The sequence below is a fragment of the Labrus mixtus genome, chromosome 10 (genome assembly GCF_963584025.1).
Source record: "Labrus mixtus chromosome 10, fLabMix1.1, whole genome shotgun sequence".
In the NCBI taxonomy this organism is placed as follows: Eukaryota; Metazoa; Chordata; class Actinopteri; order Labriformes; family Labridae; genus Labrus; species Labrus mixtus.
This window is the reverse complement of record NC_083621.1, coordinates 20,564,627-20,830,539: the sequence shown is the minus strand read 5'-3', so window position 1 is coordinate 20,830,539 and position 265,913 is coordinate 20,564,627. Positions and strand designations below refer to the sequence as shown.

The 265,913-nt window shown below is 40.8% G+C and overlaps 8 protein-coding genes across 29 annotated transcripts; 4 read left to right on the top strand and 4 right to left on the bottom strand.

Annotated features, from left to right (window-relative positions):
* Positions 1-24,668: 24,668 nt before the first annotated feature.
* Positions 24,669-28,122, bottom strand: hbegfa (heparin-binding EGF-like growth factor a). Of its 2 annotated transcripts, XM_061048694.1 has the most exons (6): positions 27,831-28,121; positions 26,862-27,110; positions 26,561-26,759; positions 26,305-26,460; positions 26,084-26,170; positions 24,669-25,967 (listed from the first exon to the last, which is right to left on the bottom strand). In XM_061048694.1, the coding sequence occupies exons 1-5, from the start codon at positions 27,871-27,873 to the stop codon at positions 26,098-26,100; spliced, it is 720 nt and encodes a 239-aa protein (XP_060904677.1). In that variant the 5' UTR covers positions 27,874-28,121; the 3' UTR covers positions 24,669-25,967; positions 26,084-26,097. The 2 variants fall into 2 exon arrangements, with proteins under 2 accessions (XP_060904677.1, XP_060904678.1); XM_061048695.1 differs by lacking the exon at positions 26,084-26,170 and having other exon boundaries at positions 27,831-28,122.
* A 4,265-nt stretch (positions 28,123-32,387) lies between these two features.
* On the top strand, positions 32,388-39,128 carry rufy1 (RUN and FYVE domain containing 1). Its single transcript, XM_061048691.1, has 17 exons — positions 32,388-32,742; positions 33,007-33,186; positions 33,280-33,397; positions 33,489-33,590; positions 33,714-33,837; positions 33,948-34,009; positions 34,137-34,272; positions 34,418-34,519; positions 34,609-34,725; positions 34,849-35,016; positions 35,098-35,195; positions 35,273-35,392; positions 36,272-36,401; positions 37,825-37,919; positions 38,006-38,054; positions 38,148-38,225; positions 38,312-39,128. Exons 1-17 carry the CDS (start codon positions 32,412-32,414, stop codon positions 38,453-38,455), a joined length of 2,154 nt encoding a protein of 717 aa, XP_060904674.1. The 5' UTR covers positions 32,388-32,411; the 3' UTR covers positions 38,456-39,128.
* A 5-nt stretch (positions 39,129-39,133) lies between these two features.
* On the bottom strand, positions 39,134-43,388 carry hnrnph1 (heterogeneous nuclear ribonucleoprotein H1). 2 transcript variants are annotated; one of them, XM_061048692.1, is made up of 10 exons: positions 43,270-43,388; positions 43,016-43,171; positions 42,780-42,923; positions 41,812-41,950; positions 40,885-41,063; positions 40,663-40,775; positions 40,423-40,558; positions 40,257-40,340; positions 39,995-40,087; positions 39,134-39,886 (listed from the first exon to the last, which is right to left on the bottom strand). In XM_061048692.1, the coding sequence occupies exons 1-10, from the start codon at positions 43,349-43,351 to the stop codon at positions 39,789-39,791; spliced, it is 1,224 nt and encodes a 407-aa protein (XP_060904675.1). In that variant the 5' UTR covers positions 43,352-43,388; the 3' UTR covers positions 39,134-39,788. The 2 variants fall into 2 exon arrangements, with proteins under 2 accessions (XP_060904675.1, XP_060904676.1); XM_061048693.1 differs by having other exon boundaries at positions 39,991-40,087; positions 43,270-43,366.
* A 3,244-nt stretch (positions 43,389-46,632) lies between these two features.
* On the top strand, positions 46,633-71,996 carry ankhd1 (ankyrin repeat and KH domain containing 1). Of its 13 annotated transcripts, none has more exons than XM_061048687.1 (39): positions 46,633-47,084; positions 50,082-50,235; positions 56,163-56,286; positions 56,443-56,590; positions 56,743-56,890; positions 56,974-57,207; positions 57,335-57,429; positions 57,846-58,001; positions 58,687-58,768; positions 58,937-59,128; positions 59,226-59,335; positions 59,576-59,663; positions 60,059-60,186; positions 60,299-60,442; positions 60,558-60,660; positions 60,750-61,012; positions 61,162-61,456; positions 61,559-61,966; positions 62,071-62,210; positions 62,310-62,421; positions 62,599-62,744; positions 63,365-63,507; positions 63,946-64,159; positions 64,268-64,443; positions 64,772-64,934; positions 65,019-65,114; positions 65,218-65,334; positions 65,418-65,586; positions 65,728-65,924; positions 66,023-66,369; positions 66,545-66,697; positions 66,915-67,064; positions 67,481-69,077; positions 69,242-69,434; positions 69,706-69,831; positions 70,257-70,508; positions 70,650-70,849; positions 71,045-71,212; positions 71,353-71,996. In XM_061048687.1, the coding sequence occupies exons 1-39, from the start codon at positions 46,806-46,808 to the stop codon at positions 71,410-71,412; spliced, it is 8,070 nt and encodes a 2,689-aa protein (XP_060904670.1). In that variant the 5' UTR covers positions 46,633-46,805; the 3' UTR covers positions 71,413-71,996. The 13 variants fall into 13 exon arrangements, with proteins under 13 accessions (XP_060904670.1, XP_060904669.1, XP_060904668.1 ...); XM_061048686.1 differs by having other exon boundaries at positions 57,840-58,001; XM_061048685.1 differs by having other exon boundaries at positions 56,428-56,590; positions 57,840-58,001.
* A 2,316-nt stretch (positions 71,997-74,312) lies between these two features.
* On the top strand, positions 74,313-75,981 carry higd2a (HIG1 hypoxia inducible domain family, member 2A). The gene is made up of 2 exons (XM_061048676.1): positions 74,313-74,500; positions 75,519-75,981. Exons 1-2 carry the CDS (start codon positions 74,314-74,316, stop codon positions 75,680-75,682), a joined length of 351 nt encoding a protein of 116 aa, XP_060904659.1. The 5' UTR covers position 74,313; the 3' UTR covers positions 75,683-75,981.
* Positions 75,982-76,144: 163 nt separating this feature from the next.
* Positions 76,145-81,115, bottom strand: cltb (clathrin, light chain B). 3 transcript variants are annotated; one of them, XM_061048673.1, is made up of 6 exons: positions 80,679-81,115; positions 80,093-80,139; positions 79,484-79,601; positions 79,168-79,279; positions 78,642-78,662; positions 76,145-77,774 (listed from the first exon to the last, which is right to left on the bottom strand). In XM_061048673.1, exons 1-6 carry the CDS (start codon positions 80,842-80,844, stop codon positions 77,603-77,605), a joined length of 636 nt encoding a protein of 211 aa, XP_060904656.1. In that variant the 5' UTR covers positions 80,845-81,115; the 3' UTR covers positions 76,145-77,602. The 3 variants fall into 3 exon arrangements, with proteins under 3 accessions (XP_060904656.1, XP_060904655.1, XP_060904658.1); XM_061048672.1 differs by lacking the exon at positions 78,642-78,662 and adding an exon at positions 78,147-78,200; XM_061048675.1 differs by lacking the exon at positions 78,642-78,662 and having other exon boundaries at positions 80,679-81,112.
* Positions 81,116-83,303: 2,188 nt separating this feature from the next.
* pdlim7 (PDZ and LIM domain 7) lies at positions 83,304-115,061 on the top strand. 3 transcript variants are annotated; one of them, XM_061048669.1, is made up of 11 exons: positions 83,304-83,526; positions 85,998-86,096; positions 93,411-93,562; positions 99,134-99,161; positions 100,068-100,261; positions 109,841-109,893; positions 110,161-110,404; positions 110,858-111,038; positions 111,248-111,368; positions 113,551-113,666; positions 114,006-115,061. In XM_061048669.1, exons 1-11 carry the CDS (start codon positions 83,500-83,502, stop codon positions 114,090-114,092), a joined length of 1,302 nt encoding a protein of 433 aa, XP_060904652.1. In that variant the 5' UTR covers positions 83,304-83,499; the 3' UTR covers positions 114,093-115,061. The 3 variants fall into 3 exon arrangements, with proteins under 3 accessions (XP_060904652.1, XP_060904653.1, XP_060904654.1); XM_061048670.1 differs by having other exon boundaries at positions 83,310-83,526; positions 100,230-100,261; XM_061048671.1 differs by lacking the exon at positions 83,304-83,526 and adding an exon at positions 84,955-85,066 and having other exon boundaries at positions 100,230-100,261.
* A 1,296-nt stretch (positions 115,062-116,357) lies between these two features.
* unc5a (unc-5 netrin receptor A) lies at positions 116,358-244,620 on the bottom strand. Of its 4 annotated transcripts, none has more exons than XM_061048665.1 (16): positions 243,994-244,620; positions 178,016-178,231; positions 157,752-157,895; positions 156,056-156,159; positions 154,692-154,872; positions 151,499-151,666; positions 144,258-144,422; positions 138,545-138,775; positions 137,512-137,811; positions 134,656-134,743; positions 134,014-134,182; positions 131,683-131,916; positions 124,214-124,363; positions 122,382-122,546; positions 122,098-122,276; positions 116,358-120,066 (listed from the first exon to the last, which is right to left on the bottom strand). In XM_061048665.1, the coding sequence occupies exons 1-16, from the start codon at positions 244,061-244,063 to the stop codon at positions 119,901-119,903; spliced, it is 2,730 nt and encodes a 909-aa protein (XP_060904648.1). In that variant the 5' UTR covers positions 244,064-244,620; the 3' UTR covers positions 116,358-119,900. The 4 variants fall into 4 exon arrangements, with proteins under 4 accessions (XP_060904648.1, XP_060904649.1, XP_060904650.1 ...); XM_061048666.1 differs by having other exon boundaries at positions 138,587-138,775; XM_061048667.1 differs by lacking the exon at positions 151,499-151,666 and having other exon boundaries at positions 243,994-244,619.
* Between the last annotated feature and the right edge of the window lie 21,293 nt (positions 244,621-265,913).

Genomic DNA, 265,913 nt, shown 5'->3' with positions numbered 1-265,913 from the left:
TTTACTCCATAACAAGTTTCTTATTGTTGTGTGTGTAGAATATCTTAAGAACTGTAAGATCCAAATGAATTCATATATTGTTTTACTAATATTCATGATCACGTTTTGCTAATATTATTATATATTTATACATATTTAAGTTATTTTAGTAAGAAAAAATGTGTAGACACATTCTGACATGATTTTATCAATGTAAACTTGAAATTTATGTTAATTTTTGAAAGCAATGTATCATTTTTCATTTGGGTGTTGGGGCGGTCAGCTTTTCTTAGATTCAAGTGGGGGGGGGGGGGGGGGGGGGCTTAAGGAAAAAAAGGTTGGGAACCACTGCTCTACACTGTCACTCTAGAGAGTCTTGCTAGCAAATTTCCATTGCTATGCTAAATTAAATACTTAGCATTAAAAGCCTTCTGGAAACTGCTTAGATGAGATTTAAGAAGTAAGTAAAGTAAGATTGTTAAAATTGTCAATACCTGCTCATTCATTGTGAATTGCAACTTTCCGATTTGCGGCTCAAGCATGCTGGGATGGTAGCTATAGGAAGTGTGCTGCATGTGCCACTTTTTAACATCTTCTCTATCCCTCATTATGTCAAAATAATCCTCACAAAGAAAACAGTGATATACTGTCTTAGAAATACAAAGTTTGTGGAGTGCTGGTTTGTCTAAAATTCAAGACAACAAGTGACCAGCATAGGTGGGAGACTCTTTGCAAATTGGTGGTCCTAATTGGCCACTCCAAATGTTTTGGCTTCAGTTTAGGTTAGCTGCTGTGTCGTCCATCTTTTTGTACAGTCCATATGATGAACAGGTTAGCATGCTGACATTAACATTTAACTTGGTGTACAGATGGAGAGCTGCCCAATAGAGTCACCAGCATGGCTGTTAAGATCTGGTCAAAACTGGTCTTGTTGTAAAGCTGCTCATCTAAAGGGTCACTACAGGGGGCCAATAACATCAAAAATGTTAAACTCGTAAAATGTCCTGTGTGTCAAATATAAACACTGATATTATCTGAATGCGGTAGCCATACTTGCTTCATCCCTGTGGTTGGCTCCTGTGTGTCAGCTATTCATCAGAATGTCTGCTGGGATTGTTGTTGTTTTTTCCAGTATCGTTCACCTCAAACAGACTATGACTGTCTTCCACACATCCTCCACATTTTTCACATAATTCATTCAGGTGCAGCTTAGACCTCCGGCATATTCCCTCCCTGCAGGACGAGAGTGTGGTCTATGATAGAAAATAAACGTTGCTTTTCATCATGGGAGGCACCACTCAGTCAAGGAACCACAGGCAGACAGACTTGTCTTGGTATAAAAAAATAAAAAATGTTTCCCCTTCTATTTCTACACAATTGTGCTCCATACATTTATTTTATTGTGTCTTGTAAAATAAAATAAAGGAAACCACACTGTCCAAAAAAGTCTGCAAAGTCTAGAGTATGCTTATGTTGGCAAAATGCACCATTAAATTGCTGGGCTTGTGAAAAACACTTTTTGTCTCAGGGATTCCCCCTCTCACACTACACACACACTTACACTCTATGCATTTTATCCAGCTCTCCTCCTGTGCCTGTGTAACTGGAGCTGACTGTCCAGCCTTTCACAAAGAACAGAGAATGTCACAACGATAGATCAGACTCTCCTGACCTTCACACAATGCTTCTTTTCAAAGTCAAAAATGTCTCTGCATGTGAGTGTGTGTGTGTGTGTGCGCGTGTGTGTGTGTGTGCGTGTGCGTGCGTGCGTGCGTGCGTGCATTTGTGTGTGTGTGTGTGTGTGTGTGTGTGTGTGTGTGTGTGTGTGTGTGTGAACTAAGAACAGAGAGCATTTGAGAGACGGTGACTACTTAGGTTCTGATCTTATTATGACTTTTTTCCTCTCACACAGATCTGAGATAAGTGAGTAAGACAGAGAGGTATCGGTGATGTCTTTCTTTAATGGACCACACAGACTCCATAAAAATTGACTTCTTGATACAGCCTCTTTTAAATATCAACTATAGTGGGATAGGTTTTTGTGTCACAGGAATGTAACGTGACTTTCCAATACAGAAACTGTGGTATGAGCTAATCCTGCTGATGTCATCAGTGAATTTATACAACACAACACCCCAATGGTGCAAGGTCCAGTATGTGCCCAAGAAGGCTGCCACGAAACAGTGTTACATAGGTCAGGTTTCAGATATGTTTGTGGTTACTGGGCTTATTTGATAACAAGTGGATTTAAAGAACAAAAAAGAAAAGTCTTAAAACAAATCAAAGTTCCATGGCTAAAAAAGCTAAGAATAAGGAAGTGGTTGTAACCTTTTGAAAAGGTTTCTTTTTCAAGAAATGAAACCACATGTTGGGCAGAGTTTTAAAATAAGATACAAGGCAATACCAAAGTAACCATAACCAGCAACCTTTCACTTTTATTTCCTCAGCATCTTCCTGTTTTGCTTAGCCCCGGATACACTGTAGAAATTGGATGGATGGGTGGAGGGCAACTTTTCACTTTTATTTCCTCAGCATCTTCCTGTTTTGCTTAGCCCCGGATATACTGTAGAAATTGGATGGATGGGTGGAGGACAGTATCTTCCTCTTTTTTGATCCACTACTCCTTTCCACCCATCCATCAAGTTTATCATTACAGTGTTTGATTTTTTCAAATTCCCACCTTTACATTTCAACGTTGGCAGCAGGTTGACTGTAAATATTTTCCAAGGAAGGCCTCATCAATTACAGTATATGGCCTTCACACTTGCAGAAAACATCTGAAAAACTCATGATATTTGCCGGAGGAACTGTATGTGTGCACGCAAACAGTGTGCACCTTTTCTGGTCGTCAGTATGTTGCTCTCCGCTCTTTTGTTGATAGTGTGATTCTGTTGAACTACACATAGCGTTGATATCAAGTTTGTCGACAAAACAGACGTAGAAGAAACTAACCTACTACTTGTTTTTATTTATTTATTTATTTTGTTACATTCAATTAATTAAAAGAATGTATTATCCATAAAGAGCATTTTTTCAACAGACTTAAAGGTCACTACCAAGGGAAGCACAAGTGCCCAGAGAGACAGCTTCCGTAACCTAGCAACAGTAAATGCACGGGAGAAGCGCTCAGTAATTGAGGTTATGGGCACTGCCAGGGTAATAGACACTGTAAATGGACACAGGGCCAAATACATTTCTGGGCTGTTCTATAGATAGTTCTATTTAGAAAGCTGAGATTGCTGTTTGTGGCACAGGTATGCCCAGTAATGTTTCCTGTAGGCGTGCCTGAATCCACTAAAACTACCTGAATCACTGGGTCGTCCTGTTTCTCCTAACCCATCCCTCAACTGTAAACTGACAGGTTGGTTTTTCTCTACAGCTAACAACAGTTAGAGCCCAGACCTGTTGTGTAGCATCTGTATGAATATTCACTATCCACAGGCCTTTAAGGGTGTGACATATAGCTGCACCTGGAGCAGACTTTACTGTGGGTTTGCTTTCATTTGGCCTCCACTCACTGATACAAAATGCTATATGAATTTACATTGAGCTGGGTTTCTTAGCTTAAGTATGGCTTTTTTTCCCAGCTAAAATATGTGAGGTGACTGGGTAGTTGGAAGATTTCCAAAACTTTGATGGGCATGAAAACTCCCCTGGTTGAATCATGAGTACAATGGATGAGGTAATGCACTACAAAATGTTTTTGTGTTTATAAAAAGTTTGCGGAGAAAAAAAAGACATCCAGTAAACAACATTTTTACAAAAAAAAAGATGGAAGCTACTGATTAGGATGGGTGGATTTAGATTTTTTTTGCTTATTTTTTGATAAATGCTACAAGTACACCGGGACTTTGGCCTTCTCACTTTGCTTCTAACTTAACTGCATTCTTCTCCAAATAAATAAATTGCTTACTTTGATGACAAATGTCACCTTTTTATGTAGAACTAACAAACACTGTATCTAAGAAATAAAGTTGAAATATGTAGGACTTATGTTTATAGTTGAAAAGAAAGTGTCCTTTACTGTTTATCTCTTTACACTTTACCACACCTACAAGCCGTAAAGCAGTCTTTGATTTTATTCTAAACGTGCAACTAAGAAATGGATGAAAAACAGATGGAAATGAAATAGTGTTTTCCCCACTTCTCATTTTTCTGTTTCTCTGTCTCTGTATCTCACCAATGCTATTTATTTATTGGATTGTGACATGTCACTTTCTCAATTGTCCCCACATTGCATCATAATTTTGTTTCTGTTGTGATGCAATGACAGTGATTCACTCGCTGTTTGCCAGCATCATCAGGAAGTCTGGTTCAAGCTTATCAGGTCACAGTTTCAGTGATGAGGGTTTTCAAATGTTAACCATACCTGACATGCATTTACAAGGCCTGAGAAAACACATGTTATGGAAACAATTCAGATAATCCAGGGATTGTTCTGCTGAGTATTTAGAGGAATGCTGTAAGCTTCACAAATATTTCATCCTCATAAAAGACATTCATGAGTGCTCTGCTCTTTGTCATAGAAAATGCTTATGAACATCTTGTTTAGGCCATAAAGTTTATCCTTTACATTTGCCAGATGCTTCAGTGAGAGCTCAAACTTCAATGAAGCCCAACATGACCACAACAGGGCATTCACCTGCCACCCAGGAGAGTCTGAACAAACAGATATGTGTTAACAGCGATCAAAGGATTCACCGCTGGTTCTCTTTCATGTCAGATAAAAAGAATTAAAACACGGCCTGAAAGCTGCTAAAAGCATTTCTGTGGCCAGTGGAACAATCCGAGAGGGAAACACGATATGTTTGTTGGAAAAGGAGCTTTGAAGGTACCTGAGTGCTGCTGCCTCGTCATACGTGTACTCAGGTTACTCTATCTGCTCTGCACACACAGAGCCAAACAGAGAGAGAGAGAGAGAGAGAGAGAGAGAGAGAGGGGGGGGGGGGGGGGGCAGGCCAACAGCTGTGTAAAACAAAACGTCTCTGTGAGTCAGCCCTTGTGTAAATTATGATCAATTAAGGTGATACCTGTACACAGGTAAAAGAAGGTGGCCTCAGGCTACACTTAGCACACTTCCCCTTTATCCCTCCTTTCTTTGCCTCCACGCCTCATTTGTCACATTCCTGTGTGTTCCTGTCACAACCTGTATTTGAACGGAAATGTCCCAGTGCATTACTGTGTTGAATGTATGTCATGGAGGTGAGCTATCCTTCCTCTCAAAGCAAATATCCTGCATACTATAAATCCTGCCAGTTCTGTTTGAAATCAGAAAAACATGTTCCATTTAAAGCACTATATGCCAAAAGTCTATTGTTGAGGTCTCAGAACATGGCCACATTGATTTAAAGAACAAAATAATGAATTACTCTGATGGCTAAGAAATGTAAAACAATTTGAACAAACCTCCTGATATTCAAACTCATGAAAAAGAGAAAAATCAGGGCTATAAATATATCATTTTGTCGGTGTAATCACATTTGGCTGCTCAATATGACACTTCAACTTTTTGTTCCTTACTGTTCTGCTTTCTTATTTATTGCCACACCAAACTCCTGACTGAAAGTTCCTCGCAGGAGCTTTAATTGTAGCAAGATAACTTGATGTTGAACTTAAAAGTAAATAAAAATATAATTTGCTCTGCAAAATACATCAATGTTGACACACATGTCTCCTACAATAGATGTTAAACTATGAGCTGTCAAGAAAACTCATCAACTACAGTCTTGAATCAAAAAGGACTATCAGTTTGATATTGACAATGCCTATTCTGCCCTACAAAGGCAAAAGGCAGTAACTTCAATTTTTTCGAAAATTAGTTTTTGTCATTTTTGGAACATTACAGATGTGCTTTATCATGTGGACAAATATCTTGAGTCAATTGTGTTGTTCTTTTGAGAAAATAGTAGGTCGTATTTGCTTTAACTTCCAAAAGCCCTGGAGAAACCAAGACAGAGTCCAGTAACTTCACTCATCAGGGTCTTTGTCTTTGTATTACAGCATTCAGGAATGTTCAAACTGAGTTAAGGTCTTCTGTCTTTGTTTGACTGTGGATCAAAGTGAAGTTACTGTTTCACTGCAGTGGAGTTAAGGTGATATGCCTTTGTTTTAATATCTGTCATCAAGCACTTAATTGTGCCATGATCACTAGATTTCATGTATATGTTATCATTATTATCATATACTGATTTAATACAGTGATCAGCAACCAAGGGAGCTAACAAATGGAAGTTAATGCCTTTTGCCTTGGCATGACCCTTTATTATTGTACAGGCAATGCAACGGCAGAGTACCTTAACTTCCAAATAAGGGTCAAAGGTCATGTTTAAGCTCAAGATTTTTATGTACATTAATAACCTCATTAAAAAGACAAAGAATTGCCACATTTCCAACATTCTGCCTGCAACTCATTTGGCTGGACAACAAAAAGACTTTAAAGTCATTGTTCTCAGTTCTACACTCTGGCGAGTTAAGGTCTTTTGCCTTTGTAGGGCAGTATTAGCGTCCATTGCATTTTTTCCATTAGTATGTCTTTAAATGAGTTTATCTTAGAGTGTAATTGCACAGTAAATGTATCATTAATGCATCCAGGTCTGAAAGCCTTGGTGCCTGGTCGTCTCTGAACATAACAATGTTACATAGTAATGCCTCTTAGTAATGCTCGGCATGCCAGCAGTGCATTGGCTGAGCGAGGAGCATATTTTACAATATAGTAAGGCCCTCACAGGATTTTACACACATACCATAGAAACAAAGCAAAAGCTCGTAAAGCACTCTCTCTGTGACGGGAAGAAAAGCTCTTCAACATTTAGAAATGACACGCCTTTTTCTTCCAGACTAAGAAAACCAAAAAACAACCAGGAAGTGTGTTTCTGACTCCCACAGTATGTGTAAAAATACTGATGTATAACTGAAATAGCAGCTTCCCACTGGTTGTGCCCATACCCAGGGGGATTATGGGAAAGTGTTACTACCATGCCAGTGGCTCCCTGTTCATTGTGGCATTGTGTGTATGTTTATGAGCGTGCCAGGCAGTGCTTCCATTTATTCCGTCAAGGTCCAGAGTTCTGCTGTAAAACTCACAAAGATTTCTTGGAGGAGGCCTAAAGCCAGAAAGCAGGTTGAAAGCTCCCTTCCTCTTCCCTTTTATCCTCTCAACAATCAGACTTCCTCACTTCAAACACTTTGTTATTTCAGCTTTTTGTGTTTGGTTCAACTTAAGAACTTGTGTCTTATGGGGAGCTACTGAGGCCACTTGCTCTTAACTTTTACTCTAGCACGAACAGTCTGTACAAATCCTAAGTCGTTAAAGGTTTAAATGTTTTCAGCTCAAAATGGCCAAGCAGCGCCTGTGTGAAGGCCACCAGCATTTCCATGGCATCACAGCAGGAGTGACCTCACTGGGCCACCCTCTTGTTGACGTCTCTCCATTTGTCATTGTTGCTACTTTTGGCCTTTGCTCTGTTGTCCGCTCTTTTCTTCTCCCTCGTTGGTACAGTTTTGAAGTGGCACAGGAACTGGTCAAAGAGGAATGTGGTGTCACAGCAGTATGACACAGACAGAGCACCCACTCGGACACAGAGGAATTAACAGAAGAGGAGGTGGAAAGACTGAGGGAAAAGGTCTTGGGGAGGAAGATACGTGTCAATGAGCTGCTGGGAGACTTTGGCTAAGGCCACATTTGTGCACACATGCTTTCACGGTATGCATATCTTATCTATAGGTGTGTGTTTGTATCGCCGTTTTCTATCTTCACACTGATTCTTCACACTGATCCTGCTTTTGGTTTGAGGGCTGATCAAGGGTCAAACTGAGAAGTCCTTTTTTTTTCTTTGTGAGTTTTTTTTTTTTTAGATATTTTTTCCTGCGCAAATTGAAAGTGCTTTGATATTGCTCCTGCTTTTCTTGTTTGGTTGTCATAGGGAATATATCTCATGTATGTGTGATAAAGTAACCACTGTGTCATGTGGTGAGAGTGTATGACCACCACGAGTCTCTCACATTGTCATCTTATCACACCAGGATGCATAATATCTGCAGTTTGTGTATATTTACAGACTGGATTTAAGTCACATTGTGATCTTATGACTCTGAGGGGGAAACACAAAGTAGTAAGTGTGGAGGACACTGGACCTTTGGCACTTTCAGGGAACCATGTCGCCAGGAACACACTTCAAAAACACAATGGCTTTGGGTCTATAAGTAGTAATTGATTAACGAGGAAGCAGCAATTAAGAATTTTCCTAGCAAGGTGTGACAACAACAACAAAACACAATGGTAACAACAGGAACAACAGAACAAGTAACAGAGTTCTTCAACCCCTTTTGACATGAGGCCTTTTGCTGGTTCTTCCGTGTTTCTTGCATGATATGCATCCTTTCTTAAAGATGCAGAATCTGCACTTCAAACTCTTGAGATACTCCCTTGAAACATGTCATCTCCTCTAAAACCTTATATGAAAAGAAAAAGAAAGATGTAAACTTCATGTAAGAAGTTGTGCTCTAATGTTTGTGGCTGTTGCCCCTGACAATAAAGGCTCTGTGGACAGACGGAAAGTTGGAAAGGCCCTGTAGAAAAAAAGAGGCCATGTGTTGAAACTTTAATAGTAGGGCCCACTCACCTTAAAATAAATACAGGGTTCATCTGCAGTAGTTGCTGGAAGGTTTTGGTTGGGTAGAGGTTGATCATTGCAAAATTGAGCAAGGCATAAAAAACAGGTGATTATGCACATTTTTGATGGCCGAAGACTCACATTTTTTTACTCTGTGAGAAGAACGCACCAGTGCTGATGTTTACATGTGGGCATGCCTGATTTGGAAGTCTGGAAGTATGCAGTGTGTTCGATGTGATTCTTAGAGATCACAATGTTTGAACTTAAGAAATACATGAATGTTTTTAACTCTATAGTTGTTTGAAAAGCAAATCAAATATCACAGTGATTTGGAGATCTACCCTGTAAGCTAAATTCTTAATTTTTTGTCACAGTCACTTATGTTATAGTACGCTAATTCTACACAAGACCTTTTCAAAACCATCCTTATGATGCAGAAGGGAGTGGTATGCTGAACCATGATGAAGAAACACACTTGTTTTCACTGCATATGATCCATCATAGAGACAGTTGATCCTGAGACTGAAAAACGAAAGCTTAAGAGCAATATGGGAAATATAGGGACGGCTGTGGCTCAATTGGTAGTGTCGTCGCCTCTCAACCCAAAGGTCAAGGGTTCAATCCCCAGCTGAGCAACATGTCAATGTGTCCTTGGGCAAGACAATTAACCCCGCATTGCTCCTGCTGCTTCAGTGGCGGTGTATGAATGGCTTACTCTCTGATGTACATCACTTTGGATAAAAGTGTCTGCTAAGATGGTGCTCCCCTGTGGGCGACATAGCGTAGCTCTCCGAGTCAAGGTTTTCGTGTTATTGTTTTCTTTTCTTTCGTTTAATGTGCGGTACGTTAGGGCCAGTGTCAAGTATGATCGGGCGACACTGATACAGCTTGGTGAGATGAGTCACAAAGGACATTTTAACGCCAAACTGCTCGACTCCTTCCCGGAGCTACACCTTCATGCCGGAACAACGCAGGGCCAGGCCGCAGCCGGGGGTTCGCTTGGCACCCCGAGGCCGACACGGAGGCGAGGCAGGCGGGGAGGCGCTGAGCGAAGACTCCGACACCTGGTTAGCAAGGGTAGGCTAACCCTCCCGGTTATACTTCTCGCCAACGTCCAGTCGCTTGGAAATAAATTGGACGACCTTCTCAGTAGGATGGCTACGCAGAGGTACATTCAGGACTGCTCTGTGCTGTGTTTCTGTGAAACGTGGCTTGGAGACAGGACTCCCGATGAAGCCAATAACACCGGCAGGCTACACGCTCTTCAGAGCCGACCGCAAGGCTGCGGACTGCGGCAAGACCCGCGGGGAAGGGACAGCGATTCTTGTCAAAAAGTCCTGGAGCACCAACAACACGGTAATATCGCAGTTGTGTACTGAAGACGTGGAGTTTATTAGCGTAAAGTGCAGACCATTTTACCTACCTCGGTACGAGCTACAAAAGTCCATCAGAGCTGCCAAAAGAACATACTCCCAAAAACTTGAAAGCTGCTACATGGACAACAACACGAGGAGTATGTGGCAGGGAATACAGTCCATCTCCAACTACAGAAGTATCACAAACAGAGTCAGAGTTTGTGACTCCACCCTACCAGACACACTGAACAGTTTCTATGGCAGATTCGACAGACAGCACAGCGACACACCTACAAAGTCCCCCCATAACCCAGAGGAGTATGGACTACAGGTAACACAGACACAGGTCCTTCGGGCTCTGAAGAAGGTGAACCCCCACAAGGCTGCAGGCCCTGATGGGGTGGCACCAAGAGTCCTAAAAGCCTGTGCTGAACAATTGGCAGAGGTGTACACAGACATCTTCAACACCTCTCTCATGCAGGAAACCGTCCCACGCACCTTTAAATCATCTGTCATAGTTCCAGTCCCTAAGAAACCACACACAACCACAATGAATGACTTCAGGCCAGTGGCACTCGCGCCGGTGGCCATGAAGTGTCTGGAGAAGCTGGTCCTTCACTCCATCAACTCTGTGATTCCAGACACTGTAGACCCCCTACAGTTTGCTTACCGCACCAACAGATCGGTGGACGACACGGTGGCCCTGGCACTCCGCTCCACACTGGAACATCTGGACACTAACAACACGTACGCACGCCTCCTCTTTTTGGATTACAGCTCCGCCTTTAACACCATTTCGGCCAATGAAGCTGACTGGGAAGCTGGCAGACCTTGGAGTACCGACACCCTCCTGCAACTGGATCCTGGACTTCCTTACAGACAGACCACAGGTGGTGAGGATGGGAACAAAGGTCTCTGCTGAGCTCACAGTCAGCACAGGAACCCCCCATGGGCTGCTGCCTCAGCCCAAAACTTTTCTCACTGTACACATATGACTGCGTCTCCCCCCAGGACAATAACAGCATCATCATTAAATATGCAGACGACACGACCATCCTTGGCCTCATCAGAGGGAGGGATGAGTCCTCTTACAGGGAGCTGGTCCACAAAGTCACTGTCTATGGAGAGGACAACGACTTAGTTTTGAACATAGACAAGAAAAAGGAGTTAATTCTGGACTTCAGGAGGAAAGCCCCCCCTCTGCAGCCTCTCACCATCAAGGGGACTGTGGTGGAGCGGGCTGACAGCTACAAGTACCTTGGTCTTCACATCGTGGAAAACCTGAGCTGGGCCCAAAACACTGCTAAAACAATGAAGAAAGCACAGCAGCGGCTCTACTTCATCAGGCTGCTGAAGAAGACTGGACTTAAACGTCAGCCCCTCACCCAGGCCTACAGAGGACTTGTTGAAAGCATCCTCACCAGTGGAATCACTGTGTGGTTCGGAAACACCTCACTGTCTGAGAGGAAATCGCTTCAACGGGTCATAAAGACTGCAGAGAGAATCACTGGCTCCAACCTCCCCTCTAAGGACACACTGTACACACAGCGCTGCAGAGGAAAAGCACAGAGCATCCTCAAGGACAAACAGCACCCAGCTCATGCTCTGTTCAGGTGGAAGAACTCGGGCTATAACCTGCGACATCACAGGCCAGAGAGCATCTCCACCCACAAGGCCCGCTACCACAACAGCTTTTTCCCTGCTGCCGTGAGACTTGTAGCACAGGACATTAAGATGGGAAGGAAGTACTTCACCCCACACCTCACAGACTAAATGGACAGCTGACCACCTCACAGTGCAATACAAGTGTGCAATATTAACCTTAAAAACAAAAAACAGTGCAATTATATAGTGTGAAAAATATGTGTGCAATAACCTCAGGTGCAATAAGAGATAATAAGTGCAATAAGAAAACATATTTATATTTTCATTTCATTGTACAGTGTTCCCCTTGTTATTTTTATTTTTTGTATTATAGTGTATAACTTCTGTACAGTTTATTTTAATTTACTTAGCTGTTAATACAACTTATTTATTTTTACTTTTTTGTACTCTTTCTTTTTTTCTTACAATGCTAGACTATTTTATATATAATTTTAACTTTTTTGTAGAAGCTGACTCAGGGAGAAACGCACAAGAATTCCAATGTGCCTGTACTGTCCTGTACCTGTGCAAATGGCAATAAACATCTATATCATATTAGTAATTTGTCCAATGACTTCTTCAACACTGACTGCTTAGAAAAATGACAATGTTTTATGAATCACAAGTTACTTCTAAATGGTCTTCCTTTTTTTTGTTCTCTTGAAAATACCCAGCAAGCAAGCCCTCCTAAGAACTATGAAACAACTCCTTTCTAATTAAGTTGTATTGCATGAATACACTGTGTGTCTGTGTTTGTGTGTTTCTGTCCTTATTTAGACAGATGACAGCTGTGACTCTGAACATAACACACAATAATGTTCAGACATTTTGTATCCTCCACATCCTCTTCTTCCCCCTGTTCCCTTTTTTGTTTGTTTATTTTTAGTTCATTTAGAATTTAGTATTTATAGTTTGTTTGCGGTTTCTTTGGGCCTGTAGCACCCACAGTCACAGAAAGCCTCTTGAAATAGCACTACACTGACAGACACATGGAATAAAACCCTGGTGAGGTGCAGGGTACTGGAAAAAAAGGAAAACAAAGAACCATTTTTTGGTTTGTAATCAGCAGTGTGTTGTCAGTGTATGTGTTTGTGTGTGTTATGTGCGCCTGTCTGTGTTTCCGTTTGTGGCACTTATGACTGTGCAGTAATCAGCCAGGAGGAAGAGCCTGTCCATGTGCAGACAGCGTATCTCCCCTTAGCCTAAGGGTCCGCCCTTTTTGTCACACAATAAACACACACATGCATGCAAGGCCTCACTTGCCCGCCTAAAGAAAACAATGTGTGGGATTAGATTACAAAAGAGTCAAAACTACCAGGAAGAAGCAAATGAAAAATTTCACCAAACTGAACAGACAAGAGAGACAACAGTGCTGCACTGTGTTTACTACAGTATGAATAGACACAATTGGTCTTGACAGAAGGGTTATTTTTACCAACTCTGATACAAACCTGATATGGAGATAAGAGAATGGAAAACTGTGTCGGAGAGGACAAAATGGAGAAACGTGTAGGGTGGATGCCTGGGAGGGGTGAGATAAATGTCACTAAAACAAAAATAAATTCCATGCACAGTTTGTACCAGGGGTTGTGTTGACAGTCTTTCCAAGGGTGTTAACTTTAAAGGCTCAATCACATTCTTTGACTGCATGTGAAGTAGGCCAGCATTTCTAATTAAAAATCATACATGTAGAATCTAAATTTGTAATTTTTCAAGTGTCAGTGTTTTAAATTTAAAAAAAAAGACTGATTTTCATAATAATTGAAAAGCATTGGAAACCTTCTTTAGTTTAGTTTAACAGTTTGTGTGCTTATTGCTGTGTTCAAGCTGTGTTCAATCAATTGTCGAGATTAACTTTTGTTTCAGTTTGCATTGTGACACCTAAGATCCCAGGAGAAATGATTAACATGCTAACAAACATCTGCCTATTTAGACAATCAGCAGACAATGAGAAATATTGGCATATATTAAGGATTGTTTTTATTTTATTTTTGGACACCTCAAAAGTCCTGTTTTACCCTCACTGCTGGTGAAAAAGATTTGGTTATAAACCAAATCAACATTTGTTGTTTATTTTGTTGTTGCACAGATGTTGTTTTTTTGGTCAAAAACAAACAAGGTTGATTAAAGCATTGGGAAAGAAAGTTGCAGGCTGTACAAGAAGATGCAAACAAAAGAAATTGCTGTATATTTGATCCCTTGTTAATATAAAGGTGTTGATTGGGTATGTTGTAAATTGACCAAATCCCCCAAAAATGTAATATATGTCAAGTAAAGACTAAAAAAAAAAGATTTAGAAATGAATAGTTTTCTAAGTCTGCTGTGTATCATATCTTTTAGAAATGTTGTCGTAGGACATAAACTCCTACATTGACGCACATCTATACTGTTATGCAACTGGAAAATGACGAATGCAAAGAAATAAAAGCAGAACAAAGAGAATATTATCTCTTGCTTTCACAATTACTAAATGATAACAGACAGACACTATTGGAAATATGGGTGTGGGAGCTCGTGAAGCTGACTGACTAACCTTGACCAGGAACAGTGTAACCTCATCCTAAGTGTCTACTGTAAGTCTGCTGTGACACACAAAATGCTTCTTTCAGTCTCACAAGGAAACATCTGCAATCAATTACTCCCACCCACCCTGCTATAGAATCCAATAATGACTGTAAAGCGAAGAAGCAATTTACTTTTATGATGTTGTTTTCCCTGCTTGGCACTGCTGTCAGTAACGAAAGAGATGGACGAGAAAGACTCTGGAGGATGGTTTGATACATTGGTCACATTAGGATGAAATAGAGTTCCCACCATTACAAAAATCACTGAATGCACTAGCAGTGGCATACTTTCTCCGTATTCTCTATATAAGGTGGTATAAAGAGGACTACACACAGAGGAGTGACAAGAATGTCAGCCCTGGACAGTAGCCAGTGCCGACTCACTCTGCATCAACCACACCTCACGTTGAAACCCAGCAGGGAAAGAAGTAAGTCCACGATGAACCAGGCCCCTCAAACAAAGGCTTGCGGTGTGGTGATGTCACATCCTGGCAGGCCATTACTCTGTTTGATGTGGGGTCTCTGCTGGTGGACGAGGGGGCGAGGTGATACCCCACTGGGATGGACGTAGGTCGGAAGGAGGGCTTCTAATAAGCACAGAAGCAGGAGGATGTTGTGGTTGGTTGTAGTGTGGCCACTCGGTTTACCAGACTCATTTCCTTCTCAGGATTCTGCAGCGCTGAGACATGAATGCTCAGCAGCTCCTGACCTGAATGTTGGGTCAAAACCTAATAACAAAACATAGATACAGAGGGAGTGTTTGACGCGGGAGGGGATCCAGTGACAATAAATATGTCAGAGAGGAGTCTGTAATTAGTGGGCAGGAACTCCCGGAGTTGCATACACACCTGCACTCTGAAACAATCACATCACTGTCTTAGGCTAGAGCACTGAGGCCGTATAGGGAGGCAGCCTGTGTGTGTGTCTGTCAGTGTTTGTGTGTCTGTGTGAGAGATAGAGGGAAAATCAAAACAGGTGGGGTGGACTCAGAGAGTTCCAGAGTTCACTGTTCAAAACCACTGTGTGTAGTTGAAAAGGCGAACTAAAAGTCCCGATCTGTTTTCATGATACCAGGTAATCCTGTTGATGCAGCTCAACATATGTCCTCGTGCTCAAGGTGGGGAGCTCAAATGCAGCCATAATGTTGTACTGCTTCTCTTTTAGATGTTCCTTGTGTGTGCCGTGCAAGCACCAATAAGAGACATTTCTTTTTTAAGCACCTTTACTCTGGCATTACTGCCTATGGATGTCAGATTGGGAAACTCTAAAAAGCTAAAAAATCTTTTTAATCTAGCTTTTCACTTGGATTGATTTTTTAGCCATGGTCAATGTTTTTATGGATGTTTCTATGATAGTTACATCCCTGGTGTTTATTTTGTCTTAATTGACTTTTTACTGATTCAAATTAATTTTATGTATTTCCGATATTTTATTGTTTTAACGTTCCTTTTTTTAAATATTTATTTGTTCTTTTCTTGAATTTTATTTTGTTACATTTTCTTTTTTGTTTTCTTTTTTTTAATTTTAACTATAGTTTTTGATGTATGTTCTAATTCTTGTCTGTTGTTCTTTCGTGATGCACTTTTGGCTGCATGCTTTTTCGCATCATTGAAACCTCCGGTAAATGCTGATAAAAATGGTTAATACTGTGTCGATATCAACAGATTAGCCATTAAAAGTTGTTGTGTTGGAGGTTTCTATAGTGCGTACATATGATGAGTTTGTATGATGCGCACGTCGGCCATCGGTTATATTGACTTGCTACGATGGCTAGGCTAACCTTGTTGGGTTAGCTTTGGTACAAGCTTACTGGTGTCATTAGCAACAATGTATGATGGTACCTGACCATTAAGAGCTGTATAAGTCAGAAGAAGCCCTTTCAATTCTATTCACGATTTTATAGAGAGCCAGGGAAGAGAAGCCAGAGAAGCAGGAGTAATGTGATCTCTTGTCCAAGTTGTAGTCATTCGACGAGCTGCAGCCATTTGGACCAGCTGAAGGTTGCCAGCCAGGTTGATGCCATCAAGGACAGTAATATCCTCAGAAAAAGTCTCTCTGAGGTGTATGGGGCAATTCACTGATAGTTGATTATTGTCTGCATATACTGTTCTGTAATACGTAACAGCCGTTGCCTCCCGCTTGGTATGTAATGCCCATCACACATGTTAATGTTAAATCACACATTAATATTACGCCACAGCAGATTTAATGCAAAAGTACAAAGGAAAAAGTATAAAGACTGGGATCTTCGTTATGATGCTGTTGTGAAATGTTAAAAGGGCAATATTTGACTTCAACACAAAAAGAAAACTAAATCTTCCTCTAGAGATCAGCTGGTGTTGGCAGTTTGTCATATTCACTTGGCAAAACAGCAGATAGTTACAAGCAAGAAAATGGTGCCAGTCACAGTGCAAAACCTTGCCCAACATCCTCTCACAGTCCACTGTTAGCTTGATGTGCAGGGACTCTTACATTTTTGACACAAGTGTGAAGTAGTGCTCAGTGTTGCAGCAGTCAAACTTCTCACAGTCTCTCACACTGAGACTTTGACAGTTTGGGTTGGGTTGTGAGAGTGACTCCAACTAATCCAGCTCACAGGCCTAGGATCAGAGGAGGTATAAAAGCAACAGCTCCCACAGGGATGTGTCACATTCAGATGGGGGCCCTATTGTCCCCCGACAAAGCTTTGGTGCTATGTCACATTCCCGAAATCCACGCTGGGGAGCGGGGGGCTTGGGGAAGGAGTGATATTTTTCACACTGAGACACAAAGCCACAGAGCGTCGGCCTGCGTGACTCACACATGGGGAGGAAAAGGGGCTGAGTAATCACAATAATAAGCAGCGTCATCCTGCCGTCTCGACAGTTGCTTCTAACCGGGACTCCTTACCCAATCAGTACAGTAATACAGAATCAGATCACTCGTCAAGATGAGACAATAATGTTGAATCAGCTGTGTTGCCGCGTGTGTGTGCGCTGAGTACGCTAATTGTAGTGTGTTGCTAATCACCTCCATCTCTCAGCTAGTAATGGGACAGATTTTAGCAGGGCTTATCACATGGCTAAGTACGCTAAAGTGGCCCGCTGAGGTTTGACTTGTGCAAAACTGGCTGTGTAGCTAAAGACAGAACAAATGAATCTGGATATTAGTTGTGGTGTAATAGGCAGAGATGAAAACTAGATGTCATCTGTCTGCAGACCGAGTGCTTCCATGGACTCAGCCCTTTCTCCCTCTAGTAGTGTGTGTGCATGTGTCTGTGTGTGTGTGTGTGTGTGTGTGTGTGTGTGTGTGTGTTTGCATGTGTGTGTGTGTGTGCGCGTGTGTGTGTGTGTGTGTGTGTGTGTGTGTGTGTGTGTGTGTGCGCATGTGTGTGTGTGTGTGTGTGTGTGTGCGCATGTGTGTGTGTGTGTGTGTGTGTGTGTGTGTGTGTGCGCGCGTGTGTGTGTGCGCGTGTGTGTGTGTGTGCGCGTGTGTGTGTGTGTGCGCGTGTGTGTGTGTGCGTGTGTGTGTGTGTGTGTGCGTGTGTGTGTATGTTGGCAGAGGGAGGTCAGGGGCGCGTCTGCCACGAGCTCAGCCTTTGCTCTGAGAGAAGCCATCATCCATGACCTCATCCAAGGAAAAATCCCCCTCTCCTGCCTGTCTCTCCTCCCTCTTCTCTCCTTCAGCGGCTGAGCTTCTGAGCGCTCCCTCTGCATTCCTGCTCTCTGAACAGCTCCCACACTGTCTCGAGGCTGTTGCGGGAGAGAAGGAACACACAGTGGGGACAGTGGGAAGACGGACAGACGGAGAGAAGCAGAAGGGAAAGTCTTGCTGAGGTCACAGACCCCACTAATAGCTTGTGGGCTGCTCAGGAGGCCTCATGTGGGGGAATGTAAATCTGTATGGGAGTCAGAGTGATGAAGGCAGATGAATGAGAATTCAAAAGATGGAAAATCATCCATTTGTTTTTAATTTTTGGGTTTTTTGGTCATGGTTGTCCCATCTTACATTGGGAGGCAGGGAAACTCCCTTGACAGCTTGTCAGTTTATTAAAGGCTTGTACAAAAAATCAACACTTAAAAACTTGCAGCAAGGCCTGGTCGGTCCACCACTTTGGTCAACTCTGAAATATCTAACTAATCTAACATAACTATTGAATGGATTCATACATTTTGGTACATAGAGCCATGGCTCTCAGAGGATGTATCCTGACTTTTCCTCTAATAACTAACAGACTAACATGTTCAGTTTTGAGTGAGGGTTTAGATAATTGGTACATACTGTATACTTTTATGTTCCATCAAGATTAATTATTGGTTATCCTAGAGCTCTTAGCCTTTCACTGCAGATGGACCCAAATTATTTTCACCCAAAAATCACTTAATATCAAGGACATCTTTCAGCCAAAAAGTAAAAAATAAAACAACAAACCAATAGAAGGTGACAAACATGTACACACCACTTAGAGAGGACGAGGATCAGAAATCAGACACAAGCAGCCATGATGCTGTCGAAACCTCTGTCACCATCACAGAGTCTTTGCACTGCATAGCAGCATTCCTACATTTACCAGACTGATTGTTTAGGGTTGTATTATTGGACAGTAAGATTAGTGCTCCGTGATTACATCTGACCCCTGGCAGGAGAAATAGAAAGGCCCATTCTTGTTTCTGTGATTCTTTGGAGGGGCGAGATTCCTCTTCTGCCTGTGTTTCAAATACAAATATCTCAGGCACACAGAGGCATTTCTCCTTAAGGGAAATCCATCAAGTCTTTCCTAACAACCCTTTCAAGATCAAACTTGGAAAACTGAAGATTGCTTAAAGTGTTTGCCTAGGGGATGAGGGATGGTGGGGGTGAGGTGTTTTTTTTCAATTTCAACAGCAGGCGACCACAAAGGAAACACAGAGAAGAAGAATGCCTGGAGCCCACTCCTTGCGGTAACCAGAGCCTGCTGCCGTCTGCGCTGACATCCGTCCGCCTCTACTTTGTCATAAGCTGTGGTGTCAGACAGCTCAACTGGGCAGCACGCGTTCGGCTGATCCTCTAAAACCACCATTATGTGCCTGCTTCTGCACACACATACACACACCGGGATATGGGAGGAGGGTTTTTTTTTTTAGTTCAGAGAACTGTATGGGGCAGAGAAAACAGATGAGTCAAGCGTGCAGTCATTCAGTCTTCCTGTCTGTTTGCCGACATGCCATTGTTTGTTTGACTTTTTTATGTGTGTGTGGCTTTGTGTGTGTGTGTGTGGTAGTGATAATGGTGATAGGGGAATGGTCAATTACATCTAGTTTCTTCCTGTCCTATCCCAAGCCTCCTTCCTTGATCCCCTCTTAAGCCAACCCCAGTCCCTCTCTCTCTCCCTGTCTCTAACTCGCTCTTCTCCTCTTACCCTGCAGGTAATGTGATGCTGCCATCAGCCTCCTCGGAGCCTAAATAGACCCCTGTGAGAATTTAATAGTGTGACCATGGTACATAACAAGTGTGTGTCCAGCAGGGTGACATAAGCAGAGGGGAATCTGCTGGTATCCCTGCCCAACTCCTGCTGGCAGCAGGACACATCTGAGCTGAGCTGCATTTTTAAAACCACCAACATAGAAAGCAGCAGTGTGGAGCAGGGGCAGACTTTATCATTTGGGGGTCCTAAGCATATAAACCTGGCAATTTGAAACCAAATCTGATCTCTAACTGAAAGATTGCAATGATATAAAAAAAAACATTTAATGTATGGCTAGCAATTCTCAGCCACAGCAATTAAGTTTATTTACATTCTGTAAAGCCAATGCATTACAGCTATTTGTGTAGCCAAGTGTGCCCATACCACAGGGGATTGAAATAGCATGCATATAAAAGATATGATGCATTGGACAACATTAAATCTGACTCACTGGTTTCTTTTATTTTTATTTTTATATGTCATATTGAAAACAATTGTAACATGTATCTAATGTATTAACCCCCATTTTCAACTTCATATCTCAAAAAACGTTATATTTTTCTAACACAAGATTCGTTATTAATTATACAGTTTATAAATGACTGTACTGAGCTAAGGGTTAAAACATATGGTGTTAGTTTAAAACCCTTGAAAACCCTTCAGAAAAGAGCAATCAGGTTCATACATAAGATGAGTCTGAGAGAACACACACTGACAAATGATTTCTGAAATCACAATAGGTTAAACATGAAGATCTGATCAATCAAAAAAATCATGTTATTTATGTTTGAAGCAAACTGTGCTCATTACCTCTTCATTTACAGAAATGATTTACCATACGAGATAGTTCAGTAGAACACAGGAGAACATATCTATCAAGTTCAATTCTTTTAGAACAACATTAAAACAACAATGTGTTTTCATTTACGGAGTAAAATAATGGGATCATCAAGACAGAGCCTTACACTGCTGTGTAGACATTCAACCACTCAAATTGTGCTTCAGATTTTTCTTAAAGACTTTGATGTAGTGCTTAAAATAAAACATGTTTGAGGTTAAGAGGAGTAGCTGAGCTGTATGAAGTAGTGGAAGGAGTAGGCATGACTCAAGAATGACTACTCTTTTTAGCAAACAAATGAAGGGTGTTGGTCCGAAAGTAAATATCTTCTAAATTATTTTATTTTTTATTCTAAATGTTTTTAACATCGCTGCCTTTGCATGCTGTAGGGACCAATTTGGTTTCTTCTGCACTAATAGACTGTCTCAGAGCACGTGTCTGTTCTAAAAAGGAAGAATAAAAAGGAGACAGGAAAAGGAAGAGGAAAAGGAGGAGAGGACGGGGATCTAAAGAGGACAGGAAGAAAGAATAAAACCAGTGGTTCACAGGAACTGTAGGGTAAATCAGACTAAAGGACAAGAGGAGGAAGAGTGAGCACTATGACAGGTAGTAACAGTCATGCTGCTCTTCTAGCACCTTAAATCTTTTTTATCCACATGCAGGCGAAGACAAGTCAGCACCTTCCTAAGTAGAAGTTTTCACCTTGACCCATTCTCCATCCCTCTCACTTCATCCCTCGCTCCCCCTCTCATGTTGCAGTGTTGACCTTATCTCTTCATTCCCCTCCTCCTCCTCTTTGGCTGTCCTCTGTGTGTAAGACTGTCTACAACAGTTACTGATCCATCACAGTCTCTTTTGGTCATGCGTCAATGACAGTGTCGCTGTAATCACCTCATTAATCAGGGGTGAGTGGCACACTGTCTGTGTTGGTGCTAAAGGAGCAGTTGGGGACTTCACTTTGAGCTAGCATCCTAGAAACACACATGCTAACACATTTGTTTTAACTGAAATAGCAAATGAAGTGTCTCAATGAATGTCTAAAAAAGATTATGACACACACAAACCCTCATTCTTAAGATATTAATTTGTTCCTGTTGATAATGTCCGGTTGGAGAATGATTATATTTCCAACTGTTGGCGTGCGCACTTCCATATGAGAGTGGAAATTACCCATTGTTGCTCCTCAGCATGCCAGGAAGCACCTTTCACAACAAACTCAGCCTCCTCAATCCAATGCAACCACTATAGCATCTGATTACTTAATTCTGTTTGGCAATGTATCAACCACATCAGAGTGGTTTTGCTAATGGATGTAGATCTTTTCATAAAAGCTTTAGAGAAAAGTAGAGGGCCATGATGACTCAGCAACATTTTTAGTTTAGCAAAAAGCAAAAAAAAAAAGCGTAAACAATAGCGTTGTTCGTTCGCCGACAATTCACACAGAAGTGTGGCACACAAAGAAATTTGCCATTTGCTTGCCAACCGGCAAGGAAAGGCCTCCTGAGCTGTGGAAATACCCTGTTTGAGTCTCTCTAGGAACGTTCAAAAGTATTCTGAAGGTGAGAACAAACGACATGCAGAGATTTAGAGGAGCTGTAACTGTGACCCTAAAAGGGAAATTCAGCAGTGTTGCAGCGTTGATGCCTGGTGATGTGCTACCATAGCGGACATTATTTCCTGGCTGTGGTCCATCAGACCTCTGAGAAACAGAACACAGTGAACTCTCTTCTCTTTAAGCATTCTGGCTCTTTGGTGGCCATCACCCCTTGAATAGCAGCTATGTGAGCATGACTGCACAGCACTATTTCTGTGTGCTCTGCTACTTGACATTGAGAGGCCAGGATTAGGTGGCTCCACTACTGTATATGACCAGCCCCTGCCACACACACAAACACACATACACATGTGTGTAAATACTCATAGTCACGTTCATACTGTACTGTAAAGTCCTGTGACAAATACACTATGGAAGAATAGCTTCATATATCTGGAACAAAGCAATCATAGTCATCAGCATATTGTTGTATTCCCCACAAATGATACATTTCATGTTATCAAGAAGTAGTCTGTTTTCAGCAGGGCTAGGGTTAGGGTTTGTCTGTTAAAATGCATTGATTGAGTTGGCTCCTGCTGAGGATAAAGACCACATGTTTGACAAAACAAAACATTTGGGGGTGTGGAGTTCATATAGAATCCTAACAAAAGTACAGAATGTTTATCAGTTAATTTATTGTGATCAGAGAAAGTGTAGTATTCATCATATTGTGTCTGGCTCTTAAAACCTTAGCTCTCTAAAGCATTAAAATAAATATGAGCAAAATCTTTTCAGCAAAATCCTGATATCAACAATTACAATGACTAGAAATATTGGGTTGTGGAGTGTTTTTTGGACTGTGGCCAAAAGTTAACCCCTGAAACATCCAACACTGTCATTTAATATTAAGCCTGTGATCGTGTGTCATATTCACATCATTATTTTATTGTTTTTAGGCATCTGTATAAATTGTTGGGGTTTTGTTGTTTGTATGAGGAAAAACTACGTATACAGAGTTTAATTAAACATATTTTACATGCAGTTAGTTTGTCAACTAAAAAAACAAACTAAGCAGATACAAATATGAGTAAGGGTTGCTGAGAAAGTTAAATGCTGAACTGAATGTTTGTCAGTTGCTCAACAAATGGTTATGAGAGGTTCTGAATCAGGTGCCACACCCTGATGTTTCAGCTGAACATCTGTCTTGAAAAGCCTTCCCCCTGTGTGAAAACCCAACTGTATCTTGTTTATTAAGTATATATAGTATATAAGTATGGGAATCCAACCCACAAACATCCCATAGCAAACATGTAAACGCTTGTGTTTTGCTGTGGATATATGCTTGTTATGGTTCGGTTAACCCCTTTAACCAGCAGACCCAGCTTGAAGGCATAACTGTACCACATTCCCACACAAACACACACACACTCTGTGTCGGTGTACAACATCCGTGTAGGAGGTAACTTCAAGGGGTGACTAACATTCGGCTGGATCTCTGCCTGCCTTTGAGTCCAGCTGGGTCTTTGACTTTTCTTACCCCCATTAAACCTGTGTGCGGCATACATGACAGTGTTGTTGCATCCTGCTAGTATTTGTCGTATGTGGTCTCTCTGAACTTTGCAGCATTCAGGGCTGGTTCAGGTCTCAGATGTTAAACGTGGTGGTGTGTCTTTGAACGAGACATCTGTTGGCTGTGTGAGTAATGGTGTGTGGTGCTATGGCATGATGTACTCTGGCTGAACATCAGGTGTTCTCTCAGTCTACACACTGCACATCTGTTGCCCCGTGGCTAAGTACGCGCACACACACACACACACACACACACACACACACACCGCACATACAGTGGTAAGTGAGTTCTGACCGCACTCTTAGTGATTGATCTGTCAGTGAGTCTGATGATGCTGTTGTCAACACATGACACTGATAATGTCATAGTTTCAAATGTGGTTGAAAGAGACAGGCCTCTAAGACAAAAAAAAAACTCATTTTCAAACTGCACATAACAGTAGTTATATAACGGTATTGTGGTGTTAAAACATAATATACCAAGTGGGCGATGTACCTTCCAAGTACTAAAAATATTTGCCTTTGGAGTACTGAACATAATAGCTCTGATGGCCAGGATACAGGTGCCTTGGTTAAAAGCTGTTGCACACACGTGACGTCAGACACAGGAATAATACAAATATTATCTTTACTATAATTACAGTTCCTGAATGGGCCAAAAGAACACATTGGTGATATCATTATCTTGACCGGCTGTTTGAAAATACCACATTAATGTGAGGCTCGACTCAGGAAGTGCACCAAAGGGCAAGAATAAACTTGACCTTACTTAACTGATCTGAGATTCTATTAATGCTAAATGCTGAAAGCACACATTGCTTTGATTTGTACTGTTTGATATCCTAATACAGAAACCCCATGAAGACATGTATTCATACAACTTATTTTACTCCATTTTCCTCTGAAAACAAATATGTTTCAGTTGATCTCCACTTACTTATCTCATTATGTCTGGATAACTATTTTGAGATCTTGATAAATGAATGTGTTATCACGGGAAATCCAGCGTTGTAATGCCGTGATAACTATGAATATGTCAAGAAAACAAACGGATATGATTTATCATTGGAGAACAGAGTCATATAAACTGTATGGAGTCAGGTCTGCCTTGGGCTTTTGTAAGAAGAAAACAAGTGAAAACTACAAGAACAAAAATTCAGATAATTCTTTTTTTATTTTGGATCTGAAAAAGTTACATAAATAACAGTCACTTCAAAACTGCAGGACAGGATTTGAAAGGGTGGAACACTTGAATTCACATTTCTTTTGCTTGACAGCTGAACATGGAAGTGAGGGAGTTTCTCTTATAATGATGATAAGACGACATATTCATACAGTTCAATGGTTATTTGACTCCCTTCTTACAGTCTTTTAACATTACAGATGAAGAGTGCAGCTTTTATGTTGCTTCTTATTCAAACACAGCCAGTGCAATGTAACTTAATGATATTGATCTTTCACTATGACAGTTAGGCCGAACTCCAAGCCTCATGTGGCCTAAGGATCCCCAAAAGCTGGCGAGTTTTGGGAGTGGATAGTGCCTCATTTTCACTGATGATGTGCCTTTAAGCAAGGCCCTAAACCATTCAACTTTTACATTGGAGCTGCTCAGTTTCTCACAGCTCCAACTGGTTGCTTTAAAGTTTATAAGTGTGTAACTGTGTGAGCATGATCAGGGTGTTTCTCTATGTGAAATCCCCCTAAATAAAAGAAAATCATGTCAATTTAATGATCAATCTATTAATCACAGTGCTATTGATCATCTTCTGAGTGCCAAAATGAACGAAATCAGATATTTACGCATCATTTCTCAAGGAGCTTCTGCATTTCTTACTTTTCTTTTTCATAAATAAATATCAAGTCTTCCGATAGGAAATATAAAAACAACTGTAACATCTTTATTTCTAAAACGTGTGGTAGGTGGTTAAATCTCTATAAATACAGTTAGCTTAAATAAATAAATTAAAATTATAAATATACCGTTTACTGTACACAAAGAAAATAAAAGATGGACTTTTGCAGGAAAATACAAAACGTTGTCTGTGGAGAAAAAAAATCCAGGTTGAACTCTGGTTTTCAAAAACCTTTTTTTTCTGTTTCAGTTCAGTCTGAAAGGACCTCTTTTCACACAGTCAAGAAGCAGCACAGAGTCTAGACACGTTCCTTCTTCTTCTTCTTCTTCTTCTTCTTGTGCTTTTCACCTCTCGTTTGCCACATCTCCGGTCCATCCTCTGAGCCGTAAGTATTCCAGTTATCGGGCGGGCCATCTTCTTTTCCGAGGCCTTCAGGAAAATGTTCAGGTGTCCTTTTTTTCATCTGAACATCTGGCAGAGGGTCAGGCACACAGCAACCTCTGTTCCCTTCTTCATGTACAATCCTTTTACCCTCTAGGACCTCCCTTCAGGGTCACTTCTCATATTTATTTTGAGGTAGAATCTCCGCTTCTTTGCCTACAAATAGACAAAATAGGAAACAAGTTAAACCACTTTTCATTAAAGAAACAAAGAATTAAAAGTAAGGATATTTGTACGTGTTTGTGTTTGTAGCCCTGGTTCTTATAACTCACCTCTCTTTGTCTCCTCAGTGGTTGGACGCTAACCCTAGTTTGACCTTCTCTTCACTCTCTACATCATACGCTCCCCGCTTGTGAAACCTGTAATAAACACAAGAAAAGGAGCTTGTTTAGGCTACAATCTGTGTCTGAATCTTAAATCTCTAGCAAAGCCCTTTATCTGTGTGTGATTGGTAATGTGTGTTTGTGGTTGAAACTATGAGTGTTTTACTGACCTGAGCAATAATAAAAGGCCAATTATGGTGAGGCAAACAGACGACAGCACCACTGCCACCACGGCGAGGGCTGTGGTCCGGTTGTAGCCCTCTTGAGGCTTCTCTAAGGGCAGCGTGAAGAACTGACACCTCTCACCGGAGTAACTCGGATGGCAGCTGCACACAGGACAGAGAAGAAGACGTTTAAGTAAATTATTCAGTGGATACAGAAGGGATGCTAAGACGGTGTACAGAAAGATGCAGAGGTGATACTTACACACAGGAGGGGGCGCGGATGTCCCTCAGGTATTGGCAGGTGCCGTGGATGCAGAAATCTTTGTACTTCTTCAGGCAAGGATTCCTCTTCTTCCCCTTGCCTTTCCCTCTCTTTCTTCCCTTTCCCCTTCTTCTCTTTTCGTCAGTTCTCTCCGACTCCAGGATGGCAGACGGGTCTTTGGGTTTGCTCGACATGGCAACTAAACCAACAACAGAAAACAAAGAAGAAAAGTTAGATTTTATAGTTTTTTGTTTGAGCAGACAAAATAGATTACAGAAGATCCCTAAATTGACTCTCTTACCTTGTGGATGTTCCACATCGTAGTCTCCGGACATGCCATCTTCATACTCCTCTACATAGTCATATTCATCATCATAATCCTCGTCCTCCTCTTCCTCACTTTTCCCCATTGTTGTTGCTGCTGCGCTTCTGCTCTCCTCCTCTATCCTTCTGTCTTTGGTTGTGTCCAAAAAGTTGATAACAGTTATGTCCCGATGCCTGTCGCTCTCATACCTGTCAACTGCAGCACCGCTGGCCAGTCTGGACACCACTGGAGGAGAGAATGGACAGAATCGTTAAAAATGACATCACAGTTTGGTTTGATACAATCTTATACCTAAAGAAGAACTTAAAAACACTTCCTCTAGGGGGCTATGTGTGCTTTGGGTTAGTGTACCGAGGTGGGCAGGACTTCTGGGGGCAAGTTGAAACATGTTGTGCCCAAGGAAGCTCCAGACTGGATTTTTTGGCTTTAAGGGGAATCAGACTGATCCATGTTAGGAAATGCACACGCTCAGATACAAAGCATCTGGTCTGTAGAGGGTTGGTGGGTTGTCTGGTTGAGTGGAAACTGGCCAAAAATGAGGCAGGGAGGAGAAGGCACATTCAACTCTCCCAGGGACACTTTAGATTTGAAATGAAATACAGCGGGGTTGGTGTTTACAACTCTCTCTGTTTCATACACACTCACAAAATGCATGGACAGACAGTTAGCTAATGTCAGGCAAGAATATGAGTTAAAAATAAGTGTATCCAGTTACATAAAGCATGCTCTAAAATAGAGAGATGACCCCATTAGCTCATGAATAGCCTGGCATCATGAAAACTTTACCTTAAAGGTTATGAAGTTTACAACACACGTTATTAGCTCGGCCATGCTTGGCAGGTTCAGCACTTAAAAGCCAAGAAAAGACGCACAGAAGGCAAAACGTCTTGGCACATGGTAACAATATCTCAGCTGAAGGAGAAACATCTAATGCTTGAAACTTACCCAAGGCGTGAACCAGAAGGAGCACAACAGCCAAAATCCTCATGATGTCTGAACTTCCAGTGATTTTTTTTGAGAAGAAAGGTTTCAAAAATAAGACGACCAACAAGTTGTATTCCTTCCTGTTGTTCGGCGTCTAAATATTCCTTCGTTTCTTTTCTTTCTCAGGATATTTTTGTATGGTTTAATCCCGCTTGTTTTTGACCTCTTCGACTTAGGCTACTTCGGAAGGCTGGTGTGTCTCGGATGTTAGTGCCTGAGAGGAGCGCAGTGAGAGAGCGTCCGCACAGAGGCTCCGCGGTATTTATTGCGCCTCCTCCTCCTCCTCCTCCTGATGTAGCCTACTTCACCACGCCTACACAATAGCCGAATGCACTACTACTAGATTGCAGCTCTCTCTCTCTCTCTCTCTCTCTCTCTCTCTCTCTCCATCTGTGTGTGTGTGTGTGTGTGTGTGTGTGTGTGTGTGTGTGTGTGTGTGTGTGTGTGTGTGTGTGTGTGTGGTCCAGGACAAGATACAGACGAATACAGATCAAAATGTGTGCTGATGTAAGGACGGACTATTAGTAGCTCCATTACAAGCATTAATTGGGCTACTGGATTCATTTTTTCTGTTATCACTTAAGCTACTTTGGTCTGGAGGAACAGTAGAGCCAGCTCTAATGGTCACAGTAGGAAGCATTATTAAGGTGTTATTAAGTAATTATGTTGCCTACTATTATTGTCTGCGCTTCATCCAGATTAGATTTATGAGGGTGGCTATGGTTGTAACCTGAGACAAACCGTGATTTGTGAAAAACATATAGGCCTATTATACAACTTGATTTTAGGCTTTTATGATATAATAAACAGCTGTAATTCCCAACCATAGACTGTAAATATTAAATTAAATTAAATAATAATAAACAATTATTAAAGCGTTGTCCCAATATTAGTGTGTTTATCTTTCCATAAGCAACAGGTCCTTTTTCAGGTCAGGTTTGAGTTTGACATTTTAATATTACAACTCTTCTTGTAATTTGACATAGGCCTACACGTTCAGGTTTTTTATTCCAGTTTAGTTTAGTGGCTTACACTCACATGTAAGGGTGCTTTAGCACTATAAGTTATATTGACATGTTGGGCTATAACTACTAGTCTTAATAAAAGATTACAAATAATAAAAGCTCGGTCTAGAAAGGGCTGATGAATTGTTTCTCAAAACGCCTAAAGATGCGCTAAATAGGCCTGATCCGCTGTATGTCAGCGCCACCACGCGGGAGGAAAGGGAACTACGTCATAGGTTAGCCTGTTCTACTGAGTGCACGTGTAAAGGACAACAGGTGGACTCACATGGATTAAAGGCTTGGTTTCAGTTATTGATCTTTTGTCTGTCATGCATAGAAGTAGGGCCTATCTAATAGGCCTATGAGTTCTAAGGACATTCGTTGTCCTTGTTTTTGTGAAAGAACGGGGCAGTCACAAAAAATGTAATTTGTGTTGTTCAATAATAAGCATATACTTGATTGCTAAACTGGATGTCAAATATATAGATGACAGGACACAACATAATACAGAAACCATACAGTTGTGCAAAGTCATATCAACAACTCATTATGGAAATGCCATTTAGGCTACACATGACCAGATTGTTCAATTATTTAACTTACAGTTAACCTGTATAAACATGGCCTATGTAACAGTAAATGACAGTCAATAAAAATGTATGATTTGTATCCATCAATAAATTATCCAAATACTTTTTGAACAAATACAGAAGTGTCTTTTTAGACTCATTGCAAAGAATAAGTTAACGAAAATCATAAAAAAGCTACAGTTAGAGGATCAAGAAGATACTTATTTCATCGTTTATAAAAGGGTCATGTGGGATACGTACCAAAGCCAGCACACGGGCAGGTTGGTGCCTGTGAGAGCACGACTGGGCCTCCCCTGCTTGTAACTTTTCTCCTTAGGCACGATATATATTACCCTGTTTAAATAGAGTTAGGTTATATGTTACTGTATATGCAGCCAGACAGCAGCCACGAACAGTGTGTCTTGAATGGACCACTAGAGGGCAGTAGGGAGGTTCTGTGATGCTGAGTTAAATCTGGGAGATGGAGTGGTCTACCTGGTCTCTTTCAGTGAACTCTTCCAGCTGCAGTCCAACATGCACAGAGTTAAATGGTAAATGGACTTGAGCTTATATACACCACATGTCACAGCCACCCACCCATTCATACTAGTGGTCGCTATGTAGTATCATCCATCAGAAGTAACTAATGCCATTCATACACCGCCACTGAAGCAGCGGGAGCAATTTGGGGTTAAGTGTCTTGCCCAGGACACATCGGACATGTTGCCCAGCTGGGGATTGAACCCTTGACCTTCCGGTTGAGAGGCAACGACTCTACCAACTGAGCCACAGCCACCGAGGGTTGAGTTCTGCCTGAATAAACCTGGAGATGCATGCTTCTGAATTTTGTCTCCACTGGTTAGCTGCAGCTGAACCCTGAAAACCTTGACAAGGTGCAGCATGCAGCAGACTGCCTATCTGTGTGAAACACTTGCACATTGTCAGCAGTTCAAGGAGACATCTGTGGATTCTGTTCCTTTAAAGCGAAAAAGAGGAAGACCTAGAGTGAGCAACAAACAGAACGCAGCCTTGTTCACTTAAAGAAGAGAACAAATATTAAGCCAGCTTTGATGCTGCTGCAGTAGCCATCTTGAGCACTGACACATCCACTACCACATGCTCTAGTTTGATAGTGAAGGGTCCAAGGCAACTGATAAGAAACTGTGACTTTTGACCACAGAAAAATCCAGTAAGAATGCTCTACCTATTCCCATTAAGAGAGAAAAAGTGATGTCAGTTGGGAAAACCAAAACCCAGATCAGAAAGGTGGTGAAACTGAAGCAGATACATGAGAGATAGACATTTCATTTAAAAAAACTGTAACTGCAAGATTAAAATGGTTGGGACTACATTGTCTTGTGTTTTTTGCAGGCAACAGAGTTGTAAATTGACATAAATGAAAAAGGTGTCAGCCAGGTAAATGGAGAAGTTTAAGTAGAAGATGATAATTCGGGGATTTTGAGGAGATGAATGACAACACAAAAGCAGAATGTACGAGCCCTGTTCTTTCGTGTTGTCAACATCACCAGCACAGAAACAAAGAGCCGTGAGTACAACAGAAGAACTGTCTGTGCCAAGTTCTGTAAGAGCAAATAAGAAGTCTTCTTCAGGTATTTCTTTAGTATTTTCCTTCAGATCCTTGTTGAAAGAGTATCACTAATGTACGTTTTTCATTTCATGTTCTCAACAGTTTGTGTAAAAGCAAATTGTACTGTACAGGTTTTCTGTTGAAAAATTGCTGATCAAGCTACACCAGAAGAGTCGCAAAAAACTAACAAACAATTGCTGTGAAGTTCACAAACGACAAACACTTTGAAGATGGAGGTTAGAAGGATGATGGTATGTCCCCACATCCTAATTTTCGTTTTTTAAGGACATTCCAAATTCCTTTATAAACATATATTAAGGGATATAAATGATATATTGGGGCGGCAGTAGCTCAGTCTGTAGGGACTTGGGTTGGGAACCGGAGGGTCGCCGGTCCCGGTGCAGACCAAATACAGAAGTTGGTCTGGTAGCTGGAGAGGTGCCAGATCACCTCCTGAGCACTGCCGAGGTGCCCTTGAGCAAGGCACCAAACCCCCTCCCCACCATCAGCTCAGGAGAGCCCGCTGCGGGCAGCTCCGTCACTCTGACATCTCTCTCCATTAGTGCATGTCCATAGGATCCTGTTTCTGCATGTGTGTGTTCATGACTTACAGAGTGTAAAAACTGAAATGTCCCCTTGCGAGGATCAATAAAAGTAAATCGTAATCTTATATACATTTTAAAAACTTTGAATGTGCATCAGAAATACATTTGTGAAACTCATTTATTTGCTACATTTCTTAATATGTGGATTTTTTTTTAATTTGTAAGAAGGACAGATATGTTAGATGGATAGACAGACAGACAGACAGACAGACACATAGATAGATAGATAGATAGATAGATAGATAGATAGATACTTTATTGATCCCGAGGGAAATTCAAAGCATCCAGTAGCAGGTTACAAAGACGTACATGACATGAAACATTTGTTAAAAATTAAACCACAAAACCGACGCCCCCCCCCCCCCCCCCCATACATATATATTAACCTGAAAAAAATATTTAAAGAATACCTCTAGACGAATCAAAACTTAAACTGTGCAATTAAAAATAGACTTATACAAGAAAAGTACATAATGTTCGTGTGAATTTAAAAATATATGTAATTTTGAAGAGAGTCCTTTTTATTTAAAAAATAAAAAATATATATTGAGCCCTTTTGTGTACATTTTAATAATTAATAAACATGATCACTGTTTTTGTATGTTCACCGCACAACACGCAACAGTCCAGAGGGTGGCGGTAATACACCTTTATGTTCATAGTATATCCGCTTACAACCCCACGAAGAAGAATAAAGTTCTTACAGCGCGCGTGATTGCTCTGATGTTGTCACGTGAGTGTTGGTGGGGAGGAGAGGAGAGGGGAGGGGGACAAACATGGCCGACGAGTCGGGGGAAGTAAACACAGCTGTTGAGGATGAAGAAGCAAAACAACAGCAAGATGAAACCAAAGTTTCGGACGTGGCTACGGACGAAGAGTCTGTCGGCAGTAACGACGAGGACACGCCGGAGAGGTCGGCTCAGGCGGCCGCAGAGAACAGCTGGTCGGCTCCCATCCTGTCGCTCGCTCGGAGGGCCACGGAGACGATTAGCAGCGGCGTGAGCTACGCTGCTGCCCACAGAAATGCCTCACAGGGCTCCGCTGCGAGCTCTCCCACTGAAAGAGAGCCCGAACATGATGTCAACAACACTTCAGAGAAGCTTCCAGGTATTATGTGACAATAACTAACTTTGGAGACTTTACCTTACACTCTTAAGAGCTACGTAATAAAATAATAGAGGAGTCCTGTTTACTACTTCCCCTTGAACTAATGTCAGCTGTCAGTAAACACATGACTTCCACAGGAAAACTTTCATGTCATGATTGATGACCGTGCACAAAGTCACGCTGCAACAACATGCAGGGATTATTCTGAACTACATAGAGTTTCTCCACGCCTGTATTTATCTAACTCCATGCTTTTACTTCCAGTTCTGCCTGCTAACGACCCCATGGCAATAGAGAGATCCAACCTGCTCAGCATGTTGAAGTTGAGCATCAAAGTATTAATTCAGTCCTCCTTGAATCTGGGAAGGACGCTGGACTCCGATTACCCTCCTCTGCAGCAGTTCTTTATTGTCCTAGAGCATTGCCTAAAACATGGTCTGAAAGGTAAAAAGTGCTTTTTTAATCAGGTGTAGTTTCATTTAAATTGATGAAGCCACATGTCATGTATAGATAACTTCAACATTTTGTTATATTCAGCCAAGAAATCCTTCATCGGTCAGAACAAGTCTGTATGGGGACCTCTGGAGCTGGTGGAGAAGTTGTGTCCAGACTCTGCTAACATTGCCACAAGTGCCAGAGACCTGCCGGGCATTAAGTACGCTACACTAAGCCTTTTGTCCAAGTAAAGCTACAAAGAAAAGTAGGCTTAAAACGGATCATTTAATATTTCTTCATTTTGCTTTCAGGACTGGTTTGGGGAGAGCAAGGGCTTGGCTGCACTTAGCACTAATGCAAAAGACAGTCGCAGACTATATGAAAGCTTTGCTGGACCGCAAAGATCTCCTGAGGTTAGTAAACATGATCATATATCTCACTGTAATAGATCAGCTTTCAGTTAATCATCAACACTTTCACTATACCTTATCGCTCTCGTCACCTCCCCTTCAATCCCCCCTACGTCTGTCCCCTAGTGAGTTTTATGACTCTGGAGCATTGATGGTGGAGGAGGAAGGGGCGGTGATGGGGGGACTCCTGGTGGGTCTTAACGTAATTGACGCTAACCTCTGCATTAAAGGGGAGGATCTTGATTCTCAGGTAAGTGTTTGGGAAGTTTTGTTGAGCCATCAAATTCAACGGCTACTCATTTACTTATGAGAACCGATACAATCAGTCCACACAGTAAACATTTTCTATTTCCAATTTAGGTGGGAGTCATCGACTTTTCTCTCTATCTAAAAGATCCAGCCAACAGTGAGACTCCAAAAGAGTGAGTGCCATCTGCAGACAGAATAAATGTCTTGCTTGCTCTGTTTTTGTTTCAAGTATATTATCTGGCACGATTGACTTCCAAACAGACATTATGTGTATTCAATGCCTCAAATCCTTGTCTTTAGTGATGGTAAGATGACAGCCATATTAGACCAGAAGCACTACATTGAGGAGTTAAATCGACACCTAAGCGGCACCGTCACTGACCTTCAGGCTAAGATGGACTCTCTGGAGAAGACCAACAGCAAACTTGTTGAGGAGGTGTGTCAAAAAGCTCTGATGGTGCCTGTACTTTGGGGGTTTCTGTACATTTTGGGAATACTCCAAACAATTATCTACAAAGAACACATTCTTTATGTCATTAAGGTGCTTCACCTGACCAACCAGTGTGTTTACTTTTCCTCAGCTGACAGCTGCAACAGACCGGATCAACTCACTGCGGGAGGAACAGGAAGACCTAAGACAGAAGAATGAGACGATCCTGCAGTCCAGCCAGAAAAAGGAAGAGGTCAGAAGAAGTGTCAGCAAATAACTAGTTAACCACCTTCTCATGTTATAATAATAACAAAGACTGTACAATGTGTTTGTTTGTTCCAGGCCGCCCTTCAGGACAGCCAGGTGGAGCTAGAGACATACAAACAGACTCGACAGGGCCTGGATGAGATGTATAACGTTGTCTGGAAGCAGTATAAAGAGGAAAAGCGCATCCGCCAGGTTAGTAATCAGATGGCTACATAGATCTAGAATATACAATAGAAGAGGGGTCTGAGCTGATCTGTGTTTCTGAGACAATGAGGGAGAGGTTGAAGATCTCTTTGGGCACTTTTTGCACTGCAGGAGCTAGAACGTGAGTTGGAGCTCCAGGTGGTTCTGAAGAAGGAGATGGAGATGGCCATGAAGCTGCTGGAGAAGGACTCCCATGAGAAACAGGACACGCTGGCAGCCCTGCGCCTCCAACTTGACCAAGTCAAGACTCTTAATGTGCAAATGTTCCACAAAGCTCAGGTAGACACACAAGTTTATATTTGCCTCCTCTTAAGTGTCTACTTAAAAAAACACTAAAATGCAGGCTATTTGGCTCTTAAGGACTCGCAACGGGAGGCAGAAAAGAAGCAGGCGGAGGCCGTGCAGCTGGAGCAGAAGATGGATGAGATGGAGAAAGCCATGAAGGAACTAGAGCTGAGGTATGTATTTGGCATGATGTGTGTTATTATGACCTTCCCATATATTTATATTCTTCTTGGTCATTTGGATGTCCTAGACTACAGAACTCAGAGCGACAGCGTAAAGAAAGTGATCAATCAGACAAAGACATGAAGGTGGAGCTGGAAGAGAAAGTGGATGGTCTGCAGAAACAGCTGACTGACCTGGATACACAGAGGTAAGGACACACGGGTAGAGAAATACATTTAGGAAACATATATAGAAAACTTATAACAATCTATAAAAAGGGTTATAAAAGAATATACTGCATACAAACATGTAAATATTGCGCTATATTTGGTTATGCATTGATGCTTGAATGAGGAGCCTTCATGTAGTGATCTGCTACCTCTCATCAGGACATGTTTTCCTGCTTTGCTTTTCAAAAATGCTTAGCAAAGCTGTATTTTTGGCGGCTAAGAGTGAATGACTTATCTGTTGTTGCTTTCTTTTCACTTCTGGAAGCTGGTAGATTAATGAGATAAGAATGTAGGAAAGGCTTTTATAAACAGTTTGCTTCTGCCCATTCCTGTTTAGTCACTACTTAATACAGGACTGTTGACTTAGTTTGAACTGTCTATATTGTTTCAAATGATTGATAATGTATGATGACTGACTTACATACTCAGATTTTGTGATTTCGGTTGAGGAAAATAATTTACTCTGGAGCCTCATTAGACATGTACAGCATTTAACTTGTTGAATTCCATTAATGAATACAAAACAAAATAGTACACTTGAACTTTAAAAGTCAGTAACTCTCTCTACAGATGTAAATTAAAAAACGGACTTTGACTTAATTGAAAACTTGCATCAATCCTACACATTTAAAACCTGACTGTTTCAAAAAGATTAGTTGAACTGTTTCTAAAACTAATGTTGTTACATTTGAAGTCGGGTCTGCATAATTCTCTTTAGAGTCTTAAAACTACCAAATGTCTAACCCCAGATCTATGTTCTTTAGTGAACTGTTTAATCAATTAACATTTTCAACATGTGGTCCTGCATACATACTGGCCAATGTACCGTGCAACAATCAGTGTCACATCTATTTTAGGCTGGGTTTGGAGAATGAACTGCGCTCAGAGAGGGAACAGAGACAAAGCCTGCAGAAAGCTCTGCAGCGGGAGCAGGACAACAGCATCGAGCTCCGCACACAGCTGCAACAACTCCAGGGCCTTCACACGGTCAGTGCTGCACATAAACACACATGCACACAGTGTCACACATACACATGCGGGTTGGGGTCAGTCACCTCTATGTTTGAAATGATGTGAAATCAGTAGTAACTTAAGGGTTCATAATCAGTTTCTCAATTACATTATCAGAAGTCCTCAAGTCTTGTGTATTTAAGAAATATAATGAAACAGATGGATAACTTCCAGACTACAAATGAACACTTTTTAAAGTGTGTTTTTAGCGTCACTGTCCAGTTCAGTTTTGAGTTCAGTGTTAAAGCCTTTCTGTGGCTCCTGTTTGTTTATTAACAAGCGTAAAGTAGCTCTTAAGGATTTGATTGCAGCTTGTTGTGTATCTTATTGAGTTCTTCATGTGTAGGTAGAAAATCCTCTGTAATCCTGTTCAGTAAATGTTTCTAAATAAAAGAGCCACTTTGACATTAATAATAAAATAAATAATCATTGGGCACTGTTAAATAGCTAAAATTGGGAAATGAACTTGGATTATAAAAATGGATAGCTTTTGATGAGAAATGTAACCCACTAAAGTTTGACTCCGCTTTAAAAACAGGAGTGAAAAAAGGATTGAACAGCCGAATGTCGTTATCAAGAAAGGTTGAATGAGAAGTTTCCAAGAACCCCAAAACAAATTAACTTGACTATCAGGATTTTGCAACAAACAACTTTAATCTTCTCAATTTATCCACGCAGACAAAAACACGAGTAATCCTTGTGTTTTGAAAAGTTCTACTCGATATTCTGTTATTTATACAAGTTGAATACAGAAACAGCAGCAGTACACAAACATTATTAAAGCAAAGCCATGAGAAGCTTCAATTTTGATATGAGCAAGGCACCTCAATCGTGAGGGATGTACGGACAGTGGACCCTCTCTCTCTCTCTCCGAAGCGATGTGATTCTGCTCCCTTGGTTTTGCTGTCTTATCCCTCGAGAGGGAATTTTTTTTTTTTCAATGGGAGTTTTGTTATGTTGCACGGAACCGTGAGGTTCGCATACAGTTGGGCGTCCTGCCCTGGTATCATCTGTGTGGGAAAAACTGGTACAATGTTAAAAGTAAAACTAAAACAATAATTTTAGTGGCAAGCCTGATTTGGAAAGTGTTTTAGGGTCAGCTGGAGTGCAGTTAGGAGAAACCAGCATTGTCCCTGTTTTTATTGTTTTTAATTAGATAAAATTGTATTTAATTCTAATTTCATAAGTTATACATTATTGCATTTTCCTGTATAAGACTATTTGAAACTTGTTGGTTTAACGATAAGGACTTGAGCTACCTGAAGTGCAGGCTCTAGACATTTAGGTACAAACCCTTGAGGCTTGAGTAGCACCAGTGTTTCACTAAGCACACTTTAGGACCACTGCTGTACTATACTTTGACATTCTTGTGTTTGTATCCTGTGAACTGGCGGTGCAGGAGCTGCAGGATTTGAAGCAGGAAAAGCAGCAGCTGCAGCAGATATGTGAGCAGCAGGAGCAGGCTCTGCAAGAGATGGGGCTTCACCTCAGCCAGTCAGTATTGAAGCTTTAATCATCCTTTCTTTTGTTCATTAGTGGGTGTCCTGATCTTTTTTACATTATGTTCATCTTTGTCAAAGGTCCAAACTCAAGATGGAGGACTTTAAAGAGGTCAACAAAGCTCTGAAGGTAAATTTAAAGATATGTGTAACTATATCAATGTTGATCTATTGAAGAAAAAGAAAAAAATACGATATCTTGTATAATGATTCCTCCTATCAGGGCCATGCCTGGCTGAAAGATGATGAGGCCACTCAATGCAAGCAATGCCAGAAAGAATTTTCCATTGCACGCAGAAAGGTAGGCTCATTTTCATGACTTTTAAACTTCTCTCCAATACTCATCGTCACATACGTGGGAATTAGTGGTGCATGTTTGTCTTGCAGCATCACTGCAGGAACTGTGGAGACATCTACTGCAACCACTGTTCCGGTAATGAGATGGCCTTACCCTCCTACCCTCGGCCAGTGCGGGTGTGCGATATGTGCCACACCCTCCTGATGCAGAGAATCCCCCCCACAAGTTCCTGACACAACACCTACAAGAGCTTTTTTTAAACATGGCACATAACCATCCACCATGACTTCTAACTACCATGTTAAATATAGGAATGACATCAAATCTTCTCTAGAGAAACGTGATTTGGTGTTCCATTTTTTTTTTTTTGTGTTCCCTGAAATTCAGGAACATGTATTGTTATTTAACAGGGGCCACCTTTAACTCTGATGGGATGTGCTAACATACTTAATGCAGACTGTTAAGTGTAGGATCTCTACTCGAGCATTGTTCCTTTGAGCTGGAATTTCATCAGTTTGACACTTACCGGTACTAATTTTCATAATTCAAACAACATGTGTAGCTTATGTCAAGGTCACACCAAGGTCAATGTTGGTGTTCAGCTTTTTGTTGTGGATCATTTGTGTAGCTGGTTAGATGTAACACATGTACTTCACTTGATTGATCAACTTGTCAAGCATCTGCTCTGTAATTTTAGCAGCTGTGGCCCCACTGCTGGATACATGCAAACCTATGTAAATGACTGTAGAATGTTAACAAATCAAACTATTTTAGAATGTATTATTATTAACACTGTTTTGTGGGTTGTGGTATTTGCAACAAAGCCATTTTCTGAATTTGGGAATGGTGACCAAAAGTTTTATATCTAGATATTTGATAAATGAATAAAAGCGCCTGTTTCTCAAACCCTCTCAATGTTTTCAATTAGATAATCCAGACTAGTTTATTCACTTTGTGCACAGGAAATACAAATAGCATTGAAGCAGTAGAAACCTTCATGTCAAGAGAATTGAAATAACACTTCTCCAGAGAAACCGCCAAACAGTCAGTGTACAAAAACAAAACAAAACATGCTTGGATCTTAAGTCTCAAATTCAGATTTTTACCGAGAAAAGAAAAAAGAGAAAAAAAAACACTAAGATGAAACAAGGTCTGAACGTAAGATGGACATTTTCTGATTTCTTTTGTTCATGCACTCAGATATTAAAACAAATGGTAAAAGACACAAGCACAGGATTTGTAACTTTGAGGAACAGCCAGGTGCTTGGAGAACCATAAAGCAAAAACACTCTTTGTACTGAAAATTTTAAGCACGGTTTCTATGGTGTGTCAGATCTATGAGGAATGGTCGAGACAGACAGTGCTTCTCTCCGACACCATACGATTTCACTTCTCTCTGGAGATCTTCCACTTAAAAAAAATACAAACCCCTCCCCGAATTATTTTCAAAACAACCTCACCTGACCCTACGCTACGTTTACGAGGCGAGACTATGTTCCAGTCCTTCCAGCCAAATGCTGAGTTTAAAAAAAACATCAAATTAAGGGGGAAAAAAATGATACAAATTTACATTCCCCATCCCCCGCCCAGTCCATTCATAGAGCCTCTGCTTCCTCCTCCACCGCCGCCGCCATAGTAACTGCTTCCCATGCCGCCCTGGTTACCTAACAAGAGAGAGAGAATAAACACCATAGGACCGAGGAGTTCATCAAAGAGCCGTACACAGAAACACGTAGCATTTAAAAGAATTGTATAACACAGGTGACACTCACTGTAGTCACTGTAGCCCCCCATGTTGCCCTGGCTGCTGTATCCACTCGAGTACCCCGAGCTCAGCTGACCACCGCTATAAGACGATTGACTCCCTGTGCAGAGAAAACAACCAGTTAAAGAGGGCATCAAAGCATGTTGTGCACTGCTGTGCTTTGTGTGAAACCCTGACCTTCTTGAAAAAACATACTGAGTCTATGTGAATTTATTTTCATCTAAATCTCAGAGGCCAGTACTCTCACAAGCTCTGTTAATGATACTCACCCATGCCACCCATCATTTGGCTGCCGTAGGCTCCATTACTCCCACCTGCGGTTGAATTCAAGAACAGCTCCACATAGCGGTGCTCTGTGAAGGGGTGAGAAACGCCATTAATACAAATATCTATTTGCATAAAAAGAGGTGGCAAAATCCTAACCAAATAACTCACGCATGTTGGCTTTGTCTTTTGACATGGCTGCCACAGCATCCTCGTGTGTGGCAAACTCCACATCTGCCTCCCCGGTTACTCTGCCATCAGGTCCAATCTCAATATGAACCCGCACTGGATTCAATGGCGAGAAGAACTAAGAAAAGCAAACAGTGAAATTTAAGAACCTTAACATCTACATAGTCAAAGAAAGAGTTGGATTTCCAGTTATGATGGTTTGCAAATATTCCCCCGACATACATTGTAGATGTCCGTTTCTGTGGCTCTGTACGGCAGGCCCCTCATGTGGACACAGTGGCCTGTTGTGCTCTGGAAGGAGGAGCCGCTATCGCCATACCGCCCATCTGATACACCTATGTACATATAATCAAAGTTAACACAATTTCTTTTCATGACTTAGCACATGTTCTATTGTCTAGTGTCAACATAAATAGATACTGTTTAATATCCATGGACACCCACCTCCTCCGTAGCCTCCACGGCGCATTCTGTCATAGGATCCCCCTCGGCCCATCATGTTGTAGCCGCGACCGCCAGAGGGCCTGTCGTAAGGGCCAGGTCTCTGCATGCCCATTGGCTTTCTCTGGGGTTCATAATGGGTCCGCACCTCAGCGCGGCTACTCTTGAAGATCTCAATGTACCTGAGAGCATAGAGATACCACAGTGAGGGCATGGTAAAATGGACCGGGCAAGGCTGCACTTGCTCTAAACTGATTAAACTGGGCTTAGCAGATGCTGTCATGGTGTAGTCCATAGGTAGTGATATTTTGGTACTTACTGCTAGTCGTTAAGGTAGATAAGACTGTTTTAAAGAAATAGTTTAAAAACGAGTTGAAAAAAATGAAGCTGTCCAAATTGACATGGGCTTATTTTACTTTCACACTGTTCTTATGGTTACCTGGAGTGAGTTATGATATCTGATCAATAGAGCGTCCTGCGTCCTTGCCATTGTCCTGGTTTTAGAGGGACAGAGAGGGCCCCCAGCGCGTCTGCAACCCACTCTAAGCGTTACCTGTGACAGTGGGCTCCAGTTCCATGTGTTCAGTGGCCCTATGATTTTACCACCAGGGAAACTTCTTACCATTTATTAACCTGAACTGATGTTTAGTGCTCAGACACCATTTGTTCTTATGGTTAAACATGGTATCTATTTCGGTTTTTTTCCCTGACACTTGAGAATGGTGCCCAAGCACTAATGTTCCCATTTGATATATGCATGTGACTTTATCGTTTATCTTACATGACATTTTCCTTGTGTGTAGTGAGTAATATAAATGTGCTTAAATAATCCAAGATAAAATGTAGTGTCCATTTGCATTTGGATCACATGTTGAGGGTGCACACCATTAGAAAAGCAACTTATCCAGCCAACCAACCAACCATCCCCACCTGTGCCCTATTCTTTCCTTGTGTTTCTTTAGAGCCTTTTCAGCTATATCCTGTGAAGCAAACTGCACGAAGGCCTCCCCCGTACTCCTCCCCTGGATGTCCACCGGCAATGTTATCCCATTTGGCACGATTTCCAACCCTTCAACCCAAGGACAGATAACCCCAGCAGGGGACATATTAAATCACATGCCCAATCACAGAGAGAACTTTCTCTAAAGAGAGAGAGATAGAAAACTTATGGAAAACTCTATACATCATCACACATACCAGTTCAATTTTTAACCAGTGACTGGCCATAAATACGGCTTACATTTACAGTATTTCGGGGTACAATAGAAATGAGAGGATAGAAGAAGAATATGGAAAAGGGAACTGTTTGGGACATCAGGCTAGTATCGGTGTGTTGATGAAGAGAGAACAAGATCCTGGTGGGTGACATGAGTTATGTTACTGTTTGCCCATTAATCTGTGTACAGTGTGAATAGGAAAAAATGTTTTTAGAAAGATAAGTGCGTAAGGAGATGAGAAAAAGACAAAATGATACTGGTAATACTGGTCCAATCAGTGATGAGTGAGACCAATTCCATTATTAGTAAAGCCATTTTAAGGAAAAAAGGGAGGAAATGGGCTTAAGATGAAAACACTGCAAAGATGGTAACAATTGTTTGAGTAACCGATTCCTGCTCTTCGACTAAACATTAAGTTCTAAATAAACCTTGCTCCCTTTTCTGGTGCCATTTTCTCACTTATCATGCAAAAACGTAGTTAAGGTTACTACTCGATCATGTATTTATACACAGCAGGTAATGGTCACATTTCTCTGCGTATTGGCCTCTTTGAAAAAAAACCAGATGGAAGTTATTAAAAGTCTAAAAAAGAAAGAAAAGGAAGATGAGGGAAAATGGCTATCCTCAACATTTAACTTGAGACGCTTTACAAATTTACCAGCGAGCTTGGCTTGTTCTTACCTGAGAAAAATTGTACTATCTCCTCTTTGCTGCAACCAAAAGGAAGCCCCCGAAGCCGGACCAGCCCGTCTCCTGCTGTTTCTGGACAATTTGGACCAGTGTGCTTCATAACCCAGTCCATCTCGACATTGTTGGATTTAAAAACTATAAATCACAAGGACACAGAGCTGTTAGCTGTCACAGCATCAAGAAGAGGCAGATGAACTTAGTCATTAGTATACAGCAGTGGTACGCACCCTCGACATATCTGTGACCCATCGTTTCTCTGTCCTTCTTCACTGCAATCTTCAAGTCTTCCTCCGTCTCCAACTCAACAAACGCCTCTCCACTTGGACGGCCCTCTCTTGTGTAGGTGAAGTGGATGCCCCCTCCATTAGTGATGACTTTGCAATCTACATTTAAAATGATTTGTCAGTTGATATTATTAACTGCATATGAATTTGCCTAAATATTGAATCATGTAAAAAAATATATATATATTGATACATACCTGAAAAAAATCTCTGTACTTCATCAACTGAGCAGGACCAAGGTAGACCCCTGATGCGTACCACATATCCCTCATCAGCCATGACTGTTCTTGATCACTGTAGAAAAACAAACATACAACTGAGTACATTTTGTATTCAAATTTTGGCAGTAATGATACGACCTTCTGAAAGATCAAATACAAGTCTGATAAGAATATTATCAGCATCGCATGTTTCACATCAATTTAAACATAAATTCCAGCAAACATGCAAGTGTAAAAAATAACCGGCTCAGACTTAATGTTGACCGTATTAACCTGCCACAAAGCGTAATTGTAAAAGGGTTACACATCCCCCCCCCCCCCCCCCCCCATGGCTTTAAATGCAGCAGTAACCTTACATGTACCCTGGTTCATGTGAATTACTTCCTAGCACCATCTAGAGGCTGTAACACAAAATTAAATACCGCGAAACAATCTCCACAGTGATGCATTTTCTAGTTTTGAATAATAATCATATTATTCTCCATGAGATAATCTGAAGTAGTAGATAGAGGTGATTTTTCTCTTCATCGCTCATTTAGCTAAAAGGACAATAAACAGCGTGCGCCACGACTCGTTCGCTGGTAGCTAATGTTAGCTGTGCAATGAATTGTAGCTAGTTCCGTGACACTAATTTGCAGTATTTTGATGTTTAAGAGTAGCGGTAGGTGTTTACGGGTTCCTGTGTGCCAAATATGACAGAGGAAATTAGTAAATCCTTTACTTTGGACAAGGCTTGTGGCCTTGGCATAGCAGAATACCGCACCCAGACACAAGAACAAAGCAGGCCTCTCACCCGGCGCCATGTTAACGATCAGCTAACGCTACCACTCGATATCTAACGGTATTTAAAAACGGAATGTTGTATTTATTCCGGTATCTGTAATGCGCTGATAAAGTTACTAAATTAGCGTTTCGCGATCCGGAGCTGCATTTCTCAATTTACCTGATTCAAGCAAAAGATGCAACACGCTGGAGAATGTATGGCCAAACTTGCGTGCGTGATGAAGCTGAAATCTTGCACTAGGTTGCCAGACCTAGTCTACGACGTCCCCCTTAAGGAGGAGCAAGAAAACACACTTATCAAACGCATCTGTTCAAACTGCGGAACATTCAATTCAAACAACCATTCCAGATGGATAGATTTTACATAAATTAGAGTGAAGCTCAGAATCTTACCGAAAAACCAAGACTCTCAAGTGTGGCAAGTGTAGTGTAGTATCTAATTATTCAAAGAAAGTGTAGGTTTTGAATCAGCCTGGCAACCCTGGCTGAATAACCAATCGCCTCCGACTTGTCTGCGTCCACGCCCTAAAATGATGACGTTGCTGCCGAAGGCCCAGGCTGGCCCGGGCGGCATCTTCCGGCCTACATCTCCATGTAACCCTGTTTACAGTGGTCGTAACGTAATTGTAGTGTTTTTCTGCTTTTGTCAATGTGTGATAAATGTATCACAAGACACGTTAGAATACGAAGTTCAATATTTGTTATGCCAATCCAAGCATTAGGGGAAACAATAATTTTAACAATTGTATATGCTCATAATAAGTCAACTTAGGCAACAACAGAAATATAACTTTCAATTGAGTGTGTAACCATAAACCAGAAAGCATGGTCCTACTTGGGTGTTCTCTAAACCAGCAGCTGGATTGGTGACATGGGGAAGAGATCATTTTCAGATTTTGATAGGAGAAGTGATCAAGCATTGCTCACATGTTTAACGACAGGCTTTATCCATATGCTTGCAAGGGGACCGAAAAGCAATAACAGAAAGACATTTATAGCTTACATTAGGTCACCTGTTGTACATGCTGAACTCACTGTAGAGATTTGGTGAAAATAAATATTCCTTTTGTGAAAAAAAAAAAAACCTTCTGAAGAGTCGTCCCTGTACAGCTGTAGGAGTGACATCTGACAGAGATAGAAAGTTACACAGTACAATAACATAAGTAATGTACTTATTTTAAATTACTCTCAATTTAATCTTATTCATCATGTGCACTTTTTATATAGCCCACTGTGCATATACATCATAGTGGTGGAAAACATTGCATTTTTGCTGTACAACATTTTCTGAAGGCGTACAAACAACATGGAACTAACTCTAAAAATCAACAGAAGTATATTTAAAGCTTGACAATGCCAGGGTCAGTCACAACAATAAAATAATATTAAGTCATTATCAGTTAATACTAAATTTCACTTTTCACAATAATCAAACTTTCGATTCTGAGGTACATGATAATCTAACACATTTTCACCTCCACACAAGCAAATATCCAACATTTAAAATGTGTAATTTTGTATTTAAGATATTGCTTCTTAGTAGTCAATACCCTATACTGGTTGGCCTGAAGTACACAATGATAAAAAATTAGCATTAATGATTATGTAGGTAATCAAACTTGTGTCTCTATGCTTTTTAACCCTCTGCAAAAAAAAGCAGCAGCCAATCTTTTTTGCGTGTGTTTTTAAACTAATACTTGTGACTGTCAAATACATTCTTTCGCAGAAAACAGTGATAAAATATCATTATTCTTTATTTATAAACCATGAATAAGGAATACAGTAGTCTAGATAGTTGGTTAAATGAGGCAGGTTTTTTAAACCTTAAAGCTGTGACAAGCCTTAAAGTTCAAATAAAACATTGTTTGAGGTCCAGGTAGAAATTGTTAAATTAGTTAGCATTAAAACACACTTAAACCCCAGTGGTTTGAAATTATGTTTTGTATTACTATGAATGAACTGTGTAAAGCCAATTATTTGCTCCTATGCCATTTAAGTAAAGCCTACACATAAGACTGAATTATCCTCTATAATGGGATTTAGTTTTATATTTGTGTGCATGCAGAAGAACTTTATTTTTTATGTTCTTACCTTTTAAGTTTAAATTGTCTTTTATCATTGACCCTTAACATTTCCTTCTTCAAATTCAGTTTTTAATGCCAGTTACACAAAAATCAATAAATTACAGTGCATACATTTGTTCCAGGTTGAGTTATAGTCTGGTATTCATTTTTGTACAAGATCACATCAAATGACTTATTATCATTTACAACACGTGCCAGTATACTCTCTTCAGTGTCTTCCTATTCATGTGGTTTTCCAATAAGAGTTTACATAAACTAGTAAAGCTAGCTACCAGTTAAGTTGGCCTACCATGTCATGTCTTGACGTTCGTTCTACAGCCTCGTGATATTGGTAAACCAAACATGACGTTGCGTTCTCATGTTTGACTAGCAGTATTTTTGACCAATGGAAAACAGAGCTCTTTCCCGCACAGCCAATGGGATTATCCTGATATTCTACAGGGGCGGTCGTTCTGAGAAACAGTGCGTATCGGGTTAGGTTGTTAGAAAGTTAATGGCTGGGGGAAAGAGATCCTCCTCAACCCTCGCTTCGGGAGAGTTTCTGGATTCCCTGAAGTAAAATAACGCGAATATCCCGAAAGAAAGAGCCTGGACGGACATTAAGTCAACAACTAGCTCGTGAACACACGCATCGTGAACATAAGTATGCAGGATGCAGTAGCCGGGACGGCAATGCTGACGGACGGCTTCGAGGACGAGATTGACTCGGTGACTCCTCGCTCCCCAGTGGCAGGGATGGGGGTAGGAGCGACACCAGGAGGAGTCGGACTGGGGGGCATTGGGATTGGTGTAGGTGGAAAGAAAGTACGTTTGTACGGCGAACCAGGCGGGCCTGCTGCAGAAAGACTGGATTTCAAACTAGCGGCTGCGGCCGTCCTCTCATCGGGTCCAGGATCCGGCAGCGACGAGGACGAGGTTTCAGAGGTAGCTACGCTAAGCTAAGCTAGTTAGCTAAGCCTAACCAGAGAGCTAGGCAACATTCCTCTTGTAGCGCGACCTGTTAGCTGAAGAATTAGCTCGCAGTTGGCAGCCACCCCCTCCCAGGCCGCCCAAATTACGTAAAAAAAGCCAGCACTTTAAACCAATAACACACCGTGCGTGTTCAGGTGGTGACGGGGTGTCGCGGTGTCGATAAGGTTTGGTGAGACACGAGCAAGTTGTTCACGCTAAAGCGGGTGTAAATGTTTTATTTATGCAGCGCAGGCTTTGACTCAGGCCTAGCTCGGGTGGAAGCGAAGACGGCCTCAGTCGGTGCTGTCGTCTCGCAAACACCCATCACAAGTTTGCAGCTCTCCCAGCGGCTCTCCACGCAGCAAATGGAAGATGCCCGCTGACCCACGGACGCACACGGACAGATTACTATCTGCCATTTCGCAGTTGTGGTGCAATTACGTCACTTTTCACAAATCATGTAAATTAACTCGGATTGACCCGATGCTAACTTTTGAAACAGTCAGATTAGTCTTTTCCTCGCGGGATTACTTGAATTTTCGACAGTCAGTGTTGACACATCCACCACTTGGGGTTATTTTCATCCTTCTGAGGGTCGTTTTAGATAGACACCACGACTGTGTCAACTTGATTTGCCTTGTCACTACTGAGAGCAGCTATAGTTCATGTTGAGATGTCCAACTTTCCATGTGTTGGCATTCGTATACATGGACTGGTGTGATACCATTTACTCCTCACCTAAAGCATACATTTGACATGTATTATATTGGATGGATGCATAGAGTAAACACGATAGTGTGGGGGTACACATTACCTCTTAAGATGTGACAAATCCACCTCAATCGAGATTTTGACTAAACACCAGACCAAACCTTTTTTGTGCCATGTTTGGTGTGAAACTTATTTGCACAAACATATCAAAGGTCTGAGCTTAATGTAGCTTGCATGTCCATGGTACTGTTATCTCTTACAGTTTTATTTAAAATGATGTTGCAGTATTTTCTGTAAGGCAACTCTCTGAGCAAGGATACATGGGTGTGGAGAAAATTGGCACTACTGAGTAATACCTGTTGATCTATCTCTATGTAACTAAACTAATAACTGACCAAAGGGCTAATGGTCTCAATCACACTACAGCAGTGAGAGCGAGAAAAGTATGGATGTGTCAGCTGATTCAAATATCAACATAGTTTGTCCATTTGCGTCTGAGCATCAGCTGGGTAGCAGCAGAGGAGGAAAATCTCATGTTTGACAACTACATCTCTGGCAGTTTATTGAATCATATTGCCAATGTGTCGTGTTTTTTTTCACTGACTGAGCCTACCATGCAAGGCTGAAATGGAGAGTTTGTTGTGGTGTTTTACTCCGATGCACAACTCGCTGCTCTGGGCAGTAGCTAAAATCTGAGCCCCAGGATTAAGCAGATGCCATTCTAGGCCTTTACAGCTCTCTGGATACCAACACCCTGGGAACTGTAGTTCATTAATAGTGAAGACTGATGTCCATTGTTGATAATAAAGGCCACCGTAGAACTACATTCCCCATAGGTTGTTTTGCTCTGTTCCTATCGTATAGCTGAATACCTCCACATTGCTGACTCTCCCAGCATTTGCTCTCCTGACCAGGCCCTGACAGCCTGCTGCAGGTTATGGATGGACATAGACAGAAATAATTATTTTCTCTGTTTTTGTTTTAGGTTGTTGCAAACCACTGAACGACATTAATGTAACTGGAATCTAAAACTATTCAAAATCTAAACCTTTTCATTGACTGATAGTTCAAATTAGTTGATTTTTCTTAGGACAATGTGAGGTTTATTACATTTTAAAAACATCCCTTTACTGAGTGAATCACTTATCAGTGCATTACATGTAATGATGTTGTTTTTGCATCAAAATGTGTATATAGGGTCAATCTACCTAGGTGTCTATAGGATGCCCCTCTGTATGAAAATCAACACCCTTTTTTTCAAAACAATGTTTAACCTGATGTCAGTGGTCTGGTTAGTGTCATTAAGCTTTAGTACAGTTAAAATTAGCTTCTCTTCAGACCACTACACAACCTGAGCTTTGATGTTTATTTCACCACTGTACCAAAGTATGTCAGCTGCTACCTGTGCTATTTTACAACTAGGAAGTTAATGTAAAAATATACCATCTACAACTTAAATCCAGCACACCATTAAAATGCTTAACATTATAATTAATCCTGTTGTTTCTCTGAAATGAATTTAATGCAACCAAGCCTAGTGAGTTAGTTGATGTTAATCAAAGTTTTTGGTTTGTGTATTCATTGCTTACACCGCTAGTTTTAATATATAGAGGAGAAAACCAGTCCTTTAATGATTACATGGAAAACAAGTACATTGTCTCTTCTGTAACATATTCACATGGAATACTTTCATGGTGAAAGTATTGATTTGCTCAAGTAACTTTTTCCGATAATTGACAGTTACACTGACTTGGAAGTTTGAAGTAAATAATACTTAGTTTGTTCTCATTAAAGCCTCTGTTTTTTTTAACTCACTTGGGTTTTTCTTGGAATGATAACATGTTTGTAAATCAGAATGAAATGCAGGATAGCCAACAGGGCCAGAGCTCAGGTATGAAAGTGTGGTGCTGTACTTGGGCAGCTGACTCTCAGCTGAATCCCTCCATGTGTGCATGGTTTTAATTCCCTGCCATAGCACTTCCAGTACTTTGACTCTCTTATCCCTGCACTCCTTTTTGCTCTCGCTCTGGAAAGAAAATGAAAATAAACAAGGGCAGCATGCCTGATCTTTTAATAGGGGGTGCAATATTGTGCTCAGGGTCACTTTGTTGCATAATAATGCAAGGACTGATTAAATAAAAAGCAACATCTATCAATTATTTTTACACTTAGTCTCGTAAGTTACATATTTGTATTGTATGACTGTCAAGATACCTATAACAATTCCTTTACCCTCATTTTTACCCTTATCTCTTCCAGGTGGAGTCATTCATATTGGACCAGGAGGACCTGGATAACCCCATCATGAAGACAGCGTCAGAGTTGCTTTTATCCAGTGCCACAGATGGAGTAGATTTGAGGACTGTTGATCCAGAGACACAGGCCCGACTCGAAGCTCTACTGGAAGCTGCAGGTACGACTACTTCATCTGTGTACTTAATTTAGCTTAAAACTTGACACAGTTCACTTGTCTTTGACCAGTACTTCATTGGGCCACACCTACCATCATGCAAGCAGATATAGTCTGTGTTTCAACGTACATTAACTCTGAAAAAGTAAAACCATTTATCTGCCTGAGCTTTCCCCCGCCTCCTTTTAAATCCTAACAGAAGTTGAGCTCTTTAACACTAAGGCTGGAAAAAAAGAGGACCTGCTGGTTCTGAAAGTGTTGTATCAGCACATTTTTTGAAAGTGATTGCAGTAAATTAGTTTGATTACAACTGGTAATCTCAGAGGTGTAAGAAGGTCTGTGTAGATTAATTCATTAGGGCGGTGTGTCCTGGCCTCGTTTGGGCTTATGAACATTACCAGGCAGATTAACGGTGCAACCTGCTTGAGCCTCCACAGCATGCACAGAGCCTGTGTTGAACGGCTAATGGCTAATCTCATTCTATTCCCCTTTCTCCCTGGCTTAATCTAAACAGAAAAGATGGCAACTTAAATTATCTGTTTGCAAAATATCTATTGCAGCTTGCATATGGAGGAGTAGGAGGCAAGACATAAAGGCAACAGAGTCAGATGCTGTCATAACAGTTCTCAACTTTATATACATTCTATTTGAGTTTGACAAATTCTCAAAACGGACAAAAAAAGATGATAGGATATACTGCTGCACTGAAAACATAGCTCATCTCGGACCCAACTTCACGCAGAAAATTATACTACAGATGGCTTGAAGGTAAAACTCCTGTCAAAGTCAGAGTGAATCATTTGGCAGTTTGCGTTCAAACATGCAGCTCATCTCGAACACTTTAGGAAGGATTCAGAAGCTCTGTGCAAGTGTGAAAGCACCATATGATGAATTCTCCTTGATGTTATGTTGATTATATAGTCCACTAAAAAGACTCAATGTTTTTGCCAACCTTCTGGCAATAAAAATAATTAACAAAAAAAGAAACCTAAACCCTTACTTTGTCTTCCTGTTTACTTAGGACTTCAGTTTAGTCTTTTTCCTCTAGGAGATGAAGCGAGTCTATCCAACTCTTCATGCTGTCCATGTTGAAATGTTTTTATTACAGAATATTAGAGAAAAACATTTAAGGACAGGTTCAATGTTTGCTATATTTACTTAATCATTTCTAGATATAGTCTTTGAATTGGAATTTGAAGAGTTGATCTATCCCCAGTGTTGATGTATTTCTGTGTTAGGTGGGTAAGTGTCACAAAATAGAGAGTAAACATCAGATCAGATTTGGAGGTACTACATATAAAAGACTGGCAGTGGTTGTGATCTGGTTAAAACTATGACAGTGACATTCCTTATTCTGTAAATGATGCCACTAAAAATGTTCACCTCTGTTTGGTTAGAATTTGTCTTTTGTATTAACCGCTAGCATTAAAGCTTAACTGTAAATGCCAAACAAACCGTAACACAACAAATTCATTGTGGCTTGCCCCACTTTTGGGTCTGTCACATATATTTCAGAAATTTTAGATCTGGATGATAAATTAACTTTAAAAAAAAAAAAAAAAGCTTGTAATAGTTTTGTCAAATGTGTAAAATCATTAATGTGTTTATTCCTGAGGTCATCATTCAATGAGGTGTTGAACTGGACAACTTATTATTGAGAGAACAGGTGAAATGTGCGAGAAAATGCACTTTTCCTAACAAGTAGTGAACAGGGCCGTTGTTCTATCACATAGTGTTTTCACTCCTCAAAAATTCACGATACTTTAAGGAGGAGTTGCTTGTGTGAACGCAAACGGGGGAATTTTTCTTAACGTCAGGATTTTTTTTAGGAGTGCATATGTGTAAACTGCTACAGCGTGAGGCCCCCCCCCCCTTCACACACACACACACACACACACACACACACACACACACACACACACACACACACACACACACACACACACACATATTTCCCTCTGCATTGCAAGTGTCAGTAGGCTGTGCATTTTCAGAAAATGAATAGAAGTTTGGCAGCATCAGCATCAAGGTTTGGCCCACATCCAGGGGAGTTTTATGCTGATTGACAATCTCTTCTTAGTCCAATGACCCCTTAACACAAAACAAAAACAACCATTATTATTGTAACTGACTTTCTGTGTCATTTAAACACCTAAATGGTACAAAGAAAGCCTTGGAGAGTATCATTGGATATAAACAAAACTCTTTTTAAAGTAATTATCCCAAAGGGTACTTTCAGCGTTAGACCCCTGACTTTTATTTTTTTGCATTCCCTGTTGTTCTGTTGTGAAAAGAGATTCATGTTGGCTTGCTGTCATGATGCATGTTACTTTTAGAAAGGTAAATCTTTTTCAATCACTATATATAATGAGATTAAGTGAAGTTTTAATCCCTGCATTTAGTCAGTTGTTGTCAAAAGTTGCTCCTCTATCAAACTAGTTTTTCACCCTAATTTAACTTGCATGAATCTCAGGCTGATATTATGCCCAGCCTTACCATATTATTATGCAGGTCACCTGAATTTTCACTGCTGGTTAGAGTTAGATAGGGTTAGAAGATATTTGGCTCTAAAATCTAAAAACTGTACATCTTACAGATAATGCTTGTCATCTTGTGGTCAACATTGTGCCATTGACCTGTTTTCTTAGTAAAATGACTTGAGCGTCACTGTTTGTTTTTAAGGAGATGTGTTTTCTGCACACTATCAAAACAGAAGGTAAACAGGCTTTTCAACCATTTCCTGTAAACCATTTGTATCAGTGTTTAACGTTCCTTAAAATATAGTGTATAAGACGCACTTCTAATCCTTTTTTTTCTCGTTAAGTTGGCTGTGTCTTATACACCGGTGCGACCAATATACCAGTATAAAATGCTGACACACGGGCCGTCATTACACACTTCACACGACCCGACTCAAATTGAAAATTCATCCCCATATATTGTGTATTGAAAGCTGATTGCAAGCTGTGATGGGAAACAAAGCGACACCAACCAGTCTAGTGGCTTTTTAACATCTTTACACCCTCACAAGGTCATAATATTGTATTTTGTTAAACAGTGGTATATTGTTCCGTGAATACAACTTGTTGAGTCTTTTTTTGATTGAAATAGTCCAATATTAAAGTTAAAGAGTGATCACTGGCGTAGGGCAGGGAGCTCACAAACTTTCACTGCAGGCTGAGAGCTCAACTACCATACTGTTGCTAGTAGGAGTGCAAACTGCCCAAACAAAACAAAAAACAGAACTAAAAGAGCGACACAGCTGCACAGAAAAGGCACGTTGTAGACTTCGCTGAACACGATGGAAATCGTCACGCAGGAAGACAGTTTAAACTTTTTTTCTCTTTGAGACCTTCAAAAACAGACTGCGTCTTATATACTGGTGCGACTTATATTCCAGATTTTATGGTAACTACACTGATTATGTTAAAGAAACTCTAACTACAGCCTGGCCACATTGCTACATCTTATCTAAAATGCAACAAGTTCTCTCTAAAAGAGTAGAGTGGTTGTAAACATATAAGAAAAACACCAGCATGGCTAGCTGTGGTGCTGGTCGTCACATAGCTTAAATATACTTTTCTTCAAAGTAAATCATTCATAAGGGGGAAAAAACATTTATGTCAAGGATCATCCATGTGAGGAATGCTCAGAATACTGAGGCTGAAAATTAAGGTAGATAATCTAATAACAGAAGTGATTAATTCATAGATAACTTTGTTTTGCAAAATAGTCACATTTCATTTTTCTATTTATTTTTCCTCATTTGTCAGAAGAGCCACTGAGTGAACAGGCTGCAAAGTGATGCTAGTATGAACAATATTAAACTGCCATAGAAAAAAAGTTTTAAAAAAGCATCTAATTCCTTTCCTCTTGCAGCTTTCTTAATATGAACCTAAATATTAGCTGAAATGTCAATAAAGATGTCAAATGAATGTGACCCCCTGCAAAGACAACTACTGCCTACATCTAGTTGTACACATTAACAATAGTACACTTTATAAACATTGAGTGTTATAAATGGGAATATATTTATACTTACCTCACACTTTATTTGACCACAACAATTGAGAAGCTCTTGTTGTCTGTGTAAACATGTCAGAGTTTTGGGGGGAGCAGTGTAGGAGAGTGTGCTTATGGGTAAACACTCTATGCATCCCTATACTACTGGACCTCTGGGCAGTGCTGTAATAAGGCAAGATGTGTTCACTCAGGGGATAAGAAGATTTGTGAGGGCAGAAAGGCCACCATTAAAATCTGTTGTTAGTATGCCATTCAGGGCCATATTAAACATGTGCATTTTTACTTTATTGCTACATCAGAAAGTCAGTTTATAGATTTACAACTTAAATAAATGAACATTTCTCAATGGAAAATAACAGACAACAGCTGCCTTTGTTCTGAAATTCTAAGAGGTTTAATGTTGACTCCCTTGCAGTTTTGCGTTGGCTGTGCTCAAAAAGACACTGACTGAAATTTAAATTGGCATCTTGGATAAAAATGTTTATGCAGATTGAATCATGTGCCGGTGGTACTGTGGGTGTGGGCGGCTGAATGGCTAGCCAGTAACTTGTTTTAGTTGAAAGACAACAAAAATATCTTGTAGTTCTTCACGTCAAAGCTTTGACCTCAGTGAGAGCTCAATGTCCAAGAGAGTTAACCTAAATGGGCGAGTTAATTTCTTCACAGTGTGATTCAGAGCTGTGGTCACGGTTCATTTTTTGGTCAGTTTGGCTAAGGCCCTGTAGAAGTAGGTTAGAAAAAAACATCACCCTCAGGTGGTAATTTTGTTTTCATCTGAAGTATTTACAGTTTTTAGACATCCAAAGTATGTTCAGCCTGTTTTGTTTCTGTAGGCTCTTTATTCTCTGAGAGAAACATTATACAGTAAAACATTAATGATCTACTTCCTCGACCTCTTGCTTCCCTCCACCTTGGGAACCATTGCGAAATCCTTGTCTGAGATTCTTGCTAAGTTTAGCTCAAGTCACAGGCCTAGTGGTAAAAAACCCTGGAGGACCACAAACACTGAAGCTCACTTCTGTCTGGCTAATGGCTGCAGTGAGGCTGAGGCCAAAGAGTTCAAATAAAAGACTGGCTGTCTCTGGCTCTTTCACAAATATCCCTATGCTACCACACTCGACACTTTCATGGTTTCATTAGTCAAGAAATGCTCCTTTCTCTGTCTTCTGAAGAGGTCTTTCAGTGTAGGTCAATAGCAAAAGCTGCTTTTTTCCTCCTGCTTGCTCTTCTTTTGTTTCCCCTTTTTGGCATCTCCTCTTTCATGAAAATAAAAAAATATATACACAAACTTTTTTTTCTCTAATGGCATTTTGTTTTTCACCTATCTGTGCTTCTCTCTCTTGCTGACCACTGTTTCAAGTTTGTGTTTCTCTCACATTCACTGCCTCTTACCCATCTATAATTCCCACAGGATAAGACCCTTTCCTCTTTTACCATTAACAACCTGAGCTGATCTACTAGCTACTAGGTCTACTAGCATAAGAACTAATATACACCCATCACGGCATCTCCTGTGAGGCTGGTCACAGATCTGTTCTTACATGGCCATATTATCGTTATATGTGGCCCAATCATCAGCAAACCAAGGATGAACTGAGAATCATAGACGGTGTATTGAAAGTAGTGGAAACTATATTAAGCCATATTAACCAATGCTTGTGTGTGTTTTCTGTGTGTGTGTGTTGTGTGTTGTGTGTTGTGTGTGTGTGTGTGTGTGTGTGTGTGTGTTTCCCTCCCCCCTCTTTGTGTATGCTGCTACTAACCCTGGATTGGATTGGCTGGACTGGACTTGCTTCTTCAACTGGTCTGGTGTGGTTGTGCTCCTCTGTGGTTTGCCTTGCACTATGCACCTCTGCCCTTTTGGTGTTCGGCAGGCATCGGTAAACTGTCCACTGCCGATGGTAAAGCTTTTGCAGACCCCGAGGTGCTACGAAGACTGACGTCATCTGTGAGTTGTGCCCTGGACGAAGCCGCTGCAGCCCTGACCCGCATGAGAGCTGAAAACACACTCAACGCTGGCCAAGCGGACAAGTATGTATCTCGTCCATTATGACAGTCATATATCAACTTAGCCTCTTGATACAATCAATCTTAGTTATACATACAGTATGTTAGCAAATTATTGTAAGGCGCATTTGTGTTGACCTGTCACAGTCGCAGTAATTGTAGCAGTCTGGTTATTTTCAGCCGTAGTTTAGCAGAGGCGTGCTCAGATGGAGATGTCAACGCGGTGCGCAAACTGCTGGATGAGGGACGGAGCGTAAACGAACACACGGAGGAAGGGGAGAGCCTGCTTTGCCTCGCCTGCTCGGCTGGCTACTATGAACTTGCACAGGTGTGAAAGGAAATATGGATTATAATTTTTAAAAATATTGATGAGAAGTGTTTAATATCTATACACTGATGCAAATATTCTGAGTGTTGTGAGAGGTTTTTATCATTTATGCAAAGACTCAATGTTTGTTTTGAATTATTGAAAATGTTCAGGTTTTGTTGGCTATGCATGCCAATGTGGAGGACCGGGGAATCAAGGGAGACATAACACCACTCATGGCTGCTGCCAGCGGAGGTTATGTGGACATTGTCAAACTGCTTCTGGTCCATGGAGCAGATGTTAACGCACAATCCTCCACAGGTAAAGCCCCTCATGGTTTATCCATAGTTATCACTTCACGCTGTGTGTTTTGCAGTCAGATAAATCTTTCTTGTGTCTTCTAGGAAACACAGCTCTGACGTACGCATGTGCCGGTGGCTTTGTGGATGTGGTTAAAGTGCTACTAAAAGAGGGTGCTAACATTGAGGACCACAATGAGAACGGACACACACCTCTAATGGAAGCAGCCAGTGCAGGCCATGTGGAGGTGGCTAGGGTACTTTTGGAGTATGGCGCAGGAATCAACACACACTCCAATGAGTTTAAGGAGAGCGCTCTCACTCTCGCCTGCTACAAAGGTCAGAATTCAAAAAAAGTCCTTGCCTTGTTGATTACCTTATGTAGATTCTCTTTTATAGACATACTCCTCTCTTTGTTTACATTGATTAAAGGCCCAGGGAATTGATCTTTCTTTGACTCCTGCAGGTCACCTGGATATGGTGCGATTTCTGTTGGAAGCTGGAGCAGACCAGGAACATAAAACAGATGAGATGCACACAGCGCTGATGGAGGCCTGCATGGTGAGCATCTGACCCAAACCTAAACATTTTCTTGTCAGGATCAGTTCTCAGTGCCATTTTCATTAGCTTGATTTTTTTAATACAATAGTTTGAAAAAAACAAGTTTAAGAAAACATCTTGTAATCTTTCCACAGTCATGTGTTCATTTACCTGAGAGAGAATAAAGCGGGCTTTTGTTTTTTTTGTTTAGTTTAGTGTCTTTATTGCTTTTTTTATTTGGTACCCTCTATTCACTATTATCAGTTAAAAGAAAACATAGATTTAACTACATAAATAATATGTTGAGTTATTAAAAGCTATGAGGAATTTTATAGTAATGAAGTTATTAGCACCCTGTTTGGAAAGTTATTTGTGAAGAACCAACATATTCATTCAGGTGCTTATCTCTACATTCTCTGTGTGTCTCGCTGTCCCAGGACGGCCATGTGGAGGTGGCACGGCTGCTGTTGGACAGCGGCGCGCAGGTCAACATGCCAGCTGATTCCTTCGAGTCACCCCTTACCCTCGCGGCCTGTGGAGGACACGTGGAGCTGGCGGCCTTGCTCATAGAGAGAGGAGCCAACTTGGAGGAGGTGTGTAAAAAAAAAAAAAAGACAGCTAAATACAGACATGAGACAGAACATAAAATTCAGGAGAGGATGCAGATCCCTGTTTTCTTCCTAGTGTTGAGCCTATAAATATGAATTATGTGGCTGTAAATTAATTTTTAGTTTAGTACTGCAGTACATGATAGCCTGCATCTCCTTAACAGTCATAGAGCTGCTGTTCACATACTTTGAATTAAATACTATAGCCTACAAATAAACATATTTGTAGGCTATAGAAGAGGAGATAGAAGTATTAACTTGGATAAAAACATGCTTTCATAATGACTTTTTATTGGATGTGTATTTGACGTTTATGAAACAAACTTGTCAAGCTCTTCATTTTTGAAATTGCAACATAAAGCAAGCAAGAACAATAAAAATGATTTGGTCAAATTTCATGGCTTTTATTTAAGCCTTAAAAAAGAAAAACCTACTCAGCTTTCAGTAAGGAAGCAGACTTGATAATAGGTTATCAGGCAAAATGGTGTTTTTGTGGTTTAGCTCTAATACAGCACATTTCATCTTAAGATATTGACAATGGTGTCTACCAGTCGATGTTTCATTTTCCATCCACAGTGAGAGTACAGAGACACATAAGACAAGCCAAACTTTACACAGTGAGTCAAAGCCCTTATGTTTTCTTTTCGCTAATGTTTCTGTTTGTGTCCAGGTCAATGATGAGGGCTACACCCCTCTGATGGAAGCAGCTAGAGAAGGCCATGAGGAGATGGTAGCACTACTCCTTGCTCAAGGTAAGAAAGCTTGGCTCCTTCATCTGGGGAACTGAAACTTGATTTGAAATGACATTTCAGTGACTAGCGCTGCTTTGTTTGGCCAAGATCATTCCTCTGTCTTTTTTTTGTTTTGCAGAAATAACATAGCAGTCACTGATCACAAACCTTTCTTGTTCTGTTCTCAAGGTGCTAACATCAATGCCCAGACAGAGGAGACACAGGAGACGGCTCTGACTCTAGCATGCTGCGGGGGCTTCCTGGAAGTGGCAGACTTTCTCATCAAGGCAGGCGCTGATATCGAGCTGGGATGCTCTACACCTCTAATGGAGGCTGCACAGGAGGGCCATCTGGAGTTGGTCAAATACCTACTGGCTGCAGGTGAGCCAGAGGGAAAGACACTCAGGAGCTGCAGGTCTAAGAGGTCTTAATTTTACCTTTGTGCTTACAAGCCGAATCGCTTTGCTTTGTTATTCAGGGGCAAATGTTCATGCCACCACGGCAACGGGAGACACTGCATTGACGTATGCATGTGAAAATGGACACACTGATGTTGCGGATGTGCTGCTGCAGGCTGGAGCCAACTTGGTACTTGAAATCCTCTTTGCCATTTATGATTGGTTGTTTTATAAAGATAAAGATAAAACCAAACCTATAACAGTTGTATAAGAAAAAGTCAAATGTTCATCATTTTTATGAACACATAATTGCCACACAATTTCTGGCAGTAGCTTGGAGAAACAAAGCAGCAATTTTTTGTTGAGTCAGTTTTTTTTATTTTTTTATTGCACTAGTATGAACTAAGACATGTTTACCTTTGTGTTCCAGGAACACGAGTCTGAAGGAGGGCGGACGCCCTTAATGAAAGCAGCAAGGGCGGGACATCTCTGTACTGTACAGTTTCTAATCAGCAAAGGTTGGTTGTTTACTTGTTCATGTTATCAAGTAAGAGAGAAATGCTATTTCCTTTGCCTAAAACCACTGAAAAATTGTTTGAAATTTTACTGATACATAAGCATCACTTATATATTACAGGTAAATAGATACTAATAATTATATAGGAATCAAAAGCTGAAAAAATTATAATTTGAAAATGAGGTTTTATGGATTTCAACTATTTGACTAGAAGATGCTTCATCCTTTAGGGGTATCCACTCTTACTAATCAATAAAATACTTTCCTTTACTTACTTTCTCGATGGATTATTTACAGTTTATCCCATATCATTTTTTGTTGGTGGCCTGAGAAGTCTGTCTGTTCAAATTTTATATTTGAACGAGTCCTCATTTTTACATTTCTTCTTTTGTCTAGGTGCTAATGTGAACAGAGCTACTGCCAACAATGATCACACAGTGGTGTCTTTGGCCTGTGCCGGGGGACATCTTGCTGTGGTGGAGCTGCTGCTGGCACACGGGGCTGATCCCACACACAGACTCAAAGTAAAACACACACTCACTAACACTTACACTCTGTTTAGACAAGACCACTTGAATGTCTATCTGTGTGAATTAATACAACTTGATTGAAACCATGTTTGTTTTGTCTTTGTAGGATGGGTCCACCATGTTGATAGAAGCTGCTAAGGGGGGCCACACCAATGTGGTTTCCTACCTGTTGGACTATCCCAACAACATCCTGTCTGTCCCAGCCCCTGACCTCTCCCAGCTCACACCCCCCTCGCAAGATGCCTCTCAGGTCACTACATATATAAACTTAATGTTTTCTTAATGTTCTCCCGAGAACATATCTGTTTTTGAGTCTAATAAATGTATTTGATTACTTAAAGCTAACATGTTCCCTGCCGACACAGGTTCCTCGTGTCCCATTCCAAGCCCTCGCCATGGTAGTGCCCCCTCAGGAGCCCGACCGAGCCCCATCAAACATCGCCACACCCCCACCCATCTCCAGCAAAGGTATCCAGTGCTTCAAGTTCTATCAACTAGTGAGATGAATCCCCAAATTAAGTTGCAGACTTAACTCAACTTTCTCTTTCGTTAACCAGGCGTGTCCAAACAAAGACAGGCAGCCCTTCAGCCCGGTGTCCCAAACTCAGTCGGTCGGGGGCCGGAAGCAGAGCCTCTGCCGCCCTTCCACTTGTGCCAGCCTCTAGAGTGCATTGTGGAGGAGACGGAGGGAAAGCTGAATGAGCTGGGACAAAGAATTAGCGCTATCGAGAAGGCTCAGCTTCAGTCGTTAGAGCTCATTCAGGGGGAGCCGCTCACCAAAGACAAGATTGAGGAGCTAAAGAAGAGCCGAGAGGAGCAGGTACAATCCATAATCCACTTACATCGTGTTTATATTTTTTGTATGTTTTTATTTTAAATGAAATAAGCTCAACAAGCAAATTCATTCTACGGCTTTTGCTGCACTGTATCAGTAGTAAGTCAACAAGGATGTGGCTGTTGTCCACCTAGGTGCAGAAGAAAAAGAAAATCTTGAAGGAGCTGCAGAAAGTGGAGCGCCAGCTGCAGCTGAAAACACAGCAACAGTTCACCAAAGAGTACATGGAGGCGAAGGGTTTAAAGGAGGAGCAGGAGGCCGGACAAAGCCAGGGTCCTGGTCCGGGTCCTGGAAGTACAGCATGTGCTCCAGGACCCCTTCCTGCTGCACCAGGTGCCCTGGTACACACCGGCTCTGACACGGATGAGGAGGCAAATAAAGATGGCGAGCTGGACGAGCAGCAGGGGGAGGACGGGGATGAGGTCAGTAGTTTTTCGGTTCTGTATTTCAGTGTTATTGTTCTGATTTCTCTGACTATACTTACTAACTTAGAACCCTTTTATTATTTTATTTTTTACAATCTTTAGGAAGAGGACGATGATGATGAAGAGGAAGGTTCTGAGGAAGAGGTGGATGAAGAGGAAGACGGTTACCCCAAGCTTCCTCAGGTTGGCACAATCCTCTACAGAGATCAGCCGCCACAGCAGCCTCCTCTGCCTCCTTCACCACAGGCACAACCCCAGCCTCCTCCCCCACCTCTTCAGGCTGCCTTCGTCCCCATCCAGCCCCTTCCAGACTACAACCCCGCAGACTACCCAGGAAGCACCAGCCCGGAGCTGCAGAGGGTACTGGTAGGGCAGCAGATGCTGGGCCAACAGCAGCAGGGTCAACAGCTAGCTGGTTTAGGCCCAGGAATGATACCTCAGCAGGCTCCAGATGGGCTCATGGTAGCTACACCCGCACAGACGCTCACAGACACGCTGGACGACATCATGGCAGGCGAGTGTTATATTTGAGATTGTTGTAGACTCTCTAGATTTAATTATCTCCTAACTCCTTAATCAGCGTGGTAATTTAACTTTTTTTTATTTTGTCTGGTGCAGCTGTGAGCAGCCGTGTACCCATGCTGAACACTACAACCTCACCCACACCCCTCTCCCAGCCACCCACACAGATGCCTGCAAACATCGCCTCACCCCCTTCGGTTCTGCCCCTTTACCCCTCGGTCGACATAGACGCACATGTAAGACACAATTCAAAATTGACATACAAGGGATTTTAACATTCTGTGATTTATGCAGAATGTCCTCGCCCCTGTTTAATGAAGTTGTTTTCCCCACAGACGGAGAGTAACCATGACACAGCGCTAACGCTGGCATGTGCAGGAGGACACGAGGAGCTGGTGTCTGTCCTTATTGCACGGGGAGCTAACATTGAGCACCGGGACAAAAAAGGTAAAAAAAAAAATGAATCATTGTATATATCATCTAATAAGCAGAATTCACTGGATTTGGCTTGCTTAGAAAAGTAAGGAATGGGTATATACAATATTGGTTTAATTTTATCTTATTAGAAAATGTAATATATATTGAAAAACTTCAAAACCACTCGTACTCCTTCTTCCTTTGCAGGTTTTACACCTCTGATCCTGGCTGCCACCGCTGGTCATGTCGGAGTGGTAGAAGTTCTCTTGGACAAAGGGGGAGACATTGAGGCTCAGTCAGAGAGAACCAAAGACACGCCCCTGTCCCTGGCCTGCTCTGGGGGACGCCAGGAGGTAAACACATTGGCTATTTCCTGTTTGACCTAACTGTCTGCATCCTTCAGAGTGTGCATTTAAATGCAGTTAACAAATACGTCCTCTTTTCCCTGTCCAATGAAAGATCCATCCTTTGCATTCTTTGTGGCCCAACATCCCAAGATTCATTGAGGGTGCATTTTTTGCTTTTTAAAAAATAAATAGAGAGAAAAAAGTCAGAAGTCTAATCCACAATCAAGATATGCATAACTTAGTTAATTACAAAGTTTAGTTTTAGCACATTTGAAGGATTTCTTGAAGTCTGTTATTATATTCATGATGATTAAGAACAGTGGTCTGGTCTTCATTTATCCACAGTTGTGGGTTTAGGAGTTTGGCCTTATAATCAGGGTGCTTATTAACCAATAGATGTTAGAGCTGGTGATGCCAATGGAGAATCCTCTGTAGACCAGACAGTGTCATTTCAGTTTGGCCTGAGCAGTCTATGCAGACTTTGAGAAGGCTGGATCCTTCAGTGGATGCGTCCCCTGAAATGAGACAGCGAAGGGCTTTGACTCTACCTTAACTAAAGTTACATTCCTCTTTCACCTTTTTCAGAGCTTTAACTTTGTTGTATAACTGTCACTTGCATTTTTCAGGTGGTTGAGTTGCTGCTGCTTCGGGGAGCCAACAAGGAACATCGTAATGTTTCCGACTACACGCCTCTTAGCCTGGCTGCTTCTGGGGGTTACGTCAATATCATCAAGATACTCCTCAATGCTGGAGCTGAAATTAATTCCAGGTGGGGGAATAGAACTAAAATATTCAGTTTTGACTTTTGAAATGTATTAAACATGTCCTTTTAAGGTTCGTTATCGGGATATAATCTTCTCCATGTTCTGTTCATGACATTATTTTGTTCATGAAAATGCTTGTGAACTGTTCCTTTTGGTTTTAGAAGTAATTAAAAGTAACTGCCGAGCAATAACCTTTTTTTAAATATGTATGGGGGAAACGATTAGGCAATAACTTTTAAACCAATAATTCAATTATTTGCCACCTCGATAAATTCTACATTTCAAATGTGACTGTAATGTTTTAGTTGCAAATTTGAAATCAAAATAATACATATTCTGAATTCATGAAAAATAATCTGTTAATTGTCTGTGCTAAAACAAAAGATTTATTTTGTTCTCTAAACCTTTTAGTTATCAATTTACTTGTTTGTTTGTGTCACCAGGACTGGCAGCAAGCTAGGAATCTCTCCTCTGATGCTAGCAGCTATGAATGGTCACGTACCTGCAGTGAAGCTATTGCTTGATATGGGCTCCGACATCAACGCTCAGATTGAGACCAACAGAAACACAGCTCTGACCCTAGCCTGCTTCCAGGGGCGGGCTGAGGTTGTAAGTCTGCTGCTGGATCGCAAGGCCAACGTTGAGCATCGGGCTAAGGTGAGGAGTCAGGAACCTATTTAATCACTCAGTCAAAAACAATGTTACACTGGTGGAGTCCAGAGTGCCTCTGATGAACTTACTTAGTAACCTTTTCACCTTTTGCAGACTGGACTCACTCCTCTGATGGAGGCAGCTTCAGGAGGTTATGCAGAAGTGGGCCGAGTGCTGCTGGACAAAGGCGCAGACGTCAACGCTCCCCCTGTTCCCTCATCCCGAGACACTGCCCTCACCATTGCTGCAGACAAGGGCCACTACAAGTTCTGTGAGCTGCTTATCAACAGGTGAGGAAACGAGTGTTTCTGTATAGAACTGTGGTCTCCTAAAATAATGAGATAATCCTCAGTGACTTCATATCTTTAGTAAATTAGCTGTAATTGTTGAACGGTCGGTCATCACTGCTGCTTAGTAGTTTGATGCTTTGTTGGACATTCAGCTTGCACAGACCATCACTATCACAGAGTAAGGATCCTTATTATTTTTCAAGGGCTGACTTTGCTTTTCTGACATCACGGTTTACACCTTCAGCCTGTGGTCAATAAACACTCCCATCTTTTAGCTGTGATGCCCTTGTCTGTCTCCTAAATGTTGAACTTCTTCCTGTCTTTGCAGGGGTGCCCATATCGATGTACGAAACAAGAAAGGGAACACTCCTCTCTGGCTTGCGGCTAATGGTGGCCATTTCGACGTGGTCCAGCTCTTGGTGCACGCTAGTGCTGATGTGGACGCAGCCGATAATCGCAAGATCACCCCACTCATGGCTGCTTTTCGCAAGGTGCGGAGTTTTCCAAAATTGTAAGTGTGTCATGCTACACTGTGGCAAGCCTCTGGTTACTAACAGTTTTGTGTACCATTCTAGGGTCATGTGAAGGTGGTGCAGTATCTTGTTAAGGAAGTCAACCAATTCCCATCAGACATTGAGTGCATGAGATATATTGCTACCATCGCTGACAAGGTAGGTGTTGATATTCTTTTACTTACTCCGCTAGATCTTTTTTTCTGTGCTGATAGTTTTTAGCAGAGCTCTTACTCCAGTTATTGTTTTGCTGTTGTTGCAGGAGCTATTGAAGAAGTGCCACCAGTGCATGGAGACCATCGTCAAAGCCAAAGACCAGCAGGCAGCCGAGGCTAACAAGAACGCTAGCATACTTCTGAAGGAGCTAGACTTGGAGAAGGTAACATCAGACCCAATCGCTGTGTGTTAAATACACTTGTTGAACATGGAAGTATTTTGACATTTCTGTCTTGTGTTTAACAGTCTCGAGAGGAGAGCAAGAAGCAGGCTCTGGCTGCTAAACGTGAGAAGCGTAAGGAGAAACGCAAGAAGAAGAAGGAGGAGCAGAAGAGAAAGCAGGAAGAAGAGGAGGGACAAAAAACCAAGGAGGACCCCTCTGACATGCTTGAGCAGAAGGAGGATTCAGCAGATGGTTCTTATTTTTTTAATAACTTCTGCTTTAATTTATGAGACCACTGAGTGCTAGTTTTCTTATAATTACAGATCCATAGTATTAGAATTGAGAGTTTGTTGAACACTCTTTTATAAAAAATTTTCAATGTGTTCCCCTCAGAATCAGAGGTTCCTATTGAGCCACCCAGTGCAACCACAACCACCACCATCGGTATATCTGCCACCTCCACCACTTTCACTACAGCTTTTGGTAAAAAGCGAGCAGGCGTGGCCACTACCCCGAGCACCAATCGCAAGAACAAAAAGAATAAGACCAAGGACTCGCCCAATGAACCCATCATATTACAGGATCCGCAGGTGAGTGCTACTGATTTTGTCTTTGTTTTGTCACAATGGGCTATGTCATTTATATTAGCCGTTATAAAATTACCTGTGTGTGTGTGTCTCCCCTCTAGGTTGCACTAGCGCAGCACAAGGCTGACAAGAACAAGATCCACGGTGAGCCACGGGGTGGAGGTGGGGGAGTGACAGGTGGCAACAGCGATTCTGACCCCTTGGATAGCACCGACTGTGCCAGTGAGAGCAGCAGCAGCGGGGGCAAGAGTCAGGAGCTCAACTACCTCCCTGACCTCACCTCTTCCGCCTCCTCCTCTTCTTCATCCTCCTCCTCCTGCTCAGCCCCCTCCTCAGGAGCAGCCCAGTCCCTTTTACGCGGCCCAGAGAAGAGACACTGTCCTCAGCCGCAAACTGACGGCAAAGTAGACAACAAGGTCACCGTCTCCATCTCCAAACCAATGCAAAAGTGAGTCCCTGCTGGAGCAGAGCACATTTCACATCAAAATGACATACTGTTTCTGTGGGTAGCTGCTCAGCTGGGGGGGTTGTTCTCACTAATTTTTGATTGTCCACCAACATGACCTATGATAGTATATATTTATTACTGTGATCTAAGTTGAACTTCCCTGGTTTTGTCGCAGAGCTTCGGACACAAGCGACTCCACCTCAAACTCCTTGCCCTCTCCATTTAAGACCATGGCTCTGCCCGTCACCTCACCCAACAGTAAACTCAGTCTCACAAGCCCCAAGAGAGGCCAGAAGAGAGAAGAAGGTTGGAAGGAGGTGGTCAGAAGGTCAGTGGTTGATTTAATTGTTTCAAATTTGTCCACTTTGGATTGACATGACAAGTTTTATCTAATTTTCCTGCACTTTTAATGGAGAGATTGTTCTTCAAACTCGAATATCAAAAAGCTAAATTTCTTGTTCAGTTGGCATCAGTGGACATAAAGTACAATCAGTTGTCTTACCATTCGACATATTTGTAAAATACTTTGACTGCTTCTTTTGAAGATCAAAGAAGCTGTCGGTGCCGGCCTCTGTCGTGTCTCGGATCATGGGCAGAGGAGGCTGCAACATCACAGCCATCCAGGATGTGACAGGAGCTCACATTGACGTTGACAAACAGAAGGACAAGAATGGGGAGAGGATGATCACCATCAGGTAAAAATAAAGGCCCTCTAGTGGACTGTTAACCCCATTGCACTGGGGTAGAACAGCTGGTTGGATGCATTAAGCATGTAAGCCCCTTATGGATGATGTCAGTCATTCCAGTGTCACAGGGTTTGGTGCAAGTTAAATTCAGGGGAGTTTATCCTCTTCACTTATTTTGACATGTATAAATATCATACACTAGGACTGCATTCAGGAAGATCTGAAGCTTTGAAATGTTCCTTGGAGGTCTTATGAAACAAACAGTCACTAGTGCAGCCAATCAAAATAAAAACCTTAAGCCCTGAATACCAGAAAATGTGACATACTTTTGCTACATCGTTATAACATTACTAATTTTATTTTTCCACTTATTATTCATTGTCACAAAAGATTTAGTCTTAACAAAGTGTGCTCTATTGTTTCAGAGGAGGCACAGAGTCTACAAGGTATGCAGTCCAGTTGATAAATGCTCTCATCCAGGACCCGGCCAAAGAGCTTGAAGATCTGATCCCAAGGAATCACATCAGAGCCCCAGGCTCCAAAACGACCTCAGCCTCCTTCCCCAGTACCACTGGGGTCACCAGTGGTTCAGCAACTGGGCCAAAGGCGTTGAGTTCGTTGGTCGCCTCCACAGGGGTCTCATTCCAGCCGTCTTCATCCTCATCTTCATCTATCTCTCAGGCCGGGGGAAAGATTGGGAAGGGGCTGTCATCAAACGTCAGACAGCCTTTCCCTGTGTCACTGCCCCTTGCTTATGCACACCCTCAGCTGGCTCTTCTTGCTGCTCAGACCATGCATCAGATCAGACACCCTCGTCTGCCCATGGCACAGTTTGGAGGCACGTTCTCGCCTGCTGCCAGCACCTGGGGACCCTTCCCTGTGCGCCCTGTGAGTCCTGGCAGTGCCAATAGCTCCCCCAAACACAACGGAGGCACCAACAGCACGCTTGGCCAGGCCAGACCCAACTCCAACCACAGTGAGCACAGCAACACAGCCAGCTCAGGAGCACAGGTCACCACCACCAACACCACCACCACTAGTGCTCCTAACACATCTACAGCTGCATCCTCGCCTCATACTCCCAACCCCACCCCATACAACCCTCAGCCCAGCATCCCCACCCCTTCCTCCGTCAGGAAACAGCTCTTTGCACCTGACCCCAAGCCTGGTGGTGCTACCCCTGTGTCAGCTATTGCTACTTCTACCAGCGGCAGCAATGCAGTACGAGGCACAGGTTCTCCTGCACATCACAGCTCCACTACAACCACGGCAAACGCCCCTCAGCAGTCGGTTGGACCTATCTCCCAGACCCTGATCCAGTCTTCTAAAACGGAGTCCAGTAACGTCGCCCTCCCTGGAAAAGACAAGTCCTCTCTGCCTGTAGAGGCCCAGCCTATATCTGCCAGCGAGAGCATCAACTCTGTTGGCTTCACTGCTCCCGCCATGGCTTTACCCACCAAGCCAGAGCCTCGCCAGCAGTTACCGCCCCCTCCCTCCTCTGTTCCATCGTCAGAGGCCCCACCAGCCCTCGTCAACCCCCAGCACAGCTCCCACCTCACCTCAGCCCCTCCTCCTCAGTCCCTTTCACACAATGTTGCACATCCCAACAACACTGTTCCTCACTTCTCAGCCCCCGCGCCCAGAGTCTCCCATCGTATGCAGCCACCAGGGCCTTATTATTCCCATCCTGAGCAGCAGCAGCAGCAACAACAGCAGCAGCAGCATCAACAGGCACAACAGCAGCAACAACAACAATCTGTGTTTGTGCCCTTCAACGCTCAGCAAGAACCCCCAAAACAGACCCAAAACCAGACCTCCCAGCCCACAAGTTTGCCTCCACAAGCCCAGAACCAATCTCAAGGCCAGGCCCAAGGCCCCCTCCAGGTCTCTGGTAACATGGGGATGATGAACGGCTCCCAGATGCAGCATGTGGCAAATGCAGGCAAGCCTCAGCAAATACCACCAAACTTTGGACATGCAGGCCTTTTCAACTTCAGCAGCATCTTTGATAACAACAGCCAGGTGAGTTTAATTCAACTTCAGCCAGTGTCTTTTTTCATTTTCTTGACTTTAAAGGACAGTCGAGAAAAATTGCAGATAATCAAATTTAATGCTTATATATTTGCTCTTACATCAAATCAGTCATGAATCCAATAATTTACATTTAATTCATTTTGGCTGTTTAGCAGGTTGGAAACAACCAGGTCTGGGGTGCCTGCCATCTGCCTGCTCGATCACCTCCTGAGCAGCCATACTCAGCCCCTCAAGCCTACATGAGCATGGGCCAGATGGAGAATATGATGCCGCCACCTCCTCCAGACAGCTCCAAAGCCCCTGGCTACCGCCCAGCCTCACAGAGGATGGTCAACAGTCCTATCGGTATGACTGTGTTTGATTCACTTCACACATAATCATTTTGTTTGTTTGTATTACCTGGTTCATCCTTTTTGAGAACTTGTTTTATGAGGAACGTAACTAATGTAACAACATTGAAATAGGGTTAGTGACAGTATAAAAAGTTAAACATTATACAAGTAAAAAAGAATCATCACAGTTGAACAAGTTTCTTCTAACATTAGGTCTGTATTTGAGGTGCAGTTTTCTTATGTGCACAAAAGTAATATCTATCTTGAACCGTCTGCACCCACAGCTTTGACCAGCTATGCCACCAGCATCTCTGGCAGCCCTGTGTATCTGCATGGTCATACAGCAGTTGGCGCACCATCATTCAGCAGACAGCACTTTTCCCCTCACCCATGGAGTGCATCCACATCAGGTATGAGACTCATGCTGATATAAGAAAAAGCGGTTTTAAACTGTTTAAGAAACGGACTGAAATTCATACTGATGCACACTGCAGAAATAGCATCTTGGTGGCTGATATATTCTCAGTTAAATAAAAGCAGGATGAGATTTGTCTTGGAAAAACGATTTATGCACGCTCTGGACAAGATCAGCATAGAGACGAGAAGCAGCACTCTGTCCACAGGGGGCCCGCAAAACAACACAAACCGAAAGTTTCCCACGGGAGCTTCCGCTGAGTGTTCTTTTTTGCTGCACTGTTTTCTTTAATAAAGTACTTTTTGTTAATGTTTCAGGAACATAAGGAAATTGCCAATTTTATTTTGTTCATTTTTTTTTACTACCAGATATATCATCTGTCGTTAACTCTTTCCTCCTGTACCGTCCCTTCATCTCCAGGTGAATCTCCTGTCCCTCCTCCCTCTACGGTGTCAACCTCTGCCCTCTCCACCTCAGCTGTGGCTCCTCCTCCCCAGCAGAAGCCTGGAAACTCCTCGCAACAGGACCGTAAAGTCCCTCCACCCATCGGCACGGAGCGGCTGGCCAGGATCAGGCAGACTGGTTCTGTTAACCCACCTCTGCTAACCACCAGCTACACAGCATCTGTTGGACAAGGAGGCATCTGGTCCTTTGGGGTCGGCAGTGCTTCAGGTAAGAGCAACTGATGTTTAGCTGTCCTGCTTCAGTTTATTAGAATTAAAACCACAGGGGAATTAAAATCATCTCAATGTTTCAATGTCAGTTCCAATGCACTAATACCTGATATCCATTAATACTAATGCTAACCCCCAGCGTGTCTTGGTACAGAGGCTATGTCCGGTTGGTCCCAGCCTCTGATAAGCAGCCACATGATGCACCCTCAGCTGCAGGCAGAGCAGTCTGCTTTCTCTCAGCACCAGCCCATGGAGCAGGACGACACAGGCATCTCAAACCCAGCTAACAACTACCACCAGCCGCAGCATCTGCCCAACAGTTACATGGACTTCCCAAAGGTAACACAAAGCCTTAGCTCTGTGGAAAACAAAAACACTGTCCCTCTCATGTACACGTGTGCAACAGTTTTGTAGATAATATAACAATGAGTAAGGTCTTTTTCCTGCTTCTTTGTAAAGTGTCTTCAGATTACTTTTATGAATTAGCGCTATACAAATAAAAATGTATTAAGTTACCTATTTATATCCTTAAAGGGAATGCCCATGTCGATGTATGGAGGAACCATGCTGCCCCCTCATCCTCCCATGGCAGAGGGGCCGGGGGGACCGATGTACAATGGTTTGCACGCTGGTGACCCCGCATGGAGCCCCATCATCAAAGTGGTCCCAAACAATGCAGATAATTCTGACCCACAACAGCAGGTAAGGCCAGAGTCAAATCCAGTCATATGCTTAATGTTAAAAATGTCAGTCTTTCATTTCTGAAACTTAATTAATGTCATATTTGACTACATTGGTTCAGACATACAACTCTTATTTTGTCCTCTGTTTTTTTTTTTTAGGTGTGGCCTGGTACCTGGGCGCCTCATGTGGGCAATGTGCACCTGAACCACGTCAACTAGAAAGCGTCCACAGCAATCAAACCCACACAGCATGACCCACAGCGCAAACATGAAATACCAACTGACGAACATGACCGAATAAGACAAACAAAAAAAAGAAAAGAAAAATGTACAACATGTTAACCTAAGTAGTGACCTGAGAGTGCAGAGCAGAAGTTGAAGAATTGGGAGTTGTCTTGACGCCATTCTTTGATGTGCCTATGTCAAACAAGGAAAGAGGAATTTGGGGGAGAGCTGTTATCAGTGTCCCGATGATGCAAACAAACATGCGCGATCACCTGTTTAACAGGATCCATTCTCTGCGTAGTTTAGCGATTTTGACTTAAACCCACATACACCGTTCTTGGGCTGCAGGGGGCTCAACATGAAGTAGCTATTTAAACTTGGCCCAGAACTAGATGATGATTACCTAAAAAGAAAGAGAAATCAGAACCTTTTAGAGTGGTAAATACATGTATAATTGTTTACATACTAAAAAGGGTTAAAATGAGAGTAAATTTCATGTCGTATAGTGGCTCTACTTTATGTAGCCTGTATTAATGTGAAATATTTACCTTAATATTCAATAAAAAGATTGAAAAGTATGTGTCTGTCGTTTTATGAATCATTCCTTATTTTCATTTTTTGAGTTCAACATTAAAAATATGATTAAATCTATAGAAGCTTTTGTTTCCACCTTGTTCTTTGGCCTCACGTTCTGTCGCTGACTGTCCTTCACTGCTGCAGTTTGTGTGCAGTCAAAAACTTTTCTTCATGGTTGCAAATTTCCATGTAGAAAAATATGTTTTCTTTAACTATAAATTATATAGTTGATTTGTTTTACTGTATATCTATATGAAACAAACAAAAAAAAAACTTGCTGGGCCATTTCTTATTCGGCAGTGAAACCATGCTCTTTAATTGTCCAAACAACATCACAGCTAACCACAGTAACCACTCAGTTTTTAATTTTGGCATCACGTAATACATTTAAGTGGCAAGCATTGATTTTCACCAGTAATACTACTGTAATACTATCTTTAAACTCTTTTTGATCTGCAAACGTGATGTTCAAAGAACATTTAGTCCATAAACAGATTGCTTTGCTTTATTGGTAAATGTCAGGAAGTACTTTTCCATATTTCAATACAATGACCCTGAATGGCCTGGTTTATTGTCCAAAATGAACTATTCTAACAGAAATAGCATTTCCCCACACGAGTTATTACCATAGCCTGTAAATATTTAGCGGCAACATCCGGCCTTAAAAATTTAAGCCAATGCGGAAGTGCAAATTCCTGCAGTTCGTCGAGTGTCCGCTTGAGGCTGGCTCCAGTAACACCGGAAGTAAAATACACTTTTTTTTTTGGTTTTAAGAAGTTAATTTATTTTTTTGAGGCAGAAAAATAACTTTCTCATTCAAACGAGTTTTGTTCAGGCAGTGTACTCTAATGTGAGGCGCTTCAATCGTCAATGTTTTTTTTTTGTACTTTACATTTCTTGAAAATGTAAAAAATATAAACATATAAAATATGGCAGCATTAACATCTTAAATTCTATACTGAAATGACAATTACTTAAAGTGCAATTAATGAGGTCTGAACTGAATATAATCGAGCCATGCATTTTACTTTGCTTTACATTCTTTTAGTTTGTTTTCTGCATTCAACGATTGATATAGTTTTTGGTCTTTTCTAAGGTGAATTCCCAGGTATTTGATTTCTGACCTGATAGGAATATTACTAATATCTTGATGTGGTGTGTCATGTTGCAAATATTTCACATTTTCTCAAATTTAAAGTTAACCCAGAAGCAATTGAGAATTTTTTTGTTCAATAGTTAGTGGAATTTGGTTTCTATATTTTAGAAAAATTTTAGTATCATCCTCTTATCATTAGCAGACTGGAATAAAATGTCCAATATGTGTTTGAATGATTTCCTCTGTTTCCTGGTCTGTTATAAAGAGAGATGATACTGTGATCAGTCAGAGGAGCAGCTGAGATATCAGAACTGATTTCATAACATAGTAAGTGGCTTGAAATCAGCCAATGGTCAATTCTAGATTTTGGTTTATAATTTGGGCTAAACCACGAGTATTTAATCGTTCCTGGGTTAAAGTGACTCCATTCATCAATTCGAGTATGTTCATTGCAAAAGTTAGTAAATATGGTGTTAGGGATATCTTGTTGAGTGTCTAGGAGGAAATTTATCAAATAATTAATCCTGATCTCCTCCTAATATAACATAATCAGTTGAGTGGGATTATTCTCTGCCTTTGCATTAACAGAAACGAGAGAGATGTTGTTGTTTTTAGCTGAAGCATAGAAAAAGAATCAAATAAAAACATTAAATAGAATAATCTGAATTGTAAAGAACACAAGTAGATGTAGCATCTAACAGATATCGAGGTTTTATAGAAGCAGAACTTGAACATATTAACCTCGTTAAAAAACTCACTTGTTAGGATATAGGTTACTGTAATATCCCAGGTTTATGGAATGAATCTCTGACCATTAATGAAGGCATGTGGGCCTCGGAACCCAGCCTGAATATGTGTATGAAATATAGGAGTGTATCCATCCTTCCTGGATGAGCCTCCGGAGCTCCTGCAGTAACAGATGGCTCCGGCCATTAATAATTATAATGTTATTATTATCCATTACTGAAGATTGTGATATCACAGTTGTCTTTAATTCATGTGGATCCATGCTAATTTACAAAGATATCCACAAAGATATCCACAAAGATAAACATTTACCGTGATACATTTTTTAAACTACGACTTGGCTAAGTAGCAAACAGCAGACGAAGAAGCCTCTGACGCTCCCTTACTCTTGACGTTTAAAATATCAGGACTTTTATTGTGAAGTCGGTGGTCAAAGTGCATCCGGAAGTGTAGTTTCCGTGGCTTTGCAGTTAAGCATGGCGGCTGCAGCAACAACAGTGGTCCCCGAGCAAACACCTAAAACATCACCTTCAGGACCTGTGCCGTTTGACTTCTCTCGGCCGCCGGTCATCGAGGGCTTCAACCCTCTACCGAGAGTTAAAGATGAGACCTTTAAAGAGAAATTCATGAGGAAATCAAAGGACAATCCGTTCGTCCCGATAGGTGAGTTACACAAGCAGGGCATTTGTGCAGGGTGAAGTATGAGGGCAGGAACGACTTTTCGACAGTCTATTATGTATGTTACTCTGCTGTGGTCTTATCAGACATCTTTCTCTGCATTAGTATTTAAAGCTCCACCATGTTCAGATGAAGCTCAGTGGATTGGTAGATTAGATGTCAGCTAACGACATCACGTCACTATTATACCCAATGTCATGACTAATTAGTCTTGTTAATGGATGAGTTCCTTTTACTTTATGGTACTGGGACTCACCAAATCACAAACTCTTACACCCCTATGTAACCTATATATGTTATTTCTATTTTTTTTCTTCATCCTATAAATATGTATACTGTCATGTGATGTTTAGTGTGTACTATGATGACACTGTCTTTCTTGTCTTGTGTGAATTGATTGTCATAATAAAATACCAATAAAAGAAAAAGTTTATAAAGTATAAAGTCAGGCAGAGTTAAAAACATTAGAATAAACATCTAAGAGCAGAGGGTTTTAAGAGAAAGCTCTTTTTAAAGAGAGGTTTTCACAGTCTTTGGGGCCCTCAGGTGGTCAGGGAGAGCAACTCCATAGTCGTGAGGCAGCAGAAGAAATGAGTTACATTAACAATACTGTCCCTCAATAACTTTTGATTGTGTGTTTTTAAATAGACAAATTGTCTAGTTTTTCCAATTTTTAAAAACTCACTACTTCGGTAAGGATGACAGAATTTTCTCTTTGTGATAAGGTTGAATTCATCCTTTTTTAAAGACTTCCCATTTGTACTGGTGTCTCTTAATTTATTGTGATCCCAATAGCAAACAAGTATTTGATGTAATGTACCAAAGAACTATAATTCATGTATCAAAGAACAAAAAAATATGAGTACACTTTTAGACCTTCACCTCCCTGGTTTATGACAGAACAAAGAACCTGGTCAACACCTGTACCTTGTTTTTGTCAACAATGGACCTGCATTGTTTTTTTAGATTGTGTTTCTATTTTGTGATTCTCTTTGTTGTCCAGGTTGTTTGGGAACAGCAGGGATGCTGATTTATGGTCTTCGTGCCTTCCACCAAGGGAAAACCAGACAGTCCCAGCTGCTGATGAGGGGGCGCATCTTTGCTCAGGGCTTCACAGTAGTCGCCATCATTTTTGGAGTCTTTACCACAGCTCTGAAATCTAAGTAATGGACACTGACCAATCCCTAATCACGCTGGATTAAAAATGGAATCACACCAGTCACCAGATCCAACCTGGACTTCATCTGTTCCAACAATCTGAAAGAACTGAACAATGTATTTTGTTTTCAGTGTGGTTCAGATACACGTCAGGGCCAACACTATTTATTGTTGTTTGAATGGTCATGGTGGTCAAATATATTGCAACAGAGTATAATTTGTTTCTTACCTCAAAAAGAAAACAAGCTTGATTCAGGTGTGCTCACAGAGTACGGAGAAGAATGCCAATAAATATGAAGTGTATCTCACTTGTTCTTCAGAAGGCTTGTGTTTCAGGTGCTCCAATGTATTGTCACTAACATCTACGTTACACCTGAATGTGTCTTCTGGTCTATAAATCTTAACACAAACTTAAAAGTTGAAACCTGGCGTCTTGTGTGTGTGAGGAAAAGAACGACACTCACGACTGTATTCAGGTGACATCTACTCCTTACACAACCTTTATTCGACACTTTATTTAAAAAAAACAGTGGGGAAATTCAACGTGAAAACAGTTTCTATATTAATGGCCTTGGTGAGTAGATCTAAATGCCAGGAGGGGTTTCTCTGAAGTCCACCTTAACACTCAATAAACCATCAATTAAAGATGAAGCCTGACCTAGGAGTGCACAAAATGTTGTATTTTTTGGAAAGGACAGCACTTTGTGAAATCATCTTATCCATGCAAAGGCATTTCAGTGGCCAGCTAAGTGTGATAAGTGACAGACAACAAAAACAAATGTAGTGCTGGAAGATTGTTCCTGCTTCTCAGATATCCCATATCATCAGTGTCTTTAACATTTGAATGCTATATGGGGGGGTTGTCTGCCAATTTCTGAGTAGCACACTTTTCCTCTAATGTATGCCTGAGTGCATGTTTAGTTTGGATTTTGGCACAAAGCCATATCTGACTTTATCTCCTCACATCAACTAAAAAAACGATTATCTGCAGGGCATTTAGATCTTAGCTGGAATATTTAACATTTGTTTAGGTGATCATACTTAGCCTTTATTTTCAAGTTCCCTTTTAACATTCACTTATTTCAGTATTCATGATGTCCAAATAGGCAACACGTGAAACTATGTGCATCCATTACTGTTGATTTTTGACACCTCATTGAACGCTGCTTTAAAAACAAACATTGTAACAAAAAAATGGCAAAAACTCAGTTAAACGAGAAATCGATAATCATGTGATCTCTGAAAATTTAGATGATGGCAGAAATCTTTGGTTGTGATTATTTTATTTTGCTGAAATCTTGCCCAATTGAAGAGAAAATCCATCTAGATGAATACTCAAAATAGAGTAAGAGCTACATCAAAAAGGCCACAAGCTTGTGAGTATGAGGAGCAACATATGCTAGCTACGTTAAATATGGTCATTAGGGATATAATACAGCAAATGTGAACAAAGACCGTTATTCTTCAATGATGAGAGGCATAAGTGGTTACAATCTAATATGCAATAGTGCTTCATAAGTCAGTGTTTGACATCTACCAAAAATGCTTATTTATAAAACAAATTAAAAGGGTGCATCCAAAATATTGGAAAAGGCATGCAACAAAGTTGACCTAAAAACAATTTATAAGTTAAAGAGGGAGGGAAATGTTTAACTTACAGTAACAATATATCCTTAAGTATAGCAGTGATCAAACTGACCAGCTAAAGGGTGTCGTAACAATAGAGCAGTCCTTCATCTTCTCACAAGAGAGCGGGATAAGTAAATGATTTCAATAGAATAGGCATCAAGAAAGATGGGTCGTTTTTAAAGGTTATAAACATACCAGGAGTTTTATGGAAAAGAGCCTACAAACTTTTCTGAAGCAAGGTGAGGTTAAAAATGAAAAGGCAATGTTTACTAGAACAGAAAACTCTCGGCGCAGCGTCCTCTAGCGGACTAGAGGTGTCTGTTTGAGAGAGATGAGGACTGAACGCATTCGAGAAACATCCTTTGCCTGTTTGTTGGTTTTAGGATTAAAGTCGCAGAGATGAGCTACTCTCTCCCATTCAGATCCTGGACTGTCACCATCGCTCTCTTCCAGGAAAGCCTCCTCTGACGCTCTGCAGTTGGGAGGGAGACACATGAAGAAGTGCAATGTTAAAGAGATTTCAGAAGAGCTGCGCTAATGGCAAACCCAACTGAGCCAAACATGATGCTAGCTACAAACTTCAATCACATAAATACCACTTGTTTATAACCTAGACAACAACTTCATGCATTTCCTTATACCAGTAATACACTTTGTATAAGACAAATATACTCAAGTATTGGTAAATTAATACTTATCATAGAATGTTGCAATCAAATAAAATGCAAGTAATAAAAAAGTCAGCCTTCAAACACAGATTTGTAAGTTTAGTGTTTGGGCATGCATCTGGTGAAAACCAACTATGGGCATACAACATTAATTAGTGTAAGATTTCTAAACCTACACAAGGCCTATAACATCAGAGTTTGGCTGTTTGTAGAAATCCTTGTCAGCAATCCTAGTACGCAGGCAAGGCCAAGAAAGCAGGGAAAAGGAGAAAGAAGGACAATTTCAGTGTCAAAAAAACAAGCACAGAAAAGTTAGTCTGCATTAAAAGGGAGTGCCGGAGAAACAGCTCTTATGAGTTGGAAATTAAAGGTTTGAAATGAGCTCAACACAATGTTTCTGTTGCCAACAAACATGCTTGGAATAGCGTTTACATATTTCAGTCAATTAAATACTGCTTTGGTGCAAGGCTGCAGCCTGGATGTGACATTTGCTCCCTGCTGTTTGCATTCCTTCTAGCTAGTTTAATTTTCTGTTTTGTTCGACAGGCAGTCCAGTAGGACACACAGCTGTAGACAAATATCTCATCAGAGGACAGTCTCTCAGCGCTTTCACAGGCACAGAGGAGGACACTGGCAAAAAAAAAACTAGAGATGCAGATGCAGAGTGATACCGTGCCAGACTTGGACAGAGTCTGTTGGAGAGTGTGAGAGAATAAGAGTTAGCTCGGTCAAGGAGAAGAGAGATCAATTTTTCGTGAGCACTGACTGTAACCAGACTTAAAAAGCTAGCTTAGTGGTAGACAGGCGGTCTTTAGATAAGCTATGAAAAAATTGATAGACAGTCCTTTCAATAATCCAACATTTGCTTGGTTGATGTAGTGAGTTTCACAGAAATACTTCAGTTTCATATCATGCTTATTAAACTTTAGGTTTACAAAATATTTGCACGTTCTCGTTACGTGATTAAGTCATATTTATATTTCCATTCTTTTACACATTGCTTCTCACCTGACTGTTGCTAACTTGCACATCAAAAAACATTTCAAGTTATTTCTACTGAAACAACAGCAGTCTGTCAATTTAACACATGAGTTGACCAAAAATGAGTTCAGTGAAGTGATTGCAGCATCATCGCATCCTAATAATAAACCAACTGTTGCGTCTCTTCATGTTAAAAGGGGGCATGTCGACACTAACCTGTTGTTGGCCTTGTTCTTCTCCATCTGCTCATTCTGATGTACATGCCAGTCCTCCAGCTCCTTCTTGGCTTTCTCTCTCCATTCTGCCTCTGCCGTCTTGGATGCAGAGTCTTGTTTGGATGACACAGCAGAGAATAACATAGTTAGAGACCCCGGAGGGAGGAAGGAGACAAATGACATACGGTTGAGGATAAATGTGACAGAACTGGATAGACTTCATCATTAGCCTTAACGTTAAATTAAAAAAAAAGACACATACCTAGTCGTGCATTAACCAGTATGATTCATTCCACAATGAGATCATTTGTGCTCACCTAATGCCTCAAGGCGTGTCTTCTGTTCCTCCCTCCACTTGCGTAAACTCTCTGGCTCTTGCCTCTGAATATCGACCTGGGCGATGGCTGCATAGTTGTCTGTGGGGCCGTTTGACTCCTTTTGGAGGACATTAAACGTGTTATTACCAGTGGTGGTTCTAGACCACTTTTACTGAGGGGGGCCAAACGGGGGCCAGTTGTTTTGTCAGAGGGGAACATTAAACCCGGGTGAAAAATAGACAAAGATGGTCGCTTTAAAATATATATTATGCCAATAATAGCACACATAATTTTTAGATTGTTTCAGTAATAGTATTTAATACTAGATTGTGAGTCCAGTTGGTGAGTCAAATACTGTGTTATGAGGGGGGGGGCTCTTCCTTTTTGAGGGGTGGCCACAGGGGGGGACCAAGCTCAGTGTTACAGGGACACTGGCCCCTGTTGACCCCTGCCTAGAACCGCCCATGGTTATTACTTTATAATAAACAGCAATAGCACAGGGTAGACGGTAAAACCATCCTCTCATTACGTACAGTTATGACAAAAACACACCAATAAAACACTTATTTTCTCTCAGAAACATACATGCTATTGATGTAATAGGTTTACCTGAAACATGTCCCCATTCACAGTGACAGGCTCCTCTGCGAAGTCGTCTGACATTTTCAGAAGAAAACAAAGTTTGACATTAATGTGAGTAAGTTCCTCTTCCTCGTTACAGAGGACAATAACAATGAACCTGTCACTATGTAGCAGTCACCTCAGGTATGCAGCAGCACCTGTTTGGACACTTGTGTTGTCAAAGCAGTTTAGTCACTTAACAGGATTGGGTTTTTTTTTCCACAAGTGTTAACATTTAGCTGTTGTCTTTAATGCTATACAACGTTTACAAAGACATGTTCTTGGTCGTACTTGGTGTTAATAAAGTGCTACATATTCCACTATATTTAACATTTACCAGCGGACGTTTTCATTGTGCAAACAAACGCTCAGCCAGTCATGCTAAGAGGCTAACTTTAACATTAGTTACATTATAACTGAGCAGGCAAGCCAATGTTAACAGATACACTGCCAGACACTGATTTGAAAGCGAAGGCGTGTGTGAGGTTATCTTCTTAGACTAAGTAAGAACATAAGCTAGCTGTAGTTAGCCTGTTAGCCTGCTAGCAGAGGTTGTCATGAGTATTAAACTTACCATAGTTTGATGAAGACTGCGGCTCAGACGGTTGTTCTCCGTCCGCTTCTTCCAGCGCCCCAAATCCCTCTCCGTCGTTTTCTATCCCCGCTATCTCACTCTCTTGTTGAGCCAGGAAAGCCGCAGCCGGATCCTCTTCATTCGGGTGTGCTCCGTTGTCAGCCATCTTTTACTAAAGTGTTTACAAAGTGAGCTGGGTGGGTTAGCTGGAGCTAACGTCAAAGACTAACAATCAGGTTGTGAAATGTTAAAACTAAGTTAAATATTTCCGTCGAATATCAGATTTCCCAAGTGGACTACTGTTCGCAACAGCTCAAATAATTTGACGTCTGTAATTAAAAAAAACAATGTTAGCTTCGACTCAGGCCCTTACTGATGATTCATGATTTCTTCACTGTGATGATAGAGCAGGGCAGCACCCTGAGGGTACCATGTGTTTCTGCAGCTTGTCTCCATCTGCTGGCCATCTGCTACATCTTTTTCTGCCCGCAGGCCTATGTGACAAAAGCTTTCACAATACAGTAACAATCTCATCGAAGTGGTGTTTAAAATGTTGTATTCAAATGAAAGAGTAATGTAGTACATTTTCATCAAATAGTATATTTCTAATTATATCTGAATTTCACTAGCATTTAATTTAATAGGCCACATGCTTGTATCTACTATATGTCTATGGACTAATAGTTCAATGTTGATCTTAACTTTGTTGAACTTGTTTTGTTTTTTTTAGCTGTAGGCTATGGCTGGGCCTATTTCTTTCTCTATTTCTATTGGGAATGTGTGGAGGGACACTAAGAGCAACTAAAAAATCACAGTGAAGTCCTGCTCGTTGATATGGGATACTTGCCTTAGCAAATAATTGGATTCAGACTCCATTAATTGGATAGGAAATATTAACTTCCCTGCATGAGAAGTTATGGTTTTCAATTTTATTTAAAAATTGTTTTAATTTCAAGTGAGACAAATCATTGACATCCTTTACATAAAGCAAAACAAGCAACAAGTCAGTTGATAAATATCAAAATATGTAGGCTACTCTTAAGATAAATCTAAAGTATTACAAACAAATAGGCCCACTCATACAGAATGGCACCATGTAAACTACAACAAATGTGAAATTAATAATTGTTTCGCTACAACATGGCAACCTTAGAGTTGTTTGTATTAATATGAATAATTAAAGTAATCGATTTCTCTTTTTTTTAAATCGCAAGTTTTTATGCTTTTTTCGAGGCACCCAGAATTTGTTTTATAGCTGGTCAGACAAAACTGGTTTATATGATTTATTATTTACTTTCTGGATTATTCCATATTTTTTAGGCCTGTTACTAAAAAAACCTATAGGCTATAGTTGATATAGAAAACAAATGTATTCGATTAAAATAGGGTAATCTATACACAGTGTGGGCAAAGCCTGGGAACTAGTAGCCTAATAATACAAAGAAGGACGGTTCTCTTTAGTGGAGGGCATGAGCTATTTTTTTTTTAAAAGACAGGAAAAAACTAGTCACTGGTCATAACAAGAAAGGTAAAAATGCCATTATTAAATTGCCTTTTAAAATCAGTTTCTTTGACACGTTTCGTCCTGCCTTCTTTAGGAAGTCACAGATAGGCTACATGTGGTGAAACAAACTTAAACACAAAAGGGTGAGTGAATCAACAGGTGTAATCACAGTCAACCAGTCTGAATTGGAGATCACTTTAGTCCTTGATCCCCTTCAACTAAGTTCATGAGGTCACCAAGGGGCAAGCTCTAAACAAATGAAATGAAATAGCAGAAGGGGGCATCTCAGGATAAAGTGGCTATATACAAATAAAGAAAAAGAAAATGTGAAAAATAACAGTGTCATTGTAGCTTAGGAAATGTAAACATTTTTCTACATGGGCTACTAACCAGAATAACTCCCTCTCTTCTGCCAGTGTGAGCCTCTGAGCTCAGGAGGGCGCTGTAGAGTCCCTCTGGCAAAAACTTATTTAAGAGTTGTATTTCTATTCTACAAACATACAAATGTACACTAAACATAAACATATATCTCCTTCAAAAATAGGCCACATTGATCTTACAGGAAATGAGTCAGAGATACTAAGGCCAGGGTCATGGGTCGCTCTTAACTTCCCCCAAACGTCGTTTACGTTGTTTGATCGTAGCTCCTTCATAGCCTACATATTGATTCTATGCGTAAAGCTTTCAGGAGATGGGTTGCTGTTGTGCCTTTCAAATGTCTAGTCATAGGATTGTCATCATTGTTTGTCTTTTTTCATAATGTAGATATGAGATGCATGTTTGCTTTACCTTAAAAATCAAGGGGTCACTGTTTGTAATTTCTGATTTGTCTAATGAAAAGTTAATTGCATCCTACACCTGTGGCCACTTAACATTAACGAATTAAAGCTGCTCTAACCTAACCGGAAGGTTTTCTGCTACAAAACAATCAAGTTTTAAAATATCTTTAGTTAACTTTTGCATCTAGAATGTTGTGTTTTTCACTTTTCCAAGAACAATGATTGTAATTAAAGCTGCATTAAAGTCCGTCTGATTGATGTGGATTAGTCGTGGACGGTTTCACAGCTGGGATGTGTGTAAAGCACGGCCTCTCCTGGTTTACTGGGTTTACAGCCGGAGAATGAAAAGAAGCAGCCGCCCATGTGACTTCTGACGTTTCAGCCGAGTCCTGCTAAAAAGAATTCGAGGGAATGATCCTGCTGCTCACCAAGGGGATCCACGGTGGCTTCCTGACGTCCGCTTTGAGGAAGTCCGAAAGTTAGTCCATTTACCGACTGGCTTTTTTTTCTTTCTGTGTGTCTTGAAGACTGAGTCGTGATGTCTGGCGAACAGGAGGTACAAGAGGTAAACCTATTGATTTGTTCAAAACATCTGAAAGCGTTCCTTCGTGTGTGCTGTAACTCTTTGAAGCGAACTTCTTTTTTTGCACAGTAGAAGTTAAAGTGCGGGGCTGTGTTGTCCACTTTATGGTTTTTGGCTGGCTGCTCTGAACCACAGTGGGATTCAGTCGTTGTAGAAACTTCTTTACTTTACTGTAGGCGAAAGTTTGTCCTGCTTTTGTGTGACTAACATTGTAAGTTTTATCCAAAGGTCTGAACTGCAGTGGTGTTACTGATTTAACAGTGTTTCCAGTGGAGCTTGTAATTAGTTGTTGCAAAAACTTGTCTTGGACACTTTTAAATGAATTAACAGTAAGCTATATAAGCCTTTAATTGCGTGGCTCGTTAACAAAAAGGAAAATAAGCTTGCAATCCCGTGTATTGAAGGACAGCATACAACCCTATAGTTAGTTAGTTGTCCCTATAGGAACATTAAAGTGACACCATGGAAGATTATAAATAGCATTTGCAATTAACATGGACGTCACGTGAATGAGGACCACAGACATTACTGGCATATTCATTGGTTTAGCCTGTCTATTAATTAAATGGTGGAATTTAAAATACAAAAAAAATGTGAACTCATATTCTCTTACTCTGTTACAGACTGCAATAAGACTTTAAGAGCAGTAATATATTGTGCTGTTTATGTTATTCAAATGAAGTTTGAATTGAACAAAATGATCATTGTGCACAGTGCCTTCCTCTCAAGCAAAATCGAACCTGTTGCTGCTGTGGGTCTTTTTCCTTTTTTTTTTTTTTTTTATGGATTCTTTCTCATACATGATTTTTTTTTTTTCTCCACTCCGGGATTTTCTGTGGGATGCATGAAAGTGGCAGAAATCTAACCCATGTTTACCTAAATGATCCTGTCTGTTTGTTAATAAGAGAGTCTTGCAGTAGATTTAAAAAACGTAACTGTACATATAAGAATCTTCTTATGAGGGAATCTTGTATGGTTGTATCTGTAGTTTTTTAGACAAAGACCCCATTACTCTTTTATAAATATGACAAGTTAGCCCACACACCCTTTTCCATTTGATGATATGTGAGCTCCTCCACTCCTTCAAGAAATTGATGTTAAGACAAAATGACTGGTTTGGTTGCACTGTGCTTCACGTCCTCAAGCTGGAATGTAGAACTACGTAAGCGGTTGTGGCCGTCTGCTGCTTCTCAAGTACTCTAAAAAATAAAATAATCCAATGAATATATGTAGTGGACTGTTGCCAGAATACAGGGGTAGCTGACGTTACCTCGCTCAGTCCTTCTCTACCCCCCCTCTCTCCCTGTCTCGCTGTGACTCATGTGGGTGTAGGGCTGAAATAGTTTGGTGTAGTTTTACATTCCTTATATAGCCTCTGAGGAGAGGCTAGGGCTTGCCTGTGTCACACACACTGTGTCGGGGGGTAGGGTTTGCCAACAGAGAGAGAATCTGCTTGCCCCAGCTTACTGACTCTCTAGCTTTCTCCCAGCTTTTTGGCTATTGGCCGTCCCTTGAGGACAAGGTAGGTTTGCCGGGTGGCATCATGGGTAGTTAGTGTGATGGCACCTGGTAGGGTCGAGGAGGAGGAGGAAGAGCTTGGTGCAGAGGTCAGTGGTACAGTCGTAGATCACAAATAAGAGCAAGTGACGTAGCCCATAGTCTCAGGTTGCCTCTAGATCCCAAAATGACATGTTTAATGAGGCAATCGATGTCAATTCAAAGCTCTAGTGATGTTGTTTCACACTCATTGTATTGTTTCTTTTTGTAAAGTTTCTTCGAGACACATTTATGAATTGGCACTTCACAAATAAAGATTGTTGATTAATGGTTTCCATCCATTCTTTAGTTATGTAAAATATTACATTTTGTATGGAAGCGTGTTCATAATGCGTAAATAAACCTGTTTTGTTGTAGTTAGCAGTAACAGTTAATTAATTGAACACACTCACTCGGCTGTACTCACTTTGAAAAAAAAAAGCAGATAACTGTTGAATATCTTGGCTGTTTTCATTGTTCACTAGATTTATTGTGCTTATATTTTCCTCTGTAAATCATTTGCATTTGCTTTGTTATGGTCTTTGTACAAACGTTCTTCTCAGATTATGATCCGGGGGATAGCAGCTTATTAATTTGTGTCTTGATAAATGTTGGAGCGTTGTGTCCCAGCAGCAGCAGCAGCTCTCGTATTGTGTCATCTTTAAAATATTGCAAATAGCCTCATTCTTATATTTTAATTGCTTATCTTGACCAAAATGCAAATTTAATGAGGTATCGTGACGTGGTTATTATTGAGACTGCACTTTCTGAAGATTAAACAATACATTCTGTGTAGGAAAAACAAACCACAGAGTGTACATGAGTCGTGATTGTTTGTGGAGGAGACGTATGCAGAAAACCAGCAGTTATAGGCTCTTGTGACCTTCTTGACTGTTTCCTCCTTTGTTTCCCCTAAGGCTATGAACGCATACACTGTAACCCTGAGCGGCCCTGCGCCCTGGGGCTTCAGGCTGCAGGGAGGGAAGGACTTCAGCATGCCCCTCACCGTGTCAAGGGTGAGTAACTGTTTTCTACTTCTCTGCATCCGTTCAACACACACTGACGTATTTACATTCTTCTCCAACACTTGCATGGACGAACATCCCTGTAAAGATATTTATGTTCTCCCAAGGTTCTATATGAAAGCGTAGAAATATTTACAGGTTGTGTTGAGTAGCCATGGTTACTACATAATGACTGTACCTAAGCATTATACATGTCATGTTTCGTAGCCTTGCATGTACAGGGTTTTCTTCTGCAGACTGTTCATTTTCATATCACTCACATTTTTGCATTACCAACCAACCGTCATCCAGTCAGTTTGAACATCTAGTGACTTAGCATTATTGGAATGAATTGGTCACAAGGCCATGCTGTTGTGTGTCTCATAGTGCGTTGTACTCCCCATGTTGGGTCACTACCTCTCTACTAAATAAATTGTCAAATAGTCTATAAACTGCTGTCGCTATTCAAGAGAGCAGCAAGCACTTTCCAGGCCTTATAAGTGCACTGCTGCTTTGCCTGACAAACACACAGACTCTCACTCGCAGCCCCCCACACACACACACACACACACCCACACATGCGCACACTTGCATTCATTCCAACGTTGCTTCTAGCAATTGCGCACACAGATCTCTTGTTCTGTTATGCACTCAGTGCCTTTTGACGCTGTTACATCGTTACCTTAGAGGCTGAGGTCATCTTACTGCGAGGCTGATTTCCATTTTTTGAATCTTTTCACTGTGCTCTACATTTGCAGCTTCACATTTCAGAGATAATTAGAAGTTGATAGGTAATTAGATATAGGTCAAGCCTCCCAAGGTTACTCCGCATACTCTGAATCACTTAAACACTTCCATTTTCGGTTACTTTGAGGTTGCCAAAGAGCGTTGGCAGAAGAGCAAGACAAAAAAAACTGCAAGTAATGGACGGAGTATTTTCTGTTGCTTTGATCAATATGTGCTGGGGCTCCAGTGTGTTTTAAGTAGCATCGACTGACGGCCGTGTCGAGCTGACGTAATCCTGTTGTGAGGGCAGCAGTTATCACCAGCCTTGTCAGTACATGTCTTGTTTTTATTTTCTGGGAGGCATCACAGTCAGAAACACAATGTTCCCCTTGGATTCATGACAAGAAACATTTTCTTCAAACCATAAAAGACCAACCAGATGCAAATACCTGATTTGACAACTGGTCCAAAACAAACATTGTTTTATTGGAGCCCTAAAGGAGTGGAAGAGGGATTTCACTCTGCACTGGCATGCAGTATCATAGTGTGAATGTCAGTGGGTGTGCCAGCAGTTGTAGTTGAATTATCTCAAGGCAGCACAGGAGGCCAGTTTTTCCTGCAATCCAGGTACATTAGATACAAGGATTTATTTCCCTCGCTGACATGAGTATTGCTTACACTTTCTGTGTTGCGACACCTTTCCGTGCCAGTGTCTCTAAACATTTTGTTAGACTTGCTGTGGTTTAATCTCGGCAGCTTGGGGTAAAATTGATAATGGCCACTAAGATTGGAGCTAAACGACCGGTTAGAGGCTAATATCTTTGTGGCTTGTTCCTGCAGTCCACCAGGCTTTAGGAGTTATAAAGATGTGACAGGTTTTCTCTCTGGCTCTCCCTGCGTTTATCATAAGGGTTGGGACAGTGAATCACACAGGCGCAGAGGATGAAAACAACCCAGCGAGGGGATGTAAAACTCAAAGATATACAGCATCCCTTAGTAAAAGTCAGGCCTGCACTCAGTGGGCTTACGCTGGAGGAATTTAATGGGTGGTCTTTCTTTACCGGCCTGTAGCTGATGAGATAAGAATCTCAACCCAGACAGTGAGTGACAAGTGATTACACAATGAAGAACATGCAGAGTGACAGGACAAAAGGCTCAGACGCATTGATCTTTCAGGAGTTATCCCTTGAAATCTCTTTGCCTTGAAGCATTGGACTAAGTGTTTTTGCTATAGATTATTTAACAATTAGTGTGGTTGAGACAAATTTATTCTTCAGCTTATTTTTTATTTAGCTCAGTTGTGTTTGGTCTTAATGTGGCAGATTGCAACATCGTCAATAACTTAGATTTTAATCATTTACTCTGCTTTTTTGTTCTGTAATGGGGATTCTGATACACTTTGCATTGAGGAGGAAAGTTCTGTGACTACTTAAATTCTTGGTGTGGGTGAGTTGATTTATAGGTTTCCATTCTCTATGAATGCTCTTGTTTCCTTCCTCTTCTGTCTGTGAGCTGTGAAAGCTATGCTTTCTCAGAATTCCTGGCATTTTTCTCGTATCCACCCAGTTAGTGTCAACAGAAAATCCTCTTGTCTCCTCCATGTGTCTCATATGTCTTCCACACTCACTTTCCTGGTGATGATGAACTCCCCCAATCCTACTGGAATACCTTCCAGTGAAATCAGAGGAAGGGAGACGGTGCCAAGACAAACTTTAAGGTCACTATTGAAGAAAAAAACAAAACGTTCTGACCGTAGCATAATATGCAAACACCCGTTTATCAGCTGGGAAACTATGTTTTTAGTTTTCTTTGCCTTGCATCAGTATGTAAAACTTTTAAGCTGTAAAATCGACCCACAGTTCACTTGACCTTCTTTAGTCAGGAATAAAGGAAAGGAAGTCGTCTTTTCTCCTGTGAGAAACTTTCGCTTTGTGTTGATTTTGGCGTCCCCTGTGCACAAAGCAAGATATGTTTTGTCCTGTACATGTGTAGGTAGTGTTTGTTTTTAAAACAAAAGCCTCATCCTACTTTATTTTCTACAGTCTAATATACCACTCATCAACAATTTTTGCCATTCGTCTGACACCTACCCCCTGGACAGAAGTAAGAGGCATTAAAAATGACTTAATATAAATAATTGATCTCTTGTTTTTTGTCGGTCATAAAGAAACATCTGTATTCATTTCAGTCTGATTAACAAACAGCTTAAAACTCCTCATAGTAGCTTTAACTGAAATGTCATGGTAGGCCTTTCAAACAGACTGTTGTGATACTGAGCACTTGTATGTGTGTCAGTAAACCCCTTAACCCTCCAAACCTAGGCATTGGCTGGATGTGGCTTTGTACTGGTAACACATTTTCTAAGTAATGGAATTTAAATGTAATTGGCAAACCAGTTATAAGATATTGGCCTTCCACAATCAAAGTGCCCTGTGAGATAAAACAAATAGTAAACGAGTGATGGTGACATTTTCCCCTAACCATGGGAGACATTTAGTTATCTTCACAAAATGAGCTGTAGACCTATCTTAAGATGTAAAGTCTGTGTAAACGGCTTTTCAAGACCAGAAAAACTGGAACGAATGTTAACTTTTGTTATGTAGTAGTCATGTAATGGGAATCTGTGGTTTTACAGTTGTGTCTCTGGAGCTACAGTTCTTGACTTGAGCCCTTTTGAATGCCAAAGGATTGTCGCCCAACAGCCATCTCGGGTCATATGTGGGTTAAACGTCCAGTCGGCCCTCATCACCACCTCATCACACAAGCATGAAAGCTGTCAACTGAACATTTTCAGACGCTTTAGTCGTGTGTCTTTGCCCTTTTCAATCTAACCTTTAGCACCAACTCTTTTCTTGAATTCCTCCAGACTTCTCCGACCTTGAGGACACAGAGGCTTACTTTAGTAAAATTATATCTCTCTCTCCACACATGTCTGCCACAACATCCTGTTTCAGCTGGAAAGGCATATAAATATCGGAAGCAACACTTTCATAGCTGCTTCAGTCGAGTCTACCCTGGTCTGTTTTAGCCCACGAAAAGTAATCTGCGCTGTTCCTCCATATATCTGCCCCAGATCTCGTGCCATCGTGATTATATAAACATGATGATACCATAACCGGGCCTCCAAGCACCATCTGCTTTCTATCGACAAACACATGCCTCACTGCTGAAATCAAATGTTCAGAGGAAATTACAGATGATGTCTAGTCAATAAGTGAGGCTGGAGATTAGTGAATGTCTCTCTACCTCCACAGCTGGATGTGTCATCGAGTCTTGTACTTCTGTTTCTATGAGTATCTCTGTCCGCCTTGTACGCCGTCTGTTTCTTTATCACTTGTAGCTTAAAACACCCCTCCTCCCACACACACACACAGAAAGAAACGAGGACAGAGGGGTGGATTAATAATTCAGGACTTTCTGATAGATTGCCCGCAGGGGGCGTTTGGTTTGTGACTAGTTAGATTTGAGTGTCTTGTGTTGTGATCAGTGCAGCAGTGTTTAAAGGTGAGTTAGTGCTAGGTGTTCCACTGAAGTCATTACGGGGGTCTACATACTTGCAGGTTTGGTTTTCCATTTCTGAGAGGGATATTTATGGCTTTGCATCAGCTGCACTGTGTGAGTGACGTAAGGACAGGCTGTCTCTTGGCCTCCAAATAGCCGTGGAAAGAATAAAACCGAGCTGGTGCAGAGTTACTTTGCCTGTATATCAACAGCTGTAGATAAACCTCTTGTGCATTATAAGTTTGACCAAAAACAAGTGTTGGAGGCCTTGGGGGAGTTTGAGGCCATGGCTCACCTGGAGGGTCAGTCAAGAGAAGCACTTCAAAGGTGAATTCAAGATATTGCATTTTGAAAGGTTGGCTAATGCTTTGAAATTCAATAGCATACCGAAACAGCTTTGCTGCAGCCCTCTGCCAAAAAGCCTTGAAACGGGCTGCTAGCTTACAGGCAAAGCTTGTAGTTGTGATTAACTTCAGTCATGGGAAGTGAATTACAAATGTATTTGCATCAAATTGTGTATAAGAGGATGATTCTGCCTCTTCTTTGTTGCATGTTTCAGAGGAACCAGCTGAATCAGAAATCCATCGTTGTGCTATTTTTGCCTCACGGTGTTCTACACAATGACGGCATCATCATGTTGGATCTGTGGTTGTTTGGAGGTACACGACAGTGTGTTGTATACAGGAACATGTTTTCCACTGTCCTTTTCCCTTATTGACAAACTGCTGGGGGGGTATTGGATTACTATCTGCCCCCAACACACCAAAGGTCTGAGCGAAGCAACTTTAACTGCAGCCTTCTCAAGTGAGTGAGCAGCTGCACTCTGAACCTGAGCCAGGAGCACAGGTGTCTGTGTCCGTCACTAACTCCACTCACACAGACACGCATGCAAATACATTTACAATCTCAAGTCTGTATGGCCTCATATTTTCCCTTCTTTCAGGTCACACATATGGATCAACTTTTTGTCATAGGTACACATTGAAGGTGAAATTAAAGGAAAAATGAACATCAGATGTCCAAGTCTTGGACACCACAAGCCTCCAGAACGACTTCAGCGCAGCTTTCTTTAGATTCCCCTCGTCTCTGAACTCTGCTCCTTTACTCATTTAGTGTCCTGAAGGTTGTGTAGAGTACAATATTATTCCAAAATCTCCCACACGGACCGTGTTTAGCTGAGTATCGATCTGATGCATTCCAAATGGTTTTCATGGTTTTCACATTTGTTTAACATTCGGTGACCCCTCGTACTCTGTAAAGAGACACTTGTAGACTTTTATTCCTTTCTGTTTCTCCTTCATTTAGAGTTTTCCTCCAGTTGCACCTCTGTGTTACAAAGGTTTTATTATCCAAATCAGAATAAATATGTCTCTTTTAGTGTCCTGTATTGCTTCATAAAACTCTCATATAAAGATCTCTTTTATCATTCTTTCTTTAAAAATGATTAGGTTGTCTTTTCATGCTCTACGTTCCATAGAGATCTTTAACTGTGCTGCTTGTTACATTTAAAACCCGTCCTTTTGAAATGAACGTCTACAGCTTCTTTGAGTCTTTCTGTGGCCATGACTCATGGGATTTGTTGTTAAACTCCAACAAAACCTGTTTTATTTTGGAAAAATTACAAGGTGCTCAAGTTTTACTATCCAGTGAAGTGTTTAAAGGTGGACGCGGCTGTCAGCCGTTACCTCAGTGGCGTTATGCCAGACTGCGCCGTCTCCTGAATATGTCACTTTAGTCAATGTCATAGTTGTATTTATCTGGTGTGTGAGCTCAACTTCTCTCTAAACTGTGAAAAATTTTATCTTTCTTAACCCCTCTAATTGCTTCCAGTGAGTGGGAATCAAGGCAATTAAAGTGATGTTGGAACTTGGCTGTAGAATAAGTGCAGCTTGGTTTGCCCCGGAGGAATGCGTTTCTTCTTAATTTTAGCTTTGCTGTGTATTGATGTAAAGCAAGCTTTGACTTTGCTGTCTTTGTGGGTTTGGGAGTATTTTTTATCCCGAGCTGTCATCAGTTTACAGAGCATATTACCCCCCTGCTCACAACAGTGTTTATGTTTAATGTGCAAAATCAAAGAGGCAAGTGTGATAGCTTAGCTGAACATGGCAGAAACTATTGATTGAACCGCTGAGTCCTCTGAGCTTTTGATGAGCTAACATTTGCAGGGATCCATGACATCAGAGTAATCCTAATAGGTTTTTTTTTCCTTGCCAGAAATCCTGGCACCCACTCGCTTATCTGATGCTGAACACTTTGTACTCCAGTTATCTGAGAATTTGACACAAGTCTTGAATTTCATTAAGCCGCATGGGCAAGCTGACTAAGCCCTTACTAAACACGATTTGGCATCTCTGCCATGTCCTCTACAACTACTAATACACACAGCCGACCGTGTAGTCTGTGTACATGTACTAAACCATTACATCCTATATACACTTTGGAAAGTTGTTCTTTTTGTAACAAAACACCAGCGCTTTGCTCTTACTCAATATGTCTACAGTCTGCGTGACGCCTCCCCCAGAGGATGATGTCATTCGTTTCTCAGTGAAACTGGCCCATGACTTACATGTGTGGATTGAAAGGTAGATGGGTTATTCCAGTAAATGATGTGACTATTTGTTACATATGGTCCCTGTCTGCAGCCCTTAAGAGTTCCTTTTATAGTCTTCACTCACATCTGCAGTTAATCATATGCTGCTGACTGATGACATCATGATGACCTGTAATGTCTGTTCCTGATACTGTTGAGTGAAATACCTCTGCTTGCCTGTCAGCCTCAGACACACAGACTCCCTGAGTCCATCATTATGTGTTGTTAACAGAAATGACAGGAAAGTCAAGTGTACATGACTCTCTGAGTTTAGACCTCCTGCCTTTTAGTTAAAGCTGCTTAAATGTACCATGTGATTAAATGTAGTTGCATAAAAAAGTACCCTTTCACTGGTTTTGAAAATACTCAACGATGATGAACTATATGATCATGTGTTGGTTTCTATTTGTGCTCTTTGGAACATGTTTTAATCCGCCTCCACTGTAAATTCTCTGTCCTCATGTACCTGTGGTTTCTCCCTTTTTTTTTTTTTGTTTTCTTTTCTCTAGCTGACCCCGGGTGGGAAGGCAGCCCAGGCTGGTGTTGGGGTTGGAGACTGGGTGGTGTCCATCGATGACTCTAATGCAGAGGACATGACCCACGTGGAGGCACAGAACAAGATCAGAGCAGCAACAGACTCCCTCTCTCTCACCCTCAGCAAGTAAGTCATCTGGCACCATCAAATCCTGCAGCACATGATTATTGTTCGCACATTGCAACACATCCTTTATTTTAAAAATATATTTAATTCGTATTTTACTTAACATTTGGGGGAATATGAAAGTAGCAGAACATCTGTATTGAATTTTACTATTCAATGTCAGACAATTTTTTTTCAATGGTAGCAAGGATACTTTATCAACCAGTTTGTGTCTCTTTGTCTATCGGAGTAACTGGCAGGGTTTTTTAAAAGCTAATGAACAGACTTTGGATTCTGGTGAAAAATGAGCCAAAAAACAAACTAAGATCTGGTAAGATAGCATTACCATATGGTCGTTTCTGAAGCAGTTAATGTTTGGCTCATCAATTCTGACTTCTCGGCTAAGATGAAAAAGGATCTTTTCTGGCGTTCTGGTCCAACCCATGTCTTCATAATTTGTCTAATTCAACCTACATAGATGTCAACATTTTGGCAAGATGCTGTTTAATTACGGATTCTGCAAATTCCCTCACATGACTGCTGCTGTCATATCCAGGTGGTCTATTTTTTTTTTGATTTTATTTATTTATTTATTTTTTATCCCAGGCTGTTTTCTATTAAAAGTGTGCCAAAGTTTAGCAGGCAGGCATGTCCTAGTTAACACAAACTGCCATAGTATTGAATGCACTGTACAATAGCGACCACATTCATAAGACAGGTGCACAAATAAACTCTGAGTGAAACTACCTATAATGATTGCTTTTTATCACACTCGGTTCCAAAGCAACGTGATGGATTTAAATCTAAACTTTGTGGTCGTTCCTTCAACCCATTTCGACTTGAACAGTTAGATCTACAAAGCTAAATTACAAGAGTGTCGACGTTCTCCAATCAACACCAATCAAAAAAAGTTTTTTGAAACTGACTTTCATAGAGCATTGGATACATTTGTTTGAACTGCATTTGGATTAAAGTGTGTAAAAGATCTGGCTGTAATGGAGCTACAAGTACTGATTTCTTTATAGTTAGCATTAAAGTCATATTCAGTGTTTTTCACCCAGAAGCTCAGATCAAGAGTGAGCAGTCTGCAATGAGCAGCAGGTCAAATGCTGTCAGGAGGATACATCCGTCTTAGTTCATTTAAAAAAACAGATTTCAGAGAGCCACGGGGATCTTACATTATACTTTGGCTTTGTAATGAAATTAGAGAAACTCTCTTTAATTAAAGCACTTTGTCTTGAAGTGTGAGCCAGGAAAATCAATGTTTTTAATTTAGCTGGAGTTATTTTAATTAGCACCGGATAACCTTCAGTGAGGCAGCACTCATACCTGCTCTCATAACTCTTGCCAGACATTTTTGAGGGATAAAGTATCTCTGTGGAGTACGAGCCAAAATGTTTCATCTGGAGCTCAATTATGAGAAAAGGGTTTCCCTCCCACTAAATGTTGAATCATGTAATCATTAAAGACCTCCACGTCCTCTAAAAAGTGAAATCAACTGCCCTGTTGAGTAACAAAGATGATCCTCACTGTCATGGGACTTATCTGTGACTTCTCAGGACGGATCGGCCAGATCAAAAGTTAAAAGTTTTTGGTTTGGAGATCTGGGGACTTTAACACAAAACTGCCTGCTTTAAATTCACACAGCAAAGATACCTGTGCACACATGAAGTCCAGCGGGTTATATTTAGTTCACGTGACTCTGTAAGGAATAAATACATTTACAGTGATGTCACTGGGAGACAGTTGACAGAAAATGAACAGCCAACAATCATTAAGTCTTCTCTTTTCACTCTTGATAGTAGCCAGAATGTTTGTAGGTTGTGACTGCATATAGGACAAAACAGATCATTCTGAGGACAACACGTTTAAAAAAAACTATGACCAGCATTCCCTTTTTACTGACATTTTGTAAACAAACAATTAATGATATAGAATACAATCGTATGTTGCAGGTCAATGATGTAACGACATTTTAGTTTTTTAAGAAAAAAGTAATATAGCAAAGATGACACTAGTTTAATTGTTTGAATAGAATATCTTAAAAATGATGAATGGCAGAAAGTGAGTGAGAAAAGTGGAAGGATGTATTAAAAGAAAAGGAAAAGTCGGTGTGTTTTTGGAGCTGACTTTAGACGATCAAAGGCAGATTTTAGAAAAGAGAAGTACGAAGCCATGACTTTGTGTCTGGCTACTCCAACTGCAGACTTATAAGTAGTTAAACTTAACTAAAGGTTGCAGAGTCCTTAATACATAAAGATAACAGACGTTTCTGTATCTGGTTGAGATATTCTGAAAGTTTTTTTTCATGAAGCCTACAAGAAGTACAGCTCTGATGTTAAATGTATATTGTTTTGCTTTAAAGCAGGCCAAGGTCCCACTACACTTCTTTCCTCTGAAAGCCTTAAAAGGAGCGAGAGCTGTTCTTTTAGTTTGTAGATCCTGAACGGGAAGAAAAAAGAAGCAAGAATAAGTAAACGAGCGAGAGTCTTGTTGGTTTTTGTGGGGAGGGGTTCAGAATGAAGAAAAGTGATGTCATGCTCTCTGCACAGGGACAGATGAGGGGTACTACCCCTCTGTCTGTAGGTTAGCTGTAGTTCTTTCCCTTTAGGTCTATGTCTTAATGTATTTCATCTTTAAAGACATATTTATGCTGCGAGGACTCTTGTGTAAGAAGATACCAGAACTAACTCTGTGTTTGTGTTTGACAAAAAAAAAACACATGTACGTTGAAACCTAGTCATAAGTTTGTTGAAAAAGAATGCTTTTCTTCTCTCTCGTAGGGAGTTGTGTAATGCTTACTTAACATACTTTATGTTCTTTCTGTGGTTTGCCTGCTGAATGTTTCATCTCCCTGTGGAGTCCAGCTTTGGTAAATATTTTACTTGTCTTCCTATGAATCCCTCGCCTCCTCTCCGTCCCTGATTGTTATTATATTGTGAGACAGGCAAATACTGTTTTCCTGAAACACTTCTCAGAGAAGCACTACTGTCACTTTTATTTATTCGTCTCCTGGCTCCCATCCAGTTTCTTTTACATCAAAAGAGGAAGAAAGCTGCATGCCGATGAGCTATGGTCTGTTGTTTGCTTTAGTGCCTCATTTTGTTCAACACCAATGATCATCTCCTTTTTTTAAGAGCAGGTTTAAGCTTTATCCAAAGCCTTTTTACAGGGAGGGGAATTAAAAAAAATATGGGCTATAGATGTGTGGCTTCACAGAATGTGGATCATGTTGCATCTACAGGGACACACTCGGTCCATACTAAAGTGCTGACTGTCGCTGATTGGCCTTCAGGGTTGGGGTATGTGGGTTATGTGTGCAAAGTTGATTACTTTATCATGGGAGAGTTTTTTTGCGGTGAATTTCTGGCTTTATCTAACATCAGCTTGAAAGCAAAGCATGCATCAGCTAAACTAAGTGACCCATGAAATGAGGCAGGAAATGATCTCAGAGCGTGCATATTCAGTGTCAACTTTTTCCACGAAACACTGACTGAACCATTTCTGCATTCGGTCACGTAAGCCTGCTTTGACAAAATAAATACAGCTGTGTAACACATTCCTTCTATTGTATATCTCACATTTGAAGTGTGACTCATCAGATTGAGGGTTAAGGCGAGCTGAGGCGCGATGAATGTCACATTGATCCGTCTTCTCAGACGTGTGACACGCTCAGGCATGTCAGTGTGCCTTCCCTTTGCTCTTCTCGCTGTATCTATACAGCCGTGTTGTCATCCTGCCTTTCACATTACTCTATCAGAGGCTGAGCAGGCAACGACATGAACAGCTACTCATCTCTCACAGGAAGCCTCTCCATTGTTTGTGCCTGATTGTAAAGTGAAACAATGAGCATGACTGCAAGCCGGGTTCGTCTCACCAACCTGTTGTAGCTTTGCGTTGCATGCAAACACTGGTAGGTGTTTTTTTTTTTTTTTTAGTGAAGCCACCAGCAATGTAAAGCTGGGTGTGTTCAAGTTGAATATTTAAATATATAATTAAATGAACCAGTCAGTTGCTGCAGTCAGCAGCGGCACTGCAGTGACTGCAGGGATTAGAGTTAAGACGCGTACAACTCAGTGGTGCTCTTAATATTACTAACAGAGTGGATGAACCTCTGTTAGTGTTAAACTCTATGGAGAGTAATAAGGACTTAGTGTTAATAAAACCTCTATAGGAAAAACTTGAGTGTTTGTTACCATTTTTTTTCTCCTAATATTTCGATTGACTGATAGCATCTTTACTGATTAGCTCTATTGTCGAGTTTTGGGTGATGGGACTCTTTTTAAGAAAGCATAACATGACAATGGAGTCCAGGGCGCATCAGAATTTGCTAGCAATACGAGCAAACGACTCTAACCACACATGCTTGCATATGACAGCAGAGCTGAAGTTTTGATCAAACTTCAATATTTAACATCCCGGGTCCAACGTTAGCCCATGCGGTTTTTTTTTTTTTGATGCATTGGATTTTATACTGGAGCTTTTGGGGCTTTCTCTAAATGTGTGTCTGTTGGCTGGTAAGATAATTATAGTTAATTGGTCATGTTAAAATCCTTTCTAAGCGGGGCGCTGGTGGCACAGTGGTTAGTGCGCGCGCCCCGTGTATGGAGGCTGTAGTCTTCCAAGCGGGCGGCCCAGGTTCGAATCACGCCTGTTGCTCCCCTCCCGCACCCCACTCTCTCTCCCTGATTTCCGATTCTATCCACTGTCCTATCTGTACATTAAAGGCACAAAAAACCCAAAAATAAATCTTTAAAAAAAAAATCCTTTCTAAGCAATTCATGTTTAAGGAGTTAAAGATAACATCATGAATTCTTACCAAAGGTGGAGCGACTACAATAAGCTCTTTTAGAAAGTTAATAGTTCTACTGTAACTCATTTCTGATGTCATTTTTCTCATTCATTGAAAGTATTGTAGGATTCTCCTTGTAATGTCTTGTGTGATATGGGGAAGTTATCTCAACTTGTTTACAGGGTGTCAGTGTAGTCATACTTATTTTTTAAAATGTGTCAAGTATAAATAACAGACTGAAAATAGCACAACACTTCTTTAAAGCTCCTGTAATGAACTTTCAGTTTGTGTTGACTTCAGTGACCTCCAGTGGACAAAATCTCTTTGCTGATTTTGCTCTGTGTGCATGTGTATGAGGTTTCTTTAACCACATGCTTAGTGAAATATGTCACTCAACAAGAATCTTTACAGTGTAAAATGTAAAATAAGGCTCTCAGAAGTGTGCTATTAATAACCTCCATCGGTAACCTACCCTGCGACAGCGGTTACAGGCCTTTATTAATAACTTTAGAGACGTAATCAGTGTTTCATCATGACTAGTGAAAACTCCTCACAGGAGCTGTAAATGTTTTTTTTCTCCATAGGTTTAAATGTAAACTATTGTGTTCACTTTGAATCATAAAATCAGCTCAATGAATGTATTGTTGTTCTTCTGAAGGATTTTCATCTTTTCCTTTGACTCAAACCTTTCAGACCTTCATGATATGTACTTTGCAGTCTTCAGTATTGTTACCTAAAGCTGTGATGGTGAGTTCATTATGAGTACTATCTAATATCTGTCCCTGTCTTTTCTTTCACAGAGCTTTTAAAGCAGTTGGAGACCAGAAGGTAAGACTTGATTGTCTAACACTTTGAGCTCACCTCTGTATGAATGCTCAAATGCTTTGCCATGGTCTTCTGCTGGACACAGTGACATTGATTGAATTTGAAACTTCCTTTGATCGTTGCCCACAATTTGCCTCAACAGTGTGTTGTGTCACTTTGTGTTTAAATTCATCTGCTTCACCTGTTTCACCTGTCAAACTCTCCCAGAGTCTGTGCACTGTGCATTAGCAAAGCATCAGTGAGTCACTAATTGAGTTGTTTGCTGGATGGAGTGTTGTGCATACTGCTGTTAGAAATTCTCGTGGTTTATTTGTTGATGCCTTGCACAATCCCTGACTCTAGAGTAACACGTACATTTAGTTTCACTGTCGAACCTCTTCAGAGCGTTCTACTTACCCAACTGAAAACTACAATGGTGTCATGGACTGCTTTGTGCCGCAGACTGTTTTTACTAAAGCAGCAGGAGCATAATGTTTAACAAAGCCAGTGTTACACTTTAGTTTGAGTTCTTTTGCAGTCCATGCATTATGCCCAGTGAGAAATCTCATTAGTGAGACATGTCTGTCAAATATGACAATTTCTCACTTTGAGCATTTTCATTTTAGCAGCAGAAGCAGATTACTTTGGCCAGGCTGTGGCAGACTGCCAACACAAATAAAATGGTTGTGTTCACACATCTTATGCGGTACTTCCATATGCAGAGAAAAGCCTGCAGGCTTTGACAGAGCAGCTCCTGCAGCCTGGTGTAATCATTTTCCATGAGAAAAAACTTTTGGGCTGCACTAAAGCTTTCTTTGCTCAAAGCTTGGGATTGTGTAAGAGCTGAAGGAATTTTTATTGTGTGTCAGAAATGTCTAACTGCATGTTGTGCACTGTGCTGCATTTTGTCCCTCTCCCACACCCTCACAGGACTCACTCGCTGCCGCTTCTGTTCCAAAGTACTCGTTTGCCCCCAGCACAACCATTAACAAGATGGCGAGGCCGTTTACAGCAGGTGGCGGTAGTGCCAACTCAGGACCTGTTATTAAACCTGTGGCCTACTCACCTAAACTTAACACTTCCCGCTCACAGGGTCCCGCCAGTATGCAGCAGCCTCAGAATGGGTAGGTGGATAAACAACACTATTTCCTTTGGAACCACAATGTGACTGATGTGGTTTTAGTGGTTTTATTTGTCCTTATTATTCTGGTTTTATGCCAAAGGGAAAACGACTACCTCAAGATTTCCAAACAGCACTAGTTTAACAATTTACTTCATGTTACACTGTGTCACAGATTTCAAGAAAACATAAAACTAAAAATGTACACATGCACTCTTTAAGTCGAGCGATTACGTCATTTAATAAGAATACTGTGCTTGTCCCAGTATACATCCATCGAGGGGAGAATCGATTTATTGATATTGATCTACGGTAGGTGGCGATAGGCCCCCAGTTCAGTTACTATTGGACCTTCTTCCAGTTGACCTTGATAAAAAGTTATCAAGCAGAAAAGTGTTGGTATGCAGAACTGTAAAAACTTTACAGCTCTGCGAATTTTGTACATGCTCTTCGCTTGACTTTTTCAAGATTCTCATGTGTTCCACCCTATCCCTCTAGCTCATGGTGATCTCTGAAGGCAAACAACAAAGCCACTTCTGCTATGTCACTCTCTAGTGTGTCTGGTTCAAAGCTGGCACCTGAACCATGGAGCATACGCAGCAGGCCTAGTCCAGTTTGATTCTGGTTGAGGTGTATAGGTGCAAGAGTAAACTGATATATTAAACCAACTTATCTAGGTCTTTTAGTCCAACTTCAAGAAATTCAATTTAGTGCCAATTCAGTCGGACTAAACGTACCGACTGATTTATTTCTTACTGTAAGCCAATAATTTAACAAGGTTGCAAGCGTATGATGGATTTTGTAAAAAACTTCAGATAACTGCGAAACACACCTGCAGTAATAAGATCTGAGACTGTGTCATGATGAACATTGAAGAATTTAGGGAAGAAGAGAGAGAGGTGGTCTGCCTTTTTCTGAACAGAAATGATCTTGACTGGTCCATCCATCCAGTAATTAAGATATATTGGTATATTTTCAAACGAGATATAGGGTAAGACAATGTCGTTTATATCGATAAAGTTGATATTGCATTAAAATAATGTTATACATTTCTTCTGTTCAGCCGCTCATTAGCCTGTTTCTCCTCGCCGAGTCCGTCTCTCTGCTCCACCTATCTCTCTCTCTGAGCAAAACTCACAAAGCAACCTGCTTTAACAAAATGCACAGCTGTGTGTTTTGGTATGCAGAGAGGGAACATTTCTTATTTATTTCATTTTATCTAAGAAGCATTTATTTCATATTTAGCAACCGTCTGTGTGACATGTCATTTGGATCCTGTGAATTTGACTTTGAACTGATTTTGTTTTAGTCATCTTTATAGAAAAAAATATCGATTATATATAATCGCCTAGACCTAATCTGGCTCCTACTGGGTGAATTCCTCCCCAGCTGGATGTATCTGACGACAAAAAAATGTTTTACATGGATGATGGATGGAAAATACATTTTTTAAGTCTGTGTTATTCTATCTTATTCCTTTTTGTTCCTATCATCATCTCGTGGTGTGTTAAAGCTGGAATATTACAGAGACACACAGAGGAACCTAAAGGGCCATACAGCAAGTAATGTGTCACATTAGAAAAGTAATGGCTGAAGGTTTAGATTACGTTGCATCTTTTTAGTCCCTGCAACCACAGGCGTAACAAAATTTACGACTTGAATAAATATGATGGCATCTTACCATCTCCAAGACGAATACCTCTCATATGTTCCCCTAAAAGTAAAATATTGGACTCAGCTCTTGGCTTCTGATCTTCTTTTCTTTTTGTCAATAATAGGAGAGGGGGGCAAAAGTTAATTTTGAAGCTGCTCCTTTCACACCTGCTGGGTAATAAAATCAACTGAAAGCCGAGCTCCCATGGCCAAACTCTTGCTGCTATAATTACATCAACTTAATGAAAGTCTTCTTCAGTTTGTATTTCACTGCTCAGTTTTCAGATGAAACACGAATTCCAGGAGTGTATGATCAAATTGAAGTGATCCTGAAAGAAGGGTTCTAAGAAATGGTCCTTTTAAGAAGGGTCAGAGTTGTTCCTGTAATTTGGGTCATGGTAGTGGCCTGGCAGCAGCGCTTGATGGGATGTGGTCTTTTGCTGTATTTAGACACACTCATAAATTGTACTGAGTTCTCACACAGCTTGCTAGATTATTTAAGCAGCCTCACTTGATACTGAAAAGAGGGCTCACAAGTTTCTCTGCAGATGGCCGAACAGACTCCTGCTGCCCTCTTTGAGAAGAATAGAGCCTGATGAGAACTGTCAGCACACTTTAGATGAAGATATTGTCGGATTTCTAGAGACGGCGAGCAGTCCGATGCAAAGGGCTTATGTCTAAAGCATCCAGGCCTGTCGTATTGAGACAAGCATTGTGTGATGTTGTTGTGCATAGCTTACTCTGACATCATGATGCGTCACTGCTGTGGCATTTATCGTTGTTGACAGGGTATCAGAGCACGAGAAAAATCAGACTAACTCCGAGGGCAGAGAAACTCGGCAGAGATTTTTGTTTTCTACTTTTTCTGTTTGGCAGATTCCTCAGACATTTACATAACTCTGTCAAGCATTTGTGCACATGGGTGAGGGGAGCGTCAGGCAAAGGTTTTGTGCCAAATCGACGGAGTCATTTTGGGTCAGGCTGACAATGGTTGATTTGACAGACAAACAATGCTGTCTTTCTCTTCCAGAGCCTGTTGACAATAACTGCATGTCTCGAGTCACCTCCTGCATCTTCTCTGCATCCTGCAGTACCTTGCTCTTCTGTTTTGTATGACGTTGTCATGATATATTGACAAAACTGAACTCTGATCTCTTTCTATCCTTTTCTGTTTCCCTCTTTCTTTTAACACCACAGATGGAACCTGTCGAAAAGTTAGTATATATATTTTTCCATTCACTTTTCAGTTCACAAAACGTTTACATTTTAATTTCCCTCACACTTACAATTATTGCAATCATTAAAAGTGCATGCCAACCATTTGTATTGTTATTTCTTAAAGAAAAAGCAGTGTGTTTGTGAACCCTCACAGGCTGCTCATTCTTACCAGTTCTGACCGTTCATAGTACTTCAAACATAATTTACATAAAAGTAGATAAAAACACACATTATGTGATGTAGTGGAACTGTTCTTTCTTCTTCTTGATTCTGTTTATTCTTTTGTAAACCCCAACAATCTCTTGTGGGGTGTCCTATCCCCTCGTTGGTAACTCCTGCTCTGTTATAATAAATGGAGCTCCTTTCGTTAAACTGAACCCTTTTCCAACTCACTGTGGATATTAGACAATTTAAGTTACAGTTTGGACTAAACTAGAAAGATATCTCAAAGCTTAGACTAAAACATCGCTCTACTTCTCCTCTGTTTACTAAATACCATTTTTCTTAATTTGATCTTTGGTCTGTTCTACAGGAGTGAAGCCACTTACTATGAGGATATGTACCAACAGTCCAAGTAAGAGCCAGCTGCATGCAGGCTGGGTTTGTCAGCTTGTCGGTTAATATGAATGGGCTGGATTGAAAAAGGGAGAGTGGCTGAGGCTTCTGGATAGATTAAAGAAAATCACAAAGTAGGAAAGAGACACACAAAGCCAGAGATGAGAGGTCATATGAGACCATTCATCTTCATCCTCTTCTTGTGTTTGAGAAATGCATGCTGCAGTTGAAGGTGTTGGAATGATGTTGGACATGAAAAGCCTTTTTGCTGCTTCTGGAGAAGTTAATCATCATATAATATCCAAGCTGTAGGGAAGTGTTTTACAAACATGGTCGGGCCCTTTATTCTGACAGCCCCTCTCCCATTGAATATAACGACACTTATAAATACTATCTCTAATGTAATAAAGTCCTTTCATGAGTGTCTGCAGTGTGCCCATGAGAAATCTTAGTAATGGCTATCCATTAGCTGGCTTATTGCCTTGACCATGATGCTGGCCGTAAAGTACTGCATGATCTGCTCCGGATGCCCTCTATTTTCAAGGTCACATGATTAACTGGGTTGTGTTGAGTGGTTTTTGTCTAGATGGGCTTTTGTTAACCGTGCAGTGTGTGTGCAGGCACGGCCTCAGGGTGGACACCCTGCCCTGCTTTATCCCCAACGACCGCAGCAAGAAGAGGCTGATCCAGGACACTGAGGACTGGCAGCCCCGCACCGGCACCACCCAGTCCCGCTCCTTCCGCATCCTGGCCCAGCTCACAGGCACTGACTTCAGTAAGTCGGGGACCAGGCCTGACGCACTCGGGAGAAACAGAGAGTGATGGGCTGGGGTGGGCCTCTCTTGTGCAGAAGGGAGCATTTGAACAATTGATTTTATGAGATCTGATCAGAGCGAGTGACACAGGAAAGGTGGATAACACGAGGATCCACTTTTCAGAGGTTGAGCGATGATGAGCTGTCGAGGCCGTTATCTTCTATTACTCTTATTAATTCATGACTGTAACCAGTCTGAAGAATTACCTGCACCTCTACATGTTGTTTGTTTAAGCTCGGGTTTTTTTTATAACGTACATCTTGTTTGTGATCTGCTGTTTCACTATTTGTCAGTGACAGAACACACAGTAGGTGTGTGTGTGTGTTACCTTCTTCTATCAGTACGGCATGCTGATGTGTGTCTCTCTGGATCTCTCAGTGCAGGACCCAGATGATGAAACGATGAAGAGGGCCAGGTAAAAACTGGAGTGTGATTGATTTGAACATGCCCGCCTCCTTCGGTCACAGAGTTTGTGCGTTTGTGTGTGGAAGCTTCAATTTGGCAATTTTTTTAAAAGAATCATCTCAACTTTTAGATTTTAGATTTTAGATATGTTGTTTGAATTTTAAAAATCAGCATGGGTGGAGTCATTTAAAAAGGAACTGCTTTGTGTATCAGCTTTGTGCCGTAATCTTTCCACTTTGTGAAATATGCTTCTTCACCTTCTTCCATTAGATTGGTTGATGATTAATATCATTCCAATTTCTGTACTCCAGTTTATACAACCAGTTGCATGCTAACTAAGCTTAGCATAAAGACTGGAAACGGACAGGCATGCTTTGAACAAATGAGTCTTTCGGCACCTCTACACCAACTGTTGAGTCTGTTGATTTCCTTTCTGTCAGGGGAATGTGCTTATGAGGCAAACTGTAAACAGAACCTCCCTTGAAACCAAAATATATTTACCCTTTGGGATTTGTATGGTTACATGAACAAGTTACATGTTCTCTGTTGAGCTTGAGCTGTGATGATACAAAGATTTTAACAGACTATAAACTAAGCTAAGTGGCTGCTAGCTGTAGCTTCATATTTATTAGTTTTTTATTTATTTATATATATATATATATATAAGCATAATCCTTTGCAAAAAAAGATGAATAAGCATATATTCCAAAATGAAAGTATTCCTTTAACTTTGATATTTCTTTCTTTTACTTGATCTATCTTTGCTGTTTCCTGTTTCATTCCTGTGCTACCTTTCACCTTTATGGAACTTAACTTTTGCTTCACTTTTTCTTATTTATTCTCTCCTACAATCTGTTTCCTTCCTGTCTTTCTCTCTTTCTCTCATATCTCTCTTGCTTGCCGTCAGGGAAAAGTTCCTGACTGAGATTCAGAGTCCCCGCTATGCCCGTCTGAGGGATTGGCACCACGACAGGTCTGCTCGCGCCCTCAATATCAAATCCTGAGCGACATCTTAGGCGCCATGGGATGCAGAGCCTGCTAGCGATAGCCACACTGAACGACGTATGTGATAAAGACGACGAAGATAGCTGACCGTCCAATAGCAGATAACAAATTCACCTTTCGGATACAGATGGGGTGAAAAAAGAAGTTTGGTGGGGAAAAAAAAGAAAAAGAAACCAAAAACAGAAGAAACATAGATGATAAAGCCCAAAGCGGAACCTTGCATACTGAGCCTAAGTGTAAGATCTCCCTCTGAATTTCTGACTTGATGATTGTTGACAACACTGTGGACCACTGTGTCTGTAGCCCTATTTTCCATTTCACACTGCGTTACTCGGAGTAAACTAGTGAGAAGGTGGACGGGGGGCCTCAGCAGTGGGAAGCGCCTTTCTGTTAGTTCTTTTTCTTTGATTGTGGAGTTCAGACCCTCCTTTGATCTCTGTCTGTTTCTCTCTCTTCCCTTCTCTCTCTCTCTCTCTCTCTCTCTCTCTCTCTCTCTCTCACGCTGCCGGTTTTCATTTACTGAGTCCTTCATCCTTGTAGTTTTCACTTCTGATCCCCTCATCTTGTAGGCTTCTCCAACCATTAAGAAAGAAAAGGAAGATAAATCTGTACTTTTGTTTTTTTCTGCTGTCATCAAAAATATAAAATGTCTGAAAAAAGCAACTCTAGCTGCTCTGTCCTTTCTTCTGTTTCCTTTCTTCCTGTGTTCACTGTTACAGTTTTAAATGATACATCTCTTGATATCAAACTCTCACTTCAATTACGTCTTTTTCTTTGGCTGACTTTCAACAATTGATTTACTTACCTGGTGTTGTGAACAAAAAAATGATCGAGGAGCAGGGCAGGGTTTTACTCAGTATTTACATGGTGTACATTAATGTGGAGCCTTCTCAGAGATCAGGGATCAACTTCGCTTTTATTGCCTCAGAGGGAAACTGTTGTGCAGTCAGACATACAAATGGGCAAATAAACACAAACAAGTAATACTGAAGTGTCAAGGTGCTCTGTGAGGGACTGCAACCTTTTTTCCCAAGACTATTTAAACCTGATAAAAAAAGCAAGATGATCATATTTAGAGTTCAGAGTATTTTTGCTGCTCTTCAGTGGCCTCTTTCTGAAAGAAAAGATCTAATAGAAAATTAGACTTAAAATCAATCAGAATGATTTGTACCCGAGGTGTCGGGCCGTATTATCACACTGATTTGGATTTGTAAAAATGTGAAAGGACTACTGGACAACAACTCCAAATGTTGTCTGATGATGAGGTACAAAATGTGCTTTAGCCTTCAGGTTTTTCAGGAGCAGAATGTATGCTTGTCACATGGTAATATTAACTGATGTATGATACACTTTATTGTCCGCTTGGGGAAATTTATCTTGGACTCAAAATTCTGCAAAGAAATCAGCTGCTTCCCACATCAATAAAAATCAATAGAAAAACAAATCCACATGTGAACAGACAGGCACATACCAATGCAAAACAAGACAATGTATATTGCCCAATATGGAATGTGATGTATACAGGTGAATGAAAAGTGCTCTGACTTACTACGTTTAAAGAAATGATGATGAACTTAATAAACTGGACTTTAAAAAAGGGGAAGAAACTGAAACTTACTTAGTTTGAGCTTTAATTGTATCATTTGTAAAACCACCAACGATCACTGTGATACCAAACATACTATTAATCAACAAGTGAGTTTACAAAGAGAGCAAAGTGCTAATTGGACTCTGTCTTGTTTGATCTAGTTTATAAAGACAGCATCATCATCACACTTCTGTCAAGGTATGAGTCACCAATCAGAGACATGTGGGGAAACCTCAGCAGATTAAAATAGTTGGTTTTTTTTTTAAGTGGGAAATGCTACTTTTATGATGCCACAGGTAACAACCCTTAAAGCCTCTGAATTGATTGTACAACAACAATCTGGTTTGCCTTGTGGATAACAATGGAAATGACATCACATTAAGAGCATGTTGAATAAATTAGAAGACTGGAGCAGAAAAGCGGTGCCTCCCTACGGCCCGTGCCCCCATTGTTTGACATTTTGTCACTTGTCACATGCACATGCTGCATCACTTTCCCCTCCTCACTGTGGAGGCTGACACATGTCAGGGGCTTATTTCTCCATCTGAAATCCCAATCTGCTCCTTTTTCTCTGCCGGATGTTGAGCTGCCAAAAAAAACTTCTCTACTTCCCTTGTTTCTTCTGTTGATGCATCCCAAGGGAGAGAAATGGAAAAACACACAAAACCAGGAGAATCTGAAGTCAGAGGTGTGAAAGGTGAACAGGGAATGTCAAGGAAGCGTAGCATGGGGTACCGCTCTGCTGTATGTCCAAAACTCTGCATCCCGGCAAAGAAACAAACATGTATTCCTTTTTATGTGATGCTGGAATTGTGCACCTGCATCATCCTGAGCCACTCACTGAGCAGACGAGGAGAAGGATGTTGAACACAATAAAAATGTCAAGAAAACCGGGGCACAGATGCTCCAGGTGGGATCAGCCGCAGTACAGGATGTCTCCAATTTGCACCTGCAGCTTTCAGCAAAGTGCAGCCAAACAAACCTCTCAGAGGTCTGCAAGATGTCAGCGCCTTCTTGTCATGTAGGGCACAACAGCGAGGAGCGTAGCTAGTGCTGCTGTGTTGACCAGGGCACATTTGATGAGTTGTTAGATGGGGTCCCAAGAGTGCAGAGCTGCTGACCCAGGGTCTGTATGCCAAACATGCAGAAACAGTTTTTTTCCTGTCCTTTGTTTGACCCTTGACAACAGAGATTCTTCTCAGCCTGCCTCTTCTCTTCTTTTCCTGCAGTTTCTTTCTAAAAAATCTCCCAGTAGTGGGGGTCTCACATTCCTTAATTTCGAAAGATTTAACTTCCTCCCGTTGACATCCCTGCTAGCCATCCTCTTGCTATTGCAGGGGGATTTAACATTCTTTATTATTCAGAGTGTGCTGCTTGAAAAGGAGCAGACAGTTTTTATCCTTCTTCTTGTTGGATAGCTCCGAGCTGTAGCTTCTCCTGCCTCTCAAACTTCTTTTGTTTAGTTGTTTGGCTTCTTAAGGACTATAATTGAAAGGCAGACTTAACCTGATACAGGCGAGGCTACACAACAAGGCTGTCGCTGGATAATTCATTTCACATTCTCTTATTTTTCTTTGCAAATGAGACATGATTTCATCATCTTTCATTAGTGTATTGTAGATGGCACAGTTGATGATGTAAACATGATAGATGCCTAAGGCGCTGTTATATATTTTTCCCAAGATGAGACGTCTCCAGAGCTCACTGTCTTGGCTCACAAGTTGTTTTTCTGTCTCTGTCATGGTTTGAAGATTTTCTGACTATTGTGACGCTTGCTGCGGGTAACAGAACTTTGAAATGTAGAAACGGCTTTTTATTTCAACACTGCTGCACATGCAGGCTGGAAGCGAAACTCTTCTGCATTCAAATCTGACAGCACAATGTGTCTTAAGTTTCTCTAACTTTTCCTGAGTGATGTCAATCACTCAGTCTGACATGTTCTTGTTAGTGAAGTGGCTCTAGAATCATTTTAATGCAGCGTTATACCAGAAGAACAACACAGTAACCATTGTGCACTGATATTGAACTGCTGTATTGACTTTGTTTCACAAAGGTTCATGTAATCATGAATAATAGTCTGCAAATCAATTCAAGTTCTAAATCAGACACTAAATCAGTTTTTATTGCCACAACAGGTGAGTAAACAATGTTTGTTGATGATGATGCTTACGATCATTCCCACAGAGGGCAATCTGAGACTCAATGTAATGGAGAAGCTAAGACTGCTGTCATCTAATGACGTTCATTAAGGAGTAACCATGGTTACAGAGGTCTCTGTGTTTAAGTATGCCTGTGTGTTTGTGTGTGTGTGTACCTTTTCTAATTAGTCATTTTCTCCCCACAGCCTTGAGCCAACTCCCTCACCTGCCAAGGCCCAGGCAGCACATAAACCAGATGGTGAGTTTCTGCTCCCGCTGATGCGTGAATAGAACCCCAGAAGCCTCCAGCAGAGGTTGTGCTAATAGATTCTTAAGTGTCAATACATGAACACCAGCAGCAACAACATGACACACAAAACGTTCACAACATACATCTGTTGTATGAGTGTCCATGAAAGTGTCCCCCTCCTGTAGTGAAAATATACAAAAAGACACAGACAAGTTTTTCTCAGTGCTGTTACTCCTAAAAAAGTCTTTTTTTTTTTTTTTTTTTTTCCTGTCCTAGGATCAAATACGGCAGTGGCAGCTGTGGGCCGCTCTGGTCCGTCAAATCGACCACCCTGGGTCACTGACCCAGGTTTCGCCGACCGCTTTCGCCCAGACAAGACCAGCACTGTGCTGACCCAGCACCAGCAGCCGGTTCAGCCGACGCCCATGCAGAACCGCAGCTCGATCCTGCAGGCGGCGCAGCAGGGTCCGGAAGACAGCGGGAGGACCCCGCTGTGTGGTGCCTGCAACAAAATCATAAGGTGAGACTGAACCGCCACATCTGTGGTGACAGCTTGATTCACTTCATCAGAGTGAAATTCTCTGAATGTTTGCTCCTTTCAGAGTGCCGTCAGAGAAATGACACATTGTTAAAGACAGTTAATGTGATCGATGACAGACTGCAGCACACTCAGTCAGTCAGCATAATTAACACAGTTTGGAGACGTCTTGTCATCACTGGAGACAAGCATTAAGCCGACTTAGAAATAATTAAAATCTCATTTCACACATTTGACAGATAACAGTCAGACCATAGCTCTTATTCTGGTCACTATTTCAATCAAACAGCAGAACTGCTTTTTTCAAACTACTAAGTTCTAAAATGAGTAAAAACATGTCTACTATTATTTCACAAAGGGAATTAAAACTAGAAATTTGAAAACAATTTAGCAGAATTAAACATGCGGTGTGTGTGGTTTTTTTTCCCCTTCCAGGGGTCGGTACCTGGTGGCCCTGGGACGTTCTTGGCACCCAGAGGAGTTTACGTGTTCACAGTGTAAGGCGGTCCTGGATGAGGGGGGCTTCTTTGAGGAGAGAGGGTCTGTCTACTGCACCAAGTGCCATGATAACCGATACGCTCCTAACTGTGCCAAGTGCAAAAAGAAGATCACAGGGGTAAGATCTGTACTTGTTTATTTTTTAACCGAAGTCAAAACACAAATCATAAAAATAGAAAATGATCAATGAATGATCAACTAGGAAGGACATTTCACACTGGGACACAGCTGCTGCTTTCTGCAATACATGGATGTTGACTTCACTCTTCTTAAGCAACACCAGCTGAGCGGAAAATACAAATTCACAACCTTGTCTCTCTTAATCAGGAAATCATGCATGCCCTGAAGATGACCTACCATGTTCAGTGTTTCAAGTGTGCAGCCTGCAAGACGGCCATCAGGAACCAAGCCTTCTACATGGAGGAGGGCGAACCCTACTGTGAGAAAGGTGAGAAATCAAAGTGATGAAATCAGTGAATCATTTCCTTTCCTTCCTGACCTTTCTTTTTTAAGTCCCCTTTCCTTTTTTTTATAAAAACAAAACATTATCCAAAAAAAAAAAAACAGTCTTGGCTGCAGAAGATGTCTCTGTTGGAACGTGTTGGGACAATAAAAGTAGTTAAATGTTACAGTGTAGCAAGGACACAAAAAGTGCATTAACAACCTTATCTGCTACTTTAATGCCAGTAATATTTATACCAGTGAGACCATCTGTGAAGTAGTACACAGAGTAAGATGTGCTTCTAAATAAACCTGATGAATATGTTAATAGATGCTCTGATTGCTCTTTCGTGTTTTAAATCTGAAGTTTATGTCCAGTCCATTCAAACTGTCTTTTACTTCACACTCAACACGTACAAATCAAGTTTACACATGATAGAAATGTAAAGACATTCGAACATTCAAGCACTATTTCATCTTGTTAAATGAACAATAATATGATCTCAGTGCTTGCATGTTGGTTCATTTTCACCAGTGCTCTGTGCGTTCCTCTCATTCATCCTTAAGAAAACATCTCCTGTCTCACTTTCTTGAGAAACGAAGGTGTCTCCATGGTGAAAAACCCTCAGCTGGAAACAAAGACAAACAGCATTTCTAGATTTGTCTTTGTCTTAAAGGAGCATGTCATAAAAACAGCAGCAGCAGTTGCCACCCTGGTTTAACACACAGGACTACAAAGTCTTAATGACAAAGTATGACTCTAAATAAAAGCCAGGCTGTAGTTTAAGATACTGTAATGCTTTTGCAGGAAATAAACACTGGCAGAAGAAACGGCTTGCTGAAAATCCTCAGTGTGCACATTGATTAGTTCCAGTGTCAACTGAGAGCACGCCATGTAAGACCCCCTGTAAGTTTACACAAGGATCAAACCCTTTGCACATTTATCGAATATCCGCACCGGGCCCCGAGAACATGCATGAGGGGGAACTGACATTCCCACACACAGCTTTAAGATTAGTGTTCGTGCTTATTTGATCAAAGATGTCATATTTTCTTTACTTGAAATGGAAGCCATGGCGCCGTACAGTTCATCTGAGGGTGCATGACAAGGCCTGTGTGATTCAGAGCTCATGTCGGGTGCTTATTGCGATAAAGTTGTTTAATTTATGAAAAAGTAGCTCACTGAGGGGCGCCCCCTCTGCAGCTCCGCTTTGACTCATATTCATATTTTTTATCAAGCCATTTGTAAAACATCCCTTATTTGTATTATTGCTGTGAGGGTTGGCACGAGTCTGCATCATGAATCTCTTGGCACACACCACAATCAATCATAAAGTGTGATGTTTTCATTTGCTGTAATCTATTTAGCTCCAGTTTACTTCATACATTTCTCTATTGAGTTTTATGAATGGTGTGTGCGCTTCTATTATGCTGTAAATGATTTAGCCGGGCGGCGTGTTTCTCCCTGTCACTACCGAGGCTCTGACGTGGAGGCCTGCTCTATCAGAGGCGAAGTACTCATACTCTGAATAATACCTTCAGCTCTGATAAACATTGTGCTGCCTCAGCGTCTTTCAGGGATTGTGCTGCTCTCACCCACTCACTCTGGAGGAGCTGCATTATAACCTGACACTTTCCCCAGAGTGCCTGATGAAAGAGACTGGCAAATCCAGTTAAGTATCTGGAGCAGTTTCCCCTCATCCTAATCCCCCTCACCCCCCAACACACCAAACGCACACAAACAAACACACACACACACACACACACACACACACAGTAATGCACAGTGGGTGGACGAAAGAATGCAAACAGCAAAGTATCGAATGTTTCAATGAGAAGATGAGCCAAAATATGACTCCGAAACAGCTTCATCCATCCTTATTGCCGTTCTGCAAGTCCTCTAATGTGTGTGTGTGTGTTTGTGTGTGTAGTGGGATATTACTCCCCGTCAAGAGGAAAAGCCTCCAGTTCTTTAAAAGATGAAAGAGGCGGAAACCTATTTCACACTCTGTGCTCTTGAACATCCTATAAAGGTTAAGTGGTGTTTACGTATGGTGATTGTGGAGGCCACACAGAATGCTTGACCTGATCTCCATGATGCTAAAAGCTCTTTTGAATAAGTTTGATTTCATTCTGATGCTAATCTCTGCTGCTCACCACCTCTCCTCTCTTCACCTTTCCCTCTCCAGACTATGAGAAGATGTTCGGCACCAAATGCCACGGCTGTGACTTTAAGATTGATGCGGGCGATCGGTTTCTGGAGGCCTTGGGCTACAGCTGGCACGATACGTGCTTCGTCTGTGCGGTAAGTCATTTTGATTGATATTGCTCCCTGTGGGGCTCTTTGCCCCGTCTCTTCTGGCTGTCCTCGCACAATGCCACCTGAAAAATCTGCCTCCATCACCGAACCTTGAGCTTTCCCCTCCGTCTCACTCTCTTTCCCTGTCACATGCAGTCTATCACTCTTTCCATCTCTCGTTTATATTGTGAAGAAAACTGAGAGTAAATGCAGTCAGGTAAATAACATGCGCCCGCTCTGTCCAGAAGAAAACAGTGTAAAGTCATATTGCCTATGTTAAGGTCTGATGTCTTCTCTGCCCTGCTTTCTGACTGTCTGTCTGTCTGTCTCCTTTCATCTTTAAAGCTCTGCCAGATCAACCTGGAGGGGAAGACGTTCTACTCCAAGAAGGATAAGCCCCTGTGCAAAGGCCATGCCTTCGCTCCAGTGTGAGAGAGCGAGGTCCATCTTCAGAGGAAGCAACACTCTCTCCCTCATCTTTACCCTCATCTGCTCTCAAACACTCTACATCTCCTCTTTACCAAACACACACATAGTTAGACTCAGTCTTTTTTTATCCTGCAGACTTTGTTTTTATATTTGAGGCTTGATGTTAGCTTCATGTGCTGTTAGGACGGTTCAAATGTAGCTGTCTGTAACACCAAATGCTGTGTTTTATAACTGGAAGTAGTCAAGGGATTAATCCATGGCATCACTAACTTTTGGACTTTTAAAACATTTTTAGATTGGATTTTTCCACTGCAGCTCTCCCACATTTAATTGAAGTTGTTCACACAAGCTCTCTCTACTCTGCTAATCTCGTCCTTGTTCAGTCTGAAATAAGATCAAGTCAGTTTCTTCCCAGCTGGAAGAGGTGTTTAGCCTCTAATAATTTCACACATTGCAGTAATGTAGTCCTGTGCTAAGTGCAGAGAAGAGGTGGCCCCATTCAGGACCCCGTCCCACTCTCACTGCATCGCCTATTAACGTAATGGTGGTCCAGTCAAGCAGAAAGGAGGGTGTCTCATACCTGCCTCACTGGACCCCTGCCCCTCTTCACAGAAGCACTGACTGCCTCATGTATTACCCATGCACTGCAGTTAACCATCGCTCTGACTCATGGAATTCTCCTTAATAGATCTCATTAGTAGTCTCACATGTAACGGAGGAAGCTGTAAAATGTTTCATACATAAATCTTTTAATCAAAGTTTTGAACTTCCCATCATGTATTAGACATTTTAATGGAAAGAAAAAAAAGAACTAATGTTGTCCTTCATGTTACTTTGATGTTGTGATGGTTCCTTAGATTACTTTCATGCTGTTTTGAATATGTATATTTATATTGCTTCAGAATGGGCCTGTGAGTGTTGTTGTTTTTTATAGCTGCTGAATGTTTCAAATAAAATAATGTAGTAATACCACATGCTGGGTCAGATCACTGGGCTGAATCCGTCTGTACCACCTCTGTGGACTGATGTTTGGGCTGCTTTTGTTTCCACCAACAGCTGCTCTTCAACTAGAGGACAATGGACCTCCAAATGTTTCTTACTCGTCAGTGTGAGTAAAAAAGTGCACTTTAAAAATCTAAATTTATTTAAAAGGATACACTGCTTTTACAAAAACAAGTTATAAAAAATGGTTTTAGTGAAATTAGTTGTGCTTCAGGACTATTGTGTTTTTTTTTACATCAGTTATTTAAATATTCTGTCTTTTATTCCAAATAATACATGTAAGCCCTGTGGAGCAAATAGTCTTAGCCAGCTGAAGTTTTATTTAATTGATTTGTATACCTGGTTAATTAGTAAAATAAGGGGTCTAGTGGATACTTTCCGGCATGCCATGCCCCACTCTCTCTCTCCCTGATTTCTAACTCTATCTATTGTCCTGTCTGTATTAAAAGGCACAGAGACCCCCGCACAATCTTAAAAAAGAAGAAAAACTTAGCAAAATAAGACCAGGAGCAGTAATCACCAAATAATGGAAGGCTTTAAGTAGCTCTTAACTTGCAGAGTTGGGAGAAACTCCTCAAAAATTACGAGTGCAAAGTAACTTTCTAATTTAGCAAATAATTGATTGCTTTATTGTTGCAGCTCCATGGTTCAGTAAAAACACAATGGTAAAGTTTTTAAACGACATTGTGAGCTGACAGACAGCTGCCATCACAAATTGTCTTGTTTGTAACTGTTAATCGTTGCTCCAATTACTTCAAGAATGACAAACTTTAATTTTGACAGTTTGTGAACAGATTAAAACACTAACGTTATTAAGTTTTGTTCAACGAGCTGTAGAGAGTTACAATACTCCATAACACCAACAGTGCCACACTGCACTGGTGCTGTAAATGATTCAAAATGAGCCCGACCAAGTATTGAGTGCATACATGAACATACTTCTCTGAAGAGTCGATATTTCAGTATTATAAATCCTTTTCTTTTGTAAATGAGTCTGATGTAGTGTTCTAATATTTTCATGAGCTGTGAACTGTAATATCTAGATTAAAACAAAAAAAGGCTCAAAATATTTCACTTTATTTCTAGAATATATCAAATGTTTTCTTTTGAAATTTATTACAGGAAAAAAAATACACAATATTTTAATTCTAAGAGCTGCTCCTGTTCATCTGATCAGCTGCCTTTCATTCTACTAGAATAATCATCATTACTAAAAGTCTTCAAAAGCAACACACAATGTTTCAAGTAAACAGATCCAGTCCGTGATTTAACAATATATAATTTATTTACAACAATTTCAGGTTGAATTACTTTACATACCTTTCTGAAATGTCATAGATATATATATACATAAGGCCAAGTAAATACTTGAAAGCACTTAGAAACGAATTTCCAAAATTCTACCCACAAATCCATATCATTGTCCAAAAAGTACAGAAAATCTCCCTCAGCAGAAGTTTTTCATTGCCACAAAAGTTTTGACAACAATTTACATTGACGATAAGGAACACAAAAGGTTAAAAAAAAAAAAAGGAAAAACTGAAACAAACAGAAGGATTATACAATTGCATAAGCGCTGTGGCATGTAATAAATACAGCATTTTTGACTTGCAGAAAAGGCAAGGGACATTGAATCAAGGAACTAAATAGAAAAACCATCCACAAGTACACGAGTCTATTGTTCTTAGTTCAAAAAGGAAACCATTCAGTCAGAGCGATGGGGAGGTACATACACACTAACACACACACACACACATCCTTGACACTGAATAGTAATGAGTGACACAAAAAGTACAGTAGTGAAATGTAACAATTGTACCCCAAACTTTTGGGGGAAAGCGTTGAACAAAGCATGTACGATTCTTCCACAGAACGATCAGGCCCAGATTTGAAACTGTATTCATCACAGACACAGTAATTGCAGATTTCATAGATTTGTCAGACAAGCTAGATGTAAAGATAGATGCTGAACATCCTGGCGGCTGGTGAATTACATTACTGAAATGTGCTTAGACAACACAACCAGGACAATGACGGGTGATGGAGTTCCACACACGACTGAAACATGCTGTGTTAACACTGGCCCGTCAGTGTCCAAGGACTGATGTCCTCTTTCTTCAATGAGCCTCCACACAGTCCCAGTGTAGTGATCCACCAAGTGTTAGTGACTACTTCCACCTTGTATTTAAATGCTTACAGTTAGAGGAATCATCAGGTAGACTTCATATGCAGAGTAAGGACAAACAGAATATGTAAAGAAACTTTCTAAACTCTTAACACTGCAAAAAGTCTTCACTGCCAGATCGCCAGAGAACAGTATATAGGCAAACACGTCACGGTTTAGACTTGACAAATGCTGCGCCAGTTAAGTGTTTTTTTTTTTGGCTTCATATTAAAATATAATTTACATTTCTTTACAAAGTGATCAAACAAACAGACACATATTACCGCGTAAACCAACAGTGTTAACTTTGCCTCAAAGACAAAAGTAAAGAAAAAAGGATTTGAACTTTGAAAAGACAAACTATGACTTCCTCTATTCTAGCTGCATTCAAATCAACGCTAAAACAACAGAACATTAAATGGATACGAGAGGAGGATGAGTGGCCTCAAATGATACTCAGAAAACTTTGGTTACCGATTCTGCTGATATACAGTATGCAAAGTGACAGCACACGGCTGGTTTAGAAAAAGTATTTACAGATTACATGTGACGATGACGCATTTCAACATGAAAAGATTTATTCAAGGTGATATCACCGTTTTTTTGTCAGAAAGGGGGCTTGATCAGAGGACTTCTTAAAGTTAGTTTAAAAAAATGTAAAATATGGCATCTCGACATCAAATAGCAAAGTTTAGTAAAAACTTGTTGGTCAAGAGGAGGCGTGTTTATAGGATGAAAAGGTGCAGATGCCACACAAAAAGAAACGTTACCTCTAAAAAAACAAAATAAAGACGTACTTCTCCTCACTACAGGAAACATAAATGTACATTCTAATATCTGACAATCATAAAAGAGGCCCCAGGAAATGTTAAAGGTCGAAGCCACAGGAGCTGATAGGAGGATGGGCCAACTGTTTGAAGAAGGGATTTAATAAAACGGGCTCTCTTTACATCTTTAAAAGACAACTTCACATGCAACCCTGAGGCAGACGGAGAGAGAACTATGGCTAATTTGGGATTGCTCACATCTTTTCAAAGAGTAATTACTGAACCAGTGGACATTTAAGATACTCTGTTTACGTTTGCCTGACCCAACAGATCTATTACTAACACAAAAAAAAGTACATAACTGCAAAGAAACAAAATATGATAAGCAGATGTGTAGTTATGGTTAGCTGCACAAATATGGTGGATCATTTCTGCCAGCAAACAGAAAAGAAAAAAACATCTCAAAGCATATTCTGTGAGCAGAGGCATGACACACTGAATCACCACACTTACTTTCAGTGAGACAGGTGTTTCTCTGGTGTGGAAATACTGCTATGTTTGCCACACAGCAAATATAGAATTCCCACCAACATTGCTTTATGAATAATACAAAACAAGGCTGCACAGCTTCTCTTTCTACACGACGTATCCGGTGAAGATTTCCAAGAATTTGTTGTCAGATTTTCAACGGGAAAGTGCTCTGCATTATTTATGACCAGATAATAACCAGGTTGACCTTCTTTTCTGTTGAACATCTCTCTGCTACAAAATTAATCACTGGAAAAAAGGAATTAAGAAAATGGGTGTTGCCAACATTCAGTGTTCACATAAAAGCAGCTGGAACGCCTTTTGAACCGATGGCTCCGTCATGTGCAGTGAAATAAGCAACAGAAAAAAAAAAACACCACAATGAACCAATGTGAGACTGGACAGAAGAAAATCACAGACTTTACATAGCAATGCTTTCTGAAATATGACTTTAGTGAAGATGTTTCTCACTCCTCCCTCAAAAACAGTTCAAAGAACCAAAACCCCGCATTTATCGATTTAGAAGCAGGAAAAGCTGTGAAGCGTCTCGCTGAATCAAGATGTCAAGATGTAACATTCACAGTACAGATACCAGACCTAAAACCACAAACAAGATGAGACGAGTTTTTTGGGCCTCTGACATACAATCTATTTTAAAACCTGCAGGTCCAGGATGTGCTGCTACAAGCCGCCTGTGTGTGTTTCTGGAAACATAGAAGAACAGATATGAGATGTGGAGTGGAGTGGACTGAAGGGGGGGGTTCACTGACCCTGATGACCTTGTTAATATGCTCAGTGTCTGAGATGAAATCATAAAACAAACCCGCCAATTGCATATGTCATCCATTCTTTTCAACCTGAAATGACCGGCACCTCTAGTTACGTTCCTTTTATAATATTATACATTATATTTTAGGTTCAAAAATTAGTCTCTGAATTTGCAATATTGGCAATAAGTAAAAACATTACGTTTGCATATTGCTCCTTATTAGCCATAAATGGGCTATATAGAAAAGGCATGAAGTTAAATTAAATATTGATAGTAGAACCAGGGTGTGGACTCATTTAACTTCTTTTATGGAAAATAAAGGGTATTTTCTTTACTGAGTGCATGGATACATTTCCCACACACTCTTTTCCCACATTTGGTCTGTCGGTAAAAGATTTTGCTCTGTTTGATGGAATATAGTGACTCACTCCTACATAAACCCTTCACTATCTTTTAAGTAAAGAAGAGGGACATTGAGACGGCTCTGCTCTTCCATTCCTGCTGCAGTTTGTGTGTGTGTGTGTGTTTTGTTGTGTTCTGTACTTTTCCTCTGCGTCAACAGTCTCCCCTCTTTTTCTGGGTTAGCACTCGCCATCAGAGACCAGGAAAATCATGGCTTCCTGTTTGCCAATGTCAGCCATGACCGTGGCCAGCTGGTTGATGTTGCCGCTGTGGAAATGCTGCGCCTCCCACAGGTCCAGGATCACAGAGGTCGGGCTCGCTTTGGACGCAAAGAAACTCATGTGTCTGCAGAGGAGAAGAACAGAAAAAGATCAGTAGGGCAAGAGGAGACATTTGTGATAAAGGCAAGTCGTGTGCACATTTTATAACAGACAGTCTCTCTTTGGCTTCACACCAATAGAGTCTTAGGAAAAAGCTTTTCAGACCCTCTTTCATTGTGCTTCTGCTTCTCATAACTCTGTCAATGTCAAGTTTCATTGTGGCCTTTATTGTTACATCCAGATATGCCATGTTGGAGCACTAAGTAAAAAAATGATGAAAGGTAAAAAGAAAACACTCCAGCTCGGACAAATGCCATCAAATACAGAATCTCAGGCAATTTTCATTTGGAGCTTACCAGCATAAGCCTCATTCCTCTTCATTTGATGTCAAAATGGGTCCTAAATCCCGTATGGTTCATCCTATATGGACTTTCACAGCTAAGTCGGAAGTGACCTTTTCCATTTTAGTAGCAGAACCTTTGCGATCAAACCCAATCAATGACAACAAAGCAGTGGCCCCAGCCAGCTGGATATTTGATGTTGAGTGGGACCTGATCCCTGCAGTACCTGAAGAAGATGCTTCTTTGATTTAACGGCCTTTTTCTGTTCTCCAAATGTCTGGGGCCTTAACTGTTATGTAGAGCACACGTGGCATTAAAAAAAGAAAGTCCAGGTACAAAGGGGGATTGTGCTGTGACTGTTATTTTCCTGGTGGGAGTGGGTGAAACAGGAAGTCCTTTTTACCTTGGGAAAGGTCAGACAAGGTCCATTACTTCCTTGTATCTGCTGCCTGCCAACCGAAGCGTTATGTGGTGGTTATTAACATGTGGCTGCTTTGGCAGTACACAAACCCTGAGAACACAGAGTCACTCTGCTATTTTGAGTCAGCTGGATTCTTTAGCACTCACAGCCTTTCCTCTGTGTGAAGAGAGCACAACAAAGAGAATCGTTGGTCAAAAAAAAAAATGTCTGGGAACCAACCTCTGTGTCATTATTCAGATAAAAAAGTAGGAGCTTAGCCTCGGACGTGTCAGCCCTGCTTATTCACCTCGCTGTGTGAAACACGAGCTTATCTTGTACGGCTCAGACGCAGCCGTTTGCACAGTCTTAGGAGAGAAAGATCAAGTAAAAGGTTCTTGGCATTTTAAGTTTTATTGATTGGTCCTGTTCCGCTCGGTCTGAAGACTTTACACACGCAGAAACAAACAGAGAAATACAGCATGACAGAATGCCAAGCAGCTGCAGCCTTTTCAGGAAAACACAATGTTAAGGGCAGATCAAACAACGGAGCACTTGTTCCTTCCTGAGGCCTAAATGAGAATTGATTATGTTGAGCAAAACATTGCTAGTTAAACCTGTAGTGCATCAATTCACTTTGTGATTAATTGGAGTAAATAAAGTTGATTGAGCAAATTAAGTGTTCTTATTTGATTCCATTACGTGCTAGAAATTAAATTGGAGGAAAGTGGATCAATGGCTGGCAACTTTCTGTTACAGGTACTCTGATGATGAAGTACAGATAAAGTGTGGGCATGGATCCAAACTGATTCAATCTTGTTTTGCTGCTGATTGGCAACTGGTTTGCTAACTTTGCAATTAAAAGTGTAAAGCAGCATGTCACAGGTCCAAATTTAGCTGCAGACTCTAAGCTTCTTACCTGTTCCTGAGGAAAAAAACAGGGAAGAGTGTCATGTTCTTCTTTTTTTTTTCTTTTTTTTTACAGAAGTGATAGCTGCATCTATCAAGTCCACATTAATCCTTTAAAGTTAGCTGTGTCAAATGAGGATTAGTTTGCTGAGGCAAAACCTTGTTTGCCCAAACTTATGGAAAAACACTCGACTGTAGAGGTTCACTTTACACCGATTGTATTTAATCACTATTGCATAGATATATGTTAACCTTCACAGTCATATGACTCTTTGTAATTATGATTTAAACAAGCTACATATTCTGCTGTAAAACCTCTTGTCTCGAGGGACTGGTATGAATGAGCCTCTTCTGTTCAGACGTGCAGTGATCAGATAGTGATGATTGGGATTGTTCAGTCAGTGTTTACCTCTCAAGTTTAAGTCTTTGTGCTAGCATTCTCCAGTCAGCTCCGTTGGGACAGGGGGCATCCAGGCTGCTGCAGATCTTCTGCCTGATGAGGTATGGGATCTGAAAGGCGCTGGGCCCCGCCAGAGCTGTGGCGTTACTGTCCATTAAAAGAAACTCTGAGTCGACAGCTCGAGTGTCCTGGAACGAATGAAGCACAGACTTCAGAAAAAGAAACTTTTCCTCAGCAAAATATATTTTTTAAAAAATCCTTTTTGAGAAATGAGCTGTTATACTAAATGTTACCTTAGCAATATTAAAGTCGAGGCTAAAGCTCTGCCCCTCCCCCTCCACCTGCCACACACAAAGCTGGCAAGTGAGCTCGCAGGTGCTGAGGCTGAGCCGCTCCAGAGTGAACGTGCAGTGCAGGTACCGCTGGGAACCATTCCAGATGTGGTAGAACGGGATCTCCTGCAGGAAAAAAAAATATGCTGCACTTAATAACAACAACGCAGTGGCACAGTCAGGAGCGCATGTCTGAAACAGGCCGGAACAGGACCGCCTGCTTGGAAAACACTGAGATCATCATTAATTAGCCCGAATATATCTGAGGCAGCAGACTGACAACATTCAGGTTCTGTAACTGACAAAAAGAACATTTAAAGGGAGTAAATAGCTGTCTGACTGTCACAGTTGATTAGAGACACAATCAAACTTTATAATTTAGGAGACAACATCCATATTTATGTCTCTGGTATTAGAAATATTTTCAGGAATCCAGTGCTTTTCAATTGATTCAGTCTATTCTGCAGGTATTTACTGAAGCATCTATACTGAAACCTAACAGTTCTGCTTTTAATCTTCTACACAGCATGGGACATGAGGATATAAATGTATGCATTATAGATTTGAGTAGTAACACTAAGCAATGCCAGCTTCTGCGAAGCAAACAGCGACCAGGGGGTGTTTGGTTGAATTTCTACATCTCTCTCACTCTGCTGCTCCATATTTATGCCTCATTTACATTTACTCCCAGGAGAAGCAGAGAGGTAACACTGAAAAAAACAAGGCGCACTAACCCCTCACTTGAGCCTGAGTTCAACATCTTGCAGGACCTCAGCTCAGAGAGTGAAAGTGGGGCTGCAGTGCACAAAGCTAACCAAACGGGGGCACTGTTACCCAGGCAAATAGAACACACAGAGAGCCAGGCAAAGCACACAAAAGTCTTCACGGGGCCCCGGGGAGACTAAAGGCCTTTTTTGACCGCACTGCTGAGAGGGGAATAACACTTCCAAATGAACAGGCACAGTCCAGAGGAATAAGCCTCTGTTCTGGGTGCATTGTTGTTACCGCTGCTTGCTTGGCATAGCCTCTGTGTTGTCTTTGGGGACCCGGTGCTCTGTGCTTACATAGTTACAGCCAGAACATTTTCTGGTCCTCTTTGAACAGCTCTTGTGTCTGTGTTGCTGGGCTGCAGTGCAGTGGGCCACGCAGGTGTGGGGGGGCAGCAGAGGTGGAGAGGCTCCAAGAAGTCCCAGATATTTACATACTGCTCTATATTTCATCTGAGCTCCCTTTGAGAGAGCAGCAGCTAGGATAATCAATCAGCTTGCAGCTCTGGGTTGGTGCATACAACCCAGCTCCGATGTGCATACAAATATACACCGCAGGACAGAATAATGTACACACTCTGTATGGACAGAGGTGCACACACACACACACACACACACACACACAAACTGCCAGGCTATTGGACAGAGGGTCCTGCTTTTTCAACTGATCAACTAAAGTCTAAAAATGATAAATTAAAACTCTGAACCATCAACTTCCTACAGAAAAACTAGAACATGGCCCTCATTAGCATTAAGAAGTTTCTCCTGTAAAACTTTTGCCTACTCAGTATCCTCTCTTTTGCCAACACGTACTCCATTCTTTATTCATTTCTCTGGATGGCTAATTCAAAATTATTCCAGACAACATAGATGTTAAACTAAGCATACAAACACATTAGGAAGCTCTGTGACTGCTGCTACACACATTTGACAGATTCAGCCAGGCACTTGTATTACACTCCGTGCCTCCTCTCTGATCTGGAGTGACTCTCTGCCCCTGCAGCCCCGCAGGCCCGACCAACATACCTGGTAGCCGGCTAGCAGCTTGCTCCTCCAGTGTGCCTGGGGCATGTCGTGGATGGACAGGCGCAGGTTGTGGTAGCTGTCTTTGAAAAGCAGGACGTGGGGCTCGTCAATCAGCCGACCCCCGAGCTGCCGCTCCATCTGCATCACCTCCTGATGGAAGAGAAAGAGAGAGAGAGAGAGAGATAGAGAGAGGGAGTGGGAGAGGAGAGGAGAGGCGTCAGCACTCCGAGGAAACACATTTACCATCACAGCCTCAGAGGTAAGCGAGATTTCACAAAACAATCCATAACTGTGGATGTTTCTTGTTTGCACTTTTTATGGTTTCATCACTCACACACAAAACTGTACAGTCTGGAACAAGAGTTTGTCAACAAATACAGGGAGAAATACAAGGAAAAACAAAAGGAGACAAGGATAAAAGTGGGACCTTACAAAAAATGTAACCCAAACCTCAAACAAATATATATCTCTATATCTACGTCTATCTCTCTATCTATCTAAAAACACAATTATATCATCCCTGCATGTGGCCGCAGCAGGCTGGATCCTCTTGCCTCCACAGTGCTTTAATGTCAGCACAAGGTTGTTCCCCTGACTCGGTGTGTGTGACTGCATTAGCATGCAAAAACTGCAGCCATGTCGGCCTACTAGCTACCTGGGCTGTGATGAAGTAAGTGACCAAGCCATTAGTCAAATGCTCATTGTTCTCGCATGGCGAATCTCCTTAATTTCATTTTTGTTTTTGTGCCAGGAGAGATTTGTAAATGCATGCTTAATATTTTAATCTCTGTGGGACTCGCTCAGTGGACCATTTGTTGCCATCCAAATGACCATCTGGAATGGGATGATAATATCTGCCGCTGTTTCCTTTGATCTATCAATTTGTTTTGAGATGGATGGTTTTGTGCCGAGTGATTCTTCAAGAGTCTGATACTATTTGGATGGTCTTCACATGCGCCACCTTACACTCTAATGAGAGGATCTTATTAAAGCAGAAGAAAACAGACCTAGAAAATAAGATATGTTTTTTTAATCTGTGTGCGGAGGGAACAAGATGGCAGCGGATGGAAAACTGGTGGAATAAGCCTCAGAGTTGAGGAGGCATTTCTCAAAGACAAATCCTCGGAGAGGGTGATGTGTGTGTAGATAGCAGCCATATGTTGAGCGCTGCATGCCAGCCTGGTTGTCCATGATATGATTTCAGCAAAGACATCTAATTAAGGTGGAGAATGGCAGTAATTTCTATCTGCACAACTCTGATTTAATTTTCTGCCCTCTTTCCCAGGAACGGGCCGCACTGATTCCAATTATAATGGAAAGGAAGCTGTTAATTATCCATTTGGAATCTCAACCTGCTTTTATTATTTGATGCGCTCTCGTCTTCACTGAACGAGCACTTTTTCAGTTCAGCCCGAGAATTGGATTTCCATGTTTGCTCTGCGCATTGCTAATTTCCATGTATACTTAGTGCTTATCTTCTTGTTAACATGAAAATCATTCCCCCTGTGATTATCCATCTCCATTTCTGCATTTACATTGGTTTATTCCTTTCATCAAAATGCCAAAGAACATTAAAGATGTAGAACGATCTGACTTTATCATGCCACCAGGACAATGTTCTCAGGGCACTGCCGTGCTGGAGCCTTGTGATGTTACCCAGCCCTCTTACTCAGGGCAGGAAGGGCAGACAATGGCTCTGAATCAAAGTGTAGAGGTCTAATGAGTTAATAACAGAGGGAAGTGCATTCTCTGCTGAATTAAAAGCCCTCTGCTATTATGTCTCGTATGCAGGCAAAAGGCACATTATGAGGGCTTCCAGAGAGGTTCATTTAACACAGTTCTTAAGCACAATTATTTGTTGGGGGTGATTAGCATTGCAAATTGGGGCTGGTGGTCTTTGATCGAGTCTTTGACCTATAGCAGCAGATCTATAGGCCTGCAAGCTAGAGAAGGAGAGCAGAATGTCAATTATCTTATTATCAACAAATAGCTACTAGAGTGAATACTAACTGGCCTGTGTACCAGTTTGTCAGGTTTAAAGCTGACACGGCAGGATTACGATCAAACAGGGTCTAGGACATGGCACTCCTGCTACCTGACAGGGACGCTGAGGTTACTGAGGAAAAACACACAACACAGGAGGAAACACTCGCTCCTTTAAAGTGTGCACACGTCCTCGCTTTCAAATGACACCGCTCGCTTGTGCATTGTTTATGTGTGTGAGTGTGTGTATCAGAGTGTGTTTTTGTGCAGGGTTTCAGCATATGCTGTGGAGTGAGAGAATAATGGCCCTCTTTACGCCCCATTATCCTGTTAACAAATGACAGTGTGAGCGAGCTAATGGATGAGAAGCTAAATTTTACCATATTATTTACCCTTTCTGGGGGAAAACAATGCAAGGTTTGAATTAGTTTGTCAAATCACATATTAATCACCAACCACGAGCTAGATTGTGTTTGCATATTGGTCATGATAAAAAAAGTGGTTTCTCTTAAGACACCCTGACCCTGAACAAGAGTGGAAACATTAAGATGCATGAGACGGGCGAGGAGTTCAAGTACTGCAGGAGAAAAACCCCTTTTGTTCTGTCGGAATTCGAGATAGCCTGTGGTGTGTGTGAAGACTGTGAATTTAGACTCAGATGGAGCCAAGACCACCCCCTGACATTCAATGAGGCTGGCTAAAGAGAGTGAGATAGAGCAGGGAGGAGTGAAAAGAGCAGGAGCCAGCGAGAAGAGAGACAGAGGCAGCTTAACATTTGTGTCTGCAGGTCACTGGAGTGGCCAGCTTTAGCAAGAGAGATAACAGGATTACCGCAATCATGGCCACAGTTTTCTATGACTTCAGCCCCCTTTTCCCACCCTCACATCTTCTCCCACCCCGCTCCTCACCCATCCCCTCGACCCCCCCTAGGCTTGGACCGGAGCTGGGACTGTGATGGACTGGGGCTGGGCTCTATGGGGAAACAAGAGACACTCATACAGCTAATCTCTCCGGGCTGGTGCTGACAGAAAGAGGTTAGTGGCTGTACCAAACTCTCTCTTGCAACAAAAACAGCCAGCCATCGGAAGCAGGAAAGAAAGAGTCCAAACAAATCAAAGCATTACCAGAAGCTTGTATATAAATATATATATTTACATATAAATATAATGGAACTGGACTTACTCAAGGCTAAAGATCAAAATATTCCACTTTCCTCAAAGGAAGGTTAAACTAGTACATGTTCTCCTCTTTTGTTCAAGCTTGGTGTGTAATAAACTGATTAACCTAACTAGCTCTGATGGGGATTATACCTAGCGTTTGATCAGTTAATTAGTCAAGCTACATGTCATATGAAACATAGAGAGGCTTTAATACCCACATAAACTCACCGCCACCCTGCCAACTCTCTGCAATGCTGTATGTTGCGGAGAGTGTGTGCTTAAAAATGTGCATTCAGAACAACGATCCATTATCAGGGCTGCTCTTTTTCAGGCAAATGCATTTGTTTATAGAGAGTAGCCTGGCTATGTGGGCTCCATAAATCTGTGTATTTGTCAGCAGGATGTGACAGGCTTTTCCTCTCTGACTGAGAGTCTATCAGTCTGAGCTCCAGTGGCCGTGCCCGCTACAGTCAACTCTGATTAATAACTACAAATAGAAGGGACTTGTCTGCTCAGTTATAAATGGGGACTGTGTTTGCTAGGCAAAAGATGCACATTCTGCTTGATAAATCACAGAGCAGGCCAGGGAAAAAAGCAGCACACAGGAACACAGAAATATAATATGGAAACAATTTCTCAGCTGGGCTCAGTGATAAAGCTGACTGTCTTCTTTAACTTAATGCCAGCAATTACTGGGCTCTGCTCTGTTGTTTTTTCATGCCAGTAACTCTTCTGATGGAGGGATGAGAAAAACCGTTTGTATTACATGCCATACATGCTTGTTTTCTCTCCCCTGATACATAACAGCAGAAAGTTTCTGCTCACGTAGCTTACAACTCGGAAAAAAAGGACGTCATAGTGGAGAGAGCACATAAAGAGTTTATGAGCCCTTTTAAAGGCAAATAAGAATAATAGCTTAAGGTCAAACACTGTGCAAAGGATTCCAGGAGCCGCTATTTAACCAGTTAGACATCAATTAAACAACCATTTAACAGTGGAGTGTACATTTTTACAATCAGGAAACAAAAAGCTGAATGTATCGGCCTCATTACATGAATATTGATGAAAGAGTAAATCATGAACAGACTGAAATACAATTCAGGGAGGACACAGGCAGTTAGCTCAAACATTTTGTCATCATTTGAGCTCAGATCTAAATTGAGAGAAATTACATGGCTATAAAATGTCACCTGAACTTATTGCAATTACTATTAAAAGATCCAACAGCGGCCGAATGCTGGCAGCTCTGTGAAGCCAAACAGCAGAGCTTTTAACTTCAGCATGCTAACATACTGATCAACCGTAACGTGTCATGCAGGTAGATACATTTCTTAATTTGGTATGGAAGCATGCTATCATTTTAGTAAGACCTCATGATGTATTAGAGGAATAGTTCCCCATAATCGATAGTTATCCACTGGTCACCATGAACATGTGAATGTTAAATGGTGTTAAAAGATGTTAAAAATATCTGAACCAAAGAGGGCAAAAATGCATTAAAAATCTACGATGTTATTATTTATGTTGTACCATTAAAAAGTCAACCACTCAATATAGAAAAAAAAAACTGACTTAAGCCTAAACCCCTGTAAAAATAAATCTGACAGGAAGTGGGTGGTTTTAGAAATCATTCCACGTTTTCTTTTAACTATTCAACAACAGTGGCCTTAAAAAAACAGACATGTGGGAGTAGAGGGAGAACATTTAGTTATCAATAAAAAACAGGATAATTTGTTATTGTTTTACTATTTAAACAGGGGTTATGCTCAATTAAAAAAAAAAAGCTGACAGATTCTGAATATCGCAGCTACACAGACAATATTGCGGCAGCATATTTCATACAAAAAAAAAAACTGTCGGCTTCCTTCCAGTTCAATTAGATGTTGGTATAAGGTGTATATGTGCCGAGTCTGAAGGTTGGTACACTGCAGGAGTTTCAATCAGTTGTTGGATGGCAGAACATCAGCGATGCTCTCCCACAGGTCGGGCTGGGAACATGCGAGTGCACAGTGAGGGTGCTACCAAACGCTGATCACGTCTCCTCTGCTGCTGTGCCAGCCTTGGCGTGGCCCATCAAGAGTGGGACACACATTAAATATTAACTTAATTGGTCCCGGCAGAGCCTTGCTAACATACGGCAGGCATCAGACAGAAATGTCACTGTTTCCCCAGAGCCCCCGCACACTTAGGATCAAAGACAATAACATTGGTTCTAATCTGCTGTAATTGGGAGATAAAAGATTGCATGGTACAGTGTGCATGAGTGTAGCGTGCATACATGTGTGTGCGCTTGTGTTTATGGGTGTGTACTTGTCATCGTCACTGATGGAGGCTTGTCAGAGCAGATTGACAGCCAGTCAGGGAAGTGGAGAGTAAGCCTCAGCATCTCTTTTGGTTTCTACAGTTCTCTCTGCCAGTGAACAGCCAGCAGAAAAGGCTGAAAATGCCTTTTGGTATTTTCATCTCCCATCAAAAGTACAGCCTGTTTAATGCATGAAAAGTGGATTTCTTGACTGAAAAACGATAAACTGCCATAAAATGCACATGTCCTGAAGGGTACTGTACATCAACACAAACATAAAAAATGCTGCTCTACCATCACACTGTGCCACCTACCACTACTCCACCACAGTAACACACTACAATTACCTCTAATGGTAGCCATAGTGAAAGTCTAATCATAAATGGTGCATTTTAAAGATAGTGATTAGTGATTAGGCTGAAGCTCTCCAGGGAAGTTTAATTTCCACTCAAAGTGGTTAATGTACTTGCTAAATGAACTGCTTCCTCCATAATAGCACCACAAGCAGTGTGAAGTCGAGATTACTAAACAGTTTGGGCTACGTTTTAAATCACTCACTAAAAACTACAAAACCCCGGAGACGCCGTGGCTTACCACAGGACCAGGTTGTGTGAGAGACAGAGAGCTAATGCACTCAAGGGCGTCGAGGGAGCCGCAGAGTATGGCAGCACAAGTGCTGGAGTCAACAAGCTCAGATGTCCTTTTCCTGGCTAAGAGAGCAAGAGAATAGCAGAACAAGAGCTAGCCAGAGGGGGAGGGAGAGAGGGAGAGAGAGAGAGAGCGAGTGTGAGAATGAGACAGAAAGAGAGAGAGAGTTTTTGTGCACCAGCAGCCTTCCTGCATCCAACACAGGACACACAAGGTCATTCAAACAGTCACACTGCAGCAAGCCACTGGGTCACCCGATTATCTGAATATATAGAGCACCCTATCATAAAAAGTGCTCTTATAGCAAGTAAACAAAATGGGCTGATATCCATCGGGGAAAAAAATACTTTCTTTGCAGACTTTACCTCCTTTATGCTGGGGTTTACATTTATTTCTACATTAAAACACAGCTGAATGTCAGCCAACAGTTTCCCTGAGCACTCCTGCTATCGTGCAATAGCTGTCAGAAACTGAGAAAGATAGCAGCAGGGGCAGAATTGACCCACAAAAAGACAGATGTAAGCTAGTAGAGTTTTCAGTAATTCCCACCCCACAGCTACGGACTGTGCACAGTTCTCATCCCAGCTTCACCTCCCTGAATGTGAGAGCGCTAATTTCAGCCCGAGCCCCTTCCACCTGCCATTGTATATGTCACACAGACGTCCATAGATTGTCCCTGTGCTGGGCCTCTGCTCAAGGAGGTCAGCCATTACAGCTGGGGAAAGTGGACTCAAGTGGGAAGTGGCACTTGTGGCTGTGGGTGGTGTCAGAGGAGGGGAGGAGGAACAGCTTGGAGAGAGAAAGAGAGGTGCAGAGAGAAAAAGAGAGAGAGAGGGAGCACGGGGGTTGCTGGGAAAGGATTGGGGCAGGCTCTCCTTTTAATTTACTAATTAACCATGCAAATGAAATCTTAACAGGGTACTCAGAGGCAGTCCTCGGGGGAGGGAGGGAGGCATTAGTGCTTGATTATACTCTGTCCATGTGGAGAGGCGAAAAGAGAGGCGAAATATGCTGTAGAACAAAGCGATGAGAAACTTGTTAAACCCTCGGCAGCAGAGCTGAAAGCATGAAAGGAATCAAACATCTCTGTGGGCATGCAAACAAAAACACACTCAGATTGGACTGTATAGCAAAATTAACCTGGACATATGCATTGCAAATTACACACACTGTTGAGCTTCATGTAGTGTAAACACACCTTTGATATTGTTCAATTTACCATGGCCACGTTTAACTCAGACATGTCTGCACTTATATCAAGCAGCCAGCATGACAGACAATGCTATTACAAATAATAGTCCAGCTATCACTCAGCTGATGTGAGTCTTCTCCATTCAAATAGAAAAACAGGCGGCACTATGTTTGTCACAGTTTACCTTGAAGACGTCCTGCGTGTCGTCCATGCAGTACACCCTGATGTTGTACTCAAGCGTGGAGCAGTACGCGTCAGAGAAGAGCACCAGCCTCAGGCGCTTGGCTGCGCCCATGTGAAGGGACTCTCCCACCAGGGCGAGGGTGCCCAGCTGCTCCGAGAACAGTCGACACGTCTCGGCCTCAAGCTGGCAGTAATAGGGCTCCGACACCAGCTCCTCCCCCATCAGCAGGACGTCCTGCAGGAGGCGGACAGAAAAAAAAAAAACAAGGTGTGAATAGAAGGTCAAGCATCCAATTTATGTAGGAAGGAGACCCAGGTACCTGATGTCTGTGTGTGTGGGGAGTTGTGTGTGTTTGTAAAGGGTTTGTTGGGAAAGGTTTCTGGCAGACTAGCAAGGCCACAGACTCCCTGCAGGGCAACAAAGCAACACTTCAACTTAAAGTATTTCAGGTAATACAACATGAATATCTGCTAAACTGCTTAGATCAGAAAATATAAAATACTTGTTTCAGATTTCCTTTTCACCAGAGTACACTATCCCTACACTGCCATATCCTCATACAAAGACACACTCCTATAGAACCCCATCAATTTACTTAATAATGCATGAACGAGGTACTCAATTGACATGAAAGGAGAGTCAAAAAGATTCCTGGTAAGAAAAGACGGTTCTGGTGAAAGAAAAGACTGTAGGTGCAGTAAATATTGGATTATTGGGATTTCCAGAATTTCCTTCAGCTTTAGTCCTTTTTTAAGAAAGGTGAAAATAACCTGATCTGCAAAAAGACAGTCGCCTGCTGGTGAGGCTTGTAGAAAAAAGGGAAAAAGAAAAAAGCTAAGAATAAAAAGTAAGGTGCTTAGTTAGCAGAGGAGAAAAAAAGGCTATGACTTAAACGTGTTCTAGTTTTGTTTCAGAGCTGAAGTGCTGTGTCACAACAACTGCATCTCTAATAAAGATGACATACTCGCCACAAACATCCAATGCCTCTCACAGTACAGGATCGTTTTATGGGATAATTCCACAACTCTCTGGGCTAATTTGATCGGGACAAATTGGACCCAAGGTGACAACATTTTCTCTAAAATCCCATCATGCCAGTTGACTGACTCTCCTCATTAGCCAATCAAGCTGAAGAGAGCTGTCTGCCTGCCAAATGGCCAGCGAGCCCCTCTAGGATCGATTCAACCAGACACCATCTACATCAATGGAATTAGTATTGACACAATTCATTTGCTATGCAACCACAATAGAGTCTCACTTTTTCATCATCTTAATATTTCTTCTAAGAGGAGCAGAGACTGAGGTGGCTCAATTACGCTGCTGAGCGCTCACTTTAAGTTCAATTCATTTCCCTTACTCCTTCTGCTTCAGCACGGACATTTTTACCATCTCTTTATGACTTTCCTCGTCTTACTGCAGCCATTTTTCCAATCTCTGTCTCCTTTTTATGGTCACTCTGCATCTACATTACCTACCTGTCCACTTTACCTCTCCCTCTTCTTCTCCTCCTTTCTTTCATTTTTCTCTCAGTGGTTGCCTCCTCTCTCTTCCTCTTGTCCACCTGGCACACTCTCCATTTGGTGTCCAAGCAGTCAAGCCGTTGGGCTATATTTGGTCCGGCTGATGATTAAAAGCGCTGGTCTAACCTCTGCCTCAGACAGGCCAATCCATCCCACAGACACCCCACCACCGCCACACACGGGGAGGCTGAATAATTTATGCACAATATCGAACATGAAAGAAGACCTACTAACACTCCAAAGCCCACCAGCACACTTTCCAATCTCTCTGGATTGTTGAGACAGTTAAACTGCCTGGAACCGGGGTTGTTTGTGTAGGTGTGTATAAGTACGAGTGTGTGTGGATACCAAACGATCTTCCAAACTCTAACATATTTGAAACTGGCAGTTCTGGTTAAGTTCAAATTTCATGGATAGAAATATGGGGAGGGAGCTGTGTAATTGGAGGCAGCGGTCAAAAATGGTCAAGGAGCACTCAGAAGAGTACTTTGAGGATCAGTAATTTGCTTAGAGAATTTCTGTTTTGAGACATGTTGCCTAGCAACACTTGGGCTGGAGAGAGCCGCTGATTCCTGGCTTTTGTTCCAACCCGAGGAAAACACCTGATGGTCAATATAATTTAAACCCTATGGAGTAGAGGAGTACTGGGCCAGAACTACTTCGGCTATACTGCATCGAGTGCTTTCCAGCTCAATGCTGTTTGTACTTTTTCAAGGAAAGCGCTCAGTGAGTTCAGTAAGACTTCAAAAAATTCACTAGGCAAAAACTTTAAGTCTTTCTATGAAGCTATGGAGTTATAGTGCTGTCTCACCTCCCAAGCTCCCTCATAGTTCTGCTTCTTGAGGCGGATGGCCCAGTTGTCAAGGCATGCGTCGGAGCAGTGGTCCATGCTGAGGATAACCGGCCGGCTCAGGACCACCCCGGGAGGACCACAACTCACGACGGGGCTGAGCAGGGTCTGGCATCCAGCCAAGGGTAACCTATACCCGGGGAGAGAAGAGTTAGAGAAGGAAATTAATCCAGATGAAGTGCTTCTTTGCAAGGAATTAGCATTAAGAATTTAGTGGTCTCTTGCAAGGAGGATATGATACAGACATCTCTGCAAATTATCCAGAAGCTGTAACAGAGAATAATGAAAACCTGCTTGACCCGTCAACTAGCTGGATGGAGCTGTGATGACTGACTAATAACATGATGCTATCACAGCTTTCTGCAATGGCTGTGCCCTCGGAGACTGAATGCAGCATGCCAGATAAACAGTGTTATCCAAACAATGCATGCAAGTTAAATAGTACACATGGTGGTAAAATGCTATGTTATTTATTTACATCCCTCCTCCACAGTGCTGGCACGGACTCTTAAGCCTTTCCTAATGGAACCGTAGAGCATCAAAACAAACAGCCTAGTGGCATCCAGGGAGGACTGCCAGTTAGGCAGTGTTAAAGAGACCCACCTTAAATCTTCCTTCCTCTGAACAGTGAGATAAATCTCATAGATCTTTCCTCTAGGGATGGCCTCGGGAGGAATGAGCAGACTGATTCCTAATGCAAATAACAACAAAGGGAGAGAAAAGAGGGGTGTAAGGAGGAGGGAGACAGGCTCGTTTGTTCTCACTGAACGGTGCTTTTGTCGTCTCAAAAACTGGCCCACTCAACCAAACTGTACCGCTGCAAAAACAAAAAACAAATCTGTTCTGAAGGTCAGCAGTAGCCTCCGCCAGGTACAGTAGATGCAAATCTCTGCACAGGCAGTCGAGGCAGTGCCTGTCCCAGTGGTCAACAATTAGCTGAGACAAAAGCGCACGTTGCATCACAGTTTAAATGTCCTCCGTCTGCTACAGAGTAGATAATTGAGACCATGGAACAGACTACTCCAGGAAAATTACACTTCCCCAGGAGAGAGGAGGACACACCTCGGAGAATAGAGAGAGCTATTGAGGCACTTTGACTGTTCTGCCATTTGTGTTGCGATTGTCATGCCAAATTCATCAGTTTAAAAAAAGTGCGACAAACAGAAACTGTGTGACACAAACTTAACGGTCTGTGGATTGTAAACTAGCTGTGTTCACCATAAAAACATCTGTTTGAAAAAGAGGAAGGTGTCTGAATGCTCACTGCCTTGTCTGAATCTATAAACCACGTCTTCTATGTGCTGCTCTGAAATGCTGCTAAATGACAGTAGATTTCCTCTGAGTGAGTGCTGATTTTTTTTATTTCCCCTCTGTCCCAATGAGTGCCAATGTGTGGTATAGTCTACATGGCTTTGAATTAATCCATGCATAAAATATCAGAAGGTAGCGGAGGAGAGATAGAGAAAGGAGACAGAAAGAGAGAGAGGGATGGTGTAAAAAACACAAGAAAAAAAAAAAAGACCCGTTCTCTCTGTGTACTGGCACAGTCGATGGCTAATCTGGACCGACTACAACGAGCCAAGTGAAAACACCTTCTTTCAGTATAATTATATGAACTCTGTACTAAGCTAATGTGAAAAGAGGGAACGAAATAGAGGACTAATGACAGTCGGCTTACAATATTTGTCATTAGATAGATCTTAAACGGACCATCCCTTTTCATCTGTGTATGCACAAAGAACACAACTGACACCAGTGGACATCGAGTACAAATTCAACCAGCTCTTTCATAAACGAGGGGACTAATTGGAATAATTTGCACTCTGTTTAATTCTAGGAATTTTGAAGAATAGGATGTATCCAGTGCACACTTTCTTATTTAAGTAATGTATCTCATCACTGCACTATTTGATCTGTTTATTCTTCACAGTGGAGATGTATGTTATTCAGAAAACATTTTACTCATATCGATGAGTAATGATTTCATTTAGGATTCGTCACTTTAGGTTAACAATAAACCTTTCAAGCACTATAACCAAATGAATACAAGCCCCTCATTTATTATCTGCCCTTTGTTCCTTATAAATGCTTTAAACTTTTTTGTATAAAAGAGAGAAAACAGCCTCAGCATTAAGCTGTTTTGTATGAACAAATATGAAAAAGTGTTATCCCTGCAAACCCTGGAGAAAACGTGCCTGCATGAGATTTAGAGGCTGAATGGTCGGGGTCTGTTAAAAAAATACAACAACAATGAAGTGTTTATGGGACTTAAATCCTCCTTGTTAATGTCCTTTCAGACGCATTGTGGCAATAAAGCAGGTGCAGTAAAGATTCTGTAAATGTTCCATTTTATGTTAAAGCAACAACATCGAATGAAATATGCAACACAGAGAAAAATTGGTTTGTTCGTACCACGTGCAGACATTTAGCAGCAGATGTTATATTGTTCATAAGGAACTTCTTGTTTGTTGTAAATTTAGCAGCAAACTGAACATCCTACAGCGGATTACTGAAAGCTCAGTCTTTGTGTAACAGACTTAAAATGCTGTGTCTCGTGAAACAAACCTATGGTAATGGAAAATTATAAGTATGGTGTCAAAAGAGTTTAATGCGAAGTCTTTGCTTTACGTTTTATAAATCTCATTTACAAATTAAAGCTTGAAAGCAGTGATAAAGTTTGTACCTGATATCTTTTTTTGTATATTTGCTATTTCTTATCTTCAGTTTCCTGGCCACACCTTTATCCCAGAGTATCCAAACAGCTGTTAATATAAAGACTTATGGACTGTACTTTGTGTCGCAAATAAAAGGGGTAAAATACCCACACAGGTCAATCTTGATTGAAGACGCCAGCAACAAAACCTTAAGTTATTTTGGGGGGCTTTTTTATTCGGTAGGAGAGCTGCAGAGAGACAGGAAATGTTGGGAGGAGAGTGTGAGGGATGACATGCAGCAAAGGGCCGGGGTCAGATTCAAACCCACAGCCGCTGCAAAGAAGACTACAGCCTCTTTTTATGGGGCGCACAATGTAACTGCTAGGCTATCTGGTGCGCCTGCACAACAAAAAAATGTTTTATTTATAAATGTTTACTTCAGGGATTCATTGGGTATTGTCTAGCTCTTTTAACATCTCATACTTAATGTTTTATATACTTTAATGATGTATATTCTGTTAGTATAGAAGTGTTTAATTTGATCTTTGATTATAATTATGCATACATGTCATGTTTTAATATGGTTTTATTAGTGTAATGTCTGGTTCTTGTCACATCCTCTTATTATTTGTGCCAGCCTTCATTTACTGTCGATGCACTCAGCACTAAAGGGAAAAAAACCTTGAGGGCTTGTAGTTTGTAAAGTCAGTGTTAACATGATTGTGCAAAAACTAAACTCTAACTACTCCCCTCCCTTTATTCTTTAAATATATCTACACTATATGAACCTCAACAAACCACCTACCTGTGTTGGGGATCGTCAGCCTGCCTCCCAGGAAGTTGAATGTCCCATAGGAGGTGTTTGCGACGTCGCGGGAGAGTGTTTTAAAGTAGCTTTGCGTGGACAGCCTGCTCACAAACTCCGACGGGTCTGAGTTGAGTTTGCCATTGTGCAGAGTGTGCGAGCCGTTGGGAAGTGGATCCAGCAGAGGCCCGTTGGTCATTGAAAACTTTCCCGTGGCGTCGTGGCGGGAGCGTAAGGTGCCCTGATAACTGGTGGTGGTTGTAGTGAGATCAGGCTGGATGGTGAGCAAATGGGAATTCTCTATTTGGGTTGTAAAAAAAAAAAAAAAGAGGAAAAAAAACAGACAAAGGAAAATGTGTGAGTAGCTGTGAGTGGCAGGCGGATGGTTCGTACATCAGTCAGACAGACCTCACACTCGCAAAGCTGTTGCACCCCACACAGAAAACTGAAACAAACAGGAAAAGACACATGGTGCAGAAAACAGAAGACTCACACGCACGCACTCTTGACAATACACAAACACAAATTCCACCCAGAGCTAGTCTGTTCCCCTCCCCTCTGCCTCTATCTCTGTCTGTCTCTTTAGCAACCACACAATCAATTCCAAACAGAACTCAGATACAGCTTAGCACCCAGAATTTAGAAAGGCTTTTTTCACAGTGAATCACAGGCACTGCAACACGCTTCCCCATCTCCATCCAGCTCAGACAGTTGTATTTCTATTACTCGCTGGTAAACCTCAGAGGCTTCACTGGCAGTAAACAGAGTGGGTACATTTCCTGACAATGAGGTGGTGGCGAAACATAATGTGTCAGGCAGGCAAATAAACAGCTCTTGCAACACACACACACCAAAATAAACAACATAAAACATCTTGCTTTGACTACAAACCGCTGCACACACTCACACCACCTCCATAACCACAAACAACAAGATCAGCGGGACATGACGATGATTTCTGCATGGTCACGGTGGGCAGATGAACAGACTGACGGACGCACAGAGGAGTTTAAGACAAAGAACAGTGTCCTACTGCTGTGGGGGGGAGGCCTGCGTGGCCGCGGTGCCCACACACCTGGCTTGCTGGGCTTGATGCCCATGGGCTGGAAGCCAGTGGTGAGGATGGAGGAGTCGGCCACGTCGGCGTCCAGGCCCTCCTTCTTGCGCCGGTAGACCATGACCACCACGATGAGCAGCAGAGTCAGACACAGAGCCACTGCCACCATGCCCACGTAGAGCGCCACGTCTTCGGCTCCACTCACAGCTGCAAGGGGAGGGGGGGACAGAAGGAGAGAAAAGAAATGATTAATCACGATTGAAAGGACTCCCTCAGGTGTTGAATGTCAATACCAACATGTGCAGCTGCATCATCCATTATCTTCCCAGTGAAGGTCTCGGTTGAGCTTCTGTTTAGTGGCATGAAAACAGCTAAATCTTTCACTGCTGGGGTTTGTCACTTACTGATTGATGCAGAGTTAAGACAATAGATATTCATCAAACATCAGATTACTATTTTCATTTTAAGTGTGCTTAAAAGCACAAATACCCAAAGTCTATCCGTAGACACTCACAAAGCAGGATGAACCAGTTCTGCTGAAGGTTTCCAGCTCTACCTGACTTCATTTCTGCACAGGATAAATATATCTTATGCTAGCATGTTTTTTCTCTCCTCCGTCTTCTTCATTCTTCCCTGAGCACACAACATCCCCGAGAGAGATGGTGAAAAATGAAGGATTTGCTTATGAAATTCTAGCACCTCTTATTGAATGTCTCTCAAAAGCACAAGACCGCCTTTCTCCCAAAAGTACAGTATAAAGATGACAGCTAAGCCCAGACAAACATCAGTGTGTGCCTGCAGTGTGTGTGTATGCATTGTGTGTGTTTTGCAGGAGAATGGGATTTGCTACGGCTGTCTCCCCGGGCTGGGGGAATTTTGTGGCGGAGGTGGAGGATGCTCCTGGGGCCTTTGTGGAGGGCCATTGTCCCCGGGAGCCACGGGGGCGTAGCGCTGTCAGCTGAACACAGCCGAGGAGGGGACGCATTGAGCGGCGCCGCTTTGAGGGATGGAGAACAACGGCAAAGGTTAAAGTGCTGCAGGCCGGCGTGCATCGACTTGACAACAGAAGGAGGACAGAAGAAGGAATAGAGGGGCAAATGTGCAAGAAGAACATTTTGAATTAAAGACGGAAAAAAAAAAGAGACAGAATGTAACTGTGACTGACGGCATGTGGGATTTGCATCTCAGCAATAACACGTCCCAAATGTTTGTGTCAAAATCGCCCTGGTTAATACAGATTTGACATACTCTGATGAATATTCCCACTCTGTCACTGCGGTTTTTCCCACCACTGAGTATTCCTCCTGCATACAGGAACTGTGCTCAAATCTTTGAAGCACAGATTTGACAAGTTTTAATTGGTGTTAGTGAATCTGTGACTTCAGAAATGGAAAATTGAATTACTAGAGAGCTAACAGTCACTTTTGAAATACAGAGAAAATGGTCAAAGAAGTATTCTTTCTGTGTGTGTCTCACTCTCATCTCTATTCATCTCTCCTCATCCGTTTGTCCTTGCGGTCTCCTTTTTCCTTGAAAAATCCATTTCTGTGGACAAAGATGCCTGACATACCCAAGTCTTTAAGAGAAATGCCAGAATCTATTTCATGGCTGATTATCTCAGTACAATCTGATACCTTAAGTAGCAGGATTATGGCCAGCAAAGCTCTATGGGGGCCAGTTGTAATGCCAGAGATCTCATGACATGTAATCAATCGTGAATGACTGGCTGAAGATTAACACAAGATGCTGTATTTTGTTCCAGACATCACATCGGACATCTGCACAGAACATACTTGTGGCATGAAAAGTCTTTAAGAATTCCTACACCCATCCTCTAGCTCTCATTCCGTTTTCTCTCTGCCTGGTCTGTCTCCTCGGGGGAAGCGTAGAGGTGCTTAAGCGTAAGCAGCCCGGCTAAACCTTCCACCTTCCACAATGAGCTCCAAAAAAGGAGGAGAGCAGCGGCTGCACCTCTCATTAAAGTTCCCAAATCCAATTGTCTTACTGAGTCAAAGGCCAGACGAGGCTGTGATATTTGGCCTTCTTGTGCTGCAGTGTACAGAGAGATGTGTGCTCTGACTAAAGACAAAACAACACCCGTCAGCAAGGAGACAGGCTGACCGGCCGCTGCTGATTGGATAAACACAGACTTTGGATTGGCAAGTTGCTGTTTACTTTCTAAGGGCACACCAAAGGCACCCGGCTAACCTCGGATGCAAAGATCCAGTATCTCTACACTTCCTTTTCCCCTGCACTCACCATTCTTCCTCCCAGACAATAAAGCCAGTCGATCAGACATCTCTCTCTCTCTCTTTCTTCCTCTCTCTCTCCCTCTATTCTGTCTGTAATCTCTGGCGGCTTATCAGAGCATCTCTGAGTGAAGTTTTATCTGACCCACCAGGTGTCACAGCAAAACGATCTCGATGCTCACTACAGCCTTGACCAGCTACTGCTCTCGGCTCCTCCCGGATCCCCGCTCATTGATTTTCATGATGCCATCCAATAATTGAAAGGACATCCATCACACTTTAATTGACGTTGCTAATCAGGTTTTATAATTGGATGGGCTTTACTTTAGTCCCCCTCTAGCGTGCCCTCTCTCTCCCTCTTTTTTTAAAACACACACTCTACAGATTTAGCTCTCTTCCTATCTGTGGCCGTCACTCCATCGCTCATTTCCACTTGACATAATTGCTGGGGAGGAACTTTTGATTCTCTTTGTGTGTGACCTCTCTTGATGATTGGCAGCCGCTTGGGGATAATCTGTGGATGTGATGAGCTGGTTTCAGGGTTGACCCTGCTGTTTGTTCCTCTCTTTTGAAACTTCAGTTCAGTTCCTCAGACCGGCTCCAAGGCTGGCTGATGGTTAGGGATCCGTTTATGACTCCAGATGAGCCAGTATGGACTTATAATTCATCTCCTCTTAGGCGATATTCCTGATTCCTGTTGAAGATTGGACTCCCACTGCATTGGCAGTCGGCACATTGTCTGCACATGATAGTCCTCAACTCTTTCTACGCGCTCTTTTCTCTCTCCTGCATTGATAAATAAAATCTCTGCAGCATCCTGCGCCTCCCCTCTGGGCATTTATCAAGAGACCAGAGGAAATATTTCATCCCATGGCCAATCCTAGTCACTCGCCCGAAGATGAATAACATTGGAGTTCTTAAGGTCAGGGAAATATGGCTTCTAAAACTCTCAAAGAGAACGTGACCATTACTATCTCCACAATACAGTCATCCCATCCCTCAGCAGGTCCTTGTGAAATATGGCCCAAAATAAATGCTCAACCATTTCTCACACAGCTTGTGACCCCGCTCTGACAAACTAACCCATGAAGGGAATTTTAGCCGCCTTGCCACCACATCAGCCTCCAAATTGCAAAATGGACTAAATACCAATTAATAGTTTGATGGTCTTTGCACAATCGGTTGTAACAGCCCCAAAACGAGACGCTGATGCAAATTAGGTTCATTACCTTCATTACACACATTAAGCCAAATAATTGTTTTAATTTTGTCCTAATTTCCTCTGCTGGAGAATACGAGCAGAAGTTTTCACACTATCGTTTTTGTGCCCTCTAACACCTGTCTGCCATTCGCACTCTGGCACGCTGCCAGACTAGTTTTTAGTTGCCTGCACAGATTTTGCATAGCTTCATCTTTGGGATCCACTTGTTTTCTTTATGAAAATGATCCCGCCGAGGTCAGATGTATTTATTCTAGAGCTGTAACGCGAAGCTCGCTGACGCGCATAGATTCTCACACAGGCAATACCTAAAACAATCGCCTCCTCTAACGTCGGCTGTTTCTGGCTTAATGAGGGAGATTAGAGATGCTTGTGAGGTCCTCAGACAGAGGACGTCTTTTGTGGCAGAGTAACTACAGCTCACTCTGCAGTTGTATTGTTAGATTACACTAGAGTAGAGAAGGGTGTCTTTTGTTTCAGGGGGGAAGTTTCCCATCTCAGCTAATAGCCTGCAGACATGGTTGGAAGTAGGAGAGTTGCTGACGAGCCAAAACCATCTTCCTATTTTGCTTATTATAATACTTCACACAGCCGTTGTCTATGGAAACACATCTGCTGGGAACAGATTGGGACAGGCATTTCTTCTGAGGCCAGCGCTTCGCTCTGCACTGTCAGTGTAAATACTCTGTTTCTGTGGTGTGTAGTATGCGTGTCTGTGTCGGTGTGCGTATGTGTGTGTGTGTGAGGAACAATGACTGTCATCTTTGTGTATATATTTCTTGCCTCTCCAGGGAGGAGCTGCTGACCTTTGATGATGGGTCGACTGAACTCCCTGGTTCAATGCACCAGCCAAACTAGCTAATGCACATGCACTCACACACACATACACAGGCCCACACTTACTGCTAACACATGTACAGACTTCACCATTAACATACAGTATTTCCCTAAGCTCTGATCTCCATGCATCGGTCTTTCTGATCACGTCAATCAGTGCATGATACATAATTCAGTTTATTAATTCACTGGCCCATGTCAACTGAATCCCCACTGAAACTGAGTGTTTACCATGCAGATCAGCCGCACAGCGCACTATTTATAACAGTTTTCTTTCTGAGATGCCACCCTGAGACTCATCATTTCTGGATGAGAAGCTGCAATCTCTTTCTGCCTTTGATATCTGTGGGGAGGGACAGAGCTCTCCCATCATGTCCATCTGGTCAGCAGTGGACCCTGTGGTGCCACTTTCCACTCAGCTGCCCGTTAGCACTGCACCAGCTTTGTGGCCGCTAATCCTGACAGAACCCACAAAAACTATTAATGACACACAGCTAGTGGGGATGTGCCACAGGGTGAATTCATAAAAAAATCAAATACACACTGTGATTACTCTTTATACGTACAACGACACATGCACACCTGCAATGTGTCTTGTGATGGCCAATTTGACCCGGGGCACTTTATCGACAGGTTGAGCTTTAATCAGAAGAGAGATGATTTTATTTTCAGCTCTGTTAATAGTTCTGAGAGCATCACATCAAAGGTGCAGCAGAAGAGATTCCATGTTGTCACACCAGTGTTTATTGGAAACAATCTTTTAAAAAGGTCACGCAGGAGGTGACAAGTCACAGCAGACAATTCACCGGTCTGTGCCAGAGGATCACAAGAAAGACGGCAGCTTTTCTTTACGAACATTTTAGGAGATAAACTAACTGGAAGCGGCAGGAAGCTCAGGCCATAGGATGTTTTTTGATTGGAATAGGTGAAGGCCACTCGCTCCTCTTGTCAAAGTAGATTTCTTTTCAAGAAACAAACATTTTTTTCTCCCTCTTCTCTTCACCTGCCTTAGTTCAGGGGCTAATTGATGCTAATCTTGTACATCTGTTCTCCATGCAGTTTGTGATCTACTCATTGTATTTGATGTGTGATACAAGATTGAACCTCCTTGTTTTTATTCATGAACACATTTTCCACTTTGGCCTTGAGAGTGCCATGCTCTCTTTTTTATCATTAGATCAGTGGAAGCAGCTCTCGAATGTTGTTTATTAATTTTCAAACGTTCATTTGCCTCATCTGTTAAGTTAAGTTAATATACACGACACTGGTTCAGTTACTTCAGCAAAGTGGTTAAATGCTATAAGTTGCAGTATCTTTTTTTGTTTTACAGCTGAATTGAACAGTTGGAAGTACGTTTGCAGTGTGTGGGTGGTATTGCACTCACTCTGTGGGCACTGCTCGCTGGTACAGTTGAGACTCTGAAGGTCGAGCCCCTGGCATTCTTTGCCCCCGGTGCCAGGCGAGGGCTGGGTGCACTCCCTGCTCCTCCACATCGAGCAGTCCGCGCCACATGCTGACCACTTGCTCCACTCACTCCAGCCACCATCTACTGCAAAAACATGTGCAGAAATAGAAAACACAAGTGAGCACAAACAAACGCATAGCAGCAAAAATACACTCAAACTGATTCACTTCTTGCATTGATATCTTAGATCAGAGAGGAACATATTGATCCAGAAACATGCTGAACAGATTCAATAAAACTCCCCTTTACAAACAGGTTGAAATGTTCAAACTCTACATGGTGAAGCTCAGATGCAACAGGGGTGTAAAAGCTGTGGTGTATTTGCGTGTCAGATGAGAACTGATGGAATACTCTGTTTCCATCCTGTGCAAATCCAGTTGCTCTAAAATGGAAACCTGGTAGGGAAAGCATTATAAAGACATGCAAATCCACTTGCACACACTCAAATCCAGCAGATGTAGAGGGAAACCAAAGTCTGTAAAACTGCTGAAGAGAGCCATATTGTCTCTATTCTGCTTTCTTTGTTTATTTTCAACATGGAAATCAGATGCACCTCAGCTAAACCCCATTGGTACGAAGGTGCTGTGGCCTTGTAGTCCCAGCTGTCAACAATCCAAATCTTTGTGGGGAGAATTGACCCAATGAGAGACTGTCCATCTGATGGCTGTCAAATATACATGCAAACATAAATATCTCTATTTAAATTCTCCTAAAAATGTTTTTTTTTTAAAGAAGAGATAAATCTATCCAGTTTGATTTCTCTGTCAAACATGCTGTAACTATGGCAACAAGAGCATTAACTGCAGTGTATTTGAATGCAAGACACAGTCCAGGTAGTATTACTTTGAACAAAGCTGGGTGTATATTACACCTGCAGCTTATTTCTGTCTCCAACAACTTCAAACACACCATCGTCAGCCCAAGCAAAATGAAACCAATGGAAAATGGGCCGATTATGGTTCTGAGCCTTGCTCTAAGAAATATCAGTAGCTGTGCCACACACAGAGAGGGAGACCATTTTTGCAAAGGTGGGGTGGTTGTGGAAGGGGGAAGGAGGGGTTGGGGTTGCAGGAGTTGAGGGGCGGTGGTTGGGAGTGATATTGACAGTGACACAGCGGCAGACCTGGGGAAGGTTACCATCGGGCTAATGGGAAAAAAAGAGCTGTAATGAGCTCTCATGGGGGAAAAACGCCACTGACTCGCACTCTCTCTTTCCCAAATGTAAGGGTGAATGGGACTGGTGAGAAGCACCACACACACACACACACACAGACACAGACACACACAGACACACACACACACACACACACACACACACACACACACACACACACACACACACACACACACACACACACACACACACACACACACACACACACACACACACACACACACACACACACACACACACACACACACACACACACACACACACACACACACACACACACACACACACACACACACACACACACACACACACACACACACACACACACACACACACACACACACACACACACACACACACACACACACACACACACACACACACACACACACACACACACACACACACACACACACACACACACACACACACACACACACACACACACACACACACACACACACACACCTTTATAACAGCAGTTACCCTCCTCCTGACTGACCTGAAGGCAAGAAAACCTTAGTGCTCATTAATCCCAGCAATAAATAGAGCAAGGGGGCATGACCCAAAGAGAGCAGGTTTGACCCTCTGCAGGTCAGAGGCTTTGGTTAATAAAACATAAGTGAGATGTTATTCAGGTTGGGATAGCTATTATTGCATAACTGTACTATGTAAAGGTTCTTTTGGGGTTTTAGAGAAACAACTCATTTGAATAAAAAAAAAAAGACACTGAGAGCAAATAAGGAGATGTATGATTGTCCCTGTTTGTCCTCACATAGAGAATGTGAGGGATTTTTGCATATGTGTGTATGCGTATGAGGGTTGAGATGCTGACACAGCTCCGGCCTCTTTGCAGTCAGATCCATTTTGGCAGAGAGAGCAGAACCAATCAGATAATTGTCCTTGTTTGGCATTGAGTGGACCCATCCGTGGGCCAGTGGGCTGATTACCCAGGCTGGGAACGAGAATGATTGAATAGCAAATTACATCCTAATGAATATATTATGTCGCCCCTCAGTTTATCCACACTACTGTGAAATAAAGAGATGAGATCAACATCTGCCCTGATGAGGTGATGAAATTCTTCTTCTCTCTCCCACCACAAAGCAAGACTAATGGCCATGCAAATAACATTTACAAACGAGGAGATTGGAGGGGAAATGGGGTGCGGGCTAAGGAGAATGTGTGTGAAACACAAGCACTGTGACCTAAGGCTGAGGCAAATTTAACAAAAAAAAAAAGATAAAGATGTATAAATAGTTCTTGATGGGCTGTCTGACTCTGAACACATGTTACCAATATTTTGGAAACAGGAGAGGACTGTTACAGAGCAGACAGAAAAGAAATGTTTGGACAGCATTAGAGGAAGACAAAGAATGAAAAGTGGTTACAATAAAAGCAGGGAAGCAAGAAAATTGACACTTTTCTTGATTTTCTCTTTTAGAAATTCAAGGCTGAAATCTACATCAAACCTCATCAGTTAAAAACTTTTCAGAATCCACATAGGAAAATTGTTATCCACAGCCATTTTCCCTATCTAATCCCCAAAAAGAGATTGTTAGCACCACTGCAAAAGGCACCAAAGCTGATTTTCAATCATGCAGCACCACAGGTTTTAGGTCAGGCGGGTCTCAGTAGGAGGGGGGACAGTAATACAATAGCCCAGTGGCAGCCCCCATTTGGACATGTTGTCAAGGGGAGAAGCAAAAGGAGCCAGACCATTCTTTACAGGTCGGTAGGAGGGCCTGTTTGAGGCTTTGCTGTTGAAAATGACAACGGCTGCTGACGGACTTAGCCCCAGATCATCGGACACCCACAGCCTCTGTGTCCTTGAGGGTAACACGAGGAGGTAGACAAGTACCACTGAGACCAGCAGGCCGCCCCTCCGCTCCCACTGTCCTGTCAGCACACGTGTGCACAGTTACCAGTGTTCAAAGGAGGAGCTAAGGATAAGCTTAGAAATAGGAGATGATGCAGCAGAGATCACTAACCAAACATGTTATCTGTTTTTGTCACATTTTATAGTAATAATCAGATTTATGCTTCAAAATGTGACAAAGTATGTAAATGATCACTGAGCCTACTCCCACTAAAAACCACATGAACAATCCAGAGAGATATAGCATGACATATGAAGGAGAGGATGAGCCAACACAAATGGCAAAGAATTATTAAAAACACAACGATGCTGCAAAGCTATCACCAGATGGCCACCATCTTTTTTTCTGTGAACTAATGTGTCTTTCTGTCACATTTATTAGCCACATCCTTTTTTTCCCCCCAGAACAATCTCTGAAAATATCCAGAAACACATGAATGCTCACTTCCAAAGCAGAATTAGACATTTGCCTGCAGTGCAGACAGTAGACATATGGGTGCTGACTTGCATGTGTACAAGATGTACATGCACAAACACAGGCTCATGAGTACACATGCACAAATACACCAGCCCCGAGTCTGTGTATTTTCCATCTAGTAGAATTCTCACGACTCCTTTGGCGAGCCTGAGGGATCAGTACAATATTTAAATTATTCACACCAGTTAGAAATCTCTTCAGGATGTTTACTCTTCTCTAACAAATCAGCAACAGTGCCATTTGTTTGTGCAGGGCAGGTGTCCCTTTGTTTGCTTGGAAAACGGTGGACTAGCTATTTGCTGTTGGCTCAAGTTGTGTGTCTTTGTTGGAAATGTTTCCGTGATCTGACATTTTGCCGTGACTGTTGGCTTTGACCACAGGTCTGCGGAGAGGCAATGAGTCAATGAAAGGGGTGAGGGGTGGACTGCAGATTTATAGGGGATCCTTTAGCGGCATATGATGAGATGGAGACAAAGGGGAAGGACTGGGAAGAGAGAGGAAGGAGAAATGGAGATAAGCTCTTGCATAGTTTGGCTACAGGCTGTCTCAAGTGTTGATCTGCTGTGCTCTGAGCCTCAGGCTTTAGCCTCATCCTCCTCCTCCTCCACAGCTCCCTGTGTCTCTCGCAGCACGGAGCCCATCTGATCAGCCACACAGGCCTCCGCCAACTCTCATTAAACACTTTGGAGACTTAGACAAAAATACAGATGAGCCTCTCACACTTCACACTTTCCAGGAGAGAGGTGGGAGCTCAGATTTAGATACAATTGTGAGTAGACGTGTGGAGAGTTTGGTTAGTGAACAGGCTGTTGTTGATGGCGTCAGTCTGTGGAAGTCCATATGAAGTCAGTGTGTGAAAATATGCCTCTGTGGCTGCAGCTCAGCACTGCTCTGAAGGAATCACGCTACTTTTAAAATGTGGAACACCACATGGCCGACGGCGTTTTAACAAGAAATATAAAAAGAAAGGAGGGAAGAAATTATAGTCTTTGCATGCATGTTGTTGGTTACAAATTTACATTGATTTGTTTCCAGCAAATATCCATTCAGTTGACAGGGTCTCTTTCTCTCTAAAAGGAGTTCAGCAAATATCTGAGTCCATCGATGTCGTTTAGAGAAACAGAGACTGATTGCAACGGAAAATTAAAAAGAATAACCAGCTAAAAAACAAAATGTATTTTTACCCATTTCAAAGATCTAATGCTGGAAGTTAAACGCACAAGAGAGCCAATAATCAACATGATTCTCAGCCTGGATAATTAATGAACTCTTGAAACAAGACCAGCATTAAATCATAAAATGCAGCTCAAAAAAACAAAAGGCACTGTGGGGGGAAATTTGCCTCTCAAGGCTGACTTAAAAAAAATAAAAGACACTACTTCTGAATCCAAATGTCAGATGCGTCTGAAAAAATAACAGGATTTCTCTCTGCAGCATTACAGCTACCCTTGTAATCCATTCTTCTTAAGTCTCTTTGTTCTGTATTGGGCTGAAATCACCATTTTTTGATTTTATAGTGGATTAGACATGTGAAGGCCATATCACAGTAAGCACAGTGATAATTAAAGTTTATCAGGTATGTGAGGATGCTCTCATAGGCTGGACTCATCTGACCCTCATGCTGAACATGACTGAGTTTAGAGCATCTTTTCTTTTATTCAGGCTTATGATTAATACATGTGTTAATCATGCATTCGATGAACCAGAGTGAGGATTCAGATGTGTTTGGGCTTTGTCTTTGCCAGGCTGTGTGTGTGTGTGTGTGTGTGTGTGTGTGTGTGTGTGTGCGCTGGGTGACAAATGATGGAAGCAGTCAGTTCATCTTTGGGGATTTCAGAGGCACGTCTGTGAGTACACAACAGAGCCACGGTGCCACTTGTGATTGGAAACAACACCCCATCATCCCCCTGGCTCTGGCGTGGTGAACTTCGGCCTTGAGGGGAGCCCTCTCCAGGGTCCGATAGCTGGGCCTGTCTGTGCAACTGATGCTCTGTCTGACACAGGTAACGAGTGAGAGGAGGAGGCAGATACTCCTCTGTGTCGCCAAACAACCGGACTGATGGAGGTGAGAGAGAGGTCACGTCGCTGTAGCTTCTTTTATCAAGAGATAAAAAATAAAGACTCCTTTTTTTCCCGCAAAGTCTCTGCAAACTGCGTTCACAGGGCACAATGCCTTTTCTGTCACAGCACCCCAAGAGTGAAAATTACACTTTTTCTCCAAGTTGACTGGTCTAACAATAGCATCTTGGCTCGACATTAATCTTTTTAAGCTCACGGAGGTCAGTATCCTGCTCTGCTATGGGGAATGTCAAGAATCCCTGGACACCCCTCTAATTCCATTACTCGTTGCACCAGCTCTACTAATTCAAAATCCGTCCAGATAGCATCCTGATGGGGCTTCATGTATATCTGTGTTTCCTTTGTCTTCCTCCTCCTCCTGCTGTATTCCAGCGGGCCATGTTACTTACACTCAAGCTTGACATCTAGTGATGTCTTTACATGGGGAATGTGTAACGCTACACCCTGATTCACTGAGGAAGATAACCTCTGTTTTAGGCTCGGAGAAGCTACCTCTGGCAGAGGTGTTGGATTTCCCTTTCTGCTATTTACCGAGCGTGGGAGATTTCTCCTGCGGTCAGCAAAGCAGTAGAAACCTGGCTATACGTCCACATGGCTGATCTGCTGGCAGCCAACCAGGCAGCTCTCATACACACTCAGGCTTTCTCTATTTGTTTCTCAGTTTCCCTCCTCTGACTCTTGCTTTGTTCCTGCCTTCCTTACACTGTATCTGATTCCTGCTCTCTCGTTCTCTTCCTTGCTATCTCTCCTTTGTCAGGGGGCTAAAGTGGGACTGCAAATGAAGCAGTTTGACTTCCATCTCGGCCTACCAGAAATCAATATGTGTTGCTCAGTATCAGGCAGGACCCCGTCTGCCTCTGTGACGCTTTCACAAGAGAGAACATGCAGGGAAATGAAACATCCTCAAATCCTCTCAGGTAAAAAATGGCACACAGGCTGCCATCATTCAATTTTTTTTAAAGATTTATTTTTGGGCTTCTTGTGCCTTTGTTGGACAGATAGGAAAGTGGACAGAGTCAGAAATCAGGGAGCAATAGACATGCGGGAAAAGAGCCACAGGTTGGATTTGAAACCCGGCCTGTCCGCTTAGAGGACTAATAGCCCCAGTATATGGGGCGCGTGCACTAACCATTACACAACCCATCATTCAACGTTTTACCTCACATATTTACTACAAAGCTTTAGCAGCACACAATAACGAATGTACAAGCTGACACAGTAGCATGGCTGGAAACATGTCTTTTAATACAGACAGGTCTCTGAAACAAAAGCTGGATAAGATAAGGAGATGGGTGAACAAAAAGGGATAATAATAAATCACTCTCAGGACAAGGCCTCCCTGTGAAGACTAATAGGCTCTGACATCGCCGTTTAAGCGCTCTAATTGCAGGAAACAACAGAAGCACTGACATCTAAGAAAAGACCTGGGTGCTGGTACAAAAGGCAGCCAAAATAAAGATGAATTGATGACTTCTAGATGCAAAAAAATGCAAAAAGGAAGCCACAGGAAGCCAAGCGCCACAGGACAAACAGGGTTGCCTGGGAGTTACCTGGACAGGTGGCCACACAGGCACTTTTCTGGACGTTCTGCCCCTCACACGATGTGCCTCCATTCAGTGGCGTGGGGTTGGTGCAGCTCCGACTCCTCTTCTGCCAGCCACGCCCACACACAGCGCTGCAGGACGACCAGGTGGTCCATGTGGACCAGCCGCCGTTGACTATCAGACCAGCGCCGGGAAGCAGGAGGGGGGGGGGATGAAGGGGTGAGGGAGTGAGGAAGGTTGAAGTACGGGAGGGAAGGATGAAAGGATGAAGGGACAGAGCAGCCAGGATTACCCGACATGCACTACAGACAAGAGGCGTGTTGCGCTACAATAAACGTGACTGCTGTTTCACTCTGTAGTTCAGCACTGAAAGGTGAACTTATGGAGGAGCAGCAGAGGAGGGCTGCTTCCTGTGTCCAAGTTAGGATTACAGCCAACTGCAGTGAAAACAAAATGGCTTCAACAGGGGGAAGAAAAAACATGACAGCTTGTCATCTTTGACCTTACCACTGAGGGAGATACAGCTGCTGCAAAATATCTAGTGGACATTTAAAAACATCCCTTCATATTTTATCATCATATTACAGGAACATATGCAAACTCTTATTTATAAAGTCAAAATATGATGACTATAGAGACATTTCTTAAATGTCTTATACTGTAAATGCTTAAAAAACACCTACCACTACTTGGAAATACATGGAAAAATGATATAAGTTATGGCTGTTCCAGTCATGCAGATGATGTCCTTCATACATCCACCACTGATTTCATTACTCATTATGTCATTATTGAAGTGTTCCTTGACTTGTAGAGAACATTTCAGTATAATTATTTCCTTTCTTATATGCGAGTTGAACGTTCAGGCTGTTCTCAAACCCTGCGTTATTGTAGCCACTTACTGATGCAGAGGAAACGTTCTGATCTGAGCCTTTACCGGCACATTGTTGTATTGTTATGTGCCAATCTCACAGGCGATAACGTCAAATACTGCAGCTTTAGTTCTAATCGGCTCCTTCCTGTATCTGCTGTGTTTGTGTCAGCCTACAAGATATCGAGATTCCTGATTTATTGACTTGAAGAGCGCTGTCGTTCCTTCTCTGTACATACTCCCTCCCTAATTTTCTCCCTTACTCTCTCCTGTGCATGTCGTGGCTGAATCATTTCCTTGCCCTCTCCATGCGATTGATTGCCCGCCACTGCGAGGTAAATTGCTAGGCAACTCGGCCCCTGATTACCTCTTAGCACAGAGTGCAGCCACACCAGCCAGGCCTTGTTAAAATGCATCTCTGGCCCCCTGTTGAACCCTTTTTGAAAAGTAGTGATTATTATGACTTGCTACAACTAGCTAGATCAGCTAGCGGGGTGCACGGTGATGCACTTTGGAAATTGCCTTTTCCTTTCCATGCATTTAACATAAAGGAAAAAGGGTAAAGGCTCTTCTTGAAAGATTGTTTGTACTGTGATTAAATCCCAATTATTACAGCAATGGTAATACATTTGTCATCTTGTCAAGAACTTTGAGTGATGAGAAGAAAATAAAATTGCACATGCAAGCTCCCCCTTTTTCCATAATTTGTCAGGTCTAAGAGTGAAAACTATTGTTTGACAATACAAGAAAGGCAAACAATAAGAGAGGGGATGTTCTTATCTCCACAGTCATTTCATGTCTGGATTTCTTCAACAGAGCAAAATTTCAACAACAAGCTAATCAATTTTCATCAACAGTGGGAATAATTGCTTTTAGGCCAAAGGCTTGCAGGAGTGTATGCTAATGTGGTCCTTGACTGCATGCACTAAATGAACACATTTCAGTGCAAACCGTACACTGTGAAAGTGCACAAGCTTACATTTACAAATACATGTAGCAGTCAGAGTGCCGTTAACAAGTTAACATCTCCTTCAGGTTACAAAATTATCCAAAGAGGAAGTAGTTTAATGTGGCATCTCTTTTCCACTTTTGGTAATTGGATATTAATTATATTTCACATTAATTTATTTACCAAAATACGTAAAAACAAGTTTAAGTTTAATCAAAAGTTGCACAGTGACCTCACTATGTTCTTGTTTGTCTAAATTTTAATTCATAGTTCACCTCAAATCCATGGAGATTCCAATGAGTGTGTATGCAAGCTATAAAGACAGTACAACTCTAAGTGGAAATGAATTCAAGGAGCTACAACATGACTGCGAGGCCGGCATGAGTTATTAATTTATGACACGAGGGTTCTGCATACTGTACTTACAGTGTATTTGTTTCCCATCTATTTAGAATGGATTACCTCCATAATAACAACAACCATTATGTACTTTTTAATGTCGCATTATAAAGACATTGTATAGATCCCTAACATAAGACTCATTTTATTGGTATATATTAAGTTCTCTACTTTCATGGTTCACAATAAACAATCGTATTCTTAATATACAGCACTGCAAAGTATCCTCTTTTTCTGGCAGCCTTAAAAATTCTGTGTCAGGCATTTTTTTCATGATTCCTGTGTGACACTATCTATGGAGGCTTGTTCATGAGCCATGTAGCTGAAAATGAAGTCAGCCTGTAACATGGGCATAACTTTAATAGAACCGGTACTCAGGGAATCCTCTGTGATAGAAAATATGCTGTCTCTCTGCATTTTAATAACGATCAGTCTGCTTATCAAGCCAAGTCATTATTTACAGTTTCCTGTTAATTCAATTTCTGCTCTCAGATTGGATCTACTACAGAGGAGGAGGAAGATGGCAGCCCCTGGAACGGAGACTGCCAGCTTTGGCAGAGTGCTGCCAGTAACATTCTAAGTTGTGCTAATTAATGTGTGAATGCACTACTATCACTTTATGCAGTTATGACAGCGTAATTCACTGCTTGGAGAAAAATACAGTTGGCTTTTGGAAGTTTTGACTACGTAATGTACTTGTTACTGCAAATTTTGCTATTCAAACCATTCTCTTTAATCTGAATGCAAGAATACAACTGCCGGATAAAAAAAGTGCACCCAGGTTTCTTTCATGCAAGAGAACATGCAGAGATTAATGTGGAAATATGGAATAAAATAAACAGCATGCCGGCAAAACATGATTCATCTGAGCTGTTTTTATGTTGGTGTATTTCAAAGCTGTGGATGATCTGAGCCCAGACCTCTCATTAGCCTGCATGTACACAGCTTTGACCCCCCCGTTTCAAGCAGTTATCACTTACCGTAGACTAGGACCGTGGCAGAGTTGCTTTTTCGGCGAGCAACGATATTTTTGGCCACACATGTGTAGTTGCCCGTGTCCGCCAGCCGGGCTTTTTTGATGACAAGATTATGGTCAGCCGTGATGAAAAAATTGGGGTCACTGGCTGGGTTGAGAACATCCTCGTTTCTCTGCCACTCCACCTGAAAATATGTTTCAGTGGTCAAATATCAGTGCTACAGAACAGAAACCATCTCCCTCTCCCATGCGGCTCTGCAGAAGACAGACATGCTGTGGACTAGACATTAAACATGGAAAAAGCAGTGAGGTACTTTTAATTTTGATGCAATCAACCGTTAATGGGGTGAAATGAATCTAAACACCCTACTGATTTTAATGTTGATTGTTTTTTTGACGGGAAATGCAGCTTTTATTTGGTAGCTGCTGGATACCTCTGTAACTGTTGGGGGTTTGCGAGCTTAACTGATAAAGCTTTGTGTATTTTTTGTGCCCTCCCCTAGAAGCCAAAACTGATGTTATTCTTTTCTGGTGTACTCTTAGATTGGCTTGCTTGTTTTCTTGCTCTCACTTGACCTCGCACCGTCTGGAGAGCGGCTCCGATACGGCAGCATTGTTGTTGGTATTACTGCCAGTTCCGGTGCTGCATATAATTGGGCTTTCTTCCTCTTGTACACTTTCCCTGTTTTCTCCCATTGTGACTTCTGCTCTGATGTTCTTTTTCTGTTGAACCGCAGTTGGCACCTGCTTTCCCGGTTCTCTGCAAACTGTCCCTACAGTGCCGAGCTGTGATTGGCTACTCTGCTGCTCCTGGTGTCTGGGCTGTCTGAGTGGCTGGCCTTAGCTTCTCTTGTGCCGTTATTAGAGCAGTTAGTGCCTATCTGGGACCGCAAGGAAGCAGACGAGGTGAAACAGCTGGCCCCAGACTGGTCCTCCGCACATCGACGCTCACAATCAAGACACAACGAGAGAGAGAGAGAGAGACAGATGAGAGGACCAAAAGTGTATGAGACATGCAGTACATGGAGATATAGCAGAGAGATAGAGATTGAGATAGGGGAAGAGCGAGGCAAATAGTCCCATTAATTATGGATAGGCCTTTAGAGATGCCAAACGGGGAGTTAAGCCTCCAAGCCTATCCTGAGTGATGTGACGAGACAATGTGATATACGGCTTCCCAGAGATGTAAGAGAGATAATAAATCAATAACGGCGAATAATTAGGAGGTGTAATTCATCCGTCTGTTCTCTGGTGGAGCAGGGAGAGACGATCCTGAGCTACTTTTTGCTCTTTTGTCCTCTTGGAGAGGAAAGGGTAGATGGATGCTAGATGAAGTGCCTATAAATATCTCCTGTATCCGTGTATCACCTCAGCTTCTGGCACTCCCTCGGGGGGATGGCAGCGCAGTAACACCTCCTGGTCCAACGCCACCTCTTTACCCTGCGGCTCCTCCTCAAAGTTCTTCCTCAGGTCTGAGGGAAAAAAAAAAGGTGCAGAGAAAAACAACCAATTAGGATACTTTTAGGGGCTGATGTGGTTAAATTTAGAACATATATCCACAAAACTTAGCCTGGTGTTGATTTATAAATGTTCCACTTATGAAATGTCCACCCATGTCACACTCCAGTTGGCCCCTAAGCCAAACACGGATCAGTGGCACCAAGCATGTTGCTTATTACAGGCTGCCTGGATGGTTCAGGGATGCTTGTCTGCTGCCAGAGGGGCCCGGCATCAAGCAAAAGCAATTGCATTACCCCTCCCACCTCCCCAGCCACCGACCCACTCTCCCCTCTCCAGCCTCCATCCTCCATCTGTATGAGGGCTTGGAGCAGCCACATGAAAAACAAGGCCTTGAGGCGTCTGGACAAGAGCTCCAGCAAGCCTGGCTGACTGCATGAGGCTTCAGATTACGTTTCACTGAATACGCTTACTGTTGCAACAAGTCTTGCCATACATCTGTCCGTAAACCCAGGCTGTAAGTTGCACAGGTAAAGGGCAATTTATATCTGGTGAGCTAGACAGGCCACTGATAGCTGAAGGGTTGGTGCAAATTTGATGTGTTCACCCAGGGTTTGACTCAGAGCAAAGTAATGTGTTATTGTGCTGCGAGCCACCGGTGAATTCCTTTAAACAGATGTTGAGCCTGTCTTGACCAATCATACGAGAGAAATGTTAAGACAAGCAGAGAGGTTTATGACGTTTAATTTAATTAAAGCTGAAACAATTGGACTAGAGGAGACTTAAGATGAAACAGTCCTGGAAGCATTAGTGTGTGTGTGTGTGTACGAATACCATGAATGTGAACTGGTGTGTTTAAACCCATTAGAACCAAAGTGTGTGTGTGTGTGTGTGTGTGTGTGTGTGTGTCCTTATCTTACATCTAACTGACTTTGTGGAGCTCTCAAACAAGGTTGGATAATGAATGTGTGTTTTCAAAATGTCTGGTGGTTTGGAAACAGCGCTGCGTTCGGCTCTTTTCTGGAATAATGCATATTTATGTTTGAATTAATGGGCAGAATGCTTTAAAATACTCAAACGTAAAATGGCTTCTTCTAATAAAGCTTTTGAGGCTGCGGCGGGGGATATGTCTGTGTTCCCCAGACAGATTTATGATTGCAGCACAGCAATAAATTTCAAATCTGTTTTTATTCCAGTTACTTTCATAGGGATCATTGCTGAAACTCTGTATCCAGTGAAAAATATGCTCATGAATACTCAAATTTTTTCAAAAACTGCCTTCATGCAGATGTATTTTCTCTCTGTGTCTCTCTGCCAGGGTTGGATATTTTCTTCGTATAAGTAGATTCGCAGAAGATGATTTAGTTAAATTATAATCACAGTAAAACACTGTGGTGCATCAGATCATAATGGCCTCTGGGCTAATTGCTAAATGGAAGTTAATTTCTCTCCAACCACCCAAAGTGAAAAAAATCTTCTCGCTAACATCCTCTTATTACAAACTGACATGCAATATGTAAGCACCTTGTTAGGCAGGCTTTCTCACTTCTTACTAGGCAGGCTTTTGGTTTTTTAATGAAGCAGTGACGGTAGAAAAAGCACTCACAAGCAATCCTGATGTATGCTTTCTGGCTCTTCTGCGTTCCAGTGGTGCTCCAGGCGACACACTGACACCAGTACTCATCCAGACCGAAGATCTTCTCCACCTGCTGTCTGGTTATGTCAATTGTCACCTTCATGATTGGCAGCGCTGCAAAGCAAACAGAAATAACCGTCAAATTGTTGAACGTTGAATCCGAACGAGCGCCATCAGCTCATTTGACGGCAGGCAAGAAAGAAATGACCAGAAATAAATATTTCTCCACAGAAGGAAAACAAACAAGCTGAAATGAATCCTTAAGCGCATTTTGTACCTTGAACTAAAGTAATTTTAAAAAGCCGTGCAGGATAAACAGGCAGAGAACCATAATCATATATAAACAGGAGTGCTTGTTAACTGAGGAGAATGAGAAGAGAGCCTCACAGCTATCCTTGGTGTAATTTGGAGGGCGTTAAAACAGCAACAGTTGGAAAGAAGAACGAAGCGCTAAAAAAACCCAACAAACAAAAATACTCAGAAAGACCTCGTCTCTATTATTAAATCTAGGAGGGGGGGAAGAGTTCACAATCTATGGCACATTTGCAGAGAAGTGTTGATAAAGAGATGCTGCTGTGCTGAAGTGCAAAAATAGCTTTTTCTTTTCTTTTCAAGAAGAAAATAAAGACAATCCTTCTCTAAACAGTGAAATTGGGATCAAATCCATTCTGCTTAGCCCTAAAGACAATATAGTGTTGTCCAAGTCCTGTCTCTTTCATTTCATTTTCCTTTGACCTTTTATTTGGAACCTGTAATCCAGAGGTGTTTTTTTATTTTTTTTATTGAGCTCCGACCTTGATCCCCACCATGTGTCCCACTTTCTCTTCACTCTGATGGAGAGATTGTAATGTTTTTCTTCATCTTCCACCTCTCTCTCTCTCTCTCTCTGTCTGTCTCATCTTTTCTCTGTGGAGAGAAGTGTTGAACCTTTCATATGAACACAGGACATTTCACAGTCACAGAGGACACATCTCTGAGACTGACAGAGTCACACACAGTTCTGTATATTTAAGCTTCACCAGAGAGCCGCTCTTCAGCTGCCATTTACATAAAAGCACTTTTTGACACTCTCACACTCCCCTCACACACTTGATCTGTCTGCGATGATCATTTCCAGCTCCAGACTGAAGCTTGACTAAGTGGCATCTATCAGGCCATCAAACCTATACGGCAATTGCATAAAGCACTTGTGCTGAAACAGAGTATTCATCGAACTAAAACTGGGAAATTTGTCGTAAACAATTTGAGGCAAACTGTGCTTGAATCTGTAGAGGCAGTGGTGACATGTGCTGTCTGGCAGAGAAGAGTAGTGGCTTCATTGCCCGCAGCAAATTGGTGATAAGTAGCAGTGAGGGTCACCGGCAGACCCCCCGTGTATTAGCAACTAAATGCGGTAGATTTTGCTATATGTGATCACAGCAAATGTGAGTACACAAGCAGTGAATCCTGCCCTGCAGCGCCACTCTGAGCATCAACAACACCACCCCGTGCTGTGTGCAAGATATCAGCAGCATGCTCCACTACCTTCTTCACTCACAGCTAATTCAAAAAGAAGAAAACAGTGATATATGTGTGTTCATGTTGGCTTTAATAATTCAGCTACTAAACTTCCAAAAACATTGGATTTTAAAATGAAAGGCTATTGAGGAATTCACTCCACTGTCTTTTTCTCTCTTTTCTAGTTTGTGTGTGCGTGAGTGTGCGTGTGTGTGTGTGTGTGGGTAAAGTTAGGCGAGTGTATGGCAGAGGCTGAGAGAGCACCTAAATGCTAAAACAAATGGCTAAAGTAACAAAATGGGCACTACAGAGAATGAACAAATGGAGCATGAAGAAACTCTCCCTCTTCCTTAAAATAAGCGGCAGGGCAGAATTTTGCTTTCCCCTTACAAGAACTAAAATATTATGCATCTTATACAACATTGAACTTCCCTTTTTTTGCATATGCATTTTGTGTACTCTAAACAATAAATCAGCCACAGCATTGAATAAGAGTAATGAGAGTAAGTGGCTGCAGCAGCAGGGTTACAGTTTTTCTTGGTACATATAGTTTATTTACAGAACATATAGCAGTGACCAATTTATTTCATATACACCAGAGAGAGATTTGGAATGGGCCTCTTAAGTTATTATTGTTTTTTTATTTGTGTTTTCCTGCTGTAGTCTCTTAAATAAAATCTTTAAAAGAAGGCAAAGCATGCTATGTATGGGTGTATGAGAGCAACAATAGTGCGGTTGCAGTTTGGAGGACAGAAATAGAGAAAGATCTGTCTGAAAATGCCCTCAGACTTGAAAGCTTAATGAAGCTAAATTCAGAGAAACTGTGAGCCTTGGAAACATTTGATGGCCCTGATTTAGACTGAGCTCCTAGCAGTTTATATGCATTTATGTGGATTTGAATAAATATATTTGAATACATACATTTAAAATTTGGCATTAAGCCATGTTTGGTGCTTTGTTTGGCTCTACTTACAGTAGACATTTATTTGATTAATGCAAACCTGCCTTCTTCTATGACCTGGTGGGTGAAAGGAATACAGATCAGTATGGAGATACAAAGCATGAACAATAGCAACCTGAGGTGAAAAATCCAAAGAGGAGCCATTTGAAGCTGTGCTTGCTGGGGTAATTGCATTCTGTTTCTTTATCTCTTCCTGTCTCCATAATTACCTGGTTTCTGTGTCTGACACCTTCCAGTAACACTGCTGTGAGTCACTCTGTCCAATTTCTCAGCAATTAATAAGTAGGACAAAATAATCTCATCACTTAGGGAGCAAAATAGAACTGTACTTTTTTATAGCAGTTAATAATAATTGGACATACTGCTATGTACTGGTGTTTTCCCAAAGTCTTCTCCATTGGGACAGCAGTAAGTAAAACAAAGGGTTACACACAGCACTTAAAGATGACCAATACAACAAATTGATACATGGAAAGCTGTGTCTTTCTGCAAACAGAGCACTGACACACTTATGACTCAATTATATCAATATCCATTTCTTTAATATGCTCAGCTGCTTCCAAGGTGTCAGGAGCCAAAAAGAGAAAGAGGAAATGTACACCTCCTTTCCTGAAAAGATTCAGAGCACACTCTCAAGAATCCCTGTTAAAGGATAATTAAAACATGACACGATTCCCCCAGCCTTCGTTTTGATCTGCAGCCCATTTATAAATGAGTTCATACTGTATCCCAAACCTCAGTTAAATGACTGTGAATTTTTAAAGGTTGATTATGTGATTGACACAGTAAGAGTCCTGGGCTTTCAGCTTGAACCCTGGAGAATTCATTTTTATTAGAGAGCAATTGGGCATTGTACTGCATTGAACTGTACTTAGAGATTTTGAAAACACACAAAGCCAAGCTTTGTTTTACTGAAATCAAAAAAGACGGACTGATAACCAGACAAAACCTACATACATGTAGAGTCTTAATGCACTTCTATGATTTTTTATGAATGCAGATATCTGCTATATGCTTAAACTAATCTTGCTTCATTTATGTCTTTACAATACTGTTATCTAGACTTAGAATACATTCTCTATTAATATTTGTTATTACTCTTCCAGGTCAAAGAAAAGGCTATGAAACGAACATCAAGATGACGAGCAGGTTTGTGACTCTTCATCTTCTGGGTCAGTTCAGACTAATGAAAAACAGATTTCTCCAAAGTTAACCCACCAGTGAGGTGGAGGGTCATTAAGAAGTAAAATTGAAGATAAAATAATAATATTTTCTATCCAACATTTTGAGTCCAACCCATCAGTTCAGTTAATTTTTGTCGGCTTGTTTGTTCAGTTTGGTTCCTCCAGGTATTCAGGTTAAGTATTGCAATAATAACCCTACCTATAGTCATTTTAGTTAACTTGATCTGATAATTAATGACAAAATATGAATTTCCTTACTAAGAAGTAAGAACATGGTCCTCTGTTCTTTGATTGCCAATTCTTGTGTCTCTATTTTATGAGATAAAGGGTAAACAGAGAGAGAGTTTATACCTGAAAATATTAAGATAGGGTTTTGATATAAATTACTTATTGTTGTTCATAGTTTTAAACTGTAACTGAAGACTTGACAATTTGAAATATATACATATATATTTTCAAAACTGACTTTAAATGTATTTAACTTTGGAGGAGTGACCAGCCACCCCTAAATACAATTCCAGTGGGATTCAGCTCAGAGTGTGAAGCACATGAATCTAATAGCAGCTTTAATGAAAGCGCAGGCTGTGGATTCTGGAGCGAGCTCGGAGACTCCAAAGCAAACAGACTTTTCTGCCTCAAGACTTCCTGAGTTTTAACAAATGAAACCGAAGAAATAAAAGAGAACTCAAGAGATGTAGAGTGGCTGAGTTCATGAATAAACTGACCTTACTATTGTATGATGGAGCATGTGCAAGGCCTTCAGGCAATGAAGTATAATACAAGCTATTACTAGAACCAGAGTCACACACTAACACATACACAAAGGATGCATCTACCTTGACTGAACTGAGATTTTTTTGTATATCTGCAGCAAAGACAAGATTATTTACATATGCACTACATTCAAATGGAAAAAGAAGATTAGAAAGGGGAACAAGTTGTACTGCGAGTCTAAAGTGTGTGTGTGTGTGTGTGTGTGTGTGTGTGTGTGTGTGTGTGTGTGTGTGTGTTAGGGTGGGATGAATTTTCCCCCGAGCCAACAGGGGCTCAACACACACAGGGTAAACATCATTGGACTCAATCCCGGGTGAGTCGATATTGGGCTTGTCTGAGCGCGGGACTTTATTTTTCTCTCCCTCTCTTGTTTTCGTAGGCTGTGACCTCAATTCCATAGGGGTCATTTGCTTATCAAAGGCAAGGACTGGAACTTGCAGGTCCTGAGTGTGTGTTCATTGAAACCAAGGAAATTCAATTAGGCGGTATCCCTACTGTGTGTGAGGCCAGGATTCATCAGTGGATATAGGAGGATTAGGGTGGGTGACTCTACATCAGGGGATTTCACAATTCCAAGGGAGAGAGTTCACAATGGTTGAAAGGGAGACATCACAGATGAACACTTTAAAGACTGCACTGTCTGCACATGACGGCAACCAGTCAAAAGCATACTTTAAGTGTTTCATTTCCTCCTGTGGTTCTTCTTTGTAGCAGATGTTATAAGTTTCATCACTGGAATCACCAGTGCCCTGAGCTTCTTTTCAAAGAACCAACAATGTGTTCTTCCTCAGACCAATTACTTCCCCTTTTCTAGAGTTTCTAAAGTTTGTTACCAAGCCAATCTATCAAAACACAACTTTGGAGCTCAACTGCCAGTTCAGGCCAGTAAACAAGCAGTACCATCCAGTGTTGAACATGAATTCAGTGCAGATGTTCAGAAACTGTAGTTCCTTAAGTGTCCACTTGGGGTTGGCTCCAAAAGCCCAGGAATCATGATTGATATGAGTCCATATTAAAACTCCTATCTTTTAAGCAAAAAATACATGTTCACAGTCTGGTACAAAAAACGGTTTGATCTCTATAGTTTATATCTTTATCGGTAAATCCTCTGCTTCAATTATATTCTGGTATCATTTTAAATATGCCCGAGCAAGATGGGGGTGTTACAGCTGACACAGATTTTAATTTGGTGTACCTCAACATCACCTCTTTGCCTGATATTACATTGACTGAAAGTTCAGTATGAAGACCGCAATTCAAAATAGGGATCGCCATTGTTCGGCTTCATAATTCCTTTTTAGAAACCAAGAGGTGACACCACTGAGACTTTGTCCATGTTTACTACAGTCTATGCTAAAACACTGCTACGTCACAATCTGTCCATTACTTCCGTGTGCAAATAATCCAAAGTTAACCCTAGGTCACAGAGCCAAGGACATAACTGCTTTATCATCAAGTCTTCAGACTTTCATTACCATGTAAAGCAGTGCAGTGATTGGTGGGCCCATGTGCAGAACTGAGAATGGCAGGTGGCGCCATAATCGTCTGTCTCCAAACAAGGATAGCGTGGCCTTCTGAGTGAAGCATGGCTCTATTAAAAAGCAAGAGAGATGGAGCAGGGGAGGGAGGAGGGAGGCAAAAGAAGCCCTGAGTTCACAGAGAATACTGTAGTAGGGCCTCCCATTCAGGGCTGTTGGTGAGGTTGCGACTCAAGTCAGTGGGACAGCGTTCTGGGTCAAGGCTCTGCCTCTGGTTATGACCAGCTTTTCAAGAGCTTCTTTTGATTGAGCTGTCCATTTTCCACAATGAATGCACGCTGCAAGGCCCCTGCTGATGCTCTGAATGTCGTTACAGATTATTCATGGCTGACAAACAGGCGAGCAGATAGTGCTCCAATCAATCCGCGGCTAGGTTCAGTCCAATGCCAGTCCAAGGAGACTCAGGTGGAGCCGGGACGGTGAAGTGAGAAGAGCAAATGATGCAGGACAGCAGGAACACCAATGAAAGTCATGCAGGCCTGTTTTGAAATTCTGGCTCTGGCACTAGCTGTTTACTCACGGAAAAAAGTGTGGGTAAGATTTTAAGTGAAAATGATTGAACTCAGAAATAGGTTTGCTAATGATGTACACACTTTGCATGCATCAGAGGAGTGACATCTTCACTCTGTAAGAGATTTCAGCAACACACTTACCACTCCAACAACAGCATGCTTAGTGCACACAGGATATCACAACAATGCACTCATAAATGACACTCAGGTTGTGTTTTTTAGTTTCACAGGTGTTCACAGGTTTGGAACGTGATAATGAATTAATACAAAACACATCTGAATAGCTTTCTGTGTCAACAAGCACTCACACATCACAAGCCAGATTTAAAAACGAGCTGTTCATTAATATTTCCTGTTTATATCCAGTAACCAGACGCCTTAGAAACGCCACGACTGATCACATCAAACGGACATTCATTTAAAGCAATGGATTTTTCTATTTACACTGTCCTTCCCTAATTAGTTTGGGTAACCTTTCCTTAATAGCGCACGCACACACAGAGACAGTGCTGTGATTTACCTCTGTGCCCTTACCAAAGAGCCCTGGTTGTAATTACTCTCCATCCAATATCCTGACCCTGCTGATTGGCAAGAGCAACGCAATGTTCTATATGCCACAGTCTTCAAGGCGGGTGTGACTGGGACCCGCTCCTTTATCTCACGCACACACCTTGTCCTACCTGGAATGAGAACACATCAGAGGTGAAGGCCCTGAGCTCTTTGCCTCTGCCTCCATTACATTCTGCAGAGTGGGAGAATCTGATAGGACGTTACCCACATGAAAGCCCTGATAATTTGCCTGGGCTAACGTGTTTGTCTCCACCTTGTCTGACACGGCCTTGGGCGCCGAAGTAAATAAGGAAAACGGCTCCAGGTAAGTCAACCCAGTTTCCATCTGGTTGCAGAGCCTGCTGTGCCGTACAAATTGCATTTGGGTTTATCCTGCCTCATGATGGCTTTTCTCTCAGAGCTCTGGCTGGCAATGTTGTCTGAGTTAGTAGGAAAGAGGTTTTTGGTAAGCTAATGAAGGTTTGTGGTCAATTGGTAAATACTCAACCCAACAAACAGCAATCAGTAAAAAGGAGGTACACACAAAGGCTAAGCAAGTCTTTCTACAAAACTCAGAAACTTCTTGCTACATCATTGAAGTGCTACAAATGTAAATTAATACTTTTAATAATGTTTTCTAATTAAGGATAATGACTCCTTTTGTAACTTACATAATGTTTCCATAATAAAGAAAGTTCTAATAGGCACTCATTAGCTCTCTACCTCTAATATGCATGTTATATAAGCTATCAACACCCACAATCTCTCAAAGCAATCTGTTATTTTTTTCGAATAGAATGTTCAATTTACAACTTTCTATTGCTCTCTCTTTAAACATATCAAACTAATAGGTCTTTCAGGAAAAGCTATTAACAATTATCATTCTGAACACCTTTGTTTGAAAACATGGTGACAGTATTTGAAATTCATGAACCAGCAATACGTAGGTAATTAATTACAAACAGGATACATCTTGCTAGATTCAGGAATATCTTAGAAGGTACCTTTTAGCTTCACAACTAACTCAAGTTCTTGCTTTAAAAAAAAAATGCACACAGTTTAGCAGTTAATCATTGTGCAACCTTCCTGCATTACAGGAAAAGAGTAAAGAAGGTTGATGAAGAAATGTCAGAGCCTTGTTCACTGACCTTAAACATCAGGAGAAACCTGAAAAGGTAGTCAGTGTAAACATTGGGCTGTGATGCAGATACAAAACTGTTGTGAAACTCAACCCATTTCTTGAAGATGTAGGAAAAAGTAATACCCTCAAGTCTTTTTCTTTTAACAGCACACAATTGTTCATAAACTGTAAAAGGTAGTGGGCGTAGTGATCATGTTGCAACACAAAAGTGGACAGGGTGGAACATCTTTGTTACTGCAAATGCAAAAAGAGGAAGCCACACCTTTAAGTATATCCTTCTTGATCATTGATTTCAACCTTAAAATGGAACGATTTATGGAATTATTTTTTATTTTATCTATTGTCTATTTTTTATTGGTCTTATATTTTAATCAGATTTGTATTTTTTTAACACTCATTTTTAAGAAACAATCTTTTAGGAAATGTGTTAATGTAACAATGAAGGAGAAAAAGACTTAGACCTAAGACTAATTAGGAGTGTTGTTTGTATCAGCGATTTAAAGAAGAACAAAAAAAAAGCAATCTTTAGATTTAGCCACAAGCAAGAGCGTCGTCTCCTTTTACCAATTAAACGCACAGTAAGTCAATTTTGCCACCAATGGGCCCTCAATCAACACATTAACAAAATATGACATCAAGGCTGGCAGTGAGTAATTTACTGACCATGTTCTCTCTGGTACTCCACCCCCACCCCTAATGAAAACAAACTCCAAGATGACCGTAGTCAAGACTAACGGGAAACCGAATTTCCCTCTGGGATTAATAAAGTATTTCTGATCCTGAAAAAACGGACTTGAGAAAGAGAATATGTTTACTGACGATGTATCATCAAGTATAATTTACACATCTTTTTTTTATCATAGCAGCACATACTGCAACAGTATGGCAGTTTTCAGTTGCAGTTCCCACTTTCTTACGTAGCAGTCTTTCTAGTAACATTCGGTGTTTCCATGGCAACGATAAACATGTGTCTTTCGTGGCAGCCACCACAACAAGACACATACGGTTTCAACTATAGAAATCTTTTTCCATATTATCTGACAGTGACTTTGTTTGTAACCAGGAAAGTCATCCCCAACTGGATATTATGAAGGTTTTAGGTCCTTCTGCTTTGGCTTCACTGTAAAACCAGACACTTCATCCATTCTAATACAGTCTATGCTCTCAGGCAGACAACAGCAGAATGGTAACCTACCTGTTACGTCTCCTAAAATAGGACACACAAGGTTAGTCTCAAACACAGATTCTCGCTGTAGCCTTCAAAATATATGTTCAGTGTGCTTTAGATCCTTTGAGAATTAATATTATCATAATGTTGTATATCTTGTAGTAAAAATCCCCCATTTGACCCCAGCAGCTACATGGAGTCTACAAGGTTCTCAATCCACTTCGGACCATGTTGTTCAGTCGAGATCCGACTATGTGCCTCATGAGGGGATGAAGTGCTGCAGACTGAGCACGGATTGAGCCTTTAAATATTCATTTCTTTGTTCAGATGTGATTGTATCAATTATTAACACAGTTGATGCAAGACACAAAGAATTGTGGACTTTATAAATAACCTGACGGTAAAAAAATGGAGAAAATGGAATGAAAGTACAAAAGGGACCCCTGGGCTTTGTTTGACAGAGTTACCATTCTGGGAGCTAGTGTTAGCTGGTGGAATAATGTGGCGGATTCAGATCCAGAGATGATGAAGAAGAAGGAGAAAATTCAAAAGAAGGGATAGTTTACAAGAAATAGGATGTTCCATGTAACCCAACACATTTTTTTCCATTTTCCATTACACATAAATGCAATCATTATCATTATAATTTTCTAACAAATTAATTAATCTATTTCTGAAGTGTTTTTATTTTTTTGAATTACCGTACTATTCTATGGAGCTGAGGGAGAGAAAATAACCGTTTCTCACATTTAGAAATATTCAAAAACCTTCAGATATTCAATTTACCATGACAAACAACATCTCATTTGAAAAGCTGGAAGGAATGAGTAGTTGTCTCCTCACTTGAAGTGATTACATTTAATTTGAAACACAAACAAGCCTAAAAGAAAAAGGAAGAAAATACTCAGCTGACAACAACAACATGCCAATACTTGTTCCTGTTTTATTCCCTTTTCATATATTCACTTGAATTGTCCTGTGATTGGACACTTGAAAGTAAATATCTGCCCTTTGACTTCCCTTTTAATACTTGTTTGAGATCTCTAGAGAGAGAGTAAAAGAAGAAAAGAACAAACATCTTCAGAAAAACAAACTCTTGTCTAAAACACTGGAATGGATGAATTATTAATCTACAATAGCATGAAATCTTCCAGATTGCTTCCTGATGGCTCAGAGACAGGACGGCTGCTCTTGTTGTTGTCAGCACGCCTCATTGAACAGCAGCTCCTGTGAAAAGGTTTCCTTAAACACATGTGACACGCCTCTCCATTTTCCCTTTGTGTGTGTTTGCGGTCAACATACTGACCACAACATACTGAATCCAGAAGTGATGTATTTGTGCAGGAGCCTGCTGATAACTGACTCGGGTTTTTATTTCCTGAAGCATGAGGCAGAACACTTTTGTCTGGTATTTCTTTCTCTCCCCCACCTGACCCAAAGTCCAGCACATCTTGATCTAATCTCTAGTCTTCTTATTAAGACTGTGCAGAGAAATGTGGAAAAAAATACATTTAAAATATTCAAGTGTTGTTGCCTTTGGTTAGAAAAGCAGCATCCCCCACAAAGTAACTTCATTTGTGGTTCTTCCAGAGAAAAATCTCAGAGCTCTCTTCATATTCTAGACATGAAATCTTAGGATAGGAGTTATTATTCTCTTCACTACAGCCCCATACTTCCTGCAGCTCCACGTTTAAAAAGGAGGAAACAGCAAGCTGATGTTTGTTCCAGGAGTGTGTAAAATACCTTTACTGAAAGCCCCCTTTGGGCCAAACACACAAAGCATTAACTGTCAGCTGCTGAGTTCCTCTGCCTATCAAAAATCTCCATGGACTATTTAGCTGTCAGCTCCCTCACTACAGCTCCCAGATCCCCCTATTTTTAAACGAATTTGAGTCGAGCAGGTGCTGATTGACACCACAGACTCCCACTCTGTCTCTCTCCATGTGCAAAATGCTTACGTCTTTTATTTCCAAGGGACATGGAGGTAGGTTCAAAGGTAGAAATATATTAGTGAAAACATCAAATGAGGAAAATAGCAATGTTTTCTGGGTATGATCAGTAAATCAGAACTGGTTTACCAGCACTTCCCTGCCCCCAGTTCCGAATCCCACCGTGTTGAATAAGCTCATTTTGAGTCACATCTTGAATCCAAGCACATTTGCAAATTCCGCCTCTATTTGCTCAACACAAGGGCAGCACAAGTGGCCTGGGTAAAGCATGTGCCACGTTTCTTTGCAGCATATACACACCTCATTTTATTCAGATGTCTCGGTTAGGGCGCAAAAGGCCTAGAGCTACTTGTAGACGAATCTGAGCAAATATGTCCATGTAGCTCTCAGCACCAGCAGCTTTCCAAGGTACACACACTAGAGTGAGCCTTTATAAATATATTGTATTCCAAAAATTGGATTCAAGGAACTTGAAAAAGTCTCACTCCTGATGCAGAGCAAATAACTGTGCACTTTGTAGCTGAAGAGAACCAGCAATATTATGCTAAAATGGTCAATTCAACTAAATCACACAGATTTTTAAATGATTTTGCTGCACATACAACTGCATGCACTACACACACAAGTTACAGATGTCAGTGTCAAGTCTGTGTTGATAAGATGTCTGTTTTGCAAGTCCAGGAATAAATAACTTAGACTGTTTTGAAAGACAGGCAATCTAACACCACTGAACGCAGTTAGACTTCCAGCAAGGGCAACGCTTTGTGAGACTGACAAACACAAAATCCCCTTAGCGAAAGCCGAGCGGGGATGAAGCAGGATATTTTTGTGGGAGGAAAAAGGCTGTGAGCGTGGGAGATTTGCCAGCCTTATTGTTTGACAAAAGGTAATTATCACTCACTTTTGTTCTACTAATTGCAGATAATATTGAAATACACAATTCCTGCATGTCAAGGCTGACTTTGAAGGAACAGACCCTTCATGCTCCAAATTTCCAAATAATAACACAACTCACACAAAGAGGGAGACACTGAGAAGTGTGGCCTTATTACCAGACTATCGGCGAGATCAATCAGCACAGCTGGCTCGTTTTTAATTCTGCCCGCCTCACTTTCCTCCCACTGCTCCAAACAGGCTTGCAATTGTCTCAAGGCCAGACAAACACAAGCTTCAATTAAATCCACTCTGACTCCCTTCTCACTCTGAGGGGTGTTGTGTGTGAAAGGTCTGCCTCCGCACACAGAAACGCACGTACACGGACGCAGCCGCTGTGCTGACCTGACTGAGAAGCCTCATAGAATACGTTGGCAGATGTGTCACGGGAACAATTCACCTTGCCATCTGTTTTCAGTGTTTCATCGCCAAATCCTACCCCGCCGTCCCACGATCAAGGACAGGATGAAATACAAGTCCCATTATGGGGAAGCAGCAAATAATGAATTATCAATTAGTCCCTTTGGCTACTGATCGATGCTTAGCAGGTGTTACAAGGCCATTTCCTTCCTTTAAGACTATGTTGTCCCCTTCCCCCTTGATTCTCTTATTTCCTTCTGGTTATTAGAAACCGGCTCACGGGTTATCAGGGTTTGCTTCAATTGCAGCAGGACTGTTCTTCTACATTCCATTAAAGATCATTTTTAATGAGTGTTTTGTGGCTTCAGGATCATTACGAAGCATCTGTCCTGAAATCACTTAAATTCTGACAACGAAACGTCAGCGAGTGTCTTGCTGCTTTCACATTTTACTAAATGTCATGCATGCAAGAGGACCTGCTGTGAGTTAAGGTAAAGCTATTTATCAGGCTCCTTGTTGTTGACCTATACAGGACTGAGAGAAAAAAAAGGGGAGAAAAAATGTGTAATACAGCAGCAGAGAGAGAGAGGGGAAGAGGGGCGGAGGTTGGTGTGAGAGAGGTGATTGGCTGCTATAATACTGCAGATAAATATGGAGGAATTAAAATAAAGGTTACAGATCATCTCAGCTTAGCCTAGCTTATCTCCCTCTTGGATCAGAAATTAAATATGTCATCACATTACAATCCAGGATCTAGTCAATCAGGGAATACATATTTTATATAAGTGAATCCTCCCTGTTTTGCAGACCCAAGGGGTTATTCCTGTGGTGCCTGAACACATTATTAGTTATATTCAGAAAGCGATAGACGGTTTTAAAAGATTTACTGACGACGTCATCGTATTTAGACTTTAAAGGCTTGGTAGAGAACAGAAGCTGATGCAGTGGCTTATCGGAGGGGTTTATTCTCTTATTGGGGATTGAATTGATATGTGGAGAAGTCAGGAAAAGGAATATTAAAGACTTTATTAGTAGGATGTTTATAACTCTACTGTAAACACTGAAGAAATCTCTTTTATAAAGCACGAGGAAGATCTGTAGCGTATGATTGTTTTCTCCATCATCTTCTGTTTTCATTGTCGAAACCTTGTCGACATCCGGTTCAATCAACAAAGGAAATATAATCTCTCTCCCATCTTTATGAGGCGGTTGCAGAGGTTTATTGAAATAGGAATGTGAAATGCATGTATTTTCCACCTGAGAGGTTTTGCTGCAGAGGTGACAATGCGACACGAGGATCAAAATCGTTTCCATCAATGCTGGCAGATGAAATGCAAACACAATCAAATCAGTCGGGCCCATACAACAATCCTCCGCTCAAATGCCAATCTCCCTTCTGCTCATCATGTGTCTGATGAGAAATCATAGTGTGGTGGAAACTCCTAATCTATGCAAACACACTGTCAGCATTGATTTGTTCACAGAGGATATGTCTTTATTAGGACTCGCCAGGCGTCTCCGCTTCCATAAAGGATGACCTGGAACAGACGGAGAGCTGACTGAGGCTTTGGAAGCAGTTACAGACATAACAATCGAGATAAGTTACTGAGGACAGGTAATGAGAACCGATAGACTCAGGGATGGATCAATATTGGACATTGATACCAGGAGGGGAAGGACAAAATGTGACATCTTTTTTCCTTTCCATGTTCAAAGCAGACAAGTGGCCGTGTGCGAGTGTTTGTGTTTGGGTAACTGGTGCGTGTTATATTTGTGTGGAACTCCTTCACAGAATACAAAGGAGTGTCAGTATTTTTATTCGTAAGAGCGGCATGCACACAGGTGGAGCTGCACTTTAGTCTTCCCCGCAAAGAATCAGGTTCAATAATCAGAGTTGTCTGATGAGGCCAGAGGTCTTGCCTGCTGTAGACGGTTATCCACGTGTCATGTTGTCTTCCTCCGGAGCTTTGAACACAGAGCGCTCTGACTGAAACATGTCTGCACTTCACACTTTGGTCAGTTATTAATTTAACACCACACGGTTCCTTTGACGTCTGCCTGAACCTGCTGGAGGAGTGAACATGGATGGAGTTTGTTGAAAATTGCCTCTGCTGTGCTGGACCAGAGCTGTTCGTCTCTGAAAAATGAACTTTTCTGATGTGCAGCAGTGAAAGCATTATTGATACGCCTTAAGCTCTCTCTGATCAGTTTGTTTTCATGTTTGATATCTTTTAGTGATGAAAACATGGAGAGAAATCATTAGTGCTGAGGGAATCCCTCGACGTTCACACCGCAGATATCACAGCAGCAGACCAAAGGTTGCTTCAAGTGCATCTGTGATCGGCCGTGCATATGGAAACAGGCTGTTTGACTTTGATCTTCTTCTGACTTAAGAAATCTCCAAATCCTTTTGCTCAGCGCTTGTCATACGTCTAAAAGACAGGAATTACAATGTTGCATTTTTCAACACGTCATTAAAAAAATAATCATTTCTATTACCACAAAGAAGACAAGGGTGTCCTATTTTTTAGATGGTTATACATCAAGATTCAAGATTTTTATTTGTCACATGCTCATACAGATGTGCAGTGAAATGTAAAGATGTATGTTGGGATTTATTCGATCATTTCAAAGTTTTTTGTTTAATTCAGTGAATAAAACAACAAATCAATGTGGATTATCACACTGATGCACAAATGATCAAAAAGGAAATGTATTTAAAAAGCAGCTAGGTCTAAGTGATTTGAACATTAGAGAGCTCTGTATATATCATCAATTCATTCATTCTGTCATACAGCTCAGCCTTACTTAAAGAGAATTAAAAATATATATGTACTATACAACAATGTACTGAGAGATTATTGTTATTAGGCTGCATGTGATTAGTCTGATCATCTTCATCTTAAGCCGTGGTGCTTCCACAGCCTGAAATCTTCCTCAGTTTCTTAAAATCTGAGCTACCTCAATTTGTTTTGTCTATGAATTTAAATTAAATTGCTGCAAAAGTTACTTTCCAGTGCAGAGGGAATCATTCAGAATTATAATGTGTTGGTCTATTTCATTTCTTTGTATATTGGTCATATTTTCCCCGGATTTTACTGACATGTTTAACTGATTGTTAGAAAGTCCAGTAAGTCCAGGGTTCAGGAAACATTTCTAACAACAGCAAGACAAACTTAAAACACCTGTGGAGTTGGGAGCGCTGGTGGCGCATTGGTTAGTGCGTGCGCCCCATGTAGGGAGGCTATAGTCTTCCAAGTGGGCGGCCCAGGTTCGTACAAGCCTGTGGCTCCATTCCCGCATGTCCTTCCCCTCTCTCTCTCTCCCTGATTTCCAGCTCTATCCACTGTCCTATCTCTCCACTAAAGGCACAAAAAGCCCAAAAATAAGTCTTTCAAAAAAAACAAAAACACATGGAGTTAAAACAGTTTGCTTATATATATTTTTTTCCATTAATAAAATCAAACGGTGTCAAACCAATGACCATATAGTCAGAGCATAAACATCTGTAAAACCAAAATGGCTGTTTCATTCTAGTATTGAAGGCTTATGCAAGTGTTTTATGCTTGATTGTTAACGGGCCACTCATCCATCGAAGCCTTGAAGAATAATAATCGTGTTGAACTGAAAACTGAAGAAAACACGTCATCTATCTCCAGCAGTGACTCTTGACTCTGATGTGTCTACAAGCCATTTTCTCCATTTTACCGTCTGAATTAAGATCATAAGCTTTATCCACAGCTTGATTTGAATTTACATTACAAAGGAACAGGGATCCTTGATGAGAATCCCAATCAGATTGAACGCACGCACAGATACTGAGGGTGAAATCTCAGGACTTTTTTTGCTGTAGGCTGGTCACATGAGTACAAAGTATTTACATCTCAGTCTTTGTTGATGGAGCAGCTAGCATGGGTTCTGCTAAGTGCAAAACATGAGAAAAACAAATGACCTCTCAGGAGTCAGGTAGGACATTTCTCAAAGTTTCTTCTAGAGAAATGGGCTTTTTTGAGAAGGTGATTTTTCACTGTTACACTCGGTATAAATTGTCAATCAATTTTTGTCAACTTGGGAATGTCTCCAAACTCCTCATTCATCCCTCCTCCAGGCTCCATGTTGATACTGGGCAGCTTCTGGTGTTACAGAAGTCTTGGTTGCTTGGCAACAGGTACAAGTTTAGAGTCCCGTGTAACTGTGACGACCAGGGTGAGAGGACACTTTGCCAAGCCTATAGTACACACACACACACACACATACACACTCACTCACACACACACACACACACACACACACACACAGAGAGCTTTACTGCAACTGGTTTGTGCACCTCGCATGTTCCTTGCAGTAAGGGGGATTAGAGGGATCCATCAGTAAACTCCTCGGGGCAGCGCTGACATTAAACAGCACAAGTGTTTGAGAGATCGATGTGGGTTTCTTCAAGCAGCCGTACCTCTGGACATCCTTGTGTCCTTCATATCTGGTCAGCCCCGCCCCTCATGTGACACATTCATCATCAAAGGCAGCAGGAGCACAGTGTGATGTGGAGGCCTTGGGGACTTCACAGGGTTTCTAACGATGGAGCCCCTCGCTGCTCCAGGGGTCCGCGGCACCCGGCACAACAAATCGGTTTCATAGACAAATAAACTACAACAGCTGATGACCACATGGCAAATGGTCCATCATCATTAAATGTTAGGAGAGAGCTGTTGGCATGCTAATTTGATGTTCTCATAAACTCTGTTGCAGCACATCATGTTCTTGAACAAAACTTGTTATTGACTAAACACAATTTAAATCTCAATCGAATTAATAAAGCAGGAGACTTTGCAAATCCAGAGCCTCAAATACAATGGATATAAAAGAATACATTTATTTACAGGCTCTTAAATGCCCATGTTGCCCAGAGAACATGTTTACATGCACTCTAGTAGCAAACATCACTTACTTTGAAAGCATTCAGTATTTAACTGTTAGTAAAAAGAAGTAGTAATAAAAGTGTGCGACAGAAGAGTTACAATAATGAAGTACTTTACGCTTTTGACCAATGGCTTAACATTTCATTGGCCAAAACTTATTTTATTCTCAAATGGATTGTTGATATTGTCAACAACCAGATTTTGTATTTCCCACACCATCAATTGAGAGAGCAGAACGCTGATGAAACACAAGAAGGAATGCAGCATTGGGAACTGATCACATTTGATCAGTGTTCACTCACTGACAAAAACTCTTTATTGATCCAAATCCAAAAGTGCCCCCCCATAGGGTTCCCTTTCCCTTTAACTATTGACGCACTTTTATTACTGTTATTCACAAGAGCTTCGTTCATAAGATGACTTCAGCTTTGAAAATTGTGACTAATTTTCAAGGTTAAAAAGAAATTCTACAACAGGAGGCTGTGTGTGAGTGACAGCGAGGTTATGACATGACATGACACGATGCACCACAGACTCAGCTTCACCTGTACTTAACACATTCTCAACTCTTTGGGAGAAACAGACACATTTTGCTCTCTCAAATCTTCTGTTGTAAAAGGAAACAGCGCCCATCCCGGAGAGGACTGAAGTTCAAATCACTCGTGATGCATCAAAGTCCCTCACACAGTTAGAGATGTTGTGAATCTTTGGGTTTTGGTTTCATTTTAAAAATAAAAAAAAGCAAGAGCAGGTGCAGGAGAGGACATGTCAGAGCGCACATCAATCAAAGCCTCAGTATGAGAGAATATTTGAGTTCATCCGTATACTAGTTCAGAAAATAACTCACCTTACAAAGTGTCAGGTTGAATTGACACTTAGAGGAAGCTAACCCCATGACACTTTTTCAAAAATGTATATCTACATTCGTTGAGCTGTTGCATGCTAATTGCAAACCTTGAAGACCAGATGCATAAATTGTTTGCGCAGACAGCTCTTTATCTAAAACAAAGAGACAAAGGATGCATATGAATTGATACTTTCCTGCTTAAATTTCCCTTCAGATTTGACTGCTTTAAACACCTTCTCTTTGTGTTTCTGTGTTGAGACACTCATGGGTGTATTCTTCCTTTTGTGTACATCTCCTTAGTAATGCCTATTATCTATTTCAATAGACCATTTTGGAGAAGACGTCAAATCAATTTCTGATGGCAGAATAACAGCTAAAGCAAGTGGAGAGAGAAACACGGAGTGGTAGACCAGATCCTTGGTTCAAGAGAAAGAATGACTTGTGCTTTTGGAGGTCAGAACAGGAACCCAAAAAACATGACCTTTGTTTTCTACACCGTTGTCGAGGACGCTCTCAGAAGCAAAATGCAAATGTGTAGTAGCTGCGTTTAATGCCCTTGCCGCTGGCTACACAGTACGTCAGTCCACAAAACACAAACACCAAATCTCAGTGCTTAATGTCCTGACATGACCACAAAGTACACAACTGTGCGAGTCAAGATTTGAATGTCCTGAGTTTTTCTTGGAGACACAGGGTTTCTCTACGAGGTAAACAAAGATGCTCGCTGTCACAGTTAAACTGGCATCTGCAAACGTTTCTTGTGTGTTTCCCGTACAACTGCTGTCCATACTGAAATAATCCCCACAAAGGGATTCAATGTTGATGGAACAAAGTAAGTGTTGTCTTTAATCAAACATGAACAAGTACAGATTATGTCACAGTTAACACAATGAACACGTCTTTAAACACAGCTTGAAAGTAGAGTACAAACACATTCCTCCAACTGTGTGTGTGTGTGCGTGTGTGTGTGCGTGTGCGTGTGCGTGTGTGTGTGTGTGCGTGTCTATTTTAGACTGTGTGTAAGTACAAACATTTCACATCCATGACAATATTAACGATACTGGTTTAAAATACTGGACTTTGAAAAGATCTTCTTAATGAGTCAACACTGTTTGAATTGTTTGGAACTAGCATCTGCAAAGTCATCTACCACAAGCTCTTTAACATTAATGTCTCCAAAAGGTACTGATAATTTCTTATAATCTGAAAGAATGCTTAGTAGAAATAAGTTTATTATTCTGTAAACAAGGGTCCTCAAAAGCCGGTTCTGCTGAGTATCCCCAGTGTTTTAAACATCTCTAGCTAACTTTCCTACACCAGTTGGGCTCCACCCACACAATACGTCATCACTGCGTACAAACAACAAAATGGTCTGTGCATGTGATTGTGATGTGCGGCAACAAATCTAAGAGTGCATTTGCATGTGTTTGTGTGTTTTTGTGCGTGTGGTCTCGTTTCACAGATAAACATGTCCTTTCCTTTCCTCGTCTCCAATCAGTTGTCAGGCTGTGAACAGGAGGTTAGAATTTGCCGAATGCTGCTGAATCACACCACATCAATGTCATACGTGTTTATGACACTGATGGCGGAGGCGGGAGGATTGCTGCACAACAGAGAGGAAAACAAACAGGTCTCCAAGGTGATGGAGATGATTTCTGAGACTGAAACCAATGTGCTTATTATGTGAGTGGCAGGCTAAATAGGCTGGAGGACGAGCCAAGAGCCTGATGGAGCACAATAATCACAGGAAATTGCAGACCTTAGTTTCTGCGCGCAAATATTTTACATAATGTATTTATTGAGTCAAATATATATGCTGCACATCCAAAACAAAAAACATGAAAAAGAACAGATAAAAACATTGAAGCCGTATGGAATAAAAATGACAGATTCATTTGTTTGTACCTGTTGCCGGGTCAACAGTCCTTTCAATCAAGTGGTCGTCCTGGTGAACCCACTCGCCGTTGCACTTGAAGTAGATCTGCGTGGCTGGGGTGGAGCGGCAGGTCAGCGTCACAGGCTTGTTCTTTACAATGAACTCGTCTTGCGGTTCAATCAGGAAGTGAGGTAACAGGTCCATGAAGGCGGCGGGAAGTGTTGCGGTGGCGGTGTGCTCTGAACCTTTAGAGAGAAAAAAAAAGAAGCAAGGATTTCAGAGGCATGACCCAAAAAAAAAAAGCTTTTAAGTTTTCAAATTGTCAGGAAGGCAGAGGCTGAAGCCTTTCCTTCTTCACTGTCCTGACTGTTTGACTTGCGGGTGGAAATGAACTAGACATGAAATTTGTAATGCAGAGATTTTGGTGTCCTTGGGGATTGGGACTCATACATTTGCACATGAAAAAGCCATGAGAAGACAAGAGACGGAGACAGATGGACAGACAGAGTGAAAGCTGTATGACAGTGACAGAGCTCGGCCTTGTGTGCTCTTGGCCGGGTCGCAGGAATTGTGGGAGTCCATGTCTTTACTCCAGCTCTTAATCACAGTCCTTTAACATGATGGACCGGCGGCCGTAAATCCTTTTCTCAGCGACTAGGCCACTTCACAACGTGTTATACAGCTCTTCAACCAGGACTCTAACTCTACCCACATTAGGTGAGACAGGACGAAGGGAGGCAGGTTAGACATGACTGACAGCTAGACAGCCAGTTAACTTAAATTCACTTTCTATATACGGTGGAAGGTGTTTTCTTCCTCCATAATCTTATGAGATATAGGGGAAAGACAGAGGACAGGCAGATATGCACCGCGCAGATACACACAAGCTGTTCTTTAGGGAGACAACCAACGATTTACAGCAAAATGAAAAATGTATAATACAAACTCTGAATGACACAATGGAGCCTACAGCACACTCATCCTTCCTCTGTGAAAACAGTTTCTCTCTCTCTAAACACATTAGCCTTGTGCAAAAGATAGCAGGAGGACACACAACAGAGTAGAAAGGGGAAATAACCTCTTTACACCAGCGACACTCAGGGGAGTTTAGTAATCCCAAAATAAAAACCCTTTTAAAAAGAAGTGTAATATTAATTTACTGCCCTGAATCCAATATGGCTGACAGACCAGTCATTTACAACCTTCTCCATCACTCCCCATGCAGCAGGAGCGGATGGGAGTCAACAGCTCTCCTAATGAAACGGCAACACTCACACTGACCTCTCTCTCCTCTCCTCCCTCACACAGCCTCGTTCGTCTTCACAGCCTGCTGATGCTCAGGTCAGGGATGATAATGCATTGCGTCATAAACACCCATCTTTGGATAAAGACATTATCTGTCAGTCCCTCCCCCCCTACACATTTTATTAATGTCCCTCTTTCTTCTCCCTTTCTTCTTTTACCCCCGTGTGCTGAGTTGCTAATTCATCAGGATGAGATACGGTGAAGCATGCCACTGCTGCTGCCGCTGAACCCCATTAATGTTCCGTGTACATGTTTAACTCTTAATGAAAACTAAATGTTCTGTGTCCAATGAACGGCATTGATCACTCGCTGACACTTTTTCCGTTTTCCTCATTTTCCAAAGCACATTTTGTTATTGCAACACATTTGCAGGGAAGAAACAGTCATTAATATGATGGCTTCTACTTGGGACAACCCAAGTGCCTGATGTCATTTACTATGTATGTGAGTGTGTGTTTCCTGTCTGGTAGTGTCGAGGAAAGGCCACAGATCATCATGAATAGTGAGTATAATTGCTCTAACTGAGAGCTAAAACTTTGCTAATAAACAGCATGGGACCAGCAGGTCAGGCTGTTTAGAAAGTGCGCTGTTCCTAATGAAGGCCTCTTTTTCTAATGGGCCGGCTTCCAGCTCTGTGACCACGGCCATTAGCCGGCCGGGCTGACCCTTTGTACTCCCCATTGACTGAAGACGACAGCTCTCTAAAACAGTGGGCGAGACTCTCCTCACACCTGCCAGGTTAATCATCTCACAGCGGCCGGATGATGTTGAAACCGAGTGTGAAACTTAAGCCGCTTGAGACACTGACGAGTCGTAAGAACGCCGTGATGAGCTTCTGATGATGTTAACTCACTGCTGGCTTCTCATTTGCCGAGGTCACATTCAGCATGAACTCTCAACTTTTGATGATGTTTCCTATTTGTGTTTATATGTGTGTGCATGCTTGTGTTTGTGTGGTGTGAGGTTAGCCAACCATTTTAGTACATGCACTTTAGGTTAATGAGGTTAAACATGTAATTCCTTCAGAGAAGTAAATTGTCGTTTTTTATAGGAGGGCATTCTAGTCACGCACTGCTTTATATCAAACCCATAATGGAGGGCTGATGCGTAGTAAATTGGCTTAGATTATTGTCACGACACAATGTACTTCAAAGTCAACGTGCACACTCACAGACACACGTGCACTAACACACAGGGAGTATTAGCCACTTAACAGACTTCTTGCAGGTCAATGCACAAATCAAACAGACATTCAGCAGCACTGTGGGCACTGCATCAGAATCCACTGAATGCGATTGGTTAAAGCCACCATTAATTGTGAAATGCATCCGAGGACCACTGCCAGATCATTTAGTGTGCACACACAAACAACAAACACAAGATGCTAAATGCCTCCCTTGTTGACCATTCAGCCCAATGACGATGATTTAATTGATACAACATGCTGGATTTGTTGCCAGGAGCAAGTAACCACTCTGTAAATCTGCTGTAATTCTGCACTCTTCTTAACATTGGACATCACTGAGATGCTTTTACTTTTTAGAAGGAATGAATGAGGGAGGGACCTGACATTTGTCTGCAGCTGCCATTCTCTCAAGAGACAGTTTGGCTGACCTCAAACACGTGCTCAACCACACACAGTCAAACACAACATGGGTGCACCAGGTGTCAGATTGCTGAGCCGTGATGTCCAGCGAAAATTTCTTGCGGCGCACAGACGCAAATGTCCCACGTGTCCAGCTGGCCTCTTCAACTCCCAAGACAGGAAGCGAGCGTGGCCGTAAGACGATGAGGTGGTAACGATGCAGTCAAAAACATTCAAAAATATGTAATGTAAAAAATAATCTGTCATATTCATGTAACAGTTGTAACTTCATGAGCCTAAACCATTGCATTAAAAAAAACAGCTAGGATTACATTTTCTAAAGTATTCAGATACTATCCTCAATATTTCATTTTCACCGTACTGTTACTTCCTGTATCATTTTCCTTTTATTTTTGTATAAACAAAAGTCATGGGGCTTTTAAAAAAAATCCCTTTCCTCATACTCCTGTCCCCCTTCTGCTCGTGTCAGTGTGCCACGCACTGTCAACTTGTGTTATCATTTGTAAAAAGAAGCATTTATTTTTTAATTTCTCTCCTTATTATCTACTTGGAGAACAGAATTGCTGAATGCACCGCAGCATGAGGATGTCAGCGGGGAGAAAAGCCATTGCTGCAGAGAAAATAACCCTCTTTTGTGTGTCTCCCTCATGGCACCAACACCTCGTGTGCCCTTTGGAGCCAATTACATTTTTTACCCCCCATTTTTTTACAGCGTCATGTCCCCAAAGGAAAAGCATCATTGAGCAATCACTGGGCATAATTTACATCAGAGTGATGAACAGCAGCTATAACAAGTGTTTTATGACACCATCAGCGCCTTACTATGTCCTCTGAAATTAATTCAATTAAAATTACTATCCAGAATATGAAACCATTTCATGTTTAGCTGCCATTAACAACAAAGCCAAGATCAAATTTGTCACAACCAGTTTGTTGGTTGATGTTTTTCATCAGAGCGCTTTGCTTTGCTCAAGTGGCTTTCTGGATGCTTTTATACCATTGATTATCTTTATTTGGTAATCATTCTGACTATAATGAATGTGTGTTAGGGTTCATGTACAGAAACAAATACTCTAAATAAGCCTCTGACAACATTACCATTGGGCGTGATCAAACATGAAGAAAAAGAGGCATAATGTAATGTGGAAAAATGGGAAAAATGGCTCCATGTTACATCATTTATAATCTGCAGCATGGCTGACTGATGTATGTTTGTCCCCAGATGACAAATATTTACTCCTCCACATGTCTGAGATTCAGAAAACATTTTTCAACGAGACAACCAAGAAGCTTCACCACACTCTCACAACCACACACACACACACACACACACACACACACACAGACACACACACACGCAAAAAGCAAAAAAAAAAAAAAAAAAACATGGATGCAAAGAAACTGTGCTGCTTCAAAAAAGGTTTATCTTTGTCTAAGCAAAGATGCCTAAAAGCAAAGGTTAAGGCTAAGATGCTCCGTTAAATTCAGCAACCCAACAATATCCCCAGTCATTACTGATGGCGGTCATTGAAAGCAATCAATCACCTTCATTGGAAAAACCCTCGTATAGAAAAGGCTCAGACGCATTATATAAAGATGTAAGGGAGAAGGCATCCATAGCAACCCAAACTTAATCACATTTCAATTGCATCAGTATCGGAGGATGCAGAAAGGTTTTTTTTTTTTTTTTTTTTTTTTAAGGGAATTGAAGGACAGAAGGCGATGAGGGGACTGGGAGGATGGGATGAAAAAGTAAATCAGTCTCACATATGCCACATGTGAGGGTGTGACAATCTTCTCCCGTTTAAATGAATAGAAAATTGGCTGCTAAGCATGTACATTGATGCAGAGCTGTACATCTGTGTGCATACATTAACTCTGGATACTAATACCACGCTGCCTACACTGTTCCCTGATGAGAATATTTCCATGATAGATGCGTTCCTGAAGCTCAGGTCACGCCGACAACTTTGAGAATTGCCTTCAAAAGCTGGCGGCATAAATCATCTTTACTCAAACAGGCAGCACTTTGAATGATTAAATGCTGCTTTTTTGGGTTATGTCGTTAAATAGTTTGTCAACAAAGGACAAAAAGATGGAGCTGTTAGTTGTGGAAATTCGATGTAGAGAAGCCATATTAATGAGCCTTACACCTTTGAACAGGAGCTATCACATCTGGGTAATACGCTTTGTTGATTTTTATTTATTAATTTTTCCTGTCATCTATTTGAAGAAACTCCTCAGCGGGGGGGGGGGGGGGGGGGGGGGGGTCCAACTGAAGAGACTCTGTGCCATCTACCTTTGCCACCAGCACTGACACCATCCATTTTTCTGCCTTTCAAGGAGATGTCGTCTTGAAAGGCACATTTGCCTTGAAACCAATGAGACCATTTTAAGTTCCTGTGACAAGAGCTGACATTTTGAGAGCTGCGTGTAAGTGACAGAGGCTGCATGTGTGAATGAATACATTTGGTTGTGTAGATGTGCATGTTCGTGCAAATGTGTGTGAATAAATTGCTAAGAGTGATGTTTAACCAGATCAACAGCTGGAAGCCTGAATATGTGTCAACATAACAGTGAGAGCACTAACACAGGACTGATTCATCTCTCTGTTTAAAATAGATACACAGAAAGACCCGTGATACAAAGAGCCGCCGTCTTAATCTTAGAAGAACCATTAACACTGTGTGGACTCAAGAGTCTCCAGATTGGACCAAACATTCATATTCATCCCTCATGTGCCACAGCTGATGCTTTGTGCAAATTTTCACTCCCAGCTGTTTCCACAGACAACCCAGTTTCACGGCTGAATCAGCCTCCAAACAACTCAAAAACAGATTTCTGTAGCAGAGGTTTAATCACTGGCTGTGACTCTAAAATAAACTTTGTGTATCCTGACTGCATCATTCAGTGCCTACACTACCTTTGGCATTTAACTTAAGATGACTATGCTGTCTCTTTCATATTTAAAGGAAATCCAAATTAAAAGCGGGAGTGTTTAGCTTTTCTGTGAAAAGAATTTACTTGGCCTCATATTAAATAGCTTCTCAACAGATGAAGAGCTTAGTATAAACTGAAGATACATAGTTCAAGCACTGAGCACAGCAAAGATCATGTTGCATTATAAGTTAAAAAACGTTCTCCTAGAGGAATTACCGGTAGTAGTAAACATGTAAAAATGTGAGCTAAAAATGCTTGGTAGTGCAAAGTTGAAATTGAAATGCCTCACATTGTTCGTTGCTTCTCCTGTTTACTTGTTCAGTGCACAATGTTTTTCAGAAGAGTCAGAGACTTAAACACATTTTCCCTTAATAACTTCACACTATCCTCAAGGAAGCTGAAGACATCCTGAGCTGTCAGGAGGGGCAGACATCTTTACCACCCATGGCACGCACACCCTCATGGATTTGTGTCCCCCCACGCTTAGCCGGAAACGAGGTAATCCACAAGCAAGTTGATTACAGACTTCAGCGCAGGCATGGGAAGAAACAGAAACGCAGACAAGAGAAGCAAAGGAGGCATTTTTTTAAATCTTTGAAACGGATGTTAGGAAATAATGGGAGGAAGGAGGAAGGAGAAGACAAGAGACAATTTAGATTACCAAGTTAATCCTTTAATTACCGGATATGCCTGCAGCTAAAATCAGAGGTTTCACACACACTGCATTTTACCACTGTGGAACAATTTGAACTGCAGAAAGTAAAGCAGACTGACATAATGATCAAGAGCCATAAAACGTACAATAATGGAATGTCAGTATCGCTGGTAATCTATATTGTTTATGATGCTGGAGAAACTGAACAAAACACCATAAATTGCAATTCAGAGCTGAAATGAAACTCATACCTCATTTCTTGTATGGAAAACGTTGTTACTTTGAGAGATTTACAATTAGATAAAACAGCTCCTCTGTCAGCCGACAGAGCACGGTTTGCCAAACAGAAAATACACTTCCAGCTTAGGTACCGTCCAAAAATTAGCTCAGTTTGGCAAAAATACAAAGCAGCAAAGAGAGAGCATTTAACTGCTGATATTGGCAAATGTTTCAGAAGTTCTTCAATCTGTTCCAAAAGGCTTCTGACACAACATTGTAAATAAATACGAGGCCCTTATGCAACGCTCATCAACCGGCAAAACTCACATTTCTGCCTTTTCCTCCTTCCTCCTCATCATTTGAGATGCAGGTAGAAAGAAATAGGGGATGACTCGGGCGATCTAATTAGTGTGACAAAGCATGGAGGCTCCGCAGCATCAGACTGAGAATTAAGACACAACGCAAAAGATATGATCCATAACCAGGCTGAGAAAAAGCATCACCTGTTCAACACTAATTACTGTTACAAAATGCCAGCACCAACTTTCTAATTTAACAAGCCACCAGCACCAGCACTCACTACAGCAGTGACACTGCTGCTGGGCTTACTAATAGTTCAGTGTACCGATAAGGGAAACACATGCTTTAGAACAGAGGGAAACTCTGAGCATTCAACAATACAGTTCCATCATACCACTTCTGTTAACAAGACTTAAGGGTGTTGTGCTCTGGACAGCGTATAGGAAATTGTATTCTAGGAGGTCTGAAAGCACACTGAACAAATAGTAAATGTTATCTCCACGGTCTAACCACATTCTTAAATAATAATAATAATAATAATCAATGATTGACGATTTTTTTTTTTTAAATAAGATTTTTTGTCATATTTTTACCCAAAGATGACCTGGGTGAAAGAGAGCAAGCAGCTTAGGTCTGTTAAAGCTCACAGGTTGGTTGTACTGGATTATGAGTGATAATTGATATGGAATATTTTGAAAAACAGATTGATACCCCATCTTTAGAGACAATAAAATCTTCTGTCTAATTCTATTTCCGCGCAATTTAGACAGTGTGCATGAGTTTACATGCAATTATTGTTGTTTGAAATCAAGAAATTAAATAAAATTTGATGCCTCAGACTATTTTTTGTTGTTGCTGTGGTTTAAATACAGGTATTGATATTGTTTGATTTTGACAATTTTCTTACTGAAGTTAAAAATTCTGGCTTTATGACAACCCTAACATGTATTTGCAGGAAGTCTTGTTAGCCTCAACTAACTGCATATTGAATTGTGATTGAGGTTAATAGATTGTCTTCCATTTTTGTGGTATAAACATAACCATATTTTTTTTTAACTTATGGCACAAGCGGAGAAGTTAATAGTCCTTTATATCATTGGGATCCTAAAGTAGATACTTCATTGAAGTAGTTGACCAACCAACAAATCAACCAACCAGCGTACATCCCCATCCACTGAACTCTGCCACCAGCGCAGCTACAAATTGTTTTTCCCCTCTTAATGAGCCATGAAAACAGAAGTATTAGAAGATGTTTGTTTCATCTTTCATTGTCTGCATCTTCCATGTCCCAGAGATGAACAACAAATTACAACTCAAGCCTAGTAACCAATGACTATGACGAAAATAATGAATGTCGCAACCGTAACATATGCAGACATCTGGCAGTGGCATTATCAAAGGACAGACCAGTTGTTCACCATGTCAAATGTTCACAAGGAGCCACACCTGACGGAGAAACGCAACTAGGAATGATGTGAAAAAGCATGAATCTGTCTAGAAATAAAACACAGGGGTGGTCATCTGATGTGACTTTCCCTCCAAAGCAAACCACAGCACATCTGAACTCCTCTTGTGTTCAAGGTATCAGTCCAACGCAGAAGCAGCGAGCAGAGTAGGAAACTCATTTCAACCTGAACAGCTTTCTGATTATTCTTTTTTAAGCTCCTTCCAGTCCTCCTGACAACACAACCACAAGCAAACACAGACATGTGTGATTTAGCAAAAAGCATGAATACAAATCGGTTTTGGAAAATAGCGCTTCTTTCATTACCCCAAACACACTTCCCCCTCCTCCATTCGAGCTTAATCTTCGCACAGAAATTAATTTGAGTTTTCTTAGCCAATTTAGGGAAGTTTAATTACATTTGAAGAACTAACTTGAATACATTTTAAATTGGTGACTAAAATTAAGTGTGTGACAGCAGCCACATGTAACATTCACATCATCTCCTGTGAAGAAAAACAACCTGATCTGGATGATGTCCTGTCAAAATCTCAGTGACGGCAGCTGATTCAACAGCTCAGCCTCCTCACTTGAGAATGAGTCATGTTCGCTGGCCTTTTTCTGTGCATTAATAATCACTGCTGCAATATGTACATGACTCCTCACCTAATCATGTATATTAAGAGTTAAAAAAAGTACAACACTGCACTTAGCCATTATTGTTATAAGTCACTGCTGACGTGAATGAGTTGAAAATGAAACAAAGTGCACACAAGGTTTTTTGTTTTTTTTTAAATGGTAATGTTATTGGAAGAAGACGGACCACTCTAGAAGAGATCAAAATAAAAGAACCACTTTGGAAAATGGTGCAGATGTTGCTGCTTGTTTTCCTCCCAGACAATCTAATCTCCCTAACAATTATTTTGCTTTAACAACACTGGAGCTGGTATAGAAGAGGCAAGAGGAAGATGTGGTGCCACACTTGAGCACAGTGCTTGTTCTGCCTTAACCCTGCAGATCAGACGTAATGTTACAGGCTTTAAGCTACTTCAGGCTGTGACTGCTGATGCCTACACTATGTGATTCTCCAAACCTGTAAAAGACAACTGCTTACATTTAATATAGAGAAAATAAATATATCATTTAACTTTGTGAATTTCCTATAAAAAGATAATGTTTCAGCACTGATTAGCATGTCAGTGTGTTTATGACATTTTAAAGCAGAAAATCTGGAGTGAAATTGAGGACAATGAGAAATTATGATCAACAGGAGAACCAATTAAATTTAGTCACAGATATATTGTTTATTTCCCGGTGGGGCAAATAAAAACAGTATAAGGCTGGAGATATGCTGTCATTTGTTACTGTCGTAATTCTCAGAGTGTGTGAGTCTTTCCCTAAATATTTTCTAACAACTCCTCGCAGTTTGTCCATATAACAATGTACTTCTTTAATCACAGGTCACAAATATAAATGTACTTCTTAAACATTACTAAGTATAATGCAGAAAATCTGGCGGATTCCATTTCTGTTTAGATTACTCAAACATACATAAACAATGTTATTTAATAAACATTTGGTTTGCTAGTGAGCATTCAATGGACATTACTCCTATTAATAATTATAATGGACCGACCAATGTCAACCTGTGTGGGCAGTGTGGCTCACTGGTAAGATTTCATTACTGTTGGACATGATGGAGGTCCATAGCACAGCAGAGTAGCACCGTTTATATTAGGCTTTGTCTTGGTCTTGATTACAGAATTAAATACAACCAGATTTATACTTTAAATTACTTTCTCAGTAAAACGTTCAAAAAAGAAAAATACTCATCATGTATGGTGTATTTTTATGATGTTAAAAAATTGATGTAAGCATTTCCAGGTTAAAGCTTGTCCATAAAGTGCTTAGGTTAACTATTTCATCTGCTGCTATAAAAATGTTTGTAATTCAAGTTTTTATGTATTTTTCAGAATCCATGGACGTAAAATCAAAATGTGCAAAATAAAAAGAGATAACACTAGTAGTCTGAAAAGAAAATACATTTATTTTCTTGGAAAGATAACTGAAGTTTCTGACTTGAGCATTGGAGATACAAAAATAAAAAGCGCTATAACATCAAGGCCCGCCTTCACTCAGTTATATCCCTCAACTTGACTTTTCTCACCAGGACACGAGGTGGTGTGTGTCTAAATAAGATAAGCAGCACACAGGGATCCTCCTCCTGGGCCGGTACAGCAACTGATGATCTTCTGACAGATGATGTGATGAGGTGGGACAGCGCCGCTACGCTGCTAATAATGCCTCACCACAAATAAGGGCTGAAGACATGCACCGTCTGATAACAAGGGAGCTGCTCTCAATGTGCAGGAGGTGCTGGGAATTTTAATCTTCATTTTATTTTCTACTCTACTCTCTTAACTCGTTTTATTTGACCATTTTAAGAATTCTCTTATAAAATGTATAAAATCTGATGTGTGAGATGTGGACATGTTAAATGCTAATAGAGATATGCCAAAAAAAAGCATGATTTATTTAAGTGATTGCCTCTATTTTTCATCATGAAGATGTTTTTATCTTTTTCTTTCCAGTTCTTTTATTAGACTTTGTTGACATTTACACGTTCATCATGCTGAACTTGCCGTGGTTGTTTTTCAAAACACTGAAAATGAAACTTATTTACTATGTGTTTTGGACATATCTGTAAGTCTACCTGGTGAGAAATAATACCAAATTTTGACAATCAAAGAGTTCAACAGACAAAGTTACAGCAAAGCTACTCAGCTGAACAGGATGAGAGATCTTTCACCCAGGAGATGGATCAGAAGTCTGCTGCTTCATCTGTCTCCGTCCAGAGATTTTAATACCTAACCAGACACGTAAACACACTCTGCCAGACACGTAGGCGTTGGGACAACATATGTAAACACAGATAATAACATCATTTCCACTACACTTTGCAGCCCTTAAAAAAAAGCAGGATTTAACAAGTTTTACAAAGTTTTAACAAAAAATGTACATACTACAACTATGCACATCACAACGGCTCAGTTTTCTTCTCTGTCGCCTCACAACAAGAAGGTTGTGGGTTTGTCTTTGCACTGGCTCACACATTAGTTGGTCTCCAGGCGCTTAACAATGGCTGCCCACTCATCTTAAGGATAGGTTAAATGTAAGAGACTGTCTCCTACAAAGATCAATGATGATAACTTCCAACAGTTTGAACTACACCACTGTGCTGCCAACAGCGATATGCCTGTAGAAAATCATCAAATGATGACATAGATCTTTACCTTTTGTCACATGATCTCATGGAAGTTAAAATATTAAATCAGTATTTCCATATGATCAGCTCATTAGACAAATCACCTTCCAGATATCAGTTGTGACTGTTTGATTTCTTCAGAGTAAGAGAGGTTTCCCTTGAGGACAAAATTACTAACAATGCATTACAACTCAAAGATTCCTCCACGGTGTGTAAGGTTCTTTCAGAAGGGCTTTGGGATAAAGTTGAGAAAAGCACAAGTAAGAAGGAGGATACAGAAAGAAGCTTCAACTATCCCTCAGAGCCGCTCTAGGAAGTAGAGGGTGTGTAGCTCTCCCAACAAACAGAAAGAGATTTATCAGGGAATCTCCCAAAAGACAGACGGCAACTTTGAAAGACCTAAAATTCTCTATAGCTACTGGTTAGTCCGGCATGTGACGACAATCTCACAAGCTCTACTCAAATGTCGGCTTGTATGGCAAGGTGCAGGAGAGAAGCCTTTACAGATAACAGTCTTGTTCCCACTTTGCAAGAAAAACACTTGGAAGATTCTTATGTCATGTGGCCACAGGTCTGGTGGCCAGATATAATAAAGATTGAACATTTTGGACAAACCTCACAGCGCTAAACCAAACACAGCAAACTACCCAAAACACACAATACCAACTGTGAAGCATTGTGGCGGCAACATTGTTTTGTTGGGTTGATTCTTCCGAGCAGGGACTGGGCACTTGGTCAGGACTGAAGCGACAAAACTGCCAAGTACACCAAATACTTGATGAAAACCTACCCAAGCCCTCTCGCAGACAGCTGAGGAGGGCAGGTTGTTTCACTTCTGGTACAACAATGACCCTTGACAAAAAAAAAGAGAGAAGAAAAACGACACAAAGACGATGGCGAGATGAATGTCCTTAAGTGGCCAAGTAAGAGCGCTGAACAAAAGGAAAAGAAAATTGTGTGAGCCAAGATGCTTACCACAACATTTAACTGAAGTGGAAAAAAATAAATTCCAGAAAGAAGTGACAAACAATCCTCAAAGTAGTCGCACAAAGGTAAAAAGAAAAAGAAAAAAAGAGAGAGACATAAAATGACTACTAATAAAATAGTGTCTCTACATAGAGTAAAGTCAGGGGCTCTTTCCTTTTCTTAGCCTGTTATTTTAGTTCATCAAGATTTTATTTTTTACCCAGGAGTACATTGTTCATATGAGTACAAAGGATTACAAATTTGGTACATACACATACAGCATTCTTATGAGTACTTTAAACTAGAATTAAAGTTTTAGCATTACATCTGATGACAGCCTCTATTGACTTGTATTTCTTTTTAATGGCTACTTAAAGGAGTCATAATAAAACTATATATATATATATATATATATATACAGAGAGAAGGTGACACAAAGTAGTAAGATAATTCAAATTAAACAATTTAACAATTGAAGTAGCAGTTTGTCTTTGTAGACTTACAAAGAACACCAATTAATATGAAGACAAAAAGGAATAAAATAAACGACAGAAACGTAGATAAAACAACAAATGTTCCTTCAATGCACCACGTCGACACAGTCATGTCTTAGAGGTTTGAGATATTGCACCTACTCTGCCCAATGTGATGTGAACATTTCTAGCCTTAAGTTCAAAGAGAGATTGACCTTTTTCCATTCTGTAATCTCTATTGTCACATCTATCCAGTTATTAACTGTAGGTCTGACTTACATCATCCATCTTTTGTGGAGAGCCTTTTTACCTGCCGTCAGCAAAATAGCTATTTGTCGATACCTTTTACTTTAGGGGAGATATAGTTAAGATATATGTTTTTTTTTTAATCAAAGGGTATTTGGTGTAAAAATTGTCTGTATGTCTTTATGTATTTCTTTATGTATTTCTTTCCAGTAATTATGTCTTGTCATCAATTTCAAGATTTTTTTTTATTTTTGTCTTCCCAGTAGAATGATGTATGGCAAAATGTCAAAATAAAGCTTGAAAAAGATATCTCTTCCATGGGTTTTGGTTTACAGAATTGAAAGCATAAAGTTCTCAGTGCTTCATGTGCTTTAATTGCATTTTTTAAACTGCTCTCTATACAACAAAGTCTTCAGTTGTTGCACACAGGCCAAGCTGCAGCAGGCTCCTTTAAGACAGTATAAGAAATTTAATCTTTCAACACAATAGCCAGCTTTTCTATCTTACTCACTTCTGCAGAGGAGTTACAGCCTCATGCACAATACTGAAATTCTTCAAAACGTCCTTGGGATCCACCCATTGAGACTTGTGCCTTTCAATCTCTCATCGGTGCACTGTGAGCACCAGAAAACAGCGTCAGGACAAATTCAACATGTTTGCTTTGTTATGAGTGTGTACATGGTGAGCACAGCAGACCTTTCTCCTGACTTTCCTCAAAGGCAACAATAGTCCAGGATTTTCCCCCTCCCTGCCTTCACAAATCCATAAAGAGCCTTGATGGCCACGCTCCACATTACAGAGACAGGAATGGCCTCCACATCCAAGCCAATAATGTGCATGAACAATAGCAAAGCATTAGGTGACTGGCAATAAATACCTGAAAAGAGGTACTTTGCTCCAGGAATCTACACCGACAGGATTCAAGCTGAGTATAGAGGAGAAATCTTAGAAAAGCTGTCGAACAGCGGACATAAAAGGTGAAAATAGTGGCAGAAAAGATCATTATCTAAATGAAAAAGAACACTTTTATAAATTGAGTCGACATGTCACCCTGTTCTTTCTTTTATGTTTCATAGTAAGGACAATCCTGGTGACTAAGTGCAATTAGTTCTTTTCTTGTTTGACTGTAAAATACCAGGATACATGGGAGTCTGAAACTATAGGCTTAGTATTTGAATGTCATTTGGATAATGGAGTGGTAGTCGAGGTCTTTATTTGGAACTGCTTTGAAATGCAAGGCAGGTGAAGACTGTGACAGGCCGATTACAAGGGAGACACTGGCTGAATTTGGTTTAATGATGTTAGGAAGTCAGAAAGGGGAAATGTTTGTGATTTGAAATTCAGCATGACAGGCCCTTTTGTCACATTTGAATGTGCTCCATCTAGGTAATAGTCCAATTCCTCTTATAACCCCACAGGTTTTGGATTCCAGGTAGCCACTTACTCACACGTTATAGAAAATATGTAGGGCCATTGTGGGTATAGTTCAGTGGAGGAGTGAAGGAAAAAAGTGAGGAAACCAGGACAGATATATTGATATTGATGCAAAGTATTTCTTGTATTTGACACCGTACTATGGTGTATACTAACTTACTCTTAAATTCTGTCTTCTGCCCCAGAACAGTCAGTGAAATAGTTGATAGTCACACCACCCAGTCCATTGTTAATCCCCCTCAGCTATTATTCACATTATGAAAAAAGTCTCATCTCAGAAAGAGGGAACAATTTGGAATTAACTTAAAGTGTCAGGATGAGTCACTGCAAATGTTTTTCCCTTTCCTATCACACAGAGTTGATGAACAGATCAATGTTAATTTCATCTACCTGCATGGAGTTATATGAGGACAATCTGCCTTCTAACAACTTCAGCCAATTTCATTTTCTGTAACTAAAGATAAGACATAACAGTTTATGATCAAACATTAAAAAACAGTCAAAGAACAGACATGACAGAAAGCCGGCAATCAAACAATTAATCAAAAGAAGAATTTGGCAAAAATCAGTATGAGAAGAAGGCAGAAGATAAAGAGGGAGAATAACTTCAGCAACAACAAACGGGGACAGTACCTGAGGCAACAGTGCTGCTGCCAACGTTCAGAGAGCGCAAATTAATTGATAGAGAGCAAATGAGTAAGTGATTATATTGTGCACGCTGAAAAGAAATGTTTGAATTTAGTTCACCTTCACCGAGGAGTCAGCATGATTACTCTGCCTCTCGCACTCTTTGTTTTGAGGTTGGCAGGAGGTGTTTGTCTTTTAAGAAGTTATCAGAGCGTTGACAGCTGCTCACCAATCATATTCTACTCTCTTTTTTTTCCCAAAGTAAAAAGCAACATGATACAATACTGCTTACAGCATTTGTATTGGGAAACATTTTAACATAAGGGTAATGCAGATGAGATCTGAGATTGTTGGTCCGTCTTTATGGTGCACTTTAGTACGTATGATACAGAATTTTGAGAGAGAAAAAGCCTATTCACCACAGCTAACTTAGCAAACTGTAGTAGTGAAATTCTAATGTAAGCCTTACATGGTGTACTATGATCACTGAATACACAAACAGATATATGGAATAGTGATGTGTATTTTGCTGTGTGTACCAATGAGAGCCATATTACCATAGTAACATTAATTTCCTGTAATTAAAGTGAATAACAATCAAAGTTCTTATCTGATCTGCACTAAATCAATCACGTGAATGTTCTAAAGCTAAATCAGAGCCACCACAGTCATATAATACAAAGAAAACGAGGAGTGAGGAACAACAAAGGGCAAAATAAAGGTATTTCAGACAGAATTATGTTTCACAGACAACACTGTCATGTTATTTTCAAGCTTCGAAGATCCTCCAGACGAAATGAATAAATTGTTAAAGCACTTGTCACTGTGCCTTAACAGATAAAAGCTGATTGTATCCACTGTTCCTCAGATTTTAGTACCAGACATTGTTTTATATTCTCTAAAAATAATGATGAAATCTTATTTAAAGAGTACTGTAACATCTCTTTAAAACTTTGCAGCTTCAGCTCTTTAATTAAACCCGCATTTGTAATAAGCGTAGTGTGGTTAGTTTCCTGTCTGAGCGGCTTACATTTAGTTTCAAGTGGAAATTCCAGGAGTGCTACATCTATTCTGCTGTTCACACGGTGAACGTATGCACAATTTGAAGAGCATCGTTATTACTATAATTATAATAACTGCCCTAGTATTTTTTTAAGATATTAATAACTTGTTGGTTGAACAACCAAAATTCATCTCCAAATCATCATGGATTAAAACATATTCACTCACATGCACACAAACACACAAACAAATAAAAGATACTCAACTTCGCTAGCGATTTCCAGCCACATAAACAAAGAGAGAGGATACAGAGCTGCTGGTTGCAAATACAATTCTCCTCTAAGCCATTATCATATGTCTGAAAGTAAATAAAACAACAAGTTGTGTGTCTGTGTATGCGTGTCATCATACTAATTTAGCAATCGTTCCACATATACATACATACAGGTATATACACCTGTAAAAATCTATGAATCAATTTGTAAATTATTATTTTTGTAATAAGCCAATCCCATTCCCACAACCATCTTTAGCCAACGGTCACTGTTGAACCAAAACACACTTTTACACAAACACGCCCACAGAATCCCACTTGACCTTCAGGAAAACATTTAGCCTGCTCTGGAAAAGATCATGTCTAATAAAAAAAAGACCTGGACGAACAGAGAGAGCTGTATGCAACAGATACAAATCAGTATGTCACAGGATATAATCACCTTTGAAAAGGTCCTTAAATAAATATTTTCTTTATCTATTCATTTATTTAAGTACTGCTGGTTGAGATTACCATTCAGTAAAACAGCCCAATTTGTTTTGTTTTTTTGGTTAAGGATCAAAGTTCTGACATCCAGTGGCAACTCAACCAACCCCCTTCCTCCTCACCCACCACACCTCTCAGGCAGAGAGACGGATTGCCTATTTTTTCCATCACCTGTTCTCAGAGCCGGGGCCCTGACACCTGCTAGCCGAGCACAGTTTAGTGCGCTCCCTGTCAGCTAACGTATGGGTCTATTGATGTGCTGTGACTAGACCGGGCTGATCCTACCCAACACGCATTAAGGCCAGCTGTTGAGCCTCATCTGTCTCTGCGTGTGCCCTGATAGCCACAAGCATCCAGTAAACACAGACTGCTCCAAACATAATGCCGCATCTACCTTCACCCTGCATCCTGCTGCTCACAATGCCATCATCTCCCGGCCCTGGACTAATAGCTGTAGAAATGCCGGCTCTAATTGAGTCCAAGAACGTGGCTGATGGGGAAAAGTTGATTCACTCCGAGTTCGGTAATTGCAGTCTTGATTACACCCTTCTGAGAAGCTAATTCTAGGGATTCAAGACTCAGGAAGGCCTAATGGAATGGTCTGCACCATCACAAACTGAGGATTTACAATGCAACGCAAACACTACAAGTTAGACGCTGCTGTCTTTGACACTGATGATTAAGGTTAAAGAATTCAATGATGATTACTGGAAGTGTGTGAAAACAAACACAAAGGACCTTCATAAATACATGTAAAATCTAATCCAGACTCATCAAGTAATCAGCTGAAATACAAACACAAAAAAACAGTCACATTTCTAGTTATCCACGCCTGATCTTGTGGATTTAGCAGCATACATTAGAAAAGAAGTTAAGCCAGTGGCATCAGAGAAGTGGGGGGACTCTACCTACCCTGGTGAGAAAGATGAGGGAGACGCCCTTTTTAAAGTTTGAGCCCATGAACCCCTGAAAGGTCTGTTCATGCCCCTGCCGGCATGAATAATCACCCCCGGCTCCCCTGTAATGTGCTGCCGATGATATATTGGGCCACATTTATTACTGCTCTGCTTCCACCTGGCTAGGAGCAGCAAGTCCTCCATTAATAAAGAAAAAAAGCCTGCAACTGGATCCCTGCAAAGGCCAAGACTACAGGCTTAGATCCCATGCTAAAACTGAATGACCTATTTGGTAAAAATTAGAATGAAGGACAGCTCCTGTTTCACTGATAACTATGATATAGAGTTGCTTCTTACAGCAGGTCTTTTTGAGGCATCAGGACAACTTGCACTGCTAATCCCTGTCCACATTCACATGAAGTCATAATGAAAGATTTCTGTCACCTCAGCAGGAAGACAGCAATTCTCTAATCAAGACCATCCAGGCTTCTGGGAGTCAACACATAATGCAGGACGCGTTGGTTATGACTGAAGATTAGTCCTGCAGGATAACACATTCCTATTTGAATGGTAATATGGGATTAAAGTTGCATGTACTTTGCCGTGGTTTTACAGCATTACGGGGCATCCTTTAGTTGTCAAAATAATTATAGAAGTTTGCCCTTGAGACAAACGGGTCACAATGCTGAACTAACAACATTATATGAATGGGTTCTGTCATATGGGTCACACAGAGAGCCTGTGATGAGGTGTTTCTGGGAGAGTCTTTAAAATTCTTTAAATACTCGATTACTGGAGAAAAATATCTAATGGCAATGAATGGATGAATAAACCAAACAGCTGTCAGAGAGCTAACAAGCAAGAGAATGAGTTCAACATTTGGCAGGGTCTTCTAATAGAAACTGTTGTTAGATAATTAAAATAATTCATTCAAGATCATTTGATGCCAAAAATCAGAACCTTTTCTGAAAAGCTATAAAATTATTTTTCTGCTAAGATGAGCAAAACAGTACACCACTGCTGAAAAGTATTCCACAATCATTGGCAGACTCACAGCTTTTACCCAGCCCACCTTCCACACTCTCTGAAGAATGCTGCTTTCCTGGCTCAGCCTACTTCCATTTGTGCCTTTCTGACGCTATAAGCTGCAACTACTTCAAAAGCAGGCCTGAAGTTGATAAAGGTCAGCATTGTTAAGCCCGTGTATGTAAGTGGAAATAGCCTTTAGTATCATACCGTGTTAGTTTGTTGTGCAAAAAGCCTCAGCCTCTTGGTATTCTGAACTAACAGAGAGGAAAATGATTGCACCTGCCGAGCGCCTATATGCTGTTTGTACATCGGCGTGCATGCCGCATGAGTCTGAGAATGCATGTGTGCCGAGAGGTCGCAACATGAATCAATTTAAATCCATCTTCTGCACAGAAATGACTTATTTGTACAATTTATTACAGGCTGTTCCATTCTATTGTGAAAGGTCCGAGAATTCGCGCACCTCGTGATTGAAATCATTGCCACTGGGAGAAGCTAGCCAACACCCTCAGAGGAGCCGCTTTTCTGGAAGTGAGTGAATCATTGATTTTCAGCAGGAAATCATCAAGACGAATCTAAGGTAAATGAGAGAGTGGAGATGGCAAATGAATCCAGTTCAGCAGGATATTCAGTTATCACTACATTCTTTTGTAGACAGGCCACGGTGTCCAGCTATTTTCAAGCTCGTGGTTAAGTGAGGACGAATCGCTCTCACAGGGAGTTTGTTCCTGCGCTTTGGTAGAGTGCAAATGGAAAGCACCCTTGAGTGAGCAAAACTGTGCGAGACAGAGTCTAAAGGAAAATGTAATCTTTTCCAAAAATAAAAACGACACAAGCAAGCAATAACATCCTGAACCAACACAGAAATCCTATTGTGGCTTCTTCTGCCAAAGGGTTGCTCTATGAAAATGAGCTGCTTTGATGTTTGATTAAAAAATATCCGACTTCTTTGAATCCCTGTAAGAATACTTTAATTAGAATATGTAATAAAAAGGGAGCAGCGCAAAGCCAGTGATGTTAAAAAAAAAAGCATATTGTACATTATTTTATCACAGCAATGGATTTGACAGCTTCTTTGAAAGTAAACAACAACAGTTTTTTTTAAAAACAATGACAGTCTGTCTGGGGCTGTTTGCCGTCAACAGGAATGTGGAGTCATATGTGAATTTGAAACAGAAAAAAAGTGTTTGTGTCTGGAACTCTAATTAATTAAAACATTTCTTATGAAGTCATATTCTAAACAGATCTGAGTAAAACATATACAGCTATAACAAAAGCTGCAGACTTGAGAATAAAATGTGTGCTGCTTGCTGCTGACAGCCACAGATAGAGATTAAGGGGGGTAAGAAAGCTTCTTGTTCTGGGAGTGGATGTACTTGGTAAGGAATGTTTTTTTAAGGCTTAAAGGGATACTTCACCCATTTGCATTAAGCTTTGTATCATTAGAAACCTGGTAGTATTTTTTTTTTTAAAGATTTATTTTTGGGCTTTTTGTGCCTTTAATGGACAGATAGGACAATGGATGACATGCGGGAAGGGAGCCACAGGCGGGATTCGAGCCTGGGCCGCCCGCTTGGAAGACTATGGCCTCCAAACATGGGGTGCGCACTAACCACTGCGCCACCAGCACCCCAAAACCTGGTAGTATTTTTGAATGGTCGTGCATCCCGCCCTCATTTTTCCCCTGAGATGGGAAATCTTTGTATTTCTGAGTCTGAAAAGGAGCTTCCAGTGACGCAAAATGACGATTTTTGCATCACTGGAAGCTGTTGTGGTTAGCGGGGTGAAACTACAACGCTAGTTCCTCATATTTTCGACCACTGAAGCTACAGACCAATCACAGATCAGTGGGTGGGACCTCACTCCCAGAATCGAAACTTAACATCCGCCATATTGCTTGGAAGATATGCTAACAGGCTCTATGGAGTAAGCTGATAATGGCGAAAAAATATAAATATAGCGGCGAGACGGCTGCTGCCGACAGGCCGGTCTTGTGTTTTGGCTGCTGCGGCCACCGGGGCCGATGCTGGCCGCAGCTGGCCGCTAGCTGCCGGGGCCACCGCGACAGCCGTGAGGACGAGGAGCCCGGGCCGGCTCGAGCTGGGGCGGACTGGTAGTGTCGGTGCTCTCACTGTTTGCCTATGGACACAGACATAGAGTCGGTTTTCTGCCAGGAATTTCCAATAAATTTCTGGAAGAAATTTCAGAATCAGTTGAGGAAATGGTCTTATGTGTTGAAGTAAACATGTCTGTAAATGTTTTTTAACTATATTTCTACTGCTATACTATATATTTTGGAGAATATGTAACGATCGAATTTCCCTCTGGGATTAATAAAGTATTTCTGATTCTGATTCTGAAATAGTGGGAGTGGCCTGCGGTGCTGTGCATTCTGGGATTTGGTGTCTTTCAACACCATGAGCCAAAAAGACACTTTCTGCCTTTTCACGGTCAAGAAGGCACCAACTTCAAAATGTATTTCACATTTCTACATATATGACCCAATGTCAATACAGATTCATGTTTCAACGGGTGAAGTATCCCTTTAAGTATCTGGGATGTTCCGACACTCTCTCAAAATGTTAAAAGACTGCAAAACATTTAACATCTAAAGCATATTGCAGTATTCAAAGTGATAATATACTACAATTTTATCAACAGCAAATGATGTTTGAACTTAATGAATATCTGTTTTTATCTGTGCGTTTAACCCCTTTGCTTTGGCAAGCTTACAGACTCACTATTGTAAAAGTACAACCTGTGACACCGTTATGCAGTACCTACAGCAACTGCAAGTTCATTTCAAATTAAATAATGATTTTTCAGTCTTTGTTTAACTAGCTTCCTGCAATTTCTTGCTGATCTCACAAGGAACAAAAAAGGTTTTTGGAATATTATCCTAATAATTCCTCTAGTCACACATCAATACTTGGTGCCCATTTATTGATACAATATTGCCATGCAAAATAACAACAACACAATGCTGTATTGATGTTTTCCACCAGCCTTATTATCTTTGCATATAAAGTATTGCCTGGGTCACAAGGTCAAATAACAGTCATAATATCAAAGACATGAAAACTTCAGGCAGCAGAGTTGTCCAGCCTTTGATGATTATGTGTGAAATTGAAGCGTAAATTCAATCCACAAAAAATAAATTGATAAAAGTTGGTTCAAATCATGCAACCATCAGTAATAGCACAAGCAATAACAACAAACAATGGCTAGCAAGTGCATTCAAGGCTGCTTTACAACTTTATTTCAAAACATTAAGCCTGACGTTTAAGATGAGTCATGACTTGTATGAAACATTCATCCGGCTGTGTCCGCCTTTAACATTTCCAGATTATACAACTGATTGACTTGGCCGGCCCGGGGCTGCTTTTTTCGTTAGCTGTGATGGACCTGTGCCAGAATCTGACAGGGGGAAAGCAGAGGAGACATTTGGCTCAAGTGTCCAAACACAGGAGCACATCAGTAAGTAAAGCGCTGTGCTGTCTCGAGGTATATTTTCCTGTGAAAGAAGCCGTCAACAGGACAAAGAGCCGGGTACTGCACTGCACTGTGTTTCATCCCCAGCCTGGTGTGAACAATAAAAAAAGGCTGTGTGTGTGTGTGTGTGTGTGTGTACACATCAGAGTGCATGTGTGACTGAATCTCCTGAGCAGCTTAAGTGAAAGTGATAAGCAGAAGAAACGGCGTTGTGCTTCTCACAGGCTGCTTCCAACGATCGCTGGGAATTCAAGGCTCTTTCTCACTGTCAAGCAGGAAGAGGAGGGGGAAAGTGTATTTAAAGGATTTTCACAGTCCTTAATGCTATTTATTACATCTCACCAGCTGCAGCGAGGAGTGGCTACATGTAATTGCGGCCATAGATCTTTTGGCCTGAAGACAACCAATCAAGATGGATTCCTTTTCCATAGCTGGGATTGACCGTGAGTGAATCCTGGTGACTTAGAGACGAGACATTATTTAACATGGACCCAGAGAGACGCTAAGGAGCATTAGGTTCCGGGGTTGTTAAAGCACTTGTCACACTCCAAAGGCATCCATCTGCACAACGCTGGCTTCAATCAATAGATAAGTAATCGGCTGCAATGAGAGCCAGCATGCGGTATTACTCACACACTCGGTCCTGAAACAGCTCCACCTCCCAGCGAGCGGAGGAGCACAGAACACGCAGCTCCATCATGGAGGAACTTATCTGTCGGCCGAGCACGACGGTATCGACAGCTCCAAAACTAAGAGCACCTTTGTATTGGTGCGATCACTCAGAGGGATTCATGCTGCCTTCATGTTGCAATCTTTTCCTGCCACAAAGGGAACATGTCAAATAAATATATTGTACTTCACATGAACTCCTCCTGTGATACAATCAATGGCATGAACATCATTCTTTTCCAAAGTCAAGGCTGAAAACAAAAAGGGAACATTTCTGTCAGAGCCTCCTGACTTTAGAACCCTCCTGCCTGACAAGATCCAGCATGCTGAACTGGTTTCCATCTCAAATCATGCAGAAGAAAACACTCAACTGTTTTCAATATTATATCCGTTTTTTAATGTTATATATATTTTTCTGTTATTTACATTATTTACATCGTGTCTTTGTCTTTCATTTAAATTTAAATTATCTTACCCATTTGTTCATGTTCTCAATTTATAACGGCCTTTTTTTTTGCATTTAAAACACTTGTTAGCTATAAACTTTTTACAATGAAGTTATTTTGTTATTGTTATTATTATTCCCATTTTAAATTTTCACTACTCGAGGAATGCTTCACCAGATTGGGTTTAGTAAAATATTGTCCCTCTAGGATCTTTGGACTGCTGAAAACTGCAACCTGGTGCAATAAATGTTCATGTTTGAGATCAATCGTGGAAATTTACTTACAAATATTCCATCCTAGTTCCACATCCAAGTTCTCATCAGGCATGATGCCCGCATTCATGATGTAATTGCCCAGAAGGATTACTGAGAATAAAACAGGTTTAATATAGAAAAATAAGTGCAAAGGAATAAAGGTTTCTAAAGCTTCAGGTTGTCATATCTTAAAGCTGGAGTTTAAAACGGGCTAAACTAATCAATGTTGCCCTATTTATAGACATGTTCACATACGATTTATGAGATTATTCCTGTACGGAAACTGAAAGTAGGACAAAAGTAATTCCTTTCCTCTTTTGGGTAACCCATAAAAAAGGTCACTATGTGGAGAAGATGAGTTTCTGACTAATTCAATTGCACCTACTTTATGTTTCTACTTTGCATCACAAACTACTTTTCACTCTCTAATGGTCCATGTAGAAACTACAAATAATTTGATCATGTTTGTTTTTGCAACAATATAAGAGCAAACCAACTCCTCCGCACTGCACAGCTTATTAGGAACAATGACTGTGTAGAGTTGGAGAAAAACATAATTAGTTCTCTCAAAGTTCAAAAAAGAACTGCTCCACTTTGACTGTACATTAAAACCATGTATCATTAAAAACAAAAGACCCACAACTTTGATCTCGACTTTTATGAAGAACAGCACTGAAAAATGAAAGTTTAATGCGAAAGAAAAAAAATCATTAAACTGCGTGCACTTCAGCTGACATATTATTGATCATTCTACTGCTGGAATAAATCTTTGCTCAATTTCAGCTTGTGCACCAAACAGCCCCAACTTTTATAGAAAATGTGTTCAACTTAAACACATTCTACAGCATTTCTTCAAAGGATGAACTACAGCAACCACTATACATGTGTTTGGCATAGGCAGCCAAAGCAAAGCCTGAATACATGTGTGCATTTAGATAGACAAAACGCTGAATACCCCAAGAAAGCATCAGTCGTGCCTTGAGGCACCATAGCTTTCTGAGCAGCTTTAGCACGCAATCGGGAGTAGAATCTTATTCAGAGTGAATTGACTGAGCTTTGTGAAAAAAACAAACAAACAATACCCTGAGATGATTTTAACAATCAAAACAGGGATATGAATAGCTTCTAATGTGCTTTGCTGCATAAGAATGCAATCAGTGTTCACATGTTGTGCATACTAACCTTTCTCCCTACAGACATGATTACTGCTGGTTACACAGGTCACACATATTGTCTGCAACCTGAAGAGAGTGAAACAATGTGCCGTCTGATGATGTTTAAGTGGGTTCATTGTTTATAGAGCACATTTCTAATAGCGCTAAAAAAAAGCGTAATCGTCCTTGTTGTTGTCAGAATGCAGAATATATTTATTCTCTCAGCATTTTGATCTATTTTGTTGAGAAATCTGCACTCTTCAAAAAGCATATTAGCATACACCAGGCCATAAATCAAATTAGAACCATGATGTTGATGGGGTCTCCTGCTGGGAAGTCTCTCGACAGACATGGACAACAACACAGCTGGGAGCTGATACACACACCGATTTACTTTCTGCTAAAAAACAAATGTATGCAGCAGATTCTCTCAAAGAAAATGGAACATTTCATTTCTACCAAACCTTGATCATACAGGATGCGGTTGATGTCATGTTCTGTAAGTGCAGCTACAAAACAGGCTGGAATCTCGTCAGCCTTAAGTGCATGAGTAGAGTCGAGAAGATGACACTAACATCAAGACTTTATCTATCACTAGTTGTTGTAATTAACCTAAAACAAGCCAATGTTAGACTATAGCTTCATGGCTAATGTTTGAGTTTGAAAACAAGATATAGTGCAGAAGTAGGCAGGCAATACATGCTTATACTGCTATAAGAAGATCAATTCAATATACAAGTAATATGCACAAAGCTGCAATGTGCATTTATTTAGATTGTCCAATCTGTAGTGTTGCATTACAGTTTTGTTATTCCTACTTAATTCAAATATATGATAAAATATAAAACATTAAATAACACACTCTTTTAACCACACACTACACAATGTGTGTGTTTAAGAAGTCAAAATCTTAACACCCTTCACATCAATAACTGCTCTTAACAGAACAATTGGGCATGAATAGTTATCCAGCCGTGCTCTATTTGGCATATTCAGTAAAGACATGTCATTCTTCTGGTGACAGTGGATATTGATCTGGCCTGCTCTAAATATTGGCTTCATACAAAAGAAGCACAAAGGCTATTCTCTGTGTTAAGAGTGTTGCATTCAATAACTGCTTGAAGCACTGATAGAGAAATTTAAAGGAATTTTGTGACGACTATTCAACAGGCCTATTGTTGCTTGTCCAGCGGTACGCACGTCTAATGGAAGAGCTTCTGTTTTCCTGCAGACTCTGAAAGAGAATTATGTTGTGTTAACGCGTGGCCATGTTAACACAAGGCAGAAGCTTCATGGCTAAACCAGAGCAGAACAATCCCCTCCACCAGCATAACCTTCCTCTTGTCCTGTACCCCTGGTTCCATATGTTGCAGGGATTTGATTGCATGCCATTTTCCAGCTCATTAATGAAGATGTATGCTGCATTTGTAATCAATGTGTCCTGGCTGAAACATGATCAAGTTTCTCGACTCACTGAGTGCTTTTAAGATGATTGCTTTCACCTCTGTGGTTGGTTTCACTGGTGTGGCAGGAGGAAGTCACCATGGAAATGGAGAACAAAGAGGAGGAACCTAATTACAAAAGGATTTCTTTGTAATGGAATACAGAAAGAATACAGGAGATGTAAAAAAAAACAAAAACAAAAGGAGCAAGTCTTAGGAATAAGATGCACTTAATACTTAAAATGTGGTATAAGTAAAATATGTTTGACGCCTCTTTAAGCAAGCTTTCATGTTTTATAAGCAAAATAGCTTTTACTACAACCCTGCCAGTAGAAAAAGCAAGACCTTGCTGCAGGCTGATAAAGAATCAAGACCTGTTGTACAAGAGTCCTAAACAGCTGAGAATCAAACTCTCAGGGACGCCTTTCAGCTAAAATCTCTCTGTATTCAAACTCTGCAGATGGGGCTGCTGATGCACATCAGCTGTATTCACTGGAGGCAGGATATCATTGCTGACATCTATTTGCAGCAACACTCTCAGCGCCCATCATTCTGAGGTTATTGTCACTAACATGCAAAGTAATTACAGCTTATCACTCCTGTGACTTTAGTCTTGGGAGGCTTATCATCACTTTTTTTGCAGTTTCTTTTTTTTTTGGTGGTTTGGCATTCAAAACCTTCGGTTACATGTTGTTCAGGTTGATCAAAAATCTTTCCTAGAAAACGTACATGATTTTGTTTTTTAGTTTAGACTGATACCAGATTAGCAATGAAAACTGGAGAGAGCTAACCGTTTCCTGTCCTGTTAACCTTTCACCCTTTTCTGCGTTATTTGAAATGGGTACATTACTTTTTTTTTCCTTTTTCTTTTAAATCAATTTGTTGATCAATCCCCTTTAGGGTCAGGATGTTTATCCATGTAGTTTAAATTAGCTCATGTCATCTTTTGGACTGGAACTATATATTATGCAGTGTGGCTTTAACTCTGAAGAAGACATCAGGACCGTTTAATACCTCCAATGAGACGCATTACAGGGAAATGACTATCTTGCGTCTGACACTCCTCTCTTGGTCTCTTGGAGGAACGCTCATTTGCAACTTTAATTCCACAAATGGACTCTAAAGCTGTGTTTACAAGGAGCGCGACAGCCTTAGCTGTGACAGCTCAAAAGCAGTTTCCTGGTAATAAATAGACTAATGCTGCATAATCAAGTCACATATACACTAACGTCTTCTTGAAAGCTCTTTAGAAGTCCACGTCATTGTAAAGTTGTATTGAAAAAAATGTATCTCATGTGGTTTGTTTTTCCATGCTTGAGTCTACAGTACAGTATGTGTCATACAATAGTAAGGTACAGTGGCGTACACAGCAATATAAGAGCTTTGTGGATGCTAATGACAATAAGCTGTTATAGAAAAACGGGTCAAGAAATGACAATAGGGAGTTGATTGCACATGTTATTATGTTGCCCTAACAATAAACCACCTGCTTTGTGCTCTCTCATGCTCCCTCATCATTCACCGAGAGCTCACTGCTAGTGCAGTGGTTTATTCTTAACCTTTAGAAAAGACTGGTCAGCAGAAGAATAGCTCAGTTAACATCCATGTTAGTAAATACAATATGTCAGATGCCACAGTGGCAGGAACAAATAATTATACATTCTTTTATGACTGTCATGTAAGCCACCCCTGTTCTCTCACTTCTAAAAGCAAAGTCAGTGTGTGGTCAAGGGAGTGGAGAATTGTGTCTTAAATGCATCAGTGTGTGAGGTTGTAGGAGATGTGGTGATGCCAGACTGAGGCACTGAAGAGGTGTTGGCATCCCACGCCAGGAAAAGTGTGGAAATCTGCAGAGCGGAGAGGAATTAGTGACTCCCCGCTGGGCCAAGCGGATGGGTGCGAAAGGAAAAAAAAAAAAGGGGGGGGGGAAGGGAGGAGAAAACGCAATGATGGTGTAGAAAATGACCTCCAAGAGGAGAGGAGGGAATGAGCGAAGCGGGAGAGGATGATTGGGAGGGTGGGTGGTCCGCTGGGAGAAGCACAGGGAGGGATCCAAAGCCAGGTCACCTTCTCCAGAGAGAGCAGCTGTGAACACTCTGCCCCTGGGAGGCGGGTCACAGTCGAAAGCTCTGTATCTTATAAAGCGAAGCCCAGATTCTCCCTCTCGCTGCCTTCACCCTGCACAGGTCTGCAATAACAAAGCCAATTAAGAAGCCCAGGAGAGACGCTCGCGCAGTCTCTCAAAGTCGCCTTGCGCTGACTTGGCAACCAGAATTATAGCTCAAGAGAGCACCTTTCAACATCGAATATAGAGAATACCAGCAATTACCAGTGAAAAACTTCTTTTCTCTGGCTCCATTTCACCAACTGATGTGATGACTCATAAAGCTGCCTCAATTATCCCAGATGCGTGCTAATCCCAGCGTGCTGAAATAATGGAAGCAACAGCATAACACCTTGTGTTTTAGGTGTATATGCTTTATTTGAGTGATTTGACAGCTGTGAAGTCTTCCTTATTTACTTTGCGTGGCATTTCATGTGGCCTTTATTTCATCCAGGTGTCACACTGCATGACATTAATTCAGATTCAGCTTCGAGGAATCGATATCTTGGTGTTGTTCTGCGAGACGTGCGGTGAAGTGAAGGGTTGATCTATGCAGCACCTCCTGTATTTTTCAGGAGCAGCTGAAGTAAAACAATGTCATCTTATGATATGTGTAGATAAGGCTGCCACATGCATGTGATGTACTGCAAAGATCCTTGGGAGTTTGTTACCTGAAGAGTCATTGCTGTTCAGTGATACAGGTCACAAGGTTGGTTATCATCCCTCGCTATATACCTTCTGTTCCAGCAATTGCTTTCAGATTGTCTCTCTGTATAGAGGCAGCCCTGTATGAGAAAAGTGATAGTGAACACTTTTCATGGGTGGCCAGCTTTATCCATGTGCTCAACTGTGACTGTCATCTTGTAGATTTCAAATCCCTCCGCGATCGATCGTGCTAAAAGCTCTAATCTGATTGTTAAAAGAGCTGATTTGACAAAGCTGTTATCAAACTGATTGTAGCACCAATCAATATCACATGATGTGTGGGTGTCTCTTTTCTTTGAGTGTTGTGGTAAGTTTTTCAAAGCAGGATTCAGGAATGTCTTTTCATCGGCAAACCATTGAAACATGGGTGAAAAATACAGATGACATAAATGCTCTCACAGCTTCACATGCTGTGGTATCTAGTTAATGAGTAAAAAACTAATAATGCATAACCGCTCAAGTGTGAAAATGAAAAAAAAAAAAAATCCTGTCATTTCTTTGTTGATGTTTTAACATTAACCGTCTATTGAAATAGGCCCCCAAACCTACTCTGTGTTTATGTGTGATTGTATTTCTCAGGATGGTGTAATGGTCCATGAAGAGTTGTGTAGTCCCTCTGAAAGGATCATTTCTCAGAGGGAACAGAAATGCACATAGACAGCAATTTCAACTCTGTTTCCCTCTTCCATCCCTTTCTCCATTCATTCCACACACGTATTCAACATTAGAGGGCAAATAAATTGATTGCCAGCAGCTGAAGACACTTATCTCCCAGCGAGTCAGCTTTGCACTAGAGACCCCAATACCAAAAAGCGGGGAAGCACTTCATTACGTTGATGCTTAACAGTAAGAGAAAAAAAAAGAGCAAACACTGGAACAACACCAACAAAACCTGGCTAACAAACACACCAAACACGGTGAGACCAAGATGGAGTGCGACACAATGATCAAGACCTCGGGGCTAAGCTGTGTTCATTAGTGGCAGCAATGCAGAATGAATGTAGCTGCTTACTTATTCTGAGAGCATCCTGGTAAATGTGAGCGGGCAAAGCAGTTCTAGCCTTAGCCACATGCTTGCCTGGGTAGTGATGGCCAATTAAGCCCTTCTCTGATGAGCCACGCAGAGGCCCGGCAAGCAATTAGGAAGCCAGGAGTCCGTGCTCATTACTGCTGCAGAGTATAGAGCATTGTCCTGTTTAACACGCATCTGCAGCCATGAGATTCAAGAAATGCCTATTAAATGTTGGTTTATATCATTTAACGGAATAAAAAAGAGAAATTGTCTCTAATGAAATCATTTTATTGTGATGCTGCAGCATCAATGATCGATCCGGAAACCTCTCAGAGAAGCTGTTTGTGGATAGAAAGCCTCTTTGATTTGACATTCAGTATTGTCTTTTCAGATGTGATTTGTCAATATGATGCAGATTACCAATGAAGGAGTTGACACACTCTAATGCATTAGAAGTGATTTTGTCTTTTGAGTAACAGCTCGCTCCCTCCTGTATTGATGTAGCTCATGTTTCGGGATGTGACACAGTTCCAAGGGGGTCAAAATCCAGCTCTAATACTGTCAGGAAGCTGGAGAGAGATAACCGAGTCTGATAATGGAAGCACACACAATAGAGGCTTTGTCTATGTAAGGCAAATAGAAAAGTAAATATTTCAATTCTTTAGCAAACCGTACATGAAGACAACAAGATTTATCTTAATTTTAATGTAGGAGGAAAGAAAACAATGGAATCATTTAAAGATATGGAAACATATTCCTCTGTACTGTATCTTATCTGATTACATAATAAAAGAGAAGAGAAACATTTTCAATACAACTGCTGCTGACTGATGCTGTTTAAAGATAAGGATCCTGTTGTGATAAGAGATGACTTTTATACCAGATGGCACTAGAAATAATTGTGTTCTAAGAAGCTGAAGTGCAAATAAGTATGATTCATTTTTAAGTGCTTTGTGTTTATACAGTTCTTTAAGAGTATTATAATTGTTTGCTTTGCACAGGGCTCGGGGCAAAGATGGAATAAATGAGCGCCAAAGGTACACTAAATAATAGTAGTGAGCGGCAGAGTTAAACAGAGAATAACACAGCTCGGCTAATGTTGCTGCAGACCTGAGTTCCTCTGCTGCTCAAAGGCTTCTGTTGCAGCCAAAGCCCTTGTGTGCTGCTGCCTCCATCCTTTCACCGCCAACCGGAGGAAGTCCATTAAGTCGGTTTGGAGACTTTGTGATTTCCTGCTCTCATGGCGGCCCAACCTGCCAATCCCTCTTCTACCCTTGGGCATCATATTCCCTATTTCCCCTGGTTAGCACCAGAGGCAGGTGGCACTAAGTGCTTACCATATGGCTGCTGCTGTAAGAATAACAGTGAGGGATCAGCTCCAGTGGGCACTGAGTTACACTGCGATAGAGATCAATGAGAGGCATTTATCACCCGAGGACGGGTATGTGTGGGTGTGTTTGTGAACTTTTTGGACATCAGTTTACAACCGAGTGTAAACCAAGGGAATATGACTGATCAAAAGGAAAAACTACAGAATATGAATGTGAGTTTCTGTGATCAACCACTGACACAAACATATTGGAGCTGTTGGTCTGCATGTGCAAACATAGTTGTATTGGGCCACAGGGAGTAATATGTACAGAGAAGTTATATGTGAGCGGGGAATGTAGATCGTACCACAAGAAATGAACTCTTTCCCTTTGAGGGCTATTCACCGATATCGAACCTGTGGCAGCCTTAACACATGTGATCCCGCCTGTACACTCCCACACACACAAACAAGTGTAGTAGAAGAACAATACAAAAACAAACATTATAGTAACTGAGTTACTTTAATGACTAATTAGAAACAATCACTGAAAATCCGCACTGCTTTTCAAAGCTCATCAAGGTCTGTTTTCTCATAAAATTAATTGTGCCAGAAAACTGGCAAATAGTGAGCTGCATGAGAATCAAACTTGTACAAAGATCAAGAGAGCCTTAGTTAAATAACTTGTGACATGAAACTCTCAAATGTATATAATTCTAAGAGCCATGAACGGAGAAAAAGAACCATCCGTCCAGCAACAATATAAACATATAAGCATGGCTGTGAAAAAGAGAGCTAAAGAGACATCAAAGTACATGTACTGCAGAAAGCTTAACATACAGCATCAGAATTAAGAGATAAGAGCAGACACTAATACTTCAGCTGTCCATGCTGTTTCATGGTACAGTGGATGAACGCCCAATTGCACACAACATTATTATTGTATCTCTTTCTGTATTGTCAGAATTCATTTAACAGAGCCTAATGCACAAATGCAATTCACTTTTATAAAATTAGCCTTTGAAGACCAGAGAGAGGTTGATGAGAATGGGATAGTGAATGAGTAAACACACAACATAATGCAGCTGAACTGCTTTAGTTGTACAGAAAATGAACTAGCACATGTTATAACTGTCTGATTCAAGATATGCTAAAGTTTAGTATACCAAATACTAAAGTTTCAACAATGAACAGCAGTCTAAGTACCTTGTTAGGTCGGGCACACATATCCTGCAGGGTGTTGTTACAGTCCCAGTCGCCCCTGCTAAGTTTTGATGGCTATTGAATGACATATGACTGAATAGCAGCTCTGTGTCTAGGGGAGAGTGAAGTTAAGTGCAGACCTGAACATATGGACATTAGCATAGACTGTCGGCAGCCTGCTGGCTCTCAGACTGTGCATTGGGACCGGCCTACCTGACACTAAGTATGGTTGTGGTTGGACAACATGCAGAGAAGACTGGCCCTGTTCCAGCTAAGAAGCTGGATGAAGGCCAAGGTCATTTGTGGACACTCCACTTAATTGACATACAGTAGAGAGTGACAGCACAGCACACTCAAAATAAATGAAGGAGCTTCAGGGGTACAGCGTTGACTCTTACAAAAAAAGAAAACTACAGCTTCCTTCCAAGGCTTCAGTAACAACTTAGTATTTCTGCTATATGATTTAGTAAGGGTGATTCCATATAGTAGAGTACTCGTTCATCGAAGCCTAAGTCAACTGCTGATAATTACATTCCAGCTATGAAGGTGAATAATGTCTAATTTTACACAGATGTTCCTGTTTTCTCCAAATCATTCATGTCTCATAGCCTATCTTGGTATAAATATCACCTTATTAATAATTTTAATGCAGTTCTTAAAACAACAGCCTGAAGAAATCACTACCAAGTATTGATAGAAGCAGCATATCCATGTTTAGAGAATTTCATTGGCTATGAGAAATGTCAGTCATCAGCACAGTAACGTGCAATTGGCTCTCATTGGCTATAACAAGGTGTCATCTAAAAGGTCAGCAGGTTTTTTTTAAACACACTATGGATCTTTATGGATGTAATGTGTTTATTAAATTGATTTCATATTTTACTGGATTTAAATTGGTGGATTATTATGATGTGGAGTTTGGTGAATTAAAAGACCTTGTTTGTTGGTCGGTGGCCTGATCCACACACACTTGGCTGCAGTGTATGTATGTGCCTGCTGTATTGGACATGTGTAATATAGTTATAAAGGTCCCATTAATGCAGACTTCAAGAGTGAGAAAAACAGCTTAAGTCATATCATATCAATAAATTGTTATGCCAAGATTAAAAGACAAATAGTTTAACGATATGGTTGAACTGAAATGAGAATGTGGATCAAAAACATTTTTCAATCATTCAACAGCAAAATCTGATGAATCAGGTTCAACTATGTAAATCCTTAGTCGGCGACGGGTGTAGAATTTAGCATGAAGGTACACAGTATAGTTAGCCACTGTGTATCAGCACAGAAATATAGAAGGAAAAAGAAAGCACATGAATGAAGAGACATGATGCTCATTTCTGCCAATTGCAGGTTTGTAATGTAGGGAAGCAACATGTATTACTGTATAACCATATGAACTTCCAAACCTTTTGGATTTCGTAAAACAGACAGCCAAATTCAACCCACAATGCACTGCCTTTTGGTTCACTTCCCTTTGCTCGGGAACGTGTTCTCAACTACAGCGAACTGAACTCTGGTGCACTTGGAAGCTAAACGAGACCGATGTTTTTAAGCGGACCAGAGTTCGTTTGAGCATTCACAACACCCCAACTATCCGTCAAACTATCCGACAAAGAGCACCAGAGGTGTAAAGGCACATGAAGTGCAGAGATAATTGTACAACCCATTTTGTTTATATTTGTTGTTTCTTTCAGTTCTTCAGATATAAAAGTGTCCAAATGCTTTGTTTTGTCGAATCACATTCCAAACAGCCTTTAATTTTAAAATATTTTCCAGTTGAATTGCTAGCAAAAGATATCAATGTGATTCCTTCAGACAACAGTGCATTTATATATTCTCATTTCCCCTCTCAATTTTCTCATTCAAAAATTCTGATTCGCTTCATTGCTCAAAACATGCTGCGACACATAGAAACCCAGACAAGGCTGGCGGCACCACTTTGTAACAGCTCTTCTCCCTCATTAGGTCATAATCTCCTCAATTAAGGACAGCAAGTGACCAGTTGAGGTCGAAAAACGCAAATTGCAGGCTTTGAGTCCGCACTTCACAACTATCACTGAAGGCTGAGAGCTCAACTACCATACTGGTAGCTAGCAGGATTGCAAACTCCACATGGTGAAAACAGATGGTAATAGAAGCTACACAGCTGCACAGATACAACACATTGTGGACTCAGCTGAAAGCAATGGAAATCGTCAAACAGGAAGACGGTTTCAACCTTTTTTCCCTCTGAATGAGAGACTCATAAAACAGACTGTGTCTTATATACCTGTGCAACTTCTAATCTGGATTTCACTGTAATTCACATTTACCCTTTAAAAGATTGTTAGACCACGAAAAGTGAGTATAGTTTGTATATAGTAATCTATAAATAAATGAGTGGACATGTGATAAGTATGAATGTCATATTGAAATAACGCAAAAATGATGCCTGAAGCAAAGGGTAGGAGAAATCCATCAACACGTCATTGGGTAACAATATGTGCTCAACTGGTCATCACTTCATTGTTGCAGCGATTGAGTCAGAACTTAAGCTCTCCCATGCAGCATCTCCTCTCTTCCAGAAACAGGAAGACTCAAGTCAGCGTGACTGTGGAGCTGCAATGCGATCTCGGCATTCTTCTGACAGAAATGCCACTGCGAAAACATTCAGTGCCGCCTACGCCTTTACGAATGCAGAGTTCTTGTCTAGAATGTAATATTTATCTTGTAACTGTCTTGCAGACTCAGCTTCCGCCTTTTACACCGCCTGATATGTGTGCTTAGCTACGCAGCTAAGCACTCCATCCATGCCACATTAGGCGCTCTGTGCCACAGATACACCATCTTAAATGTAGACATTTCAGAGAGGACATTTCAACATCAGGCAGGCATCCATTCTGTCTCGCACTCACTCACTCCATTGCTGTGCTATCAGCATCAGAGGATAAACAGATACAACCCCGGGGTATTGAAGTGGGCAGGAATATTCAGGAGCACATAAAGGCTGAAGTCGGCAGAGGCCTCCTCAGGCTGCTGCGACTGATCCACATCGAGCTGGCTTACTTCCACCTCTGGATCACTTGGAGTCTCCATGCCAAAGAGAGGATAATTACATTTTACCTCCAAGAACAAAAACAAAGGAGCCACAGTTTTTAGAGAGTTAACGCACTAAACAAGAAAAGGTTTCGGTTTCATGCACCAGCTCACGCATGATTTGAATGATCCCGAGATGATCCAGTTTCTGTAGCTCAATTGTTGCGCTCTACATGCAGATGATCGCTCCCTCCCCCGTGTCACCAGGGTGTCATCTGATGTGCACCTGCACTTAGCCACCATGTGAAGGGCATGACGAAATGCAGGATGTGATCCCGGGGTCTTGGTGCCTTTTAGATTTACATTCCATTAGACGGCTTGATTGAATCCACCTGGCCTGTGCACCCGCTCGCCCAGGCAAACCTCTGCTCAAGCCATCTGTAGGGGACAGATTGGGCCCTTTGAGTCAAACTAGATGTGATGAACAAAGCAAATATGCTCTCGCTCAGTGATTCTCGCTCCACCCCTGACTTAATATTATGTGATGCATTTATTTTTACCCTTCTCCTCCTTAGTGAATCAATGTCTTTAATCTGCCTGTGACAGAGCTCTGCAGGATATTCATGTGGGAAGAACACAGTTCAGAAATAGAATCTCAAAAGTTTGCTTTCTTTTTAACATTTCAGGCTGACCTCAGGAGCTTTAAGTGCAGTCTAAACACTATATGTGTAGAGAGGGAAAAAAAAGACTTGAAAAGACTGATGCTCCTACTTGGGTACTGAATCTTAAACACAATACAATTTGTGTTGATAAATACCTAAAGTGATTTGAAAAGTCACTTTCTATTGTTTGTAACATAGAATTTCACTTTACTATGAAGTCAATGTGGAATCTAACATTCTGATCAGTCTTTCCATATTGTCACTTTTTTCCTTTGTAGCCATATTTAACATATTTCTTGATTTTGGTAGAATTTTAGGACTTTCCTTTTTCCTAGATTTAGTTGGATTTCCTGACATAATATAGTGGCAATAAAAAAGAAAAGAGACATTTATACACTTCTAAAGCTTCTACCATAAACTCTATGTGCTCATATTTCAAATAGACTGTAAATATTTGTAATGAACATCTTGCTGCGCAAACTGAAATAATTCTCTGCTGAAAAATTGTGACAAAATCATCTCAAAGCATATTTAACAACAAACATAATTCACAAATCCTCAAGAAACAGGTGTTGACTGAGAAGCATCTAAACTGAAACAGTCTTAAGAGGGATTCACCCAGCTTTACGTTTTGTTTTCCCCTCGCCCGCGTTCAAACTACACGAGCATTCGACTGAACAGATGGCTACTTCAAGGGCTGACAATGGTTTTGTCCTTCCTGAGTACTCTTCCATGAAATCTGCTAGAAAGAGTCAAGTCAATCTTAATTCACTCGCTTTAACCTCCAGAAACATTCATTTGTGAGTTTTACACTTTAATAATACAGCGAGGTACCACCAGTTTTTTCCTCCTGTGCGAGACCACATTCATGATGTTCATGCACTATTCAATAAGATACTTGGGCTCTTCGACCTTTTGCATAACTGTATGGATGTTTCGCTGAAAAATTCTGAAGTTTGCACAGAAACAGGACAGCACAAATCTTAACCTGCTGGCTTTGAAGGGATCTCAACTCAGCTGTATTATCAGCTATAATAAGATCAAAGGACATCTTTATACTTATTTTACTTATATTTGTAAAGGGACCATGTACAATATTAAAAATTAAGTAAAATACTTAAATGCATTGATTAAGATCAGTGGTTAACAAATTGAGTATCTTTCAGCAGATTTTTCAGTTTGTACTTTTTTATAGTAGTCCATTTTCTCAGTCTTTGGGCATCCAGTCTATGAGCAGCATTAAGGTAAGACAAAGACAATATAGACATTTGTAGATAGAGTACTTGGACATTTAAAGTAGTTATCAGTTAATTTCAGTAAAAACTTTGTAATTTGTGGACCCACAGAAACAGTGTATTTTCTAATGATGTGAGGTAGAGGTGAAGCAAAACAATGTTGTCTGAACTTTCTCTGGTTTTTAAATCTGTCAGTGTCACAAATGGTTTAATTTATCAGTCTTACATCCTTGTAACCTGAACTTGAGGGTTTTTTTTTTTACTTCAGGGTGGAGCAACAAGCTCATTTTAGACAATGTTTTCCATTATTTGTGAAGAAAATAGACATCAGATAAATATATATAGACAAAAATCATGAGCTAAAGCTTTCAGTTGCTTCTCTAGTGTTGTGGTGGGAGATTGGATGTCTTTGATTTATGTTGTTGGTCAGGCTACAGTTTTAGGGTTTAAAGATGGGATTATTCATAATAAATTGAGGAATAATAATCTGTTAAATTTAAGTTTAATTTACTTTTTTTAAAAGAAGAGTTTTAGACTGTAGACTGTGTTATAATCGGAGGTATCAGCAAGGCAAACAACATATACATAAGGCCCTGCTCCTTTCCATTTGATTGCATTATTTTTGGACAGTCATATAATGTTGTTTTACTTAATTCATGTCATTGTGTCCAACTCTGTACATACTGCATCAATGGTCGTCTTGACGACACAGTAAATGTCATGTCTTGCAAACCCAGGTAGTGGACTTTTATCGGGAGTTGTAAATCCTGCAGTGAAATCCACAAACAGGGTGATATGACTTCTAGAGGCGACATCCCTCAGGCGAAAGTGCAGCTACGAGAAGATTATGATGCACACATTTACCCGAGGGGCCTGAATAAAAGATATATGGTGGCAATTTTGATTTATGATATTTTCTTTTACGTGTTTGACCTATGTGCATTAGGAAGCATTAGGAAACCATTCCTCAGTGCAAAGGAGCGGCTGTGGCTCTGTGTTTGTCGGTTCTTTCCATCTCTAACAGATGTAAATTAATCACGGCGGTGTTTCTCGGGAGCCCGCTCGATGCTCAGAATGAATAGTAGTGTTACACAGAAGTGGCTGAATGCTTTAATATCCAGAAGCTTGTGAAATGGAATCAGTTCCTTTTTGCATTTTCGTTCTTAAACTGATGATTTGCTCTTGACATGCATCTCCTTCAGCTCTGATTTGACTGGCTCCATTAAGAGGTTAATTGAGAGACATGGCTTTATTCTGAAGTAATTACTTCTGTTTTAAGGCTTTTTGCTTCCTACGACTGACTGAGTGCAATTTGTCAAATTAAATCAACAGCATTTTAGGATAGGGTAAACATTATGAGATGCTGTTGGCAATACATGTACATTGATTAGGTTACACAACAGCAAACATATTAATGTAGCATTTCTTGATGACAGGTGACTTTCTTCAAACCCTGACACTGAACAAGGCTTCATTCTTGAATTAATAAAGCTTTCTGTTTTGACAAATGTGAATTTTTCATATTTACTGCCATTAAAATCTGTTTTCCAGACGAAAAAACAACAACATTTCTGTAGTTTAACACTTTATTAGCAGGTTTAAGCCACCATTAGAGAGTATGCAGTGTCCTCATAGTAGGTTAAATTTTAAACCCTTGAAGCGGTTCCAGCAGCTCTGGAAAACCCCATCGAGGGTCTGGATCCTATGTTTGTGTCTGGGGGACAGGAGCATCATGGTCCACAAGACCTGGGAAAATGTTTGCACAGGGGCCGTGCTACATTACATTCATAACCGTGTGAGCGTCTCTGATTTACGAGCCTGGATTTACTACCTATTGAGCGCAATTACATACAGCACAGGCGGTGAGCAAACAAAGCCTCAGACAGCAGCCATTTTGTTCTCCAGATAGTCTGAACTAGTGGTGATAAAGTGACCTGTGTGACCTTTTTATGACTACTAGGGAGAACAAATCATTATATACAGAATTTAGATTAAGTTTAGAATTTAAAAGGTCTCATTAATTTGTCTACATTTTTGTCTATGAAACAATCCCACCTCTGCCTCATTGATTTGTCCCCTGAAGTACTTACATAACCAGAGGAGACACAGAGTGTTTCAATAAATCAATACATTTTTACAGAAGGAGTTGCTATGTTACCTACTTAACTGCCACATATGCGTGTTGCTGATGTTGTGTGTTGTTAATCGTACCTATGTATCTAATATCTAATCATGTTACACTGATAGCTGTTGAATATCGGATGTTTCTTTAATGCACATTTAAAATATAAATTATGAGACTATATAGAAAGTATTTGAGAGATTTTTTTGTATGATGTAGTTCATTGTTTGTACATAAGTTTCCTTTTCTTCTCTTTTTTTTAATTGCATCTAACATGCCCGAAAATAAACTAAACTAAACTAAAAGATAGGAGCATTCTTGACTTCTGCCTAAGTCAGATAACCCTTCAAGCAGCTCAAGTTTGTGAAGGTCGCTGAAGAAAATCCCACTAAAAACTCCTCTTTGATAGTTATAAAAGTGGTTTCGTGAACTCGGAGGGAAAAAAAATGTACCACCCCATTTGCTTGATAATCTCCATTACCATCAAAGGCAGCAGGAGGAGGAGAAGGCCATGCTCCTGATCCTTAAGCTGATTGAAATATGCTGCTCATTAGAGCCCATTCACCAGATTCATGAATCACAGTAAGACAGACGACAGTTGCCTCACCTGTAAAAAGGTCTCTCTTATTAACCGGCAGGAAGCCCAACTATTGTACTAAGGAAAATGGCTCAATTTATTACTGCCTTCATATGAATGCAAATGGGGCGCAATCAATAAGTCAAATTTCTGACGTGTCATTAATAATCAGAAAAAAAAGATGAAGAAAAAGAAACATGGGTATTAACATTCAACCAGCAGTTAATAAGGACGTAAAGGAACACAAATATGGATTTGGAGATTTTTTTAGAAAGATACTGATGTTGATTACATAAGATGTACTTATATATCTAAAGAGATATAAAGATTATGTCAAGATGAACATAATGGATTCTTGGATTTCTTTTTTTGAGTTAACCATAAAGGTGATGGAGAATACTGCTGACTACAACACATTAAGATGATAACCAGTTTTAAGAAAATGAATGAACAATTATTTTAATATTTTTTTTGTCCTGTGGTCATCTAAATGGCATCTACAAAACCATTATTTATAAAATATTCTGACTCAGATTCAGATTCAGACAACTTTATTAATCCCAGAAGGGCAATTCAGTTTCACAGCCTACCGAGTCATTGAAAGGATCCAAGACAACATAAAGGAAACAAACCAAAATATTTTAAGAGACGGACTCTTTTGTTGAATTTCCCCTCAAAAATCTCACTCAGTTCCTCTAAAGCCTCAACAGAAAAGAAAATGGAGACAAATCAAACTGTTGTACAACAACAGGAAGCAGTGAATGCTGGGAAATTCAAGGTGGCGGCAGAAAGAGGAGAAGGAGATTTATGCTAAACGTGTGCTGACTGACAAAGCAACGTCTTCTCAAGGCTCTGCAGGAGATCGGACTAAATCCTTCTCATAAATTTTATATTAATGCCAGAGGTAACCAAGGTTGTTTTTCCCACTATTTCTCCAGGTCCATTAAACACACCTAATATATTTCAACATTCCCCCATTTCCTCATCTTAGTAGCTCTGCTGAATTGCAAAAGTTGTACATATGAGAATATTTATTCCACCCAGAGTCTGATGTGATTTCAGTGGCTGTGCTTCATGGCTAAGGTTGACTGGTTTAAAGATAAAAAGCTAACACACTCACCGTCCTCTGCACCTGTAGGTGCTGTAACCTTGCCATTTCAGGAGATAATAAGACGAGCTGTCTAAGTGGGGAAGGGGAGGAGGGGCAATCTTTCTCAGATCTAGCTTTCGTCTCTGTGGTAGTTTATTCCTCACGAATAAGAATTCAACTCGATAACATATCACAAAGTGTTTTATTCATTGAAAAATGTGAAAGCAGACCATCAACATTTCTGCCTTGAGTAAGAGAAAAAAAGGTTTGAAAAATGTGTTAGCTTCAGAGCTGCAGTCTGTGTAGGTAATTCCAACTTTCACACCTCTTGTCTTCCTTGACTGGCCTATTATAAGACATAGAGCACTTTCCCCTCCTAATTCCCAATACAACGTAGTAAATCCCCATGTAACAGACTGCAGCCACTGCCATCAAATATAGTGGCTCCCATGGAAACTACCCTGAACTTCAGTATCAATATAGCACATAACTGGATGATAGTGTGCCAGGGATATATACTATTTAAGTGTTTTTACTAAGTCATTTACATAAAGTGAACATGAATAATAGCCCTACATGCCAGTAATGAGCTCCTCGTCCCTTAGTGAACACGTACTGTATTCTACTGTTGTTCACTGACTAAATATATTAGCAGATCACTTAGTCAAAGTGTAGAGGAAACATTTTTCACTATGTGCTCTAATGAAAGAGGCCCACAAGCTCGAGATAGTGAATAAGTCAACTGGGAAGTGTAAGAAAAGTACATTTTGACTGAGGAAGCTACAGCTTCCTCAGTCAAAATGGTGGCACACCCCTTTCCCACTCCTGAGAAAGGAGAAAACATGTCTCCCAGCCAGACAGGAGTAACAGCACTGGTTTGATCTCTGCTTGAGCTCCACTTTTCATTCGCTCGTCACAAAGATGCAAGACGTGTCTGCCATTTAACAGCCATGAAAAATAGTCATGGAAGCTGCCGGGGAGGGGGAGACTTTATTCTCAAACAACACTGTCTCAGCTATCAAAAACACGATGATAGTCAAAACATGCTAATCGGCACACACGCCCGTCCTCATGCTCAAAACACACATACACAAAATTAAAGAAGCTCTGGAGAAGGCAGACTGATTGTTTATCTGTAGCACAGCATTGAGAATTGAAATCCACAGTCACAGATAAGACATCAATCTTCCTCAGTGGGCTGTGTAAATAAATCTGATTACGGACAGAATCATTTCCCCTTTAGAATTGTTTTATCTGCTCATTGCATGCCTCAACACCAGATTACCAGGAAAGTGCTCGGCTCGAGGTGGCAGCCCTCTCTGCATGCGCTCGTCACACAGCAGCATCAGAGGATTCACTCATTCTACACTTCAGAATATCCAGATATAGTCACCATTACCTAACACCTCATCATAGTTGAAAAGAGAGGTGACAATGATTAATACTAAATGGTTTATTTCAATTGATCATCTTAAAAAAAAAAGGATTTGAAGCTTCTAAGAACCAAAATTCACTTTTGTTAGTTTACATTCCTGTAACATATTTGGCTGATTTAAAAAGGACTTCATTAATGAAATATTAGAGCAGATTTTGTTGTCTTACCTTCACTTTGAGTTCATTGACTAACCAATAAACATTTCAGCACATTTAAAGTTGTTTTTAGCATCCATAGCCATTCAGTTTACAAATCCTTACAGGACCATTTTTAATCCTAATTTAAGGAAAATGCACCTCATGTACTCAAATCCAAACTGTAACATATTCAAAGTGATGACGTATGATGGCAAAGTCTAAATATATTCTGATTATGTGAATACTCTCAATGAAAATCCATATTTATAAGAGAATTGATGATAGTAAGTCATTCCTTCAGAGCATCAGATCATAATTTTAATACTTTTCAAGCTTCTGAATATTTGATGCAGCTAAGGAAAAACACAAATTCTTTACAGATTTGGATAAATGAGATAATGTAATGTTGGAACATGCAAAGCTTTTACACACTTCACAACAAATCCTGCTGTTTGTTTTTCTCATTGTAATGTGTTGGAATCCCTTTCAAAGAAAACAGATTTGTTGGTGTTTCTCCATCTGTTGATGAAGCTCTGAAGGCATTCACACTGAGGTCAGTTCACTTGTGTGACCTGAATAAGCATTGACAGCCTCTGAAGCGAATTTGGGAAAATCACACAAGCCAGCAGCTGAGCACAGCTACATTATACGAGTCCGCATTCAGCAGACAGTCACGGTGACAAAGCATTCCCTTAAAAACACACCAGATAAAAAGACTAATTTGGTCCAATTTTGCTGGAGGGATGCTTATCTCGGAATTCAAATAAGGTCAAAAGAGAGAACAGTCACAGAGCCGGTGATAAGATCGCAGTGGAAAAGCAGAATAAACCCTGTAACCTCTCTGAAAATGAGTTATGCTCCAGATCTTAGTAGATCTGGTCATGCCTCTTATTGCCATTTACCTCCAGTAAGAACAACACGAGTCACCACAATCAAGGTAAATATATAAGTGATGAGATCAATAAAAAGGAAAAGCACAAGTTAGGCTTATCAGGAAAAAACAACAGCCAAATTTTTTATTCTCCAGTGACCGTGATAAGAAAACCAGACTTCAAATGAAACAATAACACACATATCATAAATCATCACAGATTAAATGTTAGCATACTGTATTCTGGTGTAATCTCCTCCACAGCAGGAAATTGTTGCTTTCAGAACTTATCAGAAACACCATGAGTGTGGGTGTGTAGAGGGAAACTTGTCAAAAAACATCTTCAGTTGCAGCACTTAGCGCTATATGAGGTTAGTGGTAAGAAACAAAAAAGGAATCTTCAAACTCTTTGAAAAATGATGTCAAGAAAAGGACAAAAACAGCCCGAGCTTATAAGCTAAACGACTCACATCTCGTTCATGTCCTCCCAGCAATGAGCCGAGGCGGAGAAACTGCACCACGAGCGGTAATGAAAAAAAGTGTTTCCATCAGCTTACTGCCTCACCTGTCTGTAGATGAAGGCAGAAATGAAAGATCGCAGCAAAAAAACTGTCTATCACTTATGAGCTACAACCCATTAGAGCAGGGAACCGTTCAGAAGACAATGGTGGATCACAACATGTTCTAAGGACGGTTTTCTTCTTTTTGATCCATCTTTTAAGATGAGAGCTGGTGGAGTTATTGACACAGGAACATGAGTGATGTAAGAGGGAACGGATTGCATCTGAGGAAGTACTTTTGGTATGAAGCAAAATAATTATTATAGAGGAAAGTGCCCTTATTCAGCTACTGTACCATCATCTTCTGTCAGCAATAGTAAATTGAAGCTGTGTAGTTAAACAACACAGCAGTCCGTCTGCATCTTAACTTCAAGCAAAGGAAGCAAGTGAAGCGTTGCCCTTTTCATGATCATAGTGTCTCTTTTGGCCAAAGAATTGTCAAAGAATCTGTGTAAACACTCCTCACAATATCCTTAAACCCAGAGCGACGTCTTTGAATTGCTTGTTTTGTTTACAACCTAAAGATATTCTGTTTACCGCACACACACAAAAGGACAAAGGACAAAGAACAGCATGAAATATGGTGTGAGAATAAGAAGCAAACATCCGCAACAAAACAATCCCAGATCAGATAATAAGCAAAGTAGTAACACATAACCAGATTCACAGTTACAAGACAACAATTGGGCAGAGTTTCCCAGAAACTAATCTGTATGCTGATGCATTTTTCTTCTACTAGTTAATCACTAGAAGCTGTGTTTGTTGTTGCTCCTCAGCTTCACCTCAGTTGTGTCATCCCTTGGGCTAAATTTGAGGATTCTGAATTCAAAAGCAAAATTAAGGTCAGCTGTAGAGTAAAACTCCTGCTAACAAAACATTGTGATGGACCTTTCTTTGGCAAATGTGTAACTTCATACTTTATTTAAGTAAAATGTGTCTGTATGCAGCTTTGTGTTTTCCTCATTTGTCTTGTTTTCTGTTTTAGTAATATTTAGATTTTAACTTATTTTCTTACCGAATCCTTGTTTTGATAATTGAGTTATTGCGGAGGAATATAAATGAATACATAAAAGCAGGAACAGTCCATAGAAACCTATTAATCTTGTAAATATATGATTACTGTGTTTCCCACATATAGACTATACCTGGTTTTCCCGGCGATATATATGGCTGCCCAAGTCTGTTTACCAAATATGTCTGTCTTTCTTTTTGTTAACCTGTATTCATGGCCATCTCTCCTCGCTCTGTACTCCGCATAGTTGTCGCAAGCAGCGTCTGTGTACTCTGCAGGTGATCAGAGAGAGAGACTCCGGTCTTCTTATGCCGTTGTTTATCACGTTTTGTGCTGCTGGTTTAGTCGACTTAGTTTTCATCATCTGCTGCGATAACTGTCCATGACTGATAATAACAACGTCTAGTATGTGCTCTAATTTATTCCCAAGAAAGTTAAACTCATAGCTGTAGAAAATAATAAAAATCAAACTAAACCAAAATCACAACTAGTGCAGACACAGCAAGAGCAGACAGAGGAAGCATCAGACTGGACAATTTCACACAGCTGCTGCTTGCTTACTGGTTGCCCACATCTAAAGCAACAAAACGGGTGTGTTGTTTGTAAACTAAGCTATTACAAAGAGAGAGCAATGACCCCCCCCCCCCCCCCTCTTTGTGATGTGCATACATAACAAACAAACCAAACGCTAACCAATACATTAGACTGCCACACCACACCTGATGAATGGTGATAATTTAAATGACTCTATGCCAAGACAGCAAGTCAGTTGCACCTGCAGGCCCATGGTCATTTGTTCTGTGATGGCCATGGGCGTAATGAGCGATAGACTCTGTGTGAGGAAGCCCCATTTGTTCTGCCCTTTGTGCTGCATTATCTGGCTGACCTGTCACAGCTGTATCACTGGAGGTTTATTGGATTCAGAGACTGGGCTGTCGCGCTTTAGACCTACACCTTCTGCTGTCATAGGTGCTGATCACCATTTCCTGTCTGGAGTTACCACAGTGTCGTCTCTGGTGTCTCATTCTAAATAGCTGTCTGCTGTGACAGAGACAATACGTGATAAAGTTCCGGTGATAATGGCAATTAAGCAAATAAATGTATAAGGTGACTGGAGCATGTAGGAGTCTGTCACCCTGGTATTAATAGATATAGTGTGACATGTGTTAAACACATCAAATTCAGCTGCATCAGCTATAGCAAGTTTTTCCTCTTTAGACCTCTATTTGTGCATGCTTGGGGCAATTGATGCAAAAATAAAGGGGGCTTACCAATCTGTTAAAAATTAACTACTGTCAAAGGCAGTGGTGCCCAACAGGGAGGCTGGAGCTTTAAAAGGGCGTGACCCCATGAACTTTAGGGGTCACAAGAGCAACAACAAGATGACGTGTGAAAATAAATACCACAAAAAAAGTGATGTTATATTAAAATGTTTGCTTTTTGTGGATGATAACATCTGCCACACAAATTAGAGTTGTTTAGATACCAGTGGCAAAAGAACGAATAGTGAAAGTACCTCTGATACTGACTAAAGGACGGTATGAAGCAATATGCAGTGTGCCATCACCATGAATGTTACAATGACTGCAGAATACTTTAAGAGATGACTGAGAATTGCTAATAGGTAATTTATGACATGATAGCAAACAACAACAGTGTGGTGCTATTGAAGAGTTAAACGTTTGTCAGCTATCAAAATGTCAACAATTAACTCAGGTAAAAAAAAGGGGTCGGGGATAAGAATTTCTTTGGTTAATAAAAGTAAATATAAAAAGAGCTTACTTGAAGGTGACATTAGGAAAGACATTAGGGTTGTGAAGCTTATTTAAGCTTTGGTATACCGCAGTGCATTAGGCGTAATGGTTCTGTTAAAAGGAACTATGGGTTTGATTAACACTATGATTCCAGATGTATGCAAGTTTCTTTAACAACCTGTAGTTTATTAAAGTAAATAGTAAATATGAATAGTTTCATTGTCAGAAGGGCAGTTTGGTTTCTGGGTGGAATTTGGACACAGGAGTTGAATATTTTTCAGGGCCACAGGTAAGCTGCTTAACTCCAACTCTGGGAAAAAAATACTGAATGAGGGATAATTCAGTCAAATTCAGCTCTCAGAAAGATCATGCATGGTTTGCCCCCCCACCCCCCTCAAAGCCACGACACTGCCTGAAATCTACAATGACTAAACTGACAGCTGTTGACTGGGGACGTGGCATTGAGGAGAATCCGGTCCCGGCACATGGACTCATCCCAGCGCGCCGACATCATCGCAGTGACAGGACTCAGGGGCCGAGGGTCTTAGACAGGAGGAAGAGGGGACAGGAACATTAATGTATCATTCATCAGAGCTCTGCACCCTCAATTTTCTGCAGTATGAAAACATAACAGTAATGAAAGTCCTATTGATCGAATTTGCTTCCTTTCGGACAAATTGCAGTTTTCTCTGCCTTGGAATTGTTTGGAAGGCAAACGTAAAGAGCAAAGATGAAACCCCTGGAGACATTATCATCAATGCTCTATAAAGACAAGCAGACCTTGTTTCAACTAAAGCTACAGACAGAGCCTTTTGCAGAACCAGAAGCATCACATTTTCAGACTCTGAAGAGCATTGAGAAAAGGCCAAACAATTATTGTATTCAGAAAATACATTCACCAATCAAGTTTAGAATGTAAAAGTTGCAGAAATTTCAGGGATTGCTAAGAAAATGGGAGCTGTGAGTGCTTTTCTTTAAAAGGGGATGGAACAAATGTTGTTAAAAGCCTCTTTGCTGTGACTAACAGCATCTTTGTCTGTTCTAGTTAACGTTTACTAGCCCCAACAATGAGAACCCCCCCCCCCCCCCCCCTTCTCCCATCCCCCCATCCCTCAACATTATTCTGGAGAGAGAGGAGGCTTGTGGTGTGTTGCGGCTTTGATCTACCAACACCCCTCCAGAAGTGTCCTTGATGGAGAAGGAGCTACAGGGGTGCTGCTCCCGGCTGCCCCTGTGTGTTCAACCTTCTGCTGAAATGCAAACATGCAGCTCTCTGAGGAGAATAGAAAAAGTGCTTCTTTCAAAACACAGATTTTTTTTTTTATACAGTCCTAACTGTGCTCTCTAGCTTCGGCAGCCCTCTGATGTTTGGTCTCAAATGCCTTGAGATGCAACAAAAACGGAAATCTTCAGAGATGATATCTGACATCATCACTACTATCAGTGTTCATTAGGGAAAGGACAAACAGAGAAAAGTATTTTAAAGCACTGCGGCACAGCCCGTTTGTGGTCTCTGAGGAGGCTTTTACAGAGCTAACGTGCATGAAGTGACAAGACAGACAGCGAGAATGGATAACCATCTTGCTCATGTGCAGTCCTCCTGCATTTCTAAATTAAAGATGGGGAGATAGCACCGCCATAATCGCTCTGTGGGATCTCCAGGCTCTGGTGAGGTAAAAGAACTTAAAGGAAATAGATCAATCCAGCATCTCAGGGGTCAAGGGTTTATTTAATGAAGTCATATCAGTAATGCCTGCTCGTCTTTCTTATCATTGGGTGGTGTTTAAATAGAGGGTTCTGTTCTGGAGTTTGTGTAACAACCACAGTTATGTTGTAAATGCCACTTTTATCTTTATTAAATGAAGTCTACACCCTACATTGCGGCAGATTTGAAGTGTTTCCCGTTATAGTTAGGCGACTGACGTAACAATACACAACTTCCCGGACTTCCTGTCCGGGCTGTCATATTCTGTCCAGCCCGACACGTGCCTGCAGCGTACTCCGGCGAAAATAGACTCGCTGCGTATTTGAAACGGAGCAGAGCGCAGTGCTGTCAGTGGCACGCGCCGGAGATGGACCGCAGCGCGCCCTGTGTGAACACAATGATTGACTAGAGTGGCAGCTAAGTACAGCGTAGTGCGTGGCGCTGACGGAACGCGGTGTGCACGGAGCATGTGTGAATTGGGGGTAACTTTCAGTCAACCTACCAACAGGCTACACCGTGACTGTGTCATACAGGGATCAGCTGGTGGTTAGGGGTGGAATTTAAGACCCCACATTATGGAAATCATATGAGACAGTTAACTGAGCATCCGTTGATATTTAAACCCACAAACTGCATGACGAACCCTGCCAAGTGGGGGTGAAAATGTTAACTCAGAACCTCATTTTCTACCGCTGTGCTACCAACTGTTCATGGTGAATAACTGAACGTGTGGGTGGAGACTGTATGAACAATTCTGTTTCTATAAACATGTCAGAAACACAACTTTGAACCAAGAAACACAGAGGAGAAAAACTTTTTAGTCTCAGCGGAGGTAGATGCATCTGAAGACGGAGTGATGAAAAAGCCATGATAGATAAATAAACTCATCTCAGTGCAGTTACAGTAAGTGCTTAAAACGACCATGAACACAGACAAAAAAAAGATGCATTGTAGTAGTAGTAGTAGTAATCATTTATTTCGGTCACAAGCAAAAAACAAAAACATTTTGACCGAAAAGGTGTAGGCTGAAGCTTTAGCTTATTACACCTACCCTTATTACAAATCTTATTATTTAAGACACTACTTGTTTGATTACAAAAAACATTGTGTGTAAACATCTATATTTTATATGTGATATATAATAAAGTGGATTACATTAGATATGTGTGTGACATGTAAATAACTGGTGAAAAACATCAGTGTACGTTTGTGTTGGTGTGTATCTTTGTGTGTGTTGATGGGTGTGGCATCGGCAACACAGAGAAATAAACGATCAGTAAAAATGAAAGAAAAAGCCAGAGTTGAGGATAAACTGACATAGGAGCTCTGACAACAAAAACCCAACATGCAGAAGAATTAACCAGGGAATTACAGCTAAACCTGTGGGACTCTGTAGCCTCCATAGGGAGACACATGGACCTGCATTCATGCTGCGACCTATAAATAGGGAAGGTGGAGAATAATAATTCTTCTGCTATGAGGCAGGAAAAACATGTCAAATCTTGTTATTTTGAAATGTTTGCAGTGCTTTTTTGGCGAGATTAATTATAAAATAACTTTTCATTCTGTCTGAGTCACAGACCACTCTGGCTCCAGAAATTAGAACTATTTCTTGACATTGGGAGGGCTTGCATTTCTAGGCTCTTGTTTTGACTCCGAGTGTCATGGAGACGGAGATTTAGTGTGACAACGCTGATGCCAAACGTTGTACTCCTGCAATGCTTTGCAGAAACATGGCACATTCAACATTCTGACTCTGCACACAATATTCCCAGAGAATTGAATTATCAATGCTGAAAAAAATAACACAACCACTGAAAATAAATAGGAAGAGAGAAATGGCAGAAGAACTACACTTTGTTTTATGAGTCAAACTCGGACAAAAGCAGTGATACTTTACTGAAGGCAGTAGAACGCTCACTTCAGCTTCTTACTGCAGAAACTGACATATGAAACGCTGCATTTCTGTCAATCACTTTTCTCCTGATGGTCTGGGGCTGTCTGTGTTGTTTGTTATAATAAAAATCAACAACTACACAATTTTACACAATCTTTTAATCCAATTATCTTTGGATCTAACAGCCAAGACATTTCTTTGTACAAAGAATTCCACTTAAAAGACAACAAAGACAAAGAAAGATGTAAAAAGCTGTTACTGAAAGTATTTTATTTTATGGATTCATAATAATCACTTGCAGTTTGAAAGTGTTCTAACTGTGCCTGTGCTCCATCACTTGAAGTGTTTAGTGCCCATGCCAGAACTTTATGCTATCTGTTGTTAAACACATTTCGTTTGCCTCCCAGTGATTCAGTGACAGCAACCAAGATTGAATGAAGATCAAGTCACTCCTGCTGTTTAGCTCATATTAGCCAGACAAAATATTGCCATTTTAGATTGATTACTGGCAAGATAATGCACATTTGCACATAAAAAAAATTAATTCAGAAGTAGGCTATTACCAGGAAAAATATTCCACTCAGTCAATTTCATCTATTAATTTTCATAGCCAGAGGAAAATTACAAATTATTCTTCATAATATTTCAACGTTATTCTAGATACGTCATGCTCACCTCCTGAATATAACCTTGTGAATAAAAAACATACATTAAAGAACATGCCCAACACACTAACATTTAATTTATGCAGTTAATTTAAGACTTTTCACCCTCTTATCATTGACAGAACCGCCAGCTTAGCTCCAAGCACACCACCCTATAATTGTTCTTCAGTTTTCGTCTGTCATGACACTTCCATAGGTCTGCAGCTGCTGTCACCAACCACAGCCTACAGCCCAAATGGGGTTGCTCTATTTTCTCCTCAGTATCTCATACAACCAGCCTTTGTTCCTCATCGCACAATCTGGAGATGCCATTAGTGGCGAGGGAGACAGTGATGTTTCGTGACAGCCAACGACTCCTCTGGTCAAGAAAGTGCCCTGGAGTCATCAGAGTGTCACACACACCCCACCGCTTTGACTGAACACAGCCTCCGCTCCCCAAGTTCACCTTTGTTCTAGCTATCTGAGAAGCAGAAAGCTAATTGTGTGACAGGGGTCGGGGTGGGCAGCACCCACGACAGCCTTGGTCATGCCGCTGCGTAGAGCTGCCAGCCCTTCTTGTCAAACATAATGCAGGAGAATCCGACACAAAAATTAGGAGAGAGGGGGAGGCTCTCATTTTGCTGCAAGTGGCAGTTTTTGTTCTTTGTGCTCTCTTCATGACTATTGTCATCACATTTAAGGCTGTGCTGAAAAACATGCAGAAATTCTGCAGGCGGCTGGGCAGGACGATAAGAGAGTAGCTACATGGCCTGTTTGGAGCTGATAACTTAGACTCAGCATAAATCAAACACCTTCTGGCGATTGAAATAATTTGTACAGTTGGGCATCATGTTTTGAGAGGGGTAGAAGAAAACAGAGTAAGAAAGTATCATGCCTCAGTGCCCATAAATGAAATGCTGCAGACTTGTCAAATTACACTTCCAACACAAATGCGTATGCTGTGATTTGCCAGCATTACAACAAATTATGAAACACATTTTCCACAATAAATTAAGTACAACTGCAAAGTCTCCAACTTTTCCTCCTAAACTACTTCCATCCCAAATGTTAAACCAAGTGACAACATTTTATTTCCTGTACAGAAGATACAGGATGAGTGAAGTGTTGTCCTCAGTGGTTATTAACCACAGACAAACAAGTAAATCAGCTCATGGTTCACTTGTGTTTACTGTCACGTGGAACCCACAACTCACTCTATAGGCACTGGTTTCTTTGGCTGTTTCATACTTTTGGAACCTCTGGCCCGACTGTTTGCTTTTAAGCGCTGGCACCTGGCGGTGGAAGCTCTATGCATCACTGATGGCTTCCCTCAAAATGGCAGGCTGTTACGCAGAACAGGCACAGATAAAGCGTGAATAATTTTAAGTCCTAAAATGAATTTGAAATAAAGCCTGCTAAGGCTTAAGGTTGTAAATGTGTTGCACAGATTATTTGAGAGCTGTTTTTGTAGTTTTACAGGGATAAAGCTGAGATGGAAGAGATGACAAAAATAACTTTTTTCAGAATGATAAACTGTCAGCTTCTCACCCTCTAATGGACGAGGGGGGTGAAGGTATGCAGCTAATTAATATAATTGATTCTGAAAGGTAAGACAAAATTGATAAGAGGAAGGCTGTCAAGCAAGAAAAAAGAACCTTTTTAATGATCTTAGAAATGTTATCCAAGTAAGGAAGCCCAGTTTTATATATAGGACTGTTTCTTTTCCCAACAACTTTATCTTGATTCTTTGAGCACAATAAATCCGGACTTTTAAATCCGAACAGTGACTTCAAGTCTTCTGTTGTAGTGAACAAAGATAAAAAGTTTTTATTTTGTTTGTGTAGAAAATGATCTTCTTACACTGTTACCCCACCCTTGTGTGCAGGTTCAGGATTTCACAGTGTAACATTTCTGCAGGAAAATAAATTAAAAATAATGACAAAAAAGTTTAACAGTGACATTTTGAACACTCTGACTCAGCCAGAAAAGTTTTTACTTAATAATTACTTCAGTGAAAATGACAGAGCAAAGCCATATGCAGCGTATGATGCAGACCAAGAAATTAGAAAATAAGCTAAATTGCATTTGGCTTTGTGATGACTCAGCCTGAAACCAATCCATCCAAGTTTTTACTCAAGTAATTTCAAAAACAGATGTATGAGTTTTGAATGGTAAGTAACAGTCCAATAATGAAGTCCTCGGTCAAACATACAGTATAGGGGGGTTATTCTGGGTATGAGGTCTCTACTTCAGGTCCTTGAACTTGTGACGGATATATATATATAAAAATCTTTCATACTAGCACTTGAGATTCCCGCCGAGGAAAAGCAGCAACGACAGACAATGTAAACATTGACTCTAAAACATTGTTCTAACTTTAAATTTTTAGTAGCAATAATAGGTGCCTTTGTACTTGAAAGGTAGGTGCATGATTCATTGCGAATATTTACATTTATAAGGAATACAGGTATTGCTCATACATTAATTTCCAATTTCCCATCATCGCAAATGTGCAGGGGGGTGACGATAAAGAGAAATCACAGTCTGGATAGTACCTCGGTTTTGGGGATGTTCTTTGGTACAACAGGAAAGAAGAAACAAAAAGTCCGGAATGCATAATCCTATGTTATTTTAAACAGAAAGGTAATCTTTTATGTGTCAGAAGTGCAAGTTAATGCCATGTGTGACTGCTTTTCCCTCCTCTCAGACATATTCATCATATGAGTGCATGCACCGAATCTTACATCCAAAACGCGATGGTTCGCAAAGAATACACATACCTGTACACCCCTGCAGATAACGTGTAACATTAAAGTTTCTGTAACAATCAGACTCATACACTGTAATGTCTGATAAAAACAGTGAAGAGATGGTGACCTGTTTAATGTGTTTTTTTTATGTGTTTTTTTGTTTCCTTGTTAGAAAATCATCAAATGGAGAGGGATCACCTTCTAAGACTCTCAGGGCGGAGCAGTCGGATATAAGTCGGACATTGCTTCCCTACTTAAAACAACACTCCCAAACCCTCCAGAGAGTGCCTGCTTTCTGTGGATTAATGTGCTTTTTAAAGCTGTCATGTCTGGGAGAGATTAAGCAGACCCGGTCCTCCCTCACCACACAGCACTGCATCAGTGTGGCCCAATGGAGCCCCCTCGTGCCCTTAAGGCTGGACCAGAGGAGCTCCAAAAAAATATCTGCAAGAGTTGAGCCGTGAGTCATATGATGATATTATAGACAGAGACAATACAATGAATACACTGTAATCTTGCAGACAACATGATTAAATAAACATAGGCTGGAGTTAATTGTAAGGACTCATATATTGCATAAGAGGGATGGAAACCCTGCAGTAAAGATATAAATATCTTTGTGAAATTGTACATATATGTGTGTAATGTGTATACGCGCAAAATCATGTGTACGTTTGAATATGATAAGTATGTGCATGCCAGTATTTATAGTATAAGTATATGTGTGCAAGTACACATGAACTATGGGGGGGATGGTGTACATTTTATAATTTTTCTTTATACATTAAAATTGACGTTAAATTTTTTTGTTGGAATGCTGCATAAATTAAACGACTCTTGGAAAAATAAAGTATAAAAAAGATGACATTACAGTACACAGCACAGGACACAAAACAAGACCTTTAACATTGAAACTCTGAAATCCAGTTACAAATTATTTCTATTAGCAGGGACAGAGTCTCATGTAGCTACATTGTTGTATGCGATAGGATGTAAAAACAACAACTGTGTCCTGCTGACTCCTGACATGTCACTAACATCAGGAGCAAAGATTTCACATCATGACAGTGATCAAAACAGCCATAAAGGAAAATAGCTAAGACACATTTAACTCCATTGGCTATTGTCAACACAATTACAACATTTGGCAGACACTCTTATTCAGAGTGACTTACAATGCTGCTCCGTATTCATGAATATAAGCAACACCATCAGATAGAGGGGAGATAGACAATTGGGTGACATTTATGACCACTCTTGGGATATATCTGCCATTCCCACACCCCAGAGGACGTGTGACAGGCATGTGAAGATGTCAAGACGTGTTGCAAAACATCAGAAATATTACATTTGGCCAACATTAGTCACTATGTTCTATTAGTGTATTTGAAACATAGTCCAAGGGCTCTTGAATCAAACTAATTATTTTCCCTGAGTCATACCTGGTACGACAAAAATATTTTTTGGTCCAGTTAGGCATCAAACCAAGAATAATTGAGAGGAATAGTCCTCTATGGTGTCATCAGCTTATATGAGCGATGGGATGTTCTGCATTAGGAGCACATTTTTGCTACAGTGACTCAGAAATAAAGGATGGATGAAGCAATTAACAGAGCTGTTAACAGTATCTTATTAACCGAGGCCGGTGCACATTCAATCACTGCTTGAAGTTGGACACCAACTCCCATTCATTAAACGACAGCCAGGTTGAACAAATAACGCCTTACATTGTTGTTTATTGGTCACCAGACGTCTGCCTGCCCCAACTGCATCAGTGTTTCCCCTAGGTTTACAGCTTTTGGGGGGGGGGGGGGGGGGGGGGGGTAATATAATGGTAGGGGAAACACTGTGCATGTTAAGAAATGTAATTAAATGAGCAAAGTTAACAGCCCTTTGTTGTTTTTACTGAATGAGCTGACCAGTGCCAACTCCCAAAAGTAGCAACAACAAAATTACAATCAATAATTTGTAAAAGCACCTTTCAAGTACATAAATAACAAAAACACATTATTCAGTGTACAATTAACCAAGCTGGCATCTGTTAGGCCAAAGTGGAGGCACTTCAGGATGGTGACATCACACTGTCTTGATGACAGAGGAGGCTTAAACGCTTACAAGAGCTGCAATTTGTCTTTCATCTGCACACGCCAAATTTTGTGCTGATGTCAGCGCACCCTGGACTTACACATTCACAGTTTCAACCAAAGGTAAAATGGTATTAAACAGGCTACTCTTTGTTTTTTTAAATGTTGACAGCCACTAAGACTGGTTGATGATTGTTACATCTGGTGCTTCCGAGGTGTTCCTGGTTCTCTGCCGCGCTTTGAGACTCAGCAAGTTGATGATATAGGATCAGGCTGAGAGGATAGTGCATAATGGATGTAGTTGTTTGCCAACTATTAACTTAAACAATCCAGTAAGGGTATTTAATGTAAAGACTAAATTGAGCTTGCATAAGCCCACTACTTGAACAAACTCAACCCACCGAATCATGAGGAGCAAAACAATGTGTCTGTGGGTGTTACATTTTTAGCTAATTCTTAGCTAAATAAATAGAAATTAAAAGTTAAAAGAACTGTTTTACATTGCTCTTTATAAGCAAGGCAATCATTATTTAGCAGTCCTCCGACTTTTGCTGTTGACTCAGATCTTGTGCATATCTACAGAAAGTATGACAGTGCTCAGATTGACCATTTTTGACAGCATGACCCAATGGGGGTTTTCTGTAAATAGAATAGATAAGTCAATTCACAACATTATATTCATTACCAGACTGAATGCTAATGATGCCGACCAAAAGCTCCTAGGACCTGCAACTTTTGAAAACAGTGTCATTCCTCCAATAACTAATGACTTTAAATCATAAGAGTATATTTCTCTAATATCAACAAACCCAAAATATTGATTCTACCTGTAACACAGGACTGGAAATTAGTGGATAATTAACTAAAACAATTCAGAAGCAGAGCTGCTCTGTACTCATCTTTTGAAAACCAAGCACTGGAACAAGATATTGTAGGTATGAAAACACACTTTGATTTGACATTAATGCATTGTCAGCGGACGGTTAAATCCATAGAAGCTATGATCATGTGCTGTTGGTGCTGTAAAAAGGGAGTGTCATGCTTCAATGGTAGCTGAGTTGTCATGATAAATTCTACGGGAGTAAGGACTTGAATGTGTTTTTCCATAAGCTTTGTGTTCCTGATGGTCTTGCCAAGAAAATCTGCTGCTTAGCTTTAAGCTTTGAATCTGTAATGTTCAGACCTCATTTCACATCAGGAAATGGTTTGTTTGGGAAAAACAATAACGCAGGGACCTACATAGATCAGAGAGGCTGCTTCGCATTTAGGCTGGATGATAAATGGTTTATGTTTTGTTGGAAGCAACGAGAATACTGTTGCATAACATCAGAATGACTTTTGGTGAGGATTTCAGGTAAAAGCAGAGGAAGGCAGCAGCAGAAAGACCTGATCTGACCTGATCTTTGAGTTTGTTCATCTATAAGCAAAAGGTGACACAACTGACATTTGTAATGTTGTATCAATACTGAATTATTAACAAGCTTGCTGCTAAACCCAGCATATTCTAACCTTACATCACACAACATGCTGTCTGGGCTAGAATGTGCTCTGAGAGTCACCGCTCTGTTGACTCAGTTGAATTGCTTGCCTAAGGGATCAGGGCCTGGACACATACATATAATTAGAAAAGGTCACTGTGCCTCCTGTCTTGTCAACAAAATCACTTCGAGATGACAAATTCTGGATCTGGCTCAGCCTGAGCTCCCTCAGATACCCTTGCCAATCAAGCGCCAGTAGGGCTGTGTGAGTAGCCTTAGGTGATTTCTAATTATGTATACATGCCACACTAAACAGTGTTCAGCATACCAATAAGCCATACGTTGAGGTGTGTTTTCTCTTCAAGGTTGAAGTAGCAAACAAAAGTCATTGTCCTGTAACTTGCTATCATAACTAGCGGACATAAAGGTTAGTGAGAGATTAAGGGAGATCAATTGTCCTTGATATAACAAGGGGATGTTGAAACATTTACATATAACTAATCTGATAGGAATATTTTAATGAACAGAAAACCTGGACATAACATAATGACATTTAACTGATGAAATCGGCAAAATGCCAGTTCACATCCAATGACCTTCACACTGATTTAAAGTTCCTTTCCCACTGTATGCTCCACACACGCTTTCTATCCAGTCCACTGTATGATGAAGTGGAAGTGGCTTTCACATTGCTCCCTGGTGGCCTTACTAAGGAACTATTAATCTATGGCTCTCCATATTGCATTCAGATCCGCTTCCCCCAGCCACCACCTGGCCTGAAGTAAAGGCCAGAAGAGGACCCAGAGGACTGGACACTCTCTTATTATGAGCTGCACCAAGACACCTCTGGGCTTCTCAGCGCTTCCTCTGACAGTGACTGATGGCCAATTAACCATTTGGAGAAGAGTATTGATCACTTAGAGACCAGGAAGGATCTGGGAACATCTCCTAACACACCACTACTCTCATTGTACAACGTGAGCAGCGAGACAGTACATCATGTACACTTAAAACAAACAGGAACTAAAACAAAGACCTACAGTCTTATCACACGAATACCGTATCTTAGGCTAGCAGTAGGGCTGAACCCATTCAGTGTTTCCTCTACTCCAAGCACAACCTCCCACCACCAAAAAAGAAAGGCACAAAATACTTTTGGGAATTTACGTGCACTTTTTTTTAATTTCAGCATGAGCGTCTTTTACACGTTTCATGATCCTGATAGGCCAATCGAGAAATGTATTTCCAGAATGCCGGTTTCGTTTCCAACCTGTGATTGGGATGCAGCCTACATCCATCTGAGTCTGGGTTGGACTCGGTGTCTCTCGTGGTTAGACTACACACATGCGCGCTGTCGATTGCAAAAATGGCATAAGCAAAAAAGGAGTCTCCCTTGTGTAAAAAAATAATCATCAACTCAACTGCTTACTTATTCTGACTAATTTACCATTTGGAATAAAATCGGTCAGATATTTTAAATTTGGTAAAGATTGTGTTTGAAACATTTAACTTTGCAAGGCATGCTGAAGGCACCATCAGCTCCAAATATTGTCTACTTAATGGTCAGTCCCCTCATGTTTATGTTTGACTTATTGCATTGTTAAGTATCTAAAAAAATGTATGATGTAATTTCTTGCCTTTATAAGGTAACACACAGGGGCAACATTAAAATCATCTTAGAATTATTTTGTAAGATACCAAGAAGAAAAAATATTTCTAAAGTCACAATTTAAAATACTAACAAAAATAATTTGTCCAATTCTTATTGTTTCCTCCCTCCTTCATTTACAACAAACAAAACTAATGGGGGGGGGAATGTTGTGCCAACCCCTAACAGATGAACCTTGGGGAAACACAGCTGACCCTGTACTTTGTTAGTCCAATCAGATTTGGCTTAAAATATTTGTTACTTATTCAGTTAAATGCCACACCAAAATTACTTTAGCCATGACTTAACATGTTCTACCATTTTTTATGGCTATGTAAGCTCTCAAACACCAACACAGTCCACCATATCATCTTGTGGTTGTTGCAGTGAGCAAGATCATTTCCAATATGTTCAGGGGCAGGAAAGTAATTTTTGGCAGCAGAATTATTTTTCTTGTGATCATCTTCCAGGAAATCAACTTCTGTCTTTTGCATGTCTCATGTTCTTGCTGCGGTGAACATTTTTCCATGAAAGAGGGCACAGAGAGATTTGAGGTTAGAAGTCAGTGCTGCATGTTCTGTCTCACTGTGGGAGATGCAAGAGAGAGAAATGACCCGGTAAAAAGCACATTCGATTAAACCCTCCAGGAAAAGACCCAGTGCTCTGTTCAACAGGCTCATCCCCATTTCTTGTTGGTGGCCTTTGGATATATTAGGCTGGGTGCAGGCACAGTATGGTTAGGAACACAACTGCAAGTCTGAGAGCAATCACCCAACTGCTGATACCATGTCAGAGACAATGGCCTTCTATGAATTATTGTCCAGGTTCCCACTGAAACATATGGTAATCTCATTCCACATCGGAGGTTAAAGGTCAATTGTATCCTACCTGGATGGAAAAGTGCAGATACCGACTGTGGTGCACCACTTTGCAGGGGGGAAACAGCCCAACTTCCACCCCTAAGCGCTCACACATAGACCTGAATCATAGAAATGGGGTAATTGAAACAAAAGGGCAGAGTTTGACAGAGATGTAGTGCCTTTGCAGGGCCTCTGCACAGACTGCAGAAAATCACACCTAACTCCTCCCCTCTGCAAGGTTCATCCTCTGTGTAATGCCTCTGTCCTTCCTTTTTTCTACAAGATTGTCATTTGCAAATGGTAAATACAGCGACGTACTCCGATAGATACGGTGCCTCAATATGGAGAGTGCTCCTCCGCCGTTTAAATATGGGCCATGTTGACATGTGCTTTTATTAATTTAACCAGAATAATTTTCTCTTCCTCGATAAATCACAGTAACTCAAAGTGAAAATGTAAGATTTGGACAGGAGAAACATTCAATAGGTCTTTTTTCTTTAACAAATAAATGACCTTGAAGAAAGTCGGAAAAAAGTAGTACATTTGATTATCCCAATCTCTTTTTACAGATTTCCCCATGTGAAGTGTTCTGGTTTCCCCTTGTAGTACATTGGCTGTACAAGGTGTATTGACCAATAACGTATCAGCAGGCTTTGGTGTATACACGTAAAACAGTCAGTGTGAACATCTATATACAGAACAGGGTTGCATAATTCTGGAAACTTTCCATGGTAATTAATGGGAATAAACCGGGAATTTAACAAATTGAAGGTTGGCCCTTAACAGGAAACTTAAATATATTTGGGGAAAATATATTTTAGCATAATCTTGACTAAAATAACCAGATTTCATGCAAGTACACTTGAATAGCACATGCACATAGCACACTGCAGGGCTATTGAGGCCACGCCCCCTACATGCACTTTTTTATTTTTAATGGTACTTTTGGAGGGGGGGGGGGGGTGCATTTTACTTTATTTTTGAATGGGTGGGGTAGGGGGGGATGAGTAATATTCAACTCAACATTCATGTTTTTGTTCTTCCATGAATGAATTGATTGTTCAAAAAAATAATTAAAACTTCATAAAGTTCTACTTACAAATAAATCTGTTGAAATGTCATCTTTTTTTAAATTGTATTATTTTGCATGGATGTCTGCTTATGACAACAAAATGTTTATATTTATGTTTGGATATGACACAGTTCGATTAAATTACCCTGAATTTCCAGTTAATTCCCATAAATTCCGATTAATTCCCCTTAATTTCCATAATTCCCATGGAAAGTTTCTGATTTGGAATATTTGAGAAATTCCCCAGTTTAACATTCCATGGAAAGTTTCCAGAAATTTACTGGAAATTTTCAACCCCTTTGCAACCCTAATACAGAAGGAGCATTATCTGCACTAATGACATACCAGCCACGATCGACAGTATTCTTATGATGATTGATTCGTTTCTGTAAATAGATATCTGCATGAAAGTGAAGTTCCAGTATAGATCAAACATAACTTTTGCCACAAATCTGCTTGACGCTACCTGGTAACAGCCAATCAGAGTTTAGATTCCCTGACTACCTGAAAAGCATCAGAAATTATCCATCCAACCTCCACTCAACAAACATTTTAAAGTTGTTTTTTTCTCCTCTTGATGACAGACCTAGCTCGGCTTTTTACTTTTAACAAATCCGCATCATGATGTTGTTATTTTGGCAAACCTAATTCCCCCTGAACTGCAAGTCAATCACATGAAAATTGGTTTATTTTTTAGGCTCATGCCACTGAAGTGAGCCCCTGTGAAGCCGCAGTACAGCTTACATTCTACCGTTGAACTGAGACTCAACAGATGAACAGGCAGTACTCCAGACAAAGCATTGACAACGTTGCAGACAAGAACTCCACATGGAAAAGGAAGTCTTGCCTGGAAGTTGTGTAACGCTAACCTCTGACTTCACCAGAATCATGGAGAATTCCATGTCCATTCCCAGAGGTATTTGTCTATCCAATGATTGCTGAAGGGTGAGGAGATTGGACGATTCCTGACCTAAAATAAGCCATGCCAACTCTCTTTTTAGTGTTAAAATTGTGCAACTCAAATTCTGTATGCAGCATTAGTGATGATGAGTAGTGAAATAATTGTAATTCTTCCCCCTATTTTTTTCCTCCAAAGCATAATCGTCTCCTTGCCTGATGTATTCTGCATTTGTACATCATGCTAATTTACAGGCTGAATATTAGCAGATGAGAAAATAAATCATTTTATATAAAATATCCCTCCCCTAGTGAACAAGTCCTTCCGTTTTCTGTGTCATTTGAATTCATCTCCCATGACTAGAGGGAACAAAAACTCTTTCTGGTAGTAAATTATCACTTCCCTGTAAAAGACCATATCCAGGCAAATACATGGCGATCATTTGCCATGCATTAGCTATGGGACAGAAACAGAGTGGATTTAAATTCCTTTGACCAGAAGGCAATTCCCCCCAATAAATTATGTTAATTTTGGCTTCCGCTCTCCTTATCGCATCCTTTAGTGAGTCAATGAGGAGAGACAAAATTGGCTGCGAGAAAGACAACTTCAGGATGATTCACATTAGAATGATGAGACGTCAGGCAAAAGAATCCCTCATATTACTGTACTGAGAAATGGGACCTCCCATATTGCTACATTATGAAAACATTTCTGGTTGTTGTCAGTTAATGGCCATCTCCTTGCATCATTGCAAGGTTCACACCCCCTGGAAATGGCTGAGGTGACTGTTCACACAAGTAGGAAGGTGCCTGATACCAAATCCCATGCTCCCTCACTGAACCACACTACAATTGCTTGGCAACACTCACATCGGGCAGAAGGAAAAACAAAGGAAAAAGCCAGGGTTTTTATTCTCTCTGCATGGATAGCTGCTTTTTGATGATCTTTTCTCTAGGAAGTAACAAGGGACTAACAACACAAAACACTAACAGGCAAGTTTAAATGAATGGGAAACAATAGAAGCAACAGGAGTCGGAATAATTTGCAGCCAGACAACTACACACACACACACACACACACACACACACACACACACACACACACACACAACAGAAATGCATGTATGCAAATCCTTGTGGGAGCACACACACACACTTAACATGCTGAAAACATCAAGTAGTGTGCACACGCAGGCGAAGCAGTACAGTTCTTTGTTCCAGAGGCTGAAAGCAAAACTACTCCTGTCGTCCAGTCCGTCAGATCGCTCACACAACACAGAGAAAGGGAAAGTGCTCAGCTAGCTTAAAATCTAGATTGACAGGCCTACCTTTATTACTGACTGCATTATGTTTCCCTGCAAAAAGTTGGCTTTTGATGCAGACGAATGCCGAGTCAGCGCCTTGCCTCTCTTCAGAGGATGCTTTGTCTGATCTCTGCTGAGACCGTCCCAGCCCTGATGTCCAAAGAAGCAAATTACCTTCAGATGCATCTCTAGGACTCACTCTGTCCCAAGTAGCTTGTAAGCTGTGATGGGAGTTTCTAAGGATGCCTGTACTGAGCTAATGACAGACAGTGACAGCCTGAAACAGAGAGGTCTGCCTTGTGAGTCAGAACACAGAAGAATGAAATCACCTATATCCCTGAATTTATCAACATTTTATTAACAAGCCCATTGCTATTCAGAGTCACAAAAGGGCTGGGAGCATTTTCCAGCACGCTTTGAGTGAGAGGCAGGGAAACACCCTGGACAGAGCACCAGTCTATCACAGGCTGGAAACAAAGAAACAAACAAATAGTATCACACCTATGGGAATTTAGGGTCTTAAAAACTGACATGACGACAGGAAGAACATTCACCATCCACACCAGGGAGCAGAGAGAGAGACTGCTAGAACATCCATACCATAATAACCAGCACAAGACGCAAAACAAATCCGTTTGAAAATGCATTATGAAGTGACTTGTAAATACCACTGCACCGCTACTTATTTAGCTTGATATATGAGGTCCCTGGAGCATGTCTGTTTATTTAATCCTAATATATTCATAATTATACACTAATTAATGCTAGAGAAAAGCCCTCTTAATTCATCATCTCAGTGTCCTGAAGCTAGAGACACAATTACAGCAACTTAAACATGTTTGCCTTCTGTCCAAAGCAAGGTTAACAGTTTTGAAACAAGTGCAAGGCAAATGACGTGTGAAATGATCATGATTTTTTTTATACTCAACAGCAGCTCCCAGCTGTGCGGCAAGGTGAGGATGATATCTAGTATCAGGGAGAACAGGATAAGGAATTGCTGGTGTTTTTTTTTTTTTTTTTTTTTAAATTGTCAAGAGGCTAAACTGTCAAGTGCTGAATTATGGGGAACAGGGCATTTATTTTTGCAATACACTTATTTGTCTGCCCTGTCTGCGGCTGGTAACCTGTAGGGTCAAACGTCAGCTATCTTTTATGTTAGATTATCACTGAAATTAAATTTGTTTTCTGTCTTTTACGTTGAAAATTCTGTTATTAAAACAAATTGATTTTTTTGAAAATACAATCTAGTAGGAAAGGAATCTTGACTGCATTAAGCTTTCATATAAATGCCAGCATGGTTTGTAGCTGCTGGGGTAAACTTCTCTCCAGTCTCGGCACTATAACTACAGCTCTCCCTCACTGTCGGTGATTGTTTTGTACATCAGAGCACATTTGCATGCAATTGCTAGTGTCTGGGCAAGAGGCTACATCATAAAACATAAGTCATCAGCGCGAGTAGGTCGTCTACCAACTCCGTAAAGCTGTCAGCATACTGCAAATGCAGCAGGAATGAGCCCCGGTCGGAGAGAAACGTGGAGTTGAATGATCCTGTTTGCAGCCAGCAGAGCAGCACCCGATTAGATGGATGAACACAGTCTCTTAATATACGGTCCGCGCTCCGTGGCGACATAGCTCAAACATTTAATAACAAAATGATTAGCGAGGGGATATTCTCTTTAAATTGGAATTAGACTCGTTTGAAATGCAGTTGAGGTTGCTTATGTGACAGTCGGATGTTTTTTTTTTTTTTTGCCCGAGTAGCCTATACTGCATTTTATTGTTCACGGGCCCGTCTGTTAAAACGTGTCTCAAAGTGCAGGTTTGCTCCTTTCAAGCATGTGTATCTCCCAACTTCCCTCACAGCCGAGACAAGAGACTTAAACGCGTTACAAACCGGGCTACGCTGCCTCAAACACGTAATGTTTGCAACGTAACAAAAGCCGGACAATGCTTGCTCACATGTGCCTCAAGTTTTCACCTTGGCAGACACGTTGGAGGCAGCAAACGCACTCATATTTAACCTTGAAGTCGGAGGCTAATTGATGAGTGTGAGTGCTTAGCAAATTAAAGAACAATAAGGGTCTGCTGATCACGTGCTCTTTTGGCTGCATTTCGGACCCAAAAAACAACTTGTCACATGCGGCTAGCTTCTTTAGTATGCATTTACTGCCTTTCCCCGACATACATATTTAGAAGCATAATAAAGCGGTGAGATGGAGATGTCATAGTGAAACTCACCAGTGCAGGTGAAGCCTTCCAGCACGAGCACAAGGAGCGTGGCGCTGAACGTGCAGCGGACAAAGGGCATCTTCGTGCTTTTTTTTTTTTATCACCTAAGTTTAAAAAAAAAAAAAGGCAGGGAGCAGAGCAGAAACACTGGCACACGGTGCTCTTAAAGGTCCGAAGAGTGTCCTCTAACGCACTTTACGCCTTTTACACAACGCCCAAGTCTCTTCCTCAACACATATCCTCGTGCGGTAGCGTGGCCATCAGTATCCCGCTCGTGCGTCTTCGTTGCTCTGAACAACGCATCACAGGTGTGGTAAATAAAACCTCTTCCCTGTCCGCCGCCGCCGCTTCACTGTACAGTTTCTCTCCAAGAAGCCGCTATCCCCTCACAAGTCTCCCTCTCTCTCACTGAGCCGAGGAGGGAGGCAGTTTCGGTTGCTTTCTTGTCACTTTTGCACCCTTGCGCGAAAGAATGCCTTCTCCAAATGTGAAAATTGTCGGAATTGGCATCAGAGAGAGAACATCTGCTTGCACAGCAATGCTGGAGTGGTGGCGAGAGTCAGAGAAAGGTATACGCTGCGATGAGCGGATCTGCAAAACCAGGAGCGGATTCTTCGCGCTGGCTGGGAGCGGAGCGTCCTCAGCGCGCCCTGCCGGTATATCATCTTTCTTATCTGAACATTTACATATCTTGTATAAGCATAACCAGCCACATATTGGTAATGCAAAGATATAATGGAAATTATTTCATCCGTATCTTTGCAAGAGTGCTTTTCATCTGTCTTCTACCTTACATGAAAATGATGGATATGACATTCAGTCCTGTATGATAGAAATCAGATCGGTGCTTTGCATACAAATCACACAGATCACATCTGCATGTCATTGAGTTTCAGTTAAATATGCCTTGCTGTTGTGCTGGGGTTTTGTGTGTTTGCTGCAGAACATCAGTGCATGGTGGACAGATGAAGAAGCATGAGGATTAGCGCTCCCATGAGAGGGTACACCTGTCAGCAAACTCAGACCAGGATGTGACTTATGTTCCTGATAGCTTTTCCTCATTTTCTGGGGGTGTCACTGGAGTGATTTTCAGACTGCTCAGCCATGCTTTTTCACAACACTGCCGGAATCGACAGCAGATTATTAATACGCTTCAGAGAGAGGGGGGGGGGGATTGTGTCTTTGTTTATCTATTTTTTCCCCACTCCCACATACTAGTCAGCAGAATAATAAGTGGAACTGTAGAACTGGACTACTGTCTTACCAGCTAATTATTGGGCTCATGTAGATGGATGATTCCTCAGATAGAGCTCAGCTATTATACAAACTCATTAAGCCGCCTCTCCATCCAGCATCCCTTTGCTAAAGGTCAAAGTCGCAGGCACAATGACAACACATAACGCAGAGCCATGCGTGCACAACCACACATGCAGAAACGCACAACTCCTCATAGTTTATGATCAAATCCTAATGGGCACTGTGAATGCAAAGGGGAAAGAAGGCAGCAGCTTAATGCAAGAGAATGACTCAGCCTTGGTCACTTGCGAGGTTGCTCCTAATGATCTCTCTGGTTTTGCTAATCTGCTCTGTGTCCTATTAGGCTGCAAGCTGCAGTGTGTCTCTCCCAGTCACTGTTTTTTTTTTTTTTATCCTGAAAGCACTCATTTCAAATGAGAATATGTGAAAATGTATACATTTAAAATTGCACAGTAGTTTATGTGTCTTGTTACAGTGCGACAGATTTTCTTCAGCTCTTAAAAAAGCCTTTTACATTGTGTTTTCTTGTTTGCTGAGTCAAAGCAAGGCCACAACCTCTCCTTTTTCGGAGTCCTCCCGGTGCAGCATCCGAGCACCTTCTGCCCCCTCAATTGGACAACAATGAACAATCACAGTTCTTTGGGGAGTTGACACATTCAGTTGTTCATCGATTTGTGGCCTTGTAATTAATTTTTGTCTCCGTCATTGGCTTGAGTTACAATATCCTGAGACCTGAAGAGGCTTGTCCTGCTGCAATCAATCATGAAACCGAGACAGAACCAACACTTCTCTTGTATCATCTTGAATTATTCACAGCAGCTGTGAAATAAAAGAGACCAGACTCAGTGACCAGTAAATATTAAGAAAACATGAGGCTCATTTGTATGTTGCAGTGTTTGTGATCCTTCCATAAACTGTGCAATTAAACTTGCAGCATATTCAACCAATAAAGAGAACTGATTCCAGGTCGATAAGCATCGACCCAACAGAGGTGTCCAGCATGAAATTAATATTATTTGTTGTTTACAAACATCACAGACAGTCCCTGGAGGAGGCGGCAGCAGCAGCATCCCAGCACAGGCTTCTGCAGAGAGAGTGAGAGAGCGGGTGAGTGTATCAACTTCCACCATGACCACAGCTTCACAGCCTTTTGTTTTGTTTTTATCAAATTAAACTGCAATGCTGCTCCAGAGAGATATAATTGACCACAATCTCAGATTAAATGACTGTAAAGATCTTAATAAGCCATCAGCGGATTGCATATTACATTGCAAACCACTTATGAAGATGCAGTCCAATGAGAATGAAATTGAGGTTGAGATTTGCATGCCACAGCATTTTAGCCTTTAATAATAGGCACGCAAAATGACTGGATGATGATCAATAGGGTATCAATTTAATTAAAAATTATTGATATGGGGCTGGGAAAATTAATTAAAGGCTTAACCATTCCCAGTTACCTAAAAAGAATAACATAACATCTCCAGTGGGTCCATCACTCTTTATTATAGATTTTAATTGATATGGGACCCTCTACTGTCACTGAGATGACATTAAACATGCACTGTATGTATATAGATTTATATACAGTGTGTATATGCCTCACTTAGCATTCTTGACCAATGTTAAAGCACATGTGATTTATAAGTACAATAAAAGCCATTATCATCACTGCATTAGTAATACACATAGGCTTTTACATTAGATTATTATTCTCTTAGCTCTCAATGCACTCGTAAAAATGTTATGATCTGGATCTGCTCTGGGTAGCTGCGACTTGGTTTAATTAAGTGGACATAAAATAGCCGGAGTGTGATCTCACCAGATCTTGTGCAGTTGAGCGAGAACCAAATGACTGTGAGAGATGGAGAGTTTAAGAAACAGAGAAGAAGAAGTGAAGGGTGGGGTGGGGTGAAGGAGCCCACTGAAGGTCTCTCATTTCAGCAGCACAGACTGCTGATGAAGCTGAACCTCCAATATCCCACCACTTCAGCTCTGACGGTTTCTCAATTTTACAGATATGGGCCCAAAATGTGATTGGATGAAAATGTAAAATGGGATAACCACCAAGTCATATGAAATGGGTTGATTTTATTCCATGACTATAAATCAAAAGCAGACACTTTAAAAATTAAAGTTGATTTGGGGCTTTTGATTCAAAGGGCTACTCTCCTGACTTGTAGGGGGAAAAAAGTGCTCTGTTCTACACTTGAATAAAGATTTTTTGCTTCTGCAGATCCTTCACATTCTTTGCAAGTTCAAGAGCTTGAAAGAAGTCCAGGCTATGTTTGAGTGCAATGCTCCAAGAGTTGTTTCGAAGGAGGAAATTCAAGCAATTTATTCATGGAATGTGTTTCAATCCCAAATAGATTCTGCTAATCTAAAACACTGCGTGAGTGTTTGGAAATATATGATGATTTCATTTTCTCCCAGTTTCAGGGTCATAAATAAATTTGCATTCTGTCAGCAAAATGAACTAACTGACTTGTAATTCATCAAACCGACTGCTTAGCGCTTAAACAGTTCAACACGTGGTAACCTGATTCCTTTTCTGCACAGAACTGCCTCACAGCTGTAGGCTCTAATGGGAGAGAACGAAGGAAAAGGAGCACTTGTGTTTTAAAGAGCTCATAAACAATACAATAAAGAAGAAGAATGACTTCAATGAGTGACATATTTTAATTCTAAGGAGGTGCATTTGCATAGGGAATACATTTTGTTTACCATTTGGGATGTAAGCATTAAGAAAGATCGAAGACTGAAAGTTTTACGGTGTCTTATTATGTCTAAATGAGGTGATATTTGCACACAGAAAAGACTCAGAACAAAGACATCAGCTGCATCCTTTGTTAAAAAAAATTCAACATCCTGTACGTCTTTTAAAAAAATATCATGACTTTACTCGAAGCAACTCAGAACGTGAATATTCTGTTTGATATGCCTCCTCACACAATGGGTGACAGTGAAAAGTGTCAAGCTGAACCATTTTTCCCACAAGTTTTTTTTCCCTCCCTTCTTCTACATTTCATTATTCTCAAAAAAGGGAAGTTTCCTGAAATCTGCTTCCTGGACCGACATTCTCTTGTTGTTTTGAATGTCACATTGTCTAAGCGTGCATGGGAGAGGAGACTTTGAATGATGTTGAATGTTTTATGACCCCCTGCTTTTGTGTCACTCCTTCCCACCGCTGCTCTGAGACTGATAGGAGAAGCTCATTGAGTGCTGCTGGATCTGACAGAGTGGGAGAAACACGTAGGCCAGCCACACGTGAGTAACAGAGAAGCTTCTGTTCAAAATGCCATGAATCAGACCTGGGACTATGTTAGTGTACTGAATATCAAACTTAATGAAGCAGGGGGGAAGCGTATTACTTTCTAATTGATTTAAAACAACTAAAAACTCATGGAAATTAAATGATTTGATGTTATAAGTCCATTAATCACTATTTAATAGTTTGCTATTCATGTTATTCTTTTACATTTTACATTCTTTTTCATGTTATACATTTTGGCATTTCCCAACCAGCCATCTAATCAGCAACCATTACATTTTTTTTTAATGACAGCTGGGGGCCCATAAAGATAGGAGAAAAAACGTTCATTTCCTCTGTTTTATCTCTTCTCACGTCTCTTCCCTCATGAAAATGAGGGAGGGGGGGGGGGGGGGGGGGTAGAGGGACAGTCTGAATGCTAGCCCCCGATCAGGGCGCCTCACCCTGGCTCTGCTTCCCCATCTTCGTTCTAAGATCTCTCTTCAGACTTTTTGCAGACTCTTCCTTTTTTCTCTTGTGCACTCTTTGCCCTTCTTCATCATGTGTAATGTTGGCACCGTGTGTCAATTTAGAGGGGCCATTAGGAGCCATGTGATAAGGGAGGTAGTATCAGCATTGTCACTACCTGGAGCTTGCATGTACACGGCCTGAGTCTGTTGAAAGTGGCAATGCTGTTTGGGCTGTGATGGCGATGTGGTAGAATAAGTAGATGTAGAAGTTCAACATGTAAGTATGGTGGACAGTGAGAGCTAGCGTGGAGGGGGGTAACTCTGTGGCACTGAAGCTCACTGTCTGGCCTCCCCAAGGTGTCGTGGGACTAAACACTGGTGAAGGGAGGTTCCCACTTGACAACCCCAATGATGTCCTGGCTCTTGCTGCCCATCCGTCTACATGCTACCTACCACATGGCCAGAATGAGTGATAGGGTAGGCAGTATCTGCATTGTCACTACCTGGTTAGCTCGCATGAACTGAGCCTGGGTCTGTTGAAGGTGGCATGGCTGTTATGGTTGCGGGGGCAAGTACCATAGGGTAACTTATAAGCATGGCATAGGGTCATAATTGAGATATGGGGATGAGTATCATCACTACTGAGTGTACCTTGGGTTTATTTCAAATATTTAAAAAGAAAAGGAATCTATTTGTACCAACCAGTGTTTGAAAATGACCAAATACTCAACACATTAACCAACACTAGGTTGAATGCTACTCTGTCAGGACTTAAATCTTAAAGTTTATACAGTTCTTCTTTACCACTCTACTCCACTACATGCACATTTTACCCCATGAGCATACAGTAGGAGTTAATATTTCATAACTGTGTGTCAGTTATATAAATTGTTGCTGAGAATGTTTTCTATTGATAGACTTATTCAGTTTCAGTATAATGTGATTTTTGCCAACCAAATGATTACAGAGTACTTAAATATGGCTGCATCATTCATCATTCATTAAGTTTTTTCAGGCTAATACCAAATTATAATGACATGGAAATTGGCTCGCTGCCTCCATACAAAATGTATGCTTTTACTTCTGATACTTCACGCACATTTGTCAAATAACATTTATATCATTGGAACTTGCAGCTTAATTACTGTAAAGTGAATTTGTAGAGATGAAAACATTCACAGAACCAAAACTATCGATCTTAAAGTCAAAGATGCAACACTATGATCACAAATAATACAAATCGAAATTGCACCAAACAAATTCATCCCTGATTTTGATCCTGTTTTGAGATTCAGATCTGATCGTCTTGTAAAGTAGAAATGCTCTCTCCTATAAAATTAAACAACAGTTTTTAATCAGACTGCTAAATATATACTGTATTTGTCTGTAATTAATACCTTCAATGATATGTGGTAATAGGTTCTCTTCACACCATTTATCATTTTGGAACATTTTACACCTTTTTAAAAATCCAGGGTGTCACTCTCTTGATATTCATTTTCAAATCCAGTGGACCCTTTAATTAACACCAGAGATACGAATCCACCTTCCTTCATGTTCATCCTTCCAAAAATGTCAGCGGTGAATCCCATTCATACAAGACATGTAAGATTACACTTCTAAAAATAGCACATGCAGAAAAGGGTGCAAACAGATGAAAACAGATGCACTGAAGAGGAAAAAAAACTGGTTAAAAGATGTAACTGTAATGACCTTCAGTGACGGAGCTAAAATGTGGGTGCAGGTGTCATGTAACAACAAATGAGCCGCATATTTGTCACATCACAACTCAATACTCCCTTTGACATTTGACATGCAAATAGATACAGTTACTATGTTAATGGAATGAATGGATTTTCCCGTCACACGACCCACCTGCTTCAATGACACTTTAATTAACTAATATTTTCAGAACTTGTAGGTATAACCTTTCGGTTAGATTTATGCTGCAATTATTGCAGCAGAAATGCATTTCTTGGAAACCCGGTCCAACATATTTTGACATTACCTTAATGCGATCAATTTCTGCCTCTCATCCAAAGGGAGTCTTGTAATAAACAGGGTTTGCCGGACATGGCATGTATGTGTTTAAATCTTTATTTTGTCTCTTAGCGTGTGTCTGCCAGACGTCCAATCTATTTGTCTGAACACACTCTTGAGCTGTGAGAGATGTCAGAACGGTATTGACAGAGACCAATCGGGAGGCGAGTGCACATATTGTTCGCTCTGCACACATCCTGCTCATTCAATTCTGGGAAATTGCTCTGCCTAAAAAAAAAGAAGAAAAAAAACCAAAAGGGTTGTCATTATTTTGTCACTCAGTGTCCCAGGTGACATTTACAGCAAATAACCTCAGTGGCGAAAAGAAAAAGCCACAGAGAAAAGATGAAGTCATGTAGAGAAAAATTGTTGGAGGAATTTCAACGTTATGTTGAAACACTTGAATAAAAATAGAAAAGAACTGTGAAATTAAATATTTAGCTCATGTCAAAAAGATGGTTTGCTCTTAACTTTGATTTTGACTAAGAAGAGGGTTAAATAAATATTCAGGTTTTATCATCTGAGGAATGTATTGTCCATCCATTAGTCAGCTTAGTTTCTGCATATAAGGCTTATAGTCATGTGAACTCTTAACCAAAACCATCTCCACTTCCTCCTCTCATACAAACCACATGTTTCCATGGATGCATATTGTGGGAAACAATCAGCCTAAAGGATGTTCTCAAGGCCATGTGATGTATTTCTATCCCGTGTGAAAAGTTTTACAAGTGCTGTTAAGTCTCTATGGATTGCGTCTTTCTTTATAGAACAAGTGCAGATTCCTTGTGAGTGCTGCACTCGGGAGTCTTGCACTGTACCTGCCAAAATGACAGATGGCTGCAATACTGATCAAGCCAGTTCAAAAGAAAATACAGCCTTGAATTTAACGCTGGATAGGTGTGAAGGGTAGAAGAGAGCATCTTTTTTCAATGTTATCTACACACACTCCTATTTTGTAAGGTTAGATTTTGAAGAAGATATTCATACAGCTTGTATCATCTGCTCCCATGTGTGAATATAAACATGAGTTAAATTATTATGAATATTATCGCAGAAGGTGAACTGGCACAGATGACATAAATTCTACAGCTGAAAAAGTCTCACTTCTTATGGACATTGGTGGATTTCTGGCTGAGATAATGAGTTTCTGGGAGCTATTATTGTGAACTGAATCCAGCATTCTCAACTCGAAAACGGAATACATCATATCAGGGCATTAATGGAAATTGAAAACGTTGACCCTGGCTCAAGAGCTTAACCACACGGTCCAGGTCAACAGGAATTGATGTAACTGGCCTCGTTCATTAGAGGAGATACTTGAGCTTCCTTTCAGGGAGAGTCTCTACATGTGTTACAGCCCTAGTGTCCTGTCCGGGTCACTGTATCAGGCAGTTCTACTTATTAAGAGTTTTCAACAGCACTTCAAGATTAGGGATAGCAATTTAGTCCTTTTACACAATGTCAGTCCGTTAAGAGAAAAGCTCTTTTTGTGTTTTATTACTGAAAACATAATAAATAGAAAATGATTAAATGTTGAATATCAGCTAAATGAACCTGCCAATGTTCTGATTATGGTCCTCTTTAACAGCCAAAAACAAACTTACAAAAGTCAAATTTATCCATTATTGTTTTTTTTCTAATTGATTATAATCATTGTTTATCCCTCATGACTTTTTTATCTATAGAAAAATAACTTTTATTATTCGACACATTCCCTCTGAAATTCTGGTATTTACATTTTTTTGTACGAGGTATTTATTTAGTCATACCAGTGTTTTGGTGTTGAATTGTTAACTTTATCTTTGAATCATTTTTGTATTTGTTTTCGTTTTGTGTCAGTGTAATGGCACTAGGAAATGTTTTCTTTAAATGTTTCTAAATAATCTCATAAGGGATGGGCCATTTGAGGCCAGACACACAAATTAAAGATTCATTTATTTATCAGTTTTATTAAAGTTTGTTTTAAAGCTCTGTAAAAGTTATGAAGGTTATTTGAAAGGTCAGTATGTATTAGGACATGTCACACTCTCTCTCTCTCTCTTTCAAAGAAACAACATACATTTGTGAATGCATAGTATATAAAGGGCATTCATTATTATTTTTAGTTTAAAATGATTTTCTATTACAAATAATTAGTATTGTCCATGTAAGCATGATCAACCTCATGAGCATGATCAGTTTGTTTCTGTGGAGGATTACAAATTCAATATTGATGGTGTTTTATTGGACAAGGTCGATTAACCCTAACCCTAACCCTCAAAAGATGTTTGAGGAAAGAACTTGCACAGTAAGAGAGATCACATCAATATGAAAAGCACAAATAAGGATGTCATTGGATTAATACAAACAGATAGTAAAAAAATGTGAAAACATGGGGACCTTTCATCCGACTTAAAGAATCCATTTAATGTGACTTTTAATGACGTTTTTTTCTGTGATGGTTCTGAAATCGTAAAAAAATGAAATAATTAACAAAAACATTTGTACCTTTGAGCCTAAACAGTAAAAACCTATAAAGACTCAACAGCATAAACCTCATGTGAAGGTGATGCATAAAAGCATTAAGTAAATACACTTTTTTAAGTCAATTAGAAATACACTCTCTTTCTTTTTGCTTGTTCCAAAGATGGGAGCACATCTTGAACATGTTACCACATCCAAACATTGCCAATTAAAGTCAGTTTGCACATTTATCTGAAACCAATTTGTCTTGCATTCAGTAAATAGATTTCCCAGCAGAGAATCAGAAAAAAAAACAGTGGAAGAGGCTGATTCAGCCCTTAAAGTACCACACTGTACAACATCGCCATCCAAAAGCAAACAAGCCTCCCAGTTTCCCCGAGCGTGTGCAGAGAGGTCGTCTCAGAAGAGTCAGACCTCCCAGCAATCAAGGAAAATAAGGCAGTAAAAGAAAAAAAGTTCAAAGAGCCATAACAGCGCTTCTCCGAAAAATTCCTTTCATCATTTATTAGCTGAACCTCTCCATCAGCAGAAAGTGCCTCGGCCGTACTGTACCATCATCACAAACACGAGCACGTTTAGCTTAAAAAAAAAACCCTAGAAAACAAAACGTAGACCTGTACACTAATGTAATGTAATGGCAATTGTGCGATAGATGTTGATTATGTCCTATCATTGTTGCAGTATTTTGCATTTCATTTAGTCTCCACCGGAAGCATTGGATTAGTAAGCATTAAGCGCCGGCTGAATGACACAAAGTTAAACGTCTGGCAGATATTGGGCTTTTGGGGTATCATCACAAACAGGCCTGAAATTGATGAATGATGCAGCCTGAAAGGACTCGTTTAGAGTTCAGCAAGACAAGCTGTCCCAAATAGATTCAGAAGATCACATGTCAGCAGGATACAGAGATATTCTTACTGAACCAAGGTTGTATGTGTCAGAGAAATTTTATCCAGCTTCCTGATGGAGTTCATTTTTCTCCCTCATGTCTCGGCTCTGCGCCCCGTTATAGGACTGGGAATTTATGAGGAGGGATGACATATCAGCGGGGCCAAAGAAACAGTGCTGTGTTATACTGTGTGTGAACAAAGACCGGATGGACAAAGGCTTTTTGTGTGTGTTTGTGTGGGTGTTTTTTTGTGTGCTACTTTACAGTAAAGTTCTCGAATAAATTGGACCAAAATGTTTTACATTATTCAAGAAAAAAAAAATTTAAGTAGACATTTTTTTATGGTACCATCTTGAGCCAAGGCACGGACTTTGAGCTTCTTATCTTTTTCCTTTATGTCAATGATGTTTTCTACATCCCCTTGCTTATGAAAGATGTTTTAGTCAAGGACTAGAGACAAGAAGAATAACACAATCATTGCTTATTTGAATGCCACGTAGGCCAAGCGTTTTTAGATCACGGTCATTTACCGTAAACGAGCTAATCATTAGCCCGCTAACACCACAATGTACAACAACCACAGGTAATAGCAGCTCGCGCAAAGGACAATTTTGTCGGCCGCTTGCGCTTGTGAGGGGATGTGGTTTGGAGGTGTGTTGCTGGAGGAGAGCAGAGGCTTTAGTATGGTGGAGTAACGGCCAAACTGCTGTTTGGTTAGGTTTCATGCTAGAGGTCAAGGGCGACATCTACTGGATCACAAAGTAGCGCTGTAGTTGGGATTGTTTTACTTCTATCTTCTGAAGCATTATTTTCTACCTACACTATATATCATCTGGAACCCTCATCAGAGTAAGTCAGATGTATATTGCTTTGTATTTGAATTTTTTCTTTAACTCATTCTTCATAGAGAATTGTTGAGCAGTAAAAATATGACATTTTGAGTTGTGTGAGGGGTCTTTATTCCTCTTCTTTAGGACACTTGATAAAGAAGAAATAAATCCTTTAGAAACACACTTACATCTCCTCATAGCAACTTAGAACTACATTTAGGTGTTTACTGATATACACTTTACACTAACAACAAATACTATCACTATTGTACTTTAATTTTTGATATACAGGACATAACAGTCAGTGATCATTTACTCTGTACTTTTGGATTTTTTTTCAAGTTTTCGTCATTTTAATAACCATGAAGACTTTGTTTACGTCTTAGTGAAAAAATTAACACAATCTACATTATTAGTGATAATGTATTGTTCTCTCTCTTGTGTATGAGGTTGACAAAATGTCAGAAACAGGCTTTAAAACTATTTTGATCAGTAAAGTTAATATTACTGTACGTTAATACGATCATCCACTCAGGGTGCTCCAGTTTAAGTAAACAAGTATCAAGTAGTTGACCTCCTCACCCTCAGGCGCATACTGCACGTCTGTTTCCACACATCGTCCTTGATTTCACAGTGAAAGAAGACATAAAAGTCGAGTCATCCTCGGTAATGTTGACTGCGAGCTAAGCAACACCTGAGACCCAGTGCAGTTAAAAGACTCTAAATCACAGGATTCACCCGTCAGAGACATTTCTCAGTCTATTAAAACCAATATATGCCACTTAGTGTTGAAGTTACAGCCCATCTGTGTGGCATATCTGTTGCCTGCTCGGCATCATATAAATCACACCAGTGCTGTTCACCCTGTAATGTAGCTGACACGTTTTAGAGCGGATTCTAACTTTATTGTACGTGCTGCATATCGCCATGATTCATATGACTGACACGGAAAACACCATGTGGTACAGTAGATTGTGAGCATACTGCTTTAAAATAGTCTATGTACATACATGTGTTTCTTTGATTAACACATGCTGACTTATGTAAATATGTTTACAGCAGGGAGTAATGAAGAAAATGTTGCAGGATGATGCCAAGCATATATTGAGTTTCTTTAAAAGATATATCATTTTGTAATTCTATAATCATATTAATCATATTGTTAAATATGATTTCACACAAATTTAACAATTCTTATCGCTCTTTATAGCCTCAGGTTCATCTCCAGTTCAACTTAAAAAACTTTCACTCTGTGACTTTTTGTTTGAGTTCTTCACAGAAAATCAATTTTTTATATTCTAACAATGAATGTGCTTTGAAGAAAACCACATTTATTTGTATTACTTCAAAACATTTTCTCTTTGTTACTTCAGAGTTGACTTCTGTCTGTACTGAATACTGCTTCAAAATACTAACTTTATAGGTCCTTGACTTTTCCTAACTGTGTTGTGAAATATACATCTGGAGCAGCTGCAGTGTAAAATGTAAGAATGCCCAATTAAAGTTGTATTAAAGGACGCAAGAAATATTTGCTTTGTAGTCGAATTAGTTTTACTGAACTGTCTCTAATGACTTTAATTATCTCTACAACTATATATCATGTAGCACATTTTAATGAGACTTAGTTATTTAACCAGACTAAATAACATTGGGGTTGTGCGAGACTTAAAATGAATTATAAGTCAGACAAGTATTGTGCCATCACCCCGCCTTAACAGATATATGATTTCACTGTTTTGTGTTAATATAAAAGAATCTTTCACATATGGTTCATTATGTTTTTGATTTCAAGCCCATCCAGCTGTAACCCAACTTAAACAATCTACAGTCAGTCAGATAATATAATGAAAACATGAAATAATTGAAAATCATAATTATAATAAACAGTTGCACACTGATGGGTTCCTGAAATAAATGAATACCTTAAAGTTTTAATTAAAAGAGATTTCATGACATTTTTCTTCATTTAATTTCTGTGTAACAAATGAATTGTTGAAATGAAAATGAAAAAGTTAAAGTGTTAGAGTGATTCCTGCTTGAGCTGCAAATTGTTATTATTGAAAAACTTTGCAATTTCCAACTCAACTCAAAGTCCAGTTCATTTACAATCAATCTGATCGATGATCATGTATTTCATTTTAGGAGACAGAAAAACCTTCTTTTGCCCTATCACACTATGAAGTGGAAAGTTCTCCAATAAACTTCTGTGTTAGCAGTGATGGGAGCACAGATGTTAGCAGAATGAAGGGGTGTAGGTTTTTAAAAATCTGTTTAACTTTAACAGAAATTTGCATAGTGCAGGTCAAGGGTCTCGACTCTACCTTATCATGCATTTCAAATGTTACATAGCGAATATGTCTGACTGAAGTGTCCTTGTGCCAGAGCTGATGGAATATTGAGACTGAAAAGCAGTGGCATGTGAGTGACATGTGCTGCACACACAGCAGGACGGCTCAGAAACAACATCAACAATGTGTCTGTAATTACAGTGACAACTGTGTGAGCCTTCAGTGTCTGACACACAACTTTAAATGACACTTTTTAGAGTTAATGACACAGAGAATGAAGTGTTTTTTGTCATCATAAAGTCAGTACAAATAATTGCTCTTCACTTTAATCAACAGAATGAAATTATAGTTTCTAAAAACAACCTTTGTAATATTGCAGAGTTATATAAGATTAAGGGCTTTGGACAGAATCATGTATTATCCAGAGAGAGGGAGTTAAGCGAACAGAAAAATAAAAGTGCTGTTTCAAGCCCCTCTCAGCCAGGCCCAAATTAACTACTAACAGTTTGACCTACTTCATACCCAGCGGGGCTGATTTTTTCATATTTGCTGATGAGGCCAAAGAAAAAAGTCGCATTAAGTGCAGGGAAGGAGGCTAGTCTTTGAAAAACAAATATTTGAGGGGAAAATAGCAGAATAAACAGAGCTGGAGCTTGTTGGCAGCCGCATACATAACTAACCTCAAATGGCCTTCTGACCTCAGCCTAATTGGTCCACGTCTTCTGCTTGACTCGTTACATGATATGAAATAATATAATGGTGAATTCATTAATGTACTTGGTGCAGTGAGCTCTGTAGCAGTACACGGGTCTAGCTGTTTATAGTACTGTCAGTTGTGTCACTGCAAACATTACCTGGAAGAAAACAACCTTGACACAAACCTTGTCAGTTAACCACTCGCACCATAATCTATTTTTCATGGAATGGAGGCTGACAGGGATTTAATTTTTATTACTGCCAGGCATCCAGTTTTAGTGTCAGATCTATAAAAAAACAAACTCACGATATGCACACACACACACACACACACACACACACACACACACACACACACACACAACCTTTAAAGTAAACAATGTTTAGGAAAAACAAACACCAACACAAGCCCAGCGAGGAAATCAAGGCTCAGAACTAAAGTCTTGGATGTGGTGGCGCTTTCCCTACCCGGCAGCCCAATCTGCTGGAACCGATCCCTATGGAGGATTTCTCATGAGCCATGTGAGCTCACACACACACACACACACACACACACACAGACATTCTCACACACATACACACACGATTACTGGATGTGAATTCATCAGAGCGTGCTGCCATTAGAACAAACCCAGGTTAGCTTTTTGAGGCCATCAGTAAAAGCAGGCATCCGTCAGATGGTTGTGCACACCTCGCTGGAAGTTTCCCCGAGGAAAAACTGCTTTTAGGATTCACAGTATGATGCCTCACATTAAAGGATTTGTTTTACTCATCACCACTGGGACAACTTTACGATAAATAACCTGATTATGCTAAGATGTCGAACTAGGTACAGGGAATCCGATGGTAAAGCTGCTCAGATGAGGATTGTTTGATCTTTTTTGTGCGATATGTCGCCATAAAATCTCATTTCCCCCCCTCAGGACAGAAGCCAACATATCCTGCATTAACCCTGTTAACCCCTGAGCAGGGAGGAATAGCAGAGCCACATAGTGTGTATAATAGGATAGCTCTGTTTTAGCATCTGTCATATCACACAGCAGCTCATTTAAATATTCCTGCACTGAATCAAAGAGTTTCAGCCATGAGTCACTTAGCAACAACCTTGTTTAGCTGCTGCTTATGGCCTGCTGGTAAACAACTTAGTATTTTCTCTGAATATCTACATGTCACAATTTTACAACTTTAGAAATAAGAAAATACATTAGCATTATTGTCCTGTAATATACAGTCACTGAAACTTGTTAGAAAATCTCCAGCTGGACGGATGTTCCCCTTGGGTAGTACCTTTTCTTTCATATGTAGAATTATTTTTTATTCATCAAAGAAACATTGAGAAAATGTAAAACAGTAACAACACTAAGCAAGTTACAAGTGATTGGATATAAAGCATTATTTAAGCATCATTATATCTATAGGGCTGAAAGTGAACATCTTCACTGATGTAGACAGGTAGGGGGGCAGCAAAACTAAACTCTCCTTTCCCCGAGCTCATCGGGTAACGAGGTGATTTTGGAACTCTTATTGACTATGGCTTCTGCAATCCTGGCCCACTTGATGCTGCCAAAGAGCCAAGGAATCATCATTATGTGTGACTTATTTGACTGACAGGTGGGTGCACTCTAGCTGGAGGCCCATGGCCTGCCTTTCCTCCATTTATAGATTGAAAGTAAGGTGGCGATAGTATTTCCAATATGGCAACCGCTTTTGAGGCTTCAAAAAGCCTCTACAGCAAACATTAGGTGACTTCACTGAGACTTTGTCCATGTTTTAGACAATCTATGCGCCACAGTCAAAGTCAGTCCATCCGTCTGTTATATATACAACTTGACTAATTCAGGCCATGGGCAATCTCAGCTGTCATTGAGCGAGAGGCAGGGTACACCATGGAGTGGTCCTCAGTCAATCACAGGTCTGAAATACAGAGACAAAAAAACAGAAAAACAGCCACACTAACACCTACAGGCAGTTAAGAGTCAGCAATTAACCTGACAAGCATGTCTTTGGGAACCCACGCACGCATGGAAAGAACACGTAAACTCTACACAGAATGGTCCCTCTTTGACTGTGGACTCGAAGCAGCTAACTTCTTGGTGTGAAGTGATAGTCCTAACCACTTCACCACCTTGTAGCCAAGCAGTACAAATATAAAATAATATTCCTCTAAAAATATTAAAAGTTTTTTTAGTTTTTTGGAGGAGAATAGACACAAAGTGTTTCTCTTAACTTTGTTTTGACAAGGCCAGATTGCTGCTGATATTTAAAGACACATATGGGTGTTAATAATGTCTGGTCTTGTCTTTCTATGGGGAACTAAGAAAATAATGGATTCTTTATAAAGATAGAATGGTCTCAATTTATAAAGCTGTAATATAATGTATCTTGTTAGCCAGAGAGAACATTTCAGCACCAGGAGCTGTCCACAGTCTGATGTGGTAAACTGCCTGGTGCAGCATGCAGCTCATTCATGCTGTGTTTGCATGAATCGCTCTTTAATGAAATTATTGATCACCATCAGATGATAAATTAGGACTTCACTTGGACCTTATGTAAGCTGCTGTTGATTCATGAAAAATTCTGTTTTGATGTAACCTAAAAAGGGTTTATTTCAGACATCAATCACTCTGTCCACTGTTCTCTGGTTAATGTATGAGAGACTACAAACCAATCCAAGGCAAAACAAAAGAAGACTCCAATGTCTCTTCAATCGATCTCTGGGTCTGAGGCTTCTGACTCTACCCCAAGGCAAAGGTTTTTTAAGGTGCTAGGCTTCAGATAGTACAGACTCGGCTTACATTAAGCTGTGGGTTAAGGATTCACTCCTGAAGATCACAGCACAGGGTTAACACTGTGAGGATTCTAACAGCACATGTATTGTTAAGATCTTTCAGGACAACAAACGTTCATCCACTGTTTTTGTTTAACAGGAGCAACAGTCAACATTATAGTGATCTTTACTTTGTGTAGGAGCCAGTAAAAACACAAACAATGGTAAGCTTGAGTAAGCCTTGAGCTAAGATTTAAGAATTTCAGAACAGAGCCTTGTCATTTGATCTCCTATGGCTGAATGTCGGCTGTGAAATAAGCTGTGGCTGTAATGAAACATTTCTGCATGGAGTCTTGGACTGGCCTCCTGGATGTTCAGATGGATTCCAGTACATTCTGTGCTATCTGGACAGACAGAAATAACACAAACAGACAGTGGGCTGGTGTCCGTCAACTGGCACAGGTGAGAGAGCTGCAGGTCCAGTGGAAAGACATTCATTATAATCTGTGCTGGAAGCAGATGAACTGTATATGCTCACAGTTGCTACCTTTCTTTACTTCCACTTTCTGCTCTGAAGAATTAGTAGTATACTGATAAAAACTAGAAATCAAATACTAACTTGTTATCAAATGATTCAGAGCGAGTTAGCAGTAAAGTTTAAAGCACAAAGTCAGTTTTTATTTCCAGATAGTCGATCCCTGATGTCATTCAAGCAAGTCTGCAAACAAGAAATCTAATTTCAAATCAAATTTAAGCCAAATAGTATAAAGCTTTGGGGGCTAAAGGATAAAGATCTCCAGTTGAATTCAATTGTTGTCATGTACATCCACAGAGGCCTCAACAAGCAACAGCTGAACACAAAAAGCACTGAAAACTTTCCAACCCAAACATTTTGTTTCTTTTTAACCATACAAAGCAGAAAAGGGATTTTGTTTTCTGCCAATAGTTAAAGGTGGAGTCAGTTCCATTGTTAGTTGCAGTTTGTAAATACAACATTCAAATTTGGCCCCTCCTCCTGGGCCCCAAGAGGCGCATGACCACTGCAGGACGTAGTGTACGTTTACCTACACTGCGAGCTACCGCACGCTAACACAAGCTAAGTGATTGGCACTTGCCTCTCCAAATGTAAGACAGTTTGAGGGTCACCCTCATTTTATCTGCTTAGCATTTCGCCTCACTACAGTATTATCACATGTTATCTTCCTTGCCATTACGTCAGCAGATGTCCATCATATCCTTTGTGTCCAATCACTGAATTGTATCCACTCTTCACATCATTGGCTCGGGGAAACACTCCAGCTCCAGGCCAAAAAACGTCCCTTGTCAACCAAACTAAAGCAAAGCATGAAAATCCAGGCAGAGGAGAGGGTCTCTGCAGACACAGTTACCAGCACACATGTATGGAGGCCCATAAGTCACGACTGATCAGTATTACTTTTGTATAAGTCTATGGTATATATTTTAGGAAAAAGTTCTGACTATCTTTTAACTTGTGAGCATTTATCAAAATTGGCTATCAAAAAAACAGAAGCAGTAGATCATACTGAAGTTAGTAGAGGATTCCCTGATGAAAAGACTTGGCACAAAAAGGGGAACTGTCCTGGTATAAAAGAACTTCAATATCCTTTCAGAAACACAAACTCACAGAATCCTGAGGTAGAATAAGTGACGACAGGATGACCTTTAAATATACTGTACCTTTAACCTTACTGCTTCCAAGTCCCGTCTTGATACAGCAACTGGCCTTTGTCAACCAGAGAGACTCAAAGATATTAATCCAAATGAAAGATGGAGAAGGGCCAGCTGCCAAATGACTTGTTAGCTTTTAAGAACAATTCATGTTGCTTTATGAATGTTTTGTTTTCTGTTTAATGTGGAATTTGGATGAAAGTTGGTAAGAATAAATCTATACAAAGGAATAGTGAATTGGCTGTTTTACTGTACAGTTGGGACAACATACTTAAAAAATAAAAACTACGTACATTGGAGGCTGTCAAGTCTTCTCTAAAGGCAAGTGAGAAATTGTTCTGACCTTGTTTCAGTATCCTTTCTTCTACTTTGTGAGACTTTAGAGGCATTGTACAACTCCATGGAAACGTCTCATCTTCTCACCATTTTGGTGAATGATTCTCGATCCCTCTTTGATATGAGCTGTACTTGAAGAGAAAAGTCTGATACATCTGAATTCCTAGGCAAGCTCACCACACCTGGGAATTATGTTCTCACAAGCTGTAGTTTTTTTTTCTTCAAATTCAGATGCATTCTCCCTTATGAAATCTGGAGACAGGGGAGGTGTAATGTTTTCAGCCAAGCACGGGTTCAGTAAGAGTCACAGTCATCTGGGGAATATCGTACATGAAGGTAAAATGATTGGCCTCAAAAGAAAAAGAAAATAAAATCCAGGATGCCTGAACATATAGGGCCTGGAGACTGGAAGTCATCACTGGGGGGCTCATTAAAAGCATTCCTCTTCAGGGAATCAACAAAAACATGCAGCCTCCTTTTGCTCTTCAGTGTTGTTATATGCAGCAGCTCAGGGCCTGTGGTATATTTGTGTTCTTAAAACTCGGCCTGGTCATTGGTGGATGACTTCCCCAGCACAGCCAAGAAATACACTCTGTAATGCTTCTTAAGCTAATCAAGTCTGCTATGCTTTATATTTGCAACCAACGGATATAAAGCAAAGTAGCTTGCCAGCAAACAAGATGAGTCTTGGCTCAGCTGTGTTTTGCTGTGAGTTAAATGTCTGACCCACAAACCTAACCCAATATAAGAAGCAAGTTGTGTTTCTGTGATGATTTATAGTTGTTGTGTTGCTTAAGCATCATCGTAACAGCAGAGACTCACTCACATTAAGTATCTATGGTTAGTGGATACAGTAAATGAAAGTATGGGCGAGTTGTAAAGTGGATATCTATACAGTGTTAGTTCATCTCCAGTTGATTTATGGTTTTATCACAATTGTTTTTGAACCTGCATTATTTAAGTTTTTGGAGACTTGTGTGCAGCAGGAACACGCTGTGAAACTCACTCTGATAGTAGAACCAGCATTGACTTAATATGATGAAATTGTTAGCAAGCAGTTGGCAATGAATGTAGCATCGTTAGCATGTATCTGGAGTTATGCTTCAGGCCACTTGATGAGTGTAAGCCTAACACTGAGTGCGTTTACATGGACTTCAGTATCCCGCTTATTAGCCTTTTGCTGGTTTTGATCATATTCAGGATACATGCACACAGAAACCTGGTTATTCATATCCCTGTGTACATCATAAGAATCAGAACCCTGGTTTCTTATTTGTGCGAGCGCCTGTGATGTTTATTTTTTAAAACACAAACTGTGACAATTTTTAAGTCTGAGAAAAATGAGACGACTATGTCTTCATGGCGTGCTTAGGGCTCTTAAATGCCAACATGATGTTGCAGATATGGCATATCCACCTCATGTCCAACAACAAAAAAAATGGTGTTAACATGTACAAACACAAAAAACGGATTCCAAAAAAATAAACCGCAACCTTCAGAGGTTTATGTTTGACTCTTTTGTTGCTTAATTTTATGCTCACAAGCTAGCTGCTAACTTTTCGTCTATTTGCTTTGATAACTTTGGTAGCTATGTAGCGTGGTCTGGCTTAAGTGTTTTTGTGATAATTCTATACATAGCTGCCTTCCCAGGCCAAAGAAAAAAAAAGTGAAGTGAAAGGTATAAATTATACTGAAAAGGTGTTTTGAATAGGCTAGAAAGACCGTATGGACACTTGGATGCTCTCCAGAGTTCAGCAGATGGTGTACTTGCATAATAATTCACACACACAGTCATGTGATTTATCATAATTGGCTAGCTGATTTAAAACACTAGTTAGATGTTTGAGATCGATTGTTGTTGTATTTTTTTTAGAGTTATAGAAGTTGACTTCAAAACTCTGCGTGTAATTGGGACATGGGGCCAGTGGCTGCTTCGGCTTAGCTTAAGATGAAGACTCGAGGTGAGGGGAATCTGCTAGCATGTGACCAATGACCGTCCAAAGATAACAAAATTCTAACAAGAAGTTGAATGATTAAACAGTAATATTGATCATACAGTTTACTCGCCTCAGGTCTTTATGCTAAAGCTAAACCTCCTGTTTCCACTGCTAGCTTGATGCTTGTCTGATAAACGAATCCATCCTCTTAACGTCTGAATAACCAAATGTTTCCCAAAATGCCTTGAAGTCTTTTAGTCTGAATTGTTCTCTTAAGAGTTTAAATCTGCAACTGCTGAGTGACCATGCTACATTTGCTGAGATGCTACAGGGGAGGAAAAACAGAAAAATAAAACAGTTAATGTCCACAGTAACAGAGCTATTGTCCAGATGTTTTTGAGGTTGAGGACATGACAAAACACTGTCATTAGGCCCACGCTCACAGAGTCAGAGACTCAAGAGCTTGAGAGCTCAAAACAACAAACCGACGCAGATCCATGTACTGTGGACGTGGTATTATTCCTTTGCCACTTTTTCAGCCAATCACCTGCTTCATTGTTAACTTTCCAGACTCTTCATGGCTGGAGTAATCTTCGGAGACGAGAGGGCTTTTACTATACACGACATGATACCAGATAGCGCCTGCGGAAAATCAATTTGCAGCCAGATTATTGCACCAAAGAGTCAGAGAAAACAAACAAATACTTATTTCCATAATTAATCAAGTGCACATGGAAGTGCTTCACTTTTCCTTGTAGACAGAGATAAGCTGTTGTTGTTGCAGAATTTCAATTTAAGCAGTAAGATACAGTACAGTGAATGTTGTCTGTTCTTTTAACTAAATGTTATTTAGCATTTCTATTAAATATAGTTAAAGGATGTTTTCCCAAGTTTAAAGTATAAATCATGCAACATATTGGGGATTTTCTAAACGTGGCTTTGCAAAACTCTTGATCTGTTGCAAATGTTTTTGAATCAATCACACTTTATCAGAAATATGACAGATTGTTTTCTTGG

What these genes read in the sequence shown, in the direction of transcription:
- higd2a (XM_061048676.1), top strand. Translation starts at nt 74,314, where the DNA reads ATGGCGGCTGCAGCAACAACAGTGGTCCCCGAGCAAACACCTAAAACA. An exon ending in CAATCCGTTCGTCCCGATAG is followed by an intron (nt 74,501 to 75,518) that starts GTGAGTTACACA and finishes TTTGTTGTCCAG; the next exon opens with GTTGTTTGGGAACAGCAGGG.
- hbegfa (XM_061048694.1), bottom strand. Translation starts at nt 27,873, where the DNA reads ATGAGGATTTTGGCTGTTGTGCTCCTTCTGGTTCACGCCTTGG. An exon ending in CGATGTGGAACATCCACAAG is followed by an intron (nt 26,760 to 26,861) that starts GTAAGAGAGTCA and finishes TTGTTGGTTTAG; the next exon opens with TTGCCATGTCGAGCAAACCC. An exon ending in ATCCGCGCCCCCTCCTGTGT is followed by an intron (nt 26,461 to 26,560) that starts GTAAGTATCACC and finishes TCCTGTGTGCAG; the next exon opens with CTGCCATCCGAGTTACTCCG.
- hnrnph1 (XM_061048692.1), bottom strand. Translation starts at nt 43,351, where the DNA reads ATGGCTGATGAGGGATATGTGGTACGCATCAGGGGTCTACCTTGGTCC. An exon ending in AGTACAGAGATTTTTTTCAG is followed by an intron (nt 43,172 to 43,269) that starts GTATGTATCAAT and finishes TTTTAAATGTAG; the next exon opens with ATTGCAAAGTCATCACTAAT. An exon ending in GATAGTACAATTTTTCTCAG is followed by an intron (nt 41,951 to 42,779) that starts GTAAGAACAAGC and finishes CTTGGGTTGAAG; the next exon opens with GGTTGGAAATCGTGCCAAAT.
- ankhd1 (XM_061048677.1), top strand. Translation starts at nt 46,806, where the DNA reads ATGCAGGATGCAGTAGCCGGGACGGCAATGCTGACGGACGGCTTCGAG. An exon ending in CACTCTCGCCTGCTACAAAG is followed by an intron (nt 57,208 to 57,334) that starts GTCAGAATTCAA and finishes TGACTCCTGCAG; the next exon opens with GTCACCTGGATATGGTGCGA. An exon ending in TCTTTGATAACAACAGCCAG is followed by an intron (nt 69,078 to 69,241) that starts GTGAGTTTAATT and finishes TTGGCTGTTTAG; the next exon opens with CAGGTTGGAAACAACCAGGT.
- unc5a (XM_061048665.1), bottom strand. Translation starts at nt 244,063, where the DNA reads ATGCCCTTTGTCCGCTGCACGTTCAGCGCCACGCTCCTTGTGCTCGTG. An exon ending in GACTGTTGACCCGGCAACAG is followed by an intron (nt 157,896 to 178,015) that starts GTACAAACAAAT and finishes TTTGCTTTGCAG; the next exon opens with CGCTGCCAATCATGAAGGTG. An exon ending in CTGTGTGGCCACCTGTCCAG is followed by an intron (nt 144,423 to 151,498) that starts GTAACTCCCAGG and finishes ATGTTTTTGCAG; the next exon opens with TAGATGGTGGCTGGAGTGAG.
- pdlim7 (XM_061048669.1), top strand. Translation starts at nt 83,500, where the DNA reads ATGTCTGGCGAACAGGAGGTACAAGAG. An exon ending in GCGAACAGGAGGTACAAGAG is followed by an intron (nt 83,527 to 85,997) that starts GTAAACCTATTG and finishes GTTTCCCCTAAG; the next exon opens with GCTATGAACGCATACACTGT. An exon ending in GCAAAAAGAAGATCACAGGG is followed by an intron (nt 111,039 to 111,247) that starts GTAAGATCTGTA and finishes TCTCTTAATCAG; the next exon opens with GAAATCATGCATGCCCTGAA.
- cltb (XM_061048672.1), bottom strand. Translation starts at nt 80,844, where the DNA reads ATGGCTGACAACGGAGCACACCCGAATGAAGAGGATCCGGCTGCGGCT. An exon ending in GACACGCCTTGAGGCATTAG is followed by an intron (nt 79,280 to 79,483) that starts GTGAGCACAAAT and finishes CATCCAAACAAG; the next exon opens with ACTCTGCATCCAAGACGGCA. An exon ending in AAGAACAAGGCCAACAACAG is followed by an intron (nt 78,201 to 79,167) that starts GTTAGTGTCGAC and finishes CCTGCGTACTAG; the next exon opens with GATTGCTGACAAGGATTTCT.
- rufy1 (XM_061048691.1), top strand. Translation starts at nt 32,412, where the DNA reads ATGGCCGACGAGTCGGGGGAAGTAAACACAGCTGTTGAGGATGAAGAA. An exon ending in AGAGACCTGCCGGGCATTAA is followed by an intron (nt 33,398 to 33,488) that starts GTACGCTACACT and finishes TTTTGCTTTCAG; the next exon opens with GACTGGTTTGGGGAGAGCAA. An exon ending in ATGAAGGAACTAGAGCTGAG is followed by an intron (nt 35,196 to 35,272) that starts GTATGTATTTGG and finishes TGGATGTCCTAG; the next exon opens with ACTACAGAACTCAGAGCGAC.